Source organism: Vitis riparia, chromosome 5, assembly GCF_004353265.1.
Source record: "Vitis riparia cultivar Riparia Gloire de Montpellier isolate 1030 chromosome 5, EGFV_Vit.rip_1.0, whole genome shotgun sequence".
Classification (NCBI taxonomy): domain Eukaryota; kingdom Viridiplantae; phylum Streptophyta; class Magnoliopsida; order Vitales; family Vitaceae; genus Vitis; species Vitis riparia.
The window spans coordinates 10,061,654-10,318,246 of NC_048435.1; the positions used below are offsets into that span (position 1 = coordinate 10,061,654).

Here is a 256,593-nt window from a genome sequence, read left to right on the forward strand (position 1 = left end):
GATAATGCCATCGTGGTAAATAAGTTGTCGTTAGTCACGTTAAAAAAGCGCTTCCCCAGGGTTAGGTTATGGGTGGGGCCAATGGTTTGTTGATATGTCATGGGATAAGTTTTGAAGGAGAAAATCATCGATTCAATATTTAAGTTTATTATTATTATGCACACGGAATATGATTAAAATACTCATTTCTTATCTCTTATTATTAAAATTGAACAAATAATTAAATTAAAATTAAAAAAAAAAAAGAAGAAATTAAGGCCAAATAATCTAAATCTATTTGAAGGTATCACCTTAAGTGGAAAAGTCCATAATTCTCAAGTTCATCACCAATCCAATATTCATTTTAATGAAATGATCATATTTTAAATTTTACTTTTTAAAAAGGATTATGCTATGCAACTACTTGCTTGTAAAAATCAAACTTTACCATTAAATTTATAGTTATTATATTAAGATTATAGGATTAATTAGCTAAGGGAAACTCTTTATATTATAAATAGGATGCTAACAAGGGGGGTTTGGATGGTTTACTCTCACTTTAATCTCATCTCATTTATTCAAAATAATTTTCATATTTGCTCCATTAAAAAATAATAAAATGGGTATGAGGGCATGAGAAATAAAAAATTAAAATATTATAATTTTTTTAAACTTATTTTTTAAAAAAGTAATTTTTTTATTACTTCATATATATTAAGAATAGGAAAAATAAATTAAATTTAAAATTAATTTAACACATAAATGGGATAGGTAGGAGGAAACAAGTCAATAACCGAACATGTTTCGAATTTAAATATATATATCAAACTCACCCCTAACTCGTTTATCAAATTTCAAAACATTAGGAGTAAGATGGTACGAGTACTAAAAAAAAAACCACTCAATTGTCATCCCTAATCACAATTAGGAAAATATTATTTTTAATAAAATTTTTTTAAAGAATTTAATTTAGATTTGACTTTAATTCAAAATTTTAGCTAAACTTAAAAATAAAAAATATCATTAATGAGGTATGAGTACTTAAACTGAATTATGTCTTAAATAAAATCAATTCACGTCTTAAATATAATTAATTCACATCTTTATAAGATGAAATTACCTTCTAAAAAAACTCATACCACGGGGTAGGCAAAATTCAATATTGATACATTTTTAGTTAACTCAAGAACCGAAGCAAGTTCATCTGTTTTGATTCAATGGAACTAGCTAAAATGAATTTAACTATTGAACTAAATCAACTTGATTTAACATCAGTTTAGTTTGGTCCAATTTATTTAGATTGGGAAAAAATTGACTCACATTTTCTAGAGAGATAACAATTGAATCTAGAAACTATCTCCAACCTTTCTAAATACTTGAAATAAAACTTTTCAAGTATTAAAAAAGATAAAAACACTTCCTAGAATTTAGGCATTATGATTGGGAAAAGTAGTAGATGACAGAGGATTTATTTCAAGTTACTTTATCTTTGTAAATGATAATCTAGTCACGTGGAAAAAAAAAAAAAAAACATGAGTGAGTTGAATGTAGGAGTATGACACTTGGGCTTTGTGAAGCCTTATGGCTAAGATTTCTCTTGAAAGATTTGGGCTATCCATCTAAACAACCAATTTGACCATATTGTGATAATAAAGCAAAATGTGATATTGCCTTTATTTTATTTGAGGTAAACAGAATCTTCATTAAGAAGTTTAATGAAAAAATAGTGTGGCTATTTGAGGTTTGATTATGAGGTCAATTGGCCAATATCCTCACCAGAGCGGTCTCAATTCGAGTGTTTTCAAAGTTTTTAGGCAGATTAGACATGTGTGACATTTATGGCCAACATGAGGGAAAGTATCGAGATTATCAATTATCCTTGTAATATACTTGGTAACTTTTTCCCTAATTGAGACAAAAATTTACCTTTAATATATATATATATATATATATATATATATATATATATATATATATATATATATATATATATATATATATATATATATGGAAGTAAACAATAGGTATAAACAATAACTAATAAGTTCTTATTAGATAAAGATCACCATTAATTGAATTCTCCATAATTATAATTAAAATGATGTTATTCCGTCTTTTTTGCTTACCACTTAAAGTATATATCATTATAAATAGAAAAAAATTCTTTAGACTATCATCAACCACAAAATGAAATATGGATTTCTAGTTTGTTTAGACTTTGGAGTGTGCTTTAGGAGGGCTTGAAGTAGCTTGGAAGCAATTTTATTTTTATATTCAAAAGTCAAGGGTTCGTTTGACTTCTGAAACCTGTTTTTAAAAATTAATTTTTATTCTTTAACTTAAAAACTATTTTTAAAAACAGGGTTAAACAAGCCCATATTTTTCTTCTATTTTAAAAAATCGGTGAAAACAAGAAAACAACTCTTACTTGTTTTCTAAAAATTGTTTTCTATTTCACTTTGTTTTTAAAAATTGTTTTCAAAGAATAACCATCAAACAGCATTAGAAATTTTTAAAAATAGAAAACTATTTTTAAATCACATGATCATAGTTATGCCCACCATAAGTAATAATTTAGTTCAAAATTTGAAAATTAGTTATAATTTCATGATCATAGTTAGATTTAGTAGATGAATGACATGACAAACTAGATCAATCATATAATTATTGCATTGTGTATATGGGCATAGTTATAAATTATTTGGTGAGTATGATAATAGACAACTTAATAAAGTGGAGCATTGAATACTTCATTATACTTGGAGATGGCTCCTTTTCATAATGATAGAAATTCATCAATATTTCATATTTTCCCCATAATGACTAGATTGCCAATTGATTTTGGATCATATATTTGAAATTGGAGTATAGGTTGGAAGGTCGCTTTTGAGGATGTTGGATTTGCCTCCTCTCATTTTTTTCTTTCTCCCATCCAATCTAATAAACCATGTGAAAGGGAGATGATGATCCTTGAATATCACACAATAACTAGAAGACAACAAAAGGAAAAAATAAAATAAAATAAATTTGATAGTTCTAAACCATTGAATGGCATTTGATTCTAATAATAAAAAATTTGAATAATATTAATTATTGGAAAAAAAATTGAAAATTATTTCATCAAATAATATAATTTGAAAATAGTTGTATGTTCTTTAAATTGAAAATAGTTTTTTAATTTAGAAAACACATTTAATAAATTTTAAAATAGTTTTTTTTTTTGTGTGTGAATTTATTATGAAAATATCAAAATATGGTGATTGTCCATAACAAATTTTAGGTATTTTTAAATATTTTGTAGATTATTTTAAAAAGAATTAGAAATATGTAAAATTAGACGACAACTTTTAAATATTTTTTGTAGATTTATTTGAAAAAGTAGAAATATGAAAAATTAGTCCATAACTTTTGCATTATACATAAGTATTAGTATCTTCATATAAAATAAAGTGAAAAAAATATTTATAATAGTTGAGATTTAAAATATAATTTTAATCTAAAAAATAATTAATAATTATTTTTAAATACAATATAAAAAACTTATTTTTTAGAATTACTTTAAAAAATTTAGAAAACATGCCCAAACCATGATTCAAAATATGAGGCCCCGGTCATGACCAGGTTGTCGGTTGATTTTGGATCATGTATTTGAAATTGGAGCTAACTATAAGTTGAAAAGTCCCTCTCAAGAATATTGGATTTGCAAAAAAAAAAATCATAATTCTAAACCATTGAATTGCATTTGATTCTAATAATAACAAACGTGAATATTATAAATTTATTTGAAGAAAATTGGAAATTATTTTATTTCATAATTAATAAAATTTAAAAATAATTGTTTTACCCAAATTCAATAAGACTGCGAAATGGGCGGATTTGTTGCAAGAGCACGGTGGAGATGAGGTGCCGTGGATAAAAACCCCTTCAATTAAATTCATCCACGGTGACAGTACGTTGAAAGGTGGAGTTTAATAAGCACAGCGTCCACAGTAAAATCCATGGTTGGCGGAGTTGCAAAAATACAAACAAAGAAGGGGCATTTCCGGAAATTGGCGATGGATGTCCAGTTTACGCCTTCACGTTGTTCCGCTTTTGGCACGCAAGAAAGGGAGAGAAAGAGAAAGAGAAAGAGAAAGAAAGAGCGAGAAAATAAGGGAGAAAAGTTGCAGAGGAGGTCTGCTTCGGTCTTCTTCTTCCCAAGCTGGGGCTTAAAGGTCCATCATTGGAACCTCTGCAACAATACTTCCCCATATGTAGAGCAAACGCAACGTATTCCAATCCGCGTACTTAGAATCGAACCGCGGAATGCCGTATAGTTCAGAGGGAGGGACAATAAGGAGGGAGAAACAGTCGTCTAATGTGTCTGCATTATTCGGACCAATCTTGTAGCGGTTGGGGCAAATACCGGATCTTGTCAATCTGTTTCTGTTGGATTGAATGAATCTTTTATTTCGTGGACATTGTGCGGTTCTTCTCCAACACAGCGTCGAGACAGAATAAGCTGAGGCGCCGATCCGATTCCGGTTAATTTTTGTCTGAAAATGGTATTCTTATACAATCTTATGGCATTTTCTTTCTTTTCGACGTCTGGGATTTCTGTTAATTATTCACAATTTCCACATATTTTATTTTCAAATATTTATGTTATTTTTGATATATTTGAGGTCAATGTAGAATCGGTGCCTCTTTGAGAGCGGAAATGAGGATTAAGTTCTTCATTTTCTGGTGCTTTGTGTGTCCGTGTCTATGTTAGCGTGTAGGAAACTGTTTGGCAATAGTTTGTTGCTCGTGCTGTAATTTATGGTCTGGAAGTTTGACGAATGTAAATGTATTTAAGTTCAATTTTGTAGTTCTGGTGGGCAATTTTTTTGTATACCTCTTTGTTCGTCTCTTTTAATAAATTATTATTTTTGCCTACCAAAAGAAAGAGAGAAAACTATGGTATTACATTGTTCAGTCATTCATATTGTGATATTTGAGATTTTTGGATGGTGAATGACTCATGGCTTTGGTTTCTGTCAATGCTTTTCTGTTAATTGTAATAAGTGATTCAGACCAGTCTATGCTTGGATTATATTCTTGCACCGGTGGGGCCTCAATTTGCTTCCCCGTCCTCCTTTCTGAACCAGAATCAGATGCGGCAAACCTTATCCCAATTATTTTGTGACTGAGCTGTTGTGGTTTGAGATGATCTAAAGTCTGACTCTACCTTTGTGAAGTGATGCAAAATGTTTTTTCCCGGTTTTTGATTTATTGAAATTTCTTGTGCAGTGATCTTTGGTGAGTTATCAAGCTCAATGTAATTGTCTGGTGCTATTTAGAAATAGACTAAGAACGCTGAAAGAATCCTGCATTTTTTGTTGTTGATACTGTACTTTGAAATGGATGATGGGCCCGATAGATTTGTTCAAAAACTTGCCCAATGTGGCAAGAAACTATCTTCAGACTTGAAAACCTTGAGAAATCCAATTGCTCACTACCATTATTAATTGATGGCCATTTATTAACTACCATTATTAATTAATGGGCATTTATTATTGTTATTATTATTAACATTTTTTCATCTTCTTATTTGTTAACTTTCTTTACTCTCCCCCTAATGTAGGGTCTTTGCTCTGGTAATCAATATTAACAGTGAAGATACTAAATAGCCTTGTGTATCTCATGCTGCATCAACATTACCTGATTTATCAATTGAATGTTGCTCATTTGCATGCATGGAGTTTCGTGCTGCATCAACATTACCTGATTTATCAATTAAATGTTGCTCATTTGCATGCATGGAGTCCTTTTTTTCCTGTTGTTGCCTATATCATTCTTAGAGAGGGTTTATCATGCTTTTTGATCGATTTTGTTTGTGATCACATTTAATATGCAGTCTGTTCCAGTCAAAGTAGTGGTTGGGTCTCACGTTTGGGTGGAGGACCCTGAGATAGCTTGGATAGATGGAGAAGTTGTGGAAGTTAATGGTGAAGAAATTAAAATAATCTGTACATCAGGGAAGACGGTGAGTGTTGCTTCTTAGGAATTCTTTCAAACAGTAGGTTGTCATTATTTATGGATTAAGTATTTGTTCCTATATTTTGATGTCTACATCTAATGATTGATGTTATGTTATAATTTTAATACTGGTTAAAATACTTGTAGCATGAAGGATTTAATTGATGCATCAGCCCAGGATCAATTTTAATATGTGGATGTAGCAATTGGACTTGAATAGATTTTAATGTAGGACTAGTTTTTAACCAGAACATTTGAAGTTAGAGAAGTTAATCCATAGTTGTTAAAACACCCAAGCAATGTGTCACAATAGTTATAAGTTCACAAATGTTTGCCTAAAGTATGGAGAAATTCTAAAAGAACTACATTTACGAAAACATCTTTTGGAAAAACTACAGTCCAAGCAGGAAGGAAAAGGGAAAGGGTTGTGGCTCTTAAGAAACTTAGTTCTACTCAATGGGTGGAAGACTCCAAAAGGTTGCAAGGGAGTAGTTCTTAAGGTGAAGTTTGAAGGTGTAGAAAGAAATTGCATGGCTATGTGTAGAACCATGATTAGGAGAGTGCATATTGTTCGAGACTCTATATCTTCAAAGTGACTTATTATGTTGAAAGACTACCTTAATTGGCAATTGGTTAAAAACATTCTCTTTCCATTTTTAGTTCTGATAAAGATAGTGATGTTATGTTGTGGTCAAGGATGAAAATATCGGTAATCATGGATATATCGGTTTTTCGATTTTATGGATATATCGACAGATATTTTGGAAAAAAATATCGGTAGACCTTAAATTGATCAAAACTCATGGAAATATAAGAAAAACCTCATAGAAATGTAATTAGAAGTATAATAGACATTTTAAATTTGTTTTGTTAAAGAATTTGATATATGTATGATATAATTTATCATATTTGATAATAATATTGTATGTATCGATAAAAAATATGAATTTTGTAAGCGTATATTTATTATTAAATTACATCAAATATTATTCCACAATAATATTATGATATTTAATTATAATATGTCTAATTTTAAAATATAGTTAATATTAAAATTATGATCCATTTAATTCAATTGTATCTAATAATATAAAATAAATGATGATATATGTATAAATTTTTTAATATTTATATTTCTATATTTAATTAATATATAAATGATATAAAAAAAGTTAAGAAAATTATCACCATAATTTTTATATTTTTAGTGGTCAATTAAATTAAATTTAAAAATCAAATAATTAGAATTAATTTGTTTGTTAAAATATTTTGTTTTTATCATGGTATGAGTACATATTTATTCTAGTATATGTTTTGTAATATATGGCAAGGTAGCCCAATGGTGAGTAGGGGGCTATGAAGGCTTGTTTAGGCTTGGGTTTGAGTCATGTGCCTTGCAAGTCAAAATTTGGATTTTTTTCATTTGAGTTTTCACTGGGCAGCCCCAAAAGATAGGTGATTTTTTGCTGAAAAATTGGTGCTTAAATTCAAAAACCGGCGTTTTTTTTTTTTTTTCCACAGTTTCATCGATTTCTTGGTAGAAACCGATATATTGCCGAGATATTGGCGAAACACACCAATTTTTTTTTTGGAAATTTCACCCTTTTGACATTTCGCCACCCTATTTTGTTTCCACGACCACCGAAACGCGATATTTCAACAAAATTTCGCCGAAAGTTTTGGAAATTTTCATTCTTGGTTGTGGTACTATTGTCTAGGAAATCCTAGTTTCTTGCATCTCAAAAAACTCTTTCTATCATTAATCACTAAAAGTTTGGATTTTTTCAATGTAAAATTTGTCACTTAGCCAAGCATGTTCGTATGTCATATCCAATTCAACCATACAAGTCATCTCATCCTTTTTCCATAATACATAGTGATATTTGGAGGTCGTTTAAGATAAAGAACATAATAGGGACTAGATGGTTTGTGTCCTTTGTAGATGATTGATTATACTGGAATTTCTTGGATATTCCTGGTGAAAGACAAATCAGAAGTGGGTCAAATTTTCAAAATTTTTATAACATGATATAAGCCCAATTCCATGTCAAAATACAAGTATTGAAAACTGACAATACTAGAAATTATCTCAATTCTTTCCTAGGGGAACTCTTATTAAGAAAAGGTATAGTTCATCAAAGTGCTTGTATTAATATTCCTTAACAAAATGAGATAGCTGAGTGAAAATGCACAAATTGCCCAAAAAATGCACTAGGGGCCCACTCTTCAAAGGCTAAAAGGTTCTTTTATGTATTCATTCCTTCGACATTAATAGATTTCATTGATTGGGTGGAATCCTTTTGAGGGAGGGGTTGTTTCTTGTATATCCTTTTAGACAATTTTTTGTTTTATCTGCAAGGGGGTGAGTGTATCTTTCTTGTATACCATGGGCTGCTATTTCAACGCCTCTTTTTAATACAATTACTCTTCTTTACTTATAAAAAGAAAAAGAAAAAAAGGATAGCCGAGTGAAAGAATAGACACTTGCTAGAAGTTGCAAGGGCCCTTATGTTCTCCACCCATGTCCCAAAGAGTTTTTAGGGAGAAGTTGTACTTATTGCAACCTATCTCATCAATAGAAAGCTTTCCCGTGTCTTGAGTTTCCAAACACCATGTATAGTCTTTCTCAAATCATATTTTAGGACTCGACTCATCTCTTCCATTCCATCTAAATTATTTGGCAACTCAGCCTTTTTTCACGTTTCCCAACAACATTGAAGGAAGCTTGATCCCAGGGCTACTAAGTGTATTTTCCTAGGATACTCTCCAAACCAGAAAGGCTATAAGTGTTACTCTCTTGTTACAAAAAAGTTCTATAATGCCATGGATGTGACATTCTTTAGAAATTATTGAATCTGCAGACAATTGAGCCAAGTACTTCTCGTTGCCTAATCTGTGCATGAAGCATGGGGAATCAACAGATCATCTTTTCTTATATTGCTCTTTGACGATGGGGTTGTGGCGCAGATTATTTCAGTTAGCCAAGATGGATTGGGTCTCCCCGATGAGCATCTTTGACATGCTGTCCATCAATTATTATGGTTCTGGTTTATCTAAGAGAGGGATAGTGTTGTGGCAAGTTGCGAGCATCGCTTTAATTTGGGTTGTGTGGCGGGAAAGAAACACGAGGATTTTTGAGGATAAAGCAAGAAATTCAGAGTATCTTTGGGATTCTATTTATTTCCTTGCTTCTCTTTGGACTTTCTGTTCCAAGGTTTTTAAGGGGACTCCCCTTAATGTGTTACAGCTTGACTAGTTAGCGGTGTGTAATTCCAAAGGGTTGGTCTAATCTAGAGAGTTTGTTTGTTTTTACTGTGTACTTTCTTGTTTTTGTATTCTTGTAGTTTAGTTTTCTTTGGTGAGAGGATTTCTCATCGTTCTCTTGTACTTCTTTTTTTCTATCATTATATCCATTTGTCGTTTCCTATAAAAAAAAAAAGAGTTCATTGTCTACTCAAGGAAAAAGTAGAAGTCTTTAAGAAGATATAGATCAACAAACACATCTTGGGCTAAAATTGAATTGAATTTGGTCTTAAAAGAGGCACTCTTTGGTAACATTGAAACTAATCCTAATGAGTCAGAAGATGATGAACTCAAGTTGCCAATTGCCAAAAGGAAAGGAGTAAGATCTTGCATAAATCATCCGATTTATAATTTCATCTCCTGTATGAGTTTGTCACCAGGTTTTCGGGCTTTTGTTACCAGCCTTATGAATATTCGGCTTTCCAACAATATCTAGGAAGCCTTACAAATGCTTGACTATAAGACAACCATTAAGGAAGAGATTCGAGCTCTTGAAAAAAATGGGAGATGGGAGCTTGTTGAACTTCCAAAAGGAAAGAATTTGATGGGGAGTATGTAAATCTTCATAGTTAAGTACAAAGCAAATGGAAGTGTTGACATATTCAAAGTTTGACTCATTGCTAAGGGATTTATGCAGTCTTACAAAATTAGCTACCAAGAAACCTTTGCTCCAATTGCCAAATTGAACACAGTTAGTGTTTTGTTTTCGTTAGCTATTAACCGAGATTGACTTTTTCATAAATTGGATGTCAAGAATGCCTTTCTCAATGGTGACTTAGAAGAATAAGTGTATATGAAAATTCTTTCAAGATTTGAGATTAAGAAAAACATTTAAAAAGTTTCTAGACTAAAAAAATCCCTATATGGTCACAAGCAGTCTCCTTGAGCTTGGTTTGAATTTTTTACCAAGGTCATAAAGAGGTTTGGTTACTCCTAGTGTTAGTCTAACCACACTTTGTTTGTAAAACACACATATAAGGGAAGAACTGTCATTATCATCGCTTATGTGGATGACATAATCCTGATTAGAGATCATAAGGAAGAAATAGTCAAACTGAAGAGTTTTCTTGCTCATGAGTTTAAAATTAAAGACTTGGGAAATCTCAAATATTTTTTTGGGATGGAAATTGCTAGATCAAAAATGGGTATTGCAGTCTCCCAATGTAAGTATGTTCTAGACTTGCTAAAGGAGACTAGGATGCTTAGTTGTAAACCTGTAGACACACCAATGGACTGCACTATTAAACTAGGAACCGTTGAAGGAAGTGCTCTGGTGGATATAAGGGATATATCAAAGACTTGTGGGGAACTCATCTATCTCTCTCACCTAAGATCGAACATTACTTTTTTCATTCAACATGGTTGGCCAATTAATGAACAATCCAATTGAGAAACATATGAAAGCCATGTAATCGTATACTAAGATATCTCAAAATGACTTCAAGAAAGGGACTCTATTTCCAAAGAACATAGAAAAGAAACACTGAGTTTTTTTAAATGCAGACTGGGCTGACTCCATAACTGACTGAAGATCAATCTTAGGATATTGTACCTACGTATGGGGGAATTTGGTTACTTGACGAAGTAAGAAACAGTCTGCTGTAACTCGGAGCAACGTAGAAGTAGAATTTAGAGCTATGACATATGGAATTTGTTAAGGAATGTGGTTAAAGCGACTCCTAAATGAGCTAAAAATTCTAATAGAAGATTTTATGAAGATGTTTTGTGACAATTAAGCTACCATAAGTATTGCTAAGGACTTGGTTCATCATGATTGGACAAAGCATGTGGAAACAGATCACCATTTTATCAAGGAGAAGATAGAAAAAGGGATAATTTTATTGCTTTAAACTCTAATAGTTCTCTAGACAGTAGACGTCCTAGATGCCCTTATCAAGGCGCTTTCTAGAACCAACTTTGAAGATTTGAGATCCAAGTTGGGAATGATCAACATTTACAACCCGACTTAAGGGAGAATGTGTAAATCCAATGGAAATCTGAAATGTACAACTATGTTAACAACTCTGTTACAACTACAACTCTGTTATAGTTGTGTCATAACTACGTTATAGTTGTGTCACAATTGTGGTATAGTTGCATTTCCCATAATTTTAAAAGGCCTAAGGTGCAAAAATATCCTATAGCTTAGGTGCAAGGTGCAACACAAGGCGGACGCTTGAGTGAAGTGAAATCTGACCTAGTATGCATATCAATTTGATAAAATATGATCTAAAATCCAATCCAGTCAATTAAAAATTTAAGTTTTCAAACATTTAAAAGAAAATTCAACAAAAAGGTAACGAAATTATATAAAATTTAATATACAATTAGAAATTTCAAGAATAAAAGTGTTTAAAAATGAAAAATAAAGTAGATAAGGTATGTCAAGGCGCAAGTCTTGGCAAACAAGGCACTATAGTTAGGGAGTGGTTGTGCCTTAAGCTAGGGAGTGGTATTTCCAGTTCTAACTTTTTCCTTGATTTTATGAGAGACTTTTTCTCCTAAAATTAATGATTAGATTTTTTTTTTCTAAGGCAGATGACCTTAACCATTCATGTATAAATATCGACATTATAATTAGTTTGAATGATAGAGAAAAAGAAGTATTGTTTTTCCCTCAAATTTCACAAATTTCTTCAACATGCTTTCAAGATTATTTACACTTATCCGTTCAAAATAAAGTAGATAAGGCAGGTCTCTTCAACAAGGCACACGTCTTGGCCAGCAAGGCACTATAGTTAGGGAGTGGTATTTCCAGTTCTAACTTATTCCTTGATTTTATGAGAGACTTTTTCTCCTAAAATTAAAGATTAGATTTTTTTTTTCTAAGGCAAATGACCTCAACCATTCATGTATAAATATCGACATTATAATTAGTTTGAATAATAGAGAAAAAGAAGTATTGTTTCTCCCTCAAATTTCACAAATTTCTTCAAAATGCTTTCAAGATTATTTACACTTATTCGTTCTTTACTCACTTAAGACATGATGAACTTCCTATTTCTCCTTCCTTTAGCCACCTTTTGGAAATATTTAGAGTTGCAATCCGCTTCTCTTACCCATCTCACCTTAGTCTTTTGCCTCCAATGCACCTCTTCCCTTAACATCAGATCCTCCATTCCCCATTCCTTAAGGCCTTAAGAGCTGAAAACTTAGGAGATTGATTCCCTTCCTATTTACAAGCATTAAGGCTAATTGTGTCTTGAAGAATATTCTTCTTTCTTTCCTTAAAATCTTTTTGAAAGACACCTTATTCCATTCTTTTAGTTTTGATTTGACAAAGTGTAGCCTTGTTATGAATCTATGACCTTCCCACCCTTCACCTTGAAATTCTCACCACCATAAGCTAAATCTTTCCTTGAACTTTGGGTGGAGTAAACATATGTTCTCAAATTGAAAAGAAGCTAATCCTTACTTTAACATATTTGCTTCTAGGATGGTCGAACAATGGTCAAAGGTTAACTTGGGTAGGACTTCTTGGGGACTTGAGAAGCTTTGCTCCTACTCATTTGAATACAAAAATCTATCCAATCTCTTGCAGATGTGGGATTCTTGCAAATTGGACCAAGTAAAAAAGTGTTCCTAAGAAAGGGGTCGATTAACTCATTTCTAATGGAATTCATTAGAGTTCCTCATGGTAGGGGTTATTTGGAACCACCCATCTTCTCCGAAATTCTCCTTTTGATGCTAAACCACACACCCTCTCACTCAACTCTATCCTATAAATCCTTCTTAAGAGTGGTATTGTTGGGTCTATACACTGAGTTGAGCTAAAAGATCCCATCTCCCTCTAAGTCTAACCTGATTGTAATCGACAAGGATCTTAATATCAACTTTGAGCATCTATACTTGTTTGAATCCCCATATAATCAATACCCCTCTCAAAGCCCCACAAATGGGAGCATGCTACCCATAAACCTCCTATCACTCATCTTACTCTTTGTTTCTTGAGACATCACGATGTTTGGGGATTTATGATGAAGAAAATCCTTAACAATCCTTCTTTTCTTTTTTTAATTTTTATTCTTTGATAAGAAACAACACTTTCATTGGATTGAAATATTAAGTACAAAGAAAGGTGAGAAATCCTTCCAAGAAGTACACAATCTTCTATACAAAGAAGGATAAGAAAGGTCAGTAAGTGCAGACTAGCTCTAAAGGTCAAATTTAACTATAATTCACATAGGTATAAAATCCCCTAAAAAAGGAATCATATATCTAGCTTCACATTTTGCTAATGCATCTATCACATGGTTGCCTAAGTGAGGAGCATAAGAGAAGTAACATCCCGACTCTGCAAAAATGTAAAAAATTGGCGCAAATATTAAACCCCTGCTTGTAGGTTTAGAGAATGCTCTTAATACTTTGCCACCATAATCTCTAATCAACCCTCCAATCCCTAGCTACCCTGGTTTGCCCAAAGAACATCCATCAAAATTTAGTTTAACAAAGCCCACTAGAGGTGGTATTCATTCCCTAAGTTTCTCCTTAGTCAATCTTGTGGTTCTACAAACTAGGTTTCAATCAAATAGAATGAGTCTCAAAGGAATGCCTACAAAAGCTTTACTAGCCTAAAATGAAGAAGAAAAATAAAATAAGCCCCCAAGTGCTTCTTTTCTTTCAAGATCCCAAGCCTTGAATAGTCCAGCTAATGATCTTCATACCAACACTTAAAAGCCCAACCACTTTTGAAGCAGCTCCTATGACGCACCAATACTTTTGGATACAGGTCTGTACTTCTTTTTGAAATACACCTTATCAATGGACCACACACTGCTACTGTCCATAGGGAGACCATTCTCATTGTGCTTGACAAGCTTGACTTTCTTGGTGGCTGAAACTGAATGATAAAGGATGCTCTTGGAATTCTTTGGAAAATTTTAACTGAACTATTCTTGTATCAACATTCTAAGAGGATTTGACCCTTCAATATCTGATTCCTTCCCTTCACTAAAACCATAGAATTCCAAGAGACAGACCTTGTAAAGTGGTACTGATGGCATATTATTATTTATTTATTTTTTTGATAGGAAACCACGCATGAATATATTGATAGAAAAAGAAGTACAATAGAAGGATGAGGAATCCTCTCGCCAAAGGTAAAACTAAACAACACAAAAAGATAACAAGACACTACACTATGTCAACTACGCACAAGCCCCCTTGACTATACCGTCCCATTGGAACTACACACTGCTAGCCAATCTAGTTGTAATATGTTAAGGGGAATGCCCTTAAAAATCGTGGAACAAAAAGCCCAAAAAGAAGCTAGGAAATGAATGGAGTCCCAAATATTCTCTGAATTCCTAGCTTTGTCCTCAAATATCCTAGCATTTCTTTCCCGCCAGACAACCCAAATTAAAGCTATGCACGTGTTTTGCCACAAAACTAACCCTCTCTTGGACTTGCCAAAACCTTTATAATTGATGAACATCATGTCTGAAATGCTTTTCGGAGGAACCCAATCCATCTTGGCTAGCTGAAATAGTCTGTGCCACAACCCCAACGACACAGAACAATGGAGGAAGAGATGATCTGTTGATTCTCCTTGCTCCATACACAACTTACAAATGTCAGGGCTAAGAGCTTTGTGGGGTCTCCTCAATTGTAGCAAGTCATTGGTATTTACCTTCTTGTGTGCCACAAGCCAGACAAAGGCCTTAACTTTGAAAGGGACTTGAGATTTCTATACAAACTTAGTGGGGAAAAATGGAGATGAATCAGGCATTTGGGACAAGGCTGTAAAGAAAGACTTGACTGTAAACAATCCTGAAGACAATAAGGACCAGGATCTCGCATCTGAAGCGGAAGTGGATAAATGCATACAATCAAGAGAGCGCATGAGGTGTTCTAGATCTTCTATCTTAGAATTGGATAGATTACGACGGAAATTAAAGTTCCATGAGAAAGGGCGAGCCGAACCGAGAATTGAATATATAGGAATATTTTTATCCATCAATACTTTAAATGGTCTTGGATATTGGTCTTTGAAGATCTGGTCCCCCCACCACAAATCTTCCAAAAAGCGAATTTTTTTCCCATCTCCTACAACAAACCGAGTATACTTGGAAAAATCCTGAAAGACTTGTGCAATGACCTTCCAAGGACAACGATGTGACCATCTGACTAAAGTGTTGGCATCCCAACCATTTGAGTGTGTCTCGTAGATGCTAAGAATGACCTGATGCCACAGAGTTGTACTCTCCCTAGGAAACCTCCACAACCATTTCCCTAAAAGAGCACGATTCCTTAAAGGAATCTTCCCAAACCCCAAACCCCCTTTTACCCTCGGCTCACACACTGCATCCCAACTAACAAGATGATCTCTTTTACCTTCCCCAACCCCTGACCAAAGAAAATCCCTTTGCATCCTCTCAACTTTTGCAGCCACTGAAGCGGGAATCTTAAACAGAGAAAGAAAGTAGTTAGGGATGTGGGAAAGGCATGAGTGTACAAGAGTTATCCTACCACCGAAAGATAAGTAAGCCTTTTGCCACCGGTTTAATCTCCTAGAGATTCTCTCAATCACTGGATCCCAGAATTCACAAGCAGTTGGATTCCCTCCCAAAGGAAGACCCAGATAAAGTATAGGCCAATCTGAAGCCTTGCAGTCAAGCAACAAGGCTAACCTAGAGAGATGATTTTGATCAAGGTTGATGCCAAAAAGATTACTTTTGTCAAGATTGACCTTAAGCCCAGAAACTTGACCAAACACTAACAATAAACTCGTAAGAGTTTGCAGTTCTTCCGCACTAGAGTTAGCAAAGAGGATGGTATTGTTTGCGAATTGCAGATGGGACACCCTACATCTATTTCTATAGCAACAGTCAGTCTAATTGCATTTGCCTTTATGGACAACCCAATGCATAAAATTAGAGAAGGAAGTATACTAATATTGGGGGCATTTTTTTCTTCTAAACAAACCAACAAATTATACCACTTGTTAGGAATATTTATGTATCATTGAAAAGGAGCACCATCTGCACAGCAGCCATCTGTCTCTCCCATTCTTTTTGTTTGTTTGTGAACAGAAACCAACACCTTCATTCACTAAATGATAAATACAAGAATCATGAGTCTAAGATGTACAAATATTAGTCTGAAAGTAACTGAGTTTCCAGCAACACAAAAAAACTGCCCCCATCCTTGCAAGGAATAAATAGAGATACTTTACATGCTCAAGCGGGGAGAAAATCTCCAACAAAAGAGGCCAAACCCATTGCATCTGTCTGTCACATTCTGATTCTGGAACTATATAGTTTTACCAATAGATTCAACCTTCTAAACTCAGTCAACTGGTACGTTCTTAATAGAATCTATTGGCCACCACCAGAATAGCTTTACATGGTGTAAGATGGTGATTGACAGTGGAGGTTTTTTCTTTCCTTCTTTCTAGAAAATAAATCTCACTGTGTATGCAGAACCTGCTTTTCTCCCTCCTATCAGAATCCTCCAATTATAAAATCGTGTCCTCAGTATCTACAGTAGCTGTCCAAAGATTACCATAGAAGTGGCTTCATCCACAGTAATCTTGTACAATTTTGGAGAAGTGCTACATATAGGAAAATCTCCACGCTCTACTTTTTGGTCAGAATTTAGAATCTGGTCCAAGTATGTATTGAAGTGATTCATTTTACCATAAGACAAGGGAATTCAGACAACTATTACCATTAGAACCAGCACCTATGCACGCAAAGCAGAAATTGAGGGCACCTGTAGAGTTAAATAACATTAATGTAATTCCTAATGCCATGAACTTAATTCTGTTGATCTCATTTTGCATCGAAGACATTAGAATAAATGTGAATTATCATGAAATATTGCTGATGTCTGAGCAGACACATGCCATGAGTATGATGTTGGGATAATGGGAGGGTGCAATATGTTAGATCAGCTTGTTTAATTCTATCTGACAATCTAGAAAACATATGGACCTATCCATTGGTCTTTAACCATATAAAATTAAGATATATTGACATGTTGAAATTTGGATGTGTTGATTAACATATTTTAGTAACACTTTGCAGCTAATATATATATTGTGATGTCCCATAGTTGACATGTTAGTTATGTTGCTCATACAGCCTTGCATATTGCTCATATCTTTCTTTATTTCTTTTGGATTTATTTTTTGAAGCAGTAAAGTTATATTATGGTTTTATGGTTTCTTTATATTATAGATTGTTGCCAATGCATCCGATGTCTACCCAAAAGATACTGAAGCTCCTCCACATGGCATCGATGATATGACAAAGCTGGCTTATCTGCACGAACCAGGGGTTCTGCAGAATTTGAGATGTCGATATGATATTAATGAAATTTATGTGAGTATTTATCTGCTGATTTTTATGAACTTCCCCAACCTGTGCCTCCATCCATTTTCCTGAGCGTTCTCTCTCACTCACTCACTCAGTTGTCATTCTGTGTGTGCATACAAGCATGTAAAATGAAACTTATACCGAGTAGTTATCTGCTGATTCATATGGACTGCACAATCTCCTCCCCTCTTGTCCTCTCTCTCTCTCTCTCTCTCTCTTTCTCTCTCTTTCTCTCTCTTTCTCTCTCTTTCTCTCTCTCACTTGTCTTGGTACAGGTGACCTATTATGAAGTGGACAGGTGTTAATTACTTTTATGTTGCTTTCCTGATCTTACATGCTCTTGTTGCTTTCCCAATATCACTTTTTTGCCATTGTTTCATTTCTGTGGCTGGGAACTTGTGCTTTAATTGTTGCATATGTTGAATGTGCTAGTTACTTTTTTGTAATACAAAAACAAAATAATTCATTGCATCGTGTACAAAGAAGGATGTCAAGTCCTTTTGAGATTATCAAAACTCAAAAAGGGAAAAGTATGACCACACTTCCTATCAAAAAAAAAAAAAAAAGTATGACCACACTACTCTAAGAGAAAGCAAAAAACGTTTGCACATTTTAAAGTACAACTAAAACAAAATTTATGAACTACGAAATAGAATTGTATTGCACAACTCAAGGGGATTAAAAGGTCCCCCCTACAAAGGAGACCAACTGCTTGCTTCCTAACTTGGCTAAATGATTTGCTACCTGGTTAGCCAAGCACAAAGACTAAGAAAAGGAAAATTTCAAATCACTGGCTATATCAATAATGAGACAGATCCAATCATCGTACCTCCATGGATATCTTTCTTTCTTGGGACAATCATGGAGTCAACATCAACCCATTAATTCAGTTGAATGTTCTAGTAGTTTTTTTGATTAGAAACAAAATAATTCATTAATACAATTTTTTAAAGGATGATAAATCCTTCCAAAAATATACAAAATCTGATCTTAAGAAGAAAGAGAGTGAACTCCTCCAGTAGGAATTATAGGACAACAATACATCTCAAGAATGTAACATGAAATTGTATCTGTTAGGGCAACTCTACACTCCCCAATGGGGTAAGAAATCTGCTGGAAAAGAAGTACTGATGCTTAGCTCCTCGTTTTGCTAAAAGATGCTGGCATGATTAGTTAACCAAAGAGACAAAAAGAAGGAATAACCCCAATCTTTGGCAACATCTAGAATTTGGCAAAGCTATCTGAAATAAATTTTGTTATACTTGAATTGTATTAGAATACGATATATACATCCTATTTATACATAATTGGGGATTAGATTATGATGAAAACTGAAAAGTTATTGGAGCTATTTTCCAAGTAAACTACCACCAAGTTACTCCAAAGGCCGTCGGAGCCAAAATTTGTTGAGGAAAAAAATCTGGGAAAAACCCTTCACAAAAGCTGAAACCAGGAACTTCTGGTTAATCACTTTTATATTTTCTTTTGGATAATCATCAAAAGTTCTTACAATAAGCAAGTTCTTCGCTTTTATAATGACAACCCTCAATTACTTTCTGAAGGTTTCCAAGACACAATTAGTAGCCTTTAATAACAAAAACTGACCTTTGGACTTCTAATTTAATAACAAACCTTTCCCATGCAAACCTTTTATGTTTTCAAACTGCCATAAATTGTCTAATATTGACTACATCAGATTCCCCTAAAATCTCTCCCATGAATCAGGGATCTTATTCACCTACCACCTATTATCCTATAACCTCTCCCATAAATCATATTTTAACAAAGAAAGAAAAGGAAAGAAATAAATGCAAAATTGTTTAGAATCTACCAGCACTCCCCTTAAGTTGGAGAATAGATGTTGTCTATTCACAGCTTGCATGTAATTATTTGGAACTAGTGACTAGCCAATCGTTTGGTTAACAGTTAACACATCTGCAATCTGCCCTTTTGTTGAAACATAGGGTGTGCAAATCCAACCACTATCGATTTTTTCCTAGATGAAGTGTCAATCTACTTCTATATGCTTCGTTTGATCATACTGTATTGGATTGTGAGCAATACTGATTGCTAATTTGTTGTCAAAGTATAACTTCATTATCCCTTCCTACTTGATTCTTAGATCATGAAGGACAATCTTTATCCATAATAGCTCACAAATCCTATGTGCCATGGCTTTAAACTTTGCTTTTGCACTTGATCGAGCCGCCACAAATTGCTTGTTGCTTCTCCATGTCACTAGGTTGCCACCTAAGAATATATAGTAATCAGAGGGAGAGTGTCGTATGCCTCTAGGCTCAGCTCTTCATTTTTTCTTAAAGAAAATTCCCTTTCTTGGAGTAGACTTTAATGTAGAATCCTGTATACCACCTCTAGATGAACTTCCTTGAGAGAATGCATGAATTGGATTATAACATTGACAACATAGGCTATATTTGGCCTTGGGGTGATAAGTAGATTAACTTCCCAACTAGATGTTGATACATTCCACATTCCACTATTGCATCTTCTCAAGCTTCCCCTAGCTTATGGTTTTGTGTAATAAGGGTATAAACAGGCTTACAACCAAGCATGTTAGTCTCCTTAAGAAGATCCAAATGTACTTTTGCTGAGAGATGAAAATACCCTTACTTGAATGAGCCACTTCAATCCCTAAAAAGTACTTGAGTTTTCAAAAGTCTTTTATCTCGATTTCTTTAGCTAGTTTCTTCTTGAGTCTTTCTATTTCCTTAGAGTCATCTCTTGTCACAGTTATGTCATCAATATAAACTATGGCAATGATAAGTTTACCCATGTGTGAGCATTTGACGAAGAGTGTATGATCTCCTTGGCTTTGTTGAAGCTTCATATCATTCATAGCTTTTGCAAATCTTCCAAACCATGCTTTGGGAGATTGTTTAAGGCTAGAAAACGGCTTTTTGAGTTTGCACACATTGTTTCTTTTGAAGTCTCCATTGAAATGCGGTGGTGTTTGCATGTACACTTCTTTTAAATCATCATGCAAGAACCATTCTTAACATCAAGTTGCTGCAAAGACCAACCAAAGTTAGTTGGGAAGGATAATAATATATGAATGGTATTCATCTTTGCTACCATAGCAAATGTTTCTTGGTAGTCCACCCCATAAGCTTGCATATACCCCTTGGTCACTAGCCTAGCCTTATATTTCTCTAGTGTCTAATCAACTCTATATTTCACAGTGAACACTCATTTACATCCAACTTGTTTTTTTCCCTTTGGTAATTCAACTATTTCCCAAGTTTGGTTTTTTTCAAGAGCTAACATCTCCTCTTTCATAGCTTTCCTCTAATTCTCACATCTAAGTGCTTCTTGAAATGTTTGAGGGATTTCAATAGGAGTTAATTGGGTAGAGAAGGCTATATATGACGAGGATAGGTTTTCAAATGAAATAAAATTGGTAAATGGAGATCAAAAAATACTTTTGAATCTTCGTTCTAAACAAATTAGTCATGAGGTTCTAGTGAGATTAAAAAAATTTTAAGCAAGAGAAATGACACTAGAAACAGAATTAGTGGAGTTTTTTTGTTCATTACTTGGCTCAGGTTCAGACTCTTGAGCTTGCATTTGATCAGGTTGGGACTATTTCTGTCTAGAGTAAACCTGCAACGGCATGGTAGTCGCATTAACTCTTCCTTAATCCATTTTTGATGAGGATTCTTGACCAGGTGACAAGGAGGTAGAACTATAGGTGAGACCATAAGTGAAAGAGGCATGGATTCAAAAAGTCCAGACAAATTAGGTAAACCATAACAAAGAAACTTATCTTCACCTAAGCTCTCCCCTTGAAGATAAGTATTTGGAAAAAATGATTGATTTTCTACAAAATTGACATCCATGGTTGAAGATAAGTATTTGGAAAAAATGATTGATTTTGTAGATGGGGTTAGAGTTAAGAATGAGGTTTTTAATAGGCAATAAAAGATCTATATCAAAAGAAAAGAGTAGGCATGACATATTCAACGAGCACAAAAAGGCAAAGCCAAATAAGGGATAAAAAACTCTCCTATATCAAAAGAAAAGAGTACACATGACATATTCAACGGGTACAAAAAGGCAAAGCCAGATGAGGGATTAAAAAAAAAACAACTCTCCTATATCAAAAGAAAAGAGTACACGACATATTCAACGGGCACAAAAAGGCAAAGCCAAATAAGGGATAGAAAAAAAAACAACTCTCTCTCTCTCTCTCACTGAGATTCTAAGCAATCCACAAAATCAACCAAAGGCATTGAACATCCTAACCAATGCTAAGAGGGTTACTAAGGAACAAACATTTCAACTTCTGATCCAACATCTCCTTGTTTTCAAATGCTTGTTGGTTGCTTTCCTTCCACAATGTCCAAAAAATGCATATGGAGTGGCTTTTTGAACCTTCTTCTATTTTCTCCTCATGAATGAGAACGTAAGCTACACCAAATAAGCAGAACAACAACGGCCATAAAACCCTTGATTTTAGACAATGAAATAGAACGTGATTAATTGATTCTTCTGCAATTTTATAAAAAAAAACATCTATTCACCAATATCCACCTTTGGAGTTGATCCATCGTTAATACTTTTCCTTGGTTGACTTCCTAAGAAGGAAAGAAAAAAAAGAACTCGCTTTAGTCAAGATGCATAAATTCTGGACAATGCTGGAAGGGAAAGTAAGAATGAGGTTAAAGTCATAAATATTAGATAGTGCTAACAAGAAAGATTTTTATTTTTATTTAATTTTTATTTTTATGGTAAATAAGCCTAAGGACATCAATTACCCAAGTTTGACATTTGGAAAAGAAGGCAATAAGTACATATGAATAAGAGAGGACATGAGAAATTTGAGATCCTCAATTTTTGAATTCTTAAAGTTAAGATAAAAATTACTTATAAAAAAAAAGTTAAGATAAAAATTAACATTCCAAGATGTAGAGGAAGAGGAGAAATAAAAATTGATGAAATATGAGAGTTTCTAACTTTCACTGCTCAGAAAAGCTTTGGAAATTGAAAACAAAGTGGTTGATCTTCCTACCACAAGTCTTCATAAAAATGAATCTTAGTACCATCATCTACTGAACAACGGATGACTTGAAAAATCCAAGAGAACTTGTTCAATAGCCTTCCAAGGGCTATGATATGACTACCTTAGTGCAATGTTGGTTTCCCAATTATTGGAGAGTGACATGTAGATGGTATGACCTTGCGCTATCAAAAATTATTTTTCCTATAGATAACACTTCACTAAGAGAGCTCCATTTCTCAAAGAAATTTTTCCTAGAACGACCCCTTACCCTTTAGTTCTGCATGCTTGGTCCCAACAGATGAGGTGACCTGTGTTACCTACCCCACACTTGACCAGAGAAAATCCTTTTGACAATTTTTGGATTTTGGATGCTATTTGAGCATTGAGATCTTGGATATGAAAAGAAAGTAGCTAAGAGTGAGATAAACAAGAATACACCCTAGTTTGTATTAGCCCTTGAAAACAAAATGGTGTCATTTGCTAATTGCAAATATGACACCTTGGTTCTGCTTCTTTTCATTAAAAAGCCTTTTGCAATGCCATACTCTTTAACTTTCAACATAGTGGTAAAAAATAATGGGAAAGTGGACCACCTTGTCTTGACCCTCTAGTTGCTTTAAACCAACCTTTGACACATCTCTTCATTGAGACCGAAAAATTGATTGAAGTTAAACATCCCCTAATCTAAGACCTCTATCTTGTAATGAACCTCTTTCTTTTGAGTGCATGATCTTAAAAGCCTCTGTCCACATGATCATGATATTTTCACAATCATTCTTGAAAATTACTCCTTCCTCAACTACTATTTCATCCACTATTTCATTTGCTAGTATTGTCTTTTCTCATCGACTCTTTCATTAGCTACTAATACTATATCTAGAATTTGTCTCCTATAAACAAAAGCTCCCTGAGAAGGATGAATGGTTTCATGTAGGAAACCTTGAATGTGGCATGACAAACCTTTGGCTATATTCTTGTACGGACTTGTCACCAAATTGATGGGTTTAAAATCTGAAATTTTACTAGCATTCTTTTTAGGCACAAAAACTATGAAGTTGGAGTTGGTGCTTTGATTTATGAGCCCAGTATTGTGAAACTTTGCAAAAATTCTCAATAAATCCTAAAAGTGAATCACTCGTGTGGGGAGGGGGGGTTGGTGAATAGGTGTTTTTAAACAAATTTGAAAAAGGTCCTCTAACATATGTTACCTTTTCCTTTGAATCCTCGTAGTTTATATTCCTTTTTTCCAACTACTATTCAAGAAAGAGGAAAAAAAAACACAAGCAAGCATGAATGCAACAACACTCTCCCAACAATTTATCAATGCAAGCCACATGCAAATGCTTCAACACTCCCTAACATTAATTCATAAGACCAATTATCTCCCTAACACATTTCCAATTGGCACTTGATATCATTAACAATATGAACAGAGAATTACCTATAAAAAATACATAGATATATATAAATAAATAAATTATTCAAGAATATCCAAAAGGTAATCACACTAATTTCAGCTCATATATCATCCTTTCAACAAACATGTTCAAGTAAGAAAATGATAACAAGAACTAGAAATAAATCAAAGAGAAGAATTAGAGCAAGAAAGACAATGACACCAGATTTATGTGGAAAATCTCCTAAGAGATAAAAAACCACTAGCCTAGCAACAATAAAAAATTTTGCTATGTTGAACAATCAATGTGTACAAGGATTTACCTAATTGAAGTCCATAAATCCTTTGCAGATTACTTGATCGACACCTTCTCACTTTAGCCACATGCCTTAATCTTCCGGAATATACTCAGAGTCCTTGCCAAACTTGATCTCAGCCTTTTCTTGAAGCTCAATCAAGAAGAAAATGAGTTTTCACCCAAAACCCAAATAGATAGGAAATTGAGAGATGAATGGAATAGAAGAATCAACCCCTTTTTTAAGAAAATCCATTGGACAACAGTTTGGAAATCAAGATGAAAAGGAAATTTTCTCGGCAACCAGACAACCCTAAATATGGTAAGAAAAGAGAGCTCATGTGGGGAGCGGCTGCAGGTGTATCTACCAAAACAAGAAGCAATTTTTTAGGTTTTTCAATGAGAGAAGCCCTTGATCCAATAGTTAGGATAACATAAATAAAAAGCAACCAGGATCGATCTAACCTAAATATGGATTGGTCTTGGAACAAGGCATTTAAACACTTGGAAAAAAAAAAAATGCTTTCCAAGCCTCCTTAACTCCTTAAAAAATATTTTAAAAAAAAACAACAATTGAACAACTTGGTTGATTCAATTTCATCCATATCCAACCTCAACTACATACCTTTTTTTTTTTTATGGGTAAATAAGCAGAATATATTAAAAGCGCTTGCAAAAAGGCACAATAACCTCAACTACATACCTTGATCTCTTAGCAATTTCAACATCTTCATCTTTATTCGACAAGTAGTTCGGGCAAGGATTTGGAAAGACCAAGTTAGTAGACACATAGGAAATTTGTCTGGAATTGCCAACCTAGCTAAACACTCAAATACTAGTTTATCATATCCCAACAATCTTGATGCAAGATATGGGGAAGCCATTAGGCACTGACACCTTTTCCTTACCTGGTTGAAAGATCACTTTACTAACTTTCTATTCTATGAAAGGATGATCCGGCCAAATAGCACTCTCTTTTGAAATAGGGAACCCATCCTACACTTCTACCCTCTAAGAATCTTCAATAGACCCACTCTATTATCTTTTCAAGTACTCATGATCTCGTTGGAGATGCTGTCTTGGTTAACTAACGTTGCCTATGCTTCCTTCGCTAAAGATCTGTTAAACTTCTTAATTCTTCTACTATTAGCCATCCTATGAAAAAACTTTGAGTTGCAATCCCTAGCTTTTTGCCTCCAATGCACCTCTTTCTTTAACATCAAATCCTCCAACTCTGCTTTCCTAGAGCTCCTTAGAACAAAAAGCTCAGGATCAAATTACCTTCCTGCTTGCAAGAGTCAATGGAAAACATGTCCCTAAGAATATTATTTTTCCTGTACTTGATATTACCAAAAGCAACCTTCTTCCAAACCCTTAGCTCCAATTTGACAAACTGAAATGTTTTCATGGACCTATGACCTTCCCAACCTTCCACATGCAACTCGCTCCACCATGAGCTAATACACTCTTTGGAACCTGGATGAAGCAACCACGTGTTTTCGAATTTAAATGAGGCTGCTTCTGACTTAAAAGGATAGTGTCTAAGACAATTGAGCTATGATCAAAGACTAGAAGGGGTAAGGATTCTTAGAGGCTAACAGAATAGCCTTGTTCCCATTCACTTGAAAATAAAAATCCAAGCATTTTAGTTGTTGATTTTTCTTTCTTTTGCATTCTCATAACAGTTTTGCTATATGAGGCTAACTGGCCTAATGGTTTTTCCAGACTTATACAGGAAGTATATTGATTGCCGTGAACCCTTTTCAGAGACTGCCTCATTTGTATGATAATCATGTGATGGAGCAGTATAAAGGGGCAGTCTTTGGTGAGCTGAGCCCACATCCTTTTGCTGTTGCTGATTCTGCTTACCGGTACATCCATCATAACCCTGGTCAGCTTCTAATATTGAGTGCTTAAGGATTTCTACTTTGCCTAGTAAATGAGAACAATTGTGATACAGACTGATGATTAATGACGGAGTGAGCCAGTCCATTTTGGTAAGTGGAGAAAGCGGAGCTGGTAAGACAGAAAGCACGAAAATGCTTATGCAATATCTTGCCTATATGGGTGGGAGGGCTGCAGCTGAGGGGCGGACAGTGGAGCAGCAAGTCTTAGAGGTATAGCAAAGTTATAAAACTCTGGTTTACCCAAAGAATATTGATTCTTCTAGGACAGTAGCTCGGATCAATGACAGATCATATCCATTTCAATTTTTTGTTCACCTTTTTCTTTGTTTGCAGTCCAATCCTGTTCTAGAAGCGTTTGGTAATGCAAAGACTGTCAGAAACAATAACTCTAGGTGGGAGAAACCTATTTTTCGAAATGTTAAAATCTTACCTTTAATTTGTATCATTTTATATCATTTATCTTCCATTCAGCTGTTAGATACTATCCTGAAATGAAAAGCATATTGCAGTCGATTTGGTAAGTTCGTGGAGATTCAGTTTGATCAAAGGGGAAGGATTTCAGGAGCTGCTATCAGGACTTATTTACTGGAGCGATCTCGTGTTTGTCAAGTGTCCGATCCTGAGAGAAATTATCATTGCTTTTATATGCTTTGTGCTGCACCACCTGAGGTAATTAGTTCTCCTGTATGTTAACAAAATTTTCATGGAGAAACTGCGGTCTTGTACAATGATATTTAATGACTTTTAGATGGTCATTTCTTGCTTATGAGTACAATTTGTTTTAGCACCATTTTTTTTTTTATATTTGGATTTCCACCTAATGCAACCATAACAACCATGAGAGACTGTGGTGCTGTAGATTTCTTGAATTATTATGTAGGTAAGTGTGAAACACTTGGCTTGCTGTATCATTCCCTTAATTGAAAATTAGTACTAGTGTAGCTGTCTACTGTATCTGGTGCCATGTAACATAATTAACATGTTTTGTGCCATCAAACTCTGAACTATTATTTCATAGCAAAAAGATGTCATCAATTTCTTATCTACTGGTTAGGATTGTTAAGCCTTTTCTCAAAGGCCTGGTGATTTAGGTTTGGCCAATAAGGTTGGGATTGATATTGAAAGACGTAAAAGGAGTGATAGGGGCTAGGGAACTCATATTGGATGGGGATTGGTAGTTATCATCTTGTGGTCTCTAAGGAGACTAGAAGGTCTTGGAGGTATGGTTAGTAGCTGCACTAAATCTATAATTATTGAGCTTATAGGAGAAATTGTAGGAGAGATTATCAGAAAAATATTCTGATAAAAAAAAAAAAAAATTATCAGAAAAATATTAAAAGATGGTCCCTTATTTCCATTCTTTCTCATCCTTCATATCCATCCTTGTCACTATTGCATAAATTCATTTTTTTTTTTTGATAGACCACTATTGCTTAAATTCTAAATTATGAATTCATGGGATTGGAAAAGTTAGCATGCTTGATTTTACACTTTCACCCATCTTATACATTCCTAATTTCCTTTTCAACTTATTGTATGATCACAAACTTCTCTCACTTAGAATTGCTCAATCATATTTTATCCTTCACATTTGGTCTTTTAGGATGTAAGGATAAAGAGGATGATTGGTGTAGGATTTGAAAAGGTTGGATTCTACTCCTCAGCCTTCCAGACTAGTGTCTCCCCATAGCAGGGGTATCATCATCTTGGTCACTCTTTCTATGCCAATCTCCATTGATTAGTTCTTACTTTACCTTCTTTTGCTCACTTCGACTATGAAACCACCTCTGAGCTTAGTGTACATCATAGGGCTACTTCTAAACTTTGCTCAAATAGGCCTCTTTGCATTCTTTTGAGGTCAGTTCACTCTAATATCTGGGGTCTCGTTAGAAATGTTGGCTTACATGGTGCTTGTTATTTCATCTTGTTTGTTGATGATTCCTCTCATATAACTTGGTTGTATATTCTTAGGGATAGAACCATGTGTTAATATACTTTTTTTATTTATTAGAAACAACAAATGTATTAAATTAAGGATAAAGAAATACAAAGAAAAGGATGACTAATCCTCTTAAAAATGTGATGAATTAAATAGAAGTACATTTGAAGCCTCCAAAGTACTAAGTAAACCTATACAACAATAATATACCACATGGGAATATACAAGAAACAATTCATAGGTGTTATATTAGAATAGTTTCCTTCCAAGCAACTTGTTCCTGCTAACCCTCACCTTTTGATTTACACACGAAAAACCAATTGAGTTGGACCACATTAAGGGGAATGCCCTTAAATATTATGGTACAAGAGGCCCAAAGAAAGGCAAAGAAAGGAATGATATCCCAAATACTTCATTTCTTAGTATCCCTTTTTATCATAGGTTCTATATTCGCAAGCAATGACAACATTGTCAACAACAACATTGTCCTTTAAAATCAGACTGTGATGTCAATATGAATCATAATTATATAATTTATTATATAACTAAAATTAAAAATAATTGTAAGAATTTAAAAATATATAAATAGTTCAATAACTTTAAAATATTTTATCTTTTTATCTTCAACAATAACAAATTAAACTTGAGGAGGTCTTCTCTCTCCAGGAATTAAGGTTTCTCAAGATTAAGGGAGGGTATACAATCCATTTGAGAAGGTGGTCGCCAAGGGAAAACTCAGAAGTTGTGGGGAAGTTCAGAGGAGGATGAATTGAATTATGGGGTTTGCCCTTTCATTTATGGTCTGAGGAACATCTGAAGAAAATTGTGGAGCAGTGGGGGACGGTGACAGAGATTGATTGGCGAACGGTGAAATTGTATGATCTTTATAAGGCAAGGGTGAGAATTTTAATGAAGAAACGTTCAGTTCTTCCCGCATTGATCGAGGTGTTAGATGGGGGATGGGTTTTTACAATTTCAGTTGTAGTGGCTGGAGCTGAAGACGATAGGCAAGGTAGAGAAATGGGTGAGTCAACTCGGGAGGATTATGAGCCTCACTCGTGGACAGGTGGCAGAAAGTTGGTTGAGAAGGCTAAATCAACGGCTAAAGGATGATCTTCTAATGGGGTAGCTGGCAGTGTGAAAGAGGGTGAAGAAAGTCAAAAGACTGAAGATGTCTCTGTGGGGACACATGGCAAGAGAAGAGCGGATGTGGGGAACAGCTAGTTCCAACCCTCCTCTCCATTCAATTTGAATTCAAATAAAGAGAGAGTAGGGTCTTTTGGGCCAAAACAAGTTGGTGAAGTTTGGGCCGGAAGAAACAAGGCCCACTCAAATGTTGAGGATTGGCATCGGGCCTCTAATGCAATGCAAGAGAGAAGGGCCCATTCTCCTAAAAAACCAAAGCCACTGGTGGAAACAAATTTGGGCTTGGAGAGGGGTGTTATTTTTACAGGCCCATGTCGACTTTGGGCCAAGAAATGGGTGGAAAGCAACCCATTTATGAGAAGGGCGCTTTATGCAGAGAAGACTCCTCTACAATGGGAAAGGGGAAGTCAGTCTCAAAGGTCTCTTCTTCTTAGCTGAGGGGTTTTGCGACAAAGTTTGGTTCAAAGAAGCTGTGGACTACTCTTATTCCTCCAATTTCTGGATGTCGACAAGGGGTTCGAAGTCGAAGCGAGCCTCTAACGCAAGAGATTCCATCTTCAGATTTTATTGCCTTTCCAAAGGACGATGCTTTCAAAGCGGGAACACAGAGGTTACGAAGGTTTAGTGCGAGTCCTCTCACTCTTAGTCGTCCGTCAAGGTTTCGAAAAAGCTGTTATGGGAAAGGGGCTTCGTCGACAAGAGGAGAGGCGGATAATCAACAAAGGTCTACTCTTAAGGCTTCTATACATTCAAAGGGGAAGGCAAAATTGTGCAAATTCTCTAACATCGTAGACAGAGCAGCCTCTGAGGGCTTCGGGGGTTTTGTTCATCGTGGCTCTTTAGTCATGGTTTTTCCTTCTAATCCAGTAAGCAGAGAAAAAGGGCTAACCTATGTGGGGACTTGTGGAATGATGGTAGTGGAAAACAATAAGGTATCTTCTTTTCCACTTTCTCAGTCATCTTTGTCAATTTTGCCCCCTCCTATGACTTGGCACATTCAACTCTGAGTCATTCTGATCCCGCTCTTCCCAGTTCAGTAATTCAGTCTCAGTCTCCTACGAAATCTCGAGTTGTATCTGAAATGTTTTTGAAAAAAATTGACGATGGTGCTTTATGTCAAGATTTTGTTGGCAATCATAACCTAGATGTTGTGGAGTCCCGGTTAGCTTGTTTGAACCAAATGTCTGAGGGTATTAACTCCCTTAAGACCCTGCCCAGCATGCCTATTGAGGCCCCCAACCTGGTTACAGTTTGCTCGGGTGAAACTGAGTTTTCCTCTTTGGGTGGGTTCCAAATAGAAGGTCTTTCTCCCAGCAAAATGGCTAGAGTTTGTGTGGTCTTAAGTTCTCTAGATATTAAGGTGTATTCTAGGCATAAGAACAAATTCTCCATAGGTATTTGAGACCTGTAGGAATTGGTATGGAGGTTTAGGGTGAGAGAGTTTTTTTTTTTTTTAATTTTTTTTTATGAAAATCATCAGTTGGAATAGTAGGGATTTGGGATCTAGGAAAAAACGAAGGGGTTAAAGATTTCTTGCGTCTTGAGAATCCGGATGTTGTAATGTTTCAGGAAACAAAAAAGGAGGTGTGTGATAGAAAGTTTGTTGGTAGTGTTTGGTCGGTTAGGAATAAGGAGTGAGCTGCTCTTCCGGCGCGTGGGGCTTTAGGAGGGATTTTGATTATTTGGGACTCAAAGAAACTATGCAGTGAAAAGGTGGTAATAGAGTCATTTTATGTCTCAGTCAAGTTTTTGTTGGATGAATGTGTACCCCTTTGGCTATCCTTAGTTTATGGCCTAAACTGTTCCTTACTTAGGAAGGATTTTTGGGTGGAGCTCTTAGACATTTATGGCCTTTCCTTTCCTTTATGGTGTGTGGGTGGTGATTTTAATGTTATAAGGAGAATTTCAGAAAAATTGGGAGGCTCTAGTTTAACTTCTAGCATGAGGGACTTTGATGGATTTATAAGAGATTGTGAATTAGTTGACCCCCTTTTGCTGAACGCCACATTCACTTGGTCAAACATGCAAGAGTCACCTGTGTGTAAGAGATTGGACCGGTTTCTTTACTCGAATGAGTGGGAGCAATTCTTCCCTCAAAGCCTTCAAGAAGTTCTCCCTAGATGGACATCGGATCATTGGCCGATAGTTTTGGACACTAATCTTTTCAAGTGGGGTCTAACTCCTTTTAGGTTTGAGAATATGTGGTTGCAATATCCTAGTTTCAAAGATTGCCTCAATAGTTAGTGGAGAGGTTTTCAGGGAGTTGGATGGGAAGGCCATAAGTTTATGAGGAAGTTACAATTTGTTAAGGCCAAATTGAAAGAGTGGAATAAGGATTCTTTTGGAGTGCTAAAGGAAAGGAAAAAAACATCCTTAATGAGATAGCTAACATTGATGCTATTGAGCAAGAAGGGGTTCTTTCTTTTGAACTTTCAGCTCAAAGAGTTTTAAGAAAAGGGGAGTTGGAGGAATTAATATTGAGGAAAGAAGTTCATTGGAGACAAAAAGCTAGGGTGAAATGGGTAAAAGAAGGGGATTGCAATTCAAAGTTTTTTCGTAAAGTGGCTAATGACAGACGAAATAGGAAATTCATAAAGTTTTTGGAGAATGAAAGAGGTTTAATGTTGAATAATATTGATAGCATCACAGAGGAGATCTTACTTTTTTATGAAAAGCTCTACTCGAGTCCTCTTGGAGAGTCTTGGAGAGTAGAAGGCTTAGATTGGTCCCCTATCTCAAAAGAGAGTGCTTCTAGGTTGGATTCCCTTTTTACTGAAGAAGATATTTCTAAAGCCATTTTTTAGTTAGATAGGGATAAGACGCCGAGGCCTGATGGATTTACCATTGCAATGTTTCAAGATTGTTGGGATGTGATCAAAGAGGACTTAGTGAGGGTGTTCGCAGAGTTTCACAGAAGCGGGATTATTAATCAAAACACCAATGCCACCTTCATTGTTCTTTTGCCCAAAATAAGCTCGACAAAAAAAATTTCAGACTTTAGACCTATTAGCTTGATCATTTGTCTTTACAAGATAATTGCCAAAGTCTTATCAGGGCGTTTAAGAGGTGTACTACATGAAACTATCCATTCTACTCAAGGTGCTTTTGTTCAAGGGAGACAAATTTTGGACGTAATTCTAATAGCCAATGAGATAGTGGATGAGAAAAGACGATCAGGGAGGAAGGAGTTGTCTTCAAAATTGACTTTGAAAAGACTTATGACCATGTGGATTGGGATTTTTTGGATCATGTGTTGGATAGGAAGAGGTTTAGTCCTAGATGGAGGACTTGGATGAGCGGCTGTTTGTCTTCGGTCTCTTATGCAATTTTAGTAAATGGAAATGCTAAAGGGTGGGTCAAGGCAACTAGAGGATTAAGACAAGGTGACCCTCTATCCCATTTTTTGTTTACTTTCGTCGCTGATGTGTTGAGTAGGATGTTGTTGAGAGCAGAGGAAAGAAGTATGTTGGAAGGCTTCAGTGTAGGTAGGAATAAAACAAGGGTGTCCCATCTGCAATTCGCAAACGATACCATCTTCTTTTCTAACACATGTGCGGAAGAACTGCAAACTCTGAAGATTATATTGTTAGTATTTGGGCAAATTTTTGGGCTTAAGGTCAATCTTGATAAGAGTAACATTTTTGGCATCAACCTTGATCAGGATCATCTCTTTAGGTTAGCTTTGATGCTTGATTGCAAGGCTTCTGATTGGCTTATACTCTACCTGGGTTTTCCTTTGGGAGGAAATCCAAAGGCTTGTGGCTTTTGGGATCCAGTGATTGAAAGAATCTTGCGGAGATTAGATGGGTGGAAAAAGACTTATTTATCTTTTGGAGGTAGGATAACTCTTATCCACTCATGCCTTTCCCACATTTCAGAAAAATTGGGAGGTTCTAGTTTAACCCCAAGCATGAAGGACTTTGATGATTTTATAAGAGAATGTGAATTGATAGATTCACCTTTAAGGAGCACACCATTCACTTGGTCAAACATGCAAGAGTATCCCGTATGCAAGAGATTAAATCGTTTTCTTTACTCAAATGAGTGGGAACAATTATTTCCTCAAAGTCTTCAAGAAGTTCTTCCTAGATGGACATCGGATCATTGACCGATAGTCTTGGAAACCAATCCGTTCAAGTGGGGCCCAACACCGTTTATGTTTGAGAATATGTGGTTGCAACATCCTTAAGAAGCACTTTGGAAGTTAGTGGAGAGAGTTTCAAGGAAATGGGTGGGAAAGTCACAAATTCATGAGGAAATTACAATTCGTCAAGGCCAAATTGAAAGAGTGGAATAAGGCTTCTTTTGGAGAGCTAAATGAAAGGAAAAAAAGTATCCTGTTTGATTTAACTAACTTTGATACCATGGAGCAAGAAAGGGGTCTCTCCCCTGAACGTTAAGAAAAGGGGAGTTAAGAGGAGTTGATTTTGAGGGAAGAAATACATTGGAGACAAAAAACTAGGGTGAAATGTGTTAAGGAAGGGGATTGTAACTCAATTTTTTTTCATAAAGTGGCTAATGGCAGGCGAAATAGGAAATATATCAAGGCGTTAGAGAATGAAAGAGGCCTAGTGTTGAATAGTTCAGAGATCATCAAAGAGGAGATCTTAAGGTATTTTGAAAAGCTCTACGCGAGCCTTTCTGAAGAGTCTTGGAGAGTTGAAGGCTTAGATTGATCCCTTATATCTGGAGAGAGTGCGTCTAGGTTGGAATCCCCTTTTATTGAAAAAGAGATTTCTAAGGCCATTTTTTAGTTGGATGGGGATAAGGCACTGGGGCCTGATGGCTTTACCATTGCAGTGTTTCAAGATTGTTGGGATGTGATCAAGGAGGATCTAGTGAAAGTGTTTGCAGAGTTTCACAGGAGTGTGATTATCAATCAAAGCACTAATGCTTCCTTCATAGTTTTGTTACCCAAAAAAAGCATGTCAAAGAAAATCTCAAACTATAGACCTATTAGCTTGATCACTAGTCTTTACAAGATAATAGCCAAAGTGTTAGCAGGGCGTCTAAGAGGGGTACTTCATGAAACTATTCATTCTACTCAAGGAGTTTTTGTTCAAGGGAGACAAATTTTGGATGCAGTTCTCACAGCCAATGAGATAGTGGATGAAAAAAGACGATTAGAGGAGGAAGGAGTTGTCTTCAAAATTGACTTTGAAAAGGATTATGACCATGTGAGTTGGGATTTTTTTGGATCATGTGTTGGAGAAGAAGGGGTTTAGTCCTAGATGGAGGAAATAGATGAGAGACTGTTTGTCCTCGGTATCTTTTGCAATTCTAGTGAATGGAAACGCTAAAGGGTGGGTTAAGACATCTAGAGGTTTAAGACAAGGAGACCCTTTATCCATTTTTTTGTTCACTTTAGTTGCAGATGTATTGGTAGGATGTTATTGAGAGCAAAGGAAAGAAATGCCTTGGAGGGTTTCAGGGTGGGTAGGAACAGAACAAGGGTGTCTCATTTACAATTAGCAGATGATACCATTTTCTTTTCTAGCACTCGAGAAGAGGATATGCTGATCCTCAAGAGTGTTTTGCTAGTGTTTAGGCATATTTCTGGGCTGAAGGTTAACCTTGACAAAAGTAATATTTATGGCATTAATCTTGAACAGAATCATCTTTCTAGGTTGACCGAGTTGCTCGATTGCAAGGCTTCAGGGTGGCCTATACTCTACTTGGGTCTTCCTCTGAGAGGGAATCCCAAGGCTTGTGGCTTTTGGGATCTAGTGATTGAGAGGATCTCGAGAAGATTAGATGGGTGGCGAAAGACGTATTTATCTTTTGGAGGTAGGATAACTCTCATTCAATCTTGTCTCACCCATATGCCCTGTTACTTGCCTTATCCCAGGACTTTTTACAGTCAAATATTTCTTTCTTGCCTTATCTCAATTTTTTGGTTTGCCTCCAGTTTTCCCTACTATGTTTGTTTGGAATTCTTAAGTCCCTTTCAAAGTCAAGTCCTTTGTCTGGTTAGTGGTACACAAGAAGGTAAATACTAATGGCTTGCTACAGTTGAGAAGACCCTACAAAGCACTTAGTCTCTAGTTGTGCATGAAGCATGGAGAAACAGTAGATCATCTTTTTCTCCATTGCTCTTTGACGACGGGGTTGTGGCACAGATTATTTTAGTTAGTAAAGACGGATTGGGTTCCCCCAAGGAGCATCTTTGACATGCTATCTACCAATTTTAACGGTTTTGGATCTTCTAAGGGAGGGGTTGTTTTATGGCAAGCTGCGTGCATCGCTTTAATTTAGGTGGTGTGGTGGGAAATAAATGCAAGGATTTTTGAGGATAAAGCAAGGAATTTAGAGAACCTTTGGGATTCTATTCATTTCCTTGCTTCGCTTCGGGCTTTTTGTTCTAATTTTTTTAAGGGGATTCCCCTTAACGTGTTACAACTTGATTGGTTAACGGTGTGTAATCCCAATGGGTTGGTCTAACCTAGAGAGTTTCCTTGTTTTTACTTTGTATTTTCTTGTATTTGATTCCTTGTAGTTTTGTTTTTCTTTGGTGGGAGGATTCCTCATCCTTCTCTTGTACATCATTTTTATCAATGTATTCCTTTTTCGTTTCCTATCAACAAAAAAAATAAAAATTAGAAGCCATAGGTTCTCACAAAGCCAAGCAGATTCATGCTCTTTTCTACAATAAGTGATGGGAAGCTTGCTATACTAATAGTGTTCTTGGATGATATATGGGAGATAATCTAGTTGAATTAAAGAGATTGAAGAATTTTCTAGCTAAAGAATTTGAGATCATGGATCTAGGAACCTTGAGGTACGCATTGGGAATGGAGTTTGCTAGATCAAAGGAATGTATTTTTGTATCACAAAGGAAGTGTACGCTGGCTTTACTCAAAGAAACTGGATTTCTTGGGTGTAAACCAATTGAGACTCTAATTGATCCTACTTGTAAATTAGGGTTGCTAAAAAAGAGTGTGTTGATAGTTACTAAAAGAGAGTGTGTTAACAAAGAACATTATCAGAAGCTTATAGGAAAACTGATATATATATTTCTCATTATAGGCCATATATAACTTATTCAGTGAGTGTTGTGAGCCAATTTAAATGACGAACACCTTCAGGTGGTCTATTGGGTTCTTAAGTACCTAAAAAGGAGTCCAGGAAAAGAATTAGTGTTTAGAAGCAACAATAACCTTTAGATTGAAGCCTATATCTATGCCAATTCGGCTGGGAGCCTAACGGATAGATTTACTTTAGGTTATTGTTCTTTTGTTGGAGGAAACCTAGTGATTTGGAGGAGCAAGAAGCAATTTGTTATTACAAGAAGCTGAATTCAGAGCAATTACTCATGGTATTTGTGAACTTCTTTGGTTGAAGAAACTACTTGAAGACCTAAGAATTCTTAGTAATAAGGCAATGAAACTCTATTGTGATAACAAGACAACTATTAACATTGCTTGTAATCCAGTTCAACATGATAAAACTATGCATATTGAAGTGGACCATCACATTATCAAGGAGAAGCTAGAAGCTAGACTGATTTACATGCTTTATGCACCTATTGACAAATGGTTAGCAGATGTGCTATCCAAGGAACTTCATAAAGGGATGTTTAATTGCCTAATTGCTTAATATCTTTGAACCAACTTGAGGAGAAGTATTGAAGATTTTAGAAGTTTAGGAATTAGTTTTATTCTACTTTAGTGCATAAGTAGTTAGGATTGTTGAATATAATGTATTTATAGTGTACAATCTTTCTTTCCTTTCTTAATATAGGTCACATATATGGTAGTTAGTTCAACCTAGCCTTGTATATATATTTCTCTATTGTAAAAAGTTAATCCTATGAATGAGAATTAAAGTTTTCTCTCTCTCTCTTTCAACATGGTATCAGAGATAAGGGAGAAAACTTTATTCTTTCTGGTTTACTTGTGTAATTAATTCCGAGAATCCGTCCAGTGACCGTGTTTCATTCCGGTCACCTTTTCCATCTCCCAAAACTTTCCAGTCAGCCATATCGTGGTCAGAAAACCCTCATCACCGTCAACATTTTTCCGGCGATATTTTCCGGAGACTTTTCCGACGACATTTTTTTCTGGTGATATTTTCCGACACCGACCACATCATTAGGAGCACAAAGAGGAGATCTACAACTTTTCTCAAAGCACCGGAGCCAAAAATCGATCCACGCGCCTTCATGGGCCATTTTTCTCCGGCGGCCTTAATCCCACGCGCCGACACGTGAGGGCGCATGCCCACTTTGTGGTGCCAAGCTTCTACCAGCACGCTCGTCCGGCGCCGTCTTGCACTTCTAAGCCTTCGTCAGTCCTCTCCGAACCCTGCTTCTCCATTTTTTTTGGCATTTTAGCCACCACGGGTCTTCTTTCAGCCTCCTCCGACCTCCGACGATAGCTCCCTTCCTTGGCCGAGACCTGTGTGTGCCTTGGGAAGGCCTCTTCTTCATCTCCAGTCACTTTTCTCCTTTGTTTGGGTCCCGACATAGCAGGTTCTTCTTCTATAGCTGTGATTCGACCTCCATTTCGGGCTCTTTTCGATCCAAACGTGATTCAATCTCAGGTGAAGTGGATATGACGACTAAAAATCCTATTTTTACATCCGTCATCTCTGGATCTCCTACTATCACATCGGAAAAATTGATTGGTAGTGAGAATTATCTTTCCTTTCATCGTCCGTGGAACTCTGGTTTATGGGACAAGGTTATGAGGATCATCTTGTTACACTTGAGGATGCTATACCTGATGTTGACAAAGTGCAATGGAAGAAAATCGATGCACAATTATGCAGTGTATTATGGCAATCTGTTGATCCCAAAATTTTACATCATCTTCATGCCTACAAAACCTGCTTTAAATTTTGGACTCAGGCTAAAGGATTATACATGAATGATATTCAACGATTTTATAAGGTGGTTTCTGATATTGTTCATGTGAGACAGCAAGACATGAATCTGTCTACTTATATTGGCCGGATTGCATCTCTTAAGAAGGAGTTCTTAACTTTGATGCCCTTCACTAATGGTGCTGAAGCTCAACAAATACAGACTGACAAATTCTTTATGGTGTTAACCCTCATTAGCCTCCGTCTAGATCTTGAGTCTGTCTGAGATCAGATTCTTGCTAGTCTATCAGTACCATCTTTGGATGATGTGTTCACTTGTCTCTTACGCCTCTCCTCTACTCAGACCTTGTTGACTAATGGTCCTTCAGATTCATATGTGTTAGCCTCTCAGACTAACTCTCGAGGAGGATGTAGTGGCAATCGGGGTCGAGGACAATGTCCTCAGTGCACCTATTGTAATAAGCTTGGTCACACTCGAGATCGTTGCTATCAGTTACATGGACGGCCTCCTCACACTGCCCACATTGCTCAGTCATCTGATCATCTGCTATCTCGACTTGACTCCTTTGCGAGCTCCACATCTCAGAGTATCACCCTTATTGGTAGTGATTATGATGCATATCTCCGACATCAGGCAACCACATCAACTTCTGGTTCTTCTGTTGCCCAGACCGGTAATGTCTTTGTTTGCTTTACTCGGTCTCCTTCTCTTGGCTCGTGGATTCTAGACTCTGGAGCATCTGATCATATCTCTAGTAATAAACACCTTTTCTCCTCTATTACTACTACCTCTGCCTTACCTACTGTTACTTTAGCTAGTGGTTCCCAAACTATGGCTAAAGGTATTGGTTTGACTCATCCTTTCCCTTCCCTACCTCTCCATTCTGTCCTTTATGCCCCTGAGTGTCCTTTTAATCTTATTTCCATTAGCAAAATAACTCGTACTCTTAACTGTTCTCGCTTTTTATGATAAATCTGTGATCTTGTAGGACCGGAGTACGGGGAAGACGATTGGCACAGGGCGTGAGTCTCAAGGCCTCTATCACCTCACATCACCTTCATCTCCTGTAGCTTGCATTTCCACCGATGCTCCTCTTCTCATTCATAGTCGTTTGGGTCATCCTAGTCTCTCTAAGTTCCAGAAGATGGTCCCTCGTTTTTCCACTTTGTTGTCACTTGCGTGTGAGTCGTGTCAGCTTGGGAAACATACTCGTGTCTCGTTTCAAAAGCGTTTGAATAATCGGGCAAAGTCTCATTTTGAACTTGTCCACACTGATGTTTGGGGTCCGTGTCGGACCGCGTCTACTGTAGGATTTCAGTATTTTGTCACTTTCATTGATGACTATTCAAGATGTACTTGGTTATTTTTAATGAAAAATCGAGCTGAGTTATTCTCCATTTTCCAGAAATTTTATGCTGAAATCCAAACACAATTCAATGTTTCTATTCGAGTGTTACGCAGTGACAATGCTCAGGAATATTTTTCTACACCCTTTACTTCTTTTCTGTTCGAACATGGGATCCTCCATCAGTCATCTTGTGCTCATATTCCTCAACAAAATGGGGTTTCTGAATGTAAGAATCCACATCTTGTTGAGATAGCTCGTACCCTCCTCTATAGTCATGTTCCTTTTCGTTTTTGGTGAGATGCTGTTCTTACAGACTGGTACTTGGTTAATCGTATGCCCTCATCTATATTACATAACCAAATCCCTCATTCCCTCATTTTTCCTACCCAACCTTTTTATTTCCTTCCTCCTCGTGTCTTTGGCTGTACTTGTTTTATTCATACTCTCACACCTGGACAGGACAAGCTCTCCGCCAAGGCTATGAAATGCATCTTCTTGGGATACTCTCGACTTCAGAAGGGCTATCGTTGTTATTCCCCTGACACTCATCGTTATTTTCTTTCTGTTGATGTCACCTTCTTTGAGGACTCTCCATTCTTCTCATCCTCTGAATCTCTTCCCATTGCTGAAGTATTGCCACTTCCCTATATATCCCCCCCTTTAGATGCGCTCTCTCGCCCTTTTCAGGTTTATCATCGTCGACATCGTGCTCTTCGGAAAGGTAATCGATCTACTTGCAATCGTCATCCTATTTATAATTTTTTGAGCTACCATCGATTATCTTCATCCTATTATGTAATTGTCTCTACTTTATCCTCTGTTTCTCTTCCTAAGAGCACTAGTGAGACACTTTCTCATCCTGGGTGGCGACAGACAATGGTTGATGAAATGGCTGCTCTGCACTCCAATGGAACATGGGATATTGTTTCTTTATCTCCTGGTAAATCTACGGTTGGATGTCGTTGGGTCTACACTGTTAAAGTTGGTCCTGATGGTCAGGTTGATCGCCTTAAGGCCCGCTTGGTTGCTAAAGGTTATAGTGAGATTTATTGTTGTGACTATGGTGACACCTTATCTCCTGTTGCCAAGATTGCTTCTGTTCGCTTATTTCTCTCCATGGCAGCTATGTGTCATTGGCCTCTTTATCAGTTGGATATTAAGAATGCTTTCCTTCATGGTGAACATCTCGAGGAAGTGTATATGGGGTAACCACCTGGTTTTGTTGCTCAGGGGGAGTCTGGTTTAGTGTGCAAGTTACGCCGCTCTCTATATGGCTTGAAACAGTCTCCTCGAGCATGGTTTGGGCGTTTTAGTTCAGTTGTTCAAGAGTTTGGAATGCTTCGGAGTGAAGCAGATCATTCAGTTTTCTATCATCATAACTCTTCGAGCCAGTGCATCTATTTGGTAGTTTATGTGGATGACATTGTCATTACAGGCAATGATTAGGAGGGTATCCAAAGACTAATGCAACACCTTTTCAACCACTTTCAAACCAAAGACTTGGGCAAACTCAAGTATTTTCTGAGACTTGAAATAGCTCAATCTAGTTCAGGTGTGGTTATGTCACAAATGAAGTATGCTTTAGACATCTTGGAAGAAATAGGTATGTTAGAATGTAAACCTGTTGACACTCCTATGGATCAAAATATTAAACTTGTACTAGGACAGGGGGAGCCTCTAAGAGATCCTGGGAGATATCGACGACTTGTAGGCAAACTGAACTATTTCACCATCACTCGGCCAGACATTTCTTTTCTTGTGAGTGTGGTTAGTCAATTTCTACAGTCACCACGTGACAACCATTGGGATGCTGTGATCCGCATTCTTCGATATATTAAAGGAACACCAGGCCAAGGTATGTTGTATGAAGATAGGTGCCATACCCAAATTGTTGGTTACATAGATGCAGACTGGGCTGGTTCACCCTCAGATAGGCGTTCCACCTCAGGGTATTGTGTTTTTATTGGAGGTAACTTAATATCCTGGAAGAGTAAGAAACAAGATGTAGTGGCCAGATCAAGCGCCGAAACTGAGTATCTAGCTATGGCTTTGGCAACATGTGAACTCAAATGGTTGAGGCAACTCCTTCAGGAATTGAGATTTGGAAAAGATGAACAGATAAAGCTAGTCCGTGACAATCAGGCCGCATTACATATTGCATCCAATCCAGTCTTTCATGAAAGGACCAAGCATATATATATTTTTTTTTGTTTGATTGGAAACGACACAAAGATATATTGATAGAAAAAGAAGTACAATAAGAAGGATGAGAAATCCTCCCGCCAAAGACAACTAAAAAAGGACCAAGCATATTGAAGTTGACTGTCACTTCATTAGAGAGAAGATCGCATCAGGATGTGTTGCTACAAGTTTTGTTAATTCAAATGATTAACTAGCAGACATCTTCACTAAATCTCTTAGAGGTCCTAGGAGTAAATACATTAGTAACAAGCTTAGTGCATATGACATATATGCTCCAGCTTGAGGGGGAGTGTTGAATATAATGTGTTTATAGTGTACAAGTTTCGTTCTTTTCTTAATATAGGTCACATATATGGTAGTTAGTTCAACCTAGCCTTGTATATATATTTCTCTATTGTAAGAAGTTAACAATATGAATGAGAATTAAGGTTTTCTCTCTCTCTCTCTTTCAACAATTTGTATTTTAAAAAAGTTTATTCCTAGTTTATAGGAAGTTAGTTTTAGAGTTTGTTAGTTCCTATTCTATTGTTAGAATCCATCACATAGTTGTATACAACTAGGCATTTGCATTCCTGTTTTTCTTAATGAAAATAATAAGAAATTTTCATTCCTATTTGCAATCCCCTAAATGTGGTTCAACTTGATTGGTTATCAATGTGTATTTTCAAGGTTGTAAGTTAGTAAGGAAAGGTTGCTATTTGTATTTGCCATATCGTTTATGGTATACCACATGTGTTTAGGTTTACTTGCTACTTTGGAGTTTACTTTTGTTTAGCTTTTGTTTGTGGGAGTATTCCTCATCTTTCTATTGTACTTCTTAAATCCAAATTTAGTATATTACATTGTTGTTTCTCCTAAAACAAAGGTTCTTCTCTTAAACTGCATTTGTAACTATTTGAACATAAAATAACCATATGGACTCTGTTTTTATTTTATTGGACCAGAGTTTCGGCCAAAGTTTAGATTTAGATCCATAAATGGTGCTCCTTGTTATTGCATTTTGATGCCATATTGCTAGATCATATCTCTTTTTGTATTAGAGGCTTAAAAATATTAAATCTTCTAGCCATGGTATACCTGCATTATGTTTCAACTGTGATGCTCCTTATTTCATTTTTATGATACATCCTAGTGCCCTATGCATTTTTTTTTGTGATAAAAAATGAACAATTGTATTAAAAGAGAAAAACATGAGAAGGATGAGAAGTCCTCCTCAAGATACACAAACCTGATCAAAAACTGAGTAAACCTCCGCTAAACAAGGAGGGCTATACAAAAAAGACAAAAGGCCTATACACATAAAGAATCCTACTGCTATATGCATTAGCAGCTTAATAATATCAAGTCAGAAGCCAGTAAACGTGCATTATATATCCTGGTCAAGTTGCTTCTCCTGATTGAATTCTCACCAATTCAACATAATATGTCCAATCTGTAAATTTATAGTATGCTTGAAGCTCCATTTCTTGAATGTCTTTTTTAAGATATGTTTATATGCTCACTGTCAGGATGTTGAGAAGTACAAATTGGGAGATCCAAGAACATTTCACTATCTAAATCAGTCAAATTGTTATGAGTTAGATGGAGTGAATGATTCAAAAGAGTACCTTGCAACTAGGAGAGCCATGAATGTTGTTGGGATCAGTTCTGTTGAGCAGGTCTTCTTCTTTTTTTTTTTTCCTGCTATTATTTATCTCTGCCGACAATATTCTATTCTTTACTGCATGAAAATCTCTACCAATTTCCTTTTCAGGATGCAATATTCCGAGTTGTGGCTGCAGTTCTCCATTTAGGCAACATTGAGTTTGCAAAGGGACAGGAAATAGATTCTTCTGAACCGAAGGATGATAAATCTCGGTTCCATCTTGGAATGGCAGCTGAGCTTTTTATGTTTGTGATCATTTTCTTCTATTTTTTTAGAATTATCATTACTTGATGTGATGAATTTTGATGTTCTGAGAAGTAATGGGCAAATCAATATTTGCATGTCTTGCTTAGGTGTGATGAGAAGTCTCTTGAGGACTCCCTCTGCAAACGTGTGATTGTGACTCGTGATGAGACCATAACAAAATGGCTTGATCCGGACTCCGCAGCTGTCAGTAGAGATGCTCTGGCCAAAATTGTTTATTCCAGATTATTTGATTGGTTAGTTTCGAACTAAGAATTGTATTCTGGAACAGATTTTTCATTGACATTTCATTTCTGTATCTTGGATTTGATGTTCCTTAATGTCTATATCACTCGTTGGCCCAGGATTGTGGACAAGATCAATAATTCTATTGGGCAAGATCCTGATTCAAAAGTCTTAATTGGGGTTCTGGATATTTATGGATTTGAGAGTTTCAAGACAAACAGGTGCTTAGCTGGTATGCTTTGTTTTCTTTATTTACAGAGGTTATGCAGAAAACTGCATCAAACCCTGTGTTTTTTGTTATGAAACTGTTGAATAGGGGGCCTGGAAATTTTTGGGGCCCTGATGTCACTTGTAAGATGATTTTGTGACTTGTCACATTCCTTATTATCTTAAATGTTCCTCATGAAGTTTTGGGGGTGGTTAACACAAGGAAACATTCCCCACACTGGGGAAGTCTTTAATTTTACATAGGTTTTGTGGGATTTGTGTGCTAATGGCCACTTGCATAGGGGTTTAATTTCACATATTCAATCACATTCTTTTTGTATAGTTACAGATCAACTGTTCTGCTGCTGTGGATATTTTTGTTTGTCAACTCTTAAGTTTGTTACTAAGGACACTCATTTCTTTTCCTAAAAGATTGATTGGCTTTCTGCAGTTTTGAGCAATTTTGTATCAATTTGACAAATGAGAAACTGCAGCAACATTTCAATCAGGTGTGTTCATAAAATATCTGTTTCATGTTTTCTTTTTGATAGGATTATTTGCTTTGTGTTCTTTTGCGTTCCCTGGAACTCTAAATATACCCACTAATTTAATTTGTTTGACAGCATGTATTCAAGATGGAACAAGAAGAATATACAAAAGAAGAAATTGACTGGAGTTATATAGATTATGTTGATAATCAAGATATTCTTGATCTCATTGAAAAGGTTTGAATTTCTCCGACGGCTGCTAAACATTTTGGGTTAGACATGTTGCATCAGTTGTGACTTTATATTGCTAGTCAATTTCAAGATTGGTTATGATTAAAAGCGGACTTTTTCTATCCTACTTAAAAGGGAACTCTTTCTAATTTTTTGTCCTTAAGTTCATTGTAGCTGGTATTTTTTAATACTTAGAATTGGCAAAACCTCTAATCAAGAAGCAATCATGCAATATTGCTTAATGATGCCTACTAAAAGGAACTGGACTTGTTTTCCATCCTTTTCTGCTTTTTCTCCTTTCTTCTTTCTTTCGTTTTTCTTTTTGGTTTTTGTTTTGGAACTTCTTAGCTTTTACTTTTCGTTTTTCTTTTAATTTTTTAATTTGCTATTATCTTATATTGAGTGCCTGCTTTTTGGGTGGGGGGACCATTTTGTTTGTTGAATCTAGAAGGCTAATAAAGTTGGCACTGCAAGATCTTTGACTTATGATTACCATCTTTTTGGTGGTCTTATGGAGGTGCTTATTCAATTGTAACCCTATAGGCATCCAAAGACAAATTGCAAATCAATTATGTCCTCAAATCAACTTAGAAAATCTGTTAGACAAGGGTGGTTGGCATAAGAAAACATGGTACTCACATTTTCTTGAGGAGTAAATAATATCTAAATGTTGTCTTCTATTTGCTTCTACTTGTTGCTTTTGTTTGTGTTTTTTTTTTGTTGTTTGTTCCTTCATTAAAAACAAACAATTCATTGAAATTGAATCATAAATACAAGGAACAATGAGCTACCTTTCAACTACGAGTGCAACTCGAGCGGGTTGGGTCGGTTTGACGGTCAACCTAAGCTTAACCCCTATATGAAACTTATTTGCCCAAGCCTAGCCTAGTGTCACGGACTTAGTCGTTCACTAAGCTCATGCGGCACTTAGGCAAGTCAAGATGCTTGATCTTGCTAAGTCAGCCTTGATCCCCAATGCTTAGCTTGCTCGGCTAAGAGACTTGCGACTCGGAAGCTTAAGAAGCTTAGTAGGCAACTCCTTAAAGAATGGAAGCTCTTTATTGCTCAAAGAAGCCTTTACAAGTGTTTTGGATTCTCACTTGCTTGGTGCCTTGGCCAAATGAGGCCCTCACATATTTATAGGCACCAATGGAACTCTCTGGAACCTTGGAGGGTTCCTTACAACTCAAGACTATTCTAGAATGTCCTACACCATTCTAGGTACAAGCCTATATACAAGTATATACAAGAGTCTTCTAGAGTTCTCTAGAAAGCCCCAGACTCCTCTCGTGCCTTCTACCATGGTGTAGAATTGTGTGGATTCCTCTAGGCTTCTCTAGAACCTTCCACACTCTTCCCCCTCTAAGAGTCTCCAGAAGCTTCCTGGCTCTTATATAAGGCCATGGGGAGGCTCATTTGAATAAGCTTGTGACACTCTCCCCCACCTATGCCGCAGACGTCCTCGTCGCGCCTTCTGCCCGGAACCGCTCGATCTGCTCCTGGAACTGCCATAGTGCCTCTGCTGGCTCCCAGCTAGCCTCGCTTTCTGGTAGTCCCTTCCATTTCACTAAGTATTCCGTAGCAGGAGGTACCCCTCGTCTCCTGATGATCCGATCTGCGAGGACGTGTTCTACATCCTTATCATAGGAGGTCACGACCGTTGTAGGTGCCCTCTTAGACAACCCTCAGCTTGGATCATCCTTATCTCCATGATAGGGCTTCAAGTAGCTTGCGTGGAAGACAGGATGAATCTTCAACCTCGGGGGCAGCTCGACTCTATAGGACACCTTGCCAACCTTCCCAAGTATGGGGAAGGGTCCTTCATACCTCCTCACAAGGCCCTTATGCACCGGCCTTAGGGACTTGAATTGTTGAGGAAGGAGCTTGACAAGCACCATGTCTCTGACCTTGTACTCCGTGTGTCGTCGCTTCTTGTCAGCCCACTTCTTCATTTTCTTAGCGGCCTTGTCCAAGTATGAGCGTGCTATGTCAGCTTGCTCATGCCACTCTTTTGCGAACTTGAAAGCCGCCGGACTTCTCCCCGTATAGCCAATCGTTAGAGTGTGAGGAGTTAACGGTTGCTGCCCCGTAGCTAGCTCGAACGGGATCTTATTGGTCGCCTCACTCCTTTGCAGGTTGTATGAGAACTGGGCTATGTCTAACAACTTAGCCCAATCCTTCTGGTTGGCACTCACGAAGTGCCTCAAGTATAGCTCCAATAAAGCGTTCACCCTTTCGGTCTGCCCATCCGTCTGTGGGTGAAAGCTTGTGGAGAAGTGAAGCTCCGAACCCATAAGCTTGAAGAGCTCCGTCCAAAACTTCCCAGTGAAACGCGGATCGCGATCACTGATGATGAACTTCGGCAACCCCCAATACTTGACTACGTGCTTTAGGAATAGCCTCGCCGTCTCTTCCGCCGTGCAGTCAGTCGGGGCTGCTATGAAGGTCGCATACTTAGAGAACCTGTCCACCACCACTATGATCGACCCACTGTCCTCCGACTTAGGTAGCCCGATGATGAAGTCCATGGTGACGCTGTCCCATGGGCGCTCTGCTATGGGTAGTGGCTCCAACAGGCCTCTAGGCTGTCGTTGCTCTACCTTGTCTTGTTGGCACACAAGACAAGTCCTCACATAGGCCTCAACCTCATCCCGTATCTGAGGCCAATAGTAAGCCGACTCGAGTAGTGCCCTCGTGCGTCGTTGCCCAGGGTGCCCAACCCACTTGGTGTCATGACACTCCTTTATCAAATTCCTCCTTATGTTCCCCCACTTAGGCACGTAGAGTCGTCTCCCCTTAGTGTAGAGTAGGCCGTCCTCCACCCAGAACCGCTTAGTCTTCCCTTCATGAGCCAGGGCGATGAGGCTCTTAGCCACTGGGTCATGTTGCAGTCCCTCCCTTAGAAGATCCATTATGTCTCCTTGGGGCTGACTCGTCATGGATGCTAGCTCGGCTTTGCGGCTTAGGGCGTCGGCCACATGATTAGCACTTCCTGGCTTATACTCCAGCGTATAGTCGAACTCAGCCAAGAAGTCTTGCCATCTAGCTTGTTTAGGACTCAGTTTCTTCTGCGTCTGGAAGTAGCTAGTGGCCACGTTGTCGGTCTTCACTATGAAGTGAGACCCTAGCAAATAGTGCCTCCAGGTGCGCAAGCAGTGGACGATAGCGGTCATCTCCTTTTCCTGCACCGTGTAACGCCTCTCCGTGTCGTTCAGCTTGCGACTCTCAAAAGCGATTGGGTGCCTTTCTTGCATAAGGACTCCCCCAATAGCGAAGTCTGAGGCATCTGTGTGTACCTCAAAGACCTTGGTGTAGTCGGGTAGTGCCAATACTGGCTCCTCAGTCACAGCCTTCTTCAAATCCTCAAAGGCTTGTTGGCACCTTTCATCCCACTCCCATGCCTTATTCTTTTTAAGAAGGTCAGTGAGTGGAGCGGCCCTTGCCGAATAACCCTTTATGAACCGCCGGTAGTAATTAACTAAACCAAGGAAAGATCGGAGTTGAGGTACCTTGGTTGGTAGATCCCATTCCTGGATGACTTTCACCTTGCTATTATCCATCATCAGCTTGCCATCCTTGATGCGATGCCCTAGGAAGCTCACTTCCTCCTTAGCAAACGAGCACTTCTCCTTTTTCACGTATAGCTTGTTCTGCCTCAAGATCTTGAAGACCTTCCTCAAGTGCTCTACATGCTCCTTTAGAGTGTTACTATAGATGACTATGTCATCCAAGTACACCACCACGAACTTGTCCAAGTATGGGTGGAAGATCTTGTTCATGAGGGTGCAGAATGTTGCTGGGGCATTGGTGAGTCCAAAGGGCATCACTAAAAATTCATATGAGCCGTACCTGGTCACACATGTAGTCTTTGGCTCATCCCCCTCCGCAATCCTTACTTGGTAGTAGCCCGACCTTAGATCTAGCTTCGTGAAGTACCTTGCCCTACCAAGTTGATCGAACAAGTCAGCAATGAGTGGAATAGGGTACTTGTTTTTTACCGTCACCTTGTTGAGTGCCCGGTAATCTATGCACATCCGTAGGGACCCATCATGCTTCTTCTGAAATAGTACCGACGCGCCATAGGGAGCCTTGGATGGTTGGATGAACCCCGCATCTAGCAACTCCTTGAGTTGTCTCCTTAGCTCCTCCAACTCGGTTGGTGCCATCCTATATGGCCCCATAGCAGGGGGCTTGGCTCCCGGCTCCAACTCTATCTTGTGATCTTCCTCTCTCCTAGGAGGAAGTCTCTTGGGCAACTCGGGCGGCATCACGTCCTTGAACTCATCAAGGACTCCCATGATTTCTTTAGGCATGGGTTCTCCCGACCCATCATCCTTTTCTTCTTTTAGGGTCGCGAGGTAGGTCACCTCTTCCCTCTTTAACCCCTTCTTTACTTGCATAGCGGATAGCATAGGGGTCTTGAGCGTACCTTCCATAGGGACCATGCACGGCTTCTCCTCCTCCAGGATAGCCATTGAGCGTAGGAAAGGTAATGGCACAGCCTTGACCTTCTGTAGAAAGTCCATCCCTAACACCATCTTGAAGTCATCCATGGGTGCTACTGTGAAGTCGACCCTTCCTTCCCACGAGCCGATGTGCATAGTCACCCCGCGAGCTACTCCATGTGATGGCTTGATGACTGAATTGACTGCCTTGAGCCATCCTCCTTCCTTGGATGCTTGGAGTTCCAACCTTCTTGCCTCATCCTCCGAGACAAAGTTGTGAGTGGCACCTGTGTCCACCAGGGCCTTGGTGGCCTTCCCATTGACAAGGGCTTCCACATACATCAGCCCTTTGCTTTGAGGCGTATTAGGCAACGACTTGGCCTTAAGGGCATTTAGGAGTTGCAATGATCCCACCTTAGCATCGCCTTCCTGCTCCTTTTCCTCAATCATAGCATTTAAAGCCTTTCTCTTAAGGCAGTCCCGTGCCCAGTGCGGGCCATCGCACAAGAAGCAATTGGTCCTGGGCGTGAACTCCTTCCGCTTGTCCTTGCCTTTGCCTTCCTTGCCACTAGGGCCCTTGCTTGACCCTTCCTTAGAAGTATGGCCTTGCGACCTCTTGTCTCCCCCACCTTTGGTCTGGTTACCCTTTAGTGGTGGTTTAGGCTTGGAGGAGTCTCCCCTTCTATAATCCACCAAGGACTCCGCTATTGCCATGGCCGTGGCTAGGTCTTGGACACCACGCCTCCTTAACTCTTGCTCGGCCCAGCTTTGCAAGTTGTCCATGAAGTTGAACAGTAGCTCCTCCTCAACCATGTTAGGTATCTCAAGCATAAGCGTAGAGAACTCCTTGACATACTCACGGATCGAGCCCGTGTGCTTGAGACGCTTCAGACTCTTCCTTGCTAGATAAGCCACGTCTTCAGGATAGAATTGCCTCTTGATTTCTCTCTTAAAGGCATCCCATGTGTCTATGGTGCACGTCCCTCTCTCTATGTCGGCAAACCGTCGACGCCACCATAGAGTAGCATTATCAGTGAGGTAAAGGGTCGCAGTGCGTACCTTAGTAGCTTCATCCGTCAATGCTATTGCCTCAAAGTAACGCTCCATGTGCCACAAGAAGTTGTCTAGCTCCTTAGCATCCCTCTTGCCACTGAACGTGTGTGGCTTGGGCACCTCTACCCTTGGTGCCTCATGAGTGGCCATGACTCGAGCTGACACCGCAGTCTTGTAGATGGCCAGTTCTTGACGAATCTCTTGGTCTCGGGCATCCATGCGTGCAGCCAAGGCCTCCATCCTTGACTCCACACTAGCGAACATGGTCATGACCTTGTCTTGGAAGGACACGAATTCCTCGTGTGACACCGGCTGAACTTGCGAACCTAGCACGCCCTCACGAAGGTCTTGGATCTGATCCCTTAGATCCTTTAAGCCCTTCTCCATGCCTTGCTCAATCAAGTCCACCCCTTCCCGGGTGTTCGCCATGGCTAGCTCCACCTTGGCTAGCCTTGCCTCCATGTTGGCTAAGGCGTCACGAGACTTATCCTTCCTGCCTCGGCCTCGTGTGGTATGCTCCATCTCCCGTCCACGAGTTTGCTCGCTAGTCTCCTCCACGTTAGAGCCCGACATGCTTCCTTTGATATGCCCACTTCTTAACCACGCTCTGATACCACTTGTCACGGACTTAGTCGTTCACTAAGCTCGTGCGGCACTTAGGCAAGTCAAGATGCTTGATCTTGCTAAGTCAGCCTTGATCCCCAATGCTTAGCTTGCTCGGCTAAGAGACTCGCGACTCGGAAGCTTAAGAAGCTTAGTAGGCAACTCCTTAAAGAATGGAAGCTCTTTATTGCTCAAAGAAGCCTTTACAAGTGTTTTGGATGCTCACTTGCTTGGTGCCTTGGCCAAATGAGGCCCTCACATATTTATAGGCACCAATGGAACTCTCTGGAACCTTGGAGGGTTCCTTACAACTCAAGACTATTCTAGAATGTCCTACACCATTCTAGGTACAAGCCTATATACAAGTATATACAAGAGTCTTCTAGAGTTCTCTAGAAAGCCCCGGACTCCTCTCGTGCCTTCTACCATGGTGTAGAATTGTGTGGATTCCTCTAGGCTTCTCTAGAACCTTCCACACTCTTCCCCCTCTCCAGAAGCTTTCTGGCTCTTATATAAGGCCATGGGGAGGCTCATTTGAATAAGCTTGTGACACTAGTCTAAGGTTCAACATAAGTTGTTCAACTCAAGCCCAACCTAAGTTTGTTTCTCTAAACTTGGTTTAAAATTAGGTTAGAATCGAGTCAGTAAATATATGTTCAAGTTGGTTGGATTAATAAATATTATATTAACTTAAGATCCATTTCACTAAACATTTTATTAATCAACCTACATGTAATAGATGAAAAATTATTAATAACATTTATTTAATTAGGAATCTTGATTGTGGATAAATTTAAAAGGAGAGAATGGATTTTGGTGAATGAACATTTTATGTATAAAGGCAAGGAAGAATCTGTTGAGCACATCCCCCTTCAAAGTTCCAAGGCAAGAATTCTATGGTAGCTGGTCTTCTACTTATTTGAAAATGTATGAGTGCTAAATTTATCAGTTAAAACAAACTTCAAAGTTGGGATGGTCTTTTTGTTGGAATCAATGTTTTGAGAATTGGACCGGTCATTGAACTGGAGAAGTTACCGGTTCACGGTTCACTGGTCGGACCGATTGTCGAACCGGTGACGTCATAAATATATATTTTATTATTTTGGGTGTCGCAGGCTGTGGTGCGTCGGTGGCGGGCGGAGCGGTAGGCCGACAGCTGATGCGCGGGGAGGAGGGAGGGTTTGGAGTTGCAGACTTGTAGTTATATACACGCTAAAACGGCGTCATTTTGATGCTGTTTAAAAAAAAATTAAATTCAATTGAATCGGCCAGTTTGTCCGGCTCACCGGTTGGACCACCGGTTCAAGCGGTCCGACCTCGGTTCAATCCAAATCCGGTCCAATTGACCGGACCAGACCGGAACCGTGATCGGTTAGTCTAGTCCGGTTTTTAAAACATTGGTTGGAATGAAGCAAAAGAAAGCGTGTAAGACTGATCCTTTGCATTTGTTTTGGACTATTTGGTAAGAGAGAAATAGGAGAGCTTTTGACAATGTTTTTTTTTTTTTGATTGGAAACGACACAAAGATTTATTGATAGATAAAAATAAGTACAAAAGAAGGATGAGGAATCCTCCTGCCAAAGAAAGCTAAATTATAGAAAAATACACTGAAGAACAAGCAAACACTCTAAAAAGACCACTCCTTATGGAGTACACACTGCTATCCAATCAAGTTGTATCACATTAAGGGGAGTCCCCTTAAAAACCTTGGAACAATAAGCCCAAAGAGAAGCAAGGAAAACAATAGAGTCCCAAAGATACTCTGAATTCCTTGCTTTATCCTAAAAAATCCTCGCATTTCTTTCCCACCACACAATCCGAATAAGAGCGATGATTGCAGCTTGCCACAAGGCTATCCCCCTCTTAGATGAACCAAATCCATTAAATTTGATGTACATCATGTCAAGGATGCTCCTCGGGGGGACCCAATCCATTTTAGCTAACTGAAATAACTTGTGCCACAACCCAATCGCCAAGGAGCAATGAAGAAAAATATGATCAGCTGATTCCCCATGCTTCATGCACAGAATACAAATATCAGGACTAAGGGCTTTGTAGGGTCTTCTCACTTGTAGCATGTCATTAGTATTCACCTTCTTGTGTGCCACTAACCAGATGAAGGACTGCACTTTGAAAGGAACTTGAGAATTCCAAACGAACTTAGAAGGAAAAACCTGAGGAGATCCAGAAAATTGGGATAAAGCTAGAAAGAAAGATTTAACTGAAAAAAGCCCTGAAGAAGATAAGGGCCACAATCTGGCATCTGGAACCGAAGGAGATAAATGCAATCCATCGAGAGATCGCATGAGGCCTTCTAAGTCCTCTATCTCAGAATCTGACAGGTTACGACGGAAATTTAAATTCCAAGAGAAAGGACGAGTAGGACCGAGAACTGAAGAAATAGGTATGTTTTTATCCAAGACAACTCTAAATAGTCTTGGATATTGGGATCCCAAAGGTTGGTCCCCCCACCACGAATCTTCCTAGAACCGAATTCTTTCCCCATTTCCTACCATTAAGCGAGTAAACGAGGAAAACTCTTGAAAGACTTGAGTAATAGCCTTCCAAGGACAGCGATGTGACCATCTGACTAATGTGTTAGCATCCCAACCATTGGAGTGTGAACCATAAATGCTTAGTATGACCTGATGCCATAGAGCTGAACCCTCTCTAGGGTACCTCCACAGCCATTTCCCCAACAGAGCGAGATTCCTCAGAGAAATATTCCCAAAACCCAAACCCCCTATTTCCTTCGGGTTACACACGACATCCCACCTGACTAAATGATCTCTTTTGCCTTCCCCAATCCCTGACCATAAAAAATCCCTTTGCAACCTCTCAATTTTTGCAGCGACTGAAGCGGGTAACTTAAATAAAGAAAGTAACAGGGCATATGGGTAAGGCAAGATTGGATGAGAGTTATCCTCCCTCCGAAGGATAGGTATGCCTTTTGCCATCCATCTAATCTTCTTGAAATTCTCTCAATCACAGGATCCCAAAATCCACCTGCCCTGGGGTTCCCACCCAAAGGAAGACCCATATAGAGTATAGGCCAGCCAGAAGCCTTGCATTCAAGCGTCTCGGCCAATCTTGAAATATGAGCTTGATCCAAATTGATACCATAAATATTACTCTTGTCTAGATTGACCTTAAGCCCAGAATTATGCCCAAATGCTAACAAAAGACTCTTGAGAGTCTGCAAGTCTTCCTCCCTAGTGTTAGAAAAGAAGATGGTGTCATCGGCAAATTGCAAATGAGATACCCTAGTTCTATTTCTACCCACCCTGAAACCCTCCAACATATTTCTCTCCTCTGCTCTTAAAAGCATCCTACTCAATACATCTGCTACTAAAGTAAACAAAAAGGGGGATAAAGGGTCACCTTGTCTTAATCCTCTCGATGCCTTAACCCAACCTTTAGCGCTACCATTCACCAATACTGCATAAGATACCGAGGACAAACATCCACTCATCCATTTCCTCCATTTAGGACTGAACCCCTTCTTTTCCAACACTTGATCTAAAAAATCCCACCTCACGTGATCGTAAGCCTTTTCAAATTCAATTTTAAAGACGACACCTTCCTCCCCTGATCGTCTTCTCTCATCCACTATCTCATTTGCTATGAGAACTGCATCCATTATTTGTCTCCCTTGAACAAAAGCGCCTTGAGTAGAATGGATGGTTTCATGTAAAACCCCTCTTAGACGCCCAGAGAGCACTTTGGCTATTATCTTATAGAGACTAGTGATCAAACTAATGGGTCTAAAATCTGAGATTTTCTTTGTCGTACTCTTTTTGAGCAGAAGAACAATGAAAGAGGCATTAGTGCTTTGATTGATAACTCTGCTCCTATGAAATTCTGCGAACACTCTCACTATATCCTCCTTAATCACATCCCAACAGTCTTGGAATACTGCAATAGTAAAGCCATCAGGCCCCGGAGCCTTGTCCCTATCCATTTGAAAAATGGCCTTAGAAATCTCTTCTTCAGTGAAAGGGGCATCCAAATTTATCGCACTCTCTTCCGAAATAGGGGACCAATCTAATCCTTCAATACTCCAAGACTCTCCTATAGGACTCGCGTAGAGTTTTTCAAAGTAAAGTAAGATCTCCTCTGTGATTCTCTCGGCATTATTCAACACTATGCCCCTTTCATTTTCCAACGCCTTGATGTATTTCCTATTTCGCCTGCCATTAGCCACTTTATGAAAAAACTTAAAGTTGCAATCCCCTTCCTTAACCCATTTCACCCTAGCTTTTTGTCTCCAATGGATTTCCTCCCTCAAAATTAATTCCTCTAACTCCCCTTTTCTTAAGGCTCTTTGATCTAACAATTCAGAGGTGAGACCCCCATCCTGCTCAATGGCATCAAAATTAGCTAAATCCTTGAGGATACTTTTTTTCTTTTCATTAAGCTCTCCAAAAGAAAGCTTATTCCATTCCTTCAATTTGGCTTTAACAAATTGTAATCTCCTCATGAACTTGTGGCCTTCCCATCCGTTTCCTTGAAAAGCCCTCCACCAATTTCTAAAGTTCTCCTTGAAACTAGGATGTTGCAGCCACATGTTCTCAAATCTAAAAGGTGTTGGGCCCCACATGAATGGGTTGGTATCCAAAGCAATTGGCCAATGATCCGAGGTCCTTCTGATAAGGGTTTCTTGAATGCCTTGGGGAAAGAGCTGCCCCCACTCATTTGAGAAAAGAAAACGGTCTAATCTCTTACACACAGGAGACTCTTGCATATTTGACCAAGTGAATGATGCGTTCCGAAGAGGTGGATCATGCAATTCACATTCTCTAATAAAACTATCAAAGTCCCTCATGCTTGAAGTTAGCTTAGAGCCCCCCAATTTTTCTGAACTTCTCCTTATGACATTAAAATCACCGCCCACACACCACAACGGAAAAGTTAGACCATAAATGTCGTAAAGTTCCACCCAAAATTCCTTCCTAAGTGAGGGACTATTTGGACCATAAACTGCAGAAATCCAAAGAGGTCCACAGCCCTCCAAGGCGAACTTGACCGATATCGAGAAAGAGCCTAATACCACCTCCTCCTTGCACAACTTTTTTGAGTCCCAAATGAACAAAATCCCTCCTGAAGCCCCACACGCCGGGAGAATAACCCAATCCTTATTTCTGACCGTCCAGACACTGCCCACTAGCCTTCTGTCACACTTCTCCTTTTTTGTTTCCTGAATCATCACAACATCCGGATTCTCTAACCTAAGGAAATCTTTAATCACCCTTCGCTTATTACTGGAACCCAAACCTCTGACATTCCAACTGATAATTTTCATGGAAAAACACTCAGGCCCTAACCCTCCAAACCAAATCCACCTGGATTCAAACGCCTATGGGCCTCTATTCTTCCTCTTAGAGTACACCTTAATGTCCAGAGAGCATAGAACCTCTCGCACTTTAGCCATTTTCCTAGGGGACAGGCCATCGATAATAAAGTCTTCCGGTGGGGATGCCGCATTAACCCCCGGACTACCTGACATCAGATTAGAAGACTTCCCAGGTGTAGATCTCTCGGACACCTGGTTAGAAACAATCCTCTGATTCTCCTCCTCAACATGGACAGGGATGCCAACAAAATTTAAGGGGCCAACATCGCCTATTTCAGGAAAAAATTTAAATTTACCTTGATTTACCGAAGGAGACTGGGAAAGAAATTCTGAAATTGGGAGATGAGGACCGGAGGGACTCGGCTGATGCTTTTGTAGATTACAGAAAGGAGAGGAATAAGGCTCGGGTGGCTGAGAAGAAAAAGACTGACTTTCCTCCAAGTTTTCCACTCCCGGAATTTCACAATTTCCTTCCAAAATGCTTTCTTTACCTCTGGTTCTTGGAATAGAAGGTGACTCCGTGACTGAAGAACCACAAGGATCGTACCCCGCTCGGCCCGTAAATCCTCCTTTGTCATCTTCGAGTTGGGATTTTCGCGAGTCCATCTCTCCTCTTGACGTCGAGGTATCTTCCTTCGACCAGCTGTTGCATTTCCTTGGTAGAAGACAATGGAAGATGGGACTCTCTCCGAGACCTCGTATCTGTTGAGATCCCATCCCGCCATCCTCTTCCAGATTGCGGACTTCACTAAGTGGCGCTGCGCTCCGTAGGGGAAGAGGCTCGCTGCTACTCCATTGTCCATGACGGCGAGCCACGCTTGGAAGGAAGAGTTTGGACCACATCTTCCTTGAATCCATCGTCTTTTCCCCTTGCGTGAAGTCTTCCCTCTGAACCATTGGAGTTTTCCCCTTTCTCGCTGTGCTTTCTTCCTCTCGAGACTTACCTTTCATGCCAGAGGACTTCGATCCTCCTAGAAATTGGCCCAACCCCGACGGGCCTATTGATTTAGAGCCCACTGTCTGACGCTCGTAACTAACCTCTTCTGCCTCTGAAGGTGGGCTAGGGTTGGATAAAGTCTGGGCCTGTAACTCATCGGCCCGACCATCCTCTCCATGAATTACCTCGACTCCGGCCCTCTCATTGCCTGAACGAGGCTGCGTGGTCGCTTTTGCAGAGGAGCCCACCTGCTGGAGAGAAGAAGGGGATGCCGCTGCGTCATGGGCTTGAGGGGCGTCTGGGCCAGCGTGAAGCCCACAACTCCTTCTTCCTCTTTGGGCCCTTACTGGATGGGCTTTAGTAGAAGTCTCAGGCTCTATGGGCCCAAGACTGCTTTCTTCTACTACGCCCAATCTGCTCCTTTCCCATCCTTTCTCCTTTTTGGCCGCCATACTTGTACTTGAGCACCGATAACGTGCCCAGGGAAGGAGCTCCCTACTGTAGCACTCATTGCCCCTGATACTACCTCGTAGCCCCTCTGCAAGTTTTGTCGTCTAAGAGACGCAACCCCCCTCTTTCAACCACTCGTACCTGTAGTGGGTCGTCTCGGACGTGACAGTGTTGTCTTCACCCTCTTCTCCGATGACTGAAACTGCTACTGTATGTTTCCAGGCCCCGTCTTCCACCTCAAGCAACGCTGCAAGCACGACATTAGGATGCATCTCCACCCACAGCTTCACCTTCGTCAAGTCCAACATATTCACGACTTCCCTTGCTACCTCCGTCACCCTCCCCCACTTCTTCAAGATGAATTTCAGTTGGTCTTCCTCCCACAAGTGAAAATGAAGGCCTTTCAACTCTAACCAACCCCTTCTGAATTTTCTGGGAATAATCATATTTTCTCTTGGCGACCATCTTCTTAGGAGAACAGGCCTTTCTTTCACTAAAAGTCTCTTCTGCTCTTGGAATCATTTTGCTCTTCCTGCTGTACTCACAAAGAAACACCCCTTGAAGGCGGAAATGGGATTTATAGACACCATACCTTTCGCACCCATCATCCTCGCAATGGCCTTGCCTTCATGAGTCCAGTCTTGGACTTTTTCTTTGTATTCACATATTACGGCTCTGGCCCATTTTCCAGCTGATAATGGAACTCCACTCCTAATTCCATCCTCTGCAACCACCTTTGCGTATGACCGACCACCTCTATATATGCTTTTACTCATCTGAGTATTGCCAAACGTCTTCTTCAACTCTTCTCCGACTTGATCAGAATAATCTTGCACTGCAAGAATCGCCCTCCTAAGGACTTCCCATCCATTACCTTTAACACCCTCGGGAATGACAAGAAGTAGAGGTTTCCTTCTTGTAGCAATCTCGGTGATTTTCATGAATCGCCCTCTATTGTTGAAGCAAATCTCCATCAAATGAATCTTATTCTCGCCCCTGAACTTTCGTGTAAATCCCCTGGTATTCTCCAACTCCACAGCTTTCTTCAAAGGCTCCGTTAACCAATCCAACTCCTCCTTTCCAAATCCTACTGATACAACAAAACCACGGCTCCTTTCTGTTACTGATACCCAAGTCCCACCCTTCGATCCTTCAAACTTTACCTGAAAAGACTTTCTTTCCACTTCAAACTTTTCAACTTTGCACTTCATCATGTCTCAACAATCTAAAAAAAACTTACATCACACCCAGATCATCCTGCCACTCTCTGACCGGCTTAGTGATAGCCAGTAAATGAACCAGAGATTAGTTACTTCACCTTCTCTGCCCAGAGCTTTTGACAATGTAGAGCTATCAAATCAAGAGTTCAAATCCTTTTTAATAAGTTATGTTTTCGAATGGGTCAAAGAGGGTTAAGGATGTGCCCATCTCTATAGTAGATTTTGTCAATTGGGTAGGCTACAAGTAAGGGGTAGTAGTGTTTTTTGTTTTCTCTCTTTGAGTTCTTTGCCTTGTGGCATCTTTGTATGCGTCTTATGTACTTTATATGCCCTTTTTTTTGGCTTTTATTTATATACTCTGCCTTTCTTGCTTATCAAAAAGTTAAAAAAAAAAAAACCATCATTTAATCAGAAATTGAAAGCCATTACATATTAACATGCCAATATGTAAATTTATAATATATCTATTGCTTAGGCAATGAAATAATTGCAAACCTATGGTAAAATCAGTAAAATGAATCAAAAGCTCTAAAATAAAGATAAAATAAAACAAAAGATGATCACATATGATTATAAAACATTTTCAAGCAATTTCCAAGTAAACAATCAAATTAAAAGTTGGAGTTATAGTTCTTACATATTTCAAGAAGAAATTTCAGATCGTAATTATTTATTCAAGCACAACCCATCACAATTAAAAAAAGGGTGATTTCTCTAATATGTCCTAGAAGTAACTTAGAAGTTCAGAACCATTTTTTTTTTTTACATAATAACAAAAATACATCATAAAAATAAAATTAAGAAAGACAAATTAATTATTCATGATATTGCTTTCGATTGTGTGGCAAGAGAGAAATGCTTGGATATTTGAGGAAAAGCAGAGATTGGTAGAGATGTTGTGGGATCTACTTCACTTCTATTCCACCTTTTGGGCCTCTTGTACCAATGCATTTAAAGGCACTCCACATACTATTATTCAACTTAATTGACTTTCTGTTTGTAATTCAAAAGGGTATAGTGAGAGGAGCTTTATTCGGGATTGATGTATATCCTTAAGTGGACTAAACTTTTTAAATAGGTTTCCTTGTATAGTGGGGGAGTTTAGTCATTCTTTGACCAACTTCTTATATTTTGTGGGGAAGACCCCTTATCCTTCTCATTTTCTTTTTATCTATAATTAATACATTTTGTCTCACCCATATGCCATGTTACTTTCTCTCCTTGTTTAAGATTCCCGCCTCAGTGGCAGCAAAAATTAAGAGATTGCAAAGAGATTTTTTATGGTCAAGAGTAGGGGAAGGCAAAAGAGATCATCCGGTTAGTTGGGACGTAGTGTGTAAGCCGAAGACGAAAGGAGGATTGGGATTTGGAAAGATTTCTGTAAGGAATGTCGCTCTCTTAGGGAAGTGGTTGTGGAGATATCCTAGGGAGGTTTAGCTCTATGGCATCAGGTTATTTTAAGCATTTATGGAACACACTCCAATGGTTGGGATGTCAACAATATAGTCAGATGGTCACATCGTTGTCCTTCGAAGGCCATTGCACAAGTCTCCTAAGAGTTTTCCAAGTTTACTCGGTTTATGGTAGGAGACAGGGATAGAATTCGGTTCTGGGTAGACTTGTGGTGGGGGGACCAACCTTTGGGGGTCCAATATCCAAGACTACTTAGTGTAGTCACGGATAAAAATACTCCTATTTCTTCAATTCTTGGATCTACTCGCCCATTCTCTTGGAACTTTAACTTTCGTCGAAATCTCTTCGATTCTGAGATAGAAGATTTAGAAGGCCTCATGCGGTCTCTTGATCGTCTACATATATCACCTTCGGTTCCAGATATGAGATCCTAGTCTTTATCTCCTTCAGGACTTTTCACAGTCAAATCTTTATTTCTTGCCTTATCTCAATTTTCTGATTCGCCTCCAGTTTTCCCTACTAAGTTCGTCTGGAATTCTCAAGTCCCCTTCAAAGTCAAGTCCTTTGTCTGGTTGGTGGCTCACAAGAAGGTTAATACTAATGACTTACTACAGTTGAGAAGACCCTACAAAGCACTTAGTCACGACATTTGTAAGTTGTGCATGAAGCATGGAGAAACAGTAAAACACCTTTTTCTCCATTGCTCTTTGACGATGGGGTTGTGGTACAGATTATTTCAATTAGCAAAGATGGATTGGGTCCCCCCAAGGAGCATCTCTGACATGTTATCTACTAATTTTAATGGTTTTGGATCTTCTAAGAGAGAGATTGTTTTATGGTAAGACGCGTGCATCGCTTTAATGTGGGTGGTGTGGCGGGAAAGAAATGCAAGGATTTTTGAGGATAAAGCAAGGAATTAAGAGAATCTTTGGGATTCTATTTGTTTCCTAGCTTTTCTTGGGCCTTTTTGTTCTAAGGTTTTTAAGGGGATACCTCTTAACGTGTTACAACTTGATTGGTTAGCGGTGTGTAATCCCAATGGGTTGGTCTAACTAGAGTGTTTGCTTGTTTTTTCTTTATATTTTCTTATATTTGATTACATGTAGTCTTGTTTTTCTTTGGTGGGAGGATTTCTCATCCTTCTCTTGTAATTCCTTTTTATCAATATATTCCTTTGTCATTTCCTTTCAAAAAAAAAAGAAGAAAGTAATTGTTCATGACATTCAAATAACTAACTCTTCAAAGGTGCGTTAATCCTCAACTCTATATAATGTCTTTGTACACAAAATGAAATGGATATTAATACGACACTATTAAATAATATGTGTTTATATTGAAGAAAATATTCTTCTTTTTTCTTTTTCAAAATTGAATACAAAGTGACCTATATATATATACAAGTGGGATTCCTAATCTAAGCCATATAATATGCACAATCACTATCTCTAAGGAAACAATAACTAATTAGGAGAGATTCTCTCATCCATAAAAATAGAAAGTATCCTAACACAAGGAGAGATTCTCTCATCCATAAAAATAGAAAGTATCCTAACACAATCCTTCTAATCTTGGCACTTAATTACAAATCATAATCCCATATTTCCACACTCCCCCTCAAGTTGGGTAGTAGATGTCTAGCATTCCCAACTTGCTTTTCATGTTTTCGTAGGTGGCCTTTGGAAGTGCCTTTGTCAGAATGTCTGCTGTTTGACGACTTGAAGGAATATACATAAGTCTGATTGTTCCCCCTTCGAGTTTCTCCTTGATGAAGTGACGGTCTATCTCCACGTGCTTGGTTCTGTCGTGTTGAATTGGATTCTTTGCAATACTTATGGTAGCCTTGTTATCACACAAAACTGTCATAATGGAGTTTGATATAATTCCAAGTTCCTTGAGTATTCTTTGGAGCCACATTCCTTCACATATCCCATGAGCCATTGCCCTGAATTCTGCCTCTGCACTGCTTCTCGCCACTACGGACTGCTTCTTGCTTCTCCAAGTCACCAAGTTTCCCCATACATAGGAACAATACCCAGTAGTTGACCTCCGATCTGTCAAGGATCCTGCCCAATCAGCATCTGTGAATACCTCAACTTCCCTACTTGAGGTTTTCTTGAAGTAGAGTCCTCTACCCGGGCTCTTTTTAAGGTACTGTAAAATTTTGTATACGGCTTTCATGTGTCTTTCAGTGGGATTGTTCATGTAGCGGCTTACCATGCTCACAGCGAAACCAATATCGGGCCTTGTGTGAGTTAAGTAGATCAACTTTCCTACTAACCTCTGGTACCTGTCTTTGTCAGTTGGATGACTGTCATTATCTTTATCAATCTTACCAATAGGATCCATAGGCGTGTCCACTGGCTTACAACCTAGCATTCCAGTCTCCTGAAGTAGATCAAGGACATACTTCCTTTGCGTGACCACAATTCCCTCCTTAGTTCTGCCAATTTCCATGCCAAGAAAGTATCTGAGTTGTCCAAGATCTTTGATTTCAAATTCTCTTGCTAGCAGCTTCTTGAGATTCCCTATCCCTTCTTCATCGTCTCCGGTAATTATAATATCATCAACATAGACAATGAACAAAGTCATTTCACCTTCCTTAGAGTGCTTCATAAACAGTGTGTGATCTGCTTGACATTGGATGAACCCATGTTTTTTCACAACTCTAGTCAGTCGATCAAACCAGGCCCTAGGTGACTGTTTTAGACCGTATCGGGACTTTCTCAGTTTACACACTTTTCCTGAATTTTCTGGAGTTTCCATACTAGGTGGAATCTTCATGTAGACTTCCTCTTCTAGTTCTCCGTTGAGAAATGCATTTTTGACATCAAGTTGGTGCAGATTCCAGTCCAAATTTACTGCAACTGACAATAACACTCTGATGGAGTTGAGCTTTGCTACTGGTGCAAATGTCTCTTCATAATCAATGCCATAGGATTGTGTAAATCCTTTAGCTACTAGTCGAGCCTTGAACCTGTTTATACTTCCATCTGGATTGTGCTTCACGGTAAATATCCACTTGCATCCAACAGGCCTCTTACACTCTGGTAATTCTGAGATTTCCCATGTCCCATTTTTCTCCAATGCTTGTATTTCTTCCTGAACAGCAGTCTTCCATTCAGGTTGTTGAAGTGCTTTTTGGATGTTGGATGGGATACGATCATCTTCAAGAGAAGTGATGAACGCTTGGAAATTCTGTGAAAGCTTTCCATAGGACACATGATTACTGATTGGATGCTGAGTGCAGGATCTTACACCTTTCCTTAAAGCAATGGGTTGATCAAGATCATCAAGGTCATTATTGGAATTTAGATCATAAATTGTGTTACCTGGTTGTGAGTTTGGGTTGCTTGGATCCTGGTCCAATTCTTGGTTCTGCTCAGGTGGAGTGCTGTCCTCGGGCTCCTTTTGAGGAGGTTTCTCGGGCTTTTCCTTTAAATTTTTTCTAGAATAAACTATTACCTCTTTACTGCCTTGTGTAGTTGACTCAGGTATGATAGAAGGGACATCCAAGGAATTGTTTTCGGGGACAGAAAGAGTAGTATCTGTTTGAGGAGGCAGTGATGAACTCAAAGGAGAAGTAGTGCTGATTTCGGTTTCCCAGAATTGGAATTCATCTGTGGACCAGTTCTCCCCCTGAATTGCAATTTTGGGGTAGAAGGGTTGATTTTCGAAGAAAGTGACATCCATGGAAGTGTAGAATTTCTTGGTTGTTGGAGAGTAGCACTTGTATCCTTTTTGGTTTGGTGAGTACCGAGAAAGATGCATTTAGTGGCTGTCGGATCAAGTTTACTACGTAGGGACTTATGGATGTGAACGAAAGCAGTACAACCAAAGACTTTGATTGGGATAGACGAGATTATTCGAGCGGATGGATATGCAGCGAGGAGGATTTGACACGGGGTTTTAAATTGAAGAATCCTAGAAGGCATTCGGTTGATCAAGTAGGTTGCTGTGAGTACAGCTTCACCCCATAATTGTTTAGGCACGTTTGAAGCTATCATGAGGGATCGTGCAACCTCCATCAAATGTCTATTTTTCCTTTCTGCAACTCCATTTTGCTGTGGAGTATCAATGCACGAGCTTTGATGTACAATGCCATTCTCCAGAAGATATGACCCAAGAGTGTTGTGATAGTATTCTCGAGCATTATCTGTCCGAAGGACTTGAATTTTTGCCTGAAACTGCGTCTGAACCATGTTGTTGAAGTTTTCAAATATTTCCCTCACTTCTGATTTCTTCTTCATAAGGAATACCCAAGTCACTCGAGTGTGGTCATCAACAAAGGTGACAAACCATCTAGAACCTGTAATGTTGTTGATTCTAGAGGCCCCCCAAACATCACTGTGAATCAAGGAAAAAGGATGAGATGGTTTGTATGGTTGAATAGAATAGGAGTTGCGAGTATGTTTGGACAATTGACATATTTCGCATTGAAAATTTTTGGAATTTTTATTGAATAATGATGGATATAGTTTTTCAAGATAGGAAAAATTTGGGTGACCTAATCGGTAGTGCCATAACATAACAACACTATCCGTCTTGGTAATAGGGTTGGAAACTACACAAGCAGTCTTCATTGGTAGCCTTCGAATTTCCTCAGCTCTCAGAAGGTAAAGTCCAGCACGCACCTCAGCATTGCCAATCCTCTTCCCAGAGTTCAAGGCCTGGAATTCTCACATGTGAGGAAGGAATTTAGTAACACAATTAAGATCCTATGTTAGTCTACTTATAGACAATAGGTTGCAATCCAATTTCGGAACATAGAGCACGGAGTGAAGAGTAATATCCTTGGAAATAATAACTGAACCTGTGCCGAATACCCTAGAAAGGGTTCCATCGGCAATTCGAACAGAGGAATTGTTATGGCAAGGAGTATATTCATGAAAAACCATGAGATTCCCAGTCATGTGATCTGAAGCTCCTGAGTCCACTATCCATGTAGTGTGATTTTCCTGTCTAACATTTAGGGCATGGGAAAAAATACCTTTCTGGGCTACAGATGCGGTACCAATAGTTGTTCCAGTTGATTGAAGAGTCTGTTGGAACATTTTCTGTAGTGCCTCCAATTGCTCTTTGCTAAACGGTCCAGGATTTGAGCTAGTGCCAGATGTGTCTTCTTCGGCTGTAGCGGTGTAACCCCGACCTTCTCTATTTTGCTGTGGCCGAGAAGGTTTCCAATCAGCAGGTTTACCGTGTAGATGCCAGCAAGTCTCTTTCGTGTGTCCAGGTTTTCTACAATGGTCGCACCATGGACGATTCTTCTTCGTTTGGTGGTTGTTGTTGTTGGATTGGGTTCCTCGTGCAACTAGGGCTGAGTTCTCAAGATTTTTGGAGGAATTTTGGGTTCCCAACATCACTTTTTGTCTGCTTTCCTCTCTGCGAATTTCAGAAAAAACTTCCCTAACACTAGGTAATGGCTTAATACTTAGAACTCTTCCACGTACCTCATCTAAATTCTTATTAAGGCCAAGTAAAAATTTGTAGATGCGTTCCTTTTCAATGACCTTCTTGTATAGGAGTCCATCTTTGGGACACTTCCAAACCAATTCTTCATAAATATCGAGTTGTTGCCAATACCGTGTAAGGATATTAAAATATTCGGTAACAGTTGAATCTCCTTGTCGAAGATCCTGGAGAATACTCTTGATTTCGAAAATCGCTGAGGTATTATCGATGTTGGAGTAGGTCTCTCTAGCTGCATCCCATATCTCCTTTGCTGTGCCATAATACATGAAGTTTTCTCCTATGTCATTGGTCATAGAGTTAATTAACCAAGACATCACCATACTATTTTCCAACTTCTAGGTTCGGTATCCTGGATCATCTTCCTTCGGCTGAATAATGGCTCCCGTAAGGTATTCTTCCTTACCTTTCCCGCAGATGAAGATCCGAACAGACTGAGCCCATTGAATAAAATTCTGCCCATTGAGTTTATGACCTGTTATGGGAAGAATGATGCCGTCTGTGGTGCTGGCACTGCCGGAGTGAACTGCTTCAGGTCTGGACGTCACCTCCGAGTTTGATCCTTCCGTTCTACTCTCCATGGAAAAAGATGATTTTTATTTTTATTTTTTTATACGTGGTTCAGATCTGAATGCTCTGATACCATGAAGAAAATATTCTTCTTTTTTCTTTTTCAAAACTGAATACAAAGTGACCTATATATATACAAGTGGGATTCCTAATCTAAGCCATATAATATGCACAATCACTATCTCTAAGGAAACAATAACTAATTAGGAGAGATTCTCTCATCCATAAAAATAGAAAGTATCCTAACACAAGGAGAGATTCTCTCATCCATAAAAATAGAAAGTATCCTAACACAATCCTTCTAATCTTGGCACTTAATTACAAATCATAATCCCATATTTCCACATATATGTATATATAAAATTTAAATTTTATACAAATATATAATCAGGTTTGAGTTAGACTTGGGTTGCTTGAGCCACTCAACCCAAATTGACAATTTTTTGTCCAAGAACCAAAATTACAAATTAAGTTGCTTAAACTTGTAAAAAGTCGGATAAGGTTGAGTTAAACTTAACCAAGTTGTAGCCCCACTTTCAACCGAAAATCTATGAGGATGGTTATAGCCTTAAAAAATGAATTGAGCATAGAAAATCATGTAGTCTTAATAAAGGATCATAATAATGGTATAACTTAGGGGTGTTTAAAATTTGTTATAAATGCCTCTAGCATGAAGCTTCTCACTTAGCAATTGGTTTGCTTGTGGGTTGGGTGATTTAAGAATTTAAGTGAAATGACAACCAACTAAAGGAGTTACAACCCATTGAAATGTCAATATTTTTTCTTCCAACTATTCATCTAGTTTTTGAGGCCTTCTCTTCCTCTAGACTACAGAAGAAAGAACTGAAAGTGCACTTGCTAGCACCTCAAATCTTGAAGTTCCTACTTCATTTATTGTTTATTTTTATCTTATAATTTATAATTTAGGTATGGTAGGGGTGGTGCTTGTAAATAAGTTGAACTTTTTTTCCTGTCTGTTTGTTTTTATTTTGTTTCCTTTTTGATAGACAAAGACAAGTTTATTCAAAGGACCTATCAAGAAGAAATATGCAACCCAAGAACATTGGATGTACGTAAAATGTGTCAAAAGTGGCTAAGGCAAAGGAAAAATAGAAATCTATACAATGGTCATAACCCTTCCTGCACAATTGAATATATTTAGAAAGGAAGTGACCTTACAATCTAAAGAAGCCTTTGATTAAGAGTACATAGTATTAGTAAAGACATTTTTCACCAACATATATAAACTCTCTACACCCTCAAAACAATATAATTATTTTAATGGGCTACCATAAATAAATGCTCATTCACTGGTAGGGATGAATTCACAAATCTAAAATGTAAAAAAGAAAAATTTCCTGTGGAAAACCTTGAAGGAGGGGTGAAACTATGTAATGAACTATTTAAAGCAATATCCTAATAGAGTTAAACAAGTAAAAGAATTGGTAAACTATTGATTTTTCTTGTTTATTTATTTATTTTATTTATTTATTTATTTTTTTACCCTGTAGGAGACAGATTAAAAATTTTATTTTTGGAAGGATTTTTGGTAGGGCTAGCAACCACTTAGTGTTCATTTTCCAAATATCTTTAGGGTTGCAAGAACACCTTTCTTTTTTCTCTCATTAGTGGAATTTTAATTTTTGTCATAATCTTTCCATCTAGGAATTTGAGGAGCTAGTGTCTCTCTTGTCCTCACTATTCCACATATGTTTTTTGCTTACCTTTCCAAATGTGAGAATTTTGTCTTTGACCACTTTAGTTTTTTACTTAGTTAATCTCCTTTTCAAAGCTTTGTCTATGTTTGTCAATTTGATTACCTTTTTTATTTGTCAATTTCATTTCAACTCAAAAGCCCCTCTTAAAGTTAAGCTTTTGCATGGATTGTGACAACAAAGAAAGTTAATACCAATGACATGCTCCAAAAGAGAAGGCCTTTTAAAGATTTTTGGCCTGATTGTTATGTTATGTGCTTGGCTAGCAGTGGAATCTTTTTTACCATCTTTTTTTACACTACCTACTAGCTTTGAGACGGTGAAATAAGCTATTCCCACTTAGTAGGCTTGTTTGGGCATCCCCTAAAAGTGTGACATAGATGATAGTTGTGTCCTTCATAGGCTTTTAAGGTCTTTGGAGAGGTCAGTTTTTATGATTGTGATTTGGACTATTTATTAAGAATGGAAATTTTTGAGGATGGATGGAGATCTATGGAGGCTCTTTAGGACTCGAGTTCTATACTTCTTTGTGGACTTCCACCACAAATGCATTTGCTACTATCTCTTTGAGGTTGTTAACGCTAGATTGGAATCATATTTGTAGATTAAAGAAGTGGGATACTTGTTCTATGTTGTTTTCACATGTAGTGAACTCTATTAAAGTTTAATTTTGGTGGTTGTTTTTTGATAACTCAGGACAAATTGATGTACCCCCTTGAAATGTGTAGTGTGATCTTGGGTTGTACTTATTTTGGTTCCTTCATAAGATATGTAGATTTTTTGGCTCATTAGAGCTATAGGCATACTTCTCATCTTTTGGTATACTTACCATGTTCAAATGCAACGACTTACCTTTTTCTCACAAAAAATAATAATAAATAACTAAATAAAAGATTTATTTATTTATTTATTTGGATAGGTAAAGACAAATAGTATACAAAGAGAGAGGAGATGCCAAAAACAACGCCCCCAAGTATACATGAAGTATATAGCAATAACCTAAAGGCTCACTTCAAAGGGAAAGGGAAAAAAGCAAAAAACGTCCCCTACCCTTACTTTGAGTTTAACCAATCAATGAAGCTAACAAGAGAGTTAGGACTTATATCTTAAGAAACCCTAGACCAAGACCACAAATTACATACAAAAGATTTTTTTAATCTTTGGATTGATAATTCCTCATTGTCAAACGCTAACAAGTTCCTTTTCTTCCACATTGTCCAAAATATATATAAAAGGGGTTATTTCCCAAGTCTTTTTACGGACTTTACCCATGAAGGACCCATGTCACCCAATAAGAGTTTCCTTAATCCAAGACATCCCAAAGATGGAAAAGAGCAGATGCCAAAGAACCCGTGACTTTGCACAGTGAAGAAGAATGTGATCAACCGTTTCTACTTCAAAGTGGCAAAGGAAACATTTATTTGCCTAATAGAACTCCCTTCTTTGGATTTGGTCCAAAGTTAAGACTTTCCCCCAAGTTGCCTCCCAAGCGAAAAAAGCCACCTTAAGTACAAGATATCCAGATGCTACTACTAGGGAACAAAAAAGGGTCTCCGAGCACCAAAATAGAATAGAGAGATTTGACCAAAAAGTTCCCACACCTCGATGCTATCTAAATCACCTTGTCAATCCACATCCCTGTGCACCCTAGTTGTTTAAATCTTTAGCAAAAAATGCTTCACATTTTCCAACTTCCAATCATTAAAGGCCTTTGAGAACTGAGGGATCCAACCACCCCCTTCACCTTTAGGGTTACATACATCCGCCACCTAAGCATCCTTAGACAAAGAGAGGGCAAATAAGGAAGAAAAGGACTCACAAAGTGGCACATATCCACACCATTTGTCCCTCTAGATTCTCACTTTCTGACCATTACGCATTTGTAAAGCCAATCTGCTATTCAAAATATACCACTCCTTTCTTATAGCTTACATAGCCCCACGCCATACCTTTCACTTACCTTGTAGAAATGCCACCTCCCATCATCTTCTTTGTACTTTTGACCAATGACTTGCTTCCAGAGGGTCTCTCTTTCATTGGCATATTGCCAATACCACTTGCATAGAAGGACTTTATTCATTACAAAGAGATTTCTCACACCTAATCCCCTTTTTTTTCCTTGAAATGGACCATTTTCTACCTTATTAGATACGGTTTCTACACAAGAGCCCCACCACCCCAAAGAAAATCCCTCTAAATCTTCTCTAACCTCAACCTCTCTTACCTTGGCATACAAAAAATTGATAAACTATTATGTCTCACTCTAGATTTTGGACTCACTAATTAATTCTCTCAAAACCTAGGATAGAAAAAATGATGAATTTTAGGTAGGTTTTTTTATTTTTTTTCTGCAAAGTAACAATGTGGAGACCTGTTATAAAGAAGTATATGTCTTATGATAAACTTTTGAAACAAACAATTAACAAAGTATAATTCCTTTCATATAATGAATACATATACAATATTTCTTTGTACATACGAAAACCCCATGGTTCACTAATGTTAACCCATATTACAAGTGCATCAATCTTAGCAATTGTTTCCTAACTTGCTTCTAAGAGGGAAAGGGATATGGTAAGTTCACAATTCAGTAGGAGAGTTTATAACCATCCCATTTATATTGATAAAAAGTTGAATCAAATTAAAACATACAACATCATGTAAACTTTTTTATTTTTTTATTTTATTTTTATTTTTATAATCATTAGTAATTTAGCAAATATGCACTAATGACAAATATGCATAAATGTTGCATATGGTTCCATCTTTGCTTTGCGTCATCCATTTTCTCACATATAATTAGTTGATAATTCTCAACCATGCATATATCATTTGTCCATGCTCTAAAAAATGTTCTATTATAATGATTGACTATTTTGGGACTACCATCCAAGGATGAGTCATATCTTGTGTCTTTTGGGACTAAAACCCAAGGGCGAGACCAAAAAAAAAAAAAATCCCATGTGTTTTGTTAATTATAAGGGAGTAGAAGGTTGTTTGAGAGGGTTAAAGATAGGGATGACAAGAAAAATCATAGTCATTGGTTAGAGCTTAAAAAACAATTCTTGTTCCTATCTAGTTTGTTTAAGGAATCAAAGTGTTTTTTTTCATGATTCAATGGTAAGGAGCCAAAGAGTAGGACATTTCTTGTGTTCAAGTGTAGAGAAGGTAAGAGGGTCAGTTGGGGGCTTTATGTTTTACTAGGTCTTTAAGGCTTTGGTTTTGTATTGATTGGTAATTGTTGTTGCCATTTTCCTTTTGCTTGCCTTTTGGTGCCATTTTTTTGCTCCGTGCGTGCTTTGGTGCGCCTTTAATTTAATTGCTTATTTTTACCTATAAAAAAAATATCTACAACTAAGTTTGTTATGTTAATTAATGAGCATGCTAGAGGATGGATTAGGGCATTTATGGGCTTAAGACAAGGCGTGTTTCCATTTCCCTTTGTTTTCACTATAGTGGTTGATAGTTTTAGTAGATTGCTGTTGAAAGCAGAGCAGTGTGACTTCATAAAGCGCTTTTTGGTTGTTAGATCTATAGCATAAGGGTAAATCATTTATAGTTTCTAGATGATACCATATTTTTCTCATGAACTAAGCCACTCGACTTGCGAAACCTTGAACGAATTTTGATGGTGTTTGGGTATCTCTTGCGAAACCTAGTTTTTTTATTATTTTTTTTATCAGCAACAACCATCTTCATTCATCAATCAATTGATAAGTACAAGAAGAATGTGCAATCCTTCAAAGATGTACAAAGGTTAGTTAGAAAGTAACTAAGAACTAGATCCACAAAAACTAGGCTAACTTCAAAATGAGAAAAACCAATATATATATATATTTGAAAAAGACAATAAACACTTGAGGGGGAAGGAAGTCTTCAACAAAGGTGGCCAAATGCTTTGCTCCTTGTTTGGCTAACTAATTTGCAACTTGGTTCACTAAATGAGGAACCTAATAGAAGGACCAAAACCCAACTCATTTGCAGTATTTATGATTTTGTGCATCTAACTATAAAATTTCCATGAACTTCTTTCTCTATTAATCATCTAAGATATTATGAGAAAGTCCCTTATCTCCATTGTTTTCATATCCTCCTCCATTACCTTGTCTAGGAATTTTAATTTTGTTAAAATCTCCTAGATCAAGAAATTGAGGAATTAGGTCTCTTAATGTATTCTATAGCTCATGTGTATTTATCATCTTCCTACCTGATGTGAAGGTTTGGTCTTTAATCTTTTCAAGCTTGTTCTTAGTTTTTTCTTTAAATTTCTCATTTTTCCACCTTTGTCCCTTTTGCTTTGACTAATTTTATTTGGAAATTTAAAACCCCTTCCAAAGTAAAGGCTTTTACATAGCTTATGGCTAGTAAGATTATTAATACCAATAATAAGCTTCAAAAGTAGGGACCTTTTAAAGCTGTCAATCTAGAGTGATGTATCAAGTGAAAGGAAAGTGGTGAATCAATTGATCATCTTTTCTTTTAGTGCCCATAGCTTTGAGTTTATGGGATCGTTCGTTCATCCTTTCTGGGATCATTTGAGTTCCACCTTGTACAGTGGCAAAAATGTTGGCCATTTCTTTCAGAGGCTTTATGAGTCATGCTAGAGGTAGGGTTCTATGGGGTATTATTAGCCTCAGTTTGATTTTGATAATATGGTGGGAAATAAATGTAAGGATTTTTTAGGATGTTGACATTAGATGTGGTTTGGGACTTGTTTTACTCCTTATCCTCCTTTGGGTTTCTACTAGTGAAGCCTTCATAGGTACCCCTTCTTTATTACTAGATTGATGTCTTGTTTGCAAGTCAAAGTAGTTGGCTTGGAAGACATCTCAAATATGATCACTATTGATTGAGAGAGTAGTCAAGTTAAACTTTGATGGATGCTCTTTGGATACCCCACAACAACTTGGGATCAGTGGTAGGATTAGAGATTGCCAAAGTTCAATAATAAAAGCTTAATCTAGACTTGCAAGTGAAGCTTTTCCACTGGGTCTAATATTTTAGCTCTGTTGGAGGGCCTAATGCAAGCAAAGGCTTTGGTTTCATTCAATCTTGTAATGGATGGTTTTTTGTTGGTCGTTTCATGGGTGGCAAATAAGGAAAGAGGTTCTTAGAGGCTTGATGGGTGGCTATGCCAAATGTTTTATACTGTTATAGAGTTGGGATGCTCTACTTGCTAGGTTCCTTGTGTAGAAGAGAGATTGAAGAATAAAAGGTAGAAAATTCCTTGATTCTTCTTCTTTTTAATCTATACAGAGACCCGTACATATATACATTCCTAGCACCAAAATTAGTAACCTTCATAACCTAATTACAACCAATCCCTTCAATTACACCTAATTCACTTCCTAATTACAATATAATACAATTACAACTTTCTAATTTCATTATTCCACACTCCCCCTCAAGCTGGTGAATAAATGTTTTTCATTCCTAACTTGGATATACTTACTTGAAACTTTGCACTGGTTAAAATTTGGTGAGTATATCTGCAAGTTAGCGGTCAATAGACACATAAGGAGTACAAATCAATCCACTATCTAGCTTTTCTTAATAAAAGGTCTGTCTATCCCTATGTGCTTTGTTCGATCGTGTTGCATTGGATTGTGTGCAATACTGATTGCAGATTTGTTGTCGTAGTAAAGTCTCATTGGGCCATCCCATTGAATATTCAAATCTTTCAAAATGATCTTCAACCAAAGTAGTTCACATGCTCCCTAAGCCATTGCGCTAAATTTTGCCTCTTTGTAGAAACTGAGAATGATTTTTAAAATTCATTCAAAACTATATTTTTTACATTCAAAACTGAGAATGCTCCCTGAGCCAAGCATGAGTCACACCAACCCTTGCTATTTCTAATTCAAGCATCTTTTTACATTAAATATTGAAAAATCTGGAAATAGTGCATCAGGATGATGTTTCACACCAATGATTAAGTCAAAATCTCCTCCTCACCCCACCAACTGAAAATTTGATGAATCAGAGAACATATGACACACCCTCCTGATGACTGAGTTTGATAGAGATTTTTCTGTCTTTTAAATATAGTCATTCATGTCTCTTTACTTTGTAATCAATGTGCCATTACCTAGTCATCAATGTCCTAAGAGACTTTGATAACTTTCACCTCTTAGGGAGTGAATTTTTCCCTTTCTTGCACCTACATTTGTTTTGGACTATTTGGCAAGCATGGATCCATAAGACCTTTGAGGGGATGAAGTGATTAGTTCAAGTTTTGAAAGATACTTTTACTTGCTACCTGTTTCTGTGGTCTAGAGGTTGTTTAGGTGATATATATATATATATATATATTTAGAAGGGGGGTGGTTGGTTTTGTTATTTGTACTATTTCATTGATTATATCGGGTTGCATTAATTTTTTTGGTCCTTTATAGCCTTTTGGCGCCCTTCGTATACCCTTGGTATACTAGGGATGTGCCCCCTTTGATTGTTGCTTGTCAAAATACTCCCTTTTTGTCTATTAAAAAAAAAAAGGAAAAAAGAGAAAAAGAAAAAAATTATTTTTGGTGCTAATTTATGAGGTTATTTTCCAAAATTGTATATTCCAATTGCAGTTTGCTGTGGTATCTATTGGTGATTCGTTTAGGGTATATAGGATTATCCAATATGTATTATCTGAGGTTCTATTCGACTATAAAATGTTGGTGCAATTTGGAAGAAACAACACATTTTGTAGGTGAAGCTGATTTTTGCTCTTTTATTCTTATTGACAGTGTAATGGTGTCAAGTTCTTTCTAGTTTTTTATTTTGCACTTTTTTAGGTTTTGTTTCTTGATGTCTGTGAAGAGATTTTTTATTATTTTTATTTCCATACATTTGTTGCTTGTGATCATTCTCCTTTCTTTGCCATAATACTTTGGCTTTTTTCCTAGTTCTGACACAAAAAAGGGATGTGGAATTGGAGTCTTTCTGGTCTTCTTAAAGAAAGATTGAAAAGAGAATTTATGACATTCTAACAGATTTGTCTTTCTTAGTTTTATATTTGAGTTTTTCCTTTCTCATATTTTTATTTTTAACTTCAGAAACCTGGTGGCATCATTGCTCTTCTGGATGAGGCATGGTATGTTCTAGAATATCATATACTAATACAGTTATTTAAAAATAAATTATTTTTATTGGTTTAGATTTCAAAAGAATAATCTCTTCTTTCCTTAACTAACAATTTATCTTCTTTATTTTTTGTAGTATGTTTCCAAGGTCAACGCATGAGACATTTTCACAGAAGCTTTACCAAACATTTAAAAGTCATAAACGCTTCAGCAAGCCAAAGTTGTCACCTACTGACTTCACCATTTATCACTATGCTGGTGATGTAAGTATCATGGGTTTGTTCCCGTCCACATAATTTATTGTTGAATCCTTTTTTTTTTTCTTTTTTTTTTTTTCCATCTGTCGTTGCTGAAAGTGGGGTTTAAGGAGTATGGCGGAATCATATGCTGTTGTCTTTTAAAAAAGAATGGAAAAAACACTTCAAAACAAGTTTCACTGATATATTTCATGGAGAGAATTGTGATTTCAGGTCACATATCAAACTGAGCACTTCCTGGATAAAAACAAAGATTATGTTGTTGCTGAGCATCAATCACTTCTGAGTGCTTCCAGGTGCTCCTTCGTGGCAGACTTGTTCCCACCTTTACCTGAGGAGTCTTCCAAAACATCGAAGTTCTCATCAATAGGTTCTCAGTTTAAGGTTTGTCTATGTTCTAATGCATATATTGATGCTGTTGTCAGTTTTTTTTGTGCTTTTTGGTTTTGATTTCTGTTGTATGCTTATTTAGCAACAATTGCAATCTTTGCTTGAAACACTGAGTGCCACTGAGCCGCATTACGTTCGCTGTGTGAAGCCAAATAATCTTCTTAAGCCATCAATCTTTGAGAATAATAATGTTCTACAACAACTACGTTGTGGGGTGAGTTAATTTTTTGCTCACTTCAGTAGTAATGACTGTTTTCTGTGCATGCAAGGACTATGAACTTGGTATTCATATTATTTCAGGGTGTCTTGGAAGCAATTAGGATCAGTTGTGCTGGATTTCCCACAAGAAGAACATTTGTTGAGTTCATTGCTCGTTTTGGCATCCTTGCACCTGATGTCTTGAAGGGGAGGTAGCTTTCCTAATGTCAACACAAGTTCTTCTCCTCCTTCCCTCTTCCCCCTATTTTTTCTTTTACCCTCCTTGAACCATGTGCCATTAAACTATTAAATGCACTGAATTTCTCTTTTAACTAATTCTTATAGCTGTGATGAGGTTACTACTTCCAAGAGGATTCTGGAGAAGGTGGACCTTAAAGGGTATCAGGTACATGTCATAGTTTTAGATTATGGCTTGTTTTTCAAGATTCCTTTGACAATAATTCTTTCCTTTTTTTCATCATTGTTTGATAAGTAATAATTTCCCACTTTTTATTTTTTTATTTTTATTTTTATCTGGTTGTGGAAATAGATAAACTTAAATTCTATTTTGAATGGGATCTTATTGTTAAGAACAATAAAAAATATCAGTTACCAATGCCAGAAATCATCAATTGCCAGCCCCTTATTGCATAGATTAGGGGTTCTTGTCACATCTTCTATCTTGCTTAATATTACATGATCTTAGCATACCTTCTCTGGGTGGGTTTTGGAGAAGAAATCTAACTGCTCCATTGCTGTTGCAGATTGGTAAAACAAAAGTGTTTCTTAGAGCTGGTCAGATGGCAGAACTAGATGCTCGTAGGAATGAGGTTTTAGGAAGATCTGCTAGCATTATCCAGAGAAAAGTTCGTTCATATCTAAGTCGTAAAAGCTTTGTCTTGTTGCGGCAATCTGCCATACAAATTCAAGCCTCATGTCGAGGTATTAACTATTAAGTACTATATATAGAAATTTTACTTATAAAAAAAATAAAAATTAAGTACTATATATGCACATCATGGTGAATTACTTGTTTTTTATAGTCACTGCAAGATCTTAGACTCATTGTCTTTGCCTATGAGGAAATGTAACTTGTGTTCAACTCTTTTCTTTTCTCTGAGGCAATTGCAGTTCAAGTTGCATGCCATCGTTATGAAAAAATGAGGAAGGAAGCTGCATGTCGGACGATCCAAAAAGACTTGCGCATGTATCTTGCTAGGAAAGCTTACAACAGGTTTTGCTCTTCAGCTGTTTCTATTCAAACAGGTATGCGAGTGATGGGTGCTTGTAATGAGCTTCGTTTCAGGAAGCAGACTAAAGCTGCAATTATTATCCAGGTAAAAATCTGGAAGTACTATAAAATTAAGAGCTCATACTTTGGAGGGTTTTTGAGCTATATGTTTCCTATTTAGATTTCTTAAAAGCTTAAATATTTGGAAACATGTTACCAAAAATACAAGCAGTTCTGTTGCTTAAGTGTTTCTGGAACAGTCGAGAATCAAAACATTAGGCAGTTGTGGTTGCAAAAGTGGAATGAACTTACTAATTGTTATTTTATCTCCAAAACTCTTTTGTTAATTATATTAGTTTTGATTTGGTTTTACTTATATTGAAAGATAAAATTAAATACTAATGGACAAGAGTGATTTTGTGGAAAACTTAAATTATAAGATGGATCAAAGCAATGGAAGAAAGAGAAAATCAAGCTGAGTTATAAGTTAAGATTTGAGTAGGAAAAAAAGAAAGTGCTTCCCATCCTTTTGGTGTGTATGACTTTCTGAATTACAATGTGTACTATTGTACCTTAACTCTTCATTTTGGTTTGTCATCCAAGTTTCTGTCTACCTTTCTTTTGGTGTATAAGAGTTTCAGATGCATCAAAAAATTCAGAATTAAAACTACCTTAGAAATTTGCTCTTTTTTTTTTTTGTTTCTTTTACACTGTAAACAATAAAATATACGTGCTATAAGAATAGTAGATTCATCATCAAAAGTATTCTAGTTTTACTGAAAAATCTCCTAGGTGTCAGCCATACGTATGAAGACCTTATAGCCTTGGCTTTATCTGGTTCTATTTACTATGCTGAGGAGTTTGTTATGTAGCACATTCTGTGGATAGGCTTATGTTTCTGTCACTTGTTATGTACTTTGTGCATTTGGAATAAAATCATGCTTATTACAGAGTCGATGCCGAGGATACTTAGCCCACCTTCATTATCTGAGGATAAAGAAAGCGGCAATTTCAACACAATGTGCCTGGAGAGGAAAAGTTGCCCGTAGAGAACTACGGAAGCTTAAAATAGTGAGATTGAGTTCCCTGTTTTCTTCAATTTTGTCTTTTTATTGATTCCAATTTAAGCTTAAAATCTTGTTTGGTGACAGCAGGCTTGTTAATATTTGATATTTTCCCCTCTTTAAACACCTCCATATATGGCCATAGTCTTAACAGATTCAAGTTCTTTCGATTTTTTTTTCTTGTTGTTTGGTATACACTTCAATAAATTTGAGCCTTACAATGTCAGGATTGATTATAAGAAGAAAATTTGATAATTTTCATACAGAAGTGAGTTGGCATGTCTTTCTCTTCATCATAATTATAGATTCATGTCTTCAATTGTTTTTTATCAAGAAAAAAAAAGACAAATAAAAGAACAACAGAACTGGCATGTGCCATCTAGCTTGCTTTCTATAGAATGATAGTAATTTTAAGCTTAGAAGTTATGGTCTTCTCACTTCCCCTTCATGCACACACTTCCAAATGGGATCAAATAATGGCTGAATATGTCCTCTCTTTTCAAATATGTTGCACTCTTCTCCTGCTAAATTCTGATTCTAGACTTTCTAGTAACCTTGCTGGCATTTAGAAATTAGCAAGTTCCATTCCTTCTTCCTAAATTACTTAAAATTGTTATATATTTTTATTTTTGATAAAAAAATAGATGTTACATGAGGATGTATAGGCTGCCCCTGTAAACAAGAAAATATATAAATCATTAACAAACCCGTAACTTGGCACTCAACGGGTGCATTTAGCTGTATACAAGTCCTAGTTCCATCTTAGCCAAAAAATCTGCCTCCTGGTTGGATGATTTGCTGAGCCACCTGTAGGAAACTTCTAAAAGCCTAGATGAGGTCAGATTTTCTCCATGAGGTGAATGTGACTCCATGAACCCCTCACTTCCCAAGAAAGAAACACACTCGATCATGAGACTACTTAACACTGGCACTGCAGCTTCTTTCAATCTTCAAGTAATGCCTTAATCTGCAGCTGAATACAAACCAAACTACATGGTTCCAAAATGACGGGCACAACCATCTTTCTGTGACCCTTAATATGTCCTGATCCCCAAGTGGCCTGAATTTTCCTAAGTGACCATCTTCATTAAGATGGAATCTTCCTTTAGAGGATCAGTCTACACAGAATTTCCTCCTCCCTGATGCTATCCTCACAGAAGGAAGAAAACTACCATGGTAACACCCAGGGCTCACTTTAAATTCCTTGGTTTTGGAAGCCCAACGGAGCATCAAGAAGGTCAAGGTATTCCACACCTTATCAGAAACTGTATTTTCATTAAAGATTCTTCTGTTCTTCTCCATTGAAATCAGTGAGAGAGTAGCTAAAAGAGCACTACTCCACTACATGCTACTTCTTCTTCCAAGAACTTCATAGGCTATCATCAGTATCTCAACAATATCATTTGGCACCCCTCTCTAAATAATAATGGGCTGTGGGCAAAACGAATCTGTCCATAAGAAATAATCAATAGAGAGATGGTGGATTACTCTTACCTAAAATGGTTATTGTGCAATGATTTTTTGATATTTCTGATATCTCTGCAGGCTGCTAAGGAAACTGGTGCTCTCCAAGCTGCTAAAACTATGCTGGAAAAGCAAGTTGAAGAGCTGACCTGCCAACTCCAGCTGGAGAAACGCATGAGGGTAATAACCACTTATAACAAATGCATCATATCTTATTCTTCTTGTCAGTATTCCTTTGTTAGGTCGACTCTCATCCAAGCATAGTTAAGTGATATATCAAGAATCGTAGTCTTTCGGTTTATTCCTACAATGCAAAATTTTGTATTTGTATTATATCTTTGTCCCAGATTTGCATATTTTTCTTGTCACTGACTTAATAGTCCAAAATGTGAATGATATTGATTATTAAAGAATTCATTGCTTTAGAAATTAGAATATATGTTTTTGTTTTTTGAGTTATTTCTTACCTGACCCTAGTGCTATACTTGAAGTTGGTTGTGTCAACAGATTTCTTATATATAGCCTGTGGGTTTTAATACCTATGTAGCCATGCTTGTCTTTTTGAATCATCAAGTTACTTTAGTTTTTCCCTGGAGTGTCTTCTGCATATCTAAATAGTTTCAGTGAGGCAAGTTGTCAAAGTTTTGCATTGAGACTTATGCCTATAGGAGTATAATTTGCTCAGTTTAGGAAATCATTCAGATTTTGATGTTGAACCTGATTTCAGCCAAGAGGAATGCTAAGTGCCTCCGAGAATTTTGAAATTTAAATTGGTTTCACTTTTATCATCTTGAACAGCAATTAAATTGTTGAAATCTTCTAATCAAGTGGCTGACAGCCTAACTGAGTGCTGGATACATGTGATGGGACTTGGACACTCTTAATAATCCTGCAGGTACTGAAACCATTACAAGAACACAATACACCTTACTGTGTAGAAGTCTTTGAAATACTATTTGGGTAATATTTCACAAGGAGTTGCCGATGGATCTTCTGGTTCACCAATCATTGATGGTTCCTCAGCTCCCTCACCTAGATATTTCCTAGGTTCATCAGGCTAATGGTTATCTTATTATTTTGAACTCGATGGTGGTATCAATCAACATAAAATCTTTGTTGCTTGACTACTATAAGCATTGGTTTTACTTTTTCTTTTGATAAAGATCAAACCTATTCATATCAGTAGAAAATGAGTATAATTCAAGAATGATGGATAAATAATTTAGAAAGAAAAGGAACAACAATTAAACAAGAGATAAGGAGCGCTAAGCATGATGAAATAAAAGATACAAACTACAGGTGGCAAAAAAATCCACTGATAAGGCTTTAGATGAGAAGCTCCATGGTTAGCCAAAAGGTCTACAAAGTGATCATCTGACCTACGGATCTAAACGAAAGAACAACTCAAAGCTCTGGCAAAGTGAATATATTAGTGCTTTCATGAACCTGATCTCCATGGTTCATGTTTCCTTGAGATACCCAAGCTATCATTAATATCGAGTGTCCTTGGCTCCCTCTACCATAAAGTTGTTTTGAAGTCTAATGAGCTATACTTGAGCCTTCCAACGAAGTGAGGATCTTAGCCTCAATGGTCAACCCCCTTCCATAGTCTTGGATAAGATTTTAACTACATATCCTGTGTGATCTTTGAGGACACTGTGAACCCTTCATGGGATTGGCTAGTAACCCGTCTAAGTTGAACTTGAGCTATCCCTCTGGAGTAGGTTTCCACTCTGGGAGAACCTCCACTATACTCTTGCTACGCAAACAGGCTGATTTCCAATCCTACATGATGATGCTTGACGATCCTTTCACAAAACGAAGTAGTTAAGGCCAAAAGGTGAAAAGAGAGAATTTCAAATCTAATGATTCCATAGCCACTCACAAAAGAATCTTGCACTCAAAGTAGGGAAGGCTACAAGCGTCATATATTCAACCCAGCCATTCAAAATAATGTGTTAAAAAATCCTAGCCACTGGGCTATGGAGAAATAAATATCCACCATCATTTCTACACATGATACAACAATTTAGGCATAAGGCTTTAGAAGACATTATGAATTATAAACATTGTTAAATTGACCTTTCTTTTGCCACCAGCCATGCAAAAGCCTTGATATTAGAAGGGGCTTAGGACTTTCAAATAAAATTTTTGGGAAAAGAATGGGACCATCTGGAGGGAGAGCAAAATTGAATGATCTTCAGGAGAAAAGCCCTGAAGAAGTGAGGCCAGACTATCTCATGGGAAATGGAGCATAGAAAATTGACATGGATAAACATAGAATTGCAACTGGTAAGGTTCTTTGATTTCCTGGTCATCCAAGTACAACAAAAATTAAAATCGTTTGGAGAGAAGAAGAGGAAAGATCTAGAAAGATAGAATAGAAAGAATGATTACCCCACAGAAGTTTTTCCCTAAAACAAATCCTGTTACCAGTACCATTGAGAACCTGAAAAAGTGCAGAAATCAAGGAAGACTTTAGATATTTTTTATTCATCAGCATAAGTGTGAAAATTGTGAAAGTGTGAAGTAATGTCAGCATCCCATCTATTGGAGTCTAAAAAAATAAAGACTTCTAATTACCTGTTGCTCTCCCTTGGAAATCTCAACGGCCACTTACCTAGAATGGTTGTTTTTCTTGGGGGAAATCTTTCCATAACCCAAACCCCCTGCTATGTTAGGTCTTATCGCCTGATTCCACCTAATTAGATTGTTATTTTTCCCTTAATGAAAATCTGAAATAAAGAAATCCCTTTATGATCTTCCTAATTTGCACTTTGAAAACTGAGAGGGAATAAGTGGGAATGTGAGAGAAACAAGCTAGGATAAGTGATTCTTTCTCTTTGGACAAATAGGCTTCCAACCATTATGAGATATCCTTTCTAAAATTGGGTCTCTCTAGAGCTACACCTGCAGAGCTGGAGATTGTCAAGTATTACTTGAACTTGGTTAAGATATAAGTGACAAGAAGATACCTTTTATTATTTTTATTTACTTGCTCTTGTGCCCAAATCCTTTGGAAATGGCAATATATGTTGACATCGCTTGAGAAATATACATAGAGATAACCTTTTGATGACAGAAAGAACCTTGGAATCTCTATCTTTAGATTTCTCTTGTTTATCTGCTTTGCTATTATCAGTTAGGGTTTGTCAGGCTTTTGGTCATATGCTTCCAGAACATGCAGAAAGAGCAGTAGCTTTTTTCAAGATGGGATGTTGATTTTTGCCTTGTCTACCATAAGCATTATTATGTGATATATGCAGAAAAATTGGTTAAAGCATCACTAATGTTCTGGGAGTAGGGCCATGCCATTTCTGCTGAATCTTCCCCCTTTTTTGTTTCCTGTCCAAAAAACTATCTGCTCAGGATGGAGCTGTTAATGTATTTGGATTTTGGGTTTATGGGGTTTTGTACTTATTAATGTGTAGTCTCCATAGATGTGTGTTGTGTTGAAGTAAATAGTCACTGTAGTTAGGGCATCTGATGACATTGGACGGGTCCTTTTTGGCAAGGTGCTTTGTGTAAATGAAATATTGGTTCAACATCAGCTCAAAAGTAAAATGAATGAAATATTTGTTCAACAACAAAAGGTGATGTAGAGAATATAGGTTGGTCAAATTTATTTTAGTGTATAACATTATTGGAAACTAATAATAAAAATAATCTTAGAAGAAATTACTAAAAATAGATGTCTAATAATGAATTGGTATTCTTCCCCCCTGAGCTGGAGTCTTAGTACAACTGTATTTGCTAGCTATAACGCATCCTTCCTGGCAAGATAAGAGACTCTTCCTTGACTCCTGAATGCTGTTGTTATTTTTTTTTTTGGTTTTTCCTTTTTTGTTTTTTTTTTCTTTCTTTTTTTGACTTCTGAACGGTAATACAACTTTATGGAAAGGGTGAACTGGTAGGAATTTGTTATAGCCATGATTTTTGTTGGTGATGTTTTAGGCTTTGTATTTGAATGACGTAATCCCTTTTAAAATGAAATTTATGATCAATCATATCATTATAATTTTTATGTAGAGAATTGTAATTCAATGTTGTTTTTATCTTTGTAGTGTGAGGTCTGTATTCAAAATAATGCACAAATAATTTATGCTGCGTCAAGGTTCTCTTTTTCATCTGTTTTGAAATCTAAATGGGAAAAAGATTAGATAAAGAAGTAGAATAAGAAATATATATGGTGAACCTCTCCTTTTCTTGATATTCTGGGCTATTAGTGTTGTGGTATTGATAGTCTTTCTCTCTGTTTCTCTTTCTTTTTCCCCCCATTCACAATCCCCCTCCCTCTCTGCCCCTGTTTTCCATATATTAGCATCACTGCACTGCTGCATCAAACCTGTTTCTACATTTTTACCTTAATAGTTTATGGGGTTTGAATTCCCAACCTCTTGCTCTGAGATCATTTTGAGGATCTCCTTGATACTATTAGCTTAATTTGTCTAATAGTATTGTATGTTTCTTATTAGTGTATCCACTTTATTTCAGGCTGACATTGAGGAAGCCAAAACACAGGAAAATGCAAAACTGCAGAATGCTTTGCAAGAGATGCAAGTTCAATTTCAAGAAACTAAAGAAATGCTTATCAAAGAACGTGAGAATGCAAAAAAAGCAGATGAGAAAGTACCTATCATACAAGAGGTTCCAACTATTGATCATGAAATGATGAATAAGTTGACTGTTGAAAATGAAAAGCTCAAGGTGAAGTTCCTGAAAGCCTAGTATGTATATGTAGCTTTTGGATAAAATCTAATGTTTTGATTTAAGTCAAATCAAAAGTTCTGTTGCTGAGATTCTAGCTTTTACGTTTATATTTAATGATATCATCCTGACAAATGACACTTAGCAGGATTTGGTAAGTTCACTGGAGAAGAAGATTGATGAGACACAGAGAAAATATGAAGAAACAAACAAGATCAGTGAAGAGCGCTTGAAACAGGCTTTGGATGCAGAGTCAAAAATAATTCAGTTGAAAACTGATATGCAAAGGTTCTTACAGTCATTGATCTACATCTGTTAACATGTGTACTATGCAACGTTGGTCTTGCTACCTTTGTGAAGTTAATATAGAAACTGGATCAAGTGATTTCTTCTCATTCTCCTTTGTGTTCAATTGTTAGCTATTTCTTTTCTCAGACTTGAAGAAAAACTTTCTGACATGGAAACTGAGGACCAAATTCTGCGTCAGCAAGTATCGTTGCATTCTCCTGTTGGAAAAATGTCAGAACATTTAGCAATAGCATCTGAGGTAAACATGCCTTAGAAAACAAATGTTTCTTATTTTTGGGTTCTTTTAGGGCATCTAACATTCTTCTATTTGTTATCAGCCGCACTTGGAAAATGGTCATCATGGGACTGAAGAAAAAAAGACCAGTGTAATTTACTTAAGACAAATCTCTTTGTTGTTGTCTATACTTTTGGTGCATTTTTGTTGTGTGGTAATGAGGAAGATCAATTTTCTACAGGAGCCTGAGAGTGCAACACCTGTGAAAAAGTTTGGTACAGAGTCTGATAACAAGTTGAGGAAATCCCAGATTGAAAGGCAGCATGTGCGTGCTTGAAGGAGATAAAAAAAGGAACATTTTTCTGCATTGTTTTCTAAAGGTGAAACTTAATGGATTTATAACATTGGTGTGTTGTTTGTTGTGCAGGAGAGTGTTGATTCTCTTATCAAATGCGTGTCACAAGATCTTGGGTTTAGTAATGGAAAACCAGTTGCAGCAGTTACTATATACAAATGTCTTCTACACTGGAAATCATTTGAAGCTGAAAAAACAAGCGTATTTGACCGTCTTATTCAGATGATTGGTTCTGCATTTGAGGTACATATTTATATTGCATAAAATTAGTATTTCATTTATCCCAAGGTGAGATTCAAAGGATTGTTGACAAAAATTTGTATAATTTTTTCCGGACTACCCAATTTGGATCACAGAATACCAGTTGTTGAAATTTCCACTTGAGTACATTAAATCCTACTATATTTCTTTTTTGAAAATAAAGCATGGGGAATGTTGAGGTGACACAAAAGAGAGCAGAGTGTTCTGAAAGAAAATGTCCAGAAGAAATTGGGACATCTTTCTTTTTCTTCTCCTTTTTATTAGCTAAAATTTGATGTTTTTAGGATTCTTTTCAAATGTAGTTATTTAAAATTTGAGCATTGGAGTAGTTTTCTTTCTTTTTTTGGGTTTTTCTCCTGTTGGAACCAACAAGCACTAGATAAGCACAAACAAGGAACTAGTTCTTACTAATGTGTTCATCGATTGATAAGTTTAGACTGTCTTGCCATTCAAATTCTTCCCAAAATAAATTGTCTTTGTATATGTTGGTTGAAGTTCACATTTTCTGTTCAGTAACATGCTTTATCTTATATATATATATATATATAACTTTTCCTAGCAGAACCAGGATAACAATGAACATATGGCTTATTGGCTATCCAATACATCTACACTACTATTATTGCTTCAACGGAGTCTCAGAACTACTGGTGCAGCAAGTCTACAACAGAAACCTCCCCCTGCACCATCATTATTTGGGAGGATGGCTCAAGTAATGATATGTTCATACAATTATTTTTAATTCACAATTTTTTGTTATCAATTGATTGCTGGAAGATGATTGTGACTTAAACTTAGGGTTGGATACAAACAATCTTTGGTGTCAAGTAATGTGATTCATTATTTAGCAATTCTTATGTGCAGTTTTCCTACAAACTAAAAACATATAATTTCATTTTTATGTTTTCTCAGGGGTTCCGCTCATCCTTTTCTTCTGCAAATGTTTCGGTAGATGTAGTGCGTCAGGTTGAGGCTAAGTATCCAGCTTTGCTTTTCAAGCAGCAACTCACAGCATATGTGGAGACGATATATGGAATTATTCGAGACAATTTGAAGAAGGATTTGTCATCTGTCCTTTCTTCTTGTATCCAGGTATATTTGACTCTTACGTTTCTGTTTGAGGATCTTTCAGTTACTTCTTTCTTAATACAATTTATGAACATTGGTTCTTACAGGATTAGGGGATGTGCAATAAAAGTGAAAATTATGCACTAAAAGCTTTAGTTTTGAATTATGTGTTGAAAGATTGAGTACAAAATTTACTGTTGGAGAATTGGTGTTGTTATTGCCAGATTATATAGTCTGTATGGACTGGGATTTAATTTGAATTTGTTTCTATTTTTATACAATTAATTTATTTCTTGTAATCAGGGACTGATTTAGTAGTTGATTTATTTTTTTATAATTAGTGGCTTATTTAGTAGAGTAATTCTAGGCCTATAATAGAGTAATTTTCTTTCCTTTTTCTTGTTATATACATTATAAAGAAACTATAAATATATCCCTGGGAATATACAAATATTATTCAACATCATTCTTTGTTTTTGTGATATCAGGGCCTTGCGCTCAGTAGTTTTCTTTCTCTTTTGTCTACCTACTTCAATTGTTGATGCTAGTCCTAATTTTTCCAGCCTTAATTGCTAGTACTGTTCGCATATTCTTTCTATCTTTATTGCCAGCATTGGTTCAGAACCCCATTTTTCAGTGTCTGCATTTTTTTTTTTTTTTTTTCTGGTGTGTTCCTCCCCATTTTAGCAATCTTGTCCTATCTCCAATCAACCTTAGATGACAGAAAATCCCAATACCTCTTCCACTACTACCCAAACGACAAAAAAACACTCAAACCTTAGTTCCCATCCCAAGAGAATTCCATCCACTTTTAAACTGAATGGAGGCAATTACCTAGAGTAGTCTTAGTTGGTAAAAACACATCTGGAAGGAAAAGGGAAATTATGGGTTTTTGATGCTTTAGGAAACAAAGAGGAAGTTATGTGATAGGAGGTTTGTGGGTCGTGTGTGGAAAGTTAGAAATAAGGAGTGGGTTGTTCTTCCTGTTTGTGGGGCATCAAGAAGGGTGAGAATTATTTGGGACTCAAACAAGTTCAGTTATTTAGAGGTGGTACTTGAATCTTTTTTAGTAATAATGAAGCTATGTTTAGATGAAGAGGGGCATTTTGGCTTACCTTGGTTTATGGTCCCAATAAGTTTGGTATGAGGAAGGACTTTTGGATAGAGCTACAAGGCCTCTTTGGCCAACATTTTCCAAAATAGTGTGTTTTGGGGGAGGAGATAGGGGTTTTAATTTCATAAGAAGAATCTGTGTAAAATTAAACATCTCCAAACTAACCCTTGACATGAGGGATTTTGATGCATCTTTCATTTGGTCGAATACATAAGAAATCCCTTTTTACAAGAGGTTGTGTAGGAGAGAGATGGAAGAATAAAGGGTGAAAAATTCTCTTTCTTAAAAATTAAAATTTTCTATAGAGGCTCACATATATATATACAAAAAATCCTAACACCTAAATTAGAAACTTTCCTAACTTAACAAATCCCTTTGATCATGGGATTACCTAATTCTCTTTTACAAAATCACAACTTCCTTAATTCCATTCTTCCATATTCCTCCTCAAGTTGGTGAATAGATGTTTTCCATTCCTAGCTTGGATACATCTGCTTGAAACTTTGTACTGCTTAAACCTTTTGTGAGTATATTTGCCAGTTGACGGTCAGTAGATACATAAGGAGTACAGATCAATCCACTATTTAGTTTCTCCTTGATAAAATGTTTGTCATTTTTTATGTGTTTCATTCAATCATGTTGCATTGAATTATGTGCAATACTGATTATAGATTTCTTGTCGTAGTAAAGTCTCATTGGACCATCCCATTTAATCTTCAAATCGTCCAACATAATCTTCAACCATAGTAGTTCACAAACGCCTTGAGCCATTGCTCAAAATACTTTTTTGGAACTGGATCTTGCCACCAAACTCTATATCTTACTTTTCCATGTCACCAGATTTCCACCAAGAAAGGTGCAATACCCAATAGTTGATCTTTTTTTTTTTTTGATTGGAATATAGTTGATCTTTTATCAACCATAGATCCAACATAATCTTGATTCATGTATGCTTCAAGTACTAATCTTGAGCTTCGTTTAAATAAGATGTCCTTTCCAAGAGACCCCTTAAGGTACTGTAGTACTCGATTAGCAACTTGCGGATGAACCGCTTTTGAACTGTGCATGAATTGACTAATCACATTTACAATATATGCTATATCTGGTCTTGTGTGAGAGAGATAAATGAGTCTTCTTACCAGACGTTGATACATCTTTCTATCTACTGGAGTATCTTCCTCAACTTCCCCAAGCTTATGATTAGGATCAATAGGTGTGCTTAGTGATTTACACACCAACTTTCTTGTTTCCTTGAGAAGGTCCGTTACATATTTCCATCAAAAAATAAAAATTCCCTACTTAGAATGTGCAACCTCAATTCTTAGGAAGTATTTTAACATTCCTAACTCTTTAATCTCAAATTCCTTAGTCAAGTATTATCTCAAAGTCTACCTCTCTAGTTCATCATTTCTCGTCATGATGATGTCGTCTACATATATCAAAAGAGCTGTAACTCCCCTTGAATCTGAATGCTTGATGAACAACGTATGATTTCCTTGACTTTGTTTGTATCCTATGTTTTTCATCACTTTTGCAAACCTTCCAAACCATGCCCTTGGAGTCTATTTCAACCTGTATAAAGCTTTCTTCAGTTTACACATCTTTTTTATGGTTGGGTCACTACTAAATCCAAGAGGGACTTCCATATAAATCTCTTCTTTCAGATCTCTGTTTAATTTTTGACATTGAATTGTTGTAGATCCCAGTTATAATTTACTACTGAGGATAACAAAATTCTAACTGTGTTCATTTTGGCAACCAGAGCGAATGTCTCTAGATAGTCAATACCATATGTCTAAGTGTATCCTTTAGCATGTATGCTGCTTGAATATTCTACAATTCTCATGTTATGACTGGTAATCACTCTTTTAGATTGAGCAGTGAAAGGGGTAGTTTATGATATCTTAGACATTTTTTCTTTCTTTCTTTTCTTTCTTTTGGAATTTAAATTCTTAGAGAAGGGTAACTTAAAAAAATACTTGTTATTGGAAATATGAAAGGCTAGATGTGGGGTAACCTACAAAAACCTCCCACACAACTTATGGACGTGAGATGGAGATAGCCATAGCGTGCACGCTGGAGGTTCAACTCTGTCGACGACCATGGAAGCAATGTCGGACCACGATTTTCGATGATATCGACGGATAGGAACGATTAAAGTCCTTACGAGGCCTCTTTTGCGATTGCGACATGTTCATGATCTTTGTTTGCAGCAAGGACGAAGGTTTGTCTCGCGATTGGTGACGATGACAATGGTTTTTCGCTGGTGCAAGGAGATCGATGTTTTCTAGATGATGCAAAGATGAAGGCACTGTGAGAGGCTAAGGTTGAGGCTGTGGCTGTTCAACCTGTGCTTGCTATGGTGGTGTGAAGGCAACGGTGCAACCTTAGTCGCACGACAACAGGGCAAGGCAAAGACGAGGGTAGCGACACTGAAACCTGTGTTCACTTCAATGCACTTACTGTTGCAGAAGGGGCTGCGATTTAGGTAAAATAAACCTTTGAAATTCAATAATGAAGGTCGACATTGAACTCAACAGTGAAGGTCGAAGAAAATTCTTCTCCCAAAAGAGAGATGGAAGAATAAAGGGTGAAATTTTTTTTTTCTTAAAAATTAAAAGTTTCTACAAGGACACACACGCACACACACACACACACACACACACACATATATATAGATAGATATAATCCTAAAACCTAAATTAGAAATTTTCCTAACTCAACAAATCCCTTTGATCACGGGATTACTTAATTCTCATCTACAAAATCACAATTTCCCTAATTTCATTCTTCCACTGGCTGGATAGATTTTTATATTCAAATGAGCAGGAACAAAGGCACCCAAGCCTCTAAGATGCACTCCCTAGATTGACCTCAAATCATTGCTCAATTTTTCTAGACACCAACTCTTTTAAGTGGATACTAACTTCGTTTAGCTTTGATAACATGTAGTTGTTCCACCTTAATTTCAAGAAAGATTTAAATTTTGGTAGAGTGAGTATCAAGTTAATGGATGGGGAAGTCAAAACTTTATAAAGAAGCTTCAATTTGTCAAATTAAAGCTAAAAGAATGGAATGAGGTGTCCTTCATAGATTTAAAGGAGAAAAAGAACATTTTTACAAACATTGTTAGCATTAATGTTGGTGAGTAAGAAGGGAATCTAACCCTTGAGCTCTCAGCCTTGAGGATTGTAAGGAAGGAGGAGTTTGAGGAGTTATTGTTAAAGAAAGAGGTGTATTGAAGACAAAAATCTAAGGTTTGATGGAAAAAAATCTAAGGTTTGATGGAAAGTTATACTTCTAACCCCTAGTGCCTCTTAAAGGTCAGAAGGATTGAATTGGTCTCCCATTTCAACAAAGAGCGTTGTTTGGTTGGATCATCCTTTTTCAGAAGAGGAAGTTCATAATGTTGTTTTCTAGTTAGATAAGGAAAAGGCCATTAGGCCCAATGGATTTTATATTGTAGTATAACAAGAGTGTTAGGATGTGATTAAAGATGATCTACTAAGGGCGTTCTTAGAGTTTCACAATAATGGATAATCAATTAAAGCACCAATGCTACCCTCATTACCCTTATGCCAAGAAAGAGACAAACCAACAAAATCTTAGATTTTAGACCTATTAGTTTGGTAACCAACTTGCACAAGATCATAGGTAAGGTCTTATCAGGCATATTTGAAGAGTCCTCCAAGAAAACATTTACATCTCCTAGGAATCTTTTTTATTAAGGGCTTGAAAATTTTGGATGTAGTTCTGATTGCTAATGAATTGGTGGATGAGAAAACGTGATCAGGAACAGGTGGAGTGGTCTTCAAATAAATTTAAAAAGGCATATGACAATGTGGATTGGGGTTTCCTAGACCACGTACTAGAGAGAAAAGGGTTTGGTACAAGATAGAGGTCTTGGATGAGGGGTTGCTTGTCCTCGACAAGTTTTTCAATCTTAGTGAATGAAAATGCCAAAGGATGGATCAAGGCATCTAAAGGTTTAAGACAAGGAGATCCTCTTTCCCTATTCTTTTTTATCATATCAGTTGATGTTTATAATAGGATGATGTTGAGAGTGGAGGAGAGTAGTGTTTTAGAGGGCTTCCTAGTGGGTAGGGATAAGATTATATCTCTAGCTTTGTGAATAGAAAAACACATTCTTACAATAAATAAAAATATTTTTCAAAATGAAAATGGCTGTTAGAAAAGGCTTAAAATTGAGATATATTAGTTATCAGTAAACTCTTATAAAAGATCTAGGAATTTGGTTAGGAAAGAGGGTTAAAGTAGCTATCAATAGTTGTAAAATTTTAAAATCATGTGAGCTTGGTAAGTTATAGAATTTTAAAATCATGTGGCCTGGTTTCTTTTTCTTGTTGTAGCTTTGTGACCAACTACATTTTTACTATAAATCAGAATAAAAATGGAAAGTACAAAAAGCTTAGAATTGAGATATGTTTAAGTCAGCGTATACAGCTGTGTACAGTTGTGATGTACAATTGTGTACAACTGTGATTTACAGCTATGTATACAGCTGTAATTGATTGTGTAGTTATGATTTATATAACTATACATTATTTTGTATAGTTGGCTATCCTAAAATAGCCTTGTGTACCTTGTATAAATACTCTTGAGATATATGAAAATATTTATTCAGCAATTTATCAAGCTGGTATCGAAGCGAAAGTAGAGAATTTCCATTGCTACCTAGTTGACACTTCTTCCATTCTTTTGCACCCTCTTCGTTATCATATCATGTATGCAAAAATAGATATGAGTATTTTTGATAGCAAAAGTCATCCATGATGACCATTCTTGAGATTACCTCTCTAACAATTTCTATTAAGTTGGATGGTGGTAATTATCGTGTTTGGTCAAATGCATATTGTTAAGAAAAAGAAGTGATATATCACAGGAAGTAAGGTTGCACCTACAGAGGATAATCGAAATTATGATGAATGGGCAGTCGAAGATGCTCTAGTCAAGTCTTGGCTCACCAATTCCATGACTGACCTGTTGATGTCACACTTTGTGCAGCGTGGAATGACTAAGGAGGTGTGGGATGCAGTCAAGAGGAGCTATCTTGATCTCTCTAACTCTTCTCAAGTATATGAATTGATGAAGAAATCCTTTCAATCATGTCAAGGTGGTTGTCCCCTTGCAGAATAATACTAGAATAAGTTGAACTCAATATTCATGGAGGTTGATTATCAAAGGCCCAATGATATAATGTGTGTAGCTGATATTAAGAAACAAAGGAATTGTATTGCTGAGGATCAGATTTATATATTTCTTACAGGTCTTGATCACAGTTTGGATAAAGTTAGAGGTCGTTTTTGGCTACCTCTCTTTTACCAAGTTTAGAAGAAGTCTATTCACTAGTCCGTTGTGAAGTGAAGAGACAGGTCACCATGGGAACAAAAAATCACTCTGAGGCTTCCGCAATGACTGTCCATAAGAATGACACACAACCAACACCTTTTACTCCTCCTATCGACTCTTCTTCTCGCTTTTGCACTCATTGCTATAGCACCAAACATACAGTAGATGTTTGTTGGAAGCAGGGTTATTCAAAGTGGTACAAGCTTAAACAAGCTGAAAGGAATAATAAGAAATCAACTCAGGTTGCTCTTACCGATGCTACTCCTCTAGCTTTTGCTTCTCAGGTTTCTTGATTATCTTCTCAAAAAGGTAATTCTTGTTTGGCCTTTATTTCTATTGCCCCTAACACTTGGGTTATTGATTCAGGAGCCACTGATCATATGACTAGTCAATCTTCCTTACTTGACTCCCTAATACCCTCACCTATTAAGTCTATTCAGGTGGCTAATGGGACTTCTATGCTAATTTCAGGAGTTGGGATGCCTCGTTTTCCCCCACACTCTCCATGTCCTCTGTCTTACTTATGCTTAGTCTCTTCAATAGTCTTCTTTCTATTAGCAAAACAAACATCTTAATTGTTCTACAACCTTCCATTTTACTCACTATGTGTTTCAAGATAATCTTACGAAGATGACGATTGACATTGGTAAGGAAAGGGGAGGTCTTTACTATTGAAGGGGGCAAAGGAGTCACAATTTGAATATAACCGTGTTTTTCAAGTAGCGAGAGAGACATTTGATAGAGAAAAGATTCTTTTATGGAATCATCGATTAGGTCACTCATTTTTTTCTTATTAGGAATGTTTATTTCCCCAATTGTTTCGAAATATTTTAGTTTTTAGTTTAAGGTATGAATAATGCATTTATGCTAAAAATCATCATGTGCCTTTCAAAATAAGTCTCAATAAAAGTTTGATTCCTTTTATTCGTGTTTTTACCAATGTTTTTAGAACCGGACTGATCATCGAACCGAAAAAGTTACCGGTTCACGGTTCATTGGTTGGACCGGTGGTCGAACCGTGGTCGAACCGGTGACGTCATTAATATGTAATTTATATATTATTAAAAATAAAAATATTATAAAAGATTTAAAATATATATGAATAAATTAAAAATCAATTATATTATTTTATATCTTTGATATTATCAAATTAAATCATATTAATATTTTAAATTGTATTAAATGAAATATGTATAATATTTAAATGTAAATATATTAAAAATGAAAATTTAAACTAATTTTATAATTTTTAAAAATATTATATTATTTTTATTTGATATTATAAAAAATTTTAAAATCCAATATATATTGTTTTGTTTGGCATATTAGATAATGAAATGCATGTAGCCAAGTGGTGTCCAAGCTTGGTTAAGGAACTTGAGGTTCGAGATTCAAACCCCTTTGGTGGGAGATTTTTATTACTTTTTTTTCATTGATATAATATTAGCAATCCCACATTGGATTTGGAGAGGAATAAAGATGCAAAGGGTGGCTATAAAAGCTATCCTCAATGAAGACAAAAGAATCACTTACACTGTGGGCTCTAGACTCAGCTAACAAAATGGCTGGATGGGTGTGGGCCTTGTCATAATAAGATAGGGCCCAGCATCTAAAGGCATTTTATCCAGTGGAACTCTTCCATTCTTCCAAAATGAGGAGGTTAATTTGAACCATTCGATTCGTTTAGAACAGTCCGGTTCCACCGGGTCACCAGTCCGGCCGTTGGTTCAGGCGGTTCGTGACCGGTTCAATAGTTAAATGGTTCAATAGAGTGAATCGGACCGGATATGTGACCGGTTGACGGTTGAACCGGTTGGACCGGCCGGTCCGGTCCGGTTTTTAAAACATTGGTTTTTACAAATGTTTAGGACTTTTTTTCTACTTCTGCCTTGGATCATAAATACTTTGTCTTTTATTGATGATTGTATTAGGGTGAGCTGGGTATATTTGCTTGAGTGTACTAATGATATTCTATATGTTATTCCTTTATTTTCCGAAATGATTGAGTTTGTGAAGGTTTTTCACTTTGACAATGGTCGTGAGTTTGTGAATCAGTTCCTTGCTAATTTATTCCAAGAAAATAGAATCCTCTACTAGGCAACGTCTACATACATGCCACAACAAAATGACATAGCAGAGCATAAAAATTGTCACATTCTAAAGTTGGGAGATGGTCGAGCTCCCTTAAGAAAAGAAAACAATAGGATGTAATCGGGTGTTTCCAATAAAGTACAAGTTAGATGAGACAATTGAGAGGTACAAAGCTAGGCTAGTTGCTAATGGATACACCCAGACTTACGGAATTGACTATCAAAAGACCTTTGCCCCCTACAGTCAAGATAAATACTAGTAAAGTCATACTCTCTTTTGGAGTCAATCTAGACTAGCCATTAAGATAGTTTGATATAAAAAGTGCATTTCTCCATAGTGATCTATTAGAGGAGGTGTACATAGATCCCCCTTACACCAAAAGGAGGCAAAGTATGCAAACTAAAAGAGACTTTGTATGGATTGAAGCAATAGCAAAGGGCATGGTTTGACATGTTAAGCTACTCGATGAAGGAGTATGGTTTTAAACAAGCGATGGTAGATCACACTTTGTTCTATAAGAGAGATGGTCATAACATTACTTTGCTTATTGTTTATGTTGATGACATGATTGTTACAGGTAGTAACCCTATAAAAATAAAGAAGTTTCGGAGCTATCTAGCCAAGGAATTTGAAATGAAAGACTTGTGTGCTCTAAAATACTTCTTGGGCATGGAGGTGTCCCAGTCCAAGCAAAGTCTCTTTCTCTTACAATGGAAGTATACATTAGATTTCTTTGTTGAAATTGGTAACTCTGCCTGCGAACATGTAGATACTCCAATTGAGATAAATCATGACTTGTCCATCTATTCTGATTAGATTCCAACGAACAAAGAAAGATATCAGAGACTAGTGAGGAAACTAACCTATCTGGCCCACACTAGACTTGATTTGTCATATGTAGTTAGCGTTGTAAGTCAATTCATACATAATATGAGTGATTGACACATGAATGCAGTAGATTTTATCCTAGCCTATCTGAAGTCCTCTAGGCAAATGTATTATGTTCTCTAGATGCAAACATTTAGATATTGAGGGTTACACAAACTTTGACTTTGTCGAATTCGGGTTGGATAAAAAGTCTACTTCAAGGTATGTGTAATTTGGAGGAGGAAATTTGGTGACCTAGAGGAGTAAGAAACAAAATATGGTCTCATTGTCTAGTGTAGAAGCTAGATATTGTGTGTTTCATCATGCAACTACGGAACTTACGTGGCTTAGAATTCTCTTAAGCGAGCTTGAGTTTGGTCCTAAGAAACCTATGGTGCTCTTTTGTGATAATACAACAACTATTAAGATTGCAAATAATTTGGTACAACACAATCGAATTGAGCATATTGAACTTGACAAGAACTACATCAAGGATAACCTAGATTCAATCATGATAAAGGTTCCTTACATCAAGAGTGCAGATTAGTTAGCGGATATGGTGACTCATGCTATTACTAGTGGTTCATTCTATGTATCATTATACAAGTTGAGCATGTGCGATATCCGTGCACCAACTTGAGGGGGAGAGTCAACATATACAACTATGATGTACAACTCTGTGTAGCTGTGTGGACAACTGTGATTTGCAACCGTAATTGATTGTGTAGTTGTGATTTATACAACTAAACATTATTTTGTATCGTTGGTTATCCTAAAATAGCTTTGTATACCTTATATAAATACCTTTGAGATATATGAAAATATTCATTCAACAATTTATCAAGTTTATTATTATTAGTCTTATAAAAGGAGTACAAACTAAAAAAGAATTTGGTTTAGAGAAGAGGGTAACAATAGGTTTAAAAGGTCATAAAATTTTAAAATTATGTGAGCATATTGACATTTTAAATGACATTTAAGTGGAATCTACTTTTTACGTAATAACTCATTTATGTTATCAAACATAATAAACAGTGGGACCATCCATTTAGTTTTAAATGCTAGTTACATCTATTAAAAGCTTTTGTAGTTTCTTTTGCATAACTAACGATGTTCTTAGTTGATCTGAGAATTAAAACAATTTGATGGATAGTTATTGCAAATTTAATTGTAAAAGCTGCAAATAAGTTTGTGATAGAACATGATTTGAACACACATTCAATGAACCTAAATCTAGATCTTCTTTTGTTCTTAAAACATGGCATATCTTCTAGTCCATTTGTTTAAGTTTATGTTGAACTACCAACTTTCCTAAAAGCTTACGCTGACAAGATTTAGGTTCAATATGCATATCATGTTCTTTAACTCCATCCCTCACATGTGACCCCATATCTGCATATGGAGAGATAGAGAGAAACAAAATTTGAATTCATATGGAACAAACTGCAAATTTTGATTTGTAGCAAATGAAACAAATGGGGAAATGTAAATTGCAAAGAGGTGGCTCAAACATGAGACCTCTTGCCAAACCAAACTCTGATACCATGTTGAACTATTAATTTTCTTAAAGTTTAAGCTTGTAGGATTTAGGCTCAATATGCATATCATGTTCCTTAATAGTTTACATAGAACTTTGTTACATGAGCAGGTCAAGCTTCTAGCTAGCTTTATATGGATTGGGATTGAACCACAATCTAAGTTCAAGACTCTGTGAGCATGAACGACTTCTGCTTGCCTTAAAAAATTTATTGTACATATGTATTCAACAATTTTCTGTACTAGCCTATATGCTTCAATATTGCCATCTAGATTATAAAATTGCATTTTGTGACATCACTTTTCTGTTGAACTAACTCTTCAGGAACCAGAAACATCTAGAGAATCTTCTGGGCAGTCGCCGGGCAATAGTCCTCTAGCTAGTCCATGGCAGAGTATCATTAAGAGTCTAAATGAACTTCTTAATACTCTGACAGAAAATTTTGTATGTAATTTTCTGTTCTTCAAAATTCAAGTCAAATTATGATTCTTCTTTTTTCATGCATTGTGGTACTTATGCTTGAAGATTTTTGCAGGTGTCTCCAGTCCTTGTTCAGAAGATCTTCTCTCAGATATTCTCTTATATCAATTCACAGCTCTTTAATAGGTAAATTGCTCTTTTACCATCATAATTGTTATTTTCAGCATTTTTTTCTGCTCTATTAACTTATGATGTGGAATATTGCTATATGCTGCTCCAGCCTTCTGCTTCGTCGTGAATGCTGCACATTCAGAAATGGGGAATATGTCAAGTCTGGGTTAGCTGAATTAGAACTATGGTGTGGCCAAACAAAAGAAGAGGTACTTTTTAATTTAGTGATTAGTGACAGGCTATCTTCACCATATCTTATTTCCTTTAAAATATGGGTTCAAACACACTGTATTAGTTAACACTGTAATTACTCCATAAATAAACTGAACAGTGTGCTTTTTCATTTACTGATGTTAATAATGCAGTATGTAGGCTCATCCTGGGATGAACTTAAGCACATAAGGCAAGCCGTTGGATTCTTGGTATGCTTCTCTTTTTTCTTTTCTTTTTTTAAAGCACCATATGAATGCCACTGCTCTATATTTTATTGTTATTTTAAATTTGTACGATTCTCTTTGAATGTTGCATTTGTTTTCATATGCTTAGTTATTAGCTACAGTTGTTGCATACTTATCCATGATTTTTCCAATATCATTGTTCCTGCCCACCCTCAGCCTAATGACTGAAGTTTTATTTGTGAAGTTGATCTTCACAAACATAGAATTTTATTTTGGTTTCTCTTTTGAATATATTCTATTATTAATTTATAATTACCAAATTTGTAGTCTTTTAACTATCAGCCTGAAAACTATGCATTACACTGTTGAATGACATGGAGTTGGATCTGGTTGGGACGTGTCAATTGTCAAGTATAACGTAATCTCTTCTTTAGTGAAAGCATTATTTTTTTTTATTTTTTTATATCAGAAACGAAGAAAAATATATTAATAGAAGAAAAGATACAAGAGAAAGAAGAGATACAACAAAAAGAGAAGAAAACAAGAGAAGGATGAGAGGTCCTTCCCACAAAAAAACTGAACAAAAGAGAAAACACCCAACTTTAGAAAACTAAAAACAAAGAAAAACCCCAACACTCTCAAACTTTTGAAGTGCAAACCGCAGTCCAGTTGAGTTGTAAAACACTTAAAGGAACTCCTCTAAAAGCTGCAGTACAAGAGGCCCAAAGAGAGGAATGGAAAAGAAGCAAGTCCCATAACATCTCTTCCGTTCTCCCCTTATCCTCAAAAATCCTATTGTTTCTCTCTTGCCACACCATCCATAACAAAGTAAGGCAAACGATTTGCCAAAGTGTCTTGCCTCTTAATGAATTCCTCAAATCTTTAAAAACAATAACCATCATATCCTCAATACTCCTTGGAGGGACCCAAGCCAACCCTACTAAATTGAACAACTTGTGCCAGAGTCCATTGATAACAGGACAATGAAGAAAAAGGTGGTCGATCGATTCTCCATTTCCTTTGCAAAGAATGTACCATTGAGGACAGAGGGATTTGTAAGGTCTTCTCAATTGCAACTTGTCATTGGTGTTTACCTTCCCATGTACTACTAACCAAGCAAGGGCCTTAACCTTTGAGGGAACTTTTGAACTCCACAAAAACTTGGTCGGAAGGAATAAGATAGGATTTGAGACTTTTGACAAGGCCAAGAAAAAAGATTTCACTGAAAACAAGCTTGATGATGACAAGGACCACACTCTTGAATCTGTCAAAGAAGGAGAGAAAAACATTGAACGAAGGGAGGACATTAATTTCTGAAGGAGATCAATTTCTGAATCAGTAAGATTGCGACAAAAATTAAAATTCCAAGACAGTGGAAAGGAATTGCCAAGGACATTTGAGATAGTGAGGTTTTTTACACAAATAACTCTATAAAGACCAACAAATTGAGAGCACAAAGTTTGGTTATCGCACCAAAGATCTTCCCAAAAACGAATTCTCTCCCCATTCCCCACCACTAGGCGGACAAAAGGGGAAAAATCCTAGAAAACTTGAGCAATAGCCTTCCAAGGACATCTATGTGACCACCATGTTGGTGTCCCATCCATTAGGATGTGTCCCATAAATACTCACAATAACCTTATGCTAAAGACCATTCCTTTCTCTAGGGAACCTCCAAAGCCATTTCCCTAAGAGAGCAATATTTCTCAAAGAAGTCTTCCCAAAACCCAAACCTCCCAACTCCTTTGGTCTACTAACAACATCCCATCTAATAAGATGATCTTTTTTCCCTTCCCCCGCCCCAGACCAAAGAAAATCCCTTTGCAGCTTCTCAATCTTTGAGGCTATTGATATTAGGATTTTGAAGAGGGAGAGGAAGTAGCTAGGGATGTGAGGCAGACTTGACTGAATTAAAGTAATCCTCCCTCCCAAAGACAAAAAGGCCTTTTTCCAACCATCCAGCCTCCTCGAAATTCTCTCAACCATTGGATCCCAAAAGCCTATAGTCTTTGGGTTCCCTCCCAAAGGAAGACCTAAATAAGACAAAGGCCACTCTGACACTCTACAATAAAAAATCGAGGCCAAACTAGACAACAACTCCTGCCTTGTATTAATACCTGAAATGGTGTTTTTTTCTAAGTTGATTTTTAATTCTTATACTTGCCCAAAAACCAAAAGGATAATCTTGAGGTTTTGAAGATGTTCCAGAGAGGCTTTAGAGAAAAAGATGGTGTCATCTGCAAACTGTAGCAAAGACACTCTAGTCCTATCCCTTCCTACAAAGAATCCCTTAGTTAGGCCAGTTTCCTTTGCTTTGATCAACAACCTACTTAGAACATTTGCTACTAAAGTAAAAAGGAAAGGAGAAAGGGGGTCTCCTTGTCTCAAACCTCTAGAGGCCTTAATCCAACCCTTTGCATTCCCATTAACTAGGATTGCAAAACTTGATGAAGACAAACAACCCCTTATCCAAGATCTCCATTTCGAGCTGAACCCCTTCCTTTCTAGCACATGATCTAGAAAGCCCCAATCCACATGATCATAGGCTTTCTCAAAATCGATTTTGAAGACTACCCCTTCCTCCCTTGACCTTTTTTTCTCATCCACCACTTCATTGGCTATCAACACAACATCCAGAATGTGTCTCCCTTCAACAAAGGCTCCTTGAGAGCCAGAGATTGTTTCATGGAGGACTTTGCGTAAACGCCCTGATAAGACCTTAGCAATTATCTTATATAAACTTGTAACCAAGCTAATAGGTTTCTAATCTGAAATTTTAAAAGTTTGGTTTTTCTTAGGCACCAGAGCAATGAAGGTCACACTTGTACTTTGATTTATTATCCCATTGGTGTGGAACTTAAGAAACACCCTCATGAGATCCTCTTTGATCACATCCCAACACTCTTGATATACTGCAATAGTAAAACCATCAAGACCAAGGGTCTTTTCCTTATTCAATTGGAAAACTGCCAGTCGTACCTCCTCTTCAGAAAAATGCATGTCCATCCAAACCGCACTCTCTCCTGAAATAGGGACCCAATCTAACCCTTCAACCGTCCAAGAGGCACCTTTGGGTTTGGAATAGAGTTTCCCAAAGAAATTTACAATCTCCTCAGAAATATCCTCAATGTTGCTTAAAGTCACCCCCCTCTCAGAAATCAGAGACTTAATGAACTTCTTGCTTCCCCTTCCATTGGCCATTCTATGAAAGAACTTAGAATTGCAATCCCCTTCTTTTATCCACTTGACCCTAGATTTTTGTCTCCAATGAACCTCTTCCTTTAATAACAAATCCTCTACCTCCCTTCTTTTTAAGGTCCTTTTTGATACCAAATCAAGATTCAAATTCCCTTCTTGTTCAATTAGATCAATTCTACATAAGTCCGAAAGAATGAAAATTTTCCTCTCTCTTAATTCTCCAAAGGCCACTTTATTTCAATCTTTCAACTTTGATTTAACAAACTTTAATTTCCTCATGAACTTGTGACCTTCCTAACCTTCAACCGTACACTCTTGCCACCAATCACTAAACTTCTCCTTAAACTCAGGATGGAGCACCGCATATTCTCAAACCTGAAAGGAGTCCGACCCCATTTTAAAAGATTAGTTTCCAAACAAATTGGGCTATGATCTGAGGTCTATCTAGGAAGCGCCTCTTGAAGACTTTGAGAGAAAAAGGAATCCCACTCAGAAGAAAACAAAAACCTATCCAACCTCTTGCAAATAGGAGCAACTTACATGTTTGACCAAGTGAAAGCCACATTTCTTAGAGGGGGATCCAAAAAACCACTCTTCCTTATAAACTCGTGAAAACACCTCATGTTGAATGTTAACTTAGAATCACCCAGTTTCTTAGAGATCCTCCTGATTACATTAAAATCCCTTCCTACACACCACACTAGGAAATTCAGACCATACAAGTCTTGAAGCTCCAACCAAAAATCCTTCCTCCATAAAGGCTTATTCGGGCCATACACTGAAGTTAACCAAAAAGGTCATTCCTCACTAGAATTCAACTTCACAGTTACAGAGAAAGATCCTAATACCTTCTCTGTACACTTGAACTTATTCGAATCCCACATAATCACAATCCTCCTTGAAGCCCTGCCCACTCCATGCTTCTACCTTTCCAGACACTACTCACAAACCTCTTATTCCAAATTTCTCTCTTTTTTTCTTGAAGCATCACAACATCTGGATTTTGAGAACTTAAAAACCTTCTGACAATCCTCCTTCTTCTTGGAACCTAATCCTCTTGTATTCCAACTTAAGATCTTCATGTAAACAAAAAACCCAGCACAACTGCAACCACACCTAAGCCTCTCCCTGGGTTCCATAACCATTTTTTCTCTTCCTTCTGAAATAGACCTTTGTCCGCAGAAAGAGTACTTCTACTCTCTACTGCCGCACCTTTTCCATTATCTCTGACAATTCTAATCCTCAAACTCTCCAAAACCGACTGAACCTTGACCATCTTCGTAGGCGTGAGGCCCTCAATCTGAAAACCTTCCAACAGGAGGGTGGGAGGTTCTGGCTCTAGGGACAAAACCCTACCTGAGACGCAAAGCTCCTCTGGGCTACTAAGTGATTCCCTAAGGATAGGACAATCTTTAAAATTTTGGTAAGAGGCTTCTAAGGGGAAAGCCACACCTTTAGAAAATGGCACGCCAACACGATGGCTAAACTCAACACCAGGAGAATTCGAAAAGGGAACAACCTGAGAAGCAAAGTTTGACTCTAGTGGGATCGAATAAAAAGGTTGGCACCGAAAAGAGTGAACAGCAGAAACAAAGGAGACGGGAAGAGATTTTGGAACAAAAGCCCTAGCCAAAGGGTGGCACTGATAAGAGGAAACTGAGAGAGGAAGACACACCTTGTTAGCCAAACTGCAGCATTAAAGCCTTCGTCTCCCTCTGTTTCCTCGGTGAAATCTTGGGAAATTTCTGGAACTGGAGAAAGAACGCCCTGATTGGAGATTGAATTGCCCCGAAAAATGGCTAGATTTGCTTGCACTGAAATACCCCCATCTAGGTTACGTTTCAGTGCAAAAGGCGACACCTTTAGGCTCGGAGGCCAGCTTCTTACTTTGTGCCTTACGGAGATTGAGGGGCCTTTTTTCTTTGACTACTCTTGAGAGTGAACAATCGATATTTCCTCCTTTACGGAGGATCCTGAGCACTGGAGCTTTAAGGACGAAGGCGCTACATGGCCGCCCTTAGAGGATCCTGCTTCTGTTTCATGGGCTGGACCAGCAGGAGGGCCAAAACTCTTCACCCCAAACTGGGCCCTAACAGATCGGGCTTTAAACAAGGCATTTGGATTTGTTGGCCTTATAACGCTTCCCACCGATGGGCCCAAGAGACTCCCTCCCCAGCCTTTGTCCGCTTTGGAAGCCAAATTTGAAACTGAAGAACGAGAACGGGAACGAGGAAGAGGCCTCCAACTGTAGCACTCATTGTCCCTAGTAATAGCACGTAGCCCCGCAACGTTCTTTGGCCTCTGAGAGACACAACCTCCCGCTGACATCAACTCCTCGTTGCTACGAGTTGACTTAGACCTGAGAAGGTTGTCTCTTTCAACTTCTCCGATGACTGAAACTGCAACCGTGAATGACCAGGCCCCATCTTCCACCTCTAGTAGCGCAGGTAGCACAACTTTTGGAAGCATCTCCACCCACAACTTTACCTTCGAGAAGTCTATAAGCTTCAGAGAGTCCCGTGCCACCTTCGTTACCTTCCCTCACTTCTGCAAAATGTATCTCAGCTGAAACTCGTCCCACAAATGAAAATGAAGGCCTCTTAGTTCTAACCAACCCCTTCTAAAGTTTTCAAAAACAACCGTATTTTCTCTTGGCGACCATCTCCTCAGAAAAACAGACCCTCCTTTCACTGTTAAACTCCCCTGTTATTGGAACCAATAAGCTCTCCTTGCAGAATCCACGAAAAAACACCCCTTGTAAGTGGAAATAGGAGTTACAGACACCATTCCTTTTGTACCCATCATCCATGCAATAAATTTTCCTACATAAAACCAATCTTGAACTTTTCCTTTACTTTCACAAATTACAGCTCTGACCCATTTTCCAACTGGCAACAGAGCTCCGTTCTTAGGTCCTTCCTTTGCAACCACATCTGCATAGGACCTACCTCCTCTATAAATGCCTTTACTCACCTAAGAATTTTCAATCTTCTCCTTCGAAGCTCTTACAGCTTGATCAGACCAATCTTGCACTGAGGAAATCGCCTTCCTAAAGTCTTCCCACCCATTGCCTTTAACACCCTCAGGAACAACTAAAACTAAGGGTTTCCTTTTTGTAACAAATTCTGTAATTTTCATAAATCTCCCTCTACTATTGAAACAAATCTCCATCAAATGAGTCATGGTCTTGCCCCTAATCTTTTGAATAAAACCCTTGGAAGCCTCCAACTCCACAGCTTTCTTCAAATGCTCCGACAACCATTCCAACTCCTCCTTTCAAAAACCTATCGAGACAACAAAACCTCGACTTCTCTGTGTTATTGAGATCCAAGTTCCCCCATTGGAGCCTTCAAACTTAACCTGGAAAGCCTTTTTCTCCACTTCAAAAAACCTCGCCATTGTCCACTTTCAGATCATCCTCTTCATCATGCTCATGTTATATGAAGCATATGCTAATAGAAGTGAAGAATAGTGAAAGCATTATTGTTGGAGCTGCTTGTTTGATTTGACAATGCTTCAGAAAATGTAGTAAGCTGCTTTAAGAAACAGTGAAGAGATTCAGACAACTCTGTAAAGGAAATAGGGTGCACAGTTATTGTGTGATTGGAGTCTTTGTGATGTAGGACAACCCTAATATGGTTGTCCTTGATCAAATAAGATGGATTAGTTCTTCATTAGTTTAAGATTTAAGGAGGGGAATGAGGAGTGAAGGTTGCAGTAGCAGGGAAAACAAATAGAAAAAACAAGAAAAGAATGAGATGATAGAGGAAAAAGGGATAGCACAAAACCACCTTAGATTTTCTCCATGGCCTTCTAGGAATCTCACCTAGAAGGAAAGGGTAAGCAAGTCATTAAAATCAAAGATACTGAGGGAAAAAAGAAACTAATATCATTCATTTAACTATTTGATTGGTTACAAAAATCTTTCAAGACTCTAATTATTTTTAAGAATTATATATCTTAAATAATAGAAATAAATTAAAACTAGAAACTTTGATGAAATAAAGATCTGAATTTTACTTGGACTTATGTAACTAACCACTACTGATTTGACTCTAAATCTAAATCTACCAAATTATCGAAATACTCAGGACTAGACCAATTTAGGGTTTATTCATTATCTTTTCTCAATTTGATGATTAAACTTTGAAGACTCATCCTCAATTCCCCATCACTTTGTTTCCTTGTTTGGTTATCACAATGTACGTACGCGTGTGTTCCTTTCCATTTCTTGTTTTTTCCTTTTTTTCTTTTCTTTTCCTTTTTTTTTTGGGTTTCTTTTATGTTTTCTATTTGGTGTTGGATTTTTTGTGTGATTTTTAAAAGTAGTTGTTCAAATGGCTGTGTCATGCATTAGAATCAGGACCTAATTAGCTCACAGGCTTAATGATAACTTCACATATTTTTTCCAGAGCCCAACATGGAAAAGGAGCATTAAACTAACTACTTAGAATTGTACCCAAGTAATAAACAGAACTAAAATATAAACCAGAAATTGACTAAAGTCTTGTGATAGATGGTTCAACCCAACTGATAAACATAAATGTTCTGAAATCCTTAAATTATCAAACTGCTAGAACAAAATCAATAGTTTCCCTCCATAAACTAAGCCATCAACTAAACCAAATAAGGAAATTGGTATGTCCAACATAGACTCTAAAGTCTATCCACATCCAACATCTTCCACATCATTGGTATCTCAAATGAGAAAAAGGAATGAACTTAGGGAACAATAGGAATTATGATGTGGTATAATTTTGTAAAGTTCCCTTTTGTTCACTATTTTCTAAGTACCATGAAAAAGATGTTTTATTTTCTTAATGTAGACATCATGAATACACGCTTGTATCTAGTTGTATTTGACCCTAGTTAGGAAGGGATAATTGGTTTTCACTTCCCTTCTTGCTGGGAATGTAATGCATTAGAGCCAGCCTCTAGTGTGTTAAGTTGGAGACTATTGTTAGGAATGTAGCTTGAAACATCAAGAGGCTTGTTTTCCCTCCTCCACGTTTTGTTAATTTGACAATGTTAGCTTTAATCAAATTTATTTATAGATTATTATGCAACTCTTATATTGTGAGTTGTGTTCTTGATCCTATGAAAATGATTCTTTTGAAAACATCAAACATTGATATTGCCATCATATGTAAACGATGAAGACCATCAATGAAATTCAAAACCATCCTAAAATAAATATCAAAGAACAAATCCAGTAACTATTTTGTCATCTAAACAAACAAATAAGGTGTTGTTTAGATACACTTCTTGTTTGTAGTTTTTAAAAACTGAAAATGATAGTAACTTCTATGTAAAATGCAATAACTCTTTGAAACTTACCTTAAAAAGATAATAACATTTAAAATGCAAGAACTCTTTAGAACCTTAAAAAAACTATTTTAAAAATATTGAGATAGTAAAAAGGTTTTACTATCTCAAATTTTAAAATTTTTTAAGTAATTTTTAAAGACATAAGATAAGTCCATACTTTTTATATAAAAATTACTATATTTTATATAGAAGTTAATACTGTTTTCTATTCTTAAAGACAAAAAAAAAAACAGGAAATGTATCTAAATGAGCACTAAACAATGAAAATGATGTCTCTAGGAGAAGTGTTGAAGCTCAATAAGAAATAGTAGTACAATATGTAGATCAAGTACAACTGAAGATATAAAAATAGTGGAAATGTCATGTTGCTTTGGGGAATGAATTAGAAAATGAATGTAGAGAATATTATGCATGTTTTGCTTAAACGGATAGTAAAATCGTTGATAGTTCTTTTTTAATAGGCAAATAGAAACTGTAGATTAAAGAGTAACTAAGAAAAAAGGGGAGTGCAATCCCAGTACACTGGGAGTATATGTAGAGTGCACACAAAAAACAAAGAGGAACAAAAAAAAGGGCACTATACAGCTTACACATAAACTACATCCTCTATGAAATCCATAAGGGAAAGGTTAGCCCTCCAAGGGATCATACCATTAAAAAACTGTTTTCAGGAAAGTCTTTCAACACTTGATCTGAACGCTCCTTTCCTTGAAAAGTCATTGACAATTATAAACAATTAGCTTGTGAAACATTCCAATGAACTATTACTCTGATCCAGATTGTTTGTGGTTAGTTTTCATGTTTGGTCCTGGATTCAATGTAGGCAATGATAGTCCTGCCTCTGGACTCATTGGGCCTTGGGTTCAGGCCATGACAGTTTTAATTAGCCATCCACACTTAATGGATGGATCTTGAGTCAGCTGGCACCCAAATCCAGACCAGGTAGGAACCGAAATGAATGAAAATAACATGGTCCTGGCCTTGTGCATGGATATCCAAATCCATGCCATAATGCTACATTTAACAAAAATTAATGGTGAAAAACTTTTTGAACCTGGACAAAAGAAGGAAGTGGATATTTGAAAGGGATGTCAGACTTGTCTTATTGCCCTGCATGTCCCTTCTGCACACATTAGGAATTTCTTCAGTAGTCCCTTATTTGATTTTGGCTTCAATTTCTGTTACCTGTATTGTCTGACTGGAACTAGTTGACTTAAATCTTTACCTTTGATGTTGACACTTTTGAAGTTTGCCATAATTACCGCTGATGTAAGACAATAAATTTTGTTTCCTGTAACTGGATGCAGGAAGGAAAACACTAATGCACTGTTATTCAATTCAAAAGAAGGAAAAACTACTGAATAAATAGACTCGATTACTAACAGAAGACCTAAACCGAATCTTTTATTCTAGGGATAAACAAATTCAAATTTAAACTCCTAAAAATAAGATAACAACCTAACAAACAGATAATTAAAAGATTTGAAATAAAAAACAGAATCTGATACACTTCCCCTCAAGCTGGGCTAAAAACATTGAGCATTTCCAGCTTGTCTACCTATTTTTCGAATGCTGGTCTTCCAAGACCTTTTGTCAACAAATCAGCAACTTGCTCGGATGTAGGGACGTATGACATGGAAACAATTTATTTCTCAATCTTTTCTTTTATAAAATGCATGTCTACCTCAACATGTTTAATATGATTATGATGCATTGGATTATGAGTTATGGCAGCTTTGTTGTCACAATAAAGCTTCATAAGACCACCGCTTGAAAATTTTAATTCTTCTAAGACTGGCTTCAGCCACAGTAGCTCGCAAATCCGTTGGGCCACAACTCTAAATTCAGCCTCTATATTGCTTCTACCAACAATAGATTGCTTCTAGCTCCTCCAAGTCATCAAATTCCCTCAAACAAGATACAATATCCTGACGTTGTCCTTCTATAATTTACTGAACCAGTCCAGTCTGCATCTATAAATGCCTCTTATGCTCCTACCTCCATTCTTCTTGAATAATAGACCTTTCCCTAGGGTTCCCTTCAAATACTTTAGTATTTTATGAACAACCTCCAAATGCACCTTACAAGGAGAATGCATAAACTGACTCACAACACTAATGAGGAAAGAAATGTCTGATCTTGTATGGAATAAGTTAATGAGTTTCCTAGCAAGACGTTAATATCTCCTTTTGTAAATTGGATTACTATCATCTGGCTCTCCTAATTTCAGATTTGGATCCATTGGAGTATCCACCTGTATACAACCCATCATACCCGTTTCTTTCAACAAGTCCAAAGTATACTTTCTTTGAGAAATCGATATACCTATTTTGTTCCTCATTACCTCCATGCCAAGAAAGTACCTTAAGAAACCTAGGTCCTTGATCTCAAACTCAGTAGCAACAGCTCCTTTAAGCCTTTTCATTTCATCATCATCATCTTTTGTCAAGATTAGTTGTAACAATCCACTCCCAACTGTGTCAATATTGTTCGCTTTGGACCCAAAGGTACCCTCACGGCTTTAAAACGTGTCTACAAGGTTAAGAAAAGTCCATACTTATATAGCATCAGGAACTTTCCCCCCTATCCGATGTGGGATGTCACAAATACCTCCCCATGCAGACACAACGTCTCCATTGTGTCCTATGGGATTGTGGGGCCAAACAGACGAACACCCCTATGGGCCCAAACAAACCCCCACACCGAGGTCGAAGATCAGCTCTTATACCATTTGTAACGACCCTCTCCCAACCGTGTAGATATTGTCCGCTTTGGACCTAAAGGGGCCCTCACGACTTTAAAATGCGTCTATAGGGTTAAAAGAAGTCCATACTTATATAGCGTCAAGAACTTTCCCCCCTATCCGTTGTGGGATGTTACAAAATTTGTAACGACTTGTTTTCAACCATGTAAATATTGTCCGCTTTGGACCCAAAGGGGTCTTCACGACTTTAAAATGCGTTTACAGGGTTAAGGGAAGTCCATACTTATATAGCGCTAGGAACTTTCCCCCCTATCCGATATGGGATGTCGCAAACACCCCCCCATGCAAACACAACGTCCTCGTTGTGTCCCATGGGATTGCGGGGCCAAACAGACGAACACCCCTATGGGGCCAAACAAACCCCCACACCCAGGTCGGAGATCGGCTCTGATACCATTTATAACGACCCGCTCCCAACCGTGTAGATACTGTCCACTTTGGACCTAAAGGGGCCCTCGCGGCTTTAAAACGCGTCTTCAGGGTTAAGAGAAGTCCATACTTATATAACGTCGGAAACTTTCCCCCCTATCCGATGTGGGATGTCACATTAGTTGTCAAAATAAACAATGTGAATGGTAGTCTTGTTGTCTAAAAAACAATGTATGATCTGTTTGAGCCTAATCATAACCTTGTTGTTGAATTGTTTTAGTAAACCTATCATACCATGCTTTGGATGATTGTTTGAGCCCTTAAAGGGGTTTTTGGATCTTGTAAACTTGCCCATCTCTTTTAGATTCATCAAAATCTGGTGGTAAGTCCATGTATACTTCTTCCTCAAGATCCCCGATAAGAAAGGCATTATTAACATCTATTCCTTTCTATTATCAATATGAAAAATTGTATTTTTGTATGAAACTGATTTTGGATCATGGAATGAACATTTTTAAAAATTTGTTAAGCATTTAATTTTTCCTTCAAGAGGTATACCCAACATACATGTGTGTGATCATTGATAAAAGTAATGAATCATTTTTTTATTTAAGTGTTTTCATCCTAAGGATATCCCCAAAGATTGTTGTGTATCATAGCAAATGGTTTTCCAATCAAAAAAAAAGAAAAAAAATCATAGCAAATGGTTTTAACACTTTGTAGGGTAAAAAAGGATAGACCATGTGAGAATGTTTAGCTAACTAGCATGCTTCACGTTGCAAATTAACAAGCTTTTTATTTCAAAACAAAGAAGGAAGCAAAGTTTTTAAATACAGAAAGCTTGGATGACCTAACCTACATTGCCATAACATTATTTCTTGTTCTCTAGACATAGATGGAGAATTACAACTAGAGATTTGAGCATGTTTGTTCACATTGGTGTCCTTCACAAAGTATTATAATCATTCATGTTCTCTAGCATTGCTAATCCTCTTTCCCAAATGCAAGTCCTAAAATTTACATGAATCATATGAGAATTTGAGAATATAATCCATGTGTTTTGTCAGTTTACTAATTGAAAGGAAATTGCATGATAATTTTAAGACATGGACAACAAATTTTCAAAAAATATTAAGAGCAATTTCTATTGTCCCAATCCTTGTAACTACAGAAAACAACCCATCAACAATCTTCACTTTAAGTTTCCTGGACTTGGGGTGTATGACAAGAAAAAACTTGCACAACCTGTCATATGGTTTGTAGCACTTGAATTGATGATCCAAGGTTCATCAAACTCAATCTAGGAATTTAAGGCTAGGGAAAAAATATATTTTGTACTAAGAGAGAAGTATTGGACGACTGTGATAGTTGTGCAAGAGTAATCATCTTTGCAAATTGCTCTTATTGCTCTCTACTAAGAGAAAGTTGATAGGCTTTGGGACTGTCTCCATCCATTTTTGTAGTATCACTTTCAATCGCTGCCTACAATTCCCATGTCATATCACCATTTGAACAGATGGGACCGCTGAAGGTAATTTTTGTCGTTAAGTTTGTGGGTTGTAATTTGCAGGGGGTTACTATCTGGAAAAACAATGGGAGCAATTGTAGGGGTCGGCTGAGAGGTTTTTGTCGAAACCTCGGAGCAGTCATCCTTGCTCACACCTCAGAGCAGTCATGGCAATTTTCACCATTTTTTTTTCTCAACTGATTTCTAGCTCTAGTACCATGTAACCAGATGCAGGAAGGAAAAACTAATGCATTGCCATTCAATTCAAAAGAAGAAAAAACTACTGAATGAATGGACTCGGTTACTAACGGAAGACCTAAACCGAATCCTTTATTCTAGGGATAAACAACTTTGAATTTAAACTCCTAAAAAATAGGATTACAACCTAACAAACAGATAACTAAAAGATTCGAAATAAAAAATAAAAAAATAAAAAACAAAAAAAGAATAGAATCTATGACATTTCCATTGCTGTGTTTTTCTTTTTTCTTTTTTCTTTGTAATAAAAGATTTTGACAAGTATGCTGGCTACACATGACTTGAATGACTGACAAATGATCCATTGTTGATATTAATCTGTTTCTTTCTATATCCTCACTGCCCCAATTTCTGAATTCTTCGAAAATGAAAGTGCTTGGTTGTATTTGATGTTTATTTGAGACTATAACATATTCTCATACGGTGATTAGCTAGTTTTTGAATTACATTTTCTTTTGTTGGTAGTATAATTTTGTGATCAGTGATTACTAAAATTTTTTGTTCCTAGGAGATAGGATTTTATTTTATACGTCCTTTCTTAACTTGATTCATGGTACACTTTGTTGTGCAGGTCATTCACCAAAAATCCAGAATTTCCTATGATGATTTAACAAATGACCTCTGCCCGGTTAGCCTCTCTTTCTGTCTCTCTCATCATTTGGTTTATAGGAATTATTAAGGTTCAACTATGATGGTGAAAATAATTTTTAATTGCCATGATGAAGTTGGGGAGCCGGTGTCAAGAGAAATTATAACATTTGTTGGGCTCATGGAAAATACATATGGTCTTGGTCACATGATTTTCACTTGTCCCATGGGATGACTTTTCTCAGCATGTGCAATATATATATATAAACAATTGTATTTTTTTTAAATTGATGGAGGAATTTACATTGAATATATACAAGGTTCATGGGGAAAACAATAAAGGAAAATAATCCTTGAATATATTGAATATAGACACTATTAGCCAACTACATAAATAAGGAAGATATTCCTAATTTATAGCCCTAATTTTATCTCTAATTTACAACCCTTTTTATAGCTTGTATAAGCTGTAAATTTCTAATAAATCATAATCAGTTAAATTGTCAATTTTCACAATCAACGAAGACTCCACTGGAGGGTATATATTTTCCATTCCCAGCTTGCTTATGATTTTTTGAAAAGACTAACTAGCTAGTCCATTGGTTGGAATGTCAACCAACTGCTCCTTTGTTGAAGCATATGGAGAACAGATTAAGCCACCATCTAGTTTTTCCTTGATAAAGTGATGGTCCACCTCCACATGCTTCGTATGGTCATGTTTAACAACATTATGGACAATATCGATTGTTGACTTGTTATCACAATACATCTTTGTACTTCTTTCTCATTTGATTCTAAGGTCATTGAGAATAATTTGTAGTCACAACAACTCAAATATTCCATGAACTATATAGATCTAAAATTGGCCTCTGCACTTGATCTTGTAATGTTTGATTGCTTCTCACTTCTCCATGTCATTGAATTTCCTCCAAGTTCAATAACTTGAAGTTGACCTTCTATTTACTACTGATTCTACCTAGTCTGCATTACTGTATGCTTCTAAGGTTAATTCTCTATTTCTTCTATAAAGAATTTGTTTCCTTAGAGTAGCTTTCACATAGCGTATAATCCTGTACATTGCGTCTAGATGTATCTCTCTAGGTATTTTGCATGAATTAACTTACCACACTGACTGCATATGCTCTATCTGGCCCGGTATGTAACAGATAGATTAGTTTACCAACTAAACACTAATATTCCCCATGATCTACTACAACATCCTCTTTGGCCTCTCTCAATCATGGTTCTATTCAGTGGAAGACTAAATACAATAGTTGGACTCATAGGTTGAAAGAATAAATTTTTAAATAAGAAATCAGATTCATTGACTTCCATATCTTCACCTAGTGACTCCTAAAGCTAAGGATGAGAAAAGAAGGATTGATTTCTGTTGAAAGAGAGAGAGAGAAAACCTTAATTCTCATTCATATCGTTAACTTCTTACAATAGAGAAATATATATACAAGGTTAGGTTGAACTAACTACCATATATGTGACCTATATTAAGAAAGGAAAGAAACTTGTACACTATAAATACATTATACTCAACACTCCCCCTCAAGCTGGAGCATATATGTCATATGCACCAAGCTTGTTACAAATGTATTTAATCCTAGGACCTCTAAGAGATTTAGTGAAGATGTCTGCTAGTTGATCATTTGAATTAACAAAACTTGTAGCAACACACCCTGATGCGATCTTCTCTCTAATGAAGTGACAGTCAACTTGAATATGCTTGGTCCTTTTATGAAAGACTGGATTGGATGCAATATGTAATGCGGCCTGATTGTCACAGACTAGCTTTATCTATTCATCTTTTCCAAATCTCAATTCTTGAAGGAGTTGCTTCAACCATATGAGTTCACATGTTGCCAAAGCCATAGCTCGATACTCAGTTTCAGCGCTTGATCTGGACACTTCATCTTGTTTCTTACTCTTCCAAGATATTAAGTTACCTCCAATAAAAACACAATACCCTAAGGTGGAACGCCTATCTGAGGGTGAACCAGCCCAGTCTGCATTTGTGTAACCAACAATTTGGGTATGGCCCTTGTCTTCATACAACATACCTTGGCTTGGTGTTCCTTTAATATATCGAAGAATGCGGATCACAACATCCCAATGGTTGTCACATGGTGACTGTAGAAATTGACTAACCACACTCATAGGAAAAGAGATGTCTGGCCGAGTGATGGTGAGGTAGTTCAGTTTGCTACAAGTCGTCGATATCTCCTAGGATCTCTTGGGGGCTCCCCCTATCCTGATACAAGTTTGACATTTGGATTCATAGGAGTGTCAACAGGTTTACATTCTAACATACCTGTTTCTTCTAAGGTGTCTAAGACATACTTCCTTTGTGACATAACCACACTTGAACTGGATTGAGCTATTTCAAGTCCCAGAAAGTACTTGAGTTTGCCCAAGTCTTTGGTTTGAAAGTGGTTGAAAAGGTGTTGCTTTAGTCTTTGGATACCCTCCTGATCACTGCCTGTAATGACAATGTCATCCGCATAAACTACCAAATAGATGCACTAGCTCGAAGAGTTATGATGATAGAAAACTGAATGATCTGCTTCACTCCGAAGCATTCCAAACTCTTGAACAATTGAACTAAAACGCCCAAACCATGCCCGAGGAGACTGTTTCAAGCCATATAGAGAGCGGCGTAACTTGCACACTAAACCAGACTCCCCCTGAGCAACAAAACCAGGTGGTTCCTCCATATATACTTCCTCGAGATGTTCACCATGAAGGAAAGCATTCTTAATATCCAACTGATAAAGAGGCCAATGACACATAGCTGCCATGGAGAGAAATAAGCGAACAGAAGCAATCTTGGCAACAGGAGATAAGGTGTCACCATAGTCACAACCATAAATCTGAGTATAACCTTTAGCAACCAAGCGTGCCTTAAGGCGATCAACCGGACCATCAGGACCAACTTTAACAGTGTAGACCCAATGACATCCAACTGTAGATTTACCAGGAGGTAAAGAAACAAGATCCCATGTGTCATTGGAGTGCAGAGCAGCCATTTCATCAACCATTGCCTGTCGCCACCCAGGATGAGAAAGTGTCTCACTAGTGCTCTTAGGAAGAGAAACAGAGGATAAAGTACAGACAAAGACAGAATAGGATGAGGATTACGAGCAGATCGATTACCTTTCTGAAGAGCAATAGGCAAATGGTCAATAGATGACAGGGCTGAGGTAGGAGAAATCGGTGGACAGGAGGTGAGTCATCAAGTACCTCAGCTGAAGAGAGAGGAGGAGCAATAGCACGATGTCGACGATGATAAACCTAAAGAGGACGAGAGAACGCATCTGTAGGGGGGGATATATAGGGAAGTGGCAATACTTCAGAAATGGGAAGAGATTTAGAGGATGAGAAGAATGGAGAGTCCTCAAAGAAAGTGACATCAGCAGAGAGAAAATAACGATGAGTGTCAGGGGAATAACAACGATAGCGCTTCTGAAGTCGAGAGTATCCCAAGAAGATGCATTTCGTAGCCTTAGCGGAGAGCTTGTCCTGTCCAGGTGTGAGAGTATGAACAAAACAAGTACAGCCAAAGACACAAGGAGGAAGGAAATAAAGAGGTTGGGTAGGAAAAATGAGGGAATGAGGGATTTGGTTATGTAATATAGATGAGGGCATATGATTAATCAAGTAACAGGCTATAAGAACAGCATCCTCCCAAAAACGAAAAGGAACATGACTATGGAGAAGGAGGGTACGAGTTGTCTCAACAAGATGTCGATTTTTACGTTTAGCAACCCCATTTTGTTGAGGAGTATGAGCACAAGATGACTGATGGAGGATCCCATGTTGGGACATAAAAGAAGTAAAGGGTGTAGAAAAATATTCCCGAGCATTGTCACAGTGTAACACTCGAATAGAAACATTGAATTGTGTTTGGATTTCACCATAAAATTTCTGGAAAATGGAGAATAATTCAGCTTGATTTTTCATTAAAAATAACCAAGTACATCTTGAATAGTCATCAATGAAAGTGACAAAATACTGAAATCCTAAAGTAGACGCGGTCCGACACGGACCCCAAACATCAGTGTGGACAAGTTCAAAAGGAGACTTTGCCCGATTATTCAAATGCTTTGGGAACGAGACACGAGTATGTTTCCCAAGATGACACGACTCACATGCAAGCGACGACAAAGTGGAAAAACGAGGAACCATCTTCTGGAACTTGGAGAGACTAGGATGACCCAGACGATTGTGAAATGAGAAGAGGAACATCGGTGGAAATGCAAGCTACAAGAGATGAAGGTGATGTGAGGTGATAGAGGCCTTGAATGAGGGATTCATGTCCTATGCCAATCGTCTTCCCCATACTCTGGTCCTACAAGATCACAGATTTATCAGAAAAAGTGATAGAACAGTTAAGAGTGTGATTTATTTTGCTGATGGAAATAAGATTAAAAAGACACTCAGGGGCATAAAGGACAGAATGGAGAGGTAGGGAAGAGGATGGGTCAAACCAATACCTTTAGCCATAGTTTGAGAACCATTAGCTAAAGTAACAGTAGGTAAGGCAGAGATAGTAGTAATAGAGGAGAAAAGGTGTTTATTACTAGAGATATGATCAGATGCTCCAGAATCTAGAATCCACGGCCAAGAGAAGGAGACTGAGTAAAGCAGACAGAGACATTACCGGTCTGGGCAACAGAAGCAACAAAAGTTGATGTGGTTGCCTGATATTTGAGATAGGCATCATAATCACTACCAGTAAGGGTGATACTCTGAGATGTGGAGCTCGCAGCGGAGTCAAGTCGAGATAGCAGAGGATCAGATGACTGAGCAATGTGGGCAGTGCGAGGAGGCCGTCCATGTAACTGATAGCAACGATCTTGAGTGTGACCAAGCTTATTACAACAGGTGCACTGAGGACGTTGTCCTCGACCCCGATTGCCACTACGTCCTCCTCGAGAGTTAGTCTGAGAGGCTAACATAGATGAATCTGAAGGACCATCACTCGACAAGGTCTGAGTAGAGGAGAGGCGTAAGAGACTAGTGAACACATCATCCAATGATGGTACTGATAGACTAGCAAGAATCTGATCTCAGACAAACTCAAGATCTGGACGGAGGCCAATGAGGGTTAACACCATAAAGAACTTGTCAGTCTGTATTTGTTGAGCTTTAGCACCATTAGTGAAGGGCATCAAAGTTAAGAACTCCTCCTTAAGAGACACAATCCGACCAATATAAGCAGACAGATCCATGTCCTACTGTCTCACATGAACAATATCAGAAACCACCTTATAAAATCGTTGAATATCATTCGTTTATAATCCTTTAGCCTGAGTCCAAAATTTAAAGCAGGTTTTGTAGGCACAAAGATGATGTAAAATTTTGGGATCAACAGATTGCCATAATACGCTGCATAATTGTGCATCGATTTTCTTCCATTGCACTTTGTCAACATCAAGTATATCATCCTCAGGTGTAACAAGATGATCCTCATAACCTTGTCCCATAAACCAAAGTTGCACGGACGCTGACCAGGAGAGATAATTCTCACTACCAATCAATTTTTCTAATGTGATAGTAGGAGATCCAGAGATGACAGATGTAAAAATAGGATTTTTAGTCGCCATATCCACTTCACCTGAGATTGAATCACGTTTGGATCAAAGAGAGCCCTCAAGGGAGGTCAGATCACAGCTATGGAAGAAGAACCTGGTATGTTGGGACCCAAACAAAGGAGAAAGTGACTGGAGATGAAGAAGAGGCCTTCCCAAGGCACACACAGGTCTTGGCCAAGGAAGGGAGCTGCCGTTGGAGGCCGGAGGAGGCTGAAAGAAGACCTGCGGAGGCTGAAATGCCAAAAAAATGGAGAAGCAGGGTTCGGAGAGGACTAACGGAGGCTTAGAAGTGCAAGACGGCGCCAGATGAGCCTGTTGGAAGAAGCTCGGCACCGGAAAGTGGGTCACGCGCCCTCACATGCCGGCACTTGGGATTCAAGCTGCCGGAGAAAAATGGCGCGTGGGTGGGTTTTTGGCTCCGGTGCTTTGAGAAAAGTTGTAGATCTCCTCTTTGCGCTCTTGATGATATGGTTGGTGTCGGAAAAAGTCTCCAGAAAAATGTTGGTGGTGATGAGGGTTTTCTTAATACGATATGGCTGACCGAAAAGGTTTGGGAGATGGAAAAGGTGACCGGAATGAAACACGGTCATTGGACGGATTCCCATAATTAATTACATGGGTAAACTAGAAAGAATAAAGTTTTCTCCCTTGGCTCTGATACCATGTTGAAAGAGAGAGAGAGAAAACCTTAATTCTCATTCATATTGTTAACTTCTTACAATAAAGAAATATATATACAAGGTTAGGTTGAACTAACTATCATATATGTGACCTATATTAAGAAAGGAAAGAAACTTGTACACTATAAATACATTATATTCAACAATTTCAATGGAAGTGACATCCATAGATAGTTATGAAGAATTTCCTAAATTTTGGATGATAACATTTATATCATTTCTTTGTAGGAGAATAACCAACAAACACACACTTTAGTGCTCGGGGATCAAGTTTACTGCCTAATGAGAATAAATATGAAGATATGAGATACACTCAAATGTTTTAGGAGGAAAATAATCGAACACATGAAAATCAAGGTAGAACTTTGAAAAAAAAATTATTGGATTCTTACTCCCTAAAACTTTAGAAGATAACTTATTGATAAAATGAGTTGAAGTCCAAATTGATTCTCCCAAACATGACATAGGAACATTCTTTTGAAATAACAATGCTTAGGTTACCTCTAAGAGATGATTGTTCTTTCGCTCTAAATGTCGTTTTGTTGTGGGGAATCATTACATTAGGATTGGTGTGTATTTCTTTCCTTTTTAAGAAATGATTCCAAAACCTAATTGAAGTATTCCTTCCCATGGTCAGACTTAATATGCTTGATTTGAACACCAAATTGAGTGTGAATCATTTTATTAAAAACATGGAACATAATGCTAACATCTGATTTATTTTTCATATGAAATAATAAGTAAAGGAGACAAACCATCGAGCCCTTGAAACACTTGGAATTCTTGACGGAACCAAAACATCAGTATGTATTTATTGAAAGGGACTAGATGTTCTATTTTTACTTAAAGGAGATGAAACATGATGAAGCTTAGTAAGTTGTCAAACTTCACAATGAAAGTTACTAACATTCAAATGTTTAAACAATAAAATGAATATAGTTTTTTAACAAAGCAAAAGGAGGATATTCTGAATGAAGATGATGAAACTGAACTTGTACTTTATTGGATGAGATTTATTTTGACGAATGAGTGAGATACATGGTAACCATTGCTACTTCCACTTTCAAGGTAGTAGAGCCTCTTTAATTCCTTAGCATATCCAATCGTCTTCCCCATGACCCGATCTTAAAAAATACAATGGGATGGAAAAAACGTTGCATAACAATTCAAGTATTTAGTGAGCTGATGAATAGACTATTGAGTGACCAAAAGCCTAGGAACATGTAGCACATATTTTAAGAGTAAGAGATGTGAGAAAGTAAAGGCTATGCTTAATTAAGAAAAACACCCAAAAGGGGGGTTGAATTGGGTTTTTCAAAATATTTTCAAACACAACAAGTTCAAGCACAATATAAACAAAAATAAAGAGATAGAGTTAGAGAATTCAAATGCGGGTTTTATAGTGGGTCGGCACTTTCTTGCCTACGTCCACTCTCCTCAATCTCCTAATCGAGTGAGGGTTCCACTAATTTGAAGCTTCAATCAAGCTTCCAATCTTCTTACACTTGGATTCCAGCTCCAATGGGCTCTTACACAATCTCTTCAAGATTCAAACCTCTTGAAGGCTTTAACACTCAGCTTTTACAAGAATGGATCCCTCAACCTAGCTTAAGAATAGCTCAAATATAAGACAAAGCTAGGATGACACACAAGAGTGCACTTAAAGGATATGCAAGTGATGATTTAATGCACTAAGAAAGAAATGAGAGCTTTTTGGTCAAGAATAGGTAGGTAGACAATTGATTGCAAGTGTTCTCTTATCAATAAATGAAGTGGAGCTCTCAATTTATAGGTTTCTAAGCTTGGGAGCCAAAAACAGCAAAAGGTAACCTTGACCGGTCGAGCTAGGGGTCGACCGGTTCACTAGCCGTTGGAGCATTTAATGCTTGACAGGTTACCGTTGTCTCGATCGGATCTCGACCGGGAAGAGAATAACCTCGACCGGGAAGAGAAGGCTACTGAGAGAGAGAGAAGATTTTGGGCATCCCTCAACCGGACCTCGATTGGACAAGGGCAACCGGTCGACCGGTTCCCCAACCGGTTGAGCCGATTGGCCATAGCCTCGACCGGTTGAGCCTTTAGGCCCCAAAAACCTATCTTTTTCAATTCCTTTCTTTTCTAACACTTAGACAAGGTCTTTAGGTGAATTATTATGCCAATTTTAAAACATTTTGCCTAAGGTACATTTGTTAAAACTCGGGTTTTAATGAAATCGAAGTTTTAAAGGATAAACCGAGTTTTCTAAGTTGCATGAAACACTATGAAAATCCTAAGTGCACTTATGCATTCATCTTACATTCGTTTCCTATGATCACAAGCCTTCCAAAAGTCTCGATCTTGTATCCATTTGGTCCTTTGATGAATTTTCGAGTTTATGCCTGAGATTCTTAACCATTAAACCAATTAGTCACTTAACCATGGTTTGTTATCATCAAAACCCGATTAGGAGAACCCTTGGGCTAACAAGATAATATGAAGGAAACAATTCCTTGACCAGTCATGGTAGCTAATATACCAACTACCACTTTGTTTTTTTGATTTCCTAGACATGGGTTATAAGAAGTAGACCAGTAAAAAGAGTTGATCATGTGGTCAGTAGCACCGTAGTCAATTACACAAGCACTAGATAAACAGTCTTTTGAAGCTCTAAGGAAAAAAGAGTTTGAGTACTTATCTGAGTGAGCCAATGAATACGAGGCATTAGGCTTTTCTAGAGAGGTCAAGAAGTTTTGAAGTCTTTCTATTTCTTCTTTGTTTAGTCCTCTACTATCAGATCTTTTGTAATTTGAGGTTTTATGGTTGGATTTATCTTCTAGCAGGGCTATATGTGCCTGTTTTTCCTTCTGTCCAGCTTGCCAATTTCAGTTATTATTGCCCTTCTCAAAGGATTATTACTTCCCATAATGTCTTCTACAATCCTCCCTTGTGTGTCTTGGCTTCTTGTAGCAAGTACACCATACTCTATCTTTGTTATTCTGTGGTCTAGGGGTCTGATTCTTTCCATTTCTTTCTCCAGTAGCCACTCCATTATTCTGTTGATTGGTATTTGGCTTGACTACATCAAGAGTTGATCCTTCTCTTGGTGAGGCTTCTAACACAATTATTCTCCTATTGGCTTCTGCCCTTGCAATTGAGAACACTTCATTGAGGGAGGAAGTGTCTCTTCTCAAGAATTTACACTCTTAACTTAATCATATTCAACATTCAATCCAACAAGAAATTAAAAAAATTTCTCCCTTTCAACAAACTTTTGTAGCATGAGTGTATCTGCACTACATTTCATCTTGAAACTTTGATAATAATTCAACTCAAGCCACAAACTTTTTAAGGTATATAGTACTCAATTACAAACAAAGTACCTTGTTTGATGGATGAAATTTTTATTTTTATTTCATAAATCTGAGCTGCATCTTCTATCTTTGCTTAACAGCCTCCCAAATCTCCTTTGATGTTGTGAGAAACTGCAAGTCTCACTAATCTCCGGTGGCATCAAGTTCCAAAGCTAAGACATTATCATTGAATCTTTTCATCCCATGCAGCAAACTTTGGGTCTTCTGGGCTTGGTAGCTGTCCAACTAAATGACTTAACCTCCCCTTTCCTTTTAAGGAATGCCTTCACAAGGGAGAGATTTGGACATTACTAGATATTTCATACATGTTGAGAAAGCAAACAAAACCAAAGAGAACATGGGAAAACCAACAATGAAGGTTGTATTTCTCTATGTCGATTTCGGCAATGAAGGCCAAGAATCATTTACAGTGAAAGTGTGTGTGTATATATATATATGTATATATATATGTATATATATATATATATATATATGTATATAGAATGTAGACACCAGTAATAACTATACAGAAAAGGAGGAGATCCTTGACATATATGTTCCAAATTTTATCATTGATTATAGCTCTAGTTTACAGCTGCAATGAAGGCCAAGAATCATTTACAATGAAAGTGTGTGTGTGTATATATATAGATATATGTATTGAATGTGGACACCAGTAATAACTATACAGAAAAGGAGGAGATCCTTAATAGACATATATATTCCAAATTTTATCACTGATTATAGCTCTAGTTTACAGCTTGTATAAGCTTCAAATTTCAATCAATCACAATCAATCAAGCTGTGAATCAATCACTGTTTCTCTGGAAAGCATTAAAATAAATTTGAAAAAGGGGTTGCTGTGTTCCTTTGTGGTGTGGTTTCGTTTGGTGGCAATTGATGCATCAGTGACTTAGGAATAATTGAAACAACAAACCATGTCTTGTTATTGCAAGTATTTACTTTAGTGCAATTCTTGAATTTCATGAATATTTGGGAAATATTCACAATATTAGAAGAAAGTATGATTTTTTATTTGAAAATTTGATGCTGTCTTTCTCTCTCACACACGTGTTAATGCTTGCTGCATCAGAGCCTAAGTGTTCAACAGCTTTATAGAATATGTACACTATACTGGGATGACAACTACAACACTCGAAGTGTCTCACCAGATGTAAGTTAAATAATAATAAAATTCATCTTCAACAATGCTTAAGGATTTATTTTTATTATTGAGCAAATACTAATTTGGTGCTCTAAATTTAATTTGTTCAGGTCATTTCCAGCATGTGGGAACTAATGCCAGAGGACTCCAATGATACTGCCAGTGACTCTAATGATGCTGCTAGCAACTCATTTTTGTTGGATGACAATTCCAGGTGAAAGAGAATTCTTTTTCCAAAACAAAAAAAATTGATATTCCAGACTCCTACTCTAATCATGCCTTGGTAAATGCAGCATTCCTTTCTCAGTTGATGACATTTCTAGTGCTATTCATGAGAAGGATTTCTCAGATGTAAAACCTGCTGCTCAACTTCTGGAGAATCAAGCCTTCCAATTTTTACAGGATTAAAGGCCGTGGTTCTTTCATTCTTTTTTCTAGCCTGCAATGGCCACCACATAAGATGGTTACTGGTGTTCTTCCTGCCAGTGCCACAATGTAGATCCACCACCATTTTTTGGTCAACACAGGTTTCTCCACTTGGCAACATCCATTGCCCTGGATGTAAAATTATGCTCTTTTTTTTTTTTTTTTTTTTTTTGTTGTTGTTGTTCTAAAAAAAATTAGGGTTGTAAAATTCAATTAGGCTGATTCAAATAGTTTAAAAGGGGCAGGGATGCGGTTTAATCTTTTGCATTTTCTTTATATTTGATGGGACAATGGGAGTGAACATTCTTTGTAGGACTGGTAGGAGGCGTATTTTTAAATGAAGTGTGGTGGAAGGAGTTGCCCTTAAGATCGCACTTCTCCAGCCCAGTGGGGAGCTGCTCTTAAAGAGAACTTTCTCCGGCACCCCAGATTTTCATTTTGTACAAAGCTGACAGAATGTGGCAAGATATTTATTGTAGTTCAACCTTTTGATTAAACTGGTTTCATTACATCCCTTGTAGAGACGAGCTCAGACTGACTAGAATCTAATGGCACTAGTACTTGTTTCTAAAATGTAAGCTCATCCCTGACTCCTGTAGAATTTGATTGCTGAATTAGTATGCCTTATAATATAGTTTTATGAGCAAGAGAAAATTCCGGTTTTTCTTTTTGAGAAGCCAAAGCTGCTTGTATTAAATTTGACATGAAGGTGGAGGATGCTTCTACTGTCTATTTCACCATCCTCCTACGCGACTCAAATGCAAGACATGGTTGCCTGATAATCCTTGGTCAATGTTCCTGTGTTCATACACGGTTACGAGGCTTGTAAACAAAATTCATGCTATCCCCCAATGGATTCTCTTTCTCAATCATGTCCCATGCCCCATGCCCCACCACCTTGTGAAATTTTGAGCAAGCCTCCAAAAGAAGAAATAACCCAGTGGCTCAACCTGCATTTGAATTTTCTTCTTTTTATCCTTTTTTAGGTTTATTTCTCTCCCAAAATGCTAAAAATAAAAACTAGAAATATCATTAATATTAAGCCACTCGGTGCCGTGGTTGAAGAAGCAAAGATAAGATTGGTTGGGAAGTCATGATGCTATAGGGGAACGTGTTTCTTTCTTGGTGAATGGTCCTCATCACCATCAAGAAAATTTCAATTCCCTCATCAAACTGTTTGTAGAACTTTGTATTATGATTTGATGATCTGATAATTGTAAATGAGTTCACATTGTAATTATGATCGTCATATTATTGAAGACTTAATTGATAAGGCCCAAGTCTCATGTGAAATCACATGTGCTGCCTCCCCCAACCCCCCATCTTTGACTCTCTCTCTCTCTCCTCCACACCCCACCAGGGAACATTTGACTTTAAGATACTTGCCGTTATTACAGTTAATTCAGTTAGTTGCATCTCCTTGTATCATTTTATTTTCCTCTTCTCATAACACTCATGTCATTCACCTTCTTGGACTCTCATGTCTTCAGTTAAATTTCTTCCTCAGCTTCAAATCACTCACTGCAATAAACTCCCATATTTATTTCATCATATATTCTATTTTTCATAGAATCAAAATTTATTTTTATTGGGTAATTAAAAATAAAAAAAGATGTATATGCTCTTAAAAAAATCTGTCCATTGATTGGGGCTACATGGTCGGATATGATTATAGCTTGCATAAAAATTTTGAACTAAATTACATAATTTGGCACACCTAATTATTATTATTCCATTTAGAATCTTAATCATTTGATCATCCATTAAGTCTTTTCACATTCATTTGAGTTTCATAATTAAAATTTCTAGCCATGAAATATTAATTGTTAGTTGAGGGAGATTGCTATTGCTCATAAACCGACCATCACATGATCCTCTTTCATCTCTCCCAAATTATTAAAAAGAAAAAAGAAATCACAAGATTTTGGAACACATGGTTGAACACAAGAAAGATCTTTGTGGGAGGGTTGGCATTTGGATGCCGTAGACTTGATTCCATTCATTCAAACCCTTAACTGCCCACCTTGTTAACCTAATCGACTCATTGGAAACTGTGCCTAAATATTATTTCCAAACTACTTGACCCCATGATCCACTATGTTCATTCATTCATTCATGCTCAATTATTTCATATATTATCATCATCTACTTTTCAATGAGTGCTTTGAATATTCTTTGATTATTTTTTAAAACCTTTTTTACTTTTCATTTTTCTTTAAAATTTATAAAGGACCTATTTTTAGTTCTAAATTTAATATAAAATATTTAAAACCAATTTTTGTAAAAAGGCAAATGATTGTTCTGATGTTTTCATGCGTACCAAGGAAAAAAGTGATGCTCGTACTAAAATAAAGCCTACATGTGGGTAAAAAAAGTGATGTTTGTACTAAAAAAAAAAGGACACATGTGGGTGGGCTTTGTGAGAAAAAGGTTCAAATTTTCATTTTTTTTAAGTGAAGTCCTCAAAATATGAATATTGGAGCATCCAATAATATATTTTTTTTTTCATTTTTTAGACAAATTATTTTATGTTCTTTTTTCTTGATTGGTCCTTTTCCTTATTATTATCCTTAGTTGCATATAAAGTCTAAAAGTTAGGATGATGGAGTTCGTATGAATAAAGATTTATCTCAATGATTTAAAACACTGGGAAATTTCTCTCAAGTATTTTTTATAAGTGGGTTTTCATCATCAACTCGAGAACGTTTGCAGCCCAAAAGATTATCCCAATAAACAAACACACAGCCCCATTTGCAAAGAAATATTCTTTATATGATTATGGGGTTCTGTTAAATTATTTTATGGAGTTGATTAATGGAAGTTGTAGTGGTTTTTGATGGTCAAATCAGAGATCATGGAATGTTTAATCCAAATTTTGTTTTAAGCAATGTGTTCCCACAAATGATGCCTATAGAGATGCTTGTGGGAAGATGGTTCTTCACAATATTTTTGTTTCACTAGTCCCCATGTTTCCATGTGCCCTCTGAATTTTGAAGAAATGTTGGTGACTCTCACATTCATAGAACTAGGAAAGGGAGTTCCTTTTTTTCTCTCTCTCTCAAAACTTTTGGGAGTTATGGAGGCAATGAGTGTGGGTACTTAAATAAAATAAGGTTGTTCAGAGATTCACAAACCGTATTGTACTTTAAGAAAATCTAATGGGCCCCTCTTCTAATCATGAAAACAAAGTAAAACCCTAGGGAAATTTTATGGGTCCTCTTCTAATCATGAATTTTATTTTATTTTAAGGTTCCTCAACAACCATCTAAAAGATATACATTCCCCAAGTTCTCTTTGATTGATCAATAAAGAAGTATCAATCCTATTTAAGGAAACCCTTCAATGATTTGAAATGAAAAGGCAATGGAAAAGGGAAAATGAAACCATCATTTACAGTATGCTAATATTGAAGGAAGCTCCCTTCCCTCCTAGTAATCATACCAATGCAATTCCATTGGTTACTTTCCTCCCACACTCTTAAATATGATAATGAGAGTGCATAAGGCATGGCCAAATAGCTTAAGCAGTAGGGTTTATGGTTAAGGATTTGTATAAAAAATTTAAGTACGAAAATCTTGATCTGTAATGGATGCAGTGGCTTAGAGAGTTAAAATGAAACTCTTGCTCTGTTATAATTATCATCCATGTTTGCTTATGTTGGCTTGATTGTTGTATAGTTTACTAGTTTTGTGACGAAAGAAAGGATTCTTGTCGGTACTTCCATATAAATTTACTATCTTTACTGGCCATTAGTGCAGTGGTGTACGTGTACATGGTCCCTCTCTCTGGGTGCCTCTCTTCCACAATTTGTTTGCGGAACTTCTAGGAAGGCCTGCAAAAATCCAAAGAAATTGTCTTAGTAAAGCTAAGGCAGACGTCTGATTGATACATGTTACCTACAAAAACATAATTATAAATGCATTCTGTACAAAAGCAAGTACATCCTCGTGTTACAAGCCATGATAATGAACTCCTAATAGTGTGAAGATTGTGGCCCCATTTTCTGATATGCTTCAGGTGGCCAAGCAATGTCATGAGAGCCTTCAGTAGGCCCTCTCCCAAGCTGGCTGAGTAGGGCAGGGAAGCTAAGGGATGATAAAGCTGGCAAATATCCCTACAATATTATGAATAGATAATGTCTCTCTCTCTCTCTCTCTCTGCTTTCAAATGTATCTTGGAGAGGCCATCACAATGTTGGAATTGTGATTTTACTTATTCCAAGGTCTTTTATAAACTAGAAAAATCACATAACAAGAACCAAACATCTTACTCTCATCCTTGCATGAAAAGAAGAGACTCTATGAAGCCAAGGTTCCATGCATTTGTGCACCTATTCTTCTCCTTTACTAGTTTTTTTTTCCCCCAAAAACGTGGTATTGGTGAAATCAACCATGGTTTATACTAATTGAAATGGATTTATTGTTGGCTAGGAATCATATTAAATAGTCGGTGCATTGAAATCGATGGCAAGGAAATGGACTTTTGTAGGCCAAACCAACTCTTGAAATTTCAATTTTCTGATGTAAGCCCCCATGCACAGGTGCAATGTTTGCAGCTATAGTCAAGGATTACATACTCCCCAAGATCACATTGAGCATCGCCATCAGTATTGCCTCGTGGAACTACAAAATGCAAAGATATTTTGGAAGCTAGTTGGTTGGTCTATTTGCTTCCCCTGTACTCCATCAATTATCCAATGCTCAAATCTATGTTTAAGACCTTCACTACATTCTCAAACCTGTCCTCCAAGGGATATTAAGTTTGAAATCTATAGTTACTGTGATAATAAAGAAACCCATCAAAAACCTTAGGAACAGAGGAAGTGACAAGAAATATATGTGATCAACCTTGAGAGAGGTCACAAGATATCAGTGAAACATGAAGTGAATTTGCACCTTGTCATTGCAGAAATAGTGGTTTCAGAAGGAGAGTCCCTATATTTTCACAAAGGTTTCTCTAAGCTTAATTGAAGGTGTCAAGATGAAAGTGGTAGAAGATATTTTTGTATGTGTCTATAGAAAGGGAGCCTTCAACTGTCCGCAACATGTGTATGCACATGTTTATTGAAACCTAGGAGTTTCAACATTTTATATCACATTCAGCTATACACTCCTTCAAATAGGGGTCAAAGTAAATGTGATGAGAAACACGATAGGAAGTTATGTTTTGACCAAAATTCATTGAAATTATGTTTATGCAAACAGAATTGTGGAAGAAAACCATCCCACAGAAAGCAACTTCCTGTTAATTAAAGTCCTCATCTCATTAAGTTGGTCAACCTTCAAGATTTTGACATATTGAGTGCCCCATGAAAATTTCACCATTTGAAATTGAGAAATGACAAAGAGAGAAAAGGACAGATATTGCCATGCCCTAAGGGATTTCTATTTCTAGGTCACAGACACATTGTAACACATCAATAAATTGCAGCAAATCGTCAACTTCAATTAAAAGGGTTTTTAGTTCTTAACCTGATTCACTTAAATTAAAATCCTTCAGTTATAATAAAACAACTGCAAAATTCTCATTGCATTCAAAAAATATTTTGAAGTAGTCATAGAGTTGCATCAAATGAAGCCTGACTAAATGGGCTTATCATAGAAAAATCGGGTTAGGTCGATGATTCATTGATTTTATCATATTTCTAGATTCGACTTTAACATTGACAGGTGCTACCATGAAATACCAAATGAAAGGTACTTAACATTAAAAATCATTAAATGTGTTGTGCTTCACATTCTGTGGTCTTCTTAATGAATTAATTGTTGACTCAGACTTATATGTCACCATAAGTGAAGTATCTGGAAGAAAAAACTGTTTTGGTTTGTCAAATTTCATTCTTTCCTTCTATAATTTTTGACAGAAATATAGAAGGGAAATTGGAATTGCCAAACTGAGAATTGATTGGTCCTTGACTTGTGCTGTGCTGATATGGCAAGACTTGTACTGGTGATTGGAATGGAGTTGATGGGGTTTCTCGGAAAGGAATTAAGAAAAGAAGGCGCGTGGATGGATGGAATTTTCCCCACAAGGCCCTGATAAATTGATGAACCCCATGGGATGAGATTTGATACCCACTCAATTGCGGTAGACGGGACTCAATTGGGAGAATGAGATTGATTCTCTCAAAGATTCAACCATCATTTATTAGCGCGCATTAATGGGATAAACAAATGAATGCAGCCATGAGCTTATCATTTGACCCTCAACATCATTTTCCTAAAAATCCAAAATCACATGCAGTTCTCATGGCCAATATCCCTATTTAAACACCCCCCCATCCCTCTTCCCCCCTCCACACATTGCTTTCAAACAAACTACATTCTATTCTGTGCACTTTTCTCTTTGTCCTATCCAGCTTTCAACTTGCTTCTTCAATTGGAAAACAGTGTTCTCATTGTTCTTTCTCCTCCCTAACCTACTATATTGCCTTGGTTGTTGATTCTGTAATACCTTCTACCCTCTTTTGTCATATATCACCTTAGACCCTTTACTTTCTAATGTGTTGCAGTAGTCTTCATATACCAACCATGATACAAAATTTTGACCAGCAAGACTATGTTTCTCGGTGCATCTGGGTGAATGGACCTGTAATAGTAGGGGCAGGCCCTTCAGGTCTAGCCATCAGTGCAGGCCTTAAAAAACAGGGTGTTCCATTTGTAGTCCTGGAGAGAGCCAACTGCATTGCCTCCCTTTGGAAAAACCACACTTATGACCGCCTCAAGCTTCACCTGCCCAAACAATTCTGTCAACTGCCTTACTTCCCATTTCCAGACAACTTCCCAGAATACCCCACCAAAGTCCAGTTCATTGACTATCTTGAATCCTATGCAAAACATTTTGAAATAACCCCAAGATTCAATGAGTCAGTGCAGTCTGCCAAGTATGATGAAACTTGTGGATTATGGCAGGTCAAGACCATTTCAACAAGTGGTTCAAACTGGGGTGAAGTGGAGTACATTTGCAGGTGGCTTGTGGTTGCCACAGGAGAGAATGCAGAGAAGGTGGTTCCAGAATTTGAAGGGCTGCAGGACTTTGGTGGGAGTGTCATGCATGCTTGTGACTACAAATCTGGCGAGAGTTATCAAGGAAAGCGTGTACTGGTAGTGGGTTGTGGAAATTCTGGCATGGAGGTCTCTCTGGACCTCTGCAACCACAAAGCAATTCCATCAATGGTGGTTCGGAACTCGGTGAGTGAGGATATACTATCCTCTGTCCCATATATGTTGGTCTTCTACCATCAAATTCAGCTCTCTGAGTCTGAGTTTAACTGGTTGTTTTCTTTCTGTTTTATTCCACAGGTTCATGTATTACCAAGGGAAGTCCTGGGAAGATCAACCTTTGAATTAGCAGTTTTGATGATGAAATGGCTCCCACTTTGGCTCGTTGATAAGATATTGCTAATTATTGCAAGGCTCTTGTTGGGTAATATAGAAAAATATGGTCTAAGAAGGCCATCAATGGGTCCTTTAAAGCTCAAGAACACTCAAGGAAAGACCCCAGTTTTAGATATTGGTGCACTAGAAAGGATTAGATCTGGTGAGATCAGGGTGGTCCCCGGAATCAAAAGATTTTCTCGTGGCAGAGTCGAGTTTGTTAATGGCGAAAATCTTGAGATGGATTGTGTTATTCTGGCTACTGGGTATTGCAGCAATGTCCCTTCATGGCTGAAGGTAGGAACTCCTATAGAATTTATTACTTTATAATTTTTCCCTTTTGCATTTATGTGACAGTTATAGGAGTTGAGTCTCTCTTAGATCCTCTCTTCTTTTATTAAGGTAGTTGTAACCTGTATAATTGGGATTGAATAAGGGCTAAAATGATGTGAAATGATGTTGTTGATGCAGGATAATGATTTCTTTTCCGAAGATGGATTGCCAAAGACTCCATTCCCAAATGGGTGGAAAGGCAAAGCTGGGCTTTATGCAGTTGGGTTCACTAAGAGAGGCCTGTCTGGTGCATCTATGGATGCAGCTAGAGTAGCAGATGACATTGGCAGAATCTGGAAAACAAAGCAGATAAAATGCCTTATGAGATGCTTTTCACATTTCTAATACCATGGGGGGCAGACTCTCAACACTAGTAAAGAGTGTTCATGAGCATTTTGATTTTTTTTTTTTGTGGGGGGGTGACTGATTGATCAAAACTTTGATCGGTTTTGTGTAGAAAAGAATGTAAAAACACAAGAAAGGAACATTTGATACAGCACAGAAAGCAGCCCTCTCCAAAAAGAGTCCCCAGTTTTGAAAAATAATTGGGCATTTTTTGTAAAGAGGAAGATGAGGCTTTTTGTTTTTCTAGTTGTCAAAAGGGATTTTTGCATGACAATTCAATAATAGTCCTTATCAAATTCCCAAAAGACTGGTTACTTCTCCCTTTCTTCCTCTCTCCCTCCCTCCACAGTCCAATCTGGTCATCTATCCATCCATCCATCCATCCAGTCATTAATACAACAGATGGGCTCTCTCTCCAGAATCTGGTCCACCTACGGCCCACTAAATATGATGGACCCCAACTCCTTTATTCTCCACAACATGGCAATTCTCTTCAATGTGATCCTGACTCTGACCAGTTTTACTTATAATAATAGGTTTCAAGTCTATGTCTCTATGTTGTCTTGCACATGGATAGAGCCCACAATAACAAGGGAAAGAATAAATAGATCTGACACTGCAGCCTCTGAAATCTCACATTGGTATGCAAACATTTGAATGGATGAGACTTCTACTGCCCAATGCTTCTGACATGGTTTCCCCCCAACTCCCTCCATCCACAAATTCTTCTCCTCAAGTAAAAAACATGCAACATTTTTTTTTCAGAGGAAATCCAACACTCCACTCTCCAAAGCCCATTAAACTATTAACTATACAAAGGAAAAGCTCTGACTGCACTTTTTTAACATTTATTTTTCTATCCTATTGTGATCAACTTGAGTTAGGAAACACTATAGAATTCAAGAATATGCAAAATAAGGACAACCCATATGAGTACCCATGCTTTTGATTCAAGCATGCAGAAGGGCCTATTCTACAACTTCTTCACCACCACACACTAAAAAGTCTTTGAAAGAAATGATGATGTGAATGAATCGCAGTCCCTGATTGAGCATATAGCACAAGGTCTGCAGTTTTGTTTCAGCTTGTTTTGAGCAAAGGTTTAGTAGTGTCTGAATTTTGCACTACTTCCAGCTTGCAGCATTGAGAACCACAACTGTACTTGTGTCCTTTTCCATGAAAATTGCTTTGCTTTTTTGTAGCCATGCAACCTTTTACTTGTGAGTACACATGGGTTGGCCACCACCACCAAGACCCTTCACTTCCTCCCCAAAAGCCCATCCCTCTTCCTCCATTGCTGCTTACTTGAGCTGGGGTGGTGTACCCTCCCTTATGCCTTGGTTTTGCAGGCCCCGCGAAGCGACATACCGATGGGGAGGAGGCTATACCAAGTTGATATATACTTGAACATCGCTGTTACCAAGATGCACAAGAACATGGGGTGGCCACCACCTATATTTCTACCAACTTCCTCACTGCCCATTCCTTCTTGTTGTAATAGATTTCTTGCATTCAATCTAGTGCCATTTACTTGGGTTGGACTGTGCCCTTGTACCCTAGTTTTGCAGACCCCACTGCGACACGTTGATCAGGGAGTTATACCAAGTTTATGTACACTTCGACATCACGGTTACCAAGAAATACAAGAACATGGGGTGCCCACCCCTCTACAGCCCTCCTCATTTCCACACTGCCCATTCCTTCTTGTTCTGATCATTTTCTTGCATTTCTATCCTTAACATTTACTAGGATCCTAATCTTACAGCCTCAAAGACATCATGTCTACTGAGTTTATATATGTATACTTACTTAAAAGAATCAGTGTTACAAACTAGAAAGAGTGGAGACACATGGGGCGGCCACCGGCTGTACCCTCCCCTCAGGCTTTTTTTTTTTTCATCAAAAGCACCATACCTTCTTGTACTAACGAATTTCTTAGGCTGAACACACCACTATTTAATTGGTTTGACATATACATGCTATACTCTATCTCAAAAGGACTGAATTGTTTTCATCATCTTAGTGAAGTTTGCTGTTGATGGATTTCTTTGCTCGCCCAATCATAGTTAGATCAATGGGGGTTTGTGTAAAAAGTGGTGTGCTACTCCCAAGTTTCTGAGTTGCTCCAAGTTTTATCCACCAATCCCGGTCCATACGGTGGACACACCAAAACTTGATTATAGAATAAGTTGGTTTTTTTCTTCTTTTTTTCACCGGCTTAGCTTGGCACTCAGGGACGTGGACAGACCTGAGGATGTCAAATGAAATGAGGCTTCCCTTGATAGCCACTCATACAAGATGAACTTGTGGTCAGATCTCGCAGCTCATTTCTTACACAAGGTTAATATATATGTACTGGGAATTTGGTATATGGATTATGAATGAAAAAGCCCACTTATGAACAGCTAAATATGGCTCCTTCAACCTCATTCTCTATCTTAAAAATCCAGTCCAAGTGCTTAAGTTTGAAGCTGAATTGCTTGAAAAGAAAATTTTGAGCAACTCCAAAACTGGCTTCAATAAGTTTGTAAATGGCTCTACAGGCATAACATCCCAAGGAATTTTGCATGTGATGAAGGATTCAGGAAGCTTTTGTATTAAGTTGTAATTGCTAATTTGCATTGGTAAAGGCAAAGAGAGTTGGATTTTAACAGACAAGATTCAGTAAGCTTGTGAACAAGCCCTGGCTCAGCCATATTCACATATTCTAAACTCTTCCAGTTCTAGCATAACTTGGAGCTTTGGTATTGTCCTAATGCTAAGAGTTGATCTAGTAAATATAATATTGGCATCATTGATCCTGGGGATGCATCGCTATTTTAAAGTTGACCCAACTCAACTTATAATCAAATCACCTGACAGCTTTGCAAAAATCTAGAAACACAACATTATCGCCAGTGGCTTCTAATACACCTTTCTTAGTAATTTGCTTGCTGCTTCATCTTTTATACTTTTTCTGCAACTTCCGCCAGTTCATATGAAGCTACTTTGCTCAGATATTTATGATCGGAAAACTGCATTTTTCACCCAGTTAATGAGTTAAGTTCTTGGATTTTCAAGAACAAATGTATACCATGCACCTCTATACCATTTTTTTCAGTTATATGTTTGCTTGTTTCTGTCTATAACCATTCAGATCATGCAGTATATCTAGCCTCTTCCATAGATTATCATCATGCAACACATGCACACATGTATAATATAGACACCAATCTGAAAGGGGAAGAAACGTTGATCTTTACTAAAACTACATTGTCATCACCATAAAGACGTGTATAGAATGATTTTTCAGAATAGAGAATGAAGAATGTACTCAAAATTTCACCTACATGAAAGTTCCCTGCTATTGAACATATTCACCAGCTAGAATAACTATTTGTTGGAAAGCATCTTATCTATTTCACCATTCTGGTTATACAAATCCACAAGTTTCTTTGCATATGAGGGCATGTGCCTGTCAGCTCTGCATTTATCAAAATTGCAACTGTCAAAATGCAACTTCAAAGCCCTATGATAGTCAGTATTTGTCACAACTTACAGCATACCTTTGTTTTCCCCACATGCGATTTACATATAGATAGTTCCGGATTGTATGGTAGTCTAGCGAGTAACGAGCAAATTCCAGACCCTTTGGGCCAATCTGAACCAAATGACCAAGTCAAAATGAATGAGTTCTTAATTAATATCATGACCAAGTGCATCATCCATAAGGATCCTCACCAAGTTTAGAATAAATGCTATCAAATTCCCAATAAATTTCGGGGCAGGCTGAGAAGGACCCTTCCCTAAGAGATAAGAAAATTTTCAAAAATTAGGAATAGTTCCAAATCACACACACAAATCACTTTGGAAACTATAAGTGCTTAATAGTCATACCCAACTTTGCATTATCATCTGCCTTGACTGTTTCCATAACAAATGGACGCCGATCTCCCTGAAAAAGTGTCTTTCAAGTCAAATTTTTTTTTTTTTCAGAAAAAATTCCTGGCAAACCAACAAGGTAGAGCTGCAGATTTTACACTACTGGTGGTTGGAATAATCTCCAAAAGGTTCTCTACCAGGCTGAGCATTTCTCTTCCTCGTTCATTTCTTCCGTTTCAAGGGGTAAACAAAAGAGAGCAAAATTTTATCTCTTGATGAATAAATAAACTTATTAAGAAAAAGAATGAGGCTGCAACATGCACATACAAAACACACAGCAAATGAAGGAAACTAGCTAGTCAAAATCTGCTATCATCTAAGAACTCTATGAAAGAAAATCCAGCTTCAATGCCCCTACAGAGAGTTTTTCAGCAACACAACTCCTGAAATTTACAATGGAACAAAATCTTCAAAGATTTGTATATTTCTCTTTCTAAATGCAGCAAAAGAGGAGATGAGGGACCCCTTTCCTACTATCTTTTATTTTCTTACACCCAGCTCCAATAACCAATCAAAAGCTGATTTGAGGTAAAACCCCGTGCAGCCAAGTAAAGAGAAGTTGAAGGCCCACAAACTCAAATCCACTTGATAGCAGAGGAATAAATGATCTAGTGATTCTGCCTCTTCTTTATACACTATGCACTTAGAAACTAACCGCTTTATTTTAATTAAAAATCCACTGTCAAACATTTTTCTCTCACCATTGTCCATGACAACAAGCCACTTTAGTGGGGAGTCATATAATCTGAATCCAGTCCCAGACAAATTCACAAAATGCATCAAAGGGGTCCTCCAAGAATCAAAATAGCATACAAGAAGCAATAGTTGGACTAATGAAAATAAAGAAAAAAAAAATATATGAGCTCTAACAAGATAACAGTACAGTTGAAATTGCAGAGTGACATTACCTGACTGTAACATATTGTGGATGTTGTGTCATGCTTACTCCAGGGTATTTTGGCACACCCATGTATCCCACCACCAAGTCCTGAAGTTATGTAGGCATACCAAGTGACTTCCCTTAGCAACAAAACATTACAGTACTTTTCCTGTGTATGAGAAAGAAAACAGTTTTCTTTCCTAAACATTACATCATTCTAAGGTACCATTCAACTATTCTGACTAACTGGATGCTGGGGAGAGAGACAGAGTAGAGCAACCCAAACATATTAGTTTATTTGTGTCTATTGATGCATGGAAAAACCAAGTTTACAAGGATCTTCATGGTTAGAAATAAAAGAGCATTAGTATATCAGAATTGCAAAAGTAAATTTCTGTAGCATATTCCAACTTAGTTAGCAACACCTTGTCCAGTTGAGTAATGTTCATTTGGTATTAAATTTGTGTACATATACTGATCAATTTTTATGTGCCTTTATATGTCAAATTGTGAATGTGCTTCCATGTTTTGTCTCTAACATCATCCAATGCATATACAAATCCCACATTAACATTATGATTCATCAATGTTTATTATTCAAATGATACGATGCCAGAAATGATTCTGTATTGCAAATAAGACAAGAAATAACAAATTTTTGTTCACAATCTATTTCTGAAATTTCACCACACTTAATTAAAAAGCTTTATAAAAAAATTGGATACTTTAGGGGGGACTTGGTAATACAAAAGCCACTTTGTACTCTACCCACCTCTATTCCATGTACAACATATTGCCCATCAAATTTGTTAATAGAAAAAAATAATAATATGACATTAAAACAAAACTCAACAACCATAAGTGAGGACAAAAACTGAATTTTTATCAGTATAAAATGCAAAGCACAAGAAGGATAATTACACTAAAAATAAATGCTACGTAACTAATGAAGGCTTATTAAGACCTTACAACTCAGTGAGAATAGATAAAAACTCACCGCTAATGCATTTGTGTAGTCAAAACAGCTGTATGACACAACAAAACTTCAACATGTTAGAAAAAGCTTCAATAGGAAAAAACACAAAAATGAATGGATGTAGAAATATTGTATATTAACAAAAAAAGTAAGTTGAAACAACTTGTAAAAACAATTCACAATATGAATAATCATAAGACCAGTAGCACAATAAGAGGTAAAGGCAATGATGTACCAGCTCTCTCTCTCTCTGTATATATATATATATATATTCTTTTGATAGATAAAGGAGAATATATTAAGAAGAGGTGCCAAAAGAGTGACTTAAGGTATACAGGACCTATACACCCACTGTCAAAAAGGCTCCTCTCTCTCTCTCTCTCTCTCTCTATATATATATATATATATGTATATACACACACCCAAATATGCACAAATATCAGCTTGGCCAAATTTGCACTAGGCAAGCATCTAGACGTGCCAAGGTGCCAAGATTCTGTTAATTCTTTTACCTGGGACTGTAAGGGAGCATCTATAGTGTTTGATTGGGCATTTTCTCAGATTAAGCAACTAGGATTCACTTTTCCACCCCGTGATCAGTGGTCATCCACAGTTTCACATGTAATTGGAATACGACATGACACATTAACAACCCTTATTTAGGATTTGTTATATCATTGATAAGGTCATAATTTGTATAAAGATGGGTTAGAAATGTAGGAAACGATAACTAAGTATTCCAAAAATTCCTAAATTAAGGATGAGAGTTTCTATCATGTTATTCCATGTCTCATGAAAACTGTAAGGGCATCATGTCTTATCCCATCATAGCTAGTTGATCTGATATGTGATTGCCTTTTAAGAGATAATATCACAGGCACAGGCTGTGCAAACCACCTCATATTATCTCCTTAGAACCAGCCATGTCATTGTTCTTGGCCTAGTGCCAATCCTTTCAAAAACCAATACTGTCTCTAAAGCCCATAACTAAATTCATTCTATTTCTAATTCATTACTGCATTTAGATTATGAATCAAAAAATAATTTTCATGGAAATCAAAACTCACTCATGTGAGGATCTTGAGAATCAACTCCATTCTCATTCTCATTTTCATTTACATTCCTTTGTATTAAACACACCCTAAAGTAAATGACTTTCTTGGTCAATCTCCCCAATACATAATTGACCTTTTTTTTATCAGATAATTGACCTAATTTTTCAGTGCTCATGCTTTGCTTTACACCTTGGTGTTATTAGCCTTAATCACTCTTTCCCATAGATTCACAATGACTCATAAGGTTTATAACAGCTGATAGATGCGGCTTATGCATGTGTGCGTAGGTGCAAGAGAGAGGCAGAGAGAGACCAGAAGCTCTTTCCTTTTTCAGATTAAGTTTACTGGCCATTTTCATCTTGTTCAACAACTTACTCAGAGATACGGCATTATTACCCCACCCTTCAAAACAAGCAAAAAGGAGCCATGCTCCAGACCTTCTCCCAGTCTTTTATCCATATCATTCCCCTTCCAAACCAAAAGGTACTCTTTCATAGAATCTGGTAACATCCATTACAACTCAAAAATTGTTAGCAAATGTCCCACAACTTTCTAGCTCTATCACAATGGATAAGGATGTTGTTTGCTGATTCCTCATTGACAAAGACTGAATTTGTTGATCGTCAACCATCCTCTCCTCACAAGGATTAATGGCTAGGATCCTTCCCACACAGCTTCCCAGGCTAAAAAAACAAGCCAAAAAAAAAAAAAAATGCTTCCTTTCTATGCACTTCAACATCATCATCCTTTTCCAAAACACTGAGCATCAAATGCATTTAACATGACCAATTGGTATTTTCTGACCATGATAACATTATTAATCAACCAAAACTTTCAGAAGAGATGATATCACTAGCAAGGTTCATTGCAATTCATCTCCATTGTCTACCAGTGATATTTCAGCAACAAGTCAATTTTTTTGCTTCATTGGGATAGGAGAATTACATATCAGATTTTTAGAGCATTAATTGTGGATGGTTAGGTTTTCATATGGCTGTTTTGTCTAGCAGTTTTTTGTTTTTTCTTTCTTTTCTTATTGCCCTTTTTACACTTCTTGTGTACATAGGGTGCAAGTGCAACCCTTTTTGTTAGGCACTGGTTAATATATTCACTATTTGCCTACCAAAAATAAATCTCTTGCCAAGAGAGAAGCATGATGAAAGATAGATAAATAATGTTCACAAAAAAATAGCATTCCTTCTCAATCAATTTTTTTCCTTTTAATCCTCAAATGATCAAGGCTTTTGTTATTTGTAGCATCACATTCTCGTTAAATATTTGAAAGATTGCTAAATGGTACCGAAAAAAATAAAAACACATTACCTATAGCAGGATGGTGCAATAACATCAACTAACTCATTTGCTGGTAGACAGAAATAGGGAACCTGCTTTAGTTAAAATATAAAATTGGATGAAGCAACATGCTTGCAATATAAAAACAATTGAATAGTATATCACCAAGTTACCTCTTCAATATGTCCATCCAAATGCTTCAAGTGGACCTATCAAAGTATAATAAAATAGAAACCATCAGATTGTCAGAATTTTCTTAACTGAGTTAGGCAGAACCCAAATAATACCAGAAGGAAAGGAAATAAAAAGGAGCATAAGATCTGCACTCTCCCTGAATGAATAAGAACCAATTTTTTTTGTTTACATAAGCAACTCAAATTAACCAAACCAAACACCTCCCCACACCACTCTCCCCTCTCTAGTAAGAATCTTCTTCACCATTGTTTCTCAGACGTGGAGATAAACTTTAGGAGTAATTGACATCCACACTTTATCAGAAAGGATACTCTGTCCTTGCATATAGTGATTTACAGGATATGACAGAAAAACAATTATTTTCAGAAATCTTTCAAAACCAAGTTATTTTCCTTCCCATCATGACCACAGATTAAATGAACTGAAAAAGTCCGCCACCTACAGCTCTCAATCATAAGGACTCCTCATAAACCTTGGGTTCCAACCACCCCATTCCAGCGCAGTAAGCGAGTAATTAACCACCCTGACATTTTTATTAAAAGTGATCATGAACAAGCCCAGGAATCGACCTTCTAGAGCAATCTTATTGTACAATACATCAAACCAGAAAAAGCATTACCTACTAAGTAGATCCATAGTTCTCTATATGATTCAGCACTAAATATATCGAAAACACATAGAAAGCATTGTTCAGTCCAAACCTTGTAATCTTGCATAAACTCATAATGAAGAACTGTTTCTGGTTCACTGCTTGCAGCATTTAAAAACTTATCTAGTCCTTCTCGAGTTCCATTATCCACTGTCAACCAAAAAAAGAAAAAAAAAATTAGTTCTGATGCCAATTATTTGTCAAATATTTCCAGTAGCTTGCATAGACTAAAATAAACTACATATGCACATCCCTCTGTCTATTGTTTATATACTTAATGCAGATTGAAACTGCATCAATTTGTACACACATTTGCAACTTGAGTAGGGTTAAGGTCATGGAATAATGTGGTGCAGTTAGAGGTCAAATACTAAACTTGCTTGACCACTTTAATTAAAAGGTGAATGGCCAAGCAAGTTTTTTCATTTTGCCTCTAACTTCACACGATATTCCAAGTTCAACTCAACTTGCATATGTGGGCACAAATTTGAGTCGGGGTTCAAACATGGAACATTTGCACATAATTTCACATACTAAGAGTCCATTTGGCATTATTTTTAAAAAGCACTTCGAACCTAAAAAGTGTTTTTGAAGAAAAGTTAGGCATTTGTCAAAACTTAGAAAACACATTTAAAAAATTGAAAAATCACTTATGGTGCTTTGTGGAGAAATACTTAATAGGTGATTCTCCCAAAAAAACTTCTAAAGAAAAAATGTTTCCATTGCAAGTACTTCAAGAGAAACATTGTCAAATGCACTCGAAATTAGCAACTAACTGAAGTGTATTGCAAACATGAGCAAATGTCAATCCTTATATCCATGTCTTCCATGTGGCCTTTAGTAGTAAGCAACATGTTTCAAGATAAAACAATAATGAACTGAATATATAACTTCTAATTACCACAATTAGTGCCCAGGACATAAAGCTTGTCCAAATTCAAATGTTGCTCCACAGATCTTAATGCTGCAGTTTAAGAAATCACTCTGCATTAAAATAGTACAAGTCACAACAATAAAAGATTTGTGTGGAAAATGCCAGATCATAAGATAAACCATACCTTGCACTTGGCAACCCACACCACAGAAAAGAAGACGTTTCACACCAGCTGCCTGTCAGATAAAAGAAAATGAAAAAAAAAGGCCTAATGGAAAACAAAATTTTACTAATTATAATTGCATAGTTCACAGACTAAGAGGAAGGGCAAGAAGTCGTTCAACAGGAAAAGTAAAAAAAAAAAAAAAATAGGACAGCCCAAGAGAGCACCCACACCAAAATTGGGTGAGGGGGCAGGGAACAGAGGTATTGTAGCATGGAGAGGGCATCAGATAGCAGTACCCTAGAAAAGCTTCAACAGATTCAGCTTCTCCCTTAGCAAACAATTCAAGCTTCTGATCTGTTCATCCAGGCCTCCAAATACAAGAGACCTTCAAGACCCTGGCTTCTGATTCCCAAACCCCCTTGTATGTGTGTGTGTGTGTGTTTTCTTTTTCAATGGAGTGGCGGTTGAGTCAATCTTAATGCATATGCACAATTGGACACATGCATATAGAATCTTAATCACCTTTAACAATTTATTTTTTAAAATTTTCCACAACTCTTAGGAGTTGCCAATTGTTGCATTATATAGCAATTTAGGCTTCATCCTATTGGCCTCCTACGGATTTCCAAGTATTCCTCCCATTCTATATGATATGAGTTCTTGGTTCTAAAAAGGAAAAACATGTTGAGCGTAAATCTTTATCTTCCACAGCTGATCCGTAATAAGTTCTTGCTTATACCCACTACTTGAAGTTAGCTCGTTCAGTGACCTATCAAAAGGTTTCTCCTTCCTCTGTCACTAGTCAGTTAAAATCCAATCAAGGACCAAAAGAATGTTCCAGGAAGTTTTGCATTGATCAAACCCTTTTGCACTAAGGTTTGTTTGAAAGCATGGAATTGGTTGTAGGACATCCTTGCCCCAGCACAACGATTTTTCTTGAGCGCTTATTTGATTTTTGTTAGCCTAATACACATTATGGTTAACCAAAGGTCTTGAGTTCAAGTCTCTCCCACTGCCCCTTAAGCTTTTAAGAAACTTGGTACCTTAACAATTATTTGTACATAATTATCTGTTTTTTTTTTTTTTTTGATGAGAAACAACAATGTCAAATTAAGTATCAAGAGGTACAAAAAAGGATGAGGAATCCTCCAAAGAAACTAAACATAAGATGTGTAGGAACCTCCAAAGTACTAAGTAAACCTATACAATTATGAAGTACCACAACCCATATGGGAATGTACAAATAGCAATCACTCCTTGCTAGCTCACACCTTTGGAACTGCACACTAAAATCCAATCAAGTAGAATCACATTATGGAGAATGCCTTAAAAGTTGTGGTACAAGAGACCTAAAAGGAGGCAAAGAAATGAATGATATCCCAAAGATCCTTTGAAGTCCTCGCCTTGTCCTTGAAGATCCAAGTGTTTTTTTTTTCCGCCACACAACCCATATCAAAGCAAGACAAGCAGTTTGCCACAAAACCTTGCCTCTAGTGGAGCTTTCCAACTCCTTATATGAGATGGTCATCATGTCACATATACTCCTAGAGGAACCCAGTCCAAATTAGTCAATTTAAATAATCTATGCTATAAACCCAAAGTCAAAGGACAATGTAAGAAAAAATGTTCTACTGTTTCACCACTCTCCATACACAACAAGCAAACATCAGAACTGCAAGCTTTTTAGGATCTTATCAACTGTAGCATGTCATTGGTGTTGACCTTATTATATGTCACTAACTAAGTAAAGGACTTGACATCAAATGGGACTTGGGATTTTCAAACAAAATTAGTAGGGAAGAATGGAACTAGATCAACATGATTAGACAAGACTAAAAAGAACGACTTTACTGTAAATGAACTTGAAGAACATAAGGACCAAGATCTTGCATTTGAAACAAATAAAGATAAATGCAAACAAGAGAGGACATTTATATATCATTGTCTCCTCCTCTGTAATCAATGTTCCATTTCTAAAAGACTATTTCTAACACCCTAGGCCCTCAACCCACAACATAGAAAATCTCTTTGAACAATGGCAGGTAACATTAAAAAATAATTTTCATAGGCATGCTAATTAAAGTGATCCTACACCCTTGAGAAATGCAATTCCCTTTTTAATCAATTAAATGATTATCTGCCTTATCCATAATAAATTATCCATGAGAAGGTTCCCTCACTAATGAAGGCCCATGTACGTAATTGCTTAAGAACCTAGAGAAATATGATATGATACCTAGAAATTGGAAGGTCCTATTATTCTCAAGTTAATCCATGGCTAGAATGATTTGGAGAAGTAAACTTTCAACACAAAGAATCCCAAGAGGATAATTAAAACTGTGTGAGTCATAATATTCTACTAAGAGAGGATATAGTATCATTACCAAACCAGAGATGTGATAGCCAAAAGCTCTATCCGACACACCACCATGAAATCTTTAATAAACACTAAGCTCTCATGGGAAAAAAAAAATGACAGAAAAACAAAATAAATGTATTAACAACGTTTAACAAAAGCACATCAAAGCACATAGATTGTAAACAAAGGAAGCTAAGAAGTAACACAAAAAAGAAAGGGCAATAAAAACAAAAGCTCCTTCATGAAGATCCTAACCAATCTATAAGATTTAACATAGTTATGGAACCCCCATCTATGATCATCCAAATCCATCACAAAAGATTACAAATAAATGTAAATTTTAGCACATGATCGATTATTTCTTTTCTTTCAAATGATCTTTGGTTCCTCTCCTTCCATAATGTACAAAACACACATAGTAGGACAAGCCTTTGGATCTTCCATTTTTTACCCATAAAAGAATCATGCTACCTTAAAAGGGTTTCTCTTACCAAACTTGACATCACCCACACAACCTCAAAAAAGTAAAACACCAAATTCCATAACACCTTAGCATTGGGATAATGCAGAAGAATGTGATATATTGACTCTTCATCTTCCTTATAGAGAAAAAATCAGTTTACCAAAGACCATCATCTCCTTTGCAATCAAGCCAAAGTCAAAACCCTTCCCTAAGAAACTTCCCATGCAAGAAAATCTATTTTCATTAGAACCATCCAATTCCAAATACTAAGGAAAGCTTCCGCTCTTTCCCACCCTAGAAAAGTGTAAGAGGATTTGACTGAAAATTTACCTTTCTTTGCCTCCATCCTTTCCAACCTATCCTCTCCATCCCTTCTCACAGTCTTACCTTGAAGTCTTATGAGGAAGGCTTAGCCTTTTCCATCTTCTAATCATTAAAATGCATAGAAAAAGCAAGGGTTCCAGTACCTTTCCTCGCCTTGTTGATCCCATACACCCGCCAGCCAAGCATCCTTTGTCAAAGTTATAAAATACAAAGAGGGAAAAGACTCTTAAAGTAGAATCACTTAAGGGTCTCCAAAAAGCCCGCGGCCCACGGCCCGGCCTAGTGGGCTAAAGCCCGGCCCGAGCCCATTTATGGATGGGCCGGGCCATGGGCCCCAATTTAGGCCCGGCCCGGCGGGCTGGCCCGCCTGTAGGCCCGCCACTTAAAAAATATATATATATAAAAAAAAATATTCAAGAAATAGAAAGGCTACATTAATAAAAATATTCATTGTTAACTATTTTATTCATTGAATGTATACATTACATTTGAAAATGTGGGAGAACCAAAGCAGAAATTCCTTCAAATTTGAACCACCAATACTTGTTTTTCACCACCAATAATATTGAATAATTTGAGACAAAATGCAATAATTAGAAATATTGTGGAATAGAAGAGAGCTTAAGAGTTGAGAGAATAGAATAAAATTGAGGGTATTTAATATTTATAGGGATTTAAATATTAGGATTTAATTTTATTTATTTTTAAATGTCAAGACCGTTCAACCTTCAACGGTCATATATTTGATATTTATGAATTATGAGTGGCACGTTCAACGGTCATGTGATCGTTGAATAGCCAACTCACTTTTATTTTTTTTCAAAAATCATACAACATTTCTAATATATATATAACTAATGCAAAATAGTTACACAAAAGAGGGTTAGCTCAGTTGGTAGCTAGCTCTCCTTGAATGCTTATGGATCCATAAGGGAAGGGGTTTGAACCCCTTCCCTTCAAAACTCAAAAGTATTTTAATTTTTACCCAAAGCCCGCTAAGCCCGCCCAACTTGAGGGCCCACGAGCTGGGCCACGGGCCTTAGATTTACCAAGGGCCCGGCCCGGCCCGTTAACCAGTTAACGGGCTCAATGGCCCGCCCCGGGCTGGGCCATGGGCCTTACTCCTCCGGGCTAGCCGGCCGGGCCCGGCCCGTTGGAGACCCTTAGAATCACTACACCATCAATCTTTATAAAACTTCATCCTTCTACCATTGCTCATGTTGAATGAGGCTTTGTTGTTAACATTCTTCCAAACTCTCTTGATAGCATTCCACAACCTGATAGCAAAACCAACCCTACGTTCCCAAGAATGCCAACACCCCTCCTCCTTGTACTTCCTAGAAATAATCTGCTTCCAAAGGGACTTGATTCTCTAAGGCGAACCTCCAAATCCACTTGCCCAAGAGTGCCTTGTTAGGGGTTGATAACTTTTTAATAGTAAGGCCTCCAAGGGTGGTTTTTTCTCTAATGAACAAGAGCCACAAAAAGTCTTTTTGAATCATCTCAATCCTTGTACTCACCTTCTTAGGCAAGAGAAATAGAGACATATGGTAAATGAGCAAGTATGACACAATGCTCTTCATAATAGTAAGTATCCCACCCTTAGAAAGATATTATCTTTTTCACATGCCCAGCCTTTTGTGAACTCTCTCTTCCACCATATGCTAACCAACCCTCAATTTATGGTGCACTTCTAGAGATAGATCCAATCACATGACAAAGATTTATAGCAGGCTTCTATAAGTACACCCTAAGCTCCTGTGGCAAATGTCTTTCAAAGTCACAAAAGAAGTCCAGAAGCCCCAATCAAACAACAAGCACCCAAAAATGGTGGGTAACAACAAAACCTTATCCAATAGTCATCCATCTCGTCCATGCCCTGTGGCTTGACCAAAACCTTTCTTCTCAAAGATATAGTTAAGAAAACAGTAGCCAGAATGGTCATTAGCTTTCTCAGAATCATTTTCAGCAGAACTTCTTGTCTCTCAACCCTTACTCATATATATCCATTTCAAGCAAGGATGGCATCCCTTATCCCTCACTAGTATTTGTTTTGTGTAGGTAATTATGCAGGTACCTGGACACCTTGGGGAGCCCTCAATTGCATCATCCTTTTTTTATCCTTTAACTTCAAGTAAGGCAATTTAAGCAATGTGCTCAACTAAAGCTTCAAGAATAGCAATGTAAGCACATGGCAGAGTGAAACAATTACGGAAAAAAAAAATGGAAATGACAACAACAACAAAAGTAAAAAATAAAGGCATCTAACTATAATTAATAAAAGAAGATGAAAAACACCTCAACTAAGGCGAGGGTATTCAGATTAGGAGACAATGTTGGTTTAACGCCTTTAGCTGCTAGAACCTCATCTGGCGTCCTATTCAAGGAAGGAAAAGAAAGGGACAAGATACAATAACCAGAGCTAACAAGATAAATAAACAACCAAAAGAAAGTCTCTAAATTGAAATATTGAAACTTGATGAATGTCAAGAGTGATTCAGATCAAATAAAGAAATTCTAAGAGCAAACCTGGCTAAGACAGGTCTTGGAGAGAGTCTGTCTTCTGGATCACTGTCAGTTAAATAACAAGACCAGAAATGTTCCAATTAAACAACAGTTGCAAATTGGTTTAGATGATGAATAAACAGCTGGTTTCATCTATTATTCACCAAAATAACTTCCCACCACTACCTCTGTACACAAATGACAGCTTCTACCATGCCAGCTTTCAGCATTTCAATTGCAATTGTTGTCACTATCCCTGTCCACTGGGCTCCTGCCATTGTATAAAGTTGAGCAGCACAAGAACATTAAACCATTTATCTTATTTGACCTCAAAATCTACATGACAATTATACATGTCAGAAAATCATACATGAAAATCATTCACCAGTATAAATGTGATTAAAAGGTCTCAAACAAGTGGCTAAGCATAAAAGAGAAAATACAAAGAAAAAGTCTCAAACAAGCTGGCCAAGCATGAAATATAAAACCTTAAAAAGGAAAAGCAAATTAAGGGATGAAATCCCACAGTTAATTGTAAATCATGAATTAACAACACCTACCATCAATGGGGTTAGTTTTATGAGCATACAGAGTCTACTAATAGAGCCCTAAATATAAAAATTACAAATTAGCCAGACATACCTTCAACAGGCTCAGTTTTACGAGCATATAATAGTTGCTCATACACCCCTAAATATGTTTCATCCAAGGAATACGCTTTTCTCCCTCTGCCATGGACTACAGGTTCAAGACTCTGATAAAAAGAAAATGCAGAAAAAATAAATGAATAACCACAAGGAAAAGAGGATACAGTGCATTATATGAATAGGATCCTGCAAGACATGGAAGTGCAGTCTACTATAACCAAGCATATCAGAACAATATCATAGGTTCAATGAATTAACAATCAAGGTTTGATGATTCTGGTTTAGGAAGTTAGCATGGTGATTATCATGATACTTGATTTCATCAAATGAAAGAGAACAATTTCATCATCCAAGTGTTGTTCCATCCATATGAAGTTGAGTACAAGTGTACAACAATCCCATCACATCCAAGGGGACATCCTTCATTAATGGATGATACATCCAGTAGAAAAAGGATAGTAAGGGCCTGTTTGGTAACATTCAAAAACAATTATCAAAAATCAGGTTTTGATAATAGTTCTTAAAAATAGTTCAAAGTCGTTTTCAAGAACAAAATTCTATTATAAAACTCGAATATGAAAAACAGTTTTCTCGGCCTATTTTCTGTGAAGGCACTTTGAACTTATGTAAGATGTTGTTGGCCTATTCTTTGTCTTTCCAATTGTTTCTCAAAACAGTCAGAAAAAATAATTGAAAATCCCTCAAATTTGTTGGAAGAAATCATCCAGTTTTTAAAGCAAATTCCCAAAAACAATTTGTTAAAAATGTTTTTGAGGTTGGAAAATTGTTTTTCTATTCTTTTGAAAAAAATAAAAATAAAATAGCATTTAAGAATAGTTTCCAAACATGCCCCTAAATTTCCTATGCAAGTGGCCATAAGAATGTTAAACAAGGATATTCATAAGTCATCATTTGTGAATATGGTAAGAGGAAAATGGTAAAATGATTTAAAAGGCCATAAACTTCTAATTATATAAATGGATTAGAGTGAAATATATAGAATATGATAATCAAAGAGATGACATGACCCACAAAGCTATCACACCAAGCGTACACTCAGCCCTAGAGTCTGACATTTTCCAGAATGGAACTTATGAACATTTGGTCCAATACCAATCATAACGCCTGTTTCAATACTGCAATCAAGAAGAAAATTAAGGTAACATTGGGACAATGAATAACCTTTCAAACTGAATGTTCTGTTTAAATAAACTCATTTTGACTGTGTTCAAGGTATTTGAAATGAGTCCACCATTTTACATAATGCTTTCAATAATTCCACACCCTATAATGTGGATGATCATAGTTGACATTTCAAGAAAATACAAAATTTTCTTTATTTTGTATATGATCTCAGGAACACAAGTCCATGATTACTAGCCATACCCCTAAAATTAAAAGACAACAAAGGAGGAAACCAAAAATCGTACACCGAAGGGAGGTTCATTAACTGACAGAATGGAACTGCTCCAGAGGTCTATGGCTCCTCATTCTAAACCCAAGCCCATGAGATCAAAGCACTCTTGGTATGTTTCATGATTGCTCCAAATTCTTTTTGCAATTAGTCCATTTTATTTTGTAATGACTCCATACTAGAGGACACTTTGTTCCCTCAAATGCTATGAGAAACAGAATAGAACAATTTCTCCTACGAAACCTAAAAGACTCCTAAAAGAATAAAATAGGATTAAAAAAAAAAACCATGATGGAAAATTCAAATTATACCATAATGTATCAATAAAATTAATCTTGACACAGATATTAAGGCTCCAAAGGAAAAAAAACAGTTCAAAAAAAAAAGGGAGCAATACAACCTTTGCTGCCATGTGAGATAGAGTTCAATTTGACTCTTTTTTCATAGAGCATGACCCTACAGAAACTATAGCTTCAAAATAAAAAGGTAAGTTAGCAAAAACTGATCAGTATATAGAGCAGTTTGATAGTTCCCTCGCCTCTGGTCAAGTTGATTATTCCACACATGGTGACTATTAATAATGCAAAAAGGGAAATTCCAATTAACATCCTAAATGAACAGTGTTCATATGGGCAATTACCATGAATCAGACCATTACTTTTTTCCACTATGGACAAGATAATCATGAAGAAAATTTCAGAATTTGAGAGTGAAAATTCAGAGGAAACAAGGACTTACTTCAATTTTAGACATGCCATCCCCTAAGAAAGCACAAGCATTCTTGACATGAGCAATGTAATATGTATCACACAAACCGCAGCGACTAGCAGGAAATGAAAAAAAAAAAAGATCAGGAATACCCCATTATCAACAAAAAGAATAAAAATAAATAAATAAAAATTAAAAAAAAAAAAGAAAAAAAAAGAAAAAAAAAAAAAAAAAAAAAAAAAAAGAAAATCAGAAATTAAATAGCAAGAAAATTTACCTGCAGTGGTCCTTAGCTGGGTAGGTGCCCCCAGGAGGAATGGGTCTGGACCTCTGCCTCCAGTCATCTCTTAGCTTCACTGACTTTGGGTTGGAGTTTGCATCTGTGATTGTGAAACCAACAACTCAACTACACCCTAATACTGCTTTTACATACGTAAATGTAAATATATAGTGTATGGAAAGAGAGAAAGGCAGAGAAAGAGAGAAAGTAAGAGTTTTCAGAAAGTACCTTTGGAAGAGGAAGAGGAAGAAGAAGAAACAACAGAGAGTGGAAGGATTGAGGCGGAGACACAAGCCATGGAAGCAGAGAGCTTGGACTTCCCACGATGGTTGTCAACCACACGCTCACCCACCACACATGTATCAATGAATCCATGTCCAACCAAAACACTTTTGTCATTTATTATACGGAGAATTGTGTTTCCAACCCAATTCAGTTGGATAATTGTGTGTTTCCACCCCCAATTGGGTTGGATAATTGAGCTATCGTCCTCGGATATTGTATTTAAAAAATCTCTAAAATACCCTTGACTATTAAATACCGGTTACTTCTATCTTTCTCTTTTCTCTCTTTGAGTTTTTCACCATTCTTTCACTTATTTATTAATGAGATTAAGTTAAATGATTTACCAATTATTTTTCTCCAACAAATTGAACATGAAAGATAAATAGTTAAAAATTATTATTATTAAATACATTTTTTGAAGCAAATAATTTTTAAATACCTTATCAAATATTATTCTTTTTTTCAAACTTACATAATATATAATAAATATTATTCAAAGTTTTTTAATGTATTTTTTAAATGTGGTGTATTTTTCCCGATTTGGTTGTTGAGAAAATGTTGGAGAATGGAATAATACAAAATTAGAAGTGTTACGATTCAGTTAAAAAAAATGGAAAAATATGCAGGTGATAAGGAATGATTTATCAAATCATAGGATTATTGTTGGTAGCTTGCAGGATTAGTTGTTTCATTCTCGGGTAACTTTTGGTAGTTGTAACATCTTTATGTTCAAGTGTTTTTTTTTTTTTGTGAAAACCTTATATAAGTTTGTTTGACCATTTTGTGTTATGAAAGTTGTCTCCCTAAAGGATGTGTTTGTTTACTACCAGACAAAATGCTTCCAACTTTTTTGGCTAGATACATTCTCCTAATTTTTGTGCTTGATTTGTTTAGTGTTGGCAACTGCCTGGAGGGTGATTACATTGTTTAGGAAATTGTAGGCATTCCTTGGAAATGATTTAAAAATAGTTCTCATTTATCAAAAAAACAATTTTTGAAATCAAATCCTAGAAACAATTATCAATTGTCAAATTGTGTAGGAATTGAAATATGAAAAAAAAAAAAAACAAAAATTTTTCAAGTATTTAAAAAACATGCTATCGATGTGTTCTTGTTAGAGATTTGTTTTTTTGTTTTAGAAAATTGTATATATATATATATATATATATATATATATATATATATATATATATATATATATTAAGAAGTGTTTTATGTTTTAAAGAATTGTCTTTTGTGTTTTAGAGAACTTTATTTTGTTCTCAAGGTTGGAAAAGTGTTTTCCAAAACAGTTTCCGCATGGGCCTCAATTTGATAGGTTTTTGGAAGATTATTTTCTCCTAATTTCTTAGTCCAAAAGGAGTCAAGTCAACTTTTCTTTAGGAGCATGTTCAGTTTGGTAACGCTAGTATGATGATTCTTCTTGTTTTATTTGTTGATTGGTCTAGGATAGTACAATGTTAGGCTAAATTGGTTTCTAAATGGTTTTGGATTTTTGGTCTTTACCTCAAACTCTTTAAATTAAAAATTTACAATAAGAAGTATAATTTTGGAAGAGAATGTGGCCGAAGATAGAGAGATGGGAGAGAGAGAACGAGAGAGAGTGTGTAAGAGCAATGGGAGAAAGCGAGAGAGTATGCACGTTAGCGAATGCGTAGAGAGAGTTTATCGCTCGGGGTTCCGGAAGAGCTCGAAGGGGCGTGGCTTCGGAGTGGAATCGAAGGTGTTTGAGATCGAAGTAGAGGAGAAGAAAGGCATATTGCAAGCCATTATTGTGGAGAGAAAGAGAGGAATCTCTTCTTGGGTCAAGTTGGGACTAGAGAGTCTAGGGTTCTTTCTGGAAAGCCTGAATCAATGCATTAAAGAAGTGTAAGCTAGAAGATGGGAAAGGGGTGGAACGAAAATGGGAGATCTTACTCTCTGGTGCGTGATGAGAATATGGGGGTGCTTTCTCCGATTAGGTGTTGTGGACCTGGAGAAGAAAAGTTACAGCATCTTCATCCCAAAAGGTAGAGGAGAAATGGGAGGTTGGTCTACAATGACGGAGATGTTATGGAGTATGGGAGTAGTCACTGGATGGAGGGAAAGAGAATAGGACGAGACGAGCCTGCTGAAGCCTAGTTTGGTAAAGACCTTCGTAGAGGTGGTCCAATTGCCGAGAAGTAGAGGTAGAGCAATAGTCAGGGTGGAGGTAAGAAAGAAGGATTTGAGCAGAAATTTGAAAAAACTGGATCATTGCCTCGTTGGTTATTGGAACCCTAACTTAGCGAGAGGAGATGATTTGGAGAATTTGGGGATTATAATGGCAAAAGCTTGGGGGTTGAAGGGTAAACTAGGGTTGGCAAAGATGGAAAAGGGTAAGGTGCTGTTGGAATTTGAATTGTTGGTCGAAGCTAAGAGAGTACTCAACTCTGGGAAAGTCTCGATTGGGGGGTTTCTTTTACGTTTGGAGAGTTAGAGCCCTAAGATGAGGTGTTTGGTTGAAGGAGAGAAAAGAAGTGAGGCTTGGGTAAGAATCGTGGGGTTACCAATCTTTTTGTGGGACCTGACCGTTTTGAGAAGGGTGGGGGAGGAGTACGGGGGCTTCTTAGCAGTCGATTCCCAAACGGAGAATTTGGAGGAATTACAGTGGGCTTGATTACTGGTGAAAACAAACAGCGATGACCTCCCTAACGCGTTGGAAATCTCGATTGAAGAGGTCTGCTACTCCTTGACTCTTTGGTGGGAGATTAGGCCGTCAATTAGGAAGATCTCGTCCAGTAGTTATGGGAAGATAAACATTCCAAGAGAAGAGGTTGGGGGTGAGGTTATAGCACGTGCTAGCCAGCGCATGGTGGAGGAGGAGGACGACACGAGGCTCGAGACCTTGCAACAATTAGCCGAAGGGACGTGGGGGCAGGCGAGCAGGTCGAGGCGTCATATGGATCTAAATTGGAGCAAAATTGGGTTGGTGGCCTGACCCCCTGAAGGCCTTAAGTTGTTGAGTGGCCGTCTAAGTCAAGCCCAATAAATGACCCAAGGAGCCTTAAGTTGGCAGATGGGCTCTCTGTATCAGGCCCAGTTCTGATGTTAAATTAAATGAGGTTGTAGTGGCTAAATGTACGCCAGTGTCTTCAAAGGGCTTTTGGTGGGCTAGTGAAGAGGAGAACAACAAGGCTATTGGGACGGATTCAAGCCCAGACCCTTCTCAGCCCCCTTTAGTGGACAACACCCAGATCAGTGTGACCTATTCTTCTGTAAGGTCTGACCCAAGTAACTAGAAGAACTCAGATTCTGAGTTCATCAATTTCTGGGTGAAGGAAGTTTTGAGAAAGCAGTTAGTAGAAGAACAACAAACAGTGGAGAGGTCGAAGACCGATCATGCCTTAATTGAGGAAGCTTTGAGGTATGGGAACGTTTTTTATTCTTAGGGAAAAAAGGTTTCTGGGTCTTCTTCATCTCTCTCTTTTCCTTTTGGTCGGACTCCATTGGGGGAGTATTACGAGTATTCTGGGGCAGTTTGTGAGGCAGTCTAGGGGGAAACTCTGTTGTGTATGATCGCTGTTCCAGGAATTACTGAGGGAGCAACCATGACATGTTGGGATTTGATGGAGGTGAATAACGGTAGCAATAAGGAAAGAAGAGTGGAAGTGTGTTCAACTCAAACTGAGCCACAGGAAGAAATGGGTTGAGAGGAGAATAGTTAGGAGGAAAGTAACCTGGCAAGGTTCAACAATTTTTTCGATTTTTCGATAGAGAGGTTGGAAAAGGATATCCTGGATTTTTTTTTATTTATTAAAATCAGAAAAAGAAGAGAAAGAATTCATAGTAAAGGTTTATTAGAGAAATCAAAATTTGAAAGGGAACTAAAGAGACTAGAGTGCTTGATTAACTATGAGAAGGAAGAAGAGAGGAAAACAAAAATGCCCCATGCAAGGAAGAGGGTGTCAGCTCACGGAAGTCCAATGAAGATCAAACTATTGAGTTGGAATGTGTGTGGAGCAAATGACAGTTCCAAAAGAAAAGTAATAAAGACTCTCATTAGAGATCAGAGGGTGGACTTATTTTGTCTTCAGGAGACAAAAATTTAGGCAATGACTGAGGGTGTGGTGAGGAGTTTAGGCACTGGAAGATTTTTAGATTAGGGGGCCTTGGATGCTTCTAGCTCAACGGGTGAAATTTTAATTTGTTGGGATAAAAGGACACTGGAAGTGCTAGCTTTGGACGTGGGTCAATTCTCAGTCTCCTGTAGGTTCAGGAATGTGGAAGATGGGTTTGTCTGGATGTTCATAGGAGTTTATGGGTCGTTCTCTAGATAAAAAAGATAATGTTTGTGGGAAGAGTTAGAGGCGATAAGAGGAATTTGGGAAGACCTCTGGTGTTTAGGAGGTGATTTCAATATCATTCTTTCTCAAAGGGAAATGAGTAGGCAGGGGAGGTTAACAGCAGTAACGAGAAGGTTTGCCCAAATTGTGGATGAGTTAGGGCTAGTAGACTTGCCTTTGCAAGGGAGATTGCTCACTTGGAACGAGGATCAGAATAATCAGTCTTGGGCTAGATTGGACAGATTTCTAGTGACCCAGAATTGGCTTGACCAATTTAATGGAATCCTTCAGAGCAAATTGCCTAGACCTACCTCATATCATTTCCCTATTTTGTTAGAGGGTGGTGGGTTAAGGTGAGGGTCTTCCCCTTTTAAATTTGAAAATATTTGGCTCAAAGTTGAAGGCTTCAAGGATCTCCTACGGAGCTGGTGGTAGGGGTTTGTTGTAAGAGGCAATGCCAACTTTAGATTGGTTGCTAAGCTGAAGGAGATATAACAAAAAATCAGAGAGTGGAATAAGGACGTTTTTGGAAGGCTAAAAGTTAATAAAAATTCAGCTCTTCAACAAGTGGAGTTTTGGGACTTGGTGGAAAGTGAGAGGAGTTTGTCAGAAGAAGAAATAGAGATGAAAAAGGAAGCAAAGGAAAACTTTAAAAAGTGGGTTTTATTGGAAGAAATTCATTGGAGACAACTTTCAAGGGAACTATGGTTAAAGGAAGAGGATATGAACACTGGTTTCTTTCACTGGATGACAAATGCCCACCGTAGAAATAACTCTTTGGATAAAATTAAGGTAAATGGGGTGTGGTTAACTGAGGAGCAGGATGTGAGGGAAGGGTTAGCCAACGCCTTTCATCAACTGTTATCAGAAGACTCAGGTTGGAAAACTGATATTGAGGGGCTGCATCTCAAGCATCTAAGTATCCAAGAAGTTGAGAGTTTGGAACTGCCTCTCTCTGAGGAAGAAATCCGTTTTGCTTTGATGGAAATGAATAGTGATAAAACACCAGACCCGGATGGATTCTGAATGGCTTTTTGGCAAACTTGTTAGGACTTTATGAAGGAGGAGATTTTGGAACCGTTCAAGGAACTTTATGATCAAAGTTCCTTTGCCAAAAGCCTAAATACTACTTTCCTGGTGCTAATCCCAAAGAAAGGAGATGCTGAGGACCTTGGGGATTTTCGGCCTATAAGCTTGCTAGGGGGATTGTATAAACTGTTAACTAAGGTGTTGGCAAACAAGCTTAAGAAGGTGATAGGCAAAGTGGTTTCTTTGGATCAAAATGCATTTGTGATGGGCAGATAGATCTTGGATGCTTTGCTTATAGCGAATGAGGTGATTGATTCATGGTAAAAACGAAAAGAGAAATGGTTGATTTGTAAATTGGATATTAAAAAAGCTTATGACAGCATCAATTGGAACTTTCTATTGAGGGTTATGCATAAGATGAGCTTTGGGTCAAAGTGGATGGGATGGATGTGGAGATGTATTTCAACAGGGTTCTATATCCTGGTTAATGGGGTGTCGACAAGATTTTTTTCGAGCTCTAAGGGGTTGTGTCAAGGAGACCCTTTATCTTCTTACCTTTTTGTTATAGGAATGGAAGTGCTAAGTCTTCTCATAAGAAGGGCTATTGACGAGGGCTTTCTCTCAGGATGCAGAATTCAAGGAAGAAGAATGATGGAAATGAATATTTCCCATTTGCTTTTTGCTGATGATATAGTCGTCTTCTGTGAGGCAAAGAAATAACATCTAACCTATTTGAGTTGGATTTTGGTTTGGTTTGAGGCTGCGTATGGCTTAAGAATAAATTTGGCTAAAAGTGAAATCATTCCAGTTGGTGAGGTAGAAGAGATCGAGGAAATGGTCGTGGAGTTAGGGTGTAGGGTGGGGTTTCTGCCCTCATCTTACTTGGGTTTGCCCTTAGGGGCCCATCATAAGGCTTTTTCTGTGTGGGATGGGGTGGAAGAGAGAATGCGGAGAAGATTAGCTCTTTGGAAAAGACAATATATTTCCAAAGGCGGAAGAATCACCCTCATAAAGAGCACATTGGCTAGTATGCCCCTCTACCAGCTGTCTCTATTTTGAATGCCCAAGATAGTTACAAGAAGACTACAAAAATTACAAAGAGATTTCCTTGGGGAGGGGGAATCTTGGAGATGAAAGTCCACTTAGTTAATTGGGAGGTGATGTGTGCACATAAGGAGAATGGTGGTCTAGGCATAAGGAAACTTGATTTTTTGAACTAGGCCTTGCTTGGAAAATGATATGGAGATTTGCCCATGAAAAGGATAACCTTTGGAAGAAGGTGATTTCGGTGAAGTATGGGCAAGAGGGCTTTGGTCAGAGGACAATGAGCTAATGGGACGTTTGGAGTGGGGGTTTGGAAGGAGATCTTGAAGAAGACAAACTGGTGTTGGGAAAATATAGAGTTCAAAGTGGGTGAAGGTACTAAAGTCAAATTCTGGATTGATAGCTGGTGTGGCAGTGCAGCGCTGTCCCAAAGCTTTCCTTAATTATACACCTTGAATGTCAATAGGAATGCAACGATGGACGAAGTGTGGGATTCGAATTTTGGTCAGGGAGGTTGGAATCTAAGATTTACTAGAGATTTTAATGATTGAGAGCTGGATTTGATAGGAGACTTGCTTACTATTTTGGGGGACTACGGGCCATCTTTAGAAGATGATTAAATTACTTGGAAGGGTGGGGGAAATGGAAAATTTGGTGTTAAGGAAGCGCACAACTTGCTGATTGCTCCCAATGACATTGCCTTCCTTAAAAATTGCATTTGGGTGGATAAAGCCCCAACCAAAGTTGTTTTTTTTTTGCTTGGGAGGCCACATGGGGGAAGGTTCTTACCCTAGATAGACTACAAAAACGAGGGTGGCAGCTCCCAAATTGCTGTTTTTTGTGTGGTTGTGAAGAAGAAACTTTAAATCATATTCTTTTACACTGTATAGTGGTCAGAGTCCTCTGGGAGATTGTCCTTGCCTTGTTTGACATTCAATGGGTGTTCCCAGAAATAGTAAAAGAGGTGTTATTTAGTTGGAGGGGCCCTTTTGTGGGGAAAAAAAGGAAAAAAGATTTGGAGTTCCATTCCGTTGTGTATTTTTTGGACGGTTTGGAAGGAAAGGAATAGATTAGCTTTTAGGAGGGGGGGAGGGGGGGTCTTTAGCAATACAGAAACTCAAAAATTCTTTTGTATGTAACTTGTGGAGTTGGGCTAGAGTGTATATTGAAGAGGAGTCCTTTTCTCTTATAGGTTTTTTGGAGTGGTTAGCATCCACTTAAGGGCTAGTGAGGTTTTTGTTTCTTTGCTTGCTCTTAGAGGTATAGGCTACCTTGTATACTTCCTGTATGCTTTGTGGCTTTTTGCCTTTTGTTAATATATCTCGTATTTATTTATATAAAAAAAAAATATATTTCTAAGAGAATGTGAATTACACATGATGTAGTTTAATTTTGTTTATGTAATATGTAGAGGTCCACCTCCCATGTTTCCTTCCTCTAATGCATTATGTGATGCAATTCCTAATACTATGATGCTGTCAAGAAGTTTTGCATTGAGTTGTGCGGAAAGTGAGTACACCCATTTGGAATCAAATCGGTTTCATAAGACAAGATTAGGGTCGAGACAAACATTTATAAATGCAAAGGAGTTTCGAAATGCAATATACCAGATGTCATTAAGTGAGAGGTTTTAGTATAAGTACGAGAAAAATTCACCTAATCATAGGTTATTGAAGTGTTCAGTTGAGGGTTGTCCTTGGGAGATAATAGCTCACGCTGTAAAGGAGAATAAAATCTTGTGAGTTCATACTTACCAAGTTAATCATAGTCACATAGCTCAAGATGAGTGTTCATCTAAGGTGAGGATTTCTTCAAAGAGAAGTGTTGTTGTTATTAAAGATGTGTTTAGAACAACTCTAGAATATATTTCTTGTCAAATATACAAGGATTTTGAACGTGATCATGGAGTTAAATTGACATATAACCAAGCATGACACCTTAAAGAGAAGACAAAAGGTGCATATATGGAGCTCCACATGACTCCTACACGTTTTTGCCTTGGTTATGCCATAGGCTAAGGGAAATAAACCCTAGAACTATTGCGGAGTACACTTCTCATGAAAGTCACTTCATGCAATTATTCATTACCTATGCAATTGTTGATTGCCCATGCATTTTCAATTCAAGGGTTCATCATGGGGTGTCAATCGGTATTGGTTATTGATTCTTTCCACCTAAGTGGTCCATATAAGAGAGCTCTTTTGTCCGCCATTGCATATGATGCAGGCGATGGAATGTTCCCTCTAGCCGTTGGAGTGGTCAATTCAAAAAATTATGAGAATTGGTATTGGCTCTTAGAGAAATTAAAGGAGGTCATAAATGGTAAAAAAATTGTTACTATATCATATAGACATCAAGGGATATTGCGTAGTGTTTTCGAGTTGTTCAGGACAGAAAATCATGCACATTGTTATCGACATCTAAATGAGTACTTTTCTAGCTTTTTCAATAGACAAAACATTAGAGGAAAGAAATGGAATAAAGATGTTTTGTTGCTTTTAGACAACATTGCGTATGCTAGGTTGGATATAGACTACAATGAGGCATTTGAAAAACTTGTGCACTTCAATGACAACCTAGCAAGGTGGGTAGTGAAAAGCAATCTCGAGCATTGGGCAATGTCAAAGTTCCTTAAAAAACGTTGGGATAAAATGAAAACTAATATTACAGAGTCCTTCAATGCGTGGTTAAGAGAAGAGCAGCACCAAACAATTTATACGTTGTTATTGATGCACATGGATAAGCTTATAGCCATGTTGGACACCCATATGTGGGGTACAGAAAAGTGGAAGAGCGTGGTTGGGCCAAAAATAGAGGAGAAACTAATGTCAAATATTATGAGGTTTGGTCCGATTAGTGTGATGCCCTATTTGGGAGGGGGGATATTTAAGGTGTTTATTTGGTTGTGGATATGCATCAACATATGTGTACTTGTATGACATGACAAAATGTATGAATTGCCACGTGTACATGTATGTGTTGTCATCTGCACAATGAGACATGATGTGCATGAGTATATCGACCCATGTTTTCATGTCTCCACTCAACATTTGATTTACTTAGGTAAGTTTCAACCATTACCAACATACAACATGCCCAAAGCTTGTGAGGATAGGAGTTTGCAAGATGGAGTAGACAACTTATTTCCTGCTCTCCAACCCCCACATGTGAGACGTCCTCTAGGAAGACCTTGACAAAGGCACATTGAGTCATAGTTAGCCATAAGAGAGCTATTCATTGCTCTCGATGCAATGGCATAGGTCACAACCAATGCAAATGTAATAATTTGTTTTCGTGACATGTCCCCTTTTTGTGCTTGTTAAGGTTTTCATCTTTTGTACCATCCCTCATTATTCCATTCTATGGTTTATGGTGGCGGGTTAGTTGCTTTTGGTACTTACGTATTACCCTTATTATAGGCACGATGAACTGCATTTTTATTTTCATGATTTGGAGTTGCTTTCATTAATGAATTAAATTGAAAGTGCATTTTCAATGTGGTATCTTTTCACTTGTTGTATATTTTCACTTCCATATTTGAAGTATGGCCTATTCACTGTTTTGGCCCAAAATTTGACTAAATATTAAGAGAGAGTATGGTTGTTGAGATTACAAAGGTTGATGGGGTCTCTACCATTTTTGTTGTAGTGGGTTGACAACATTGGATGCATGTATTTTCATGTTTCTTAGTTGAAATTTCAATGGATGCAACTGTCCTTGGTAAGTAGTTATTTATTTGTTAAGTTTGGCCATGCATGACATTTCTTCTATGCCTAATGATACAGTTATATTATTCACAATGACTGGTAATGGGCAGAATGCTTCCAGTAACAGTGCATACCCTATCTCGGTATGGTATAACATACTTGCTTTTCTTAGTTGCTTTTTGCATACTTGCTTTGCGGACATACTTTTTGAGAGGTTGTAGTTTTTTTTGTGGAGTGGCATAACAACTTATACTCTATAGTTATGCAATGTATAGGTTTTGTGAGAACAAATATCAGAATACTTGTTGGCATATAAAGGGGTAATAGATCATTGTCTGATAATAACAGAGTACATTAGGTGTAAAAAATGTCTACATTGCGTATTTTTGGTGAGAGATCTTTAGGCTCTATGCAATTTGTAGCAAACTATCAAATGATGAACATATAAGTAAATTTTAATGCAACATGTAGATATATTATGCAGGAAATTCCATTCAAATATTGTATTCGAATAGAAATATAGTTCAATTAAGCACTTCTTCACATTTTCTCAATTTATTGCATTTTTTTCATGATGGTCTTATACAGTTCATTTTGTAATTTTTGTAAACACAGTTCAAGCTTCTCGAGTAAAGCTCAAGTCATTAAGAAACTGTTTGGGTGGTTTGTGTTACTATAAATCCTTCGTCATTTGATTAGAAATAGACTTCAAGGCAGCAACAAGGGTAGCTTTGATATCTTCATGTCCCTTGTTTTAGTTATCATGTCTTAGTTATATCAAAAAGTTCTCTAATATAATATATTAATAATTTTAAATTCTTCTATAAGCTGTGTAAGTTTTCTGGTTTTTTTTTTTGTACGATTTGATTCTCCGGAAAATGGTTAGGCAAAGAAATTTATAAGGACAATCATTCCCATTTTAGTTTAGATCTTAGTTTCTTACAATGTTCCCATAAGAAATAAAATAAAACCCTCAAGTTTTTACAAACCAAAGGCACACACTACCATTACAATGTTCCCCAAAACAAAGAAGTACAAAGACTTGATGCAATCTCACATAGACATGTGCTCAATGAGCGGTTTGATTGAGCAAAATCAACTGCAATATATAGATATATTTACTATAGAATAACATAAGCAATAAACATATAAGAAATACAACTATAATAAGAAAATCATAACTAGGACATCAATCTAAATCACATACCATCTAATGGTGGATCAACTGAAATGCTGAGTACCTGTGTAGCAGTAAATTTCTTAGTATTAGCCTTTAAGGAACCTACATTTTGTTCATTGGATTGATGAGTGTTAAGGAGATTGATGTGGTTAATCATCAAATATGAGCAAACGAGTTTTGAAGAGCATTGAAGGCTTCTTCAATGGTTTTACTATTATTTAGTTGTACAGTTCTTGTTTTATTAATTTTATATTTTCCCATTTTCTCTTAGTTTCTTGTTGCTCTGTTAACTGAGAGAATTCTAGGTACTTCAATTGGTTGTGAGTGTTCCACTTTTAATTTTTGGGTACATATTTTTTCTAACTTCTTGGGTTGATTCAGTTTCTAGTGAATAGACACTGTACCATTCTTTGTTTTTGTATGCATATTGATTTCTTTAACGGTGCGATTGCAACAACCTGTGTACGTTACATACAAAATTGAAGTTACTATTTTTGGTTCAGATACCACCTACCACTGTATAGACTATAGTTCAAATATGAGAAGTAGATACCAACAAAATTGGTTTTGAAGTGATTAGGCTTTGTAATTTGTACAAAGTGTATCTTTATAGGCATTGTTAGCTCAGATGTCACATTTCTCCATAGGTAGGCCAGTGGCCTATACAAATAGTGTATGTAAACATTTCTCTATAGTTACCCTTACCATTACATTGTTAATGTTAGTTTCTAAAAGAAACTAAAACTTGTGACTGAGATTTAGAAAATAAACCATATTTCTTCAATTTACCATCAACAAATGCCTACCTTGGAAGTCTCTTCCTCAACCTTTCCTCTTATTAGAACTTTTGCCATCAAGTTGGAAGGATTGCCATCAACTTGACTCCATCTACTGGTAGAGGCATAAGCAATTCCAATTGCAAGTCATTTTGTTTATGCACAACCTACACCACATTAGTGAAAATTTCTTTTGCCATCATGGGCTTGTTTTGCCATCATGGCCTTGTTTTTGCATCATGGTCGTGTTAGCAAGCCACAGAGTGTTGTGTTACATATGTTGTTCTTCCTTAGTTATTATGATTACTTTTGCTATTTGTCATGGTCAGTTGTTTTTGTGAATGTCCTTGTCTTTAATTACCATTGTTGTTATGATGTTTGGTTTATTTTGATATTGTATTAACTATATTCAGATACTTGTTTGAGATCTAGTTTCTACTTCACTATCATAAATAGGAATGGCAATTTCGCGGGTTTCCCGGGTCACCCGCCCCGACCCGCCCCTATTGGGACGGGTATAGGAACATGGCAATCGGGGATGGGCCGGGTTCGGGATTTTTTTAAAACCCGAATCGGGTTCGGGCGGGGTCGGGTGTAGTTATAATGTGACCCGCCCCGCCCCGCCCCGAATATGAAATTACCACTTTACCCCCCACTTATAAATATTAGCTTCCTATCCTCATTTTAGGTCTTCTTCCCTCAGTCAGTTCTCGTTCCTGTCGGCGCTAGGGTTTTTCCTCCCACTCAATGGAGAAATCCATCAGATAATCCATTCAAAAATCCATTTCCTCTCGATTCATCCTTGTTTATCCCATATTCACAAGAAATCAAGAATCACAACTATTATCTTCACGTATCTACAAACCGGTAAGATTTTTTGTTGATTTTTGGTTGAATGATGCCTTGATTTGGTGTTGTATTCCGTTTCTAATTCGGAAATGAGATACGAGATTTAGGATTTTTCCATTTCCAGTTTCAGATTATTGAAGGATTTTTTTTTCTATTAGTTTTCGGGTTGCTATTTAGGGTTTTGAATCTGTTTCTTGTGAATCTTAATAGGGGATAAGCAGATCTTATCGTCAAATGCTTCCACTCCCTTCATATTGAGAAACGGATCTTATCGTCAAATTTTTCTAGGGTTTCATATTGACAGCAGAATAACGAAGTATGTAAGTATCCCTAAATACCAAATATGTAGTTATTCATTGAAGTTCTTAGCTCGACTTCCAAGACTGTGCCACAATTTCAATTCATTGTTTGAATCATCTCACTCCAAGATTTGAAGCGCTTGTAATCTTGATTTGATTCTTTTTTCTTTGGTTGTTGAGAAACTGAGGAAAAAAAATTGCATATACCTTCTTTTTTTGCTTTGATAGGCTGTGGAAAAGGAAATTTTGAATCTCGGATTTTTAATATTTGGAGTATGTGTAGAGGGGGAAGAGAGAGTATGTGTAGTTTCGGATAGATTGGTGATGTAGGGAGGAGCATTTTAAAATTTTCCTCTATTTAGTTCCCAATTCTGCTTATAAAATGCTCTTTTCCTCCAATATTTCACTCGTTTTCTAGTTTATAGTCTTAAACCTGTTGCTTTAGTAGGGGTGTGATTTATTGAGAAATAATTGTGGGTTGATTTACTTTAGGTTTTCCATGGATTCCATGTGTGAGTTGCTGTCATCAGTCATCCACATGTAAGAGTGTTTCTATGCTAAACCTTTTTTTAGTTCGTGTTTCCCAAACAAGTCTGAAACCATTTTTGTCCTAAAATTTCCTTAGTGTTAAGGTATTAATTAGGGGAGGTAGTTTTTTCTCTCTCTCCCTTCATTTTACTTAGGGATGGTGCCCTTTGTATACGATTTACCTACTTTGGTGTGCTTTTTGTTAGGCATTGTTAATAATATTTTTGTATTCCCATTAAAAATAAAAAAATCCTTAATATATATGCTTTTTCAAGATAGATTCCTCATAGAAGTTTAGTAAAAATGAAGTTGCTCAACCTTTTTGTTTAAAAAAAATATATTGTTCTTGGTAAGCCTCAGATTGGAGACAACAGTTCTTTTCTCATCTGTTGCTCCTTGTTGTTGGGTGGTATGATCCTCATTCTGTGCTTGATATGAAGTTCGGTATTTTGTTTGGTTTTCCCTTGACAACCTTTTGGTAGGATGAAATCTTAAGGCTTTCAGTCCTCCAATTTCACTTTCCAAGAAGCTAACCCTTTCTCTCATCTGTTGAATCTTGATACTTTTTGAAGCACTTTCATCCTCAAGATTCTCACACTCCAGTAACCTTATTTTCAAACAGAACTTCACGGACAGAGGAAGCCTGAAGATCAAAGTAAAATGTTGTAGCTTCAGCCTCCCATAGTTCACAGTCATTGCTTCTTTCATGAAGCTCTGAATTCAATTTCTCTCCTCTGATTTTATATTCTTCAATTTCTTCATGTAACATATCCAATTCAGACTCCAAGTTCCCATTCATCTTGCGAAGACATTCAATTTCCCTGTTCTGACTTGTGTTTTCTTCAGATAGTTCAAGAATCTGCTTCTCTGAATTTTCTCTTAGAACTTCTGATTTTTCACATTCCTTCTTCAATTCCTCAATAGTGCCAAATAATTCTGCAGTCAAGTCCTGTGCAGCTTTGAGCTTCTGTTTTGCTTCTGAAAGATCATTTTCCTTCAGGCTTAGCAAATCTTTTCCAACTGAAAGTTGATTGTTCAACTGATCACTTAAATTTGTAACTTCATGTAGCTCCTTGTCCAACTACTCAACAAGCCCTTTCAGATGTAAATTTTCAGTTTCTTGCAGTCCCAATTTCTCTGTCAAAATTCCCACCTCCTCCCCAAGGTCACTGTTAACCCCATGGAGATTGCCAAAATCTTCAGCAAGTGCTTTTAGTTCCCCTACCTTCTCAGACCAGAAGTTGTTCAAAACCAAAGACAGGTTATTAAGGGCAACAGTTTCATGGAGAATAGTATTGTTTTCCTTTTCCAACATGCACTTCTCCTCCTTCACATCTGATAATTTTTTTGACAGATATCTATTTTCTTCAATCTCCTTCGAATTTTCTTCCTTCAATTCTACGTTGGCTCTCTGAAAGTCTACCAGCTTCTTGCATAAACTCTCCACATCACACTTTACTCCCTCCAGGTGGTCTCTCTTGCTCATTTCTAGCCCTAACTGTTGGTTCATCTCTAGAAGCTCATGTTTCTCGTTTTGCAGCACCAAAAGCTGCTGTGCTATGATCTTCAATTCCTGATCAAGTGTTTTATTCTCTAACTCAACTTCTGCACCATCTACTCTTAGTTGCTGAAGTACAGTTAACAGAAAGTGGCAGATAAGGACTTCAGAAAAATGACATCAGAAGAAGGGGAAAACTTTTCCATGCCAAGTGCGGGTTCAACTCCAATTACAGGCAGTACTTCAACTACTGATGGAACCTTGGTATCTAAAAGAAGAAAGTTGACTTCGGTTGTTTGGAATGATTTTGATAAAATCATAGAAGATGGACAAGATTATGCTATTTGTAAGCACTGTAAGGGAAAGCTTAAGGCCGATAGCAAGAATGGGACAAAACACTTACATGTACACATAGATAGGTGCATGAAACGAAGAAATGTTGATATTAGGCAACAATTATTGGCAGTAGAGAGAAAAGGTCATGGAAAAGTTCAAATTGGTGGTTTTACCTTTGATCAAGAAATCTCAAGAGAGAAGCTTGCACGTGCAATTATATTGCATGAGTACCCACTTTCAATCGTTGACCATGTGGGGTTTAGAGAATTTGCTAGTAGTCTCCAACCCTTGTTTAAGATGGTTTCCCGCAATACGATTAAGGGTGATATAATGAAGATTTATGAGGTTGAGAAAGATAAGATGATTAGCTACTTAGAGAAACTTCAAAGTAGAGTTGCTATCAAAACTGATATGTGGACATCAAATCAAAAGAAAGGCTACATGGCTATCACTGTACATTACATTGATGAGTCTTGGTTACTACACCATCATATTGTAAGGTTAGTTATGTTATTTTTTTTAACTTCCAAAGTGTTTTTTTATTTGATCCATTAATGATATTGTTTGTGTTAATGATATTTTTTATTCTTAATTTAGGTTTGTTTATGTGCCTCCTCCACACACAAAAGAAGTTCTTTCAGATGTATTAATGGATTTCTTGTTGGATTGGAATATGGATAGAAAAGTTTCTACAGTCACTGTGGATAATTGCTCAAGTAATGACGGAATGATCAATATCTTGGTGGAGAAATTATGTTTGAGCGATTCACTCTTATTGAATGGAAAAATTTTCCACATGCGATGTGCGGCACATGTGTTGAATTTAATTGTTAAGGAAGGTTTGGATGTCATTGAAGTAGAAATTGAAAAAATTCGTGAGAGTGTTGCATATTGGTCAGCAACCCCATCAAGAATGGAAAAGTTTGAAGATGCAGCTCGCCAATTGCGTATTCCATGCAATAAGAAGTTAAGTCTTGATTGTAAGACACGATGGAATTCCACATACTTGATGTTATCAATTGCTATAACATATAAAGATGTGTTCCCACGTTTGAAGCAACGTGAAAAATACTACATGGTTGTGCCATCAGAGGAAGAATGGAATATGGCAAAGGAAATATGTGGAAGATTGAAATTGTTTTACAACATAACAGAGTTGTTCTCAGGACGAAATTATCCCACTGCAAATACTTTCTTCATCAAAGTGTGCGAAATCAAAGAGGCATTGTATGATTGGTTGATATGCTCAAATGATGTTGTGAAAACGATGGCATCAAGTATGTTGCAAAAGTTTGACAAGTATTGGAGTGGGTGTCATATTGTGATGGCAATAGCAGCTATATTTGACCCAAGATACAAGATAAAGATTTTAGAGTTTTACTTTCCACTAATGTATGGGTCTGAAGCTTCAAATGAGATAGAAAAAATCCGTGGAATATGTTATGAGTTGCTTTCTGAGTATCAATCAAAGTCTAATTTGGGGCAAAAAACTTCATCCTATGGTACTTCATCAGGTTCAACTCTTTTGGAGTTAAACTATGATGAACAAGATCCTCTTTCAAAGTTTGACTTGTTTGTTCATAGTACCATTGGAGAAAGTCATACGAAGTCGGAGTTAGATTATTACTTAGAGGAGTCTATTCTGCCAAGGAATTCAAATTTTGATGTTTTAAGTTGGTGGAAGACAAATGGTATAAAGTATCCGACTTTGCAGATGATTGTTCGTGATATCTATGCTATTCCGGTATCTACAGTTGCATCTGAGTCAGCCTTTAGCACGGGTGGTAGGGTGGTATCAAAACATCGCAGTAGGCTTCATCCAGATACTTTGGAGGCCTTAATGTGTGCTCAAAGTTGGTTATGGAAGGAAAAAGAAGGTAACCGATTTACATAATTACCAATTTTATGAATTGTTTTTTATTAAAATATTTAGTAAAGTTTTCTAATATTTTTTTTGGTGTTTTTTTTTACTAGGTGATTCATCAATTCATGACTTACAGCCCCAACTCACAATGATGGATGAAAATGATGATTTACTTGTGCTTTAGATTTTTTACTTAAGATGATGTTAGAGACATTTTATCTTTCTTTTTTGCTAACAATTTCTTTGTAATGTCTTTTTTTTATTTTTTTTTTTCAATGTTGTTAAGCTTATGGATATATTTTAATTTTGGATATTATATTTTGGCATGTCTTCTATGATGTTAATTACCATGGTTGTAACTAAGAACCACATTCTTTACAATCAAGTTCAAGACTTGCAAGGTAGAGTCCTTGTAAGGAAATGTGGGTGCAGGAACATTTTGGCTTAGTTGATCAGAATATGGATCCCAGTTGCAGTAGTTTTCAATAAGTTTTCCCCTTGTCAGCAGCAAAAAAACTGGGATCAAAATCCAAAACCCGCCATATGGGATCAAAGTCCTTGTAAGTTTTCAATAAATTAGTGAAGATTTTGAGAAATTATTTTATATGATTTTTGCAATAAATCTTGGCATTTACTTGTGTATGTATGTGTTTTCTTGAATTTTCATGTTTATCTCTGGAACTAAGGGAGAAGCCCATCTCGAAGGAAGCCTTACTGAGAGGGACCTACTTCAAGGTGAGTGACCTCTCTTCAATAAGAAGCCTTGGATGGTGGTTTTCCAAAGCTTAATGAAATTTCTGCAAAGTTCTTGGCAAGTGATCACTGACAATCTCTGGTGCAGGGTGTGCATGGATGACATTTTGTTATCACTGCTATGCTGCTCTTCTGTTATATTTTCATGGTAACTACTATTCAATGATTTAGGTTTTTCCGCCTAATTATTTACTGTGTCTTAATTTACTTTTCTGCAGCCAGTAGTAGATGCTTTTGATCCAAGGTTATTGGTGGCCCCTTCTATATCTCACACTATAGATTTCGCTAAAATAAAGGTATTAGATTACTCTATGAAGAAATTTTGAGCTTGTTATTCACTGCACATATCTCTTTTATATGTGAATTTCCCTTACTTGCTTCATGAGGCATGAGGCATGAGTCCGAATGTAGGAGGTAACCTTGCCATGGCTTTTGGGTCTGATTCTGATGATCATGGGGAGAGGTGTTCATGCAGGTTCCAAGGCCAGCTATACTGAGAATGTCGCTGTGGGAGAGAGCTCTTAGACCCAGAAAATCTCTTCAAAGGAGGAGTCAAACCCAGTTGCAGAAGACAGAGAAGTCATCATGTCTTGAAGAAGAAGAGAAGGAGATGGAGCACCACCACCTGGGCCTGTAGCAGCAGCTGCAGCAGAAGGAACTGCAGCAGCTTTATTCCCAAAAGGGGCCAAGCCTTGGACAAACCCACCACCCATCTCTTCACGTGAAGACAAATTCAACCCAAAACCAGTTGTATTGTTACAAGAGTGATCAGCAGACACGTGAGCTTGGTGGGGTCTGATCATGGCTGGTGGTGAAGCACCAGAACCACCAGTAGTCTTGCTCATTGTTGCACCCATTTGAGCTGCCTTTTGCAGTAATGCAGTAGCAGACATGTGTGAGGAGAGTGTTGGATGGTATGGAGGAAGAGTGGGGCCAAGGCTAGGGTTAGGGTTAGGGTTTTGAATGTCATGGAGAGCCAAATCTTGGGTGGTCTGTGTGAAGTCATGGTCTAACCTTGTTGGGAACAATGAAGAAGATGATGAAAGCCATGGTGGTACCACCTCTCAGACCTTATACTGAAACTTTGCTGCTCTTTCTTCATCTGAAATGCATGGAAATCATGGTTGCTGTTGAATTGTTGTTGCTGAAGGCTCATCTGAGAATGAGAATGAGAATGGGGTGTTGATGATGATGGCCCTGCAGCAGCTTGTGAGGAAAGTAGAACCGGGTTCCCAGTGATTGCCTTTGCACTCTCCTCTGCCAAAGCATCACAGAAAGCTCTGTGAGTTATGAAACTATCCCTCCTGCAACCCAAAAAAAAGCAACATCCATCATAAAGTGGCAACACACAGAGCTTTCTGTGATGTGGGAGATTTTTTTTTTGGGGGGGGTGTGTATAAAATATCTGAATTCTGCAATTGCTGCAACTCAATTTTCTTATCAACATATATATATATATATATATATATATATATATATATATATATATATTATTAAATTCAACGTGTTCCTATTAGGTTATGAAATTATTCATGGTAGTCTTAGCTTCACCCTTGTTGCTTGATTCAGTTTTATTTTCTTTGGAAAAAGGTTGGCTGCCTTTTTATGCTTGTTGGTTGACAACATTCCACTAGTCATCACAGGTATCTCCTGATTTGTTCTGCAGGAAGAAGAGTTGTATGAAATTGAAATCCCACTGAAGTTCATATCCCTTGTGGGTGCTAGAGTGCATGGATTAGCTTGTTGGTTTGATGTGTTGTTTAATGGGAGGTAAGTTGTGTGGCATGCTCAGAATGTCTTCTGTAGTTATGATAAGCTTGCATCCTGAACATTCTTTTTAGCATATGGGATTGTGGCTACAGTTGATATGCTTATTGTTGTGAAATTGATTTGATCTGCAGTACTGTACAAAGATGGCTTACCACTGCCCCTGGTGCCCCAACAACCCATTGGTACCAATTACGTTGTGTTCTATTGCAACCACTTTATGTCATGGCAGGACAAGAAATAACTGGCCAACTTCGCTTGGTTGCTCACAATGCTCAAAGTTATACAATATATTTGACGATGGGAGGTTGGTTTATATATTCTGCTTCTTGTGTTTATGTTGTTGATTGGTTGCCTTGGTTTCCTAATTAGATATCAACTTGAGTAGTTAAAATGTGGGGCCCTGGTGCTGAACAAGGGGAAATTCTGCAGTCATCATCTTGCAAACTTGATCTTAAAGAACCCTATTATCGGATGTCTTAGCCACAGGCCTATACAGTGGCCCCGGATCAGCAACAACATCCACTAATACACGCATAGGTATTTTGACTAACCTCACCATCTTGTATTTCTAAATTAATCAAGAACAATCATATTAATGCTATTCCTCTTGCCTCTTGGAGCTGAAATCTTCTGCCTTGGGTTTTTCATATACTCTTAATTAATTACATATCCTCTGCTATAGAACATAAATATTACTCTTTTTAGAACATAATTTTATGCTAGTTTTGAGGATCCATACTCAAGGTCTATTTCTCAGAAAGCTGCATTGTTCCCTTTAAAAAGTATCTATCGTATCTTGATTAAATGCATTTCTACCACCACTTTTTTTCACATCTTTGCCTGGTTTTTCAGGACTGTTGTTTACAAAGGGCAGTTAAAGCCTGATCAAGTGAAGGGATACTACTATGCGGATCTTGGCAATGAAAGGTTTACGAGCTACATGGCCTTGGTAAATATTTTTTCCATATACTTTTCTTCCTTGTCCGGTAACTCCATACTTCAACAACGAACAGCATGGAGATCACCAGTAACTGAAGAGAATGTTGGATTGGATGCCTTTGGCTGAGTTGGTAAGAAACTCCATTATCGAGTAATGAGTTGGTAAGAAACCTCATTATGAAGTAAATCATGTTTGCAGAACCTTGGTGCAATGCTCAGTGATCAGTTCTTGAGGATGAAACTTCCAATTTAGGGGTGGAATGGAAATTGTGTTTGGTCAAAGGTAGTTTAGGGTTTTCATGATGTTCTGTACTGGCATTGCAGTATCTTCTTTATTGAAGTGCCCTTAACACAATTTCATGTCCGTAGTCCAAGTGAATTCTCCATATTTTGAATAAAGATAGATGAATTTCATAGTGACAATTTTTTGTTCCTTTATTGCAATACAGATACACTCTAGGTTATCTACAAACACATTTCCTAGTTAGGACCGAGCTCAACCCATGCGTGTATTGGGCCACAATGGGGAAATCAACACACTTCGAGGCAATGTAAACTGGTATGTTCTCAAGTAATTGGAGGATTTGTCATGTACTTGAGTAACTAGTGGTTGGCCGGTGCTATAGTCTAATGAAATTTGTTTTATTTATTCTCTGAGATAATTGTTGAGAATATTATACTATCTTGTAAGAGCAAACATATATTTTTAAACAATTGAAGCACATTGCATCTCTGTGACCTTGTCAATTCTTTGTATTTTTTTGTTAGTCTAATTAATTAATTTTCCATTCTAGAACAATTGAAGAAATGTTGGGTTGATGCCGCATGTTTTCTTTTTTTAGGATGAAGGCACGTGAGGGTCTATTGAAGTGCAAGGAACTTGGCCTATCAAAGAATGAGATGAAGAAGCTTCTACCCATTGTAGATGCCAGCTCATCTGATTCTGGTTAGATTGTAATTCAACATTTTGTATATATATGCACAGTCATTGATATATATCAATACAAGTATGAATCCATGTGTTTTACTATCTAATTCCTATGAATACATGAATCATTGGTGGAAGCATGCAGGTGCATTTTCATGCCTTTTTTAACTGGCTTGTGTCTGAATTTTGTTTGCTTTATAGGAGCTTTTGATGGCGTTCTTGAGCTTCTGGTTTCAGCAGGTAGAAGTCTCCCCGAAGCTGTCATGATGATGATACCTGAAGCATAGCAAAATGACAAGAATATGGATCTTGATCGAAAGGCCTTGTATGAATATTTCTCAGCTCTAATGGAGCCATGGGATGGGCCTGCTCTTATATCATGTAAATGGCTTTCCATAGAATTTTGAACACATTTGTTTATTAGTCTTACAATTATTTTGAGCTTACAGTTACAATTTGCATTTACTGATGGGCCATTATAGATGAAATATGAATCAAAGTTAATGCTAGCAATCCTGGGAATATGCAAATTCATCTCCTATGACTATCCAAATTGATCTGATGTACATCTTCAAATCAACAAAAGATGAAAACCCCAGCCCAGCCCAGCCCAGCCAGCATAGCCCAGCACAGCATAGCCCGCCCTGCCCCGCCCCGCCCGCCCCGCCCCGCCAACACATACCCGGGTCGGGACGGGCCGGGGATGGGATTTAATTTTAACTCTATATACGGGGATGGGAATGCCCCGCCCCGCCCCGCCCCGGGTTTGGGACGGGTTTGGCAAATAACAAAATATTTTGGGACGGGAATGGGATAGGGGTGACCCGTCCCAAACCCGCCTGTTGCCATTCCTAATCATAAATCGAATCTTATCTCAATTGGAGGAAATAAAAGAAGCTGGAGTCACTACCTAATAACCATGTTTTGTAAATGATATAACAAGAAAGAATCTTATGCCATTACTAAAATTATCATTTTTATGAGCACTACAGATTGCCTTTAGCTTTTAGTAATAATTTTATTACTGACAATTGTAGACTGTGTACATTCATGTAACGTACGTAACTTATTAAATGATCATTCACTAGGGCTCCATGTTTGTGTACCTTTCTTCCTCATGTTTGTGTGATCTCACTAGTTGAACTTTTTCATACACTATTGTAATAGTTAACAAGCCATTCCTTAGTTTATTCCAACTGATACTCTAATTCACCTAGTTTTCCATCATTTAGCTACGTGGGTTGAAATTCTTTAAAACATCTTCATTAATCCTCTACTTTCTTGACAATCACACTTATTTTATAGAAAGAAACATGACTATGTTTATTAACAACTTAAGCAGAGTTGGGGTTTGGAAATTACAGATTGAAGGCATTTTTTTTATTAGGACTTAGACCTAGTAACATTTTATATTCTTTGTGACCGAAGCAATATCATTTTGTTTGATAGTCTTTTTTGTTGTAATCCCAGTGTAAACCTATCAATGTTGGAGGTCTACTTCCTAGTTAATTTCCTGTTCCTCTGTATTTTATCTTAGCTTTTATCAATAACCAAATTGACAAAAGCAACATAAACCTCATCTGATGTACTAGCCTAGATGGTCCACAGTCATATTATGAGAAACCAGTTTTGTCCTTACTTTTTCACTTTCTACTTTTTTGTACCCATAAATTCAGTACTTTTACATGCTATGGTTTAGTACAGTTAAGCCTGAACATGTTTTTTTGGTCGATTGTATCATTTATTAAGCTTGCAACTTCTTGTTCCCATTTTTATGGTAGTTATTTTAGAAATCCTATAAATAATCGCTATAACTCACATGTTTGCTGGTAGCTAGAAACAACTTATGCCCAAGTTTGTTATACTGGTTTTTATTGATTGTAATTGCATGTTAGGGTAGCTATAGATACTGCTTATAACTCATAACTAGAACTTTGTCACTGCCACATTTTATTTTAAATGGTGCCAAGGGTAGTCCTGGTGTTGGTAAATTCCATCACATGCAGTTCTTCCCCACAATGGAAAGTGTATATAAGCATGTATTGTGGTTATTATATGGATTCAACTTTGGCTATGCAGATAATTATTGGTGTTTATGCTCTTCTTTCTGGTGGTTTCTCATGGTTGTGAGTTGTGACTTTCATGAATGAAAACATAACTATGCAACACCTCACTTACACCGTAAATTAGAATCCACTTAGAAAAGTGTAAGGGGAAAGAAGATGAAACATATGGGATCTCATTTTGCTGTATGGAAATGAAGGACAACTTTTGAAGATTTCTGCCAAAACTTGGGGAAGTTTCTAATCCTGTGTTTTCTCTAAGTGTTTATTCTTCTTTGATCCAAAATTACATGTACATCCAAGGCACAATCTTGCTTTCAAGATCAGCAGTGCATGGAATGAGATTTAAAGGTTGTTTCTAATGGCAATACTATCCCACATTCTACTAAATCTAGTATGTTTCTATACTTACAATTTCCACACATCTACCATGACCATGTGACATAACATTCCTACAAAACAAGTGATATGCCACTGTATAAATAAATATAGAAGAAAAGGGCAGTCAATACAACTTGAAATTCATCTAAAAAATTCAACACCATAAACGAACCAAAACATCTAAAAATCACAATACTTACACAACTTTTCTTCAATAGATTTAGGGTATATGTCTAAACATAAAATGAACTCTCTCTAGCAAACATCTTTCTCTAATATGGATTTACAATCATAAACACTTATGCCTGGGTCTTCATGACAAGGAATAAAGGAAGAATTTACATAGATCCGTTCAGCTTTCTTATTGAGATAAGAAACTGAAATGACGAACAACACCACCTTTTCTAAAAGGATATTATGAGAACCTAAGGAATATTCAGTTAAATGAGTGACAATGACACTACTTTCAACATACAAGAGATCAAAACTTAAAGATCATTGTGTTCCTTCTACCTACAACCAAGCCTAGAAACTCTTTGCTGAGAAACAAACTACTGAAAGTTGAAGGAATAAGACACGCATACGAACAAAGAGCATATATATATATATATATATATATATATATATGAAATTTGAATACCAACAAGATGAAGAACCCTTTACAGAGCCATAAGCAACCATAACTCATCTATATGCCTGTTTTTTTTCCCTCTGATAGGCAAAACAACCCTAGAAGGTTGTGGTAGGATATGACTAACACTAGTAGGATTGCTTGTCATATTGCTCTTGTTTCTTTCTTATTGATTTCTAGATATTTTTAACTTCCTTGGAATGGATGGTGAAGACCATTTGTTACTTGTTGGAATCTAGTTATGATATTTTATTTGCCATTGTTATGTTGGAATATGTTTTCTTCAATTTTGCCCTGAAAATGATTTGAATATTTTGTCTTCTTTGTTGCTTGATATTTGAGCTTTGTGCCTCTGCTTGGCTTTGGACCTTTTGTTTATTTCTCTCACCTGGTTTATAAGTCTGTTGATAACCCATGAAGTGTGGCTTTGTTTTAATGGTCTTTTGGTTTCTTTTCTCTTTTGTTGTTTTGTCAAAATTTTTTATATATTTTTTATTAATTTTATTTATTTATTTATTATTTTTTATGTTTCTCTTCTTCTGCTATATGTCTGCAGTATGCCTGGGTTTGTGTATCTCCACTTGAGGGTTCTTGGTCCGTGTTTGACTTATGTCCAGTGTTAGTAGTTAGCTTCGAATTTATGGTTCAGTGGTTTAGCTTAAAGCAGTCATAGTAGATAGAAAAAGGGAATTGGCAGAGCCAGAAACCTCAACTAAAACTACTCTCTCTCCCTCTCTCATTGATTCTTCAATCAACTCAGATAGCCAGGTTGGTGGGACAACATAGATAGAGCTAGCTGCGAGCCAGAGTGGGGAATTCAGTATTGTGGATGCCCTAGTTTTTCTTGATTTATGGAGTTGAGCATTCTCAGATTAGTCCTCAAATGACATTTTTTTGGCTTGATCAATATGGAACTTTTAAAAATGGGTTTCCAAAGAAGTGATCAATTCAGTGAAAGAGTCAAGGAGGCTGTTGAAATGAGATTTAATATTTCAAATTTGCCTTCATTAATACACACCATACATTCACTTAGGCATACATCTGTTTTGAAAGTTCCTATTCAGATGTATTTTGTTGATGGTTCAAACTGAGATACCCCTCAAGCCAAAAGCCACTAGAGAAAAGATGACTCAGATCATGTTTGAGATTTTTAGTGTACCTGCCATGTATGTTGCCATTTTGGTTTCTCTCTCTATATACCAGTGATCACACAACTAGTATTGTGTCCAATTCTGATGATGGTGTGGGTTACATTGCACCAATTCTTAAAGGAAATGCAAGACAACAGTGCTTATCTTGGTGCCTTAGCAAGGAGGTCTTGTGAGGAAAATAATGGAATTTGGAATAACTTTTGAGGAAAAGTTGGTGAACCCTCTAATTTTGTTCATAAATGGGTTTTGATGCCACATGCATTGCTATAACAATGCTCAATCTGGAAATTGTCAGAGCATTGGCTAGAGGGTATTCCATTTGTTTGAATGCCCCCATTTTAACATGGATGGTTGACTTGTGAAAGAAAGGTAATCTTAGCTGATGTGTTCATGATGGCAAAGGCCATTGACTCAGGTTTTGTACCTGTTCTGCATAAAGATGCCATCTTAGATGAGGTTCAGGACTGCACCATATTGAGTAGAGATGTAATCATTCATCCTCTTACAGCACAACTAAAGTCTAAATATGTTGTGTGTCTTATAGATATCCTTGGGGCTTATGATTATCTGCTGGAACATGTTTTAAGTAAGCAACCAGGGCAGCTGAATGAGAACGACTAGGAGCAGTTCTAAGCATGTTTAGAAACTACTGTCAAGCAATTGGAGATACTGGTTCAGTAATCACATATTTTAAAGATAGTGTTGATTCCCTCAGAAAAATGCTAGCAAATGATCTGGAGATCACATGTACACTTTATATTTCATACCATTAAACTGGAGATTTTGTGGAAGGTGATATTCAAAAACCATGGCTGAGAAGAACAGTTGCATGCACTAAATCCCAATTGTGTAACGCCCATCCTTCACCTCTCCTTCATGACACTCAAATCACTTCAACATACCTGGTCTTAAAAGGATGGTAGGGGACTCTGTTTTTGCTAAGCTATGGCTTGAATACTTGAAGAATTTAATCAGGTCATGCATGGAATGGAAGGTGAAAGATATGGCCATAACATGACAAAGAACAGTTTCAGCAAAGCAGCAGTCTGGTTATAATTTTTTAATGGTGTATGGCTAGATCATCATTCATTTTCAGAGGTCTTTATAGTGGTTCTGGTGCAATTGCATTGCCAAAGGTGCCAAGTATTTACATGAGAAGAAAGTGATGCAGCAGGACAAGTGCATATGAAAGCTATCAAGGTTGGAGGTTTTTTTGATTTATTTGGTGGGTCTATTCATGATGAATTTGATGCAAAATGTGGCGAGATGGTGGTTGCAGAGAGAGCCTTCGAATGCATGCCCAAGCAGAATGCTGTGTCTTGGAATAGCCAAGATGTGGAAATGGAACGTATGAAACTAGGGGAATTTCCACAAGCTCCAGAAAATGAGAAGCAATTATAATTAATGAAACTCCCAAGGACTCATTTTTGGATCCTAAGCACAAGGTTCATAATCTTATGAAAAGGGTTTTCAAGCTGGAAATAGAAAAGCTCCAGGCCGGCCATGCTGATTCAGAAAATGCTTGAGAGTATGGTCATGTGGCCAATGATATCATTGCCCTAGGGACTGCATTACTGATTCCATTTCCACAAAATATCATAATAATAATGGCTTCAATGGGCCTTAGAATATCCAAGTGAAATCTCTTTGATGGAAAAGAAGTTCCAAGAAATGGATCAAATGCATTTGAATTTTCAAATTTTAATGCTGATAATTTCCAACCTTTTGACCGCTAAGGACAACTTTTTGACTGAGTGAGAATTCATCCCAGCTCACCATTATTAGCTTGCAGTCCACCACTTGAAGGAGAAGGATGCCATAATTGTGGAGAATTTTCCCCAATACAATGGTGGGTAGTAAGACAGAGACTACTCTTGTTGGCCAACGAGCAGTTTTGAAGCCTACTCGGTACACTGGTGCTTATGCAATTGCTAGAAGGCACAATCCATATTTTAAAGGAAACTGTAGCTGCCAAGAGAAAATGGGGACACTGCACTGCACATAAAAAGCTTATAGGTAAGGACAGGTGGCATCATTTTGATGACAACCATGTATCAAGTAAATGAAGAGAATGTAAAATCTGCTATTGCTCATGTACTTTTCTACATGAGGTGAAAATGGAAGAATCCGACAATGAGAGGACTCATTCCGATGCCTTCCAATGAGCATCAAGATTAAACTACTAAAACTTGTAAGAAGAGTTTGAAGTATCACTAACTGAGATCCACAAAATTTAGTATGCTGCGTTTCTTGTTTGTAGCCCAACTAGTTGTTGAACTATCTACTTCAATGTTTTATTAAAGATCAATCTGGGTTGGTTCTGATTGCAATAGTTAAGTAAAGAATAGCAATCAGCGAATTAATGGGAATCCTGATCTTTGACATGGGAGATGCATACTTTTGACATGTCAAGTTGCAAGCAACTTACCTCCCGTATCAAAATGGAAAGATTGTTTGGCAATTGGAAGTACACAAGCTCCAGTATGGCTTGTTGCTTGGGATGCACCATCTAATGGTTGTGCTTTTTAATATCTGCCAACATTGGAGAAATATTCTGCATGTACAGGAGTCTATCTTGAACTGGTTGAGAATAATAAAGAGATTTTAGAAGCTTAAGGACATAATTAGAAACTTTGAAATGCTCAAAGGGATTGATTGAGGATCAAAGAAGTTGATTGAGAAAGAGCTCCGCGCCTAGCTCACGGTGGCCCAAGAATGGTGCTCACTGGATCCATGTACTTCATCTGTTCAGTCTACTATTCAAGCTCAAGGACAATATAAGAAAATATGGGGTTCATTCCAAAACCTGTCAAGTCATCCTTTCCACATGTGTGTAATATTAAATTGGATGCCCAACAAAACCCTTTCCAAATCCCTCATTCATCAAATACAAATCCCAAGCCAAACAACTCCAAGTCTAAAACCTTAGGACCAACTCACCACCTTGCTTTAATTTCTTTATACCCACCACCTTCAGTTTCACTCACCACCAAACCCAGATGACAACTCTGGTCTAATCCCACCATCACTAGTTTATCCCTCATCACCATACCCATCCCATATCCATTTGGTAGTCATTTCAGCTAGACTCGCAAGAATCTGAGGAAGTTCAACTGTCTCATTTGTATGCAAATCATGTGAGGGGGCAGAATAAAGGAGTAGTATTTGATGAGCTGAGTTCACATCCTTTTGTTGTTGCTCACTGTTTCTACCAACTGATGATTAATGAGGGAGTAAGCAAGTCTATTTTTGTAAGTGGAAAAATGGGGAGTCGGGTGCTTATTGGGGAAATTTCCCTACGTTGGGGATTGATCCTAATATTGGAGGTTGGCAATGGAGCACACTGGTTAAATGGTAAATTAAGGAATATAAATGAGTTGGTCTGCCATATTGTGATTTTGGAATCAATAACAAATTATGGGAAGTTCAGACAATTGGTTTCACAATGATCGCTATAATATTCTCAAGAGATGGGACTTGTTTGGCCACAGATATGACAAAACCCACACTTGATTTGGAAAGCTTGAAAATTTTCTTATAAAATGCTGATAAGTCTATGAAGAATGGTGTAATCTGGTATGATCTTTTCACTTTTTCCTTCTACATATCTCATGAATTATATTGTCAGATTTTCAAATTCTCTTATTTTCTCCACTGAACTACTGATGGTGCTCCTTAAAGTGCACTTTATGATGTAGTTTTCTTAGTTATCTTTCATATGGCATCAAATGGAAAAAATTAATAGTACTTATGGTTGTTCCTTGATGCATCTCTACCCACAATCCATACTATGGAAAGGGAATTCTAATTAAATCTTTAATCAATGTTCTCAACTAATATCGCAGCTTTAGATAATAGAATGGCTCCATGGTACTTTCTTTCCTTCAACATACTTGTTTTCCTTCAAAACAAATGTGATATAATCTACATTATCTGCATTTCTTTTCAATGCATTATTTAATCTACTTCTCTAAAGGTGATTAATTTTTATTTTAATAAGATTGTTGGCCACTTCCAATATCAACCTAGTTGCTTTCGTCATTGTTTTGTCTTATGCCTAGTAGTTTTTTCTAATAACTGAAATGTTGTATCATCAAGTTGTGCACTAGAGGAACCTACTATAAAAACTAATATCAAATATTGCATTTTGTAACTCTTACAAATTACATCTTGACTCATTTGTCATATTTTTGAATTACCTTTCTAACATTCTCGTGTTCTCCAACGTTGCATGCAACTGCCATCAATGTCCAACCGTTGCTTAGCCTCAAGGTTTAAGAAACTTTACAGTCGTTTACTCGAGGAAAAATTGCAAGCAATACGAGACCTCTAATTTGGAGGTCTATTGGCCTTAAATTGAACAGAGGTTCGACACAACATCTTTCTATTTCTAATCCAACATTTCAATATTGGATTCAGATGCATCGAGTTGTTACCCCACAAATGCTATGATGTTACAGCCTTAGATGTGGGCCTCATTTTTGGCCTCCCAATAGAAGGACGTATTCTGCAGGTGACATCTACCTCAACAGAGCATCAGTTTAGTACAATTCGGGCATGTAAGGAGAAACTCCTTAACTTACCTGTTGGGGAGGAGTTCTGTCAAGCCTTCATATACTATGCATGTGTGATACTATTAGCCCATACTAAGCTCGATAGCTACCAAAACTTGTGGCATAGGATGGATTCAAAAATAACGTCAACTGGGGGTAGTTTGTGTTTGACCAACTTGTGGAAGGAATTAGGCGATATCAACAATCAAACACCTCTTGGGTACATGCCTGTATTTTGTTTCTACAGGTATTGAACTTATATGGGATTTGTCTTCCTTTTCCTTATCTAATTTTATTTCAATACTAATTAACCTTTATCTGTTGATGTTTTTTTATTATGCAGCTACATTATGTAATTAAATTCCAGATTCCTTCAGTCCAAGTCCCCATCACACTGCCCCTAGTGTCGGCATGGACTGATGAATTGATTAAGTAGCGATAAGCTGCTAAGATAAGGGAGTTTGGCTCATTTAGACATGCCGAGGTTTATTTCTAATTTATGCATGCAAAAATATAGTGTCATGAGTAGCACTACGCACACTATTTCAGTACTAACTTTATGTTCTAATTGTAGGGGTCCAAGAGATTTTCAACGCCAAAGACTAATGTGGAGCCTAAGAATAGTGATGTACACCTCCATTTTTTCAATTTTTGATTTAAGTTCATTTCATTCTAATTGTAATTTTGTATATTTATTTACTACAATTAAATATGTGGTTGTAACATATTTTGTGCACATATAGTCAATGACCGTGTGCCTATGAATTTACATGTGATAGGAAATATGGCACCAATATCATGAAACAGAATGAGTAATTGGGCAATATCAAAGGGTCATACAGTAGCAACTAGGAATAATGCATGGCCTTGTGCAGAAGTTAAGGGCCCGAAGATGTAGTGGTGTCAATTCAGATGTTGTTGGTCACTTTGGCTATGCGGTAGCCAACAATCCCATACCCGAGGATGATGTATATCCTGTCCAAGAGGACATGGCTTAGCATGGTGTAGACCATGTGTTAGACACACCAGATAGCGAGGCAGTCCCCGACTTTGAGTTGCAGCCCAGTGGACCCATTCATGTATAAAATGGTATAATTTATGCAAACATCCATATAGTAGGCATCCCAAGTAACCAATGATATAGTGTACCTTTTAGCTGACTATTTTTAAATCCCCTATTGCAGATGGTGAAGAAGAAGATGTACATGATGTGATGTCATTGAGTGCTTTTATCATACCCCTGAGAAATAGGAGTGTGTGGAGATGTTAAGTGCATTGAATGACTCCAAACCTTTTGTCTCCATTCATATCGGAACTAGAAACCAAACAATCTGCCATAAGAGTGAACCTGAAAGAAGCAGCTGCATTTGTCTTTGCAGGGGATTTAGACCCTAGGTATGATGCTTTAGACGCAATCCTTTAATTGTATGAAAGTGACAAAACAATAACTAAATCTTATGTGTTTTTTTACAGTGAGAAACTAGTGGCAACACATGACACTAGCTTAACTAGAGGTAATTTGGGATGCTTTGAAGGGGATAGCTGGATAGGGAACGACGTGCATATAACTTCTTATCCCTCTGTATACATTAGTTTAAGTTTGAAATTTAAATTGTTGTTATTACTTATTTAGTTGCTTGCAATTTAATGATGTACGAAATCAAGTCGTCGATGCATACTGTAGATTAGTGCAATATGAACATGAATTAAAGACAAAACTGTTTCTATCGCCCTACATAGCTGAAACGATGATTGATCCATTAAATCATTGTTGAAATTTAATTTCTATCTTGAACCATGCACTAGCTATAGTTAAAAATATGAAGCTATCCCCTATTTAATATGCAGGAAATGATCATCCGCTCCCAAGCAAAACACTTAGTGAGAGAGGCAGTAATAGGACGCTTCGAGCCACATTTGTATCCCATGGATATTCCATATGGGAATGTGAACGAGGTGAAGTGCAGTGTTTTATGTTTATAATTCCTTTTGGTTGCATGAAGGTTCATGATTTTGGTATGTTTAATGGAAGTCCAATGGTGTAGGTCTTCTTACCGGTTCTTATAAAGAACCATTGGACACTCTATGTGTATGACCTACATAACAAGATAATCCAACTATTGGATTCTTGGTCGGGTAGGAGGAAGACCACTATGATTAGAATACAAAAAAATTTGGTAAAGTAACATGTAACAACTAATAATTTGTTTGGTTTGTCTTTCCACAAAAGTTTCAATTGTTGCAATACTGAATGTTTTAGGCTAAGGTTGTCTTATAGCTCGTTGCACACAAGAAGGAGGTTCCAGATTATGACTTGAGGACGTTCAATTTCTTGACGCTAGATGTACCACCCCAACCTAATGAGTGAGTGTTTATCTTGCAGTCCTGGTTTATGTTTAAATGGATTGCAACTTATTTTAGGTTCCTTAGTTATTTCTAATTCCACACATTGTAATGTCTTTGTCATAAAATTGTGGTAGGCATGATTGTGGAGTGTTTATTATGAAATTTATAGAGTCTTGGTCAATAAGGGGGGGGGTTGTCCAAATCAATCGACGTGGTATGTAGAAAGAGCAACGTATTATCATATAATTTATGTAAAAATAATAATAAAAGGCGAAATTCATTCTATTGCTGATTTATGCGTTAAACTTGAATGAATGTAGGGAAAGTTGAAATAGTATAGATTGAATATTATGGGTAGTTTGTTGTTTTAACACAAAATGTACACTAACATCGTTTTATGAAGGATTAATGGGGACTGTACATTCAGATGACATGTTATAAGTGTGATTTGGTTGTAATTTATTTTGGACAAATAAAGTTTGTGTAAATTTTGTCGTATGTTCACAATAGCATAACTGAACAATGACACTATGAGATAAGTAGGAAGTTGGACTATTTTTGGAGACAATGAAAACAATAATTAAGTTGTAAAAAAGTTGTATATAGTATATTATTACCACAACTATGGGGAGTTGGAGAATATGTAATACGTGATGAAGCGCTATGGCAAATATAGGTGATTGGAATGAAATTGCACACACTAGTTATGATGAAAGTGAGAGTTGCAGCAACTTATGTAATAAGAAAGTTTGATAGTAAAGTGATTGTAATTGTATTTGATTTGTACAGGGACTATATTGCTTTTATTTTTGATTGAAAATGCATGTTGATTGTTATAGGAACTAATGTAATTGGAGTTATGCATAGATTTTAATTGGTTTATTGTATATTTCATAATAGGGTACATTAGGTGTTTGGATTATAATAGAATTTGTTTTATTATTTATTATAATAATTTTTGTCATTGTATTGCATTTCTAAACTGTTCAATTTACCAATGATTCACATTTTGTCACATTTTCTCAGTATGTGATAGCAAAATTAAATAATAATAATATTTTGCATGTCATCGCAAATCAAATCGAATATATTAGTTTTAAAGATCTTTTAGGATGACCAAATAAGACGTTATATTGTAGGTGAAGAACATTTTGGTCATATGATATTATTAACTTTTCCAATGACTGAAAGTAATGAATCACGAGAACACTACTCATCTTAAAATTGACTTCACAATGACACTTTTATCAAGCACACATATTTATATTTAGAAATTTCATATAGGTCTTGTACTTTTGTGTCTGTATTGCAAATAGGCTCTCATGCCAATATTACGACTATGCCCTCTAACCAATCTTCAAACTATATAAATGGTATAACCTCTACTTTAACACCATTGTCTGGTTCAAACCATTGAGTAAAGGACCTTGATTCCAAATGTATATCAACCATATTGTTCAGGTATGTTTGAAGGCATAAATTGTATATTTCATATCTTCAATTAAGCATATTATTAATGTTTTAGGCAAATATGAAAGAAATACTCATTCAAAACTTGTTAATTTGTTTGCATCAGTATAAACAAATACATGGCAAATGAAGACAAGTTCTACGTTGTTTTTGTTGGAAGGAGACTGAGTGTATGCATAACTTGGCCTGAATGCCAAGCTTAAGTTATTGGTTACAAAGGTAAGATTTATAAATAGTATAGAACTCATCATGAGACTGTATCGGCATGGGTGATGTACGAGCCTCGATGAAAAAAATCTAATGCACCTATTGAATCCTCCGATCTTGAAGAGGTTAACTAGGTTATTGGCCAACTAGTAGATGGCTAAGTATTAAAGAAGATTGAAGATCATAAACAAAATTTCCTTGTTCCTTTTATACTCGGATGTGTTGTAACATTCATGATCATGTTTGTTGTTCATAAGTTCTTTTAGGTATGCTCAAATGTGGTGAGACTAAGTTACATGTTGTACTTATATTACGTGTCTTGAATTCAATGGTACTTTGGCCTTTCATCCTTCCTTATTTATTTCAGTTTTAAAACAATACTAAAACAACAAAAAACAAAATAAGAAGTTACAAATTGTGGATGATGAAATTTAAGAGAAAAATGAGCAAATGAGTTCTTCAAAATTCTTTAAAATCCTTCAACATAGGTACCTTTGTACACCCTTGTACAATTAGCATATTTTTCTTGTACACTTAGTGTAAAAGTCTTGTACAGTGGTAGAAATTTGACATAGGTACCAAAAGTGGGCATATGAGTGTGTTAACAATGTTTCCATTGTTATTGATCAGCAAAAAGGAGGAAAATTTGAACCCAATTTCATTTCATATTTATCATTAGTGGGATAGCTAATGGAATGAACATGAACACAATAAAATAAAATGCATGGGTTGCACATGATAAACCAATATGTGTAAAGAATGTCTCTCATACTTGGAAAAAGGAAATGAGCGAGTGAGTTCCTTAAAATCATTTGAAATCCTTCTAAACAAGTACCCTTGTACACCCTCGTACACTTACCATATTTGCCTTGTACACTTAGTGTAAATGCCTTGTACAATGGCAGAAATTCCATAGACCTACAAGACATGAATCCATATGGGTGGGCAAACCATGTTCTAATGTCACGACTGAACAAAATATGCAAAAATTGATGTCGAATTACGTTCCTATTCATCATTACTGTGGAAAGTAATATGATGAACATGTACGAACTAAAAAAAAATGAATGGGATGAGTGTGTGATCAAGTAATGTGTGTGAGAAATGTCTCTCATTGTTGGAAAATGAAAATGATCAAGTGAGTTCTTCAAATACCTTTGGAATCCTTATGGATAGCTACCTTGTACACCCTTGTACAGTTAGCACACGTACCATATACACTTAGTGTAAATGCCTTGTACACTTGCATAATTTACATACACTTATAATACAATGTGTGTATATGAGTGGGTGATTGGAGCAATAATATGTGCTTCAATGGCACATATTCAATATTATTTGTGCACCAAAGGACATTCAAATCACCCAACTTGACCTAAATCGATGCTAAGGCCCTAGCGGTGAATTTAACTTGTACTTTGGAGACTTATCTTAGGTTCAAGGGAAGAAAATGGTGCAAGTTGAATCACATTAGATTTTGAAATATCAAGAAATGGCTAAATGAGGAAATAAGTGAGTCAAGACTCATGGACCATGTGAAAAGGAAAGACGAGGATATCATGAGTTTGGAAAATGGGAAATGACCATTATGGAATAAGAAAGAAAGCAAGAAAACATGGGAAATGAGGCATGAGGCAAGATTCAATTGCATAGAAATTTGTAACTCAAAATTTGGTGGTAACATGTAATCTAAATTTGAGGACAAATTTAGAGTACTTTTGGAAGTCCATTTTAGACATTCCATATATCGTTTCAAAGATCAGGAATTCAAGAGTCCAACGCTTTAAACAATGTACAAATCGGAGTTGAAATGAATACGTTATGGCCATTTGAGAACAACTACGCAAAGCTGAAGGGCCATTTCAAAATGATTTCAAAAATCAACTTATGAATTCAAAATAACTCCAATTTCGAATTCACCCACTGCCACTTTGATGTTTCACCTCCTCTACCTCAAAAATTGTATCTAGGGCACTCCATCTACCCTAAGTGGACCCCACACAACTAGAAATCACCATTTGAATATTTTTTAATCATTTTTTAGATAATTATTTTTGTAATAAGTGGCCAACGAGAGTGTGCCACATGTTAGGTAATTGATAATATTATATAAACTCTCTTAGTTCTAGATTTGAGGGATCTTGGATCTTTTTTCGAAGAGTTGGACATTGAAGGTGGAAGTAGATGAGAACATTGGTTTGATTGTTTGTTTTTTTTTTTTTTTTTTATTAATTATATTATTTTAATTTTTTTTATATTCAAATTATGGATTTTTATCCTATTATGGATTGTGAATGTGACATCACCCCCATGAGAGGCTAAAAAACCAACTTGGGGCTTGAAGTATGAAAACCTAAGGGCTAGGAAACCTATAGGGATAATGGGTAAATTATTATAACAATGAGATTAATTATTGGTTGGGTGACAATTTATCAAATTTTTTTATCCTATCCTTGTGAGTTAGTTTAAGGAATGAGATGATAGGTTACTACCCGATACTAGTGATTCTTGGAAATTCTTGATCATTAGTTATCCTCATCTTCCTTATTGTTATTTGTCCCTAAAATAAAGCTATAAGGAGTAGGAAAGCTTAAAAAATCCAAATCTTAAACTAGTAATCAATCTCATTCATTTGATGATTTTAGGAATCTGTTTTAAAAATGAAAAAATAAATTGCAGATGCAATTTTGAGTTATAGAACACAAGTTGATTGCAAGCGGCTAAGGATCTCAAAACCCTAAGATCACTTTACTTAAGAAACCCTTGTTCTCTCCATTTCTATACCTTAAGTTGGATTGTGGAAAACCCTAAACTTGAATCGATTGAATTAAAAATCAATATTTGCTTTGTTATTAATTTAGTTTCACTCAATCTCATTTCATAAAAGATAATTCATAAATTGTTTTTCACTTTAAGATTTAAACAAAAGTAATATATTTATTTTAGAATTGATAATTTCCATAAGCCAGTCCTTGAGGACGATACCCATAGTACTACAAAAGTCGTAGTGACTTTTTCTCTAGTGTTTCTTTACCAGAATTACTACATAAAAAGGCTAAGTATTTTGGTACAACAGAGAAGTTCGGTTACTGGGTTAACTATGTTTCCATTGTCATGGCTCAGGAGAAAAAGGTAAAAAATGAAATTGAACCCAACCATGTATCCCTAATCATCATTTATGAATACAAGGTGATCGAAAAAACATATATGAGGTTAAATAAATGCATGGGCTGCACGTGATCAACCAATATATGTGATGAATGTCTCTCATCCTTGGACAAGAGAAATGAGCGAGTCAGTTCCTTAAAAGTATTTGAAATCCTTCGAGACAAGTACCTTTATACACCCTTGTACAATTACCATATTTGCCTTGTATACTTAGTGTGAATGCCTTGTACAATGATAGAAATTCCATAGACATACAACACATGAATCCATATGCGTGGGCGAACCATGTTCCAATGTCATGATTGAGCAAAATGTGCAAAAATTGATGCCAAATTATGTTCCTATTCATCATTATTGTAGTAAGTAATATGATGAACATGTACGAGCTCACAAAAATGAATGGGATGAGTGTGTGATCAAGTAATGTGTGTGAGGAATGTCCCTCATCGTTGGAAAATGGAAATGAGCAAGCAAGTTCTTTAAATACCTTTGAAATCCTTATGGATAGCTACGTTGTATACCCTTGTACAGTTAGCACACATACCTTATACACTTAGTGTAAATGCCTTGTACACTTGCACAATTTACATACACCTATAATGCAATGTGTGCATATGGGTGAGTTAACTATGTTTCCATTGTCATGACTCAGGAAAAGAGGTAAAAAAATGAAATTGAGCCCTAATAATCATTTATGAATACAAGGTGATTGAATGAACATGTATGAGGTCAAATAAATGCATGAGATGCACATGATTAACCAATAAGTGTGAGGAATGTCTTTCATCCTTGGAAAATGGAAATGACCTAGTGAGTTCCTCAAAATCATTTAAAATCCTTCAAGACAGGTACCCTTGTACACCCTTGTACAATTGTAAACTTAGTGTAAATGCCTTATACAGTGGCATAAGTTCAACATAACTACAACTGAACATGTGCATATGGGGTGGGTTAACCATGTTCCAATGTCATGCCTCAAGGAAACGGGGGAAAATTAAACCCAAATTAGCTTCATATTCATCATTAGTGTGGTAGGTCATCCAATGAACATGTAAGAGGCTAAAAAAAAATTGAATGGGATGAGTGCGTGATCAAGGAATGTTTGTTAGGAATGTCCCCCATCCTTACAAAATAGAAATGAGCAAACCAGTTTTTAAAAAAGATTTGAAATCCTTTAACATAAGTATCCTTGTACAATTACCATATCTTGTACATTTAGTGTAAATACCTTGTACAGTGCCAAAAATTTGATATAGCTAAAATTAAATATTTGCTCATACATGAGCTAACCACATTTGCAATGTTTTGGTTCATAGAATGGGCAAAAACTGAAGTATAAATTTGTTCCCCAACTACTAGTTATCATATTATTAAAAAAAAAAAACTACTAGTCCATGATCCTTACACAATAATCATACAAACAAATCAATGAATGAAGTAAAAGAAAAACCCTTCTACTGACTTTCTACATGCATAGCATTTGATATTCAAATACAATTTTTCCCTATTATTAATCTCCTACTCAAACATAAAGGAGTTTCAATCATACAATTAATGGGGTCCCAAACATAAGGAATTTTAACAAATATGGATGTGACAATTCATCCCTAAACCTAATAAAAACACCCTCAATCCTCCACAAACCTGGGTTCCAATTCTAGAAACTATACTAACCCAAAAACCACTTCAATAGGTGGAACATATTTTCATGTTCGAAGGAGGTCACTGGGCATATACCCTACTACTAGTGTTACAACGACTTTAGATTTTCAAGAGAATTCTTGCTTTTGAGATCCGTTTGACCCGAAGGAATTGTGAATGAATTGCATGATCTTCACACAGTCTTCTTCCCTAAAGTTCACCCTCTCTCCATGAACCATACCCAAATCCTCTCTTTGAACTTATTTTATTGGACAATAGAACCAAGTCGTAGCCACGTACACATTTAAAGAGATCTGACATGGCAATTTCAATTGACCATGTATGAAACCCAAATTTTACAAACATCTTATATGGAAATTTGAAGGGTATATTTGTCTCTTCACATTTTATATCCTCTCTCTCAATTATGCAACTTACATGGACCAAAGGTTAATTTTTGAACCCGGGCCTGAAACATAGTTCTCCTTTTTATTTACTTCAAACCCTTTTGTTTTATATTTTTATATTTATTACTTATTATTTTATTTATTTTTATTTTTATTTTTATATTTTTAACCTTATTTTTGAGCTTGAATCTAGACCCTCCTCCATCTATTATACATCCTAACCATCCATTAACTCCATTTGACTTTTGTAAACCCTAAATACCTAACTCTCCTCTTATCCCATTTCTCTTCATTTCTCCCTTCCATTCTGCCGGCCCCCTCTTATTTTTTTAAAAAAAAAAATTTTTTTCTATTTTTTTTCTCATATTCTCTCTTTTCCATTCACAACCTTTTTCTATTTTCCCTTCATTTTCCTACTTTCCTTCCATTTTTTTTTCTTTATATTTCCTTTTCCATTTTTCTTTCCCATCCATAGCACCACCAATGCTGGCAACATCAGCCCATTGCCACCAATGATGAGAAATCACCGACGACCACGATATCAACGCCCCTCACCGACCACAATACCACTAGTTTTCAATAATTTCCATTTTTTTTCTCTCTTACGGTCTCACCCTTTCTGTCTCCAAAGATGACTGCCTTCATTTCCATCTCTATTTCCCATGCCCACCGATTTCCCTTTATTACCTTTTTGTCCATGATCTTTGGATATGGGTAAGTTTTTGTTTTATTTTAGTTTCTTTCACTTTTATTTTATTTAATTTCTATAGTATTGATTTATGGATTTGGGCTAGAATTTCGTTTACTTGGACTTGTGTTTGGAACATTTATTTTATTTGGGTTTTGTTGATTCAGGTTGTTGCTTCATATTGGGCTCTATGTATTATTGATTTGGGCTATTGAAATTTATTCATATTGGGTTTCCTTGTTATTGGGTTGTATTCTGGCATTATCTACGAGGACGAGAAGAGGTAGAGAGGCATAGTATGTTGGTTGGGGGTAGTTAGAGCAGTTGAAGATAGGGCATGGGTTAGGATTGAAAGAAGACTTGTTTTTTGATTTGGGATAAAAAGGGGAAGGACGAATCTTGGGGGGAACTCTCTTGGTATTTCCTATGAATTTTTTTTATTTTATTTTAGGAAGGTTAGATGTTTTGGGGGCATTTCAGAGCTTTGTTGGAAAACTGTGGAAAACCACTAATCTTGGGGTTGCATTGTAAGGGGTACATATCTATTCATCACTTCCTTCATTTTTGTACAAATTTGTATTTATTTCGATACATACTTGTATTTGTTTTTGTTCATGTTTGTGTATATATTTTGCTCATTTTTATTATTTGTCCTATTGATATGTCATTCTTATAAATATATTGCCATTATTCTGTTATAGCTTTTGTTTGTTATTTATTTATTTTGTTATTAAAAAATATTCATGTATGGGGTATTTGAATGAATAACGATTATTGGTTTGTTGGTTCACATTTTCAAGATTTTATAATAAATAATAAAAAAAATTTTCCTCTTGTTTAAATAAGTTGTTTTTTTAATAAACTAAAGTCATGGCTCATGAACTTGGGAAACATTGTTTCTAAATAAAAAAAAAAAATTAAAATGTTTTTGCTTAAAATAAATAAAGTGAAAATTTTTTTCTTTTAAAAAAATTGAGATAATTTTTTATTAAAGAAAATAATATCTTTCTTTTGTACAGTTTGGAAAGCCTTTTTCATAAAATATATTTTCTTTTTCTATTGTAAACATTTTTAATAAAAATGGAAAACTATTACTTCTAATGGGAAACATTTATTTATTTATTTTCAATAGACGTTTTTTTTAATAAAATATTTTCCAATAAAATTGGGTAAGATTCTTTTAAATAAAATTTGAATTGAGGTTTCCTTTCAACTAAAATTTGTAAAAAGAAAAAAAAAGTTAAATATATATTTTTTAAATAACAGTTGAACGTACCATTTTGGAATAAAAATTATTTTGGAATATGTAAATGAATTTGTAAAAATCGCTTTTCAAAATAAAACTAAAAAAAATTTTAAAAAATCTTTTTTTGGTGCATAAAAGTTCAATTGAAATATCATTTCTAAATAAATTGTTAAAATTAAATTTTCTAAATAAAGGTAATAAAAAGTCTTTTTTTTTTAATATAAGTAAAAATCCATTTTCTAAATAAAAGTTGTAAAAAAAAATTGTTTTTAAATAAGATTGGTTTCGCAAATGGAATTGTAAAAATCCATGTTTAATAAAAGTAAATCAAAATCCAACTTTTTATAATTTTATTTTATTTTTTTTAAAGGCAAAAATATTGTTAGGAATTTGAGGCTAATCCAAACTATGGTAATCACCCTAGAGGGAGGGGGTAAATAGGGTGATGGTCTCTTTTTCACAAATTTAAACTATGCAAAAATAAGAGACAATTATATGCAAATATATAATAAACAAAATAAAGACAATTGCATATAATTTAAAAGAGTTAGGGAAGAGAGAGTGTAAACACGAGAGTTTATAGTGGTTCGGCACTTCCTTGCCTACGTCCACTCTCCTCAACCTCCTAACCGAGTGAGGGTTCCACTATCTTGAAGCTTCAACCAAGTTTCCAATCTCTTTACAATTGGATTATGGTTCCAATTCACCATCTTGGACTTTTGGCTCCAAGCACCCTTTACATTTCTCAAGAGTTATCCCACTCTTGAACAACCTCTCAAGTGATACCCCTCACTTGAGAAAATTCATCTCAAAGATTGATCTCACAAAAATCCTAGTAATAGAACTTTAGGCTCAAAGATACAAGAAAAGCTAGGATTGAATGGTACACTAAAGATATGCAAGTTATGAAACAATGGTGCACTAAAAAACACTCTTCCAAGGCTCAAATATATTCAAGAATGATTTGGGAAGGTTAAGCTTACGAAACAATGAAGATTGGAGCCTTTTTATAGAAGAAAAAAGCCAAACTAGCCGTTGGGGGTTCGACCGGTCGAGCTAGGGGTCGACCGGTTGACTAGCCGTTGGGAAAAGTGACCGTTGGGTCTCAACCGGACCTCAACCGAACCTCGACCGAACCTCAACTGGTTGAGGTTCAACCTTGACTGGGAAAAGAAGGCCATTGGGAGAGAGAGAAACTTTTTGGCCTTTCTCAACCGGTCCTCGATCGGACGAGCACAATCGGTCGACTGGTTGAGCCATTTTTTTTTGGCTCAACACTCAACCTTTTTCAACTTCAAACCTTTTAATACAAGTTTGAAAATCATTTAACACAAGGTTTTAGTTGAAAACATGAAGTCATCCAATTTTTAAGATATTTAAAACAATATTACTCTTGGATGATTTTGGTGCATAAATAAAGAATGAAATGCATGAAAGTCCTAGTGCACCAACAACCTTACAAAGAGATCTTAAGAAGTTTTGGTCTTGAAAAAACTCTTCTCTTTGAGGTGGTCTTCTTCTTCATGATTTCTCCTTGGCTTGATTTGTCTTTGGATTATTGCCACTTTGGAAGTCGTCTTGCTTAATCACACTTGAAATATGATCATTAGTTCTAAACCTTGTTTTGTTATCATCAAAATTAAGATTAACCAAACCTTGGTTTCACAAATATCATTTAAAATAAAATTAGATTTTTTTTTTAAATAAAATTCTTTTTTTTATAAAGTAAAGTTAAATAAAAATTCCTTTTAATAAAAGTCAAAATAAAATTCCCTTGAATAGCATTGTGAAAGATGTTTATTTTTAAGGTAATTTCTCTTTCTAAATAACTTGTAACCATATTTCAAATTCTCTTCCTTTTAGATAAAATTGTCAAAATGTAAACTTCTTTTTCAAGTAAATAAAATAATTTTAAAAGAAAATAAAACTCAGATTGAAAAATCAATTGGAAAATCAAAATGGGATACTTTCATGATTAAAATATGAAAAATTGGTTTTCTTTAAATAAAATTGGATGAACTCTTTTATTTTATTTTATTTATTTATTTGTAAAATTCAAATCTTTAGGACATTTATTTTATTTTATTTTATTTATTTTTAAGTTCTAATAAAATTGAAAAACTTACCTTTAAATGAAACAAAGATAAAAATCTCTTCTTCAATAAATCTTTTTTTTTATATATAAATAAAAAGGCTTTAAGACACTTTGTAAAATAATTTTGTAAAAATCCATTTTCCTATTAATAATTTTTCTTTATTGTTAATAAAATTGGATTGAATTTTAATATTCTTATAAATAAAGAGTCTTTTTTAATTTAAATAAAAAAATTTTTTGCCAATAAAGTTATAAAAAGAAACCTTTTTAAAAATAAATAATAATGTGTATAAATCACTTTTCTCAAATGAAAATAAATTGAAAAACATTTATAAAGAAGATCATAAAAATTCATCTTTTTATAGAAAAATAACTGAAAATTCTTTTTATTAAAAAAAAAACCAAATTGATTTTTTTAATGATTTTTTTTAAACAATGAGTGTAAATGACTTTCTTGAAAATTGAATACAAACAAAATTGAATCAAATCACTTATTGAAAGTAAATTTAAAGTTATTTTAGGTAAATAAATTGAAGTCATCAACTCAAAATTTTTATTTATTTATTTTATTTTATTAATACAAACAAATTCTTTCAAAATTTCTCAAAATTGCATCATGACATTTGAATTAATAAAATCTTTTTCTAATTAATTTAACAAATTGATTCATGTCTTCCTCTTTTTATTTATTTTGCATATTCTTATAATTTGATTTTACCATGACTTGTATGTATTTATTTGTACAATTCTTTTTTATAATATCTATGATCAACTAATTAATTGTCATAATTCCCTCCATTCGTTTAGTAAAATTCATATGTATACAAACTTAGAAGGGTGCTACGACTTACCATCTTATACGTTACCAATAGGTAACTTGACCCCCAGATTTGGACTCAGTTTTTATGGACATATTTTTCTAAATAAGGAGTCACACATGATTTTCTTTCTTATTTTATTTTCCTTTTTTAAAAACTAAAATAAATGGGGACTTTAAGTCTTTTTTAAAAAAATAAAAATTTTCACAAATAAAAAGTGAATCTCGCCGTTGAGTGGGAACACATGTGAAAAATATGGGTCCACACTATTATTTATTTATTTAGTGTCTTATTTTACTATTTGTAGAATGAATCCAAGAATAATGATTTTGTTTGAAAATTATTATAGTAAATTGACTTTTTTTAATAAATTAAAACCTTAATTTAACAAAGATTTAATTTTTTTTAAAAAATAAATTACTTTTTAAAAATAATAATAATAAATGGAAAAGTTTTATGGAAACTGACATCATTTTTTTTTTAAGTGAAACTCTTATAAAGATGAAATTAAGATCCTGTTTTTTTTGAACATATTGAAAATTTGTTTTTTAATATATAGAAATTATTTTTACTTATAATAAATCTGGAATCCATTTGCTCAAGACATAAAATTATTTAAAAAAAATAACAAATTTGAAACCATTTTTTAATGAATCAAGTAATTGCATCGAAATCATTTTTATTAAATAAACTAAGTTAATTTCTTAAAAATTGGAGAATTTTTTTTTTACAACTAAAATTATTTTTTTAACAAATATAAAATTATCTTTTTAATAATGAATCAATTTTTCCCCTCTAATAAATCATGATTTTTTTTTTCTATAAAACTGGAATTGATAAAATCATTGTTTTATAAAACAATAATTTTTTTTAGTAAATTGATTTTTTTTATTATAAATAAAATTCAAACCTTTTTTTAGACTAAAATCATTCTTTTCAACAATAAAATCTAATTTTTATTTTTACATATAATAATAATAAAAATTTAAAATCATTTTTCATTGAAGTAATTTTTCTCATAAAATTGTAACAAAAAATCATTTATTTTTAAAGAATTTGTAAAAAATCATTTTCTTATAAGTAAAACTTGGATTGGAATAATTTTTTTTTTATAACTGAAGATAAAAATCCTTTTTTTTTTTTTATAAATAAAGTTAAGCAAAATCCGTTTCTGGATAAAAATTTTTAAATCTTTTCTTTTCCCAAAAAATGACAAATTAAATTTTTTAAGCAACATTTTAAAGTTATTTTATAAAAGCAAAAATCATTCTTACAAAAATCCCTAAATTTCAGCTCGCCTCTTCTTGACCCCATTCTTCTTTCCTTCCTTAGAAGCCCTAGAATGCAAATCCCACAAAGTTGCTATTGAAACCCTAGATAATTTATCCTTGTTCGTGGGGTAGAAATTTGCAAAATCCAAAAATAATTTCTACAACCCTATAATCCCACATAGCTCCCCGAAGTGGCTGTTGAGGGTTGAAGTTGAAGATTTGTCCAAGATATTTTTTTTTCTCCCATTTTTTGAAGGTTTTTTTTTTTTTTTTTTTTTTGTAAAAAAAAACCACCCATTTTCTTGAATATGGTTTTAGTTTATGTATGTTGATTTCTAGAATTTGTGAAATGAATCCAAGATTTCAGAGTTTTTTTTTTTAATCATTATGATATTTTAAAGCATATATAAAGTTTTGTTGTTAACGAGGGGGTGTGGTGGAATGTGAGTGTATGCAACCAATTTTCTCTAAATTTTTAATTTTTCTTTTTATTTGCTTTGGCTTTTTACATGTAGATTTGGAGATTCAACTTCTATAGGGGGTAGATTTGTTGGAAAGGGACGATTTTCTGTTGAAAGAAAAAAAGAAAAGAATCAGTCTCAAAGTGATTCTCTGTGTCTTTCTTTTGAAGATTTTGAGTTGAAATTTGATTGTTGTAGGCATTTTTTGAATGCCTTAACTTGGTTTCTCTTTACCCATTTTCCCTCAAAATCTAATAGGCTATCTGGGCATTTTCCAGGAAAATTTTTGGAGTGTTATAATTCTTCATTTTGGAGCTTCCAAGTAGCTGTTTCTTTGGAGACTTAAGGTTGGTTTTAGATCGTTTGGTCTATAGCTTGAAGTTCTTCGGAAGATCCTCTATACAAGTACATGGGGTTTTTTTGATTCTTGAGAATTTGGTTTCAGGGTTTTGTTCATTCCATGGAGAAAACGAGTAGAGAAGCCTTTTCTATGCTTTTCCTACTCATCTTCATCAATTTCTACAACGTAAAATGCCAAGAAAACATTATCAATTGCCTCTCCACTAATTATTCTCCATTCTTTTCTTCTCATGTATAAGAAAAAAAGACATTTTTGCCCTTAGTCACGTGGAGAGCACATGTCTTTCCATCCAAAAATATAATGTCATCTCTAAAAAACTACACATTGCATGCAATTATAAATGATAGAGAGTACATTGCTCGATTTTGAATTCGAGGGAGCAATGTGCAAAACACGCTATAGGTTGGGGGGATAAAGTGTAATAAACTTTATTTATTTATTTTTTTTTAGGAAAAATTTTATAAATGAAGTTTTGAAACACTACAAAGGAGAACTACAAATGGGTATGAAACATATAACATATTATTGTTTTTTGGTTGATATAGTATGTTAGACCTACTAGTAATTAAGGAAGCAGAGAGACTGTTGAATTATTAAATTTAGAGTTTCTTGTTTTCTTCTTAAAATTCTCAACAAATTTCCCAGAATTTTGAAATTTATTGAAAAAATTAGGGATTTGTAGAGTTCTTTGAGTGTTCTGAACTTGTTTTCTAAATTATTGTCTCTCATAATATGTTACCCTCTTAATTTATATTGTATGTCGAGTATTCTGAAAGTGCATTGTGTTTCTTCTAGGATTCATCCTTAGAGACTATGCACTTTCCGAAAAAAATAAAATTCAGAACTCCAATCTTCAAAAAAAATAGTAAAAGTACATGTTTTAGTTGTTGATGTATTATATGAACATTTGAATTGAGATAAATAGTTGTTTGTTATAATGCGTAGATTAACTTTGACTTTTATTAATGATTTATTTTACATGTGAAAATTTTTAATTATAATGATATTTGAAGAAATAAAAAAAAATTAAAAAATATTGTATTGCATGAGATGACACTTATTTGAAGTGTCAAGATAGAATAGTAGGCAACTGTCAGCCCCTTAGCCACTTGATTCAGACCTGGAGAAATAGGCCTTGCACCCATGAGAGCCTAGGCGGAAAGCAAGGAAAGCCTGGAGGTTTGGTGGTTCAAACCCCAGGAGCTAAGTGTGGGGATCGCGGACAAGTCAAGCGCGCACTCCGAATAGGCGTTACCAAAGGATCCGAACATGTTTGCCCGGGGAAGTTGAATCGTCCTCCTCTCCCATCCAGAGAGGTGGAACGTCGGCCGGACAGGCGTCGGATGTGAGACATCCGGAGAAGGTGGGATGTCAGCCGGACAGAATTGCGGCTGTGAGACATCCGGAGAAGGTGGGATGTCGGCCGGACAAAATTGCGGCTATGAGACATCCGGATAAGGTAGAACGCTGGCCGGACAGAATTCTGGATGTGAGACATCCGGGTGGAATGAGGGAGAATTTCCGTCCGGGTGGAATGAGCGATGCCATGCGTCTCAAGGGGCCGTCTGCGTGTCCAAGGGAGAGGGAGCCACGCGGCACTTTTTTAGGGAGGATCCCACAGTGGGTGGTTGTGCAAGCAGTTCAGGGTGGTTGCATGACCACCAAGGGAAAAACTGCATGGTGAGTCTTTTAAAAGGGCTCCTGCAGCCTTGAGAAAGAGAGGAGAGAGAGAAGAGGGAAAGTAGTCTCTGAATGCTTGGGATGTAAGCATTGCTCTCTGACTCAGGGAAACAATTTTGTATCTTGTAGTTGAGATTAATACAAGTTGGGAAGGATTTCCTGTAACCTCGTTGTGTCCCTGTTTCCTTTGGTTTGCTATTGTTTGTGTGCTTTTTGAGAAGGCTGGGAAAGAAGGTTGGCTAAGGAAGGGTTCTTAGCACCATGCACCAGGTGAAAATTTTAGGGTGATTTTCGAGGGTGTGACAACAACCATGGCACTTACAAGATGTCGTTGTTTAATTGATAATACTTGAAGATGACTTTTTTTGAGCATCATGATTTACATAGCAAGAAGATGGTGCTTTTCTTAAGCCTTATTGTTAAGGGTGCTAAAACGGCTTATTTTTAGCATCAAGGTTTAGTACTAAAAAGTACTAAAAGATATTGCCACTTTTTTCAAGCATCATGGTCGTTCACAACTATATGATGACGCTTTATTTGAGTGTCATTAAATTGAATGATTTGTTCACATATAATGACACTAAAAAAGCACCGGTATTTATAAATAATGACGCTTATTTTGGCGCTTTGGAAAAGCATCATATATATATAATAAATTTTTTATTTTTATCCTCATGTTTAATAGGATATCCAAACATAATAATGGATGTTTCAACCTTATAAGCATGTTCTAATGGTATTTATAATTTCCATTTTGTGGTGAATCCAATATATCAAAAGAACTATAATTTTAAAATATAGGAATATTGTTAGAATTTGGCTTTGGCATATGATCTTCAACTTGTCTATGGAGATAATCTCCGGAATTTAATTCCTTAAAAGGATGAGACAATGAGAATATGGGACTACACTGAATACATATAGATAGAATTATACTTTGCATTAATTAAAATATATGATACCATTAGGTGTGACAATAATTATAAGAAGTGATTCTAACATTTTTAATAATTGAAGAATGAAATTTTTTAAGTGTTACAAAAGTTAAAAACACTTTTTAAAATCACTATCAAACTCATTCTAAGAGAGATAAGTTGAAAGAATGAAACGGCATTATTGGATATATAGAATTATACCTGCTAAAAACAATGACAAGATAAAAGGAATTTCTAGGCCATAAGTTGCCTTACAGATTGAAGACTTTCAACATGGCCGGCAACATAAGCCAAGTGACAAAATCCAGTAACAGGAGGTGGCCATTGAATCGTTTCTTTCCTCATAGTCTTGTTTTCTAGGTCCCAATACAACACAAATAAATAGTCCTCCATGCGATGAATGAGTGCAAGCTCACCCGTAGGCGTTGTTCTAACATCAATAATATGATCCACCCATGTCTGCCTCATTATTCTATTATATGCAATCGGCCGGTTCCAATAACGAGGACATTCAATCGTCTTCTTAATCCAGCCCCTGCCCTCCTCTGAAATCCATATCTCTAACTCAATACGGAATAGAAGACTTGCGTGACCCACGAGGGCCAGACGCCCACCAATTTGTGTTAGATTGGTGTCTGTCATGAACTTGCGGGGCGCATCTTCTGGTAGTTCAAGAATCCGGAACTTCTCGACCCCCACATCAAACGCCACGATATCCCTGGATTCGTATCCCTTCCAATATAGGGTTCCGTTGACGTAGACGACGTCTCCCAAGGGAATGCTGTGACGGGGGTTATCATCATTGAGAACCCTCCATGTCTGGGAGCCCAGAGTAAAGATCTCATGCGCGAGGCTTACGGCTCTAGTCCACCATGTTCTCAGGATCTTGTAGGTGTTGGTGGGAGGATCGAAGCCGAGAAAGGCGTAGGAATGGTACCAGTGCAATGGCGAAAGCTGCCTCATAAGTGTGCGAGGAAGGGCTACGAACTCTTTGGTGCTTGGATTGCAGACGCACACATCATCATCGGGTAAGCCCAAGCAGATTAACCCATTGATAGATTCCGAAGCAGAAAAGAAAGGGCGTGGAGTACTGTCGTACAGTTGATTAACGTTTTGTGCAGAGCCCACGAAGCAAAGATGCAGAGATCCATCAGATTCTACACGAGAGCCAAGGAGGAGGCCATTGCCATCAGGGCGAGTGAGGGATCGAGTATGATGCAATTGGATGAAGGATGGAGACAAGATCGTAGAGCGCCAAAGCTTGCAGACGCACCTGGATCGGAGAATAAACTTCACGGGAAGTCTTGAGAGAATCTCAATGATAATGTCCAAAGGAAGAGAAACAGTATTTCTCTCATTCTCCATTGCTGGTGGATGAGAGAGGAGAGTGGTGGATGAGAGAGGAGAGGGCAAGGAGCGTAGGATTTAGGGTTTATCGTGTTTGAATGATGGGACGTTATTCCATTCTAATCTTATACTACTGATTTTATTATCTCAATCACAACACAAATCCTCTTCCAAAATAAACATTTGACGAGGTTTTTAAAAATAAAAAGTAGTTTTTAAAAATTTATAATACTTTTTTATTATTATTAATAATAATTTTAAAAACAAAGTAAAATAGATAACAACTTTTAAAAAATGAGTAAAAGTTGTTGTTATCGATTTTTAAAAACAATAAAAAAAAACATATATACTCTATTATTTCTCTCCTACATAGAATTATTATTTTTCAATTTTTTTCGTTAAACAAATTAACTTCAAATTAAATAAGATTTAATATGTTGAATTTGTTAACAAGTCTATTAATTTTTAAAAATAATTTAAAACTTAAATAATAAACTCATTAATACTAAAAATTTATTAATATCATAAAATATTTTTTTTCTAACACATAATAAAATAGTATATTTTCTACTAAAAATATAATTTATGATTTTATTATAATATTACTATTTATGTTTTACTAAAAATTTATATATATTTTATAATTTATGTTTAATTACACAATTATTTTCATTTTCAATATGACTTCAATTAAATTTAATTAATTAATATTATATAAATTGATTTTAAAATGTTTTTACAAAATCAAAATAATTTTTTTAAAAAACTTTTTTTATCCATACAAGCCTTTTTGTTTGTTTGTTTTTTTTTAAATATACTTTTATAATAATAACTTACCAAATATCCTTAATTTTATAAAACATTAAAAAAAAATTTTGATTCTTTAACTTTAAAAAAGTTTCTAAAAAAAAATATAAGAAATCATGATCAAACAAAATTTTTTTTAAAAAAATTAACTAAAGTACTTAATTGATTTTATTAAAAATGAATATTAAAATTACTTTGATCTTATAGAAATTTTTGTTTCACTACAATAAAAAAATTGTTTCATAATTAAAAAAAAATTATTTATCTTTAACTCATATATAATTGTGGATTTAATTTTTATTTTTTAATAAGATTTAACTTAAATTTGATTTCATACTATTATAAATTAATTTTATAAAATAAAAGTAATACATTGTTTTTAAAAATGATACAAATTATTTCACTTTCATACAAACAAGCTTCTTGTTTTTTATTTTAAAAAACTATTTTTTAAAACATCTTGTCAAACATTTTAGTTTTTTTCTTTCTAAAAAAAATTCTAAAACACTGTTTTTTGTTATTAATTTTAAAAATAATTTTTAAAAACAAAATTTAAAATACACCGCCAAACCTCAGGCCCTTAGTATCTTATGCAAGCTGGTTGATCCAACATCTAGATATAATCTTAAAATGCATTTGGCAATTTTTTTTCTCTAAAATTATTTTCAGGAGGATCACTTATTAGGATCGTGTTTACACTGATTTTAAGAAATATTTGTAACATTTATAACACTTCAATAGTAATTTTTTTTTTAAATATTAGAAAGGTTAAAAACGGATTCTAAGTGTTTCTATAAGAATCACTAAAAATAACTTTTCAATTTCTAAAAGATATTATCTAAATTTTTGTCAAAAATCTAATTTTCTTTCAAAAACACTTTTAAAATTAAAAGTACTTTTTAAAAATACTGTCAAATGGATTTTTATTCTAGGAATTATGTCAACCTATTTAATTCCAATTGAAGAAAGACAGCTTAGGTGAGTTTATGATCCTATAAATTTTGAAAGACTGGGTTGAAAAGTTATTCAGATAACTAATTATTAAACTTTCTAGTGAAATGATTGTTAGAGATAATATGAAAAGGATAGACTAAAAAGTTATTCAAATTAGGAAAGGATAAGGATTGGAAAATAATTAATTGAGGCACGTGGAGTCTTTACATATAGAAATGCATATAGAACCTTTCAACGATATAGTATTTTTTCAACTCTCTCAAAATGGAATTTATTCTAAACATACATGTCATGGTTCTTTACTTTGACATGGTACAAATATTTAAATTTGATATTTTTAAATACTTTTTAGACCTATTATTGGATATTAAGTACCAGTTCAAAATTTGTATCCATTTTTCATAATATTATGTATAGATCACATATATCATAGAATTTTTTTTTAAAAAAGTTGTCTTCCACAATGGAATGTGATAAGTAAGATTTTGAGTGATCTTTAAGGGAAAATATCCTTAGTAAGATTTCGAGCTATCTTCAAGGGGAAATATCCTCTCTTCTTCGCCATTATCAATTTGTAAAATGATTCTCTTATATTGTATTATTTTGGAAGTTAATCTTTTAGAATTGATTGTTATAAAAAATTTAATTCAATCACTTGTTACTCTCCAAATGTATAATCACAAAGAAAAGTGGAAACTGTATTTCTGTTACACTAGAACTTCATATTCTTGTAAAATAACTCACCCACTCACAACGTTCATAATAAATAAAATGAGACAATATATATATAATTTAAATAAAATAAATATAATGATTAGAAATTTTAATTTAAATGTAAAAACAGTTAAAAAATGTTTAATCAAATTTTTTTAAAAACCCAACTTGTAAAAAAAATTAAATAAAAAACCCGATGAACCAAAAAGAGTGATTTTCCTTTTCTCATTATTGCCTTTAAAAAGGAAAAAAATCTTCTTTCTTCTTGAAAATTAATCGCTTTTAAAGAAATTAACATTTAACGCTATTAGGTATTATTTATGCATACTAAATTAATTTAAGACAAAAAAAAAAAATTATCATATTCTTAAAAATTAATTTCTAATCAACAAACAACTTATAATGTATTATCCTTTAATATGATAACACAAGTAAATATTTGAGATCTAAATTTTTGAGATGATGCGTTTTAATGAACCTGCCTCAAAGAAGCTTAATATTATTAGTAATAAAAATTGAACATAAGTGTGATTATGTATTTTTTTTATTTGCATCCTCCCTTGAAACTCTTTTTATTAAAATCTTTTTTTTTTTTTTTGTAAAATAATTTTTGAGTTTGTCACTTATTTTATTTTCTTTTTAAAAAATAAAATAAGAAAATTGAAACCCTAGAGACACTCCAATAATAAGAAATAAGGCAGACATGAGACGACCTTCTCAGCCCATGCTATGCTTGCTCTACTAATTAGTCAAGAAAATTTGTCATTTAATTAATTAATTAATTAATTATTCGATGCCACATAAAATAATGATAAAAATACAATACAAAATATAGGATTCAAGAGAAGAAAAATATATACATAATTGAATGGAGATGAATGGATGTAAGGCTTGAAATAGAAACAATTTGTTAACTAAAAGCAATTTGTTTTCCTTAAAGAAAAAAAGAAATTAATATCAAATTATCACAAAAAATATTAATTAAAAAAGAAAAAAATTAATTTTTTTCTTAACAAACCAATTGATACAAGGTTTAATGATTGAAAACATCTTACAAAAAATTACTTATTGATTCACAAACCAATTAATAAAGTTATCAACTTTATTTTTTTGTTTGTTATACAAGAGAAAGTTACTAAAATGTTGTAAATACAATGAAGAAAATGTGAACAAATATAAAATATATCAAGTTATACATACCATGAAGTATGTTTGTGTTGGTGAATTTTTTTTGGAAAAGATATCTAAGTATTTTATCATCATTTTCCACCAATAGTATAAGGAATATCAATGTATTGAAAAATATAACTAGAGAAATTAAGTGTAAAGATAATATATACATATACATGTAGGAATGTATGGATCACACATTTTTCACGACGCATTCTCATTTGAATGACGAGATTCTCTTTTATTTGTGAAAAAATTATTTTTAGAAAATACTTGGAGTCACTACATATTTTTGTTTTATTTTTTAAAGGGAAACAAAATAAAGAAAGAAAACCCTAAGTGTGACTCCTGAAAGGAAAAGACGGTCTATGAAAATCGAGTCGAGGCTCAGAAGGTATGGTGATGAATTGTAGGACCCATCTAACCCCTATAATTAGATCTCTACTAATCAAGGTGAGGTGAATATAACAATTGATGTCATTGGATACCAAGAAATGAGAATCATTAAAATAAAGGATGAATAAGTAAAAGAGATTTGGGGGTGTACCTTAGCTACAAGTTGAGTGCTATCATAAGAGACAAGGTTAATGCCCAATAACTAGTACAAAATATATCATGTAACAAGGCAAGATCAATATGTATCAATCAGATATAGCACTTGGAGCTAAGAGTGTAACAGATGTTGGGCCCCACCATTGCTTAATTTATTTTGCATGAATTAATTCTCTAAAATCCCATTATTATGGAATTATAAAATTGTATTCATTCTTATTAAAAACGTGAAAATTAGAAGATTATTAAAAGTCAAGGAAATTTGTGAAAGATGTTTGCCTGGGGAAAAAGACACCATATGTTTATTAAAATTGGATTTTTTGGTGACCTAAAAACTCTAAAGAAGAATGAAAAGTTATGGAATTAAAATTATTTGAAAATCTATGTTTGAAAGTAAGGATGAAGAATTAAGAGGATGAAAACACGTGGCCTTTGGGATGATGCACTGGAGGGTGGCATGCACGACGATGCAGGAGTGAGTCTCAGGGCTTATGAGGTGGTGGATAGCCTTGGATGGGGTTCGGGTAAAGATGAAGCCCTGTACAGTGGTTCAAGATGCTTACAACCAAAGAACACCAACAAGAAAGGTGGCATCGTTTGCTTGCCTTGACTTCTGCTTCCTTTTTAGACTGAAAACCCATTCTCCTTATTTTAATTTTGTTGCATAGCTGCAAAGCATGCTTTCTTGAACCAGTCTTTCCATTAAGATGCCAATATTCGGGTTCCATTTCCCCACATTTATGAAGATTCATAACACCCACATCCCCAACTTCAAGGAATGATCGATTAGATAAGCTAATGTATCTTTTTCAATATTTAGGCAACAAATTTTGAAGTAAACAATGACAAAATCTTCTATATTTAAGGTATTTTGGATCCAAAAAATGGGTTTTTTGGAGCAGACCTAGAAATTATGCAGCAAACCCACATAGAACAACAATCAATTGGGTCATGAGAAGCAGACCAGATGAATCTCGTGGTGGAAACCATGTTAATTATCCATTGTTGATGAGCATTTGAGACACCTATCACAAAATCAATGCGCCACCCATCAATACCAAAATTACTTTGGAGCCAATTTGACCACTTCTGTATATCTCTCTATATAAAATCCCATGAAAGACCAATATTTGGTGCTGCATGAATCATATCACCACTAGAAAGATTTCCACATCCCTAGAAATTTGGATTACCACAAATTGTTAGGAATTTGAGGCTAATCTAACCTATGGTAATCACCCTAGAGGGGGGGTGAATAGGGTGATGGTCTCTTTTCGCAAATTTAAATAAGTGAATGCAAGAGACAATTATATGCAAATATATAATAATCAATATATAGACAGTTGCATATAAATTAAAGAGTACAAAAGAGAGAATGCAAACACAAGAGTTTATAGTGGTTCGGCGCAACCTGGCCTACATCCACTCTTCTCTAGCTTCAATTCCGAGCTTGAGGTTCCACTAATCCAAGGCTTCCAAATCAAGCCTTCAAGCAATACAATTGGATTATGGTTCCAATTCACCCTCTTGGACTTTTGGCTCCAAGTACCCTTTACACTTCTTGATTACTACTCAAAAAGTGCTATTTCATAGCTTGTAATGAACTCTTTTAAACACTTTTGAGTAGTAGTTATCACCTTTTAACCCAATTAACATATTAACGACCCTTGCAATCAATTCTAATCAAATTGTGTTAAGTTTTGGTGTTTTGATAGCTTTTTGATCACCAAAGCAATCAGAGATTGAGGAGAGTTCTTTGGAATCCTTAGCAAAGATGTCCGGACAGGCGTCCGGACAGGATGGCGGTAGAAGTCAATGATCCGGACAACATATCGGATAGGATATGCTATCGTCCGGGTGTGATGTTCACGAGTGTCGTGTGCTTCTCCCTGAGGGTATCCGGATGGAGTTGATCCGGATATCCTTGCGCGCTCCGTGTCATCCGGGAAAGGGTCCCTACATCTTGCACACGGGGAAGAATTCTATCCGACTAGCATTCCACCTCATCCGGATATCTCACATCCGGATGGGAAAGGAGGATGTTCCGTGCACCGACATTTTCCATCCGGATGTGAGCCGTGCGCCGACATTTTACATCCGGATATCTCACATCCGGATGGGAGAGGAAAACGTTCAACTTCCCCGGACAAACATATCCGGATCCTCAAATAGCGCTTACCCGGAGAGTTTTTCTCTCAGTCTACAGTGCCGCGGTGTTATCCTGAAGCTTCTTGATATTTTCGACTGACATCTTGAGATATTTTCGACCGATATTTTGGGATATTTTGCTTTAGATATTTGATGTCTAAATCCCCAAACTCTCCTTGTAATCCACCTATCATAGGATTCCTTAGTCTTTAAGTAAGAACAAGGGGTGAATAACCTCTTATATATAGGTTGTAATTTCCTTTACATCGGAGATCGATCATATATCATAGATCATATATTATATCATATATAAAATCAACGAACAGAGCACTTGCTCTGTTTTTCATATTTTTGTTTTCTTGTTAATTTTCTTTCTAGCCAATCAAACTCTAAGGATTTTTCCTCAGATGATGAGAGGCTAGGCTCTTCGTCTCTTGGAGTGAAGAAAGCCGAGTAAGTTTCTTCATGCATAAATTGGAAGTTTTGTTGTTTTAGTTTTTAATGAAGAGAAAGTGTGACCCGTTAATGGTTTTTATCTTTTTAGTTAACTCAAAACGCCTTTAACTTACCTAGGCCAACACTTGGTAAGGCAAGTGATCTCCATCCATTGAGATGCACTTATTTATCTCTTGCGAGCCTTTGGGAGGTGGTTTAGAGGTAGGATTTTCTAGAATAGCCAACACTTGGTAAGCTTTTGGACTCCAAGGAGACATCCATTAGTTATCTCTTGCGAGCTTGTGAAGGGAAATCCAAGGTTAAAGATCACCTTGAATGGCAAATGCTAGGTGAGAGGCACGAGCCATTGCAAGGTGCATCAGTGAGAGGGATTTAGTGTTTGAACCCATTAAGGGGAAGCATCTGTACCGCACCGGTTAGAGAATTAACTATATGTTAATTATCTAATGCGAGGAAAAGAAACAAGTGACCGAAACTCTCTTTTTTGTATGAGGAACCTGAACCTAGTGATCTAAACTCCAAGAAACACTTTTCTTTATAAGTAAAATCAGTTACTTTTTTTGGTTAGTTTAAAACCAAACCTTTTTCATTCAAACATCTTTATGTTTTCTTTTAAAGCTAACCTTGAAATGAAAAGGCACCAATTCATCTTTGGATTAATATCAATTGTGGAGTGAAAACCCATCTCAGTGAACGACCCTAGAGCCACTATGCTATGCTAGCTAAGGCTATCCTAGTACATGGTGTAATAGGTTATAAATTTTGTTGATTGCTCCCGTCTGAGGACTGAAATCAAGACACCAACTGGACACGAATCAAATGGCACCACTATTAGGGACCATTGAGAGGACATGAATCAGCTGAGACACCAATTGGGAACGAATCACTTCTCAAGAGATATCCCACTCTTGAACAACCCCTCAAGTGATACCCCACACTTGAGAAACTTCCTCTCAAAGATTTACAAATGAATGATCTCTCAAAAATCCTAGCACAAAAACTTTAAGCTCAAATGATATAAGAAAAACTAGGATTGAATGGTGCACTAAGGATATGCAAGTTGTAGAACAATGGTGCACTAAAAAACACTCTTCCAAGGCTCAAATATAATCAAGAAAGGTTTGGGAAGGTTAAACTTATGAAACAATGAAGATTGAAGCCTTTTTATAGAAGAAAAAAGCTAAACTAGCCGTTGGGGGTTCGACCGGTCGAGCTAGGGGTCGACCGGTTGACTAGCCATTAGCATTTAAGGCTTGACAAGTGACTATTGGGCCTCAACCGGACCTCAACTGGTTGAGGTTCAACCTTGACCGAGAAGAGAAGGCCACTAGGAGAGAGAGAAACTTTTTGGCCTCCCTCAATCGGTCTTCGACCGGACGAGCACAACCGGTCGACCGATTGAACCGGTTAAGCCATTTTTTGGCTCAACACCCAACCTTTTTTCAACTTAAAACCTTTTAACACAAGTTTGAAAATCATTTAACACAAGGTTTTAGTTGAAAACATGAAATCATCCAATTCTTAAGATATTTAAAACAATATTACTCTTGGATGATTTTGGTGCATAAATAAAGAATGAAATGCATGAAAGTCCTAGTGCACCAACAACCTTACAAAGAGATCTTATGAAGCTTTGGTCTTGAAAAACTCTTCTCTTTAAGGTGGTCTTCTTCTTCATGATTTCTCCTTGGCTTGATTTGTCTTTGTGATTGCCACTTTGGAAATCGTCTTGCCTAATCACACTTGAAATATGATCATTAGTTCTAAACCTTGTTTTGTTATCATCAAAATCAAGATTAACCAAACCTTGGTTTCACACAAACAAATGGTTCAAGTTCCTCCACTAAGCTTAATTGAGTGCCCAATTGAACCCACTATGAGGATGTGCCTATTCTCAATTCCCTCTGTTATTCTTGGATCGAAATGAACAGTCGAAATTGGGCATTAGACTTATTTTGTCAGGAATATCTGCATAATACCATTCAATGAATGGCACTTGCTCTTCTCAATATCACATTTCAGAAGCTTGCCAACTTTGGCCATCTCATACCTAGTCTTGCTTGCTCCCATGTGCAAATGATTCAAATTGTGGAAGTCGTGATCCTCCACATGCCAAGCAAACCCACTAAACATCAACATCACCAGTTAATTAATAGATCAATGGTTATAAGAACACGGGAGGAGCTAAAGGGAAACTTGCGCATGCATGATTATATCCCTAGTGTTTTGGTTCATGTCACCATGGATACTATGTGATCACGACTTTGCATCTTGTCAATAAGCCAATCCACCCTACAATTAGTATATACGAGAATGATACTCTAAGGGATGGGTTGTAAGCAAGCCATATATCACGGAATGGTTGATGACTGGTGAGCATGAGCAAATTCAGGTAAGTGAAATAGTGGCCCACATCGATGACTCTGAGAAAAATGTGCTGGACATTGAGATTGGTGAATGGGTTGACTGTGCATTACCTTCAAATTGATTGCTACCACACATGGGGATGTAGCCATGCTTTTGCGTTTTGATTCACATGGGTTGTTGCCAGTGGTAATGGAGAAGTGGTTTAGATTGGTTGGAGCTAGGTTGGGTAGGCATGAGCAGTGATGTCACGACCCAAATTCCGAGCGATCCAAAATTGGCCCATGACCCTAGGTCAAAGGTTTAACCCTAAGGGTTCCTCCTAATCCAAACTAACAGTAAACCAAAATACCCTGATTTTTTTTTTTTTTTTTAACATAAATCACATTAAAACTCTCTCCAACTAACATTCCAATTTATTAATATACCAACTACTACTCAAGAGCAATAATAAAATTAAATAACAATAAGATCTCTAACTCAAGTCTAAAATGAAAGTCCCTGGTATGAGCAAGTATAATCCAAAATAAGTCCTTATAAGATTACATAATTCAACAATACACTGGAACATGTTTCAAATAACCAAACACAACAAAACATGACAAAGTCCTCTAAGTTGCTCCAAAATCCCTTGGGGCATCTTGAAACCCTCCTTATCCCATCTATGGATCCTCGGGAGTCACATCTACATCTAAAAAAAATATAAGAAGGAAGGGATGAGCATTCCACATTGCTCAATAGGGTGTCTTACACCCAAGGGGTTAATTGGGATTACTAAGGTTCAAGTGTACACAAAATAAACATTCTACCATAAATTAATCAACCTAAATTTCTATAATTATAACAATCCAACAATTTTCAATAATTAAATAAAATGCATATGGATATGTGACACATAATCATACAATGCACTATCGTTCTCAAGCTTTCACCGAAGGATACGCATTCGTACCCAAATACACTCTCCATTTAGAGTCTTCCTGGGGTAGGATTTTAAGTTTTTCACCTTAGGGATCTCACTCACTTCTTAATTCGCTTATCACGGGCCTTTACTTTTCATCATTATTTTATTATTCATTTTTCCATTTCATGCAACTTTTTAACAATTTTAATTTTTTTTCACACAACCATGGTGCATATGGAATGCAACGAGATTAATTATCACCATTTACAAATATCAGAGAAAATTCTCATTAATCCAAATATCTATAAAATTACCATTTATACTAAAATTTCATTTATTCTCAACAATCTCAATAATTTTAATAACCAAACACAATCATTTCCCATAATTAAATTACCAAAAACATCTCAATAAATTCTCAATAATCCCAATATCAATCAAATATAATTTCTATCATAATTTTATTTATTCTCAATAATCTCAATAATTTTTAATAACCAAACACAATCATTTTCCACAATTAAATTATCTCATTATCACAAAAATTCCAAAAAACAAAATCCTAAATCACCCAATAAAAATTCTTGTATCACAAATATTACCTATTTAACTTCCAACAATGAGATTTATAATTTTTTTTTTAAAAGAAAAAGGTATTAAATAAAAGTTTTAGAGTTAAGTCTCCCTACCACAGATCTAAGAATCCAACCGTTAAAAATGAAATCCGACACCGTACAAATGTTCCTTATGTCGAGTAGAATGCTCCCTTATAATTTCATGCAAAACGAAGCTCACATGGCCGACGAACTGGCTGGCCAAAAGTGAGTGGCAGTTTCCACTCTAGTCGGCGAGCTTCCCTACAACCGCTTTCTTTTCTTTTCTTTCATTTTTTTCCTTTCTCTTCTCATTCTCTTTCTTTTTAAAAAAAAAACTTCTAGCCGCTTTTTGTGGCCTGTGACCCAGCCCAACTAAATATATATTTCTTTGTTTTTCAATTCATTTCATTAATTCATTTATTAATTTTAATTAATCAATTTTTTTTAAAACACTTCACTTCACTAAATAATTATCAAATACCAACAAAAAAAATCTATAATTTATTATTATTAATTTTTATATTGTATTTAATTATTTATTTGTTTTTTTCGTTTTTCGTTTTTTGGTAAACTTTAATTTTTACTATCCTAATAAATTTCCTACTATAAAATTGACCTGACACAAAATTCAACTCACTTGGTTGACCACTAAAATCCTTCAAATTTCGCCAATCCAAAGTTGACACGTGTACTCAAATTGCCCTTTTTGACTTTTCAACCAACACTAATGGGAAAAGAATTCCAAACTTAAAATTTCGACGTGGCCTAAAATACCCGGTTATTATAGGTGATTGGTGGGCATGATGACGGTGGACAAACTGATGGTAGTAAGCATGGTGATGAGACAAGTTGAAGGTGGTCAGTATGAAGGATAAGGATATGGGGGTGGCCATACACATAGGAATTCGTGCACGTTGGGAATAAATGAAAAGGAGTTTGTTGGAGAAAACATCAATTTCCAACACATTAGATCACCAAAAATCACTATCATTCTTTTCACCATTGATTGTGTTTTTACCATTGATTCTTATATTGTATTCTCCTTGTCATCATTGATGCCTAACAACTTCACATAAATATAAGACCCAACTCAGAATTGCCCTCTTTCTTTGCTTTGGCCATCCATACCTACTTGTAGATGAGCCATGTCTTTTCTCCTGAAACAACTTTTTCTGAGTGTGGATTGCCACCACTAGAATTGAGGTATTCCATTGATAGTCGGAGCTACGCCATTGCATGAATAGGATTCAAATGTAGCTTATTCCCTGCATCTCATCCCATATTTGCCTTTCTTCAATTCCTCTAGTCTCTCCTTGAATAGCCCACGACTAGCAAAATCTCCAACATACTGCATTGAAAGAGAGAAGCTTCATGCCATGAGCATGACATCTCAAACATCTTGATGCATTCTTAAGTAGAGGATTCCAAGGACAATTGGAAAAATCTCTCTAGAATAATGAGAACCAAATTTGTGGCCAAGAAGAGTATCAACATTGTTACTACCTCGGGCCTATGAAAAAGTTATGATTGGCATGCATGACCAAGAGCAACTAGGGAAGCCAAGGGTAAAAGAAATGTAGCTGAAGTCTAGGTGCCACCATTCAAATTGTCGAGCAACTAAGTGTTTTATAATGGTGTTATCTAATAAGAGGACCCATTGGACACCTCTTTACACACAAGTGGGGCATCAACAAATTCTAAAAGGTGTCATTGAATCAATTGAGCCCCTTTTGACCTTTGATAACATAACCATGCTCACCAAATCATAGTCCATTCCCACCATAATAGTCGCCTTCAAAACTAACACTAATAAGGCATGGAGTTGTTGAAATATCTTAAGGCTTTTTTTTATCAATTTTGCACAGCTTCACGAGAGATCTTCTCAAATCATTTCTCAAGGGTTTCTCATGGAGCTTACACAAAAACCTGACTTGCTCTTTGATGACATTTTAAGCTTGAGGACATGTATCCTTGTAGGAGTTCACAACCAGACCTAGGTCTTCTTCCTCATAGCCCATGCATTTGGATAAGAGCCAAGAACAAAGGAAAGCCACAACAAGGAAGAAACCATGGAAATCGAGCATAAAAGAAAACAAATAAAGATATCATCAAATGAGGCTCCACTTCATGGGTCATCAGTAAGCCTGTTGACTAGGTGTGAAAGACCATGTCAAATGTAAAAATTGACATGATTCTTAGGCATTTCACAGTAGAGGCAAAACAGAGTGAGATTAACAATGGCAAGTAAGGAATCAAAATCAGATTTCAACAAGTAACAAGTGGCCTTCACTATCCACTCCCAAGCAAGCTAATAATATTTAGATATCAACAGGAAATGTAGAAGAACAATAAGAATCTAAATGAACAAATAAATCCATTAAATTCATACCTGGGAGAGCTCCTCTCCAGTAAGGTTCTACCAAGCTTCAAATGTCTTGTGTCCTCTTCAAAAAACCAACAAAACTAGTGAGCCAACTAAACCATTCTTCTTTGTTATTCTTATGTTGTTCTTCAACCCCCAAATGCAAGCCCTCTCTACTCTTTAAAACCCAGAATATACCTCTGTATCTCTTTCTTTAGCTCTCTCTCTCATATTTTTTTTTCTCTAACTTTTCTTCTTCTCCCTTTCACTCTCATTCACCATACTTAGCCCAAAATCCTCATTTTTCTTGAAAGAAGAAAATCCCCTATCACTTTTTATTTTTTTATTTCTTTTGTGTTTCTTCCTCATTTTCTCTCACAAACACTCACTAATCTCCATTTTCACCTCACTCTCTCTCTCTAAAGAAATGGCCCGCCAAAAACTTTTCCATGTGTTCCCCTTTCCATGTCCTACATTCTATCTCCTGACTAACCCAAAAGGGAATCCTCCCTGCAGAATATCGCCTCTGCTTTTTGGTCGCCACTCCCTTATGTAGAGAAGGTCTCAACTATCGTACAAAAAGACAAAACTTCCAAGTGGTAAGAAAGTGGTGAGAGAAAAAAAATACAATTAATAATAGTAATAAAAGTACATGTCTACAGATCCAAAAAGAGAGATCTACGGGATGCCAACAAAATGGGTTTAGGACAGATCACCCCATTTATTCAAAATAATTCTTATCTCTATTCCATTAAAAAAATTAAAGGGGGTTGGGTAGGGTAGGGTAGGGTATGGTAGGACGGGACAAGTATGGGAAATTCCCATACTTGCCCTGCCTTATCCCGTTTAACATTTTTTTTAAAAAAAATTTTCTTTTAAAAAATTATTTAATTTTTTTAATTACATTAAAATAAAAATATTTTATAAATAATTAAAATATTATAATTGTTTTATAACTTATTTTATTGAAAAGTATTTTATTATTAATATATATATTAAAAATAGGAAAATAATAAATTAAGTTAAATTCATTTTTAAAAGTAATTTTATATATAATACGGATGGGATAGGTAATACTTGAACCTACTCTAAACCCATCCTTGGTTTTTTAAAAAAAAAATCTCAAACCCGTCCACTGAAAATACTAGCCCCATTGTCATCCCTATATACATGGGATAGTTTAACATTTTGGTAACGACTTACTAGTCAATACTAACTCATTTTTAGTGAATTGATTTTTTTAATATTTATGAATCTCATTAATATTTTAGTATGTTATGTTGTGTTATATTAATATTTTTGTATGTAATTAAACGTGGTTAAGTTTCATTTAGAATCAGTCATGCATTTAAACCATACTAAAGATAAGTTCTATTTATATATAAATAACTAAAGAGGGATCATGATCTCAATCATAACGTTCATCTGAACTAAAATTCCCTAAAGATATAAAAAATCCTCAAAACTTAAAAATTCTCTGGTTGCACTATGTATATGGTTTCTTCAATGTCACCATTGAGAAACGCTGTCTTTACATCCATCTGATGTAACTCCAAATTAGAATGAGCTACAAGTACCATAATGATTCTAAAAGAGTCTTTCGTTAAAATTGGAGAGAAAGTCTCTTTATAATCAATGCATTTCTTTTGAGTAAAACCTTTGGCAATTAGACATGCCTTATATCTTTTGACATTACCTTTTGAATCCTGCTTGGTTTTATAAATCCATTTACAACCAATCTATTTTGCTCATTTAGGCAATTCAACAAGATTCGAAACCTCATTGTCTTTCATTAATTTTATCTCATCTTTCATGGCTTCTATCCACTTCTGGGAGCTTACACTTTGTTTGGCTTGACTGAAAGATATTAGATCATCTTCTAGTCCCATATCAAACTCATGTTCTTGGAGATACACGATATAATCATTTAGAATCACCATTCTCCTCTCCTTAGTGGATCTCCTTAATGGCACTTCCAATTGAGGTTGTTGTTGTTCCTCCTCATGAATAGGATAGGGTTCTTCATTATGAGTAGGAGGTAACTCATAGGTGTCTAGATTTTCTGGATTTGCATCCTGAATAATGCCAAGTATAGTTACTTGATTGTTTTTAGTTGCAACTATAGAAATAATAACATATTCCTCTTCAAAGACAAAGCTCCTGAGTCTAGTATTCCCACCATATTCAACATCCTCAATAAATTTAGTGCTGCCCATCTCAAAAAAGGATTTGCTCGAGAGCTCATAAAACTTAAAACCCCTTGACCTTTCTAAGTACCCAATAAAGTAGTAGCTTACTGTTCTTAAGTCTAGTTTTCTTTCATTAGGCCTATATGGCCTTGCCTCGACTGGACAACCCTAAACATGAAAATGCCTAATACTAAGCTTTTTTCCAGTCCATAGCTCATATAGGGTTTTAGCTACTGCTTTGCTTGGAACTCAATTAAGGATATAAATTGCAATTTTTATGGCTTCTCCCCAAAGTGATTCTAGTAAGGAAGAATGATTTATCATACTTCTTACTATATCCTTCAGGATCAGGTTTCGTCTGTTAGCTACACCATTTTGACTTGGAGTTCTTGGCATGGTGTATTGAGGAACAATGCCACATTCCTACAAGTATCTCGCAAAAGGTCCTAAACACTATTCACCTGATCCATCATATCTATCATAGTACTCACCACCATGGTCAAATTTAACGACTTTAATTTTATTTCCAAGTTAATTTTCAACTTTAGCTTTATAGAATTGAAAATGTCCAATGATTGAGACTTCTCATGAATCAAATATAGCTATCCATAACGAGAATAATTGTCTATGAAAGAAATAAAATACTGTTGACCATTCCAAGAAGTCATAGGGAGGGAACCACAAATATCAGTATGAATTAATTCCAAGACACCTGAACTCTTGTTGGCACCAATTTTTCTAACGTTTGTTTGCTTTCCCTTAATGCATTTAATGCATATTTTCAAATCTAAAAAGTTAAGGGAATCAAGAATTCTTTTTGACACAAGTCTTTGAATCCTTTGTTTAGAAATATATCTTAAACACTTGTGTCACAACATGGAAGAATTCTCATTAATTAACTTATGCTTTGTACCATAATTACTTGCATGAAAGGATTCTATGAGACATTAATATCCAATTTATATAGATTATCAGCCAAAGAACCTATACCAATCATATTTGAATATTGAAAAAGACTCATTTTTCCATTTCCAAATGAACAAGAGTAGCTAGATTTGTCCAAATGAGAAACATATATCAAATTCTGTCTAAATGATGATACATAAAAAGTCTCATCTAAGTCCAAATAACGACCAAATTATAATTATAATCTAAATAAACCAATCGCCTCAAAAAGAGCTTTGTTTCCATTTCCCATATAGATGAATCTTTCAACAAATTCATTAATTTTCAAAATTTTAACTTAGAAAATAGCTTTAAATCCTAACATTTTATTTTTCAAAATTAATTAAAATTGTTAATTTTAATAGATATTTAGATAAGTGTAAATTATGCTTTAAAGTTTTAATTAAAAAATTCGTTGGAATTGATGATTGTTAATTTATTTTTATTTTTTGTTGATTTTTATTTATTTTTTTTTTTGAAAGAGGAGTTTATAAGTATTTACAAAATTTAATTTTTTGGTACAACTTAACGAAGTTTCCTCCTTATCTTCTTTCATATGCCCAATCCTTAGATTATGAGATTTGGCATTCTATCAAAATCCAAATTGCTGATTTTTATTTATTTATTTATTTTTTCCTTCACAAAACCCTTAAATTTCCTCCTTGGCATTTACCAATAAGATGGGCACGGACAAAAAATAATAAGAGAGGAAAGAGTAGTTTATGCCCTTTACTTTGTCCTTTGTAAATTATAGCTAATGGAAAAGAGTGAGTAACATGTGAGACAGTTGTGTCAACCTATAGCTACTCCAGCAATCCTAAATAAAAGGGAACTACCCAAGTTCCATGGAAAATGGGTGATGTGGCTTAGTGTAACATCATGTATATAATAAAGGAATATTGAATGGAAAAATGCATACACAATTTTTAAGGCTAAGCCTAATCAATTTCTTGTATCCTACATTAACTTATTAATATTAAAATCATCAATGACATAATTCATATTAGAGCCCATTTGGTAGTGATTTTAGGGAACGCTTTTAATGTTTCTAACACTTAAAATTTTTTTCTCATTCAAGTATTAGAAATGCTAAAAAGTTTTCTAAATCACTATCAAACACACTCTTAATCATATTGCATATATATATTTCACACAACCACTTCATAAATGCAGTATAACGGTAGATGGTTAATATATGCATAAATGTATATTGAGTTTGTAATAAAAGTATTAAGAAGATAAACTATTGCAGATATCATAGAGTTCAATACAACTGAAAAATATATTGCTTTGCATGTGCATTGTAAATTTAGTGTAATTGCTTTGCACATGACATGTACATGCATAAAAGCTATCTTTTTACATATTGTTAGGATGTAAATGAGATGAATTAATAGTCAATTTCTCACATCATATAGTTTCATGAACATGTATAAGCTTGCATTAAAAAGTGTCTTAATTATGCAATAAAGGTAAAAATACATAGATTAAATGTCAAGTTTACTTACTATGTTGTTTCATGGATATGTACTAGCCTCCTCTTCATAAATCATTTGCAGTAATACCTCATAATAATATTATTATCATCATCATCATGGCGTATATCATACAATTATTTCATAATTCGGTATAATTGTCACATATATAGTTTTTACATGTATAAAAGGCATATTGAGTTGGCAATAAAGCTATTAATGAGGTAGATTAGGGATTACTACATATTTTATGAAAGATATTGGAAAATATGCTCGATTAGACGATAAAAAAGGATGCTTTGTACATTCTTTGGAGATTTAACGTAATTACCTATAATTTTACACAAAATCAAGAATATTTTGTTTTTACGTTTGCTGTTGTTTTTATGTAGAAATAATGACATTCATAAGCTTGAAATGCTTTACAGACATACACAACCTAGATAATTCACTTATATGTCTTATTTAATTAAGATAAAAAACCAATAAAAATTAGGAAAAAAAATGGAAAACACATGATTAAGTACTTATTTGGATAGACTTCTTATTTTTTATTTTTCAAAATAAAAAATAGTAGTGACTTTTATGTAAAATATTATAACTCTTATATAAAAAGTATGAACTTAATTAGTAATAAAAATTTTTAATACCTTTTTCTTTGATTGTTTTTAAAAGTTATTATTTTTTTAATGTAAGTTTTAAAGAGTTACGACAATTACAATAAAGGAGTAGGTGAAGGTAAGAATAGTTGTAAATGGTATATATTTTACTTAATTGGGCTAAAAGAGTAGAAGTTTCAAATTAAAATTGCTATGAATGATCTATGAACAATTTATCACCCAAAGTATATAAATTAAGAAGTGATTTGAAAAGGGGTTTAATACTTGAAGCATATTGGTAGCACCAAACTTGATGCTTATCTTGGGTAGAGGTAATATCTGAGTCTCTAATAGATGCGCACCACTCTTTAATGATTGAATAATTCCGATTCATCTGAACATGAAGATGATAAAAGAATCGAGTATCATTAAGACCCTAATTTTTTCCATTTAATTTGTTAGAGGGCTAGAAAACCTCTATATATTAATTGAAAATAAAAAGGGTTGAGAATCAACACACATAATAGAACATTAACCATAATTAAAATTAGAGAACTAAAATGCATAATCCCTCCTAATAGATAAACATTCGACATTCAACATTAGAAACTCCATTAAAAAAGAAAAAAGAAAAAAGGCTTTCTAGTCCATAGTCCATAGTTAATAGGACCAATTCATTCATGGGGTTGGGGTTGGGGTTGGTCTAAGCTCAACGCCTTCTAGAATGAGGCCAGACTTAGGAGTGCGGATGTGGAAATTTCTCATCTCCATCTCTAGCTCGTCATCTTCATTTTTGTCATTAAAGAAGCCCCCCATCTCAAGCTCCAACCACCCGTCTTTTCTCATGTGGGGAACCTCCTCCTCATATTGTTGTTGCTGTTCTGAAGTGTGTACCCTCCTAAAATCTCCACCATATCCTCCTAGTCCTGCATTCCAACCCCATCTCACACACACCTCTTCTGGGGATGCCACCTTAAACAAAAGATAGCCAACATACGTGGTGCTCGGGCTCAACATCCTACTCTTCATCTTTCCCTTTATTTTCAGGCTACAGTCAATCATAAGCTTCGCTACTGCCGGCACTCTGCAACATATATACATATTTAACTCCATGCATTAGTATTAATAGCTCATAATTAATCAAAACACAAACCTGGAACTAGGCTGAGGCATCCATCTCCAGTAACTTGTAACATTTTCCAATGAAATTGAGAGCTCTCTACCTCCGAGCATATAACATTTTTTTCCTGTTGCTTTGTCTAGCCAAAAGCTCTTCATAAATGAACCAACATTTATATTAGTATAATTAAACATTATCACAATATATATACTTATATCTCAAATATTGGTAAAAATATTGATAGGATAAAAAGAATAAATAAATGGGTTACACGCCAAATCATAAACCTGTGAGAAGAAAATTGAGTAAAGGAACCTACCTTAGTGTTGTCCTTCAAGAGAAAAGGCCCATTGCAGAAATGGAGATAGAGGTCTTTCTTCGAAGAAAAGACTAATGGAGACTCCAACTTTGATATGATTTCTTCATAATCTGATGGCAAAAATGAGCCCCACACAACATCTGAATTGGCAGCTGACCGAAATTCCGATGAAAGCACTGCGGATCTGGCCGCATCCCGTGGTGAAGTCAGTGAAAGGATATGGGACATGCATTCCTCTGGCAGCTCTGTGATACACTTTATTCCCTCCATTTCACACTTATTGCTTTTCAAAACCCAACAACCACAATCACTCACTTTGTATTCATCTCTCAAAATTTTATTTATATGTAATATAACTAAATAATCAAATACACAAAAATTATTTTCTTACATTTTTTTTTATACTATTTTTGGCCATTGGACTTTCTTCTTTTGCAATTTCTTGGTACATTTTTTTGTTTACGTTTTCATCATACACTTTCTAACGTTGGTCATTCTCATCATGGCTGCTTTTTTGGTAGGCACATAAGAAATTGTGACCATTGAAAACTTAAAAGACAAAATAATCAAGATCTTCTTTTATTTCATTCAATTATAAAGAAAAACATTATGAATAATTTTCCTTAATTGATTCTTGAAACAATATATTGGTGACCATTAGGCATAATTCATGAAAGTGACACACCTTTAATTTTCCTACATTTTCCTTTACAGTGTTTAGAGCTAGTGAACAGACACTTAGGGTTTCTTCAATTTCTATGACTAGAATATAGAAAATAAAAGATTAAGGCATACGAAGAGGGCATGTTTAGCATCAACAAACTAAAAATGAAATAATACTTGAGCTTGAGTTGATTGCCTTCTCAAGATAGAGAGTGTACGTGTATAATTTACTCACAATCAGATTATTTCTCATGGTGGACAAATACTACTGAATGCACTAATGCATGAATTTGGATTCTCCACTTCAATTTGGTATAAGTTATCTCATCATATAATAAGTTGTGTATTACAATATTCCAAATAAAATGTCCAACTTCATTATTGATTCTAAACAACATATCATTCTGTCTCACTGCTCCATATGTAGTAGGACTCAAACTAGATTGTTAAAATTAATGCATTTTTCCTTTTTTCTTTTCTGACATGATTTTCCATGTGCACCACATGGAAAAGAGAAGAGAACTCATATATTACCTTGATTATGTGTTGTTTAACAAGTTTTTCTTGTTATTCCTTTCCTACAAAACAAAGGTCATTATTGCCTATATCTTTTCACCAAAGAGGATCTCAAGGGCCTATTGTATTGTTCTACTCCCTTTAATCAATATGAAATTTTCCATGAAAGCCTGAGGGAGTTTGTGACTAGCTAACACTTACTTAGAAAAGAAAAATCCAATAAAATGGAAGTAAATATAAACAAAGAAAAAAAAAATTGAACTTCAAAAATAAATCACACATTATTGTTGAGGAAGGGAACATCATCCCTCTGCCTTACATTCCAAGAAGGGATAGAAAAATGATCTCTACCTGTATTGGTCATTTTCTATCGCTCAAGTACAAAGAGATTTACCTATATCATCAGCTAATTGAGCCTAAAACCCACAAACTTAAGAGCTTTATACCACTTATTTAGAAATAAGATAATTTAAGATACTTAATGTTTCTAATTTAGTCTATTCCAATTCAACATAGGGTAGTTAAAATTTTGATAGACACACTATGTGAGGAAGAGTGAGAGGAACTCTATGGTGTAAAGCTTATGGTTCATATTAGGAATGGAAAAACATGAGAAATTCTAGAGCTCAAGATTTTTATCTATTTTCTTTTTCTTTGTAATTTTTCTATGATATAGTGGATTAATTCTCTCTTATTGGTCGATGTAAGATTGATTGGCTAGTCCATATTAAAATCTTTTGTAACTTCATGTATGAATTTATTTATTTTTAATCTTTATATCATTTCACTAACACGTGTCATTATAATTTTCGTTAATATAACAAGTTATACTAAAGGCTTTTCTAGAAACATGGAATTGTATAGTTTTCTCTAGTACAATAAATGAGGTCAAAGTTTCTGCTAGAACAATACTACTATTTGGTTAAGCTATGGAAAACGAGATCCTTGTGAATTTTTTTCCCATTCTAGTTACTTAAGAATCAATGGAAATTTAGATAACAATCCTTCAAATAGTATTTTCTAAAAGTAGATTTGTTTATAAATAAAGAAGGGAATAAAAATATGTCACCCCTTTTCTTTGATTTTCAATGAAAATAAGAAATCCAAGTTGTGAATGGATAAGAGATTTCTTCATTTTGAGTTATTTAAAACCGAAGGAAATTAAAATTTCAAAGGTATATGGAACCTAAACATGATAAGGTACCTTTTCCTCAATTAAGATATTTGTGAGTCAAAGACACCATTAGGTCTCTAAAGAATTTTCAAAACCTACATACAAGTGTCGATATTTACATAATTCTATACTATACTGGATACACTTAATCTACACCAATTTTGAGCCTTTCACCTAACTAAGGAGAAATCTATACAACTTTAGAAACTTTAGAACATTTCAACTGTCTCTAAGAAGCTATAGTTAGGGGATAAACAAATTTTGTTCTCTCTTAATTAGTTCAAGTCAATATCTAGAATCCTTAGCCCATTACAAATTCATAGTATTTAAGTCATTCATGTACTCCCTTCCACCTAATTTGAATACATTGTAATTGTGTTTTCTATGCAAAACCTCATAATTTGTTTTTGTAACTACTAGAAAGCATCAATAGGCTTCCAAATTAAGTTTTTCTTTAGTAGTCCTTTTCATTTCACTAAGTACTCCCTTCCAAAAGATACCATATTCTTCATATGACTTAATTGACTATGTTGCATTCTATCTTTATCATAATCATTGACTAATAAATAGGCACCATGTTAAATTTGAATTGACCTAAACTATCCTTGTTTTCATGATAGGCTTCAAGTCACTTGTATGTGACTCTCTTCCTCATGTAGATTGTCATAAGGGATTAGGAAGTTAATGATTGTTGAATATGAATGAGCTCTAGTTAGATGCTTTACTTTATTTTTTAGGTTGTAGGATAATTGGGTCTTGTCCAAGACTTATGTGATGACCTACTTCTTTTTGTGTAAATATTGTTTGCTTTAGGTTAAGAACAAAAAAATATCTACTTTAGAAGGAATGGGTAAAAACGGTATTAAAGCTAATCATCGACTAGATGAGAAGCTTGGGTGTTTAATTGATCTTTACCATCCCATAGGAAACAATGACAATAACACACCTACATAGTCAATTGATTTGTCCCACATTGTCTAATGAAAGACATTGTTAACTATGTAGATATATTTAAAGCCATGCAACCTTGAATATAAAGTGACAATATATACACTTAAAAGAGTAGGTCAATAAAAGTGTTCTATCATAGTTGCTTGTTGATTGGATATAAGGGTTTGAGTAAGGATTTTACTGACCTTACAATCCTATGGGATAGGATAAGGATGCCATGCTTGCAAGGAGGAGAGATGATTGTGATATAACACATTGATTAGGAGTGAAGTTCCTAATACTTTATATTCTAGGCTTCTCTTAGTTAAGTAGACATATTTTAAATCCATGCAAGAATTAGGCTCACTGTGGATAATATATACATAAGAGAGTACAATTTGTTACAAATGGTATTGAGGTAATTAGATCCAAAATATGTGTTATGGTGGTAGATATATGATATGGATTATGCAATATAAAAGACTCAAAGAATTCAACTTGGACTGATGTTAAAACCCTAACTATCATGCTAGAATTTATTTTGAGCTTAAGTCCATGGCAAAGAGATGAAAAATAAGTGAAATGAAAAGGAATTTCACCTTCAACCAAAGTAGAGAAAGATAGATCAAACAGTTAACAAGATGAGATTTGGGAATTATGGAGAAAGATGAGAGCTAAGAAAAGCTAAAAATGGGCAAGGCATGCAACGAAAGATGAGAGTGAAGGCTATGAAGATGGTTGGCGAGGATAAAATCATGTGAAAAATGAGTTGAATGGAAATCAAATTAAGAAACAACATGATTGAAGTTAAAGAAAAACAACCCTGACTTTGCATTGAATATTGGGTAGTCTCCCATGAGTTTTATGAGGCAAGCTACATATGATTTTGAAACTTAAACATTTGGCATTCAACACCTTCAAGTTATTTATGAATCAAAGTTGAAATGAGGAAAATATAACCAACTGAAATGAAACTAAGTAGAAGGTACTACCCAATTCAAAATGGACACTCTCACTTCAAAAGTGGCTGAAATTTAAAAATTTTCCCATTACCACTTTGAGAAGCATGACCTACCATTTCAAATCTATTTTAAAATCACTCTCAAATTTCAAAATAAAGATCTGCCAAGTCGAGATTGAGCCTCTATCCATTTTGGAATGCCTTTCTTTTGGCTCAACTATCTTAAAACGGAACCTATGCACTTAGAAATCATAAAATTTTATTCTTTTGGATATTGTCATATGATTTTTAGGTAATAATGACCAATAGAAGTGTGCTACATGTTAAGAATTGCATTTTACTATTTAAACTCAATGATTTTAAGGTTTTAAAGAGTTTTTTTGGAGAGTTTTTTTAGAAAGATTTTTTGAAAAGAAGATATTGAACACTTTTTGGTTTGTTTTCTTTTCTATGCAAGTAATTTAATCATTGGTTCTAGTTTCCTTTGATTCAAGAATGATATTTTCTACTTTTTCTACAGTTTGTATAAATGAGAACATTTCCATGAGAGGCTAAGAAGCCATCTTAAGATCTAAAGCATGAGGAACTAGGATTAAAGACTAAAAGAAACAATGGGTAAAATGAGATTAATAATGGAGTTAACAAAATACTCTTTACATTAGTTTGAATTAAGAAATGGTATGGTAGATTGTCATTGGATACTAAAGATTCTTGTCATACCTTGATCCTTAGTTATCATGGTTCTCTCTATTGGTACCTATTATATGTCAAATCCATAAGAGTAGTAAAGATTGAAAAGCTTAGACATTAAACCTCATTTAAATTTCATTTATAAAATGGGAATTAAAAATTAGAATAAAAGAAGGAAATTAGGTTTCAAATGCAACCCTAAGTTATAGAACTCAAATTGATCTCGACCGACCAAAGATTTTGAAAACCTTAAGATCAACCCAACTTGATTACCCTTGTTTGCTCTAAGTTCTATGCCTTAGATATATTGCCTGAATCTATGAACCTGCTATGAACAACTTATTAGCTTAGAAGGAACCCATGTCTTGTATCTTCCATGCAACTCTTGATGCACTCAAGTTATCTACGACGTAAGTGATGCAAGGCTAAATGATCACTATAAAAATAATGCATAGATAGGAGCAAATGGAACCCCAAATCATAATATAAATATTAATTGCATGAGCTCTCATATATTTGTTACATGATGTATGAGCTATCAACCTTAGGAGAATATTAGGTTAATATTGAGGTCTTCAGTGGCTTTGACCTATGGGTGAGACCCTAAGGTATTCATATATTTCTTATAGATTAGGTCACTATTGTTTAAGGTTTATGGCAACAAGTATTCTTAAGATAGACACCATGATATCTCATGGGTTTGAGATAGTGTGTCCTCTTAGGTGATTATAAAAACTTATAATCATGAAATATGTGGTTGTAATAATTCTCCTAATGGAATTTAAATATGCTCTTAGTGAGCTCGAGGGTATTAGATGATCACATAATAGAAAGATTTGAGACTTAAGGATGATAGAGATAATCTTGCGAAGATGATGACTTATACCTTGTTAGATTACAAATACTAGTTCATAGAAAGGCTTGCATGCAATGATTAGTAGGTCATGAACCAATGAAATAAATTAAATTAGATTTATAAATTTCATAGGATATTAGAGTGTAGTTGACTCTCTATAATGGGATGTTAAGTCAACTTCAAAATTAGATTTTGAGAAAGCTAATATTTTTCCATGGGTCTTAATGGTTCCTACTCAAGGTCACATTCCTTGGTACCTTGAGAATAACTCTTAGAAGGTAAATACCTTCTTTGTTTATTCATTCATGAATAGGTGAAAACTTGTAAAGAAGAAATAAAGATACAATTTTATTAGCTTAAGGAGTTTCACCTAGACCTTTGTAGTACAATATGGATTGCAATCACTTATGGTGTGTTTGGTAACCCTAAACATCACTAAATACTTTAGAAGAGCCTTGTTTCCTCTTTTACTTTATAAACTATAAGGGCATGATGAATGTAACATACTTAGAGAATTTGTACACCACCAAGATAGTCAATCCATAAACATCCTACTTAGACAATAACATGATTCCACAATTACATTCTTCTATGGTTCCTAAGATATATTTAGTGGCTTTATCAATCCTTATGATGTGGGCTTTGAGGGAGTTTAGAAGTGGCACAAAACTAACATGATTTTCATGTTCTTTATTACTAATAGATTCAAGAGTTTCTTTTTAAGTATAGCTCTATTCTATTAGATAAAAAATTATTAGTCCTAGGTATGAACTCTTTTGCCTTATTTTTTACTTTGCTATATATACCTACAATAAACCTTCATTACATCCTATTTACAATAATGACCTTTAAACCTTTATCTTCCTGTATATTTTGAGACTATTGTTTAGAATTCTCAGGGCTTAGAGGAGGGATCTCAATTATATTCCCTTAAGGATTTTGAGGTTGCCATAATTGTAGCAAGATCTTGGAATTGTAGCACTATAACTCTTTCTTGACCTAATTTTGTAGATTTTCCATAAAGTTAAATAATACCTCCTCCTTAGTCATATTCAATAGCCCATGCATGAGAGTAGAGAATTCCTTTACATAATCTTTTATTGAACCTATATGCTTAAGTTGCTTCATGTTATTCTTTGCAAGCTATGACATATCCTCAAGGTAGAAACGTTATTGATTTCCTTTTTGAAATCCTTCTACATGTTTGTAATTGTTGGTAGATTAGATGGTTGGTCACATCCATCAACTCCCCTTGTGTTCATCGTGGGCGCTTGGGTGAATGCACTATAAGGTTAGGGCATGCGCCTTTCCTACAAGCAATTGCTTTTAGGAGAGTTGGTAGTGCCTGAGGTCCTACAAGAGATATCAGAGTCGAGGTCATGGATTCAAACCCCAGGGGTGTCCCTGGGGGGAGGGGGGGAAGATTGTTGGCAGATCAAAGGGTTGGCCGCGTCCATCAACTCTCCTTGTGTTCATTGTGGGCACTTGGGTGAATGCACTATATATAAGGTTAGGGTATGCACCTTTCCTCAAAGCAATTGCTTTTAGGAGAGTTGGTAGCGCCTGAGGTCCTACAGTAATGCATGTGTCTTTCTTCATATCTACATACCTTCAATGTTATTATAGAGTAATTATATCTATGTGGCAGATGATCATTTTCTATGTTTTGTCTTGCTCATTGGTTTAGTTATAGCCTTGGAGAATCACTCCATGTGGAACAAGTAAGTGTCCACATACAAGCACTTAGGCGCCACTTGTGTAGCCATAGCTATCCTAGTTATGACTTATTTTTTGTTTTTTGTTTTTTATATTTTTTTTGGTAGGTGGTTATTTCTTAAATATTTCCTTCATAAAGTCTCAAAACTAGTTAACATCTTCATCATGTTGTCATGCCTATAAAGGTCCATTTTTTTGTCTTAGAAAGTCATGAACTTTTCTTACACCATAGATGAGTTAGTTTGGAAAGAAATCAATACATTTTCCTTGAGCTTTTCCTCTATGACATGTCTTGACATGCTTTTATTTTCTTCCTTTATCAAAAGATAACATTGTAACCACAATCGACTCTATTTGTTGCAGCTTTTGGGAAATTCCTAAGTACTCATATTACACTTAGAAAACTCTAAGATAAGATATTGCCAAGTTAACCTATTGGTACCCAACAAAAGCTTATATAAGCCAAGAGAACATTGAGAGTTAGGTAAGAATGGAATGTATAATTTTTACAAATGAAGCTATACAATGGCCAAAAGCTTATAAGTTTTGGAGCCTTATCAAATTAGGTCAATACCTATAAATATACCTATGGAAAAATTTAGAAACTTCTTATGTGTATATAAATAATTTTGGAGTATTATGGATATTTCTAATCTACACTAATCAAGAGCTTTCCAACCAAATTTGAAGAGAGTTATAGAACTTCAAGGAAATCAATACAACACTATAGGCTTCTAGAATATTATAATCCATATGGAAAAAATAGATACTCCATATTTTCTTGAGTAGTTTGAGTTAAGATCTAAAACTTTTAACATGCTTGACATTGTGCTTGCTTAGAGCCCTCTTTTGCTAGATCTTGTCATGCATTCGAGTGCCAAAGCACAACTCTTACCTATGTTAAAGACATTGTTTTACAAAAATCATTTCAAATTACATAGGGGATAAATTGAATGTGAATTAAAACCAACTCACGGAGTTCATACATACTTTAGAAAGTACAAGAATTTAACATTTTATTTTAAGGATCAAAATTTTATTTTATTTTTGGTTAAATAATCTCAATGAAAAATGTGTAAAACTAACAAGCTAAAATTATTTGGACCATAAGAGTATTCACTATGAAAGAGTTTAGGCATGATAAATTTATTAGAACTAATCCTGAGCCTTCTTAAAGAAAATGCATAAAATTATATGTAGTAAAATATAAATATACAAAATTCAAAAGCTACTTGTATCGATGGGTAGTGTGAAAAAGAAAAAAAAAATGAAAAAATGAAAACCCACTTTGGAAGTGAAAACATATAAGATTTTCCAAATTAATAGAAAACATAATATGGACAAATTATATGAACATGTAAAGAAAACCAAAAGAAATACCTAACTTGTAATGTTTTAGAAAACACATTCCTTATGATTTTCTATGGATGCTAGAATTGCTAGTCATATTTACATAACACTTATAAAATGCTTTCACCATTTATAGTCATGCAATCAAATATTTGATTAAAACTTCAATGTGTGCTTTTTGTTAAGTACAAACTAAGTTAAATGCATGCCAAAGCCACTTTAAACAAAATTAAAAAGAATATCTTAATTTCAAATTTGATCTCATAATTAGATAATAAATAAATTGATTTACATTCCAATTTTATTGTTGTTGCTTTGGAAGGATATTTTACCACACAAGTTAAATAACTTCTATTCTATCTAGAAAGCAAAAGTTATAAATAAAAAGAAAATTGAGATTAACTCCTAAAACAAATTAATAGAATCTCCTAAAATTATTTATCATTTGGAAAGAGTTCTACTATGATAAATATGAGTTGTTAAAGCAATCAATGGTAATAAACTACACTATTATTTCTACAAGTATATATTCTTCTATTTAAGACATTTTGTTTAGAAATAACATAATACATATGGTTAAAAATATATATATATTTCTCACAATACATATTCTTCTATTTAAGACATTTTTTTTTAGAAATAACATAATATTCACTTGAAATTGACAGATTGTAGCAATAACAAAGGAGGGTTCATAAGAGAAATTGAGTCATTATGTTTGGTAAATGGATTAAATTGTATAAAAATACTAATCATATGGAGGTATGTGGATTTTCCAACTAACACAAGAACAAGTTACATTATCTAGTCCATACAAAAGAAGAGCAATTCAAATTTTTGCATGGATTCGTCAAAAAAAAGAAAAAAGACATGTGATAAGTTAGCTAAAAAGCTGCTTACACTTTTGATACTTTTACTTGTTTAGGAAGTCAAATTCAATTCAATTTTTACTTGTTCTAGGTTATTGGCCAACTAAAGAGGATTGTTTTCTTTTTTTTCTTTCTTAGTAGGATTACTAATACACTTGGATCAATCAAATTGAAAGTTTCCCCAATTCTTCAATTGATCCCAACATTAAAATGGTCTAAATTGACTTAAAAACCTTTCAAGGTCCTTCATATGATGAAACCAACATTGTAAGGTTCTTTTAAGCAGCATACAAAACTCAAAAACCTTTGATCTAATTTAAACATAAAATAAAAAAGAGAAATCATTCAAAGTCAATATAAGCCTAGATGTTCAATTTTGTAACTTTTTAAACTAGATCTATTATCTTGTGGCCTTCGAACATGGTTTTACACAAATTAATCATTTTAATCCTTTAAAGGAGTTCTTTAATACAATCTATGATGTGTTTTTCTTTTTAGATTTTAATTTACCAAATACTAGATTGCTAGCTATGTAATACAACACAAAGAGTGGTAGGAATTTGATATCTTACCTTAGATCTCCCATTGCAAAGCAATTCCCCTCTTGAACCTTTTCCCTCTTCTTTCCTTTCTATAAATTCACCGACGCCGTTTTCCCTTTAGAATTAGAAGTTTAAGAAGACTTAGGAAGTCTAGGATCTAGGTTTACTTACGTCCTTGCAAAATTTCTAATATACCCTTGTTTGTTCATCTTTATTACTTTTAGGCCTTAATTTGAGAATTTACTTTAATTTTATCTATATATATTAAATTTTCTTATATATTATATCTTGTTTTCCTTTGTCCTGATAAAATATTAAATAAGCTTAATTTGATGTAATCTAGAATTAAATACAATTAGGTATTTAATTTTGATATTACTGATAATCATCAAAGTTATGTTAAGGATATTATAGAGGATCGCATTTAATGCCTCGAAAAATATTTTATAGCACTAAGGAAACCAAAAAAAAAATGAAGCTTTCTAAGTGTGCATTTGGATTATAGTATACCATACAAGCATAAGGAGAACTTAGCCTAAGTAAGGGTATGCCAAACATACCAATACTTAAAACCTTGAGGGAAATGTATAACTAGTTGGAAGAATAGCAAATATAAGGAGAATTATGTTAAGAAACTCTAATAGTTTCATCATTTTTTTCATCTTTCTAGGAGGAAATGGTTAGGCTAATTGAAACAAGTACTTATAGAGGCATTTGTGGATCTAAAGAAGCATGTAAGCTTGTCATCTATATGTTTTGTTATAAATAAGTCCAAAGAATTGCTTGTGTTCTTTATGATCATCTTTGTGGTATCTATCAACATTATTTTAGGTGAGGAAAGAAGTTTTAAAGGCTTAAAAAGATAAGATACTATGCCATTAAGGCCCCAATAAAAATAGAAACAAGATAGATGCATTTAGAAAAATTACATCTCTATGTGGATTTGAATTTTTTAAGTGCATCCTCACTCGATGGCGAGACTTGCTTTTTAGGTGAAAATTTGTATTTGTATATATATATATATATATATATATATATATATATATATAAAAGAACAACTAGAGTCACCACTTTTATTTATTTTTAAAAGGGAAAAGAGTATAAGAAATAAAACCCTAAAAAAGATGACTCCTTAAATTTTGGAAAAGCATGTCTTTGAAAAACTTGAGTTTAGGTCTGGGGATCAGGTTATCTATTATGAAAGTAACATAAAGGTGCACTCCTCTAAGCCTTAAAATAAAAGTCTCAATTGACTAGGTTGAGGGAAGCATGAAAATTAATCGAGCACACTGAGGAAGGCCAAAGGTGATTATCTAAATCCTAACAACATGTTAAACAAGCTAGACAATCATTCTAAGACATAAGCATAAAGGAAAGATAGTGTGCATGCCTAAACTGCAACTCAAAGCGCTCTCATAAAAACATCAAGGTTAGTTCAAATTACATACTATATACATTTTATCTTAGTCAAAGAATCAAGCAGTACACAAAGCATAAGAAGCAAAGTCATGCATGAAAAGGATCACACACAACAAAGGATAGGTAAATAATCAAAAGGTTGAAGGAAGCAAAGAACGTACATGGAGAGCACTTATATCTTATAGTGCACTTTCATAAGATCCAATGAAGATTAATTTACAAGTAAAAAAAGAAGGATATTATCATGAATCCCATGACATACAAATATAGATAAAATAAAGTAGTCAAAAGTCTTAAAATGACAATTTAACTTAATTCTCAGCAAACTACCTAATTAGCAATGCTCACAAGGAAAAATCCTAAATAATATCTAAAAACAAAACTACATCATGAAGAAAGCTCAATGACATCCTCATTATATCTATAATATGGGACAAAAATCCAAATCAAGTCAACATATGTTAAGAGACCCCAAATTAGATCATTTGATAAGCTATGTACAAAATTCTCAGCATACAGTTTAAACAAACAGCTCACAAAACAAATCCTAAAAACATATCTACAAGGGGAATTTAATTATACGAAAATTCAAGGAACATCCTCTATGTGCCTAGTTTATCATCCAAGTGGTCAAATAATCATTCAAGACTCAAATTAATTCCAAAATTACAAAAAATTCCAGAATGTTTAGAATAGGTTCAAATTCAATAATAGGAATAAACTGATTTTTAAAACTAATTTAGAGACCTCGTAAAATCACACAAAAAATCACACTAGTCCTTTAGAGTGCCTAGTTTACATAAAAATAATAAGAAAACCAGAGACCTGACAAATCAATTTTTAAATCATACAATCATAGCTTCCATCTAAAATCAAACTAGTAGAATAGGTGCTTATTAGGAAAAAATATATATCTATTGATAAGTAAAACATATCTCAGCATTTTATGAGTCAAAACTCAAATTCAAGAAGTCTAGAATTTAAAATATATATATATATATATATATATATATATATATATATATATAAAATTAAATTAAATGGACCAAAAAGTAATTTATATTTACAAAATACAATCAGCTATATGGTATTGGGTGAATGCAGAACCTACCGGAAGAAGCAATCATAACTCTCAATTAGAAAAATCCTTTTTACTCAAACAAGATCCCAAAATCAAATTCAAGAAGTAAATAACATCATACAACCCTTAGAAAAAAATTTAAGACACTTCAAAAGGCTCAAGTTAAATTTTATTTTTAAGGATGCAACAACTAGGCTAAAGGGGCAGCAAAAGGGTTTCAAAATTCTTTTTATGTTAGGGTCCCACTAAGTTCCCATTCAATCTACACAAGTTTAGTTTGTGCATCCTCAACCTCAAATGAAAATTACAAAATTCACTAAGGCTAAAAACCTTCCCATCAACTTGGGATCACGAATTTAAGTTCATGTGCTAAAATCAGAATTTTTAGAAAATCAGAGAAGAATGTATTCTGAGTAAAAATCAATTGCATGTCTTTTAAAGAAAATGAAATTGTCACCCTTAGGACCTAGAATTAATTTTTCAATAGACATTTAGGGTTTGAACTCTTTTTTAAAAAGATTTAAAAAAAAAAAAAAAACAAAGGACAACTAAACTTCAAGCAATAAACATACCAAGCTGTCAAAATATTGTGTGAATGGCCGAATTCCTTGGCCTTGAGTTTTGTATATTATATATAGACTTTACAAAGATGCTATACATGGAAAGCAAATAAAAGTAAATAAATCCCCGCATGATTCTAGCCTTATACATGTAAACTATAATCTATCAAATAATATATACTAACTGTACAAAATAATAAATGGAGAAATAAGGAAACAATTGTGGGCTAAAATGAGGAAAGAAGTGTGGGCTAAAATAAGGAAAGAAGTGTGGACAGCAAAGCTGTCCTTTGACAGCCCCCCTCAAATTGATGCAGATTGATCAACAAGCATCAATTTGCTACTTAGCAAGCAATATCGATGATGAGGTAGAGCCTTGGTGAAGATATCAGTAATTTGTAAGTCAGTGGAAATATGTGGAAGAGTGATAACACGAGCTTCAAAGGCTGCACGGATAGAGTGACGGTCCACTTCAATATGCTTTGTGCGCTCATGATAGACAGGATTGGCCGTGATCTGAATAACACTTGTATTATCGGCATGTAGAGGTGTAGGATCGGTCTCAGAAAAATCTAACTCCGCAAGCAAAGCTCGAAGCCAAATGATTTTAGAATAAGCAAGAGACATCCCCCGGTACTTAGATTCCATAGATGACTTAGAGATTCTGTCTTGCTTCTTACTTTTCACAAACATCTTAAACTAAAACTCCCAACGAAGATAGTTTTTTTTTTTTGCCATTGAAACGAACAATAGAATATTCTCCAAACATTACGAAGACAGAAATAGCCTAGGAAACAAAAAAAAAACATCGTCAAAGAGCCTAAATCTGATAACAAACCTCCAAATAATCGAAGATCTCCAAGAGCCTAGAAGCGAAGAAACCCAAAGAAAACTCCAAGATCACACCACAGATGTGTTGTCACAACCACCAAAAAAAAAGAACCCAAAAGCTGGGCTAGAGTCCGAGAGCCGCTAGGGCTAAATCCAAGAGCCACTAGGGCTAAATCTGAGAGCCCCTAGGGCTAAATCCGACAGCCGCTAGGGCTAAATCCAACAGCCGCTAGGGCTAAATCCGAGAGCCGCCAGGGCTAGATCCGAGAACCGCTAGGGCTAGATTCGAGAGCCGCTAGGGCTAGATTCGAGAGCCGCTAGGGCTAGATCCAAGAGCTGCTAGGGCTAGATCCAAGAGCCCCTAGGGCTAGATCTGAGAGCCCTTAGGGCTAAATCCGAGAGCCCCTAGGGCTAAATTCGAGAAAACCCAAAGAAAAAAAACCTAGAAAGCGTGTAAACTCTAGGTTCAAAACACAAGCTCTGATACCATGTCAAAATATTGTGTGAATGGCCGAATTCCTTGGCCTTGAGTTTTGTATATTATATATAGACTTTACAAAGATGCTATACATGGAAAGCAAATAAAAGTAAATAAATCCCCGCATGATTCTAGCCTTATACATGTAAACTATAATCTGTCAAATAATATATACTAACTGTACAAAATAATAAATGGAGAAATAAGGAAACAATTGTGGGCTAAAATGAGGAAAGAAGTGTGGGCTAAAATAAGGAAAGAAGTGTGGACAGCAAAGCTGTCCTTTGACACAAGCAACCCTAAACACTAGAAAGATACAAGACATGAGATTTTCAATTAGCAACCAAGGAAGGAAGTAAATGAATAAAACAAACAGAGAAAATACCAATTGAATATCCTTGGGTTACTTCTCATTTGTGATCAAGGAGTCATGCCACAGTGGAGGGCTTAACTCTAGATAAGTATTTTTAAAAAAAACCAACCTTACATCATTAACATTCAGAACTAGATAATTATGGAGAATCAACCAACAAATAAACATTCAAGAAAAACTAATCTTCAAAATAGTAAAAAAAAAAAAACTAAATTTGCATCATTAACATTAAGAACTAGATGATCATGGAGAATCAACCAACAAATAATCATTAAAAAAACTAACCTTAATTTTTTTTTTTTAAATCCAACTTTGCATCATTAACATTAAGAACTAGATAATCATGGAGAATTAGCCAACAAATAATCATTCAAAAAAAACTAATCTTAAAATATATTTTTTTAAATTCTAACTTTGCATCATTAACATTGAGAACTAGGTAATCATGGATAATCAACCAACAAATAATCATTCAAAAAAACTAAACTTAAAAATATTTTAAAAAAATTCTAACTTTGCATCGTTAACATTGAGAACTAGATAATCATGGATAATCAACCAACAAATAATCATTCAAAAAAACTAACCTTAAAAATATTTTTTTAAAATTCTAAATTTGCATCATTAACATTGAGAACTAGGTAATCATGGATAATCAACCAACAAATAATCATTCATAAAAACTAACCTTAAAAATGTTTTTTTTAAATTCTAACTTTGCATCATTAACATTGAGAACTAGGTAATCATGGATAATCAACCAACAAATAATCATTCAAAAAAACTAATCTTAAATTATTTTTTTTTAAATTCCAACTTTGCATCATTAACACTAAGAAATAGATAATCATGGAGAATCAACCAATAAATAATCATTCAAAAAAGCTAATCTTAAAATATTTTTTTTTTAAAAATCCAACTTTGTATCATTAACATTAATAACTAGATAATCATGGAGAATCAACCAACTAATAATGATTCAAAAAAACTAATCTTTAAAATATCTTGAAAGAATTCTAACTTTGCATCATTAACACTAACCTTTTGATATTTTTTTAATTTGTGCTCCTTCTTTCAATCTCCCCTTGTGGGTTGTTCTCAAATTTCAACCTTTAACTTGTGAGACCCCTCCAAGATGCAACTGTGATCTCCCAAAATTTCCTAATAGTGCCTCACCTTCTCTCTAAGTGATGACCCTTCCTTTAAAAATATAAAATCTCATTTTCCCTATAAAAAAAATTAAAAATTTTTTTTTTTAAAAAAAACAAAAAATAGATTTTCCCTTTTCACAAGAATTCAACTCTTTTTTTTCCATTAAAAATAAAATAAAATTGGTCTTCCTTTTTTGAAAATAATTTGACATTTTTCCATTTAAAACAATTTGCTCTTCCATTTTAAAAAGTTTTAACTTTTTTCAAAAAAAAAAAAAAAACACACACACACACACACACGCAAAATTGCTCTTCTATTTTTAAAACTTTTCACATTTTCCATTTAAAAAAAAAAAAAAATTCTTCCATTGAAAAAAATTTGACCTTCTGCCTATAAATAAATAAATAAGTAATTGCTCTTCCATTTAAAAAAATCGACCTTCTTCCCTTAAAAAAAAAAAATGCTCTTCCATTTAAAAAAAAAAATGACCTTCTTTTAAAAAGTTTTTCTCTTCCATTTAAAAAATTTTTGACATATTTTCATTTGGTGGTAAGAATCAAATAATCTCATGCACATGATCATACCATTTTTTGTGGACCAAAATAATTCCATATATATTATGCACCATACCATGAATCAAGCAAACCCCATGCAAACCATGCAAGTGATACACAATGTTACCTAAAAAGCAACCTAGATAAATTCCTAAAATGAATTGGATAAACTAAGCTAAAGTGTACTTAAAGTGCACTAAGTGAAACTTCCTAAAGTGTAACTAAGTAAGCTAAGTGAGCTTAAGTGAGTTTAAGTGCAAAGTACCTAAAATGCAACTAAATGAGTTAAAGTGAACTAAAGTGAGCTAATGTGAACTTAAATGAGTTTAAGTGAAGGTTATTTAAAATGCAACTAAGTGAGCTAAAGTGAACTTAAGTGAAAATTACCTGAAATGCAATTAAGTGAGCTAAAGTGAGTTTAAGTGAGCTTAAGTGAAAATTACTTAAAATGAAACTAAGTGAGCTAAAGTGAAAATTACCTAAAATGTGACTAAGTTTGATGTAGTGAAATTAAGTGAACTTACCTAAAAGGTGCCTAAATGAGCTAAAGTGTACCTCAGTGAACTTACCTTAAAGGTGTATTAAGTGAGTTAAAGTAATCCTAAAGTGCTTAAATGAGTTATCCCAAAATGCACCTAGAAATGAGATGAGCTAAAATGCACTTGGATGAGCTAAAAGTGCACCTAAGATCTAGTGAACTTTTAATGCACCTAAATGAACTATCCCAAAATGCAACTAAGTAAAGAATCTTAAACTAAACTAGAGGGGATATTGAGGTTGTGATGAGGGTCTAGATAAATCCCTCAACAAAGGATCCCTAAAGGTGCCTTAAAAAAAGGTAAACCAAATGAGTGACAATGGGCCACCAAGGGATGATTATAAAGCGAGAAAGAAGTACCGAGAAACACCTAGTATTGCATATGCTAAGAGGACAAAATAGAGGATCTACACTCTAATTGTTGTAAGAAATTTTGGGTCTTTCATACTTATAGTTCAATGTTGTATTATAGATCTTTAAGTGTAAGAACCTTAAATTTATATAACTAAGGAAATAACTAGTATCAACCCTAAGAGATTAGTTCTAATAATTCAAGATGGATGATCAAAGAATGAGAGATGATTCGTTATATATAGACTAATTTGATAAAATTTGGGATAAAAGTTTTAAAGATTAAAAAATATGCTAAAAACTTATTATTAACGGTTAAATGATCTTTAATCATTACTCAATGGAATAAAATGCATTGAATATTATTTACTTAATTCAATTCACTTAGATTTACTTTTTATTACTCTCTAAAACATATAGCACCATGTGATTAGGTGTGAGTTGTGGAGGATTTTCAATAAAACCAAAGTTCAAAGCAAAAAAAAAAAAAAAAAAAAGGTCTCTTAGATATGAGTAAGTTTTCCTATTCAGATAAATCAACTTGAACTTCATCTCAAATGACTTTCAAATTTGAAATTAATTTTTGAGAAAATCAAATAAAAAAAACTTAAAACTCTTAAAGTCTCTTAGAAATAAAGCAAAATGAGTATAAGTTTGCTAAAAAACAATAACCAAACATACTATAACAACCTTGCTTCAACAATTGGCTAGGAGATTGTGAGGCCACTACAAGTTGAAATACATAGTAGGATCACTAGCTTATTAAGTGAAATGGGAGCACCAACATAAAAAGTGAGACACATCTAGTAAAGTAAAACTAAATACTACCTAAAGGAAAAATGGAAGCATAAAAGGGAAACAATATTTTAAGCTTTAAAGTCAAATGCAACCTAGAATAGCAAAATGTTTGCAAAGGAAAATGTAACATAATTAACATAATTGAGGATGATTGAATGAGTTGATGGGTTATGAGCCCTAAGGCTCGCTCTTGAGGGTTGGCTTTGGCTCTAGCTTGATCTCAATCGGACCAACAAGCTCCTCATTTTAAAAAGTTGAATTAAATTGAGTAAACAAAGTTTTAGTGAATATATAGTTATAATACACAAGTGTTGAGATGATCAATCTAAGGCAAAAATGGTTCTAAAACGTAAAATATATTAGTTTTGGTATGCATAATAATAATAATATTTAAAGAAATGTATGAGATATAAAATATGAAATCATAGGTTGATGAATCTACTGGCCATACACAAACTTACTACATGTAGCCACTTCACATTAGCAAGATCTTTAGGGTCTCATAACCTTTGATCATACTACAAAGGAGCTTATCTCATGGTCATCCATCTAAAGTCATAATAGAGACATACTTTACCCTTTCAAGCTCTTCATCCATCTAAAGGCATAATAGAGACGTACTTTACCATTTCAAGATCTACCATCTAGCTCAACATTATAACCCATAAGCCCACCTTATGGCATCCTTCCTTGCTACAAAAATTCTGGGGAGTTTTGGATCAAAACTTTATAAAATAGCTAAGCGGTATATGTGTTATCAAGCCCATAAGATATAGATGTCTAAAAGTCTAATAATTTATTTAGACTATAATATGACATGTCTCATTAGTGGTAAACATATGCAAGCTACCAATAATTACTTGAAGATGTAGTAACACTTATTTTTGCAAACTCAATATAAATCATATGTATATGAATAAATAACAATTCAATAGATATCTCATACCATTAGTAAAACTAAGAGTAGTATACAATATATGTAAGAGATATTTAGTTTAAGAAAGTTTAGTAAAATCATGTATATTGTAACTACTCACGAAAATCCCCATAATCAAAATTATAGTAGAAGTCAATAGTGTGATGGCTCCACAAACTCCAGTTCTTCACTTAGCAAAGGAAAATTTAAATGAAATTAGAGAGTTTGAAACTTAGTTAGGTGATCCACTACACTCTCATGACAATCTCAATAATCCTATGATGAAAAATTCATACAAATGCTTTGACTTCTACTTGGAACTAGGAGAGACTATAGTAAATTTGTTGGTTTTTTATGCTCTACCTTAGCCTGTTGGCATACAAGACATTAAGAGACAAAAGTGACTATGTCTTTTTTCATTCACACCTTACAAAAATTCTCTCGTAAGTCTCAATAAATCATTATCCTAATAATGATCCTATTCTAGGAGCTTTCTTCTTAAATTCTCCAAATTAAGTACATACAAGCATAAACAGTATCAAAGTATATCCTCATCTATTGGAATACCTTGGATAAATCTAATTCAAGCCCTAGATATATCATGCAACTATAGATCCTAAGGGTAATAGAAATTAATAAACCTTTTAAAAATTCATTCTAGGACAAAAAAACAAGTAGAGATTTCATAATTAAGATTTGGATGTTCTCCAACCTTTTCTAGTTGATGAAGAATAGCCTCAAAGACCTATGAATCTTCCACCAATGGCTCTCTCTAGGATATTGTCAATGGGGAAGGGTGAACTTCTCTCATGAGGGATGAAGGCTAGGCTTTTCTCTCTATTTTACAATAGTAAACTAGAATGGCTAATTCTAAACCTTAAGAGGGTGTATATATAGATCTCCTTGTGGGTTTAAGTGACTTAAGCCCATATTAGGTTTAGGTCACCTTATCTAGCCTATTGGGTCCTAATTAATTAATTAATTAGCCCTATTAAGCTCTAATTAAGTAATTAGCCCAATATAGAAAGATAATTCATAAACTCTTACAGCATTTTTATTGAAAATGAACTTGTGCATACATATGAATAAAAAAACCTAAATATCTCTCATATTTGAAAACATAACAAAATAAAAAATAATTTACTATTGTTAAATGACTAATCATTAATTTTAGATTCTCTAGAATCCTGCCACAACCTAGGTCGCATGCCCTTAGTGAAATAAACAAGAACTTTGTTATGACAAGATAAGTTCAAGAATGAAAAAAGAAAATCAAAGACAATTTACTTCACTCATGCTTCTTCTAAACAAAAAATAAATCAAATTTTGTTACTCCATTTGGTTTTTTAATGGTTCTGATATCGTAGAAAAAAAAAACATAAAACCAATTATTATGCTAAGAAAATTAGTGGGAAATTGAGGGTCTCTTTCTAGTAAAAACTTGAAGTATCATGTGTCTATTCCAATGTAAGGACTTTGTTCCAATAACATCATGTGTTTGGTCATGTAACCTCTAGCATATAGTGACAACATGTGTCTCCCATTACTAACCAATTGGCACTTGTTTGCCATGCATCTCTTATACACTAGTAAGAGCTTCTTCTACAAGAAGAAGACCAAGGAGTCTTATCATGACACCATTTAGTCCTTGTCAAGAGCAACCCAGACCAACTCAACCTTGCGTGGGAACCTACTATGCTTGTACTCAACCCAATTAGCACTTATCCGCCATGCATCTCTTGTACACTAGTGAGAGCTTCTTTTAGAAGAATAAAACCAAGGAGTGTCATCAAGACTCCATTTAGTCCTTGTCAAGAGCAACCTAAACCAACTCAAACCTAAGTGGGAACCTATTAGGCTTGTACTCATGTGATCCAAAATAGAAGGGCTACTAAACCAACTTTCAATTTCTTCCCTTTAGAAAATGCAATGTTTTCAGAACCGGACCGGTCATTAAACCGAAAAAGTTACGGGCTCACGGTTCACTGGTCGGACCGACGGTCGAACCGTGGTCGAACCAGTGATGTCATAAATATATATTTTATTATTTTATATATTATTAAAAATTTTAAAATTAATAAATTCTATCCAAATTTTGACAACATCTACTTTGTTTGTTGAGTTTTTTCACAAATTTTTTTACCTGTAGAAGTCATCAATCATCATATATGATATCTATAACACAATATAAGATGTTATAAATTTATAATGTCAATAAACCCAATATTTATCAAATAATCAAACGATTTCTATCCTATAATAACCAAATTATCAAAGAGTTGTTAACTTAACACATTGTCCATAATAGATAATACAAATGTCAACCACAACACTTAAATAGTTACTCAAAATATAACATGTCAATGTTTGAATATTCATAAAGATTTTTGCATACTAATAAATATAAAATTCATGTCTTTATTCATTTTGGAAATTGGAATATGGAGATTGAAATTAAGCATTTGGAAAACCAAAGTTCTCCACATCAAGCCCTTCTATAGCCAAACCACCACCATTAAATATATATCAACAAGAAATCATTTTTGAAGAAAAAATATATAATTATTGAACTTTTATAAGTTCAAATATTCTACTAACCAATGTGAGAACTTGAACCTTCCACTTCATTTATTGGAATTGACCCTTCTTCATATAGAAGATTTTTCAATTCTTCAACATCTAGCTCTACTGGTTGATCCTCATCAACTATCCAAAAATCAATCTCATCAAAGCATGCATAATCAATGGGATCATATATTTTTTTCTTATTATAGAACCTAAAAAAGAAAAGCATATAATTATTCATAAATGTGAATAAAAGAATTTAAATTTAAAACAACTAAGAAAGCATTTATACTGATTCTTTAGCCGCAAATTGTAATGAACGCATACAAGATCATTAAGCCTTTGATGTTCCAATCTATTCCTTCTTTTGGTATGTATACGTTCAAAGACACTCCAATTCCTCTCACATCCAGAAGACGATTCAGTTTGGCTCAATATTTGAATGGCCAACTTTTGCAAATGTGGTGCACTGTATCCATGTAGCCTCCACCATTCATCTAGTTACCATTTCACATTAAAAAAAAAAAAGAAAAAAAAAAGCATTAGCAAGTTTAAAATATTAAATAGTAAGTAGGCAACTAATAAAAATGAACAAATACACTAATAAATGAAAATAATCTTTTACCAGGTTGAAGTACTTCACGTGAAGAATAAGCAAGGTCTCTTCCAAAACTTCCCAATTGATCACGAAACAACTTCATTTCATTCATTGTATCAAGCTTGCCTTTCAGAACTTTCTGATCAACAACATCCATGACACCTCCAATAACAGTTGGCTTATTACAAAAGTTTTCCTGATCATATTGGAAACATGGATTCAACCAATAAGCTGCTGAATGAATGCTTTTTTTTACTTGTTGATCCCAACATTTCTTTATGATCTCTGTATAAGGCTTGTATAGTCTTTTGTTATAGTTAAACAATTTCTTGATGCCCAAACAAACCCTATACATGCCTTCATACACATATCCCATCGAAAGCCTTTCATCACAATCAACAATACGCAATAAGCGCATTAGTGGAGACATAAGATTCACAACAATCAAACGATCATTCCAAAATCTATTATCCAAGATGATGGAAACTACAACTTTGCTTTTATTATCCTTTGAATATCTAGATTTCACAAAGAACTTACTAGTCACCAAAGCTTGCAAGTCATGTTTATGATCATGAAGACTCTTGAGTGCAATGAATGTAGTAGCAAAGCGAGTTGCACTAGGTCGGAGAATCTCTGTCCATCTGTCTCTTTTTCTCAACCAACTTAACAAAGCAACATGATTATACATAAAAATTGTCACCTTTGATGCACGTCTTACAAGTTCAGCAACATGGTCCATCTTACCAATATCCTTAAAGATCAAATTAAGACAATGAGCTGCACAAGTTGACCAATTGATGTGTTTATGCTTCTGAGAAATCAATCTCCCCACAACCACATAATTTGCTACATTATCGGTCACTATATGAACTACATTGAGTGGACCCACCCATTCAATCACCTCATCAAATAATAAAAACAAATTAGTTGCATCCTTGACAATGTCTGAAGCATCAACAGATTTCATAAACGATATTCCTTTAGGACAATACACAAGGAAGTTGATGAGCGTTCTTTGTCTATTATCTGTCCAACCATCACCCATTATTGTACACCCAACTTTTGCCCAAATTGCACAATAAGAGTCCACAAGTAACTGAACTTCTTTATTGGCATCCTTTAAAATATTATCCCGCAATTGATGGTAATTTGGACCATTATATCCAGAACCAATTGCAGATATAGCATCTAACATTGGCTTGAAGTAGAAGGAATTCATAGCACTAGTAGGAATGCATGCATCATAAAAGAATCTCCCAACCGCCATATCTACTCTCCAAATAGCTTTTTTCCCAGCTAATACACTCCTCATGGAAGGTTGAGCTTCTTGAGTGTTTTGTGGTACAAAATACTTATCCACTGTTTATTTTTTTCTTTTTCCACTACTAGCTGCCATAGGACTTTGCATTTCTTGAACCTCTTCTTCACCTCTTCCATATCCCCTTCAAATTGTGACACATGAGGACCATAAGGACTTCTATATTCATATGTTTCTTGGGTTGCTTTCTTGGAATTTACAAACTCTTTCAAAGAATTTTTCATTTGAAATTTGACATCAAGAGGAATCGATTTACATGGACCAATATCTCTTTTCATTCCAGCAAGATGTTGTTTCATTCTATGAATACCCCCACTTTTTGTAATCTTTTTACAATACAAACAAATAAGAGCTTTCCTTCAATTTGCATATCTTTCTTCAGAAACATGCTCCCATGCAGGGTCGGTCTTACTTCTATTTGATTGTGAATTGGTAGTTGAATCTTGACCAGAAGATGGAGTCAAGTTTGATTCCATTTCTTATTTCTCTATCAAATTAGAAACAAAAATCCCATATTAATCTAGATAATGAAAGTCATCAATAATTTAATGATTTATAATCAAGTCATCATGCAATTTATAACAATCACATATCAATGGGTAAATTTATCTAAAATTTATAAATTAAAATGTGTAATAAATTTACAACATGAGAGGGGGGTTACAACCGGCCAGGGGGGCTGATTTAGTGCACGCTAGAGGGCTCCCACCAAACATCACAGTCACATTGTGAATAATGGCACAGAGCAGTGGGAGTTGTTTATCAGTTTATGCAAGAAATCTGATATTTTACCATATCCTAATTGGCTCCAACCCCATCACCCATCGCCCCCAAACTCAAATTAAAATGCCTATTTCCTATCGAACCTCACCCTTGAAAACGTCTCAAAATAGTCAAAACCTCACCTTTGCATTCTTCTCAAGAATTTATAGTTTCGAAAAAGAAATAGTAGATCTATCCAAGGAACAATAGGATCATCGATCTGCAAAAAGAAATTAGAAAGGATGAAGAAAAATACAAAATTTTACTGCAAAAAGAAATTAGTAAGGACATGGAAGGTGTTTGGCCTTGTTACCTCCATTGTTGCTGCTTTCCCCCTTCTTGTTGTTCTTCTTACTCACTGTTTCTTTCCTTTGTTGCCTCCTTGAGCATGATCAACCTCTTTCACTTGAAATGCTTCCTCAATTGTCTCCTCATTTCTGTAAGCTCTCATTTGCTCTTGAGTTTGTAGTGCATTGACGAGTCCTGCCAATGTTATTATTGACAAATCCCTAGACTCTTCAAGTGAAGAGATTTTGGATTCAAATCTCTCAGGCAAGGTCACCAAAATCTTCTCTACTACCCTTGTGTCAGAGAATTCTTCCCCTCGCATCCTAATCTTATTGGCCAGCATCAGCAACCTATCCGTATAGTCCTTCACTGCTTCTGTCTCCTTCATTTTCTACATTTCAAATTCCCTTCTCAGGCTCGGGAGCTGCATTTTCTTTGTCATGATGTTTCCCTGATATTCGTCTTTAAAAAAATCATATGATCTTCGTAAAAATTATCTCTAAAACTACAGAGTGGATACAGGTCTTAGCCTTATATCTTATCTTTCTTTCCTCTCTATTGTTCCTGATCTACGCCATTGTTAGATCCTAAGGATTTGTTTCCACCGAGTCCCACAAGTCACATGCTTGCAGGTACGACTCCATTTTCACAGCCCATATTTGGTAATTTTCACCCGTGAAAACTGGAGGTGCGGACAAAAACCCATTTCCTGTCATACCACGTTTCAAGAGAAGGAATTGGTTTTGATTTGCTGTGGTTTATATCTCACTGGATACACTCACACACTTCACAGGTCTTTTAAGAAAAAAGGGTTCTGATACCACTTTGTAGGTTTTTAGAGTAAGAATAGAAAACACAGAAAATTTGGGGTTGAAAATTGCACACCTTTCATTTCTGTAAAATCTGAATTTATACAAGAAAAGAAACAAACAAAGCCAAAAAATTTGCCTACATATCTTCAATAGATTTCTAATAGCATTACTAAATCAAATATGAATTCAAAAAAAAAAAAAAAAAATCAAACTAAACTAAAAACTATTTCTGCTATCTTGTAGAATATTCTCAACAAAATACCAACTATGTTGGTTTATTTTAGCTCAAATCCTGCAGCAAATATAGCACTTGTCATAAGATGGCCATTATTCTTATAAACCACCTTGGAGCCTAGAAGATTGCGTACTATATGTTTTAAAGATTTAAACTGCAGGTTCATGCTGCCACTCTATTCAATTTTACCCAAAATCATTAAATGGGTGGTCAAAATGCTCGGAGATATTACAACGGTTGAAATCCGTGCAAATATCACCAAACAGGACCTAGAATCCACCTAAGTCAGACTGGCTACCAACTTTTCATATCCCAAACTACTTGCAAGAAAAGATGCTCTAGGGAATTCTCCATAATCATTGGAAGGGCAGTGAACAATCCATGAAGTAGCTATTTCATATAACATTTGGTCTGTCTTAGCCTCTGTCACAACAACTTGAACCAAATATTCCCCAGCGTGATAGGATTCATAGGGCATCTCACACCAATAGGTCATTCAGAAATGACGCATAACCAATCAAACGTTGTTTATTCCAAAATAGTCTTTAGGAACATGAACTAGAGAAGCTCTTCAACGAATTACAGCAGCATTGTCTTCATTTACTGGAAATCTATATATTTCTGGATAACATGATTCCCATTCTGATCACCAACACATTTCATTGTTGAACTATCAACCTTTACCACCATTGGAGCCTACTGATCCACATCAACTACCTTCCATTAATATCCCTAATCCCCATTTCTCTTGCATTACTGCCTCTAGGGTCAACAGGAATATTCCTATTTTAGGCTCTCTATGTAAGATAACCCTCTTAAGAGGCTTGATACCAATGCCTTCATACAATTCAGGATGTGTGAAGAGGGAGTTAAACTGCTTCTCTAATTTCCCATATCTGGGCATCTAAGCCTCTTATATCAGCATATGATTCCAATGGAGCCCATCATTAGAGCTTGACACAAGAATGTCATCATCTACTGTGAAGCTTATTGTATAGAAGACCATAAATACCATATATGCCTACCAAAAGCACACCAACCAAAATGGCCAATCCAGTTGTGATACTCAGCATCCCGACCACACCAAAATAGAAAAAACACACAGACTAAAAACAGAAACTGAGGATGCATAAATGAAACAAAAAACTATTAAACACAACTTTATTTCATGGGTGTAAATGGACTAGACACAAATGAGACCATTAGAATATAATCCATAGAAATGAAAACTATTGTAGGATGTACATGCGTTAACAAAAAGTGTGAAAAATAAAGAGCCCCAAACTGGGGATCTACATAGTCCCTATTTGGAAACAGAACAAAACAAGAAAGAAATTATTGTTGTTAAATGACTAATCGCTAAGTTTTGATTCTCCTAAATCTTGCTACAACTTGGGTCGCAAGCCTGTAGTGAATTAAACGAGAACTTTGTTATGACAAGCTACTTTCAACAACGAAAAAAAAAAATCAGAGGCAATTTACTTCACTTATGTTTCTTCAAAACCAAAAATAAATCAATTTTTTCTACTACCTTTGCTTTTCTAGTGGTTCCGATACCCTTTGAAAAAACATAAAACCAATTAGTACTCTAGGAAGATTACTAGGAAATCAAGGGTTTCCCTCTGATAAGAACTTGAAACATTATGTTTCCATTCCAAAGTAAGAACTCTATTCCAATAATGTCATGTGTTTGGTCATGTAACCTCTTGCATATAGTGACAACAAGTGTCACCCATAGCTAACCAGTTGGCACTTCTCCGTCATGCTTCTCTTGTAAACTAGTGAGAGCTTCTTTTAAAAGAAGAAGACCAAGTAGTCTTTTCATGTCTCCACTTAGTCCTTGTCAAGAGCAACCCAGACCAACTCAACCTTGTGTGGGAACCTACTAGGCTTGTACCCATGTGATCCAAAATAAAAGGCCTATTAAACCAACTTTCAATTTCTTTCATTCAAAAAATGCTAATAAAATTTAAGTCATTCATAATACTAACTTATAAAAACTAATAACACTAGCTTATGTTTTGATCCATTAATTAGAACATCAATTACATATTGAAGTACCTATTTGAGCAAAAAGTGGAGATGTTCTTGAATAAAGGTAGATAGAAAAAATATCAATCCTTTTTTTCACCTTGCTTATTTTCTTTAATAATTATTTGTTTTCACAATAATATATTTCCAAGTCAATTCCAAATGGTCCAACAAAATCAAGGACTATAACTTTCGACTCTTAAATATCATTATTTTGCAAGAAAAAAAGGAAAAGTAGTCATCATTTTAACAAATGAAAATAAGTAAAAAAAGAAAATAAATTAATAAACAAATAATCATACAGGTTGAAGAGAAATGAGATTTCTTATACCAGCTTAAATTTAAATATCCCAAAGACAATTATATATAAAATAAAATAAATAAATAAATAAATAAAACAAAAACGAACATGACTGATGAAAATGGAAAGAAAACTTGATATTGGTACATTAGGATCAAGATTCCTTAAAAATCTTTGACTTCTTACCAATGTTATTGAAAATCTTTGTCAGAGAAGTGGTCATACCATCGTCATGAGTATCCGAATATACATCTAAGTATCAAACAACAATGGTGCTTCTTTTGATTTCAAAAGTCCTAAATAAAATCTCTATACTTGCAAGTGATCAAGCAATCTATAATTAAATAAAGAACCACTCGTTCAATGGTTTTTTATTTATGTGGTAGATTAATAATAAGCATATTCCATATTTCAAAAAAAGCTTTAAAAAAATAACATGGAAAGAGGACAAAAAATCTTATACCACTGAAGATCGAGCAACATCAATAGAGATTCCATTTGTTGCATTTTTTAAACCAAACCACATCATAAAGTGGTTTAAGTATTAGGAACATGGTAGTCCCTATTTGCAAAAAGAACAAAACAAGAAATAATTTATCATTGTTAAATGACAAACTATTAAGTTTCGATTCTCCAGAATCTTGTCACAACCTAGGCCGCATGTCATTAATGAAATAAACGAGAACTTTGTTATCATAAGATAATTTCAAGAAAGAAAGAAGACAATCAAAGACAATTTACTCCACTCATGTTTCTTTTAAACCAAAAATTAATCAATTTTTTTTACCCCCTTTGGTCTTCTAGTGGTTCCTAAACCCTTGAAAAGAACATAAAACTAATTATTACGTCAAGAAAATTAGTGGGAAATCAAGTGTGTCTTTCTGGTACGAATTTGAAGTATCATGTGTCTATTCCAATGTAAGGACTCTATTCCAATAGTATCATGTGTCTGGTCATATAACCTTTTGCATATAGTGACAACATGTGTCTCTCATAGCAAACCAGTTGGCACTTGTCTGCCATGCTTCTATTGTATACTAGTGAGAGCTTCTTCTAAAAGAAGAAGACCAAGGAGTCTTTTCATAGCTCCATTTACCCTTTGTCAAGAGCAATCTAGACTATCTCAACCTTATGTAGAAACCTACTAGGCTTGTACCCATGTGATGCAAAATAGAAGAGTTATTAAACCAACTTTCAATTTTTTCTCTTCAGAAAATGTCAGTAAAATTCAAGTTATTCAGAATGCTAACTCATAAAAACTAATAATACTAGCTTATGTTTTGATCCATTAATTAGAACATCAATTATATATTGAAGTACTTGTTTAAGCAAAAAGTGGAGATGTGTTTGAATGGAGGTACATAGACAAAATATCTATCCCTTTTTTTCACCTCGCTTATTTTCTTTAATAATGATTTTTTTTTTACAATAATATATTTCCAAGTCAATTCCAAATGGTCCAACAAAAGCAAGGACTATAACTTTCAACTCTTAAATATCCTTATTTTGCAATAAAAAATAATCATTTTTACAAATGAACATAAGCAAAAGGGAAAATAAATAAACAAGCTTATAGGTTGAGGAGAAATGAGATTTATTGTACCAGTTGAAATTTAAATATCCCAAAGAAAAACATATATAAAAAATAAAAAAATAAAATAAAAACAAAAAAAGAACATGATTGGTGAAAAATGAAAAGAAAACCCGACTACTGAAATGCTAGGATTATTATTCCTTAAAATTCTTTGACTTCTTACCAATTTTATTGAGGGTCCTTGTTAGAGAAACGATCATACCATCATCAAGACTATCCCAACATAGTATCTGAATATGCATTTGAGTACCCAACAGTAATGGTACTTCCTTTGATTTCAATAGTCCCATATGAAATCCCTATACATGCAAGTGATCAAACAGTCTATGAGTAAAGAAAAAACTGAAATCCCTATCCCAAGGAAAAATATTTATAAAAAAAATAAAAATAGAATAAAAAATATAAAAAAAATAAAAACGTAATTGATGAAAATGGAAAGGAAGCTTGACTACCGATGTGTTTGGATCAATGTTCCTTAAAAATATTTGACTTCTTACTAATGTTATTAACATGCCCTTGTCAAAGAAGTAGTCATACCATGGTCATGAGTATCCCAATATCGTATCTAAATATTCATCTGAGTACCAAATAGTAACAGTGTTTCATCTTATTTCAATACTCCTGAATGAAATTTTCATCCATGCAAGTGATCAAGCAATCCATGACTAAATAAAGAACCACTCGTTCAATGGTTTTAAAGTTATGTGGTATAATAATAATAAGTATGTTCCATATTTGAGAAAAACCAATAAATATCATAGCATGCAAAGGAGACAGAAAATGTTGCACCATTGAAGAGCAACATCAATTGAGATTTCATCTGTTGCCTTTCTGAAAACAAAATGCATCATGAAGTGGTTTGAATTAAGAAAATGTCAATCTCTATTAGCAAACAGAACAAAGCAATAAATAATTGATCAGTGTTAAATGACTTATCATTAAATTCTAATTCTCCAAAATCATATCACAACCTAGGTCGCATGTCCATATTGAAATAAACGGGAACTTTGTGACTAAACAAATTTTCACTTTCTTCCCTTCATAAAATGTTCGTAAAATTTAAGTAATTCATAATACTAACTCATAAAAACTAATAATACTAGCTTATGTTTTGACCCATTAATTAAAACATCAATTACATATTGAAGTACTTATTTGAGCAAGAAATGGAGATGTGATTGAATGGAGGTAGATAGACAAAATATCTATTCCTTTTTTTCACCTCACTTATTTTCTTTAATAAAAATTTATTTTTACAATAATATATTTCCAAGTCAATTCCAAATGGTCCAACAAAAGCCAGGGCTATAACTTTCAACTCTTAAATATCCTTATTTTGCAATAAAAAATAGACATCATTTTTACAAATGAACATAAGTAAAAGGGAAAAGAAATATATAATCTTATAGGTTGAGGAGAAATGAGATTTCTTATACGAGTTGAAATTTAAATATCCCAAAGAAAAACATATATGAAAAATAAAAATTAAAAAAAAAAACAAAAAACATGATTGATGAAAATGGAAAGAAAACTTGACTATTGGCATACTAGGATCAACATTCCTTAGAATAAAAATCTTTGACTTTTTACCGATGCTATTGAGAGTTCTTGTTAGAGAAGCGATCATACCATCGTCATGAGTATCCCAACATTGTATCTGAATATACATCCAATTACCTAATAGCAACGGTGTTTCCTTTGATTTCAATAGTACTAAATGAAATCCCTATAAATGCAAGTGATCAAGCAATCTATGAGTAAAAAAAGAATTGAAATCCTTATCCCAAAGACAAACATATATAAACAATAAAAAAAGAATTTAAAAAAAAAAAACCTTGATTGATGAAAATGGAAAGAGAACTCGACTACCGATATGTTAGTATCAATGTTCCTTAAAAATCTGACTTCTTAATGACGTTATTAAGAGTCCTTGTCAAAGAAGCAATCATACCATGGTCATGAGTATCCCAACATCGTATCAAAATATATATATATATATATATATTTGAGTACCCAATAGTAATTGTAACACCCCAAAATTTAGTCTAGGGGCAAAATAGTAAATTATAAAGTAATTAATTAATTAATTAATTAAACTCATTAAGGGTGAAAGAGTCCTTTTATAATTAATAATCCTAGGTATAAATTAGATCTTTCTCTTGCCTTCTTTATTCAGAAAACTCTATCAACCAAAATTAGAGAATTTGAGATCCTAGGGCTCAAGGGTTAGAAGTTCAAAGTTTGAAGTTCATATTTTTTCAGGTAAGATTCTAACCCTAAATTAATATATTATATTCGTTAGTTAGTTCTAAACACGTTAGATATTCTTTGAAAATTTTTAAATTTAGATTAGGGTTAGTTTATTTTTTTAAATCCGTTTTAATATCAAAATATTGGAAATTTAAGATTATGGGTTGATTTATTGTTGGAAATTAGGAAATCTTAAGCTTTTAGAAAAAAAAAAAAAAAAAAATTCTTTCGAAGATTTCGATTTAAGGTAGGGTTAATCTATTTAAAAACTTTTAGGTCAAAATATTGAAATTATGAATATAGGTGATCATTGATGAAAATAGGGAAATTCAAAATTTTCTTAGATGAATAGATCTAAGCATTGAAATTTCAAAAAAAAAATAAATGAGTAAATAAATATATTATTATAAGTGGCTTAAGGGATTGGAAAATATTAGGAAAGAAAATATATATATATATATATATATATAATATGCAAGATTGGGTGTTGAGTGTGTGGAAAAGAATTAGAATGATGGGAAAAATAAAAATAAAAAAATAATATTAATAATCAAGGAAGATGTGTACGGATGGTGTTTGGTGGTTAATATATATATATATATATATATATATATATATATATATATATATATATATATTATATTAGCAATAATGGAGAGTTGTTGTGTATTGGTTATGTTTGGTGAAAAAAAAACTTGAAAGTGAGATAATAGAATTTATAAATAAAAAGAAGTAAAGTTTTTGGTATTATAATTATACTAATGATGGGTGTAAGTTAATAAATAGCCTAGAATTTAATTAGTGAAATAAATTTCAATTTAATTAAATTATGTTGTGTCCCAAGAAATAAAATTTAAGTTTTATATAAATTAGAAATTTATTAATTTTTCTAAAATAGGAATATATTAAATTATCTTTCATAATTAAAAACATTAATTTGAATACCTAAAATTTTAGGATTGTCAAACCTATAATTTTAGATAAATAGTAATGGTTATTTCTCTTATACTTTGTTAGGTGAAGAGCAGATTTTCCAGGATTATTTTTCTCTAAAGTTTTTGAGGACTTCTTTTGAGGTAAGGGAAATTAATGCAGATTTTGCAAAATAAAATAATTTATATATATATATATATATATATATATATATATATATATATATATATATATATATATATATATATATATATATATATATATATATATATATATATATATGTTGTTTAAAATGTGTAATTGTTAATTTTGTTTGTATCGAAATACTTGGGGATTTTCTGCTTTTGTAAGTTGGAATAAATAAAATAAAGAATTTGACTCTGATTTGTCTGGCCCTTGTCAACGGGATATAATAGTTGACTTTTTAGCCATTGTCAACGGGATATAATAGTTGACCTTTACATTTTCATGGTGGGAAATGTAATTGATTTGGACTCCAGCCTCTAGGGGTTTGGTTAGAGGTTACTAGTACTAGTAGTATTTGGTTCCGTCCGCCTTAAAAGGAACATGTGAGGCTAGCCACCTATTTGTAAAGTCCCACTTAAATGGGCACTATTTGTAATTTGATAACCAAAGTGAAAACAATTGAAATGTATTTCATTTGAAATGAATATGAAATGATTTTGATATATAGGAAAATGTTTGGTTAAACACTTAAAATGTATTAGCATATTTGTACTCAAAAGTTCTTATGAAAATGATTTTACACTAAATCTCCTATTTGTAAGCATGATTGAAACTATTTGATCCATGAAACTGTATTAATATTTCTTATTGGGCTTTGAGCTCATTCCCCTTTGTTGATAATTTTCCAAGTACCCTCAATTCGGGCGAGGAGTGAAGGTTAGGAGGGGAAATTGGTTTGTTAGGACATGTGTCAAAACTCTCTTTATTTTTTAGCATTGTTTAGATGTTAAAATTTGTTTTCCATTAGTATTATTTGAGTCTGGAGTTATTTGGACAATAATACTTGGTTTGATGTCTTAGTTTCAAAAAAAAAAATCATTATTTGGAGATTTTAGAATTTTTGTTCTACTACTCTGAATAGGAATTTGGTAATTAGTAAATTTCCAGTTACAATATGAATGTTTATGTTGTTTCCACTTTGAGCTTTTAGGCTTGAAGTGTGAAATTACCGTCATGCCCTTAAAGGAGTTTTGGGGTGTGACAGAGTGGTATCAGAGCAACTAGGTTATGATCTTGTTGGGAACTTGTTTTAGTTTACTTTGGGGATAGATGAGTGAAGCATTAGTTTAAGTTTTAACTTCATCTTGTATAAACTCTTTCTTCCTTATAAATCCAAATTGTCTACTTGGTTTCTTAGTGACTAATTTAGCTATACCTTATGTTTTGTAAGAGATCATGCCACCAAGAAGAACAACATCGCCCCAAAATAGTCAGGCTAATGATGGTGTACCTCCTCCACTTGAGGGTTTGTCTCCCATGAATGCATGAGGGTTTTATAGGTATCTTGAAACTTTAGATGGTTTGGTTGAGCATCAAGCTAGAGTTGCTCAGACTAATTGTCAAGGACAATCCTCATCTTCTAGGAGTAACTCCTTTGATGACTTTAAGAAACTAGGTCCTCTTTATTTTTCTGCCACTTCAAATCCAACAGAAGCAGAGGCTTGGATTCTCCAAATGGAAAAATTCTTTGATGTCATAGATTGCTTTGAGGAGCAAAAGGCCTCTTATGCAACATTTATGCTAGACAAAGAAGCAGATCATTGGTGGCGTATGACCAAGAGGCTTTTTGAGGATCAGGGACCTATAACTTGGAGATAGTTTAGAAGGCTTTCCACAAGAAGTACTTCCCTGACAGTTTATGCGACAAAAGGTGGGAGAGTTTGTTCGTTTGGAATAGGAGGAGATGACTATGGCCTAGTATGAGGCTAAATTTACAGAGTTATCACATTTTGCCACACAGTTGATTGCTATGAAGGAGGAAAAAACATTAAAGTTTCAAGATGGATTAAAGCCCTATCTAAAGAACAAGATATCTATTCTGAAACTTGGCATCTATTTAGAGATTGTGGACAGAGCCCTTATTGCAAAAAAGGATAATGAAGAGCTTCATCAGTATAGGGAACAACAAAGAAAGAGGAATAAGAATGATGGTGCTCATGGTAACCAAGCACAGAAAAAGTCTGCCTCTACTAGAAATCAAAATAAAAGGAAGATAACATAAAATTCAGATGTGATTTGTCCTACTTGTGGTAAGAAGCACGGGGGTAGGCCATGCTATAGGGAGATTGGAGCTTGCTTTGGTTGTGGGAAGCAAGGACACATGGTTCGGGATTGTCCAGAGAATAAAAAGTTTATCACTCGGAAGCCTAAGGAGGAGAA

At 35.6% G+C, this 256,593-nt stretch overlaps 4 protein-coding genes across 7 annotated transcripts; 2 read left to right on the forward strand and 2 right to left on the reverse strand.

The window, feature by feature from the left end:
- The first annotated feature begins 4,043 nt into the window (after positions 1-4,043).
- LOC117914233 (myosin-6-like) lies at positions 4,044-124,373 on the forward strand. Of its 4 annotated transcripts, none has more exons than XM_034829473.1 (39): positions 4,045-4,523; positions 5,858-5,986; positions 17,463-17,606; positions 26,037-26,182; positions 26,272-26,428; positions 26,552-26,610; positions 26,728-26,887; positions 43,186-43,335; positions 43,431-43,567; positions 43,676-43,822; positions 43,931-44,032; positions 44,470-44,527; positions 44,642-44,743; positions 75,006-75,043; positions 75,169-75,295; positions 75,503-75,673; positions 75,762-75,893; positions 75,980-76,089; positions 76,223-76,283; positions 76,642-76,819; positions 77,009-77,214; positions 78,060-78,179; positions 79,718-79,816; positions 84,131-84,343; positions 84,492-84,631; positions 84,779-84,890; positions 84,970-85,017; positions 85,108-85,191; positions 85,294-85,464; positions 86,042-86,194; positions 86,395-86,574; positions 97,854-97,973; positions 98,065-98,135; positions 98,230-98,329; positions 98,486-98,542; positions 112,514-112,570; positions 123,236-123,316; positions 123,418-123,521; positions 123,601-124,373. In XM_034829473.1, the coding sequence occupies exons 1-39, from the start codon at positions 4,521-4,523 to the stop codon at positions 123,713-123,715; spliced, it is 4,542 nt and encodes a 1,513-aa protein (XP_034685364.1). In that variant the 5' UTR covers positions 4,045-4,520; the 3' UTR covers positions 123,716-124,373. The 4 variants fall into 4 exon arrangements, with proteins under 4 accessions (XP_034685366.1, XP_034685364.1, XP_034685367.1 ...); XM_034829474.1 differs by having other exon boundaries at positions 4,046-4,523; positions 86,045-86,194; XM_034829475.1 differs by lacking the exon at positions 123,236-123,316 and having other exon boundaries at positions 4,044-4,523.
- A 5,696-nt stretch (positions 124,374-130,069) lies between these two features.
- LOC117915012 (probable indole-3-pyruvate monooxygenase YUCCA3) lies at positions 130,070-132,041 on the forward strand. Its single transcript, XM_034830554.1, has 3 exons — positions 130,070-130,923; positions 131,035-131,406; positions 131,581-132,041. Exons 1-3 carry the CDS (start codon positions 130,234-130,236, stop codon positions 131,785-131,787), a joined length of 1,269 nt encoding a protein of 422 aa, XP_034686445.1. The 5' UTR covers positions 130,070-130,233; the 3' UTR covers positions 131,788-132,041.
- A 2,960-nt stretch (positions 132,042-135,001) lies between these two features.
- LOC117915004 (7-hydroxymethyl chlorophyll a reductase, chloroplastic-like) lies at positions 135,002-150,853 on the reverse strand. The gene is made up of 19 exons (XM_034830543.1): positions 150,725-150,853; positions 150,494-150,596; positions 150,247-150,331; positions 148,090-148,201; positions 147,634-147,718; positions 147,472-147,513; positions 147,241-147,319; positions 141,815-141,866; positions 141,658-141,720; positions 140,809-140,906; positions 140,086-140,121; positions 139,943-140,004; positions 137,586-137,613; positions 136,617-136,696; positions 135,807-135,876; positions 135,664-135,721; positions 135,508-135,572; positions 135,333-135,427; positions 135,002-135,250 (listed from the first exon to the last, which is right to left on the reverse strand). Exons 1-19 carry the CDS (start codon positions 150,792-150,794, stop codon positions 135,160-135,162), a joined length of 1,374 nt encoding a protein of 457 aa, XP_034686434.1. The 5' UTR covers positions 150,795-150,853; the 3' UTR covers positions 135,002-135,159.
- Positions 150,854-200,392: 49,539 nt separating this feature from the next.
- LOC117915147 (F-box protein At5g65850-like) lies at positions 200,393-201,523 on the reverse strand. Its single transcript, XM_034830723.1, has one exon. It carries the CDS (start codon positions 201,521-201,523, stop codon positions 200,393-200,395), a length of 1,131 nt encoding a protein of 376 aa, XP_034686614.1.
- Positions 201,524-256,593: the final 55,070 nt, after the last annotated feature.

What these genes read in the sequence shown, in the direction of transcription:
- LOC117915012 (XM_034830554.1), top strand. Translation starts at nt 130,234, where the DNA reads ATGTGTTGCAGTAGTCTTCATATACCAACCATGATACAAAATTTTGAC. An exon ending in CAATGGTGGTTCGGAACTCG is followed by an intron (nt 130,924 to 131,034) that starts GTGAGTGAGGAT and finishes TTTATTCCACAG; the next exon opens with GTTCATGTATTACCAAGGGA. An exon ending in ATGTCCCTTCATGGCTGAAG is followed by an intron (nt 131,407 to 131,580) that starts GTAGGAACTCCT and finishes TTGTTGATGCAG; the next exon opens with GATAATGATTTCTTTTCCGA.
- LOC117915004 (XM_034830543.1), bottom strand. Translation starts at nt 150,794, where the DNA reads ATGGCTTGTGTCTCCGCCTCAATCCTTCCACTCTCTGTTGTTTCTTCT. An exon ending in TGTCCTGGGCACTAATTGTG is followed by an intron (nt 140,907 to 141,657) that starts GTAATTAGAAGT and finishes TTTGGTTGACAG; the next exon opens with TGGATAATGGAACTCGAGAA. An exon ending in ACTACACAAATGCATTAGCG is followed by an intron (nt 136,697 to 137,585) that starts GTGAGTTTTTAT and finishes ACATAACTTCAG; the next exon opens with GACTTGGTGGTGGGATACAT.
- LOC117914233 (XM_034829473.1), top strand. An exon ending in ATGGCAGCTGAGCTTTTTAT is followed by an intron (nt 43,568 to 43,675) that starts GTTTGTGATCAT and finishes TGTCTTGCTTAG; the next exon opens with GTGTGATGAGAAGTCTCTTG. An exon ending in CAATAGGTTCTCAGTTTAAG is followed by an intron (nt 75,674 to 75,761) that starts GTTTGTCTATGT and finishes ATGCTTATTTAG; the next exon opens with CAACAATTGCAATCTTTGCT.
- LOC117915147 (XM_034830723.1), bottom strand. Translation starts at nt 201,523, where the DNA reads ATGGAGAATGAGAGAAATACTGTTTCTCTTCCTTTGGACATTATCATT.